Source organism: Anomaloglossus baeobatrachus, chromosome 2 (assembly GCF_048569485.1).
Source record: "Anomaloglossus baeobatrachus isolate aAnoBae1 chromosome 2, aAnoBae1.hap1, whole genome shotgun sequence".
Taxonomy (NCBI): Eukaryota; Metazoa; Chordata; class Amphibia; order Anura; family Aromobatidae; genus Anomaloglossus; species Anomaloglossus baeobatrachus.
The window spans coordinates 291,324,189-291,612,546 of NC_134354.1; positions in this window are offsets into that span (position 1 = coordinate 291,324,189).

Consider the following 288,358-nt stretch of genomic DNA (forward strand, 5'->3'; position numbering starts at 1 on the left):
ATATACATACACACATAGCTCTGCTATATACATACACACATAGCTCTGCTATATACATACACACCTAGCTCTGCTATATACATACACACATAGCTCTGCTATATACATACACACATAGCTCTGCTATATACACACATAGCTCTGCTATATACATACACACATAGCTCTGCTATATACATACACACATAGCTCTGCTATATACACACCTAGCTCTGCTATATACATACACACAGCGCTGCTATATACATACACACATAGCTCTGCTATATACACACCTAGCTCTGCTATATACATACACACAGCGCTGCTATATACATACACACATAGCTCTGCTACATACACACCTAGCTCTGCTATATACACACATAGTTCTGCTATATACATACACACATAGCTCTGCTATATACATACACACCTAGCTCTGCTATATACATACACACCTAGCTCTGCTACATACAGACAGAGACAGACACGCGCGGCTCCGGGGGGGGGGCATAAATCGGGGTTGGAGAGGGCACATACCGCTCAGGTCACAGTGGAGAGGGGGCCCACACAGCGCCGGAGGGACACGCTGTGCTGGGGGTCACTGGCTGGCACTGCAACTCTCATCTGTGGGACTGAGCGGGATGCCGGTCTGTAGCTCCGCCCACAGATGAAGTTCAAACCAGGAAGTCTGCGCGCCTTAACCCTTTCACGACCGGCCGATTTTTCGCTTTCCGTTTTTTTTTTTCGCCATTCTTTTTCTGAGAGACGTAACTTTTTTATTTTTCAGTCAATATGGTCATGTGAGGGCTCATTTTTTGCGGAACGAGCTGTACTTTTAAATGAAACCATCAGTTTTACCATATTGTGTACTAGAAAATGGCAAAAAAATTCCAAATGCTGAAAAATTGCAAAAAAAGTGCGATAGCACTATGGTTTTTGAGATATTTTATTCACTGTGTTCACTATGTGGTAAAACTGATGTGTGGGTGTGATGCCTCAGGTCAGTGCGAGTTCGTAGACACCAAACATGTATAGGTTTACTTTTATATAAGGGGTTAAAAAAAAATCGGAAGTTTGTCCGAAAAAAGTGGCGCACGTTTTACGCCATATTCCGTGACCCGTAGCGTTCTCATTTTTCGGGATCTTAGGCTCAATGACGGCTTATTTTTTGCGTCTCGAGCTGACGTTTTTAACGGTACCATTTTTGCGCAGATGCTACGTTTTGATCGCCTCTTATTGCATTTTGCGCAAAAGTTGTGGCGACAAAAAAACGTCGTTTTGGCGTTTGGAATTTTTTTGCCGCTACGCCGTTTACTGATCAGATTAATTGATTTTATATTTTGATAGATCGGGCGTTTCTGAACGCGGCGATATCAAATGTGTGTATATTTTTTATTTTTTTAACCCTTTAATTTTCAATGGGGCGAATGGGGGGTGATTTGAACTTTTAGGTTTTTTTGTTTTTTTTTAATTTTTTAAAACTTATTTTTTTACTTTTTTTTTTATTTTACTAGTCCCCCTAGGGGGCTATTGCGATCAGCATTCCGATCGCTCTGCAGTATCTGCTGATCACAGCTGGAAGGCTGTAAACAGCAGATACGCTGTCTTTCTCTTTTGCTGTGCCCCGGGCACAGCGAAAGTGAAACCAATTCATGTGTAGTACAGGAGTCATCACATGACCCTGTACTACCATGACAACTATCGGGAGTCACGTGATCGCGTCACGTGACTTCCGGTTTCGGCGGTAAGTAAAAACTTTACCGCGATTGCGCTTATAATGGCGCTGTCATGTATTGACAGCGCCATATAAGGGGTTAATCGGCACGAGCAGATAACGATTCTGCTCGTGCCTAGCAGGCACACATCTCAGCTGTGAAAATCAGCTGAGATGTGTGCCGATCGCGGCATGCTGCCGCCGGAGGACCGCGGGCAGTAAGATTATGTCATTTAGGACGTAATTTTACGGCCCGCGGTCGTTAAGGGGTTAAAGAGACGGCGCCGCAGATTCCTGCCGAGGACTGAGGTCCCCGGAACTCGGCCCGGGGACCGCAGAACTAAGGAGAGTGGGCCCCGGCCAAGGTGCACCAGAGCTGACGAGGCCGAGTGGGCCCCCCCGGCTCTCCAGGGCCCCGGCATTTGCCCGGGTATGCCGGGTGCTGACGCCGGCCCTGCTAATAACTGATGGACTGAGTAATATTTCTGGATTGAAATTAGGTTTATTGTACTAACAGAAAATGTGCAATCTGCATTTAAACAAAATTTGACCGGTGCAAAAGTATGGGCACCTCAACATAAGAGTGACATTAATATTTTGTAGTTCCTCCTTTTGCAAAAATAACAGCCTCTAGTCGCTTCCTGTAGCTTTTAATGAGTTCCTGGATCCTGGATGAAGGTATATTTGACCATTCCTGTTTACAAAACAATTTCAGTTCAGTTAAGTTTGATGGTCGCCGAGCATGGACAGCACGCTTCAAATCATCCCACAGATTTTCAATGATATTCAGGTCTGGGGACTGGGATGGCCATTCCAGAACATTGTAATTGTTCCTCTGCATGAATGCCTGAGTAGATTTGGAGCGGTGTTTTGGATCATTGTCTTGCTGAAATATCCATCCCCTGCATAACTTCAACTTTGTCACTGATTCTTGCACATTATTGTCAAGAATCTGCTGATACTAAGTTGAATCCATGCGACCCTCAACTTTAACAAGATTCCCGGTGCCGGCATTGGCCACACAGCCCCAAAACATGATGGAACCTCCCCCAATTTTACTGTGGGTAGCAAGTGCTTTTCTTGGAATGCCGTGTTTTTTTGCCTCCATGCATAACGCCTTTTTGTATGACCAAACAACTCAATCTTTGTTTCATCAGTCCACAAGACCTTCTTCCAAAATGTAACTGGCTTGTCCAAATGTGCTTCTGCATACGTCAGACAACTCTGTTTGTGGCGTGCTTGCAGAAACGGCTTCTTTCGCATTACTCTCCTATACAGCTTCTCCTTGTGCAAAGTGTGCTGTATTGTTGACCGATGCACATTGACACCATCTGCAGCAAGATGAAGCTGCAGGTCTTTGGAGGTGGTCTGTGGATTGTCCTTGACTGTTCTCACCATTCTTCTTCTGTGCCTTTCTGATATTTTCCTTGGCCTGCTACTTCTGGGCTTAACAAGAACTGTACCTGTGTTCTTCCATGTCCTTACTATGTTCCTCACAGTGGAAACTGACAGTTTAAATCTCTGAGACAACTTTTTGTATCCTTCCCCTGAACAACTATGTTGAATAATCTTTGTTTTCAGATCATTTGATAGTTGTTTTGAGGAGCCCATGATGCCACTCTTCATAGGAGATTCAAATAGGAGAACAACTTGCAAGTGGCCACCTTAAATACCTTTTCTCATGATTGGATACACCTGCCTATAAAGTTCAAAGCTCAATGAGGTTACAAAACCAATTTTGTGCTTTAGTAAGTCAGTAAAAAGTAGTTAGGAGTGTTCAAATCAAGAAATTGATAAAGGTGCCCATACTTTTGCACCGGTCAAATTTTGTTTAAATGTGGATTGCACATTTTCTGTTAGTACAATAAACCTCATTTCAATCCAGAAATATTACTCAGTCCATCAGTTATTAGATATATGAAATTGAAATAGGTGTTGCAAAAACCCAATTTGTTATAAAGAAAAAAGGTTAACATTAATAGGGGTGCCCAAACTTTTTCATATGACTGTAAAAACCTTTCAGGAGACAGCAGTACAGTAGCATCAATTGCTCCCTTGTTTATAACATTGGCAGATAACAGAATTTGGGTCATCTTTTGCTGTTTCAAAAAAGACACAGGCTAGGCAACCCTTCCTGCGAACTGCAGACCCACAACCGCTGCTTGCCACAGCCAGATTTTTGGGTGAGGATGCAGTGCTTCTCATGGTTGTATCACTGTTTGTGCAGGAATTGCCACCGTAACATCCTCGTCTTCCTCCTTCTCCTCCTCTTCATCTGCTGAGCTACTCAGCTGCGTGCCTCTGGGTTCACACCAAGTGGGATCTACAACTTTGGCGTCATGCTCTATGTTGTCCCTCTCCTTCTCTTCCTGACCTGACATCACAGAACAGTACGTGGGCACCTTAGGTATCGGAGTCTAATTATCATCAGCTCCACCCCTGGGGATTAACGTCAGTTGGCGAGGGTCAGGAATCGGATCCTGCTGGGACCTTACTTCGTCCGAGCCAGGATCAAACTCAGAAACATTTTGAGCATTGGTGCAGATGCTTTCCTCCTCTTGAGTCTGGGAATCATTGCAGCAAACTTTTAAAGCCCATGGGATAGAATGTGTGAACAACTCTGCAGACTCACCCATGTGTGAATCTCCACAGTCAGTTTGCCAACTGGAGATTTATGATGGAGGCACAAACAAATGCAATTGCGGTGGCACCTCTAGGAAATGAACTATGTGTGATGTTCAGGTGGAGGAAGAGGAGAGGTCCCTTGATGCAGTGCTTGCCATCCACTCTAGCACCTGCGGTTTATCAGCCTCATTTCCAAGTTGAAGTGATGTGCGGCTGCCAAAGAAATCGAGTGGAGTAGGCTGTCCAGTAATGGAGCTTATTCTCATTTCTATGGGGATAGGATGAGCCGGCATTTGCTCACTATTAATTTAACTAACAGAACTTCCTACACATTTCTTGCCTATTCCCCCTTCCACAACAACCTTGTGGTGACTTACCACTTATGGTTAATATACTCTTCCCCTTTCAAACAGATGTTTGCAACTCTACGCCCACATCTGTCAGACACCTGACACAAAAGATAAATTATTTATTTCCTGCCTGAGTTGGCAATATTGTTAAGGCACTAAAATGTTCCACTACCTACAAATTTGATTTACTGCATAATTTGGAGCAGACACGGTAAAGTGCCAAGAAGACCTTTTTAGCTTGCCCAATAGCAAATTTTCAGCAGGCACCACTAACAATACCTATACATGTATTTCACTGCATAATTTGGATCAAGCAATTAGAGTTGCAAAGAAACACTTTTTAGCTTCTTCCTTACCACCTTTTTTTTAGGTCATGCACTTACAAGAAATAAAACCTATAACTATGTTTGCAGAATTTTGACCAGGCAATTAAAATTGCCGAGAACCACTTTTTTAGATACTTCCCTGGCTACTTTTTTAGGCCAGGTACTAACAATTAACAATACCTAGAAGTTTGTTTGCAGAAATTTGAACAGGCAATTAAAATTGCCAAGAAGCACTTTATACATACTTCTTTAGCTACTTTTTTAGGCCAGACACTAACATGTAACAATACCTATAACTGTGTTTGCAGAATATTGACCAGACAGTAATACGTGGCAATACCTATTTAGATGCTTCACTGGCAACTCTTTAGCAGGCACTACAAGTACCAATCCCCATTTCGATCATGAAATGTGTCACACACACACGTGACACACACACACACACACACACACACACACATTTCCCTACACTGAACATCCCTATTCTAAACTATCGCCCTCCCATCTATCTCAACTACCTAACATTAAACCCCTAACTAGGCTCACTATCCAGCAGCCCCGCCAGCAGCACCTTCCTTAATGATTCACATTAAAAAAATGGCGCCGAAGCAACATGTCCATGATTTATATGCCAACGGGCATGTTACTTAAGTAGCCAATCACAGTAGCCCTTCTGTCTGAACCTTGTGGAGGTTTGCTGTGCCGTGATTGGCCGCAGCAATGTCCACACTCCAAAGTCCCACTGATTTTACATTTCCCTACATCAGACAGCACCACAATCGTATTCAAAAGCATTTTTGGAAACGTGGCCACTGGCCAGCATTCGGGGGCAGAAAACAAACAAAAATTAACATTACCGACTTTTGGGGAAAGTGCTCAGGGTTGCCGAGCCCGAATGAACAGGGTAAGGCTCATACCAAATTTTAAATTGGTGAACCTTTATCGAACAGGTTCACTCATCTCTATATACCAACATTAAGTAGCAAGTATTTGTGAAGTGAAAAGAAATTGATACATAGTTTTCTAAATATTTTAAATGTGTAAATCTGAAAATTGTGATGTGCATTTGCATGTAGCCCCCCCATATTCAATACTTTGTAGAACCATCTTTCACTGCAATTACTGCTGCAAATGTGCCGCCCCCATGCCAGCAGCCGGGCTGCTCGGATCCGGATCCGCGGTGGCTCGAGGGGTCTCCGAACCCGGGGGTCGAGCGGCCACTCGATAAGAAGGGGGGTGCTATGTACAGGGGGACGACAATGTTCGTGACGCCATCCATGGTGTGTGGTAATGTGAGGGACCACCGCTGCGGTTGGGGAGCCCGGTGACGATGGTGTGGCAGCCTGATGTTTTAAACCCTCCGCGGGTAGGGGGTTTGTGTACCAAAGCCCGTCGGACGGTTGGTGAATGGGTGCCGCTGAGGTAGGAGCAGGGGTATTTCAGTGTACTCACTCAGTCCAGGAATAACAACACCGACAGCTTGTAAACCAGAATTCTGAGCACCACTTCAGCTTGTAGGGAGCACGCTTGGGTCCGTGCCCTTGGTGTTGCTGTTAGCCTGTGGCCCTGTCCTTGGCACCTCTGTCTCAGTTGGACCCGTGGGTATAAAACTCTCTGGGTCCCGTTAACCCGTATGGCTAATGGAGTGAGCTTGCTCTCAGGGTTCACGCGTAGGATTTCTTTGGACTGAATTGGGAAAGTCCTATCCCATCGGTGTGCTAGTACCCCGATTTTGGAGCAGGTTGGGGATGACACTTGAAGTCTTCACCCCCATCGGGTAAATTACCGGTACGCGTGAAGCTACTTTACGACCTAGGGTCCACGTACCCCGTCATGCCCTGGCCCCTGCCCGGTGATGGCTCAAGGCCGCCGGCCGCCCTCCTTGGCAGTCCGTCCTCCTTGACACTGTCCCCTGTCACCGGGTTCCAGCGCCTATTAGGCCCAGACCAACGTCTGCCACCTAGTGCACAGGAGCTCTTCTCCGTGGCCTCTCCTGACGAGAGTCACCACTCCACATCATCTCCTCAGCTCAACTTCATCTCAACTCCACTGTCACTTTCCTCACTTCTCCTCACCAACCCCCCCAAGTGGGCGGCCCTATTCCCTTCAGGCCCCCAATGGTGTGTCTGGTAGGTTAAAGTGGGAAGTGTTCCTAGTATTTTGATTGGCTAAGCTGTTAGCAACACCAAAGGACCAGGATCCGTAACCAAGGAGGGTGGATATGTGACGCCCTGGACTCCAGGGGTCACAGGTAATAACACCTACCACTTACACACACACCCCCACCCCCTGTGAGGTCACACACCAGTCACCCGAAAGGGAGACCTGATGCCTCACTCAGGGCCAGTAGGGCACACCAGGTGGGTGGAGTCAGGTGGAAAGGCACGCCCACCAAGGAGACTACTGTCCTGAGGCAGGACGTACAAACAGAAGAGTGTAGAGAGTGACAGTGACGGGAGGTGAAGGAGAGGGAAGCTGTCGGGGACACGGGTTGGAGCCTGGGCCTCTTGGAAAACGTTGGGCAGGGGGACGGTGGTGGCCGCCTGCAGGAGTGCCGGTACGGCAACTGGCGGAACCATGGGGACCGGGCCAGGGTTGGAGCCCGCCGGCCCTGAACCGGGGAGTCGGCCGTGTGCCAGAGCGCCGGAGGCCGGGTGCTGGAGCCCCGTCCTGGCTTGGAGGTCACTGAGTTTAGGCAAATTGGCTAATTGCTGGCTGGACCTCATGGGTTCATCCACACCAGAAGTCCCGAAAGAAGGCAAAAGCCCACCGAGACTGGGTGAGCGCCACCGCCAAGGGCCAAACACCCGACGGGCCAGCGCCTGCAGGCAACTGAGGCTTCCTCCAGCAGCTCCATGCCGGGGAGCAGGCTACCACTGCTCAGGCAGGGGAGCCAAACAAACCACAACCAGAGGTGCACGGGAAAGGGGCCACCATCGACCTCACAGGGGACACAAGCAGCCGGCTGCGGGACCCGACCAGACCCGAACTTTGGTTTCCCAGTGACTCTTGAGTGTGAATTAATCGTGAGTACACCAGTGCCATCAGGGCAGAACACTGCACCGCAGCACGGCACCCTGCACCCCGACAACAACACCATCGCTCCAGTATCTCCAGCGCCCCCTCTCCCACCGGGCCCCGGGACACACCGCCCCTACCCACGGAGGGGCTAACATCTAGGCTGCTGCAATACTGATCCCGAACGAGCCTGCCTTCACTCCAGCCAAAACGGTGGTGCATCCCGTCACGACCCGTTGGACAACAGCGCGGCCCTCCCTGGCTGCGCGCCTCTTCCCACCACCACCACCCCACTGCCTCTCCCCCTTAACAGAGCGACGTGGCCCCTGGTCCGGAGGCGCTCGTGCCACTGACAACCCGAGCCCGGACCTCAAGCGGCTCGGCCCGAGTAGCGCAGAAGTGGCCGGGCCCCTCTCAGGGCGGTACAGATACTGTGCAGAAGGGCAGATTGCACAATACCCTGTGACGACCTCATAGGCCAGGGCTTCACACAAATCTTTTGTAATATGTCCCTACGAGAAACTGAAAAATGTGCTAATTGTTCTTTGCAAAATAGCTATAGCTCAGTGAGATTAAATGGAGAGCATCTGTGAACAATAGTTTTCTTGCACCCCAGTTTCAAGTCTTTTGTAACCTCCGTTTCCTCTAGGATTGCTCTGTATTTGGCTCTATCCATCTTCCCATCAACTGTGACTAGCTTCGCTGTCACTGCTGAAGACAAGAATTCTCACAGCATGATACTGCCAAAACCACCAAAGTGGTGCAGTAATTGCAACAAAAGGTGATCCTACAAAGTGTTGACTAAGGGGGGCTGAATACAAATGCACATCACAATTTTCATTTTTATATTTTTAAAATATTTAAAAAACCATGTATCATTTCCTTTACACCACAAATTCTTGTTACTTTGTGTTTGTATATCACATACTGTACAATCTCAATAAAATACAATTATGTTTGGGGGTGTAAAGTGAGAAAATGCACTTAAGTCAACATCTATGCTCTCACAGACCAACAGACAGATTACAAACACAACAAGACCATAATATATTTAAAACATTTCAAACATTAGCATGCCATATGGCCTGACTAAATTATTTTCAGCTGTACAAAGCTGAAGAACATATTCAGTTCATTTATGCATATGATCAAAATAGTAGATTATGACAATTTACAAGATGTAATGTATGCAAATATATGTTTACATAGATTCTAAACTGCTCTGATTCTGATTCAGCAATGACTGTTGGAAGGGAAAGCAGGAGTAAGGGACATTTATACAAACAATAGCCAAAAATAAAACCTTCCAAGACCATGGGATTCAACAGTGTAAGGTCAAAATATCAACTATTGTACAGCCCCCAGATCCTTCAGAGTTTAAATTTAAGACTAGAGATGAGCAAACTTGTTCAGAAAAGGTTCGCTAATTTCAAATTCGATACAAGCCTTGACCAGGTAGGCTCAAATTTACAAACACTTATGTCAAAACTCGGCAATGTTTGATTTTGTTTAGCAACTGTTCAGTTTACAGAAACCATCCATTTCTGGCCACATTACAGCCATGTCATGTATTGGCATGGCTGTGATTCGCCCGGGAAATCATTGCAATCAGAATTTCTTCCACGCCCGCTTATTAAACTTCATGAATTTTCAATGCTTTCCCTGCCCAGCCCCTGTCAATAGCAGTCTGTGTTTGGTTACTCCAGCAGTGAGGGTGGAGTCCGGGGCACGCTCAACGGAATATAGTGTCACATCATGGGCTGGCACCATTATGGTGTCAGACTCTGGAGAAAGAGCAGGTTACTGCCCTGATCACCTGAGTGTAGACAAGAAGATGAGTTACACTGGAAGTGAGAGAGAGCTAGAGTACAGAATCCGGCTGATGACCAATGGGGCTGCAGGTTACAGTCGTGCTCCTGAAGAGGTGGGCACAGACAACGCATCCACCATATATGTAATGTGTGGGACAATACAGCACTCAGCGTCAGGATTCATCTGCAGTGAGGTTCAGTTCCAGTGCTGGAACTGGATGGGAGAGGAGCTTCCAGAACCAGATCCGGTATCTGCAGGAACCGATTCCCCCAGTGAGAAGGACGGCAGCAGTAAATCCCCCGAACACCACCCTGAACTGACCCCCTTGGAGCTGCTCTGCTGGAGCCAGCTGGAGGAGGAGTAAGAGGAAGAGGAAGAACTCCTCCCACCCAAGTGAGTCAGCCATCCAGACCCCCACCCCATCCTGAAATAAGTTGCAGTCCCCTTCTCTTTGTCTCCGTTTTTTCCCTGAAATCGCCCGAGATATTAGATGTGATGGAAGAGAGGATGAGGGCAGATGCCTTAGGCGTAGAGAGATGATTTTGAAAATGGCTGTACCCAAGGCAAAGTCATTGACTTTAATCAGACCCGAGGCTTTGAGTTTATAGCCGAAGGTAAGACTGGGTACCATATAAATGTGAATCGGGCCAAGTTCAAACAGCAAACCTTTCCCATTTGCTTACAGACCCTGTATATGGGGGAAAGGGTGTTGTTCATGTGCCTGTGGTGCTGCAAGAGGTGGTATGCAGTGGGGGTAACCTGTCCTACCACTGAAGAGAAGGTCGAGAGGTGGGAGGAGGAGGCTGACAAAGAACGGCAAAGCTGGCAACGCGGGAGGACTCTGTCTATCAGCCACAAGCAGACCCGTCACCAAGAGGAGTCTGTAGCCCCATCCCCGAAGGGTGCCTGTGGCCTGGATCCCCATGTGGCCAAATAAGAGTCTGAGCAACCTGCCACCCCTATCAGCACTATGCCCGATACTACCATAAGTGTTACCGGGAACCAGACGGCACAACTATTTTATACTGGCACCAACATTCTCTGAGAGGACCATGGCTGGAACAAATACTCGAACCAGCCATGGAAATGCACGAGCCCTTTGTTGCCTAAGCCCTGGGAGGCCTGGAAAAAGATGGCGGCCTAAACCAGACTGATGACCTCTATCTGTTTCACTGTTGGCAAATGGCCAAGTTAATAAAAGGGGCTAGTACTAGAGCACTATTGTAAAGGAAGGAACTAGGGCCAGTCAGACCACCATCAGGATCCTCAGTTGAGCAGGATGCCACATTGGCTGGAAGTAGCCCTGAAGTGAAAAATTTAAAGGGCGGGAGTTACTGCTCTTGTGGTTGCATAGGCCTGTTTTTTTTTTTTTTGTGCTGTTTGTCCCCCTCTAAGTTTTGCACTTGTTGCTCCCCCCTCTCCTGGATTTGGAGGACTTTGAGCCCACTGGGCTGTAAGAGGATATCCCTCAGACAAGGACTTGCCCTTTGCAGCTTTCAGGACCTGTGCTCTGACCTGCTATTTGAAGTTTGCCCCATGGAATTTGCCCAGTTAATAGAGATTTTATGTCAGTTTTATTGCCTGATTTTATTGGTTTGCCGAATTCCACATGGCCGAAGACACCATGGTTAGAGAGTGGAAAAATGTAGGAAGGTGGACTGTGACCTGCAACCTCCTGAAGAGTAGTGATGTGCAAACTTTTCAAAGTTCGGTTCGTCGATCTTTACTGAGCTTCCTCGTGCTCGCCGAGCTTTTCGACAAACAGATTGGCCAACATACCAAACCTATTGAATTAAATGGGAGGCTAAATATGTGTAGGGAGCTGTAAAAGAAAGAAAATAAGGAAGGACATACTTAGTCTCCGGCGTGGCTATAACTGCTCCCGTAACTGTACTTCCGGGACCGCTCATTATCCCTCCTACATATTAACTGCTTTCCTCGCCCACCGGCATCTCTGATTGGCTGCAGTGGAAAAACACATATCACTCTGCTATTGAATTTAGAGTAGGTGTTGAAGTAGGGATCCAGTCTATAGTTAGCTCATGAAGTGAACTCGACACTCAAGAGGTAGACTTTGAAAAAGATTTTTTAATTTTACAATCACAAACAGTCAACATTTCAGCTGTTACAACATAGCCTCCATTAGAACATAACTGTCAAAAAAGTGTCAAAAAATTTAAGCCATCCAAATAAACCAAGAGTTCAAATATCTGGCTGCATATAATCAATATAGAAATAGTGAAACAGGCAAAATACAAAATGGCCCAAAAGGGTGGGTACACTTGAACAAAGTCAATTGGCTAATAAGCCAACACTTAAAGATTTCAACAGGGTATTAAAAAACATGGTGTTCAAACATACAATTTAATTGCAATTCAATATGTTGGTATACCAGTTAGCGTTCTTGTGTAGTACATGGAGAGCATAAGGTACTGAATACCGTCCTAAAGAAGTAATTATATAATTGTAATAAATAGGGCCAGTGAGAAGTAAACTAAAACAACATAAAGGAAGGAACCTAAGAAAGCTAAAGAGAAGGGAGAACCAAAAAGAATAAAGAAAGCAAGAAGAGGGAAAAAAAAGGAAAAGAGGGAAAAAAAAGAGCAGAAAGAGGGGAGAGGGGATAGAAGAGAATTCACTGAGAAAAAAGTAGTATGGAAAAAAGGAAGAAAAAAGGAAGAACAAAAGGGAATAAGAAAAAAGGAAGGAAAAAGAAAAAAATAAGAAAAAAAGGGAGGAGAAAAATCAGAATGAAAAAAATAAGAATTAAAGAATAAAAATGAAATTAAATAAAATGATGATAAAATAAATAAAAAAATATAATAAAGCAAGGAAAATGAAAAAAATGAAAAAATAAGTGAAAAAAATGAAAGAGGGAGGAGAAAATGAGAGGATGTCAAGAAAGACGAGCAACAAGAACAAAAGAAAAGAAACAAAGAGCAGAGATGGTATCATAGAGCACAATGGGCAGTGTGAGACAAGTGTGAAAATGACAGGTTATACCAATGAATGACAAATTAGGGAGATCAAATAACAAGCTCTATTTGACATAGATAAAGTGAGGTAATGTTATTCCTGTAGGAAATTCTAACAGCCCATATGTAAGGAACAAGCGTCATGTTTAGTGATGAGCGAGTATGCTTGTTACTACTTGGTACTCGCACGAGTATCACTGTACTCGGGCTACTCGGCGGGGACCGAGTAATCTCGCGATACTCGTGCTGTACTCGTGGTCTTCATCCCTGCATGTTGGCGCTCTTTTGAGAGCCAGCCCCCATGCAGGGATTGGCTGGCAGACTACTGCAATGCCACAGCCCTTTTAGTTGTGGAATTGCAGTGATTGGCTGGCCTGCATATCGTGACCGAGCCTTTATACCGGCGGGCGCGCTGTGCTCTGCACACAGCCATCTAGACAGTCAGTGCAGGGAGAGTGTTGCTGCTTCAGGGAAAGGTTTGCGGCCCTTTATAGTTATTTCCGTAGCAGGACTGCAAACAGTGTGACCAGAAGTCCTTCTCAGGACTATTGTAGTTGTATACAGGCAGGCAGGGTATAGCCAGGTCGGAGTACAGGAGCAGAGTCCTTCTCAGGACTATTGTTGCTGTATACAGGCAGGGCAGGCAGGGTATAGCCAGGTCGGAATACAGGCTAGTGACCAGAAGAGTCCTTCTCAGGACTATTGTAGCTGTATACAGGCAGGCAGGCAGGCAGGGTATATAGCCATTCCTAGTGGTGACCGTATACCAGCCTTCATCATATCTGGGGCTGGTGTACACAGTCTAAAACAGTCCTGATAGTGTCAGACTTCTCAGCAATTGTCGCTCCTAAAAACCTGTTAGGTTCTTAGTGCGTCCGTGCTTGCATTTAAAAACCGCACGTGTGTGCCTGTCGGTGGCAGCATACAGGTGCACGTTTTGCACAAACTATTATATAACGCACAAGTCTAGTGAATAATACACGTCAGTCAGCAGTGTCTGATAGTGTCAGACTTCTCAGTAATTGTCGCTCTTAAAAACCTGTTAGGTTCTTAGTGCGTCCGTGCTTGCATTTAAAAACCACACGTGTGTGCCTGTCGGTGGCAACGTACAGGTGCACGTTTTGCACAAACTATTATATAACGCACAAGTTTAGTGAATAATACACGTCAGTCAGCAGTGTCTGATAGTGTCAGACTTCTCAGTAATTGTCGCTCTTAAAAACCTGTTAGGTTCTTAGTGCGTCCGTGCTTGCATTTAAAAACCGCACGTGTGTGCCTGTCGGTGGCAGCGTACAGGTGCATGTTTTGCACAAACTATTATATAACGCACAAGTCTAGTGAATAATACACGTCAGTCAGCAGTGTCTGATAGTGTCAGACTTCTCAGTAATTGTCGCTCTTAAAAACCTGTTAGGTTCTTAGTGCGTCCGTGCTTGCATTTAAAAACCACACGTGTGTGCCTGTCGGTGGCAACGTACAGGTGCACGTTTTGCACAAACTATTATATAACGCACAAGTTTAGTGAATAATACACGTCAGTCAGCAGTGTCTGATAGTGTCAGACTTCTCAGTAATTGTCGCTCTTAAAAACCTGTTAGGTTCTTAGTGCGTCCGTGCTTGCATTTAAAAACCGCACGTGTGTGCCTGTCGGTGGCAGCGTACAGGTGCATGTTTTGCACAAACTATTATATAACGCACAAGTCTAGTGAATAATACACGTCAGTCAGCAGTGTCTGATAGTGTCAGACTTCTTAGTAATTGTCGCTCCTAAAAACCTGTTAGGTTCTTAGTGCGTCCGTGCTTGCATTTAAAAAACGCACGTGTGTGCCTGTCGGTGGCAGCGTACAGGTGCACGTTTTGCACAAACTATTATATAACGCACAAGTCTAGTGTATAATACACGTCAGTCAGCAGTGTCTGATAGTGTCAGACTTCTCAGTAATTGTCGCTCCTAAAAACCTGTTAGGTTCTTAGTGTGTCCGTGCTTGCATTTAAAAACCGCACGTGTGTGCCGGTCGGTGGCAGCGTACAGGTGCACGTTTTGCACAAACTATTATATAACGCACAAGTCTAGTGAATAATACACGTCAGTCAGCAGTGTCTGATAGTATTATTATTAAGGAATAACGTTTGGAACTCCATTCTATGTCTGAACTGGGTGCAAAAAACCTAAAAAACATCACTATGGGGAGATAAGGTATGCACACCAGTGACTATGGAAGGGGAATACATGTAATAGCAGAAACTGCCGTGTGAATACTGACATGAAAAATTCAATAGCTATGTGTAAGAATGAAATGTGAAAAATGGAACCTGCATTACTGCCATGAATATATGAATAAAGAGAAATTTAGCTACTGAATTGATCAATGCAATAGAGCCCCAACACTACGCCAAAGTATTTCTCTACGTTGGGGTCCCTAGCTTGTGTGTGTCCTCTCATGCAGTTAAAAAACTTACCGTGTATGGGAAGCTGAGACCCAGGCTATATATACGATGTGGATTGGCAATAGGTGTGTATGGGGAGGGTTCACAAACGAAAAACTACTAACATTAAGGAATAACGTTTGGAACTCCATTCTATGTCTGAACTGGGTGCAAAAAACCTAAAAAACATCACTATGGGGAGATAAGGTATGCACACCAGTGACTATGGAAGGGGAATACATGCAATAGCAGAAACTGCCGTGTGAATACTGACATGAAAAATTCAATAGCTATGTGTAAGAATGAAATGTGAAAAATGGAACCTGCATTACTGCCATGAACATATGAATAAAGAGAAATTTAGCTACTGAATTGATCAATGCAATAGAGCCCCAACACTACGCCAAAGTATTTCTCTACGTTGGGGTCCCTAGCTTGTGTGTGTCCTCTCATGCAGTTAAAAAACTTACCGTGTATGGGAAGCTGAGACCCAGGCTATATATACGATGTGGATTGGCAATAGGTGTGTATGGGGAGGGTTCACAAACGAAAAACTACTAACATTAAGGAATAACGTTTGGAACTCCATTCTATGTCTGAACTGGGTGCAAAAAACCTAAAAAACATCACTATGGGGAGATAAGGTATGCACACCAGTGACTATGGAAGGGGAATACATGCAATAGCAGAAACTGCCGTGTGAATACTGACATGAAAAATTCAATAGCTATGTGTAAGAATGAAATGTGAAAAATGGAACCTGCATTACTGCCATGAACATATGAATAAAGAGAAATTTAGCTACTGAATTGATCAATGCAATAGAGCACCAACACTACGCCAAAGTATTTCTCTACGTTGGGGTCCCTAGCTTGTGTGTGTCCTCTCATGCAGTTAAAAAACTTACCGTGTATGGGAAGCTGAGACCCAGGCTATATATACGATGTGGATTGGCATACACGGTAAGTTTTTTAACTGCATGAGAGGACACACACAAGCTAGGGACCCCAACGTAGAGAAATACTTTGGCGTAGTGTTGGGGCTCTATTGCATTGATTAATTCAGTAGCTAAATTTCTCTTTATTCATATATTCATGGCAGTAATGCAGGTTCCATTTTTCACATTTCATTCTTACACATAGCTATTGAATTTTTCATGTCAGTATTCACACGGCAGTTTCTGCTATTGCATGTATTCCCCTTCCATAGTCACTGGTGTGCATACCTTATCTCCCCATAGTGATGTTTTTTAGGTTTTTTGCACCCAGTTCAGACATAGAATGGAGTTCCAAACGTTATTCCTTAATGTTAGTAGTTTTTCGTTTGTGAACCCTACCCATACACACCTATTGCCAATCCACATTGTATATATAGCCTGGGTCTCAGCTTCCCATATGTGGCGCCCCTGACCTGGTCAGGCACCACTGAGTACTGCACCCATGCTGGGGACAGTACAACACAGGTAATCCAGAAGGCTGACAGGGGTGTGGAACACAGGCGCATAGTGATCAGGTCTCACACATGTACCCATGAGAGGACCCCTGGGGATCCCAGGAGGGGGCAAGCCTTCACCTTCACTGGAATAGTGGAGGGGGTAGAGCCTCCATCTCCTCTCAAGGGGTGTGGTGGAGAGTCTGGTTGCTAGGTGGCGTAGGCAAGAACAGGAGAGGAGGAGCAGTGAGTCAGTTAGAGCAGAACTCCATAGGGCTCAGTGAGGAGCAGACCTGTGGGGCTGTTGCTGTCTAACAGCGCCCGCGCAGTGGCTACAGACGGGGGAGAACGGTCAACTAGGAGTGCTGCCTGAAAGCCAGCTTCAGCTAGAGAGTGCACGGAGTGGGAAGTAAGGAGACTGCTAGAGAGCACCAGGCCCAACCGGGCGGCAGATCCCGAAGCGGGGATAGATTCAACTTTCTTCTGCTAAACCTGCCGGTGTGGGGCTCTTAAAGCCCACACCACAACACTACAAAAGCCGCAGCCACGTAACCACAAGTTAGGGCCCATAGGTCATAGGAGGCAAGAGGCTGGAGTGGCCTGGTCCGGGGAACAAGCACACGGCAAACAACAAGGGGAGAGAGGCTGCAGCATCTTCCCTGGGTGACCCCCATAGGGACTCAAAGTCGGGGTCACCCCAAACCACCAAGGGCTAAGGAAGGCGAGTCAGTAGTCACCCTCATAAAGTCAGCCTGAAGGATACCTGGTTCCCACCTGGTTCATCTCAGCTACGCCCGGGTTACTCACCCTGCCACCTGAAGTGAGTAAAAACCCTGAAAGACATCCTGCCTGTGTGGTCATTCTGCGACTTGTGGTACTACAAACCTACACAGGGCCCTGGGGCTTGCCTCACTCTCAGGAGGCTACTACATCTAACTGCACACACCATCAGCCCCAGGCGACCCTCAACCTGCAGTGGCGGTCCCTACTGGCCGCAATACTGAGAGTGGCGTCACGATCAAAACAGAAGATTTCCTACCAGTGACGGAGATCCAGCAACGTGGAGTCCCTGAAGGTAACGCACCGACACCGACACAACACCTGCGGGGCTTCACATCTGGCGTCACGAACAGGATAAGGACTAGACCTGTTCAGACAGGTGACCATGTGCCTGGGCGGTCCGCTTGAAAAATTGGAAGCGCCGCCATATTGCCACCATGAAAAGCGCGCTGAAAAACAACAGCAGCCCGCGCTGGAAGAAGTTACCGCCCACGAAGAGGTGTGGCTACCCAGAGATCCCCTGCAGAGTTCTGACCTCGCTGATGAAGAAAGCGGAAGCGTCCAGAGACGGCGGAGCAGAAGAGAAGCCAGCAGCTTGTTAGAGAAAATGGAGTCCAGACGCGGATACCCAGAGCCAGGCACTGCTGCCTGGTGGTGCCGGGAGCTTGCCATCTTCTGCGACCGGCTGGAGGCCGGGATTGTGCGACAGCTTAGGGAAGAACGCACGGAGCTCCTGGAGATGGCTGCGGCGGTGCGGACCTACGAGGAGGGAGCCGCGCGACGCATGTCAGACCGAGCGGCGACGACGCAGACCCCGATGCTGCCACAGATGGGTGAGTCGAGTGATGCCCCGGCCAGCACAAGTGCCCTGACCCCTGCTGCCACGCCCGCGGTCCCGGAAGAGGCGCCCGGCGCGGCGCCACCGAACCAGGCCGCAGCCACGCTAGATGCGGCCCGCCAAATCCAGGCCGCCGCAGCCATGCCCCGCCTGGCCCGCAAAGGTCCGACTACCACTGCGATACTGATCCGTGCCGCAGGTGTGACACTGACCCAGGCTGCCACCCTGCTGAGCCCAGTCCGCCAAGACCCCACCGCAGCAGCGACACTCGTCCGCGCCGCAAGTGAGATGCTGAACCAGGCCGCAGCCCCGCCGGGTGCGGCCCGCCAAGCTCCGATCGCTGCAGCGACGTCCAGCCCAGCCTGCACAGAGCCCCCTGCCACAGCGACACTGATCCAGGCCGCCGCCATGCCGGGCGCGGCCCGCCAAGACCAGGCCGCCGCCATGCCAGGCGCGGCCCGCCAAGACCAGGCCGCCGCCATGCCAGGCGCGGCCCGCCAAGACCAGGCCGCCGCCATGCCAGGCGCGGCCCGCCAAGAGATTGCATCACTATTTTCCCCGGCCTGTAAGGCCAGAGCAGACACCGCTCCCCAGTCCAGAGAGGTCCCTGCTAGGAAGACCCTGATAGGAGAGGACCCTGAATACTGGAAGCTGAAGGCTGACCTAGAGGCCCAGTTCCCACAAGAGATGGTGGATCGGTATCTGCTCCCTCCGCATACCCCCAAGGAGATTCCGGCAACCCCTGCAGCCGCGCCAGAGAGTCCACCGCCCAGACCAGCTGAAGAGAGCCCATCCCCAGCACTGCCACAACCAGAGTGCAGCGAAGAACTAAGGGGGAGAGGAGGCCAGGAAGCTGAGGAGCTGACTCCGACGCCAACCGCAGCAGACCCCTACCCAGAGCCGGAGATGCTGCCCTATTCCCGCTGGGAGGAGGAAGACTTGACACCGTCAGCAGACGAAGATCAACCCAAAGACCTCACCTGGGAGCCCACAGGCATGAACCCAGCCCGCAAGACACGGCGCAGCAGAGCAAAGTATCCTCCAACACCACAGTCTCCAGAGCAGAGAGAGGTCACAGCCAGAGACCTGCAGGAGAAAAGGTGCCTAAGAAGGTCCAAAGCCCAGGCTAGAGGACCCCTTTACAGAGGAATAGTAGAGGACTTCAACTTGAAAAGCGGATACGGCTTCATTGTAGTAAAAGGAATAAAAGAGGGCATATTTGTAAATCGGAGAGATGTTCAAGCCCACCTGCCCAGAGGACATTCAGGCAGAAATTTGAAAATTGGGGACTTAGTACAGTTCACCTTGCATCAAGGAGAAAGGGGCTACTATGCCTTGGACGTAGCACCATGTCCCAGACAAGAAAGACAAGAAAGACAAGAAAGACAAGAAAGACAAGAAAGACAAGAAAGACAAGAAAGACAAGAAAGACAAGAAAGAAAAGACAGAGATACAGAAACAGATGCAGAAAAGGAAACAGATGAAGACCAAGAAAGGAAAGATAAAGATCCTACAGATGAAACAACCACGGACGACGACGGAGAGCAAGAAAGTCACAGGTGCCGGTGCCCTACATGCCCACGCCCTAGTGAAAAAGAGGAGTAAAGTAAAGGAAAGTAAGAAGTTTTGACCAGTTAAAGTTTGAAAAGTTTTGTTTGCAACGTTTAAGAAATGCGCCCACAAAAACTATTGTGAGAAATAAACTTTAAGGCTATGAACTTGCTATAGCCACAAACTCTCGCAGTGTAAATAGTTACACCAGTGGCACCACCACCAGGGCCAGCCTGTTTAGGGGCTTGGCTCGTCTGCAACCAGGGGGGCCCGTCCGTAGAAAAGGGCCTTGGCTCACCTGCGACCAGAGAGCACGCCTGTTTATGGGGCCTTGGCTCACCACCACAAAGAGGGTACCTGGCCAGCACCAACTGTGGAGGCCGCCTCTGCATCCTGCCAGAAGAGGCTGACGGCGCGGATCCACCAGGCCAGGTATACCCTGAAACCACCAGCCCATGAAAGCCGCCTCTACATCCTGCCAGAAGTGGCTGAAGCCGCGGCCAACGGGAGAGGAAGATTGGAGGAAAGGTCTGGGGAAACGGATGGCCCAGACCTGGTTACCAACAGGACCGGTGACCTGCCTCCTGAGAGGGTTTTGGGTGGGTTAACGGACTTGTGGGTGGAGGGTGGTGATGTCTGATACCTGGTGCTTTTAAAAATGTTTTACATGTTTTAATGTTTTATGCATTTTAAAATGTTGTCTTGCAGCCCGAGGACGTGCTGGTGATAACTAAGGGGGAATGTGGCGCCCCTGACCTGGTCAGGCACCACTGAGTACTGCACCCATGCTGGGGACAGTACAACACAGGTAATCCAGAAGGCTGACAGGGGTGTGGAACACAGGCGCATAGTGATCAGGTCTCACACATGTACCCATGAGAGGACCCCTGGGGATCCCAGGAGGGGGCAAGCCTTCACCTTCACTGGAATAGTGGAGGGGGTAGAGCCTCCATCTCCTCTCAAGGGGTGTGGTGGAGAGTCTGGTTGCTAGGTGGCGTAGGCAAGAACAGGAGAGGAGGAGCAGTGAGTCAGTTAGAGCAGAACTCCATAGGGCTCAGTGAGGAGCAGACCTGTGGGGCTGTTGCTGTCTAACAGCGCCCGCGCAGTGGCTACAGACGGGGGAGAACGGTCAACTAGGAGTGCTGCCTGAAAGCCAGCTTCAGCTAGAGAGTGCACGGAGTGGGAAGTAAGGAGACTGCTAGAGAGCACCAGGCCCAACCGGGCGGCAGATCCCGAAGCGGGGATAGATTCAACTTTCTTCTGCTAAACCTGCCGGTGTGGGGCTCTTAAAGCCCACACCACAACACTACAAAAGCCGCAGCCACGTAACCACAAGTTAGGGCCCATAGGTCATAGGAGGCAAGAGGCTGGAGTGGCCTGGTCCGGGGAACAAGCACACGGCAAACAACAAGGGGAGAGAGGCTGCAGCATCTTCCCTGGGTGACCCCCATAGGGACTCAAAGTCGGGGTCACCCCAAACCACCAAGGGCTAAGGAAGGCGAGTCAGTAGTCACCCTCATAAAGTCAGCCTGAAGGATACCTGGTTCCCACCTGGTTCATCTCAGCTACGCCCGGGTTACTCACCCTGCCACCTGAAGTGAGTAAAAACCCTGAAAGACATCCTGCCTGTGTGGTCATTCTGCGACTTGTGGTACTACAAACCTACACAGGGCCCTGGGGCTTGCCTCACTCTCAGGAGGCTACTACATCTAACTGCACACACCATCAGCCCCAGGCGACCCTCAACCTGCAGTGGCGGTCCCTACTGGCCGCAATACTGAGAGTGGCGTCACGATCAAAACAGAAGATTTCCTACCAGTGACGGAGATCCAGCAACGTGGAGTCCCTGAAGGTAACGCACCGACACCGACACAACACCTGCGGGGCTTCACACATACACGGTAAGTTTTTTAACTGCATGAGAGGACACACACAAGCTAGGGACCCCAACGTAGAGAAATACTTTGGCGTAGTGTTGGGGCTCTATTGCATTGATCAATTCAGTAGCTAAATTTCTCTTTATTCATATATTCATGGCAGTAATGCAGTATCCATTTTTCACATTTCATTCTTACACATAGCTATTGAATTTTTCATGTCAGTATTCACATGGCAGTTTCTGCTATTGCATGTATTCCCCTTCCATAGTCACTGGTGTGCATACCTTATCTCCCCATAGTGATGTTTTTTAGGTTTTTTGCACCCAGTTCAGACATAGAATGGAGTTCCAAACGTTATTCCTTAATGTTAGTAGTTTTTCGTTTGTGAACCCTCCCCATACACACCTATTGCCAATCCACATCGTATATATAGCCTGGGTCTCAGCTTCCCATACACGGTAAGTTTTTTTAACTGCATGAGAGGACACACACAAGCTAGGGACCCCAACGTAGAGAAATACTTTGGCGTAGTGTTGGGGCTCTATTGCATTGATCAATTCAGTAGCTAAATTTCTCTTTATTCATATATTCATGGCAGTAATGCAGGTTCCATTTTTCACATTTCATTCTTACACATAGCTATTGAATTTTTCATGTCAGTATTCATACGGCAGTTTCTGCTATTGCATGTATTCCCCTTCCATAGTCACTGGTGTGCATACCTTATCTCCCCATAGCAGTGTCTGATAGTGTCAGACTTCTCAGTAATTGTCGCTCTTAAAAACCTGTTAGGTTCTTAGTGCGTCCGTGCTTGCATTTAAAAACCGCACGTGTGTGCCTGTCGGTGGCAGCGTACAGGTGCACGTTTTGCACAAACTATTATATAACGCACAAGTCTAGTGAATAATACACGTCAGTCAGCAGTGTCTGATAGTGTCAGACTTCTCAGTAATTGTCGCTCCTAAAAACCTGTTAGGTTCTTAGTGCGTCCGTGCTTGCATTTAAAAACCGCACGTGTGTGCCTGTTGGTGGCAACGTACAGGTGCACGTTTTGCACAAACTATTATATAACGCACAAGTCTAGTGAATAATACACGTCAGTCAGCAGTGTCTGATAGTGTCAGACTTCTCAGTAATTGTCGCTCCTAAAAACCTGTTAGGTTCTTAGTGCGTCCTTGCTTGCATTTAAAAACCGCACGTGTGTGCCTGTCGGTGGCAGCGTACAGGTGCACGTTTTGCACAAACTATTATATAACGCACAAGTCTAGTGTATAATACACGTCAGTCAGCAGTGTCTGATAGTGTCAGACTTCTCAGTAATTGTCGCTCCTAAAAACCTGTTAGGTTCTTAGTGCGTCCGTGCTTGCATTTAAAAACCGCACGTGTGTGCCTGTCGGTGGCAGCGTCAGGCTCCATATTGTCTCTGGATAGAGACGTGCATGATGGCCTGTAAACCTGAAGTGCCCATTGTAAGGAAGTGGGTCTATTGTAGTATAGCCCTTAGGCAGGGCAGCCAAAAATTTGGAGGCTCCACATTGTCCCTGGATAGAGATGTGCATGAGGGCCTCAAAACATTGTTCCCATTGCAAAGGAGCAGGTCTCCTGTCGTTGTAATGCCCATTCTGAAAGAATGGGTGAAAAAACTTACCACTGGGGTATACCTGAAACAACGGCCTAACTATTGTAACGGTCATCATGATGGCGCATGAGGAGAAGGAGGAGCAGTCCAGTGATTAGCCAAAGTCCAGAAGTGTGTTACCATGGGTGAGTGGAGGTACATGGCAAATTCCCGTTACAAACTTTAAATTCCACTGTCATTTGCTGATGGTGTGGTGAAGTCTGGCCCAATCCAACCCTTGTTCATCTTGATCAGAGTCAGCCTGTCAGCATTTTCAGTTGACAGGCGGGTGCGTTTATCTGTAATGATTCCACCTGCGGCACTAAAACACGCTCTGACAAAACGCTAGCGGCAGTGCAGGCCAGGACTTCCAAGGCGTAGAGAGCCAATTCATGCCACGTGTCCAGCTTTGATACCCATTAATTGTAAGGCACAGAGGAATGTCGGAGTACAGTTGTTTAATCTGCAAGGTACTCCTTGAGCATCTGGGCAAACTTAGGATTTCTTGTGGCACTACCCCGCACCTCAGGGGCTGTGGTATGTGAGGGGCTGAGAAAACTGTCCCACATCTTAAAGACTGTTCCCCTACCTCTGGCGGATTGGACTTGTGCCCCTCTCGGCTGTACGCCTTGGTTGTCCACTGATTCCTGACCTATGCCGCTAGCGTTTTGTGAGGGGAATGCTTTGCTTACTTCCGTGACTATGGCCTTCTGGAACTGCTGCATTTTGCCTGACCTCTCCGCCTCGGGAATAAGAGACATAAAGTTCTCCTTTTAGCGTGGGTCTAACAGTGTTACCAACCAGTAATGATTGTCGGCCAAGATGTTCTTAACGCGAGGGTCACGAGACAGGCAGCTTACCATAAAGTCAGCCATGTGTGCCAGACTCTTAACAGCCATCACTTCAGTATCCTGACCAACACGATGACTGAACATGCTGTCCTCCTCCTCCTCCTCCTCCTCATCATCTACCCCGTCCTCTGGCCAGCCACGCTGAACCGAGGATATGACTGCATGTCATATCCTCAATTTGGCCGGAGAGTTGCTCCATGTCTTCATCCTCCTCCTCGTCATAGTCCTCCACTGCACGTTGTGATGAGACGAGGCTGGGCTGTGTGTTATCACCCACACCCACTACTGTTTCTTGCTCCAACTCATCGCGCTCCGCCTGCAATGCATCATGTTTGTTTTTGAGCAGAGACCATTTTAGAAGGCAGAGAAGCGGTATGGTGACGCTAATAATGTCGTCATCGCCGCTCACCATCTTGGTGGAGTCCTCAAAGTTTTGGCGATGGTACATAGGTCGGACATCCATCTCCACTCCTCAGGTGTTATGTGTGGAGTTTGACCCATTTCCCTATGGCTTAGGTGATGCAGGTACTCAACAACTGCCCTCTTCTGCTCACATATCCTGACCAACATGTGCAGAGTGGAATTCCAATGCGTGGGGACATCACACAGCAGTCTGTGAGCCGGAAGATGCAAATGGCGCTGAAAGCCGGCAAGGCCGGCTGAAGCAGTAGGTGACTTTCGAAAATGTGCAGACAGGCGGCGAACTTTTACCAGCAGATCAGACAGCTCTGGGTATGACTTTAGAAACCGCTGAACCACGAGGTTGAGCACATGGGCCACGCATGGACCATGTGTCAGCTGGCCTCGCCTCAAAGCCGCCACCAAGTTCCGGCCATTGTCACACACAACCTTTCCTGGCTTTAAGTTCAGAGGTGTGAGCCAGTGATCTGCATGCTGTTTCAGAGCTGTCCACACCTCTTCTGCATTGTGGGGTTTGTCACCTATGCAGATTAGCTTCAGCACAGCCTGTTGCCGCTTCGCCGAGGCAGTGCTGCAGTGCTTCTGTGTCGCCCTGGACAAGCCAGGGGCCACAGAGCACAACACTTACACACCCCACACTCCCTGCAGGCACATCATAGTCAAAACACAAAATCCTTGTTGCCTTCCCCAGGGGCTGTTGTCCACACCAGGGGGTGGAGACAGGCGGTTGGTCTCCACCCACCAAGGAGTTCACAGTCCTGGAGGAGGGAAAACACAGGCAGTGAGAGTTAAGCTAAGGAAGTGGAAGGAGGAAAGTGGTAGAGAGGAGAAAAGTGACAGCAAAGAGCCTGAAGTTGGTCCGGGTGTGTGGCCCGGACAGGACAGCAAGGTTGGCAGGATGTGGTGACCGTCTGCAGTGGAAGCCGATTGGAGTCTGCCGTAAGGACCGTGGACGGGTGGTGACCCGGCGGTACCAGACCGGTATACAAAGAGAAGCCAGCACCATTGGCAGGGGCCTTTCGGATCCCGGCAAGGCTTGGTGTCGCCATGAATTTGCCAAATCCGTTAGTGAAGGGGACCTCCGGGTTTCCAAACAGCCAAGTCCCGATAGAAGGCAACCGTCCAACCGTGAAGGGGAGACACCGCCACCGCCAAGGGCAACCGTCTCCCAGGGCCAGCGCCTGTGGGCAAAAGGGGCTCCTCCGGCCATATCCAGGTCGGGGAGCGGGTTACCGGTGGGAACCCATCGCTACCAACACTGAACTTAGGTGCAGGGAGAGACAGTCATCACTAACCTGCAGGGAGGAACAACCGCAGCCGTCCGAGGGACCCGTCCATCCAGCCGCTTGTTTTACCGTGAACTGTGTCATCATCATTGGGCTGAGTGAGTACCTCCGTGCCGTGCGGCACAGCACTGCCCCTGCGACCCTGCACTTCATCAGGCCCCGCAACCCGCCTGTCATCCATCTCTACCCCATCACCGGGCCCCGGGACAACCAACCCCCCTACCCACGGAGGGGAGAAATAACAACAAAGCTGCTCCCTGTCACAGGCTCCTGGGATCCCCGTCCAGAGCAGCGGTGGTGTCCACACAATCACCACAACCGTGGGTGCGCGTCACGGACAATATCCCCAAAACCCAAACCACCCCTTTTCACTCACGGGTGAGGAGCGCCGCTCGAGTCCCCGGGATCCGGCCATCGCTCGAGCCACCGAGCAGCAGCAGCCGTAGAGCAGCGGCAGCCGGACCCGAGCAGTGGGAGAGCGCAGCGTCCCCTCCTCCGCCCGCGACACTTCCAGCTTGGGACTGGTGTGGAGGGTAAAGTGGATGAGGATGCGCAGGAGGAGGAGGAGGCTGAGGAGCATGACATTCCGGAGCTGTAGAGTGTGGGTGAAACCCTAACTGAGGTAGGGCCTGCAAAACTTGGTGTGGGAAGGACGTGTTCCGTCCCTCGCTCAGACTGGGTCCCAGCTTCCACAATATTAACCCAGTGTGCCGTCAACGAGATGTAGCGGCCTTGCCCACAAGCACTTGTCCACGTGTCTGTGGTTAGGTGGACTTTGGCTGAAACAGCGTTGTTCAGGGCACGTGTGATGTTTTGTGACACGTGGTTATGCAATGCGGGGACGGCACACCGGGAGAAATAGTGGCGGCTGGGGACCGAGTAACGTGGGACAGCTGCCACCATCAGGTCGCGGAATGCTTCTGTCTCCACCAGCCTAAAAGGCAACATTTACAGCGCAAGCAGTCGCGAAATGTTAGCATTTAGAAGTGTGGCATGTGGGGCGTTGGCAGTGTATTTGCGCCTGCGTTCAAAGGTTTGCTGAATGGATAACTGAACGCTGCGCTGGGACAAGGACGTGCTTGATGATGGTGTTATTTCTGCGTGGGCAACTGCAGGTGCAGGGCCGGAGGAGGCTTGTTCGCGGGCAGCATGGACAGGGGATTGGCTCGCATGCACAACAAGCGAAGACGTAGCAGTGACATCAGCAAGCACTGCTCCTCGACTCTGTTGTACATCCCACAAAGTCGGGTGCTTGGCTGACATGTGCCTGATCATGCTGGTGGTGGTCAGGCTGCTAGTTTTGGTACCCCTGCTGATGCTGGCATGGCAGGTGTTGCAAATGGCCTTTTTAGAGCCATCTGGAGCCAACTTAAAAAACTGCCAGACTCGGGAAGACCTAACATTTGTACAGGCACCTTGTGTCGTGTTGTTGTTCCGGGGAACGGTTGCCTGACGTCTGCCTGGGCCCACCACCCTGCTTCTTACTGCCTGTTGGGATGCTACGCCTCCCTCCCCCTGTGCACTGCTGTTCTCGCTCTGCATATCCTCCTGCCAGGTTGGGTCAGTTACTGGATCATCCACCACGTCGTCTTCCTCTTCCGCACCCTGCTCCTCCTCCTGACTTCCTGACAATTGTGTCTCATCATCGTCCACCCCTTGTTGAGACACGTTGCCAACTTCGTGAGAACGTGGCTGCTCAAATATTTGGGCATCTGTACATACAATCTCGTCATGGCCCACTTCAACAGGAGCTGGCAAGAGGCCAGAATGTGTGAATGGAAACGTAAACAGCTCTTCCGAGTGTCCAAGTGTGGGATCAGTAATGTCCGTGGACGTGTACTCGGCCTGGTGGTAGGAAGGAGGATCAGGTTCTGAAATATGCGGTGCAGTATTACGGCTACTGACACTTGACCGTGTGGAAGACAGAGTGTTTGTGGTGGTGCCAATCTGACTGGAAGCATTAGCCGCTATCCAACTAACAACCTGTTGACACTGGTCTTGGTTCAAGAGCGGTGTACTGCTGCGGTCCCCAAGAATTTGGGACAGGACGTGCGAGCGAGTAGATGTGTCCCTTTGTTGTGGCAAAATTAGAGCTTGCACACGACCTCGGTCTCTGCCTACACCACCATCATGTCCACTTCCTTGTTCGTTGCCAACGCCCTTGCGCATTTTGCAATGCTGTGCTGATGTGTATTCACTAGACTTGTGCGTTATATCCAAGTTTGTGCAAAACGCACACAAGTGCACCTGAACGCTGCCACCAACAGGCACACACGTGCGGTTTTTAAATGCAAGCACGGACGCACTAAGAACCTAACAGGTCTCTATCCAGGGACAATATGGAGCCTCCCAATTTTTGGCTGCCCTGCCAAAGGGCTATACTACAATAGACCCACTTCCTTACAATGGGCACTTCAGGTTTACAGACCCTCATGCACGTCTCTATCCAGGGACAACGTGGAGCCTCCCAATTTTTGGCTGCCCTGCCAAAGGGCTATACTACAATAGACCCACTTCCTTACAATGGGCACTTCAGGTTTACAGGCCCTCATGCACGTCTCTATCCAGGGACAATGTGGAGCCTCCCAGTTTTTGGCTGCCCTGCCAAAGGGCTATACTACAATAGACCCACTTCCTTACAATGGGCACTTCAGGTTTACAGACCCTCATGCACGTCTCTATCCAGGGACAATGTGGAGCCTCCCAATTTTTGGCTGCCCTGCCAAAGGGCTATACTACAATAGACCCACTTCCTCAAAATGGGCACATTAGACTCAAGAGGCCTTCATGTACGTCTCTTCTCAGGGACATCGGAGTGCCACACAATGTTTTCACGTAAAATCTTTCATGTAATCTCCAAAAGTAACATACACCAGCTTTATCTCACTATTGGGTATGTGCCCTTAACATTTCCGCCATGAAAATTCATTTTGGTGTCATTTTGGAAGGTTTTCTGGTGAGTCCGTAAAAATGGCGTAAAACGCGGACAAAATTGTTCACAGCTGTGACTTTTGAGTGATAAATGCTTCAAGGGATCTTCCCCATGCTGTGGCCATGTCATTTGAGCACTCTTCTGAGACTTTTGTGACATTTTTAGGGTTTCTACATGCTGCCGGGGGTCATTTCATAAAAATACTCGGGTCTCCTATAGGATAACATTGGGCTCGGTACTCGGGCCGAGTACACGAGTATCTTGGGATGCTCGGCCCGAGCCTCGAGCACCCGAACTTTTTAGTACTCGCTCATCACTAGTCATGTTGAAAACAAAATAGAAGAGGAAACAACCTAACTATTAAGCGGGCTTTACACGCTGCGATCTCGCTAGCAAGATCGCAAGCGATCGTACCCGCCCCCGTCGGTTGTGTGACAGGGGCAAATCGCTGCCCGTCGCGCACAATCTCGCTTACCCCCATCACATGGACTTACCTGTCCTGTGACGTCGCTCTGGCCGGCGATCCGCCTCCTTTCTAAGGGGGTGGGTCGTGCGGCGTCACAGCGACGTCACACGGCAGCTGTCCAATAGAAGCGGAGGGGCAGAGATGAAAGAGACGTAAACATCCTGCCCACCTCCTTTCTTCCGCATTGGTGGTGGAGGCAGGTAAGGAGATGTTCCTCGCTCCTGCGGTGTCACACACCGCTAATTAGAAGAGAACGATTTTTTGTTTTAGGACGACCTCTCCGCGGTAAACGATTTCGGCCGCTTTTGCGATCGTTTTAGGTCGCACATAAGTGTCACACACTGCGATATCGTTAATGATGCCGGATGTGCGTTACAAACAATGTGACCCCGACGATAAATCATCAACGATATCGTAGCGTGTAAAGCCCCCTTTAGTGAAGAAAAGTAATAGGAAATAAACACTTAAGGATGCTTTACACGTTGCGACATCGCTAGCTATTGCTAGCGATGTCGCGACCGATAGCACCCGCCCCCGTTGGTGGCACGATATGTGGTGATCGCTGCCTTAGCAAACTTTATCACTACGGCAGCCTCACACGCACATACCTTGTCAGCGACATCGCTGTGATCGCCGAACAATCCCTCACTCAAGGGAGGTGCGTTCGGCGTCATAGCGACGTCACTGCAGCATCACTGAGCGGCCGGCCAATAGAAGCGGAGGGGCGGAGATAAGCGGGACGTAACATCCCGCCCACCTTCTTCCTTCCGCATTGCTGGTGGACGCAGGTAAGGAGATGTTTGTCGCTCCTGCGGCGTCACACACAGCGATGTGTGACGCCACAGGAACGACAAACAACATCGTACCTGTCGCAGCAGCGATATTAAGAAAATGAGCGACGTGTCACCGAGCAACGATTTTTCACGTTTTTGTGCTCGTTGATCGTCGCTCATTTGTGTTACATGCTGTAATGTCATTAACGGCGCCGGATGTGCGTCACTACCGACGTGACCCCGACAATATATCGTTACCGATATCGCAGCGTGTAAAGCACCCTTTAAAAACAAGCATACTCGCTTGCATAGGTGGTCAGGGGTCACTGTGGCGAGAGCTAGGGTATTGCAAGCATGGTCGCATATGGAGCGCGCTGTGGTAAAATGGGCGCCACCTACTTTATGGACGTTCGTCCTGGGTCAAAGTGTAGGGGGCGAGGCCTGACAGTGCGACGATCAGGAGAAGTTCCCGATGACGCGGTAATGGGCATGTGCAGTGGCGGCAATAGTATTGACAGCTGGGAGGAGTTCCCGATGACACACTGATGGGCGTGTGTTGGGTGGGACTGGTGGTGGTACAAGCAGCTAATAATGGAAAGACCGAGGACCCACTAACAGGCATGCACTGGAAGGGGCTGAAAATCGATGGCATGAGGGCAGAGAGGTAGATAACATGCAGGGGAACCTTGTGATGAGATGGTATCTGGACAGGATGAGGCAGAAGGCATGTAGGGGGTGATTAATTTAAGTCATGACACAACAAGGGCGGAATTAAGGCATATGTTTTGGGAAACTGAGTAGGTAGGGAGTAACGCAGTCAACACTATGATATCCAAATAGATGTAATTATATTGAAATGCTGGACTGTATGAAGCAATCAGATAGATCTGATGGATAGAACATAAAGCAGTAGTGTGTGAATAACAGCTGAAAATGTAGGGAATATTTTACATATGATAAATTAATTACAAGGGATAAAGAGAAAAGTTAGGCTGAAGGGAAGAGAAAATATACATGTCTAAGGGATACCCTATTACTAATAGTAAGAGGATATGAAAGGGACATAAATATACTGAAACAGACCAATGGAAACTAAGGACTACCTAAGGATTACCAGTTATGGGTGGACTGTGATATCTATGGAGTCACACTGGTGCTCCAGTGTTAAAAATTAGTGAGGATGCCTAGTGTGAATAAAAGTGAACCCTTGGCTAAGGGGATAACTGCAGATGGAACTGTACTATAACAGGACTATATGTGCTACTGGAAGTGAGGATTAGGAAGGGAAAATGAGGAATGGAGAAGATGGAAGGGAATGACCAAGGTGGGAAGGATAGAAATGAAGAGGGGAAGGAAAAAGAAAAGTACAGGACTCAGAGACAGGAACAGAAATGGTAGGGGGGAAAGAGGTTAGTTCAGTGCATTACTATACCCTGAGTGCCAAGTGCGAGTGCCCAACATTGTGGTCTATGGATTCTGCAAAAGAACATAATTACATTAGGACCATCATAATAATGTACATAGGGAAAAAAAGGAACAATAAAAAGGGTGAAAAAAGGTTACACGTCATATTACAAAGGGCATCAACCAAACCTGTTTCTGCAATGTATTAACATTATATCACTACTCAATGGAGGTCATAGTTCAAAGAAAACTCGCTGTATCATATTCCCTGTCGAAACCCTTATAGTCATCTTAAGGAACGGTTTCATCTCCAGTTATCCCTTAGCCAAGGGTTCACTTTTATTCATACTAGGCATCCTCACTAATTATTAACACTGGGGCACCATTGGCTCTCTGATTAGCTGCAGTCAAACCCCGCCCCCAGACAGTGTCTGTGATTGGTTGGAATCACAGACCCTATCTGCAGGTCTATTATATCGTGGTGTAAAACAAATAAATAAGTACAATGGTTTAGGGTTCCCCTATCTATTGCTACCAACACAGGAAAAAGCCCACGGCTACAGGCTGCAGACCGAAGCTATGTGCTTATCTTGGCTGTGCATCAAAATAAGAGGAACCGCATTTGGCTTTTTTTTCCCCTTTTTTTTAAAATATTTCAATAAATGATTATAAAAAAGCTGTGCCGTCCCCCACAATTTTTATACCCAGTCAAGATAAAACTCAATAGCTGGGGGCTGGTATTTTCAGGCTGGGGAGACCCATGGTTACTGGGCCTTCCAGCCTAAAAATAGCAGCCTGGAGTCGCCCAGGTTTGCAGCATCCATTAGATGTGATAATCTAGGAACTTTACCAGCTCTTCCCCATTGCCCTGGTGAGGAGGCAATCAAGGTAATATGGAGTTAATCGCAGCTCACAGCTGCCACTAAGCCCTAGATTAGTAATGGAAGGGTCTATGAGACTAATGGGGAGGGTCTATGAGACCCCCCATTACTAATCTGTAAGTGAAAAGAAATAAACACAAAGACCAAAAAAAATAATTTATTTGGAATAAAGGTCAAAAAAGTATCCTCTTTTATCTCTTTATTGACCCCAAAAATACACCTGAATTTCCAATGAAATCCACACAAGGTCCCACAACAATCCTGGCTCTGCTATGTTTGAAGTGACAGCGAGTGGCCATAGAATATGACCGCATGCTGTAACTTCAGGCAGAGACGGAGCAGCAACCAGTGGTGACATCACTCAGGTAAGTTGAGGACACACTAGAAGGTTCTCACGGCTGTTCACCTGTGACTGCAGGTAACCTGACCTCAGGGGACATCAATGAACTCAGCAACCTCACCTCAGGTGAGGTCACTGAGTTCACAGATCCACATCTCCTGGCAGAAAACTGCATTTTATATTTGCCAAGAGATGCATCATATTCCTGCACCAAATCTACCTCTCCTGGGAAAAAAAATGCATCAAAACACCATGCGGTTTTGATGAGATAGTGATGTGTTTTTTTTGACAGGAGATGTAGCTTTGGTGCAGGAATATGGTGTAAAAAAAATTCAGCAGCAAATCTGCATCTCCTGGCAAAAACAATGCAAAAAATGGTTTTGACGCCGTTACGGTGCAGGTTTTCTGCCAGGAGGTACAAATTTTGTGCTAACATTTGGTGCAGATATTTCTGCAACAAATTTGCACCTCTTGTCAGAAAGCTGCACTAAAACAGTGTCAAAACCGTTTTGTGTATTTTTTCCCAAGAGATGCAGATTTGGTGCTGAAGTTTTTACACCATATTCCTGAACCCAATCTACACCTCCTGGCAAAAAAGCATCAAAACCTCATCATAACGCATGCGGTTTTGATGTGTTGTTTTGCTAGGAGATATAGATTGGGTGTAGAAATAGCACCAAATCTGCATCTCTTGGCAAAAAAACACAGTTTTCTTCCAGGAGATGCAGGTCTGGGAACACAGTGACCTCACTTGAGGGTGAAGTCACTGAGTTAATTGCGGTAGCTTGAGGTCATGTTCCCTGCAGTCACAGGTTGAGTGACGTGGGAACCTCCACCTGTGTCCGCAACTTACCTGAGTAACGCCACGGCTGATCTCTGTAGCTCAGTCTCTGCCTGAAGTTACAGCATGTGGTATGTTCTATGGCTGCTCGCTGTCACTTCAAATGTAGCACAGTTGGGATCGTTGTTGGACCTCGTGTGGATTATGTCGGACCTGGGTGTTCTGGGGTCAATAAAGGGGTGAAAGAGGGTGTTTTTTTGTCTTTTTATGCGGTAATCCTCGGCGGCTGCAGGTTGCTATTTTTATGCTTTACTAGGAGGAAGTCAATGCAAAGGGACTGGAGGCACTGGTAGTCATATAATTAGGGTTGAGCGAATGTATTTGCCACTATTCAGTATCTGACAGAAAATGGGGTAATCGAGGTATTCGCTATCCGACGGCTAATATGGTATTCGCTCCGATACTTTCATTTTCATTTTTGCCTTCCTGGAGCCTATTTCCAGGGAATGAACACATCTGATGTTGCTTGCCCTCACAGTAACGCTGCAGCCATCTTTCTTGTGGTGTTACTGTGATTGCCTTTGCCGCACAGCGTCATAGGGGCTATATAAGGCTGCCGCCATTTTGTGATCATGCATTCATTCCTGAGCTGGTGGTGTAGATACACTGTACTGTGAGCGGGAGAACGTTTATACAGTGGAACCTTGGTTTAAGAGTAACTTGGTTTGAGAGCATTTTGCAAGACAAGCAAAGCTTTTTACAAATTTGTAACTTGTTTTAAGAGCAATGCTTTGCAATAAGAGCAAATTCTCACCATGCACACTTCTGATTCTGTCCTTTCACCACGTGCTGACCCACTCTGGAGGTAATTTTCTGTCCATATGTACTGTATACAGTATACCATTGTACAGTATATACTATATAGCATGTCCATCAATTTGCATTTGTGGATACAGTATTGTACTCTCTTTCGGCTAACCAGTACAGCAAATTGCTTATACTGTACCTCTCACACACCAACAATTCTATTGGAAGCTACAGTGCAGTTTAATGTGTTTTATATCCTTTTTTTCTGTGCTGTACAGTATTTTGTATCAGTGTACTGTAATAATTTTTTATGAATACAGTACATTATTTTGTATTATGTTAATAAGTTTGTGTAAATTCTGTAAATATTTTTTGGGTTGTGGAACGAATTGTCTGCATTTCAATTATTTGCTATGGGAAAATTCGCTTTGATATAAGAGTAACTTGGTTTAAGAGCAGACTCCCGGAACCAATTATGCTCGTAATCCAAGGTTCCACTGTACAGCGAACTAATAATAGTCCTTATAAGGGGTGAACACAATGTCCACTAGCTGTTAGCAGCTGTGTAAATCGTAGAACCAGGTATAGGGACAGTGCAGTGTGTTCTATGAGATAGCGTTCCTGCTCCATCTGCACAATCCAAAATAGTCCTTGTAAGGGCTGAACACAGTGTCCACTAGCTGCTACCAGCTGTGTAAATCATAGAACCAGATATAGGGACAGTGCAGTGCGTTCTTTGAGATAGCGTTCCTGCTGCAAAATCCAAAATAGTCCTTGTAAGGGCTGAACACAGTGTCCAGTAGCCTCTACCAACTGTGTAAATCGTAGAAATAGCTATGGGGTCAGTGTTAGTGCATTGCTTAGTTAGGTGAAAGCCGTTCCTGTTTTAAACCGCACAAAAAAAAATTCTTCTTATTAGTGCTGCATATGGTCTGTTACTACAGTGTGTGATATAGGGAGAGCTTATTCACAGGCAGGGAGAGATTTAAAGCTGTCCTGACATCTACTAATAATCAACAATCCCAGCACTGCTACATCCCTTGTGCCTGTTCTACTAAGAATAGGTATTACAACTTGCAAAAAAAGGTCCCAAAATTGTCAAAACAACGGGTTCAGGTGTAGTGTAGTGCCTGTCAGCCACCATCTCAATTCATACCAGCTCAGGTCCACCCTTGTGTTGGCTTTATAGTGTACATAAACTTCATAGTACCCAACTGCTAAAAAAAAAAGTGTAAGTTTAAAAAAACAAAAATGAAATTGCTGTCATATCCTGTAATTTTGCCGGAAGCCAAATACCATAATATATAGCATCCTGGTGGTGGCTTCATATGTTACAGAACTTAGATAGTGGCTTGCTGTTATTAAAACACAGTCTGAGTGTTAACAATTTTCTATTAATACTCGGTGTCAGTGGCACTACTTCTGACTGAAGGCCAGTATCTTCCTATCAGCAACCTAGCATAATTTTGGGGGCTTCATCTCTTACAGAACATAGATAGTGTCTTGCTCTTATTAAAACACAGTCTGAGTGTTACCAACTTTTTATTAATACTTGGTGTCAGGGGCACTATTTCTGCCTGAAGGCCAGTACCTTCCTATCAGCAACCTAGCATAATTTTGGGGGCTTCATATCTTACAGAACCTACATAGTGTCCTGCTCGTACTAAAACACAGTCAGAGTGCCAAAAACCAATACTAAAATAAAAGTATTGTCAAACCCTGTTTTATTTTAGGGCTGAAAGACATTCACAACATCTTTGTCGACTCCTCCAAGTGGTAGTTTGTCCAATAAAGATACCTTGTGGTTTTTAGACTTACAGAAACAGCTATCGTGGGAAGCTATTAACACAAGTTTAACAACCCGACATCAGTGCTGTTCCACTGCCTGTACAAAAGGCAGAGGCATATCTAGGGGGGGGGGGCTGGCGGTGCATCTGCCCCGGGTGCAACTGTCAGGGGAGCGTTGTCGGGCTGCTTGATGTGGCGGTGTGGAGAATGTGGCTGTCATGTTAGAAAGTGCATTGCTCGGCTCCCACTGCTCAATTGTTCTTGTATCTGTCAGACGCGAGGACAATTGGACCAGTGACGCTGGCGCTGACTTCCGGGTCAGAGCGACGGCTTTCATGTGATCAGGTCACCTGATTACACTGCTGACCCGGAAGTCAGTGCGGAGACGTTAGAGAAACGTTGATAAGTGCTCCTCTGTGGAGCTGAAGACATGGAGGAGGAACATTATGGGGTGAGAGGGGAGTATTTATGAAACAGTATGGGGGAGAGAGGGTGGGGGAGGGAACTATCTGTGGACACACTATGGGGGGACAGAGGGTGGGGAATGGGAACCATCTTTGACACACTTTGGGGGGACAGAGGGTGGGGAGGGGGCAATATCTATATACACAGTATAGGGAGAGAGGGGACTGTCTGTGGACAGAGTATGATGGGAAGAGAGGATGGGGAGGGGGAAGTATCTTTGGACACAGTATGGGAAGAGAGAGGATGAGGTTTCATGCATGGGGACAGAGAGGATGAGGGGTGGGGTGATTCAAGGAGACAGAGAGGATGAGGGATGATGCATGGGGACAGAGAGGATGAGGTGGGATGTATGGGGACAGAGAGGAAGAGGGGTGGTGCATGAGGACAGAGAGGATAAGGGGTGATGCATGGGAAAAGAGAGGATGAGGGGTGATGCATGGGGACAGAGGATGAGGGGTGATGCATGGGGACAGAGAGGATGAGGGGTGATGCATGGGGACAGAGAGGATGAGGGGTGATGCATGGGGACAGAGAGGATGAGTGGTTATGCATGGGGACAGAGAGGATGAGGGGTGATGCATGGGGATAGAGAGTATGAGGGGGTGATGCATGGGGACAGAGAGGATGAGGGGTGATGCATGGAGACAGAGGTTGAGGGGTGATGCATGGGGACAAAGAGGATGAGGGGTGATGCATTGGGACAGAGGATGAGGGGTGATGCATGGGGACAGAGAGGATGAGGGGTGATGCATGGGGACAGAGAGGATGAGAGGTAATGCATGGGGATAGAGAGGATGAGGGGTAATGCATGGGGACAGAGGATGAGGGGTGATGCATGGGGACAGAGAGGATGAGGGTTGATGCATGGGGACAGAGGATAAGGGGTGATGCATGGGGACAGAGAGGATGAGGGGTGATGCATGAGGACAGAGAGGATGAGGGGTGATGCATGGGGACAGAGAGGATGAGGGGTGATGTATGGGGACAGAGGATCAGGGTTGATGCATGGGGACAGAGAGGATGAGGGGTGATGCATGGGGGAGAGAGAGGATGTGGAGCGAACTGGATAGAAATTTTGAGGACACAGAATAAAGAGTGACATGGTATGAGGAGCAAGTGAGCAGGATGGGGAGTGAGGGGAAAAGTATATGAACACACACACGAGGTAGCGAGGAGACAGTTAGGGATGAGAAGAATGTGAGGGGCACAGAATAAACACTGGGTAGTGGAGGGGGGCAGTATGGAGAGGGGGCAGAGTGGGAGGACAGTGTGAGTCATAGCAAGGAGGGGGAGTGTGATGAAGGCACAGTATAAAGACTCGGCAGTATAAGGGGACACAGTGTAAAGGACACTGTAAACAGTAGGCTAAGTATTGAAAGAGAGGGAATGTGGAGGGCAAGTACCATAAGAGGGACAGTGAGGGGCCATTATTTATTCTGGGGCACAGTGTAGGGCAGATATTTTTAAATAGAAGTATTATAATCATTCTGCTATTTTTAGGGGCATCGGTTATGGGATGTGCTGAAGAAGACCGGAGAAGGTGGAAATCTGCAGAGACGAGATGTGAATGTGAAAAGTCCTCATGGCGTCAGGACAAGGTGAATAGAAAGAAATGACTCAGAGGCAACATCATCTATAAGGTACCTGCATAGAAATGTTTATTTGTGATACTGACTATGTCTTATCATTAGGCCTCAGTCCCACTTGTGCATTGCTTCTGCTGTGAGCGCAATGGGACCCCCACTGATCAGCTGATTATGCTGCAGGTGGACGGAAATGCTTATTTCTGGATCTGCTCTGTCCTCGGATGGTGTCTGTGGCCGGGTACTGCACATCCACCTCATTGATTTTAATAGGAGACTGCTGCCACTATCAGAAGATGGAGCAGATCCAGAACTGAGCAATTCCGGCCACCTTCCACCACCGGCACCTAGAGTAGGGAATTGGCGGGGTTGCCAGGTGCCGGACCCTGACCAATCAGACATTGGTGACCTATCCTAAGGAAAGGTCATTAATGTTAAAGTAGTGGAAAATCTCTTTAATAAAATCGTGTGCCGTCTGACAAGTTAAGGGTTACTATGTTTTTATTTATGTTGTTAGGAGCATTAAAGGGGTTGTCCAAATTTGTGATGAGCCTGCTGTCATTCCATGTGTCACTCTGTGACTGCAGCCTTCTGAATTCCCACAGTGTGCACACTGAACGCTGTCAGGATTCTCTGGTGACGGCGGTGAGAGTGGGAGGTTATGAAGCTGCAAGTATGTGATTTACATAGATGTGATCACATGCTGAACAGACTTGCATAGCCTCCTCAATGAAAAGGAATTGACTGAGGCTGGACACATCAAATCAGAATGTGGCCAGAAGTATACAAATCTCGTACTTGTGCACACATGATCATCCACTCTCTCCACTGGTACTAGAGAATCCTAAAAGTGTGCAGAGCATGCATTTAAAGAATTCAGAAGCCTGAAGTCACGAATAGTAACTGCAGATTTTCATCTCAAATCTGGACAATCCCTTTAATTACAAAATTAAGCAGTGTAGTATCCCTCAGTTCTAACAGTGTGCAATATACTGACTGTCACAATTCAGCTCTACTCGCTGGTTCCAGCAGTCATCACATGGCCGCTCCACTCATATGTGATTTTCACACTTACATGTGACAACTGGCTTTTCTTCCTACGTTTGTCATTGAACATTGAGAGAATTATTAAGAGAATCTCGTCATCATGTGACTGTAAGTGTGCAAATCACATATGAGTGATTGGTCACATGACGACCACCCAAACTGCTTGGTGGAGGGGGAGGTGGGGCGCCAAACTGAATTCTTGCTCCGGGTGCTGGAAAGCCTAGATACACCTCTGACAAAAGGTCACGTTAAAGTATTCATCTTCAAATAATCAAACCAAAAAAATGGGAAAAAGTGGGGGTAAGGCCCGTGGACGAGGTGGTAGTGACAGTGGTGGTCGCCCAAGCAGTCTGTTCGAGCCAAAGAAAAAGGTTCCTGCTTTATCTACCTCTGCCTTACTATCCCAATTTTCTTGTCCACGTGGGAAAACACTCTTGCGCCCTGAACAATGCGAACAGGTAACGAGTTGGCTAGCAGAAAATGCCTCCAGTTACTTGTCGAGTAGCAAATCCCAAGGGTCCACACAAACAGACTTGAGTAGCCTAGAGGCTGGCCCATCGAATCCTCAGCCTGGTCCTCCTTCCTCACATCAGTATTCTAAGGAAACATATGACACCAAAGCAGGTTACTCTGAGGAACTGTTTACGGGACCCTTTGACCTTTCTTGCCTCTCACCGCGCAACACCACCAACGCAGGTGAGGCCGTGGTGTGCAGTTATGCATATATCTTTGAGCACCCAAGGCCAGAAGAAAGCCATATTGTTGGCTGTGACATGCTGGGCAATCAGGTGAAAGTGTTGGAGGATGATGAGACACAGTTGCCCTCAGGTCAGCCTGAAACATCTATTACCGAAGATGTTGACCTTCAGGAATTTGAAGACGATCTGGTCGATGATGAGGTGACTGATCCAACATGGATGGGTGGCATAGATTGCGAGAGCAGCAGTGCAGAGGAGCATGTGCCCATAGTCCGCAAAAAGGCTGTAAGAGATAGGGTTTCGACCACTGCCAGAGGTCAATCAACTGTGCACATGACACCACCACCTGTGGCATCTCTGAGACCAAGGGTCCATGCACCACCTGTGCCATCTCAGAGTCCAAGGGTCCGTGCACCACCTGTGCCATCTCAGAGTCCAAGGGTCCGTGCACCACCTGAGTCATCTCAGAGTCCAAGGGTCCGTGGTGCGATTGTGTGGTAGTTTTTTTCCAAGAGTCCTTCGGACCAAACGGTTGCCATTTGTCAAATCTGTTAGACCAAGCTTAGCAGAGGCAGAAATACTTCCAGCTTGGGCAACTCTAGCATGAGAAGCCATATCTTAGCCAAGCACACCACTAGGTGGTTGACAACTCTAGGTGAAAAACACGATTTCCAGACTCAAAACTCTGCCACTATCCCTGGGATGCCTGCTTCCCAAACTGGTGTGCAAGAAGGTGGCGCTTCTCCCAACCTGATGTTAGCCAAACTCAATCATCAACGACCACATCTGCTTCGGTGTTCCAGCTTTCCGTTCAGTTGTCCATACGACAGAAAAGAAGCGAAAAGAAGCGAAAATACCCCATTACGCACCCAAGGGCAGAAACCATAACTGCACACATTGCACGATTGATAGCCTTTGAGATGTTGCCGTATCTGCTTGTAGGAACAGAGGCTTTCTGTGACCTTTTGGCATTGTTGGAACATCTGTATTCTGTGCCTAGCCGCCACTATTTTTCTCATTGTGTCGTCCCCGCGCTCCACAATCACATGTCCGTAAACATCAAATGGGCTCTCACCAACGCCATAACAGGAAAGGTCCACTTAACCACAGACACATGGACAAGCAGAAGTGGACAGGGACGCTACATTTCACTGATGGCACACTGGGTGAACCTGGTGGCGGCTGGTACAGAGTCTGAGCCGACAACATCCCATATGATTCCCACACCCAGAATAGCGGGGCCCACTTCAATCACAGTTTCTGTAGCCTCCTACACAGCAACAACTCCCTCCTCCTCCTACTCTTCATCTGGCTCCTGTGCATCCTCCTCAACATCCTTTGGTGTCCAACCGTTGACATCATTCCCCAGCTGGGATCTCTGCAGCACTGCCTCGGCTAAGCGGGAACACGCTCTACTGAAGCTCATCTGTATCGGTGACAAATCGCACTCGGCACCTGAGCTTTTGTAAGCAATAACTGAGCAGACAGATGAGTGGCTTGCGCCGTTGGACCTCCATCCAGGGACAGGGATGGTAGTGTGCGATAATGGTCGTAGTCTGGTGGCGGCTTTAAAGCTTGGAAAGCTTGTAAACGTTACTTGTATGGCCCACGTTGTAAATTTAGTAGTTCAGCCCTTTCTGAAGAAATATCCTGGGATACCAGACCCACTTACCAAGGTACGACGTATTAGCGCACATTTCCGTAAGTCAACTCCCTCTTTTGCTGGCCTGGCAGTGCTGCAGCAGCGCTTACACTTGCCTCGTCACAGACTAATATGTGACCTCCCTACAATATGGAATTCAACCTATCATATGTTTGCCAGGATCCATGAGCAGCAGAGGGCAGTATCCCAATTCCAGCTGGAACATGCCCGTCAGACGCAGCTGCCAGACATAAGTACTGCAGAGTGGGTGTGGATTGCAGACATTTCTCAGTTCTTGGATAATTTTGATTAATGTACCAACATTGTGAGTAGTGATGATGCTCTTATCAGCTTTACCATTCCACTGATTTGTTTATTGAAACGCTCTCTGGATCGTCTGACTGACCAAAGTGTTAATGCACCCAAGGTGTCTGTGGATCCAAACTTCACAATGGTTGCTAATAATCCGCACAACCTCGGCCAACAGGCTCAGGCCACCTTTCGTCAGCATCATGAGGATGAGGAGGATGATGAAGAACAGGAATGCTTTGAAGTTAGTAACCAAGGGATTGACAACCCAAGCTTCAGGGCTGTCCAGCATAGATGGCCTGAGGAGGAGCAGGAGGAGGAGAAGATAGAGACTGAGGAGGAGAGGAGGTTTAGGGGGGCAGAATGTATTCTTAGCAGTGATACACAAAGGTTTCCAGTTCGGAGTCTGGGACACATGGCACAGTTCATGTCACAATGCCTTTCTCGTCATGACTGTCGGCTAGTCCACATTTTGGCAGACAACAAATACTAGTTATGTACCTTCCTTGACCCATGCTACAAAGTCAAATTCGCTTCGCTACTTGTCGAGGCAAATAAGAATTGTACTACGGAAACATTCAAGAGGGCTGTAGTAGAGCAGTTGATGAAACGATAACCCTCAGATCATGCTGGCGTCAGAGGTAGCGTGTCATTTCACGCAACAGGATTACAAGAGAGGGCTACGCATAGTAAGAGCAACACAGGCGGGGAACTAAAGTGCCAAAACTTGGCAATTTTCCACAAACCGTCAACTGCTAATCAGATACTGGTTGGGGGAACTATGACAAGGAGGGAACAGTTAAGTAAGATGGTCAGGGACTATGTAGGTGACCGTATCAGCGTGCTTTCAGAGTCTACAGTTCCCTTTAACTATTGGGTTTCCAAACTCAACACTTGGCCAGACCTTGCCTTATACGCTGTGGAAGTGCTAGCTTGCCCTGCTGCGGCGAGTGTGTTGTCTGAGCGTGTTTTCAGCTCAGCTGGGTCAATAATAACAGATACTCGCACATGACTATCCACGGAAAGTGCAGACAGTTTGACGATGATCAAAATGAACCATAGATGGGCGGCACGGTGGCTTAGTGGTTAGCACTGCAGTCTTGCAGCGCTGGGGTCCTGGGTTCAAATCCCACCAACCAAGGACACCATCTGCAAGGAGTTTGTATGTTCTCCCCATGTTTGTGTGGGTTTCCTCCGGGTACTCCGGTTTCCTCCCACACTTTAAAGACATACAGATAGGGACTCTAGATTGTAAGCCCCAATGGGGACAGTGTTGCCAATGTATGTAAAGCGCTGTGGAATTAATAGCGCTATATAAATGAATAAAATTATATAAATTAATAAAATTATAGATGGATTGCCCCAGGGTATCTCAGGCCGCCTGTTAACAAAGACCCAATAATAAGTGTAGCCCCAAAATTTGTATTTCTTCAGTTCAAATAAGTTCCATTGTTTCTCATTCAAGATGTCTTCTATCATCTAATGACACTGCATGACTAATCTAACTTGTTATGCTGCTTTGATGTAATTGTTTGGCCCAATCACACAGGGCAATATTTTTCAAGCCTTTGTACATTATGCACTGGCACAGCCACTGTCGAGGCTACACGGTCTAGAACAATTGGTCAGGCAGTCTCTATTTGTGTTCTTTATTGATGCTGTGCTCCACGGTGTGTTACATATGGCCCCCTGCGGAATCAGATTTTTTTTAGCTTTTTGGCATGTTATGCTCTGTTGCAAATCCTACCAATTTTTTAAAAATAAGCTGTTGGGAGCTGGTGGGAGTACCTTCTGATGCTTTGCTACATAGTGTTTCAACCATTATCCCCTGAGGAAACTGAATTTATTAAACTCCTTGGCATATTATGCCCTGTTGCTTATCCTGCCAATTTTTTAAAAAAAAGCTGTTGAGAGCTATTGGGAGTACCTTCTGATGCTGTGCTCCATGGTGTCTGAACCATTATTCCCTGGGGAAACTAAATTTATTAAACTCCTTGGCATGTTATGCCCTGTTGCTCATCCTACCAATTTTTTAAAAAAAGGCTGTTGGGAGCTAATGGGAGTACCTTGTGATGTTGTGCTACATGGTGTTTCAATCAGAAAAGCAAACCTGCCAAACGGCAAGGAGATACAGCCTAAATCCTGAATATAATATTAGTAAAGCAAGGATTTAAAATATAACTTTTAATAGATATAATAAAATCATGATAGATCAAAGTGCAATGTAAAGTATAATAAAAGGAAGGATCTCACCCAGTTCTTCTCCTGAGAGATCCACACCACTGTACACTCCAAGGCGGGCGGGCACCAGACCAGTGACGTAATGTAGGGGATGAATAATACAATTACATTACCCCTGTCGTGCCCATGCGATAGCTTCCACCCTTACAAGGGCAGCACCCAAGTCAGGATAACTACCCCAAAATATACACAAAACCCTTCCCAACGCGTTTCCCTCTCCGTGTGACCGGAGAGTTCTTCAGGGGAGAAATGAAAAGTAGAGCCTGCAGTGGCAGGTCAATACAACACACTACTCGCTTTCTGTCAGTGTATTCACACACCACTTAGTTTTCAGTATATGTGCTAATGGCCAGTGGTCCCACTGGCCATTAGCACATATACTGAAAACTAAGTGGTGTGTGAATACACTGACAGAAAGCGAGTAGTGTGTTGTATTGACCTGCCACTGCAGGCTCTACTTTTCATTTCTCCCCTGAAGAACTCTCCGGTCACACGGAGAGGGAAACGCGTTGGGAGGGGTATTGTGTATATTTTGGGGTAGTTATCCTGACTTGGGTGCTGCCCTTGTAAGGGCGGAAGCTATCGCATGGGCACGACAGGGGTAATGTAATTGTATTATTCATCCCCTACATTACGTCACTGGTCTGGTGCCCGCCCGCCTTGGAGTGTACAGTGGTGTGGATCTCTCAGGAGAAGAACTGGGTGAGATCCTTCCTTTTATTATACTTTACATTGCACTTTGATCTATCATGATTTTATTATATCTATTAAAAGTTATATTTTAAATCCTTGCTTTACTAATACATGGTGTTTCAACAATTATCCCCTGTGAAACGGAATTTATTAAACTCCTTGGCATGTTATGCCCTGTTGCTTATCCTACAAATTTTTTAAGAAAAAGCTGTTGGGAGCTGTTTGGAGTACCTTCTGATGCTGTGCTACATGGTGTTTGAACCATTCCCCCCTGGGGAAACTGAATTTTTTTCAAATCCTCGGTGTTAGCTAGTGGAATAAAGCCTGAGTTCCAGAGTGAAACAACTGCTACTTCCACGGCGTTGCATGATTCACAAACTGCGGTCTAGGAAGCAGGCGATGATGCCTCTTGCTCCCAACCTACTTTTGGTCAGATGCAATCATCATCAACGACATCAGCTTCGATGTCCCAGCGTGGCGTTCATTTGTCCATAAAACCCACATTACTGAATCATTTGAATAGAATTTGAATAGAGGGCCACTGGAGCCGGTGGTGTTGGTGGAGGAGGAGGAGGAGGGCAAGGCCAACACCCAAATGGCCACATTGGCAATAGCACTGTAAAGTGTTATGGATATGTATTCCAACTTTCACACTAATGATATAGGGGACGCAGAAAACTACAAATGACTGCCATCCTTCCCCAATGTATGTTACAGGGCCCACCTGAGAGCCCTAAGAAGTCTGAGATTTGAGAACAGCCAGTGGCCATTCCTACATTTGAGTAGAGGGCCACTGGAGCCGGTGGTGCTGGTGAAGGAGGGGGAGGAGGGCAAGGTCAACATCCCAACGGGCACATTGTAGCTGACCTTTTAAACTGCTGTCAAATATGTACCAAAAAAGAAGGTGTGAGACAGACACCAATATAATGTATAAGTTATAGCCCTTTCTAATCGAAAAAGAACGAAAAATGTAAAAAACGAAACGTGTGAACATATGCTAAAGTGGTGTTTTTTGGGAGGTTGGGGCTTGATTTGACGTTTTATTACAGTTATTAGGCACTAGAAACTGTTTCTTAGCAATTTCCCCTCTTTTACTTTTGTTTGAGAGCTGTTCTGGCGACTACGTAAATGTCGCGTGCTTCTCTGAGCACGTTACTCATAGACACCGAGAAATGCAGTCAGGCACCTTCTACAGGCTGTGCCCATACTGTTTCAGCCTTTCCCATTCATTTCAGCCTTTTCCCCAGTCACCACAGGTCACCGTTAGGTCTGACGAAAAATTATTCTGGTTTCCCATAGACTTACATTGGGGCTCGAATATTCACGAATACTCGAATAGTGACGAGGTATTCGCCGGATATTCATCGAATCGAATAATAGTGTATTCAATCATCCCTACATATAATCTAAAACTGCCTCAACATGTTCTGGCCTCACCATTCATGCAGCGGTACTCAGGCTTAAGAAGTGATGAAGACCAGCCTGCGCGTACCAGAGGAAGGTGTGTCAATTTGGAATGTAGCAGGCACATATCTTCCACGTTGTTGCCCTGAAGCAGTTATATCTCCACTATATTTTAACCTCCTGTAGGTCTATGTAGGTCTATTTGAAAACCAAAATCAATAGAAAAATAGGAGTACTAGTGCAAAAAAACAAAGAAAAAACTTCTAAAATCAATATTTATTAGTATACATTATTAAAAATACTCTTTATCATAAAAGCATGATAACTTTTAAATAACTAGAATGTAGACTGGTCACGTGAGGTGAGTGGGAAGAAAGGTTAGAGCCAACTAGTGAAAAAGGAGTGCTGATCGTCTCTACACTCTAGGTAAAACAACTTTAGTCGTTGTAGTTTTTACCAGGTAGTTGCCCTATAGTTATGGGGAATAACTTTTTCATCATTTTTTTGACTGTGCAGAAAAATATTTAACTGCGCGGTTATATTTTGGGTGTCATTTTCTATGGCAGCCAGATCATGGTAATGACCTTTGACTACTTGCACTAATCTAATTCTTGGTGGTGGGTGTTTTTCTTGCGACTTACGGGTCGCAGGGATAGAATAGGGAGAGCCGACGAGGAGCGGGAGGTACCTAAAACCTTATGGTGCACCTCCGTTGGTAGGTAGGTGAAAGGGAGGGACAGAATATCCTTTCCCTATATTCCCCATAACTATAGGGCAACTACCTGGTAAAAACTACAACGACTAAAGTTGTTTTACTTAGAGTGTAGAGACAATCAGCACTCCTTTTTCACTAGTTGGCTCTACCCTTTCTTCCCACTCACCTCACGTGACCAGTCTACATTCTAGTTATTTAAAAGTTATCACGCTTTTATGATAAAGAGTATTTCTAATATTGTATACTAATAAATATTGATTTTAGGAGTTTTTTCTATGTAGGTCTATGCTGGTCACCAGCGTGGACTGCACAGACCTACAGGAGGTTGAAATATAGGCCATAGGCCACTATCCCAGTCCATTATATGAGTCCCCAAGGCCTAATATGGATTTACCTTATTCTCTCCCTTCCTTCTAACAGGCAGCTGAAGCCAAATGTGTGATCACTACCCTGAAATAAAGAGGATCCTGATTATAACTATAACACTTGTGGGACAGAAATCACCATTATAATGTGATTTACCTATATCTTAACATATTGAATGTTACACTCATTGCCACATTAATGCCTCTTAAGGTCTATACTCATTTCTGTGACCCTCCTCTGGTTCATTCATTTATCTCAGCCTGGGATCCTGTCTGTGTACAGGCCTCCTTAGTTCCACACTCAATTTTGTGACCCTCTGCTGGTTCAGCTTGGGATCCTGTCTGTGTGGCGCCCTGGACTAGCCAGGTCGTCACAGATAACACACAAACATCCCATTAGACAGGGACACCAGCCAAACACAAAACCCTTGTTGCCTCCCTCCAGGGTCTGATGTCCACTCCAGGTGGGGCGGAGCCAAGCGGTTGGCCCCACCCACCGATGAGTTCACAGTCCTGGAGGCGGGAAAAGTGACAGATAGAGTTTGGGGTTTGAAGTGAGAGGAGTAAACACTTGGGTGTCTGGGTTTGTGGCCCAGGCACTGACAGCAAGGTTGGCAGACGGTGGTGGCCGTCTGCAGGAGTGGTGAAGCAACGCTGAACCGTAGGACCGGGGTCGGGCGTTGGCCCGCCAGTACCGACCGGGGAGCGAAGTGAAGCCAGCACACACAGGCAGGGCCATCGGACCCCGACCAGGCTTGGAGCCGCCAACAATAGTCAAATCCAAATGTGACCGGAACCCCAGGGGTTTCCTAACAACCAAAGACCCAATAGAAGGCAACCGCCCACACCGTGAGGGTCTACAGCTACCGCCTAAGGCAAGAGACCCAAAGGCCAGCGCCTGCAGGCAAACAGGCTCCTCCGGTACCCATACACCGGGGAGCGGACTACCGTTGGGGATCCATAGTAGTCAAACGAGAACATCAAGGTGCAGGGAAAGACAGCCGCCATCACCTGTCCGGGGAGAGACACTGCAGCCGGCTGCGGGACCCGTCCATCCAGCCGTTTGGTTTACCGAGGACTTTGTGCATCTCTTACTGAGTGAGTACACCCGTGCCATCCGGCACCGCGCCGCGCTGTCCCTGGAACCCTGCACCTCACCAACCCTGCCTCCCCATCACATCATTGGGCCCCGGGACCACCGACCCCTACCCACGGAGGGGGAAAACAACATTCCAGCTGCCCCTACAATCGCTCTCGGGATCCCCGTCACCAGCAGCGGTGGTGCCCATCTTCACCACGACCCGTGGGTGGCGTCACGGACTAAATCCCCCAAACCAACCACCCTTTTCACTCACGGGCGAGGAGCGCCGCTCGAGTCCCCAGATCAGGCCCACCGCTTGAGCCACCGAGCAGCAGCAGCAGCCGCAGCAGCGCCGGACCCGAGCGTTAGCAAGAGCGCAGCAGCGGCGGCGTCCTCTCCGCCCGCGACATCTGTGTAAAGGCATCAGAATTCCTTTCTCCAATCAGCAACTTTGAAGTTTACATACATCATCCCCAATTTTACCTTGACTTGAGGTTATACAGTCCCCTTGACATCTAATTCTTTAAAGGGAACCTGTCAGCAGAAATTTCGCCCAAAACCTAAAAGATTCCCCCTCTGCAGCTCCTGGGCTGCATTCTAGAAAGGTCCCTGTTATTATTGTGCCCCCCTTTCTGACCAAAATAAAGACTTTATAAAGTGGTACCTTTTTGTATTCAGATTCTGTAAATGTGACACGGGGGTGGGCTGCCTGATGGCCGTTAGTCTGCCTCCTGCCGCTTTAGGCCATCCCCCATCACTGATTTCCATAGCTGTGGACGCCGCCCAGTGCTCCACAGGTCCCCGCGCATGCCCAGTGCTTGCAGGCTATAGATTATGGGCGGTGCTGTGATGTTTATTACCAAGCAACCGCCCATAATCGCGGGACCGCGCTTTCCCCCTCGGCGTCCTTCGTTCTGCGCAAGCGCGGTGCTGCTGACCCCACGTCACCTCCTTCCCATCTATTTCCTGCCTCAGGGCAAGATGGGAAGGAGGTGACGTGGGGACAGCAGCACCGCGCTTGCACAGAACGAAGGAGGCCGAGGGGGAAAGTGCGGTCCCGCGATTATGGGCAGTTGCTTGGTAATAAACATCACAGCACCACCCATAATCTAAAGCCTGCGCGCACGTCACCAGCGGTGATACTGGGCACAGTGCTCATCCACGAGAGATAGGCACTGGGCATGCGCGGGGACCTGTGGAGCACTGGGCGGCGTCCACAGCTATGGAAATCAGCGATGGGGGACGGCCTAAAGCGGCAGGAGGCAGACTAACGGCCATCAGGCAGCCCGCCCCCGTGTCACATTTACAGAATCTGAATACAAAAAGGTACCACTTTATAAAGTCTTTATTTGGTCAGAAAGGGGGCACAATAATAACAGGGACCTTTCTAGAATGCAGCCCAGGAGCTGCAGAGGGGGAATCTTTTAGGTTTTGGGCGAAATTTCTGCCCACTACCTAAAAGCTTGCTGATTGGCTACAAGCTTTATTTGGGTGACAAAACTGGACAGGAACCAGATGTACAGTAAAACGTTTGTGTTCAGGGTTTAGCACCGGACCCAAGGTGTCTGGTATGGACCCTGAACATTACAGTTCGGGATCGCTCATCCCTAGTTATTAATTATTACATATTTTTTCTCTGTAGTGTGTTTCTTGCTCTACCTGACAGGCAGGCACCTAACCTGCTTTAGCTTGATTGCAGGAAAAAGGCCTTCACCTTAAAATATTCATTGTGGTATGAGTTTATTTATAGCCCATGACACATAACACATATGCTTAGTGCATGTGATAAAAAAAAATACTTTTTAAAAGGTGTTTAAGTTAAATGAAGTATTGCAAGTCTATTTTATTTTTAATGAATTCCTAAATATTTAATGTAAAAATGTAATTTATTGTAAAAAAAAAAAAAAAAAAAAAATCTATTGGTGACTTTTTTCAGTAGGTATAAAATGGAAGGCAAAATGCTAATTTTTGCATCAGTTTCAACCTGTTGTCTCAAGATCCATTATTTTTTACCAGACCGTAAAATTCAACAAGCTGTGTTTTTCATTCCGGTTCAGTGTTTTTCTTTTTCAGGTTAGGGTAAATGAATGATGGATTACATGACTAATTCAAAAAAATGCATACATTTTTCAATCTGATTTTAGATCTGTTTCACATTAACGTGTGAAAAATAGGGAAACAAATTTTTTTGTGATACTATTTTTCAGTAACTAATATGGCAAATGGAATGAAAACCTGATTCAACTGGCGGAATTAACCATTTGGGACCATTCACATAATGATTACTGAAAATATATATTACAGTTAGTTCCAGAACATTGCATAATATGTGATAATAATACTAATAATACTAATAATAATAATAGTAATATAAGATTATTATATAGTGTCAAAATATTATGCAGCACTTTACAATTTAGAGGCCACTTGTAGAAACAGTATCAGACAGTACAAAGTAACACAGAATTCAACAATGTAATCAAGCAGTGAAGGCCTTGCTTACAAGAATACAATCTATAAGGAAATAGGTGTTACAAAAAAGGGAAAAAGTGTTTGTTTTATGGTGCAGTTTGTTAACATATTTTGAGTATTTGTGTGACGCTGCATAAACTGGTCATCAGCCTGTATCTGTATGCATACATATACAAAGTGGAACTGAGTGGCCGGAGTATGCAGGAAACTGATGAAAGCACCAGGTTCTGAGGATAAATGTAAGACAGGAGTTACAGAGAGAACATAGATTTCTGAGATAGTATGATAAGTCTGCAGAAAAAGTAATGTTTTTAGGGAATGGTATACTGTAAACTTTGAACACCGGGAATCAATCACTGATTTACTCTGGTAGTAAATTCCAGAGAACTGGTGCAGCATGATGGAGAGGATTGTGGATGATGGTGATTATAGATGAGCAAACTTGTTCGATAAAGGCTCTCTAACCTCAAATTTGGTACGAGCACTTGCTGGTTTGTCTCGGGCTCGGTAATCTGAGAACTTTCCTCAAAAGTCAAAAATGTTCGGTTTTATTCAATAACTGATTGCGTTTTCCAAAAATGCTTTTCTAATAACATGTTATGTTTTGGATAGGATTGTTGTGATGTATGATGATTGGGGGGATGTGTTTAATGAGTGGAGAGGGTGGGGACTCGGGAGAAGCCAGAGGAGTGCCGCAATTTTTTTTTTTACACAAGTTTCAGAGACAAGGGCTTGTGTCATTGGCTGTCTAAGTAAGTCACATGTCCCTCTGCATATAAAATGAGGACATGTTATGTTAATGGTAAAGCTTAGGGAACGTGCTGCTGCCGCTGCTGCTAGACAAGTAGCTTAGTTAGGGGTTTAATGACAGGTAGTTGAGATAGATAGGAGAGCGATAGTGGAGAATAGGGATGTGCAGTGTAGGGAAAGGTGTGTGCCACAAATTGGCATTTCATGATATAAATAGGGATTGCTGCTTTGCTCCTCAGTAGTCCGTACCCCCTGACACTATCCCCTGTGACCGGGGTTCCAGCTCCTACCAGGCCCAGACTAACGTCTGCCACCTAGTACTCAGGAGCCATGCTCCATCTGTGACCTCTCCTTACGAGAGTCACTTCACCTCCTTCTCCTTCCACTACCACTTTACTTCTACTCTCACTTTCTCACTCTCCTCTACCCACCCCCCATGTGGGCAGCTGTCGCGCACCCAGGGCTGCTCGTCACCATGCCGCTTATCTCGACGCCGCTCATCTCTTACCGGTCCAGTCCTCGTGCACCCTGACCACGGCCACCGCTCCCGCTCTCCTCCCTTTGCTTCCCCTCCGCGTCCCGCTCTGCAATCCCGGCGCCTCGCTGTGTCCCGGGACTCTGCTTCCAGCCCTCCTGCCTCATCTCCCCTGTGTCCTGCACTGTTCTCCAGCTCCCGGGTCTCGCACATGCCCACTAGGGCGCGAGCGCTCTCTCTCCCCTTCTCTTAAAGGGCCAGCGTCTCTGAAAACAGGAAATGGCTGAATACAGGTACAGGGTATATAAGACTTCCTTTTCCATGTGGGCGGTGCCTGTTCAACGTGTACCAGTAGCCGTGTCTCTTGTGCTAGTGTTCAGGTCCCCTGTTTCTTGTGCCCAGGATTAACCCTGTCTCTGCCCGCAGATCCCGACTGCTGCCTGTGCGTATCTGGTCTTCCAGCTTTCCAGGAGAATCCCCGGTTTCAGACTGTTGTGGATCCCGTCATCTTCCTCCAGCCTGTACTCATTACTGATCCTGGACTCCGCCCGGTATTGCCTGATTTCACCCTCGCTGGTCCCGGATTCCATTTGCCATCTCCAGTCAGCACCCGGTTCTTCTCAGTCTACGTCTTTCCTTGGACCTGCCTCCATATCCTGTGTGAACATCTTCGAACGCTATCCCGCAACGCTCCCGTGTCCCAGCTGCTGCGCATATAGGCCTTCTGGGGAGATTGCCAGACAGCCCCTGTATAGGGGTTTGCTCCTGGTGGTCTCCTTGGGGGAGTCCGGTGCGCGGTCCCATTGATCTTCCTCTGCACCGAACATTACAGCGGCCCTTTTCCCTTCAGGTCCCCCAATGGTGTGTCTGGTGGGTACAGTGCAATGTGTTCCTAGGGTTTTGATTGGCTCAGCTGTTAGCAACACCAAAGGACCAGGACCCGTAACCAAGGAGGGTGGATACTGTGCTGAAGGGCGGATTGCACAATACCCTGTGATGACCTGATAGGCCAGGGCGTCACATTCCCCCTTGGTTAAACGTAGCTCATCCCTGAGCTATAGGACACCAGAGGTTTATGTTTGGTTTTGCTTTTAACTGCAGAAAGGGAAAAATATAACATATTAACACACTTTTATTAAATGGGTTCCATCCCACACAGGGGAGGCAATGCACTTAAACATTACTAAAAATTGTTAAGAGTTCGTCACCCAACAGTGGGAAGCTACCGGTTTCTATGGTAACAAAGGTTGAACCTACTCCGTTGCAGCCCCTTTCTGCGGCAGTCCAGTCCCAACGTCCCTATCCCAACAACCCACCACCCAAACAACTTGTTCCCCCTGGAAACCTAAAGTAAGTCCGTGATCGGGTTAAGGTCCCGGGTGTTGTATTTTAGACAACTCTGGTTGGAACAAGAGGTGCAACTATTATACAAGACACAAGTTTGTGTTGGTCACGCCAGTCCTGTGACCGTGGTCCATATTTACTTAATATATTTAAAACTTTTAACAAAGTCCATGTACCGGTTGTACATTTTCAGCAATTTACTTGTAAATCAGGTAACTTTCACTCGTTACATTAAAAATGGTTGAATAGGCAGTTATTCAGTAACATTTTCTATATGAAAAATAATAAACTATGGAAAATAATAAACGAAAACACCAATACCTAACAATTCTATGGCATCGCAACTACTGGTACTGTAATATTTTTAACACTCTTCTCTGTAAAAGCCCTGAGCAGCCTGGTAGCTGTTGCCCTTTGCGCCGACTCCCACCGGGGCCTTTTGGTGCCGACTACCAGCACAGCACCTCTCAAGGCCCTGACGGCCTTTTCCCTAGAATGAAAGGGTGGAAAAAGGTTCAACAAGGAGAGCGCAATCTATTTAAACTTGTAAAAATTGCAGTTTCCGGTTCCCCTTTTAATGCTGGTTACCTCCTGGGCACACTCTGGCAAAGTGCCCTGGCAATCCACAGCGACGGCAAATAGGCACTACTTCCATAGCATCCACGGAGATCTCCTCATCTGAAGTGGACTCTGCCTCCATTTCTATGATCTCTAATGCCAACTGTGCCCATGATGACAGGATCATCCTGAGGCCGTTTCCTCCATAGCGCGGCACCCACGCAGCTTCAGGGGTACTGGAACCCGAATCGCCTTCCTCCATCGCCTCTGGTTCCGAGTCCACAGTAGCCGGGTCAATTAGATGCTTCAGACTGGTCATCCCTTTCAAAATGTGCAAGCTCCGCTGCCGGTGGTGTGGGCAGCGCCCCGGGGCCAGTCGCAGCGGAGGGTGGAGGCGACGGTGACTTTGTGGTGGCTTGGAGCGGGGGCGGCTTGAATCCCACAGCTGCATTGGCCGGATCAGGGAGATCATCTGGGACTGGGTAACCGCTTACCCGCTCCTCTCGTGGAACTTTGGTTTCACTTGCTCGCACTGCCGCGGCCATCCTCCGCATCTTCATCCGCAGGGCTGCTCCGGGTTTCTCTGCTGAACAGCTGCGCTTCTCTGCCATCTTGACACTGCGTCTTCCAGGAACGTTGTCGCAGAGTCCTGGCGTCCCTGCTCCACTTCTGCTAGTAACCCATTCTGGCCCTCCCTCTCAGTCTTTTCGCAGCACTCTCTCGCTGATCGTGGCCCTCTGGAAACTTCCGGTTCCGGCCTCACTAGGAAGACAAGGGGTGGGGCTTAGGCTTCGCGCGCTTTCTCGCAGAAGACGGTATTTTGGCGAGAAAAAATGGCGGAAAAAGGCGGACTTGGCGGGAAACAGAATTTTGACTCGCGGTCTTCGGTTTTCAAGGCACACGTCACCCAGGAAAGTGGGTCCTGCTCGTATCCTGTTCGTGACGCCAGGTTTTTTGAGGTGCACCGCCCCTGTAGCAGCGGCTGAGCCGCTCGGATCCGGAGCCGCGGTGGCTCGAGGGGTCTCCGGACCCAGGGGTTCCGTGTGGACACTCGAATTAAAAAGGAGTGGGGAAGTATATACACGGGATTAGGAAAGTTTGTGACGCCACCCACAGTGCATGGTAAGATAGACTACCACCACTGCTGTTGGGGATGCCCGGTGGCGGTGGTAGGGCAGCAAGGTGTTTTAACCCCTCTGTGGGTAGGGGGTTTTTGCCCCGGGAGCCCGGTGATGGTGGTGAAGGGGTGCCATTGGGGGTAGGAGAAGGATTTTCAGTGTATTCACTCAGTCCAGAAATAACCACACCGACAGCTTGTAAACCAGAGTTCTAAGCACCACTGCCTCAAGCATATGGACAAATATTGGAATATACAATGAAAAATGCTACTTGCTAATTTGAACATGTGAATAATGAATTGCATACCTGCCATGAATATTAGGAAAAAGGAGATATTTAGCAATCACATTGATCAATGTAACTGAGCCCCAAGGCCTCGTCAAGGCATATCTCTATATTGGGGTCCCTAGCTCTGTGACCCTAACTGTGTGTCATCTCATTGCAATTAAAAACTGCTATGGGTGGAGAGGGGTAACTAAGGACTTTCTTATATAGGAGATGGAAAAAACATGGCCGGAAGGGGCGGAGCTGTGTTCACATTCAGAAAAAAACTACATATAACTGAATAGGATAACTGAAGTGAGCACTAATATATATATTATGAGTGCAAGCCAAAAATTACATACTATATACGGATAAGGCTGCACATCAAACTTAGATAATAGTATAATGCCTCAAGCATATGGACAAATATTGGAATATACAATGAAAAATGCTACTTGCTAATTTGAACATGTGAATAATGAATTGCATACCTGCCATGAATATTAGGAAAAAGGAGATATTTAGCAATCGCATTGATCAATGTAACTGAGCCCCAAGGCCTTGTCAAGGCATATCTCTATATTGGGGTCCCTAGCTCTGTGACCCTAACTGTGTGTCATCTCATTGCAATTAAAAACTGCTATGGGTGGAGAGGGGTAACTAAGGACTTTCTTATATAGGAGATGGAAAAAACATGGCCGAAAGGGGCGGAGCTGTGTTCACATTCAGAAAAAAACTACATATAACTGAATAGGATAACTGAAGTGAGCACTAATATATATATTATGAGTGCAAGCCAAAAATTACATACTATATACGGATAAGGCTGCACATCAAACTTAGATAATAGTATAATGCCTTCTGAATGTGAACACAGCTCCGCCCCTTTCGGCCATGTTTTTTCCATCTCCTATATAAGAAAGTCCTTAGTTACCCCTCTCCACCCATAGCAGTTTTTAATTGCAATGAGATGACACACAGTTAGGGTCACAGAGCTAGGGACCCCAATATAGAGATATGCCTTGACGAGGCCTTGGGGCTCAGTTACATTGATCAATGCGATTGCTAAATATCTCCTTTTTCCTAATATTCATGGCAGGTATGCAATTCATTATTCACATGTTCAAATTAGCAAGTAGCATTTTTCATTGTATATTCCAATATTTGTCCATATGCTTGAGGCATTATACTATTATCTAAGTTTGATGTGCAGCCTTATCCGTATATAGTATGTAATTTTTGGCTTGCACTCATAATATATATATTAGTGCTCACTTCAGTTATCCTATTCAGTTATATGTAGTTTTTTTCTGAATGTGAACACAGCTCCGCCCCTTTCGGCCATGTTTTTTCCATCTCCTATATAAGAAATTCCTTAGTTACCCCTCTCCACCCATAGCAGTTTTTAATTGCAATGAGATGACACACAGTTAGGGTCACAGAGCTAGGGACCCCAATATAGAGATATGCCTTGACGAGGCCTTGGGGCTCAGTTACATTGATCAATGCGATTGCTAAATATCTCCTTTTTCCTAATATTCATGGCAGGTATGCAATTCATTATTCACATGTTCAAATTAGCAAGTAGCATTTTTCATTGTATATTCCAATATTTGTCCATATGCTTGAGGCATTATACTATTATCTAAGTTTGATGTGCAGCCTTATCCGTATATAGTATGTAATTTTTGGCTTGCACTCATAATATATATATTAGTGCTCACTTCAGTTATCCTATTCAGTTATATGTAGTTTTTTTCTGAATGTGAACACAGCTCCGCCCCTTTCGGCCATGTTTTTTCCATCTCCTATATAAGAAATTCCTTAGTTACCCCTCTCCACCCATAGCAGTTTTTAATTGCAATGAGATGACACACAGTTAGGGTCACAGAGCTAGGGACCCCAATATAGAGATATGCCTTGACGAGGCCTTGGGGCTCAGTTACATTGATCAATGCGATTGCTAAATATCTCCTTTTTCCTAATATTCATGGCAGGTATGCAATTCATTATTCACATGTTCAAATTAGCAAGTAGCATTTTTCATTGTATATTCCAATATTTGTCCATATGCTTGAGGCATTATACTATTATCTAAGTTTGATGTGCAGCCTTATCCGTATATAGTATGTAATTTTTGGCTTGCACTCATAATATATATATTAGTGCTCACTTCAGTTATCCTATTCAGTTATATGTAGTTTTTTTCTGAATGTGAACACAGCTCCGCCCCTTTCGGCCATGTTTTTTCCATCTCCTATATAAGAAAGTCCTTAGTTACCCCTCTCCACCCATAGCAGTTTTTAATTGCAATGAGATGACACACAGTTAGGGTCACAGAGCTAGGGACCCCAATATAGAGATATGCCTTGACGAGGCCTTGGGGCTCAGTTACATTGATCAATGCGATTGCTAAATATCTCCTTTTTCCTAATATTCATGGCAGGTATGCAATTCATTATTCACATGTTCAAATTAGCAAGTAGCATTTTTCATTGTATATTCCAATATTTGTCCATATGTTTGAGGCATTATACTATTATCTAAGTTTGATGTGCAGCCTTATCCGTATATAGTATGTAATTTTTGGCTTGCACTCATAATATATATATTAGTGCTCACTTCAGTTATCCTATTCAGTTATATGTAGTTTTTTTCTGAATGTGAACACAGCTCCGCCCCTTTCGGCCATGTTTTTTCCATCTCCTATATAAGAAAGTCCTTAGTTACCCCTCTCCACCCATAGCAGTTTTTAATTGCAATGAGATGACACACAGTTAGGGTCACAGAGCTAGGGACCCCAATATAGAGATATGCCTTGACGAGGCCTTGGGGCTCAGTTACATTGATCAATGCGATTGCTAAATATCTCCTTTTTCCTAATATTCATGGCAGGTATGCAATTCATTATTCACATGTTCAAATTAGCAAGTAGCATTTTTCATTGTATATTCCAATATTTGTCCATATGCTTGAGGCATTATACTATTATCTAAGTTTGATGTGCAGCCTTATCCGTATATAGTATGTAATTTTTGGCTTGCACTCATAATATATATATTAGTGCTCACTTCAGTTATCCTATTCAGTTATATGTAGTTTTTTTCTGAATGTGAACACAGCTCCGCCCCTTTCGGCCATGTTTTTTCCATCTCCTATATAAGAAAGTCCTTAGTTACCCCTCTCCACCCATAGCAGTTTTTAAGCGCAATGAGATGACACACAGTTAGGGTCACAGAGCTAGGGACCCCAATATAGAGATATGCCTTGACGAGGCCTTGGGCCTCAGTTACATTGATCAATGCGATTGCTAAATATCTCCTTTTTCCTAATTTTCATGGCAGGTATGCAATTCATTATTCACATGTTCAAATTAGCAAGTAGCATTTTTCATTGTATATTCCAATATTTGTCCATATGCTTGAGGCATTATACTATTATCTAAGTTTGATGTGCAGCCTTATCCGTATATAGTATGTAATTTTTGGCTTGCACTCATAATATATATATTAGTGCTCACTTCAGTTATCCTATTCAGTTATATGTAGTTTTTTTCTGAATGTGAACACAGCTCCGCCCCTTTCGGCCATGTTTTTTCCATCTCCTATATAAGAAAGTCCTTAGTTACCCCTTTCCACCCATAGCAGTTTTTAATTGCAATGAGATGACACACAGTTAGGGTCACAGAGCTAGGGACCCCAATATAGAGATATGCCTTGACGAGGCCTTGGGGCTCAGTTACATTGATCAATGCGATTGCTAAATATCTCCTTTTTCCTAATATTCATGGCAGGTATGCAATTCATTATTCACATGTTCAAATTAGCAAGTAGCATTTTTCATTGTATATTCCAATATTTGTCCATATGCTTGAGGCATTATACTATTATCTAAGTTTGATGTGCAGCCTTATCCGTATATAGTATGTAATTTTTGGCTTGTACTCATAATATATATATTAGTGCTCACTTCAGTTATCCTATTCAGTTATATGTAGTTTTTTTCTGAATGTGAACACAGCTCCGCCCCTTTCGGCCATGTTTTTTCCATCTCCTATATAAGAAAGTCCTTAGTTACCCCTCTCCACCCATAGCAGTTTTTAATTGCAATGAGATGACACACAGTTAGGGTCACAGAGCTAGGGACCCCAATATAGAGATATGCCTTGACGAGGCCTTGGGGCTCAGTTACATTGATCAATGCGATTGCTAAATATCTCCTTTTTCCTAATATTCATGGCAGGTATGCAATTCATTATTCACATGTTCAAATTAGCAAGTAGCATTTTTCATTGTATATTCCAATATTTGTCCATATGCTTGAGGCATTATACTATTATCTAAGTTTGATGTGCAGCCTTATCCGTATATAGTATGTAATTTTTGGCTTGCACTCATAATATATATATTAGTGCTCACTTCAGTTATCCTATTCAGTTATATGTAGTTTTTTTCTGAATGTGAACACAGCTCCGCCCCTTTCGGCCATGTTTTTTCCATCTCCTATATAAGAAAGTCCTTAGTTACCCCTCTCCACCCATAGCAGTTTTTAATTGCAATGAGATGACACACAGTTAGTGTCACAGAGCTAGGGACCCCAATATAGAGATATGCCTTGACGAGGCCTTGGGGCTCAGTTACATTGATCAATGCGATTGCTAAATATCTCCTTTTTCCTAATATTCATGGCAGGTATGCAATTCATTATTCACATGTTCAAATTAGCAAGTAGCATTTTTCATTGTATATTCCAATATTTGTCCATATGTTTGAGGCATTATACTATTATCTAAGTTTGATGTGCAGCCTTATCCGTATATAGTATGTAATTTTTGGCTTGCACTCATAATATATATATTAGTGCTCACTTCAGTTATCCTATTCAGTTATATGTAGTTTTTTTCTGAATGTGAACACAGCTCCGCCCCTTTCGGCCATGTTTTTTCCATCTCCTATATAAGAAAGTCCTTAGTTACCCCTCTCCACCCATAGCAGTTTTTAATTGCAATGAGATGACACACAGTTAGGGTCACAGAGCTAGGGACCCCAATATAGAGATATGCCTTGACGAGGCCTTGGGGCTCAGTTACATTGATCAATGCGATTGCTAAATATCTCCTTTTTCCTAATATTCATGGCAGGTATGCAATTCATTATTCACATGTTCAAATTAGCAAGTAGCATTTTTCATTGTATATTCCAATATTTGTCCATATGCTTGAGGCATTATACTATTATCTAAGTTTGATGTGCAGCCTTATCCGTATATAGTATGTAATTTTTGGCTTGCACTCATAATATATATATTAGTGCTCACTTCAGTTATCCTATTCAGTTATATGTAGTTTTTTTCTGAATGTGAACACAGCTCCGCCCCTTTCGGCCATGTTTTTTCCATCTCCTATATAAGAAAGTCCTTAGTTACCCCTCTCCACCCATAGCAGTTTTTAATTGCAATGAGATGACACACAGTTAGGGTCACAGAGCTAGGGACCCCAATATAGAGATATGCCTTGACGAGGCCTTGGGGCTCAGTTACATTGATCAATGCGATTGCTAAATATCTCCTTTTTCCTAATATTCATGGCAGGTATGCAATTCATTATTCACATGTTCAAATTAGCAAGTAGCATTTTTCATTGTATATTCCAATATTTGTCCATATGCTTGAGGCATTATACTATTATCTAAGTTTGATGTGCAGCCTTATCCGTATATAGTATGTAATTTTTGGCTTGCACTCATAATATATATATTAGTGCTCACTTCAGTTATCCTATTCAGTTATATGTAGTTTTTTTCTGAATGTGAACACAGCTCCGCCCCTTTCGGCCATGTTTTTTCCATCTCCTATATAAGAAAGTCCTTAGTTACCCCTCTCCACCCATAGCAGTTTTTAATTGCAATGAGATGACACACAGTTAGGGTCACAGAGCTAGGGACCCCAATATAGAGATATGCCTTGACGAGGCCTTGGGGCTCAGTTACATTGATCAATGCGATTGCTAAATATCTCCTTTTTCCTAATATTCATGGCAGGTATGCAATTCATTATTCACATGTTCAAATTAGCAAGTAGCATTTTTCATTGTATATTCCAATATTTGTCCATATGCTTGAGGCATTATACTATTATCTAAGTTTGATGTGCAGCCTTATCCGTATATAGTATGTAATTTTTGGCTTGCACTCATAATATATATATTAGTGCTCACTTCAGTTATCCTATTCAGTTCTAAGCACCACTGCAGCTGGGAAGGAGCACGCTTGGGTCCGTGCCCTTGGTGTTGCGGTTAGTGTGTTGCCTTTTCCTTGGCACCTGTGTTTTCTTCTTTGGACCCTCAAGTCTGAAACTTTTCGGGTCCTGCTCACCCGTATGGCTAACCGAGTGAGCTTGCTCTCAGGGTTCACGCGTAGGATTTCTTTGGACTGTATTGGGAAAGTCCTATCCCATCGGTGTGCTAGTACCCCAATTTTGGAGCGGGTTGGGGATGACACTTGAAGTCTTCACCCCCGTTGGGTAAATTACCAGGACGCATGAAGCTACTTCCCGACCTAGAGTCCACGTACCCCGTCGTGCCCTGGCCCCTGCCCGGTGATAGCTCTAGGCCGCCGTCCACCCGCCTCGGCAGTCCGTGCCCCCTGACACTATCCCCTGCGATCAGGGTTCCAGCTCCTACCAGGCCCTGACCAACGTCTGCCACCTAGTACTCAGGAGCCCAGCTCCACCTGTGACCTCTCCTCACGAGAGTCACTTCACCTCCTTCTCCTTCAACTACCACTTTACTTCTCCTCTCACTTACTCACTCTCCCCTACCAACCCCCCATGTGGGCAGCCGTATTCCCTTCAGGCCCCCCAATGGTGTGTCTGGTGGGTACAGTGTAAAGTGTTCCTAGGGTTTTGATCGGCTCAGCTGTTAGCAACACCAAAGGACCAGGACCCATAACCAAGGAGGTTGGATACTGTGCTGAAGGGAAGATTGCACAATTCCCTGTGACAACCTGATAGGCCAGGGTGTCACAGCTCTATGCCTGGGTGACATCACAAATGTGAATCCATGGCTCATTTCTTCAACCTGGTTGTACAGCAATTTCTTGGTCATGATCCTGGCCTGTATGCGCTGCTGCAAAAGGCACAGTCACTGTGTGCTCAGTTCTGCCATTAGCTCCCCCCGCGACTAATCAACTTGCATCACTAAAAAGGTCTTTAGGCCTATCGATTAAGAGGTTGATATGTAATGTGCCGAAATGGAGGAATTCCACTCTTCACATATTGGAGTGACTGAGGCGGCAGCAACAAGCCCTGGTGCACTATGTCATGACACAGCCTGAGACACCGCAGTCCAGATGTGGGGCAAATCACGATTGTAGAGTGGACATAAGTGAAGGACCTCTGCACCCTTCTTCACAGTTTTGAAATGACTGCAAAGATGGCTGTCACTGATGATGTAGTCAACAGAATCACTATTCTGGTCATCTACATGTTGGCGCACACTCTGAATAGTCTGCAGGAGGAGGTGCTGGCACCAGAGGAAGAGGAAGAAGCAGAGGAGGATGAGGAAGGAAAACCATTTTCTTTAAGGTCCGGACAGTGATTGCATAGGCGGGTGTCATGAGAGGGTGGAATCCATCGATTGAGTTGTGCTCATGGTAACAGACAAACTGGTAGTGAAGGTGCAGGAGCCGAGGAACAAATGGAGGAGGAAGAGGTGATGGGCACAGAAAACGTAGGAGATGAAGAAGAAATTGCTCCCTTCTCTGTTTTCTGTGTGTGGCAGGGGGGGGGGGCATGAAGGAGGCAAGCTTGAGTGTTACCCCACCATCTTCACAACATAGTCTTGGACCTCATAGAAGCATACGACACATGGGCACCTTCTTGCTGCACTATTTGTAACATGATGTCCGTATTATTAGAATTGGGAATACTGTTGACTGGATTACCACTCTGTTAGATCCATGGTACAAGAGTAAATTTAGCAAGATGCTTCTGCCATTGGAAAGGGACTCGCAGATGCTGAACTATCAAAATAAGCTTGCAGACCATCTGAACAGTAGTTTTCCACAAGACAGCAGTGAGGCGCACAGTGTGCATCGCAGTTCTAGAATTCCAACCACAGGAATGTTACATTGTCACCACAGAAACATTAGCAGCAGCAGTTTAAGTGGCAGAATCGATTTCTGTGAGGATTGGCACACATTTTTCTGACCATCCCATGCATGAGCAAAACAAAGTACAAGTCTTTCACTTAGTGAACGACCGGAGAGGATGGGGCAGGAGTATATAGATCTCAATATGGATGTCATAAGGGGGGGTTTGGACCCTTTTACATTTTGGTCTTCAAAAATGGAAACGTGGCCTGAGCTTGCTAGTCACGCTTTGGAGGTTTTGACATGCCAGGCAGCAATCGTTTTCTCACAATGTGTCTTCAGCCTGCTGGTGGTATACTGACGAATAAGTTCATCGGGCTGTCACCTGAAAGTGTAGCCTGCCTAACTTTCATGAAGATGAACAAGTCATGGATGTCCAATGACTTTGCCAGCCCAGTCCAAGAATATGCAGACTAGGTGATGGTGTAGTGCCAGGGTTCCGGAAGCACCAGCCATATGCCTGTCTATTATTTTGCTCTCTCTGGTGAAAGTAGAAATGCTGGTTAAGGCCTTGTTACAGTGCTGATCCCACACATTCATGTTGCGGCGTTAGACTATTTATAATCTGTGCCAATTGTTGCCACTTTTCCTGTTGTCTGACTTTAATTTTTAGAAATGTGAAGACTCCAGGTAGGGTCTCCAAATTGTCTTTTGCCTGGGAGCAAGAGGCCTAATCCTGTCACTCACCACCTCTTGATTTTAAAAATGGGAATGCTGGGCCACATCTTGTGTGTTGCATGGACCATAATAGCCTGCTTTTGAAAGACACTATGGGAAAATGAGGGGGTGGGCGGGGAGAGAGGAATTGATGCCATCGTCCTGCTGTCTGCCTGAAATGCATTTAAATCAAGACTCCAAATTGGGTCTCCAAGTTCTGTCTTGTTTGTACTGGCAGGGGTGTGGGAGTAAGAGGCCTAATCCTGTCCCTCATTCGCCTCTTAATTTTAAAAATGGAAATTCCAGGCCACATCCTGTGTGTTGCATGGCCCATACCTCACTGCTGTGCATGGGGCTATGGCGGGGGAAATTGATGCCACTGTCTTGCTTTCTGTCTGAAATGTTTTTAAATATCAATACTCCAAGTTGGGTCTCCAAGTAGGGTCTTCCCTGTAGCGGCAGGGTATGGGAGTGTACTGCCCCAGCGTCAGCAGCCAATACTGCTTGGATCCGGATCCGCGGTGGCTCGAGTGGTCTCCCGACCCGGTAGGGGTAGTGTGGCCACTCGAAATAAAAGGGGGGTATTTACGGGGGGTTGTGTGTTTAAAGTTTATGACGCCACCCCAGGTGTGTGGTAAGGTGCAGTACCACTGCTGCTGTTGGGAGCGCCCGGTGGCGGTGGGATGGCAGCCAGGTGTTTAACCCCTCCGTGGGTAGGGGGAATGCCCCAGGGCTTGGTAATGGTTATGAGGGGATACCGTTTGGGAGGAAAGGGTCACTGCGAACTCACTCAGTCCAATGACGCTGACACCGACAACTTGTAAACCGAAATTCTGAGCACCGCTGCAGCAGGGAGGGAGCACGCCTGGATCCCGTGCCCGTTGGTGTTGCTTGTTAGCCTGTGACCTTTCCTTGGCACCTTCTTTACTGTTTGGCCAATGTAGTATAGAACTAGTAGGGTCCCGCTCACCCCTATGGCTAACGGAGTGAGCTTGCTCTCAGTGTTCACGTTTGGGATTTTCTGGACTGTGTATTGGGAAAGTCCTATCCCCCTCGTTATGCTAGTACGCCGATTTTGGAGCGGGTGGAGAACGAATCTTGAAGACTTCGTCCTCGTTGGGTGAATTACCAGGACGCGTGAAGCTACTTCCCGGCCTAGGGTCCACGGACCCCGTCGTGCTCTGGCCACTGCCCGGAGATGGCACAAGGCCGCCGGCTACCCTCCACAGCAGTTCTGTGCCCCTTGTCATGATCCCCTGCGACCGGGGTTCCAGCTCCTACCAGGCCCAGACCAACGTCTGCCACCTAGTAGTAACAAGGAGCCCAGCTCCTGACCTCCTCCAACTGACTTGTGACCTCTCCTCAAAAGAGTCACCACACAACTGACTGTTTCCTGACACTCCTGACCCTCCCTAACCAACCCCCCAAGTGGGCGGCCCTATTCCCTTCAGGCTACCCATTGGTGTGGCTGATGGGTGTGGTGCAGAGTGTTTCTAGGGTTTTGATTAGCTCGTTCTTAGCAACACCAAAGGTTAGGGACCCGTAACCAAGGAGGATTGTATACTGTGCAGAAGGGCAGATTGCACAATACCCTGTGACAACCTGATAGGCCAGGGTGTCACAGGAGCACTAGCCCATCACCTATCTCTCATCCACCTCAAAATTTCTTATGTCTAGGAAGCTAATTGCTTTGCAAAAACTGTGGAGATGCACTGTAAAACGTATTTTTGCAGTTTTGGAGGCTTTTCCACCCCCCACAAGTGTGCAATTTTACCATCTTCTTTTGCACCTGTGATGTCTCCATTTAATGGAGGTCTTGCTGCATCCTGGAAGTGCATTATTCTTTTTGGCTTTGGGCAGTTTACATCTTCTGCCATTAGTCTGTGAGTTTTTGCTTAATATTTGGAGGATTTTTATTCCTCTTTTTGGTGTTTTTTATGTATATACATATATGATATATTAGTGTAGGGACCCACAAAAATGAGGATCCGTGCCGTGGATTGAAGGCTTTCCGTACTATGGCCATATTACCTACCAATACCTCATATATTTATTTATTCTTTTGCACAGAATATTTTATACAGGATGCAGCCAGGCCTCTTAATGTTAGACCTTGCATATTATACTCACTGTCCCTGGAGCACATATTTAGTACTGGCACAGTCCGCTTGCATCTACTGTGATGGGCGTAACTAATAGGCTGCATACCGGATACTGTGTGCCTGCATGTGTGAACAGTGACCTATGCAAGCCACAAGTATGCAATTTTACCATCTTCCTTTGCACCTGTGATGTCTCCATTTAAAGGAGGTCTTGCTGCAGCCTGGCAGTGCATTAGTCTTTTTGGCCTTGGGCAGTTTCCATCTTCTGCCATTAGTCTGTGAGTTTTTGCTTTTCCACGCCCCCAAAGGTCCGCTCATCTCCAGTGATATAAAAACAAATAAAGTAAAAATGGCAGAAGGTGACAAGGGTAAAAACAAGAAAACAAATCCAGTTACTCTAGTGATGTCTGGTGGCAATGGAAACATTCCCTAATGCAAAGGCCAAGTTTAGCAGGACATGTCACTGGTAACTGGTTTCCCTCCTAACACTGTCTTTGTAACATACCCTGCATCTTTTTTGGGGTCGGCCTTTTTTAGTTGTAGGTGGCACATCAAGGTAAGATCGTTTGTTTCACAGTTTTTTAGTACAACACAAAAGCATTAAATAAGACCACTTGGATTAGGTGTACCGCAGAGTTTTGTACCATATGCGAGACTTGTGAACAGTGCTGTAAACATTTATTTATTTTAGGCACTTTTACTGTTTGATTTATTTTTAATAATTCAATAATTCACTATATAAGAAGGCTACTGTACCTACTAAACAAAATAGATGGACCTGATGTAGAAACATGGTTTAACACCCAAGTTGTAGAATTCTTAGGCAAATCAAATTAAAAAATGTAAAAACTACTATAAAAGTATTTTTCTTAGCTTTAATAATTGCACAGTATTTGCATAAACAACAGATAGTATGGCCCCAAATAAGTAGAAATACAATCTAAGTTGAATTTGGAGATAATAAAAATCAATTACATTTAATTAAATATTTTTTTTACATTCAGGATCCTCGATATAGAATCTCAATATGAAAAGACCTTAGATTAGACTATAAAGAACATGTATCTTATTAAGAGACTGTGGCCAGTAAACCATGACAGTTCCATCACTGCTGTCAGGACGCAGAGTAAAAAAATTGCAAGCGGAGCGGAAGGTTTTACTGCTGTTCCTCCTCAATGAAAAACAGTCTAGACAGCAAAACATTGTGGCTGCAAACCAACAATCACAGTGAGTAGTGTGAAATGATTTCTCTCCTTATACTTACAGAATACTGTGTTCCTAATGTCACCATTTTACATAACAATCTCTACACTGCTGCATATCCTGGGAATTCGAATGCGAGCAGGGTATAATGTAGTGCATTAATGTGTTATTTACAAAGCCTTTTTAGAATGTATGTGAGAAATGAATGTAATTTTCATCACATTTACACATTTCTAGAATTTCATAGAAGTAATTAACTTTAGGGCATATTTTTATGAGCTGGATATAATATCACTGTTTATGACAAATCTTAACAATATAAATTACAATATTTAATTCCTATATTTTATTTGTCATTATTTTTTGACTGTAAATTAATTGCCTTATATTAAGTATCGGTCCAGAAGCTTGCAGCAGATAAATAAATAAGTATCCTTGACATACAATATTGCAAAGAGCATATATCTGGTGATGAGCGAAGACTAACATGCTCAGATGCTCAGTACGAGCAATTGGATGATTGGATGTCCATGACTCAAGTACCCGAGTATAATAGAAGTCAATGGGAAACTCGACCATTTTTCCTAGAACTCTTCAGTAAAGATGCTTGAGTTCCCCATTGACTTCCTATATGCTCACACCCATCAGAACATCCATCTGCTCGAGTACCGAGCAACCGAGCATGGTAGTGCTCACTCATCACTAGATATAACATTACACCATCTATTACCATCAATTAATTAAATTTAAAATTACATGAGAAAAAAAAATGAGAATTTTCATTTTTTTAGGCATAAAATCTGTGCTTTGACCTTGAACAGAGGGATACATCTTTTGTTTTCTATAAAAATTTGACAGGCAATAATAAGCAGTGTTTAGCTACAGAACTTAAGGCTACGTGGGTTTATTTTTTGTTTGCAATTACTTCTACTGATCGCCATTCCATATATAAAGCAAGGTTTTTGTGAGCTCTATGGATACATAAAATAAAATGGACAGAAACATATTTTTGGTTTTATTTTCTTTAAATCATTTTTAGTAAAAAAAAAATAAAAAATTAGTTTTTGAATAGCAAAACAAATATAAGAAGTGACTAGTCCACATATTACTTCCCACATTAGATGTGGATTAATAAAAAGGGGGAAACTGTACATCCTTTCTGTTATTATTTCTTTGTGCCCCATTAAACGCAATAATTTTTCAAAATACTACTGAGTCTTTTTAAAGCTTTATAAGTCTCAACCAAGCTCCCTCTTGTGATCATTGAAAGCAGTAAGAGAATGAAGGCAAATAACCAACTTAAGATGAAGGTGTTAGTTAAGTACAAGATACCTTCAAGTGGCACTCCAAACCAGAGGAAAGAGCAATGGGGAACGGACCAGTGAGGCAAATTGAAAAAGGGACTTAGGAAGGGAAAACCCAACACTGCTTTCACACAGCAAACTCCAGGTTCGGTTCCCAAAATCACTTCCTGGTCCACAACTACCTCCAGATGCTAACTAAGCAAAGCTATTACGGGCAACTGCCTGAGCTGAGAGAGGAGTCTTTATAATTAGAAAGCTCAGAACAGGTGATTCCAACTTCCATCCAGAATTTAACAGACCAGACAAACAACTTAACCCTAGCACTAAGGGATCAAGGAGAATCTGCACAGTAAACAATATTAACCTTAGCAAGTATGCATGTAGCCCTGTCCTAGGATTTCCTAACTAGAGATGAGTGAACCTTTCAAGGTTCGGTGACTATCCTGGAGTTCGACAAACATATTCAAATGGAAGGCAAAATAAAAGGCCTAGACAGCACCTTCAGGGGACCCAAAAGCTGCCAAATCAGCTCAAAATATAGAAATTAGCTTCCTAGACTATTACAATAAGAAATGAAGTGCATGAGGGACAGGTGTAGGCCTGGTGGGCTGGGACCCGTCATTACTCATGCAACAGTTCAAACTGCTTTCCTTCTCAGTCACATTCAAGTGGTATCAATATTAGCTTAATAGACTATTACTGCTAGACACATTTAAGGATAGTAGAAGTACTACTGCTACAGGCAACGCACAACAAGGAGACCACACCCTAGTCCTAATCTCCATTTCCCAAAGTTAGGGGCAGATGTACTGCTCCCGCGCCAGCAGCCGAGCCGCTCGGATCTGGAGCCGTGGTGGCTCGAGGGGTCTCCGGACCCAGGGGGTCGCGTGGACACTCGAATGTAAAAGAGGGGATATATACAGGGGGATTAGAAGTTTGTGACGCCACCTACGGTGCGTGGTAAGATGGAGTACCACCGCTGCTTTTGGGAGCGCCCGGTGGTGGTGGTATGGCAGCAAGGTGTTTAACCCCTCCGTGGGTAGGGGGTTTGCCCCGGGGCCCGGTGATGGTAGCAAAGGGGTGGTGTTGGGAAAGGAAAGGGTTTCTGCGTTCTCACTCAGTCCAAGAATACTGACACTGACAGCTTGTAAACCAGAATTCTGAGCACCGCTGCAGGGAGAATGCTTGGATCCGTGCCCTTGGTGTTGCTTGTTAGCCTGTGACCTTTTCCGTGGCACCTTCTTCACTCTTTGGACCCTGTAGTGTGGAACTAGTCGGGTCCTGCTCACCCGTATGGCTAATGGAGTGAGCTTGCTCTCAGGGTTCACGCTTGGGATTTTCTGGACTGTGTTTTGGGAAAAGATCTATCACCTCGTTGCGCTAGTACCCCGATTTTGGAGCAGGTGAGGGATGAATCTTGAAGACTTCACCCCCATCGGGTAAATTACAAGGACGCTTGAAGCTACTTCCTGGCCTAGGGTCCACGTACCCCGTTGTGCCCTGGCCCCTGCCCAGAAATGGCTCAAGGCCACCGGCTGCCCTCCTCGGCAGATCCGTGCCCCTTGACACAATCCCCTGCGACTGGGGTTTCAGCTCCTACCAGGCCCAGACCAGCGTCTGCCACCTAGCAGTCTCAAGGAGCCCTGCTCCCAAACCGGTGACCTCTAACTTCGATGGTCAACACTCCACACTCCTCCTCCTTCACTTTCTCTCTCTCTTCTCCTCCTTCTCACACTTCTCACTTTCCCCTACCAACCCCCCAAGTGGGCGGCCCTATTCCCTTCAGGCTCCCCAATGGTGTGTCTGGTGGGTGTGGTGCAAAGTGTTCCTAGGGTTTTGACTGGCTTTGATCTTAGCAACACCAAAGAACAGGGATCCGTAACCAAGGAGGATGCGGATACTGTGCAGAAGGGCAGATTGCACAATACCCTGTGATGACCTGATAGGCCAGGGCATCACACAGACATCAGAAAAGCAGCAACAATTGCCCCAAACTACAAATAGTATAATGGCGCATCAGTCAGGCCTGGGCCCTGCATGAGACAGGGTCTGGTCTACCATTTACAGCTTTCAAATTAAGGTAAAATTAAGGGGTGGATGGGTGAGTGACCAGTGTATGCCTGCTGTGCTGGGATCCCTCCTACCTCACTCAACAGCTTAAACTGCTTTTCTGCTCAGCCATGCTAAGGTGGCATCAATATTAGCTTCATAGACTATTATTGCTAGATCAAATTAAGGTGTTTTTATTCTACGCGTTTCAAAGTATCTCCCCACTTCTTTATCAGGAAATCCACCAATATAACAGGGTACACCAGTATTGCGATCTACAGTACAGACCAAAAGTTTGGATACACCTTCTCATTCAAAGAGTTTTCTTTTTTTTCATGACTCTGAAAATTGTAGATTCACATTGAAGGCATCAATACTATGAATGAACACACATGGAATGAAATACTTAACAAAAAATTGTGAAACATCTGAAAATATGTCTTATATTCTAGGTTCTTGAAAGTAGCCACCTTTTGCTTTGATTACTGCTTTGCACACTCTTGGCATTCTCTTGATGAGCTTCAAGAGGTAGTCACCGGAAATGGTCTTCCATTCGTGTTTCATCCCCCCATTCTGGGCACCCCCCATCGTGCTCCATCCCCCATGCTGCACCCCCCCTCGTGCTCCATCCCCCATTCTGCACCTCCCATCGTGCTCCATCCCCCATGCTGCACCCCCCATCGTGCTCCATCCCCCATGCTACACCCCCATCGTGCTCCATCCCCTATGCTGCACTCCCCATCGTGCTCCATCCCCCATGCTGCGCACCCCCCCATCGTGCTCCATCCCCAATGCTGCACCCCCATTGTGCTCCATCCCCCATGCTGCGCACCCCCCATCGTTTTTCATCCACCCATTCTGGGCACCCCCCATCGTGGTCCACCCCCCATGCTGCACCCCCCATCGTGCTCCATCCTCCATGCTGCGAACCCCTCAGAGAGGAGTATAATAGAAGGATTATAATAGGAGGAGTATTATGGGAGGAGTAGTCCTGGGGAAAGAGGAGTATAATGGGAGGAGTTGTCCTGGGGGGAGGTGTACAGGTGCCCAACGTGTGCGGGGGGCGTGGCCTAGCGGGTATAGTGTGAGGGGGCGTGGCCTAGCTGGCATAGTGGGGGGGCGTGGCCTAGCAGGCATAGTGTGAGGGGGCGTGGCCTAGCAGGCATAGTGTGAGGGGCCGTGGCCTAGCGGGCATAATGTGAGGGGGCGTAGCCTAGCGGGCATAGTGTGAGGGGCGTGGCCTAGCAGGCATAGTGTGCGGGGGCGTGGCCTAGCGGGCAGCACATGCGGGGGGCGTGGCCTAGCGGGCATCGCGTGCGGGGGCGTGGCCTAGTGGGCATCGTGTGCGGGGGCGGGCCTGGCCAATCGGTTAATCCATGCGGGGGGCAGGGCCAGGCCGAGCCGAGCGGCCAATCCATGTGGCAAGACAGACAGACAGACAGACAGACAGAATAAGGCAATTATATATATAGATAACAGATATGTGTGTGTTTATGCTGTGGAAAGGGGAAAAGTGTATATATATATATATATATCTATATATATAATTGCCTTATTCTGTCTGTCTGTCTGTCTGTCATGCTCCAAAATAGTGTCCTTACGGTGACACAAAGCTGATTGGACGCCGGCTCGCCATGGCCCCGCCCCCCCACGGATTGGCCTCTCGCCCCGGCTCTCTGCAGGCCCCGCCCCCCTCACGCAATGCACGCTCGCTCTGGCCCAACTGACACGGAGCTCCGACTCCTAGGTGAGTACACACACACATCACATCACACTCACTCTCACACACACCTCACACATCACATCCACACACTCACAACATCCTGGGATATCGCTTGCTTCTACACCGGCTCCGTCAGGATCCCAGCAGCGCCAGACATATCCTTGCGATGCTGGGATCTTGACGGAGCCCGTGAACGCTGGTAACCATTATACACATCGGGTAACTAAGGTCCCTTGGTTACCCGCTGTGTATCATAGTTACCAGTGTACACCGGCTCCGTCAGGATCCCAGTGTAAGGGGTAGTCGGACCCCTGGTAGTGAAGGAGCAGTTTTTCCCCCCGTGAAGACGCCACAGTAGTATGGTGGCAAATTGTAAATGTTGATGGTAAAATGTTACCTGTCATAAACTGTTTCCCCACTAGGTGCCAGTGTAGAGCAGTGGTTCCCCTGGTAACAGTGGCAGGGAAGGAATGGGCAGGGCAGCCTAGGTGGGGAAGGAAGGGTTCTGAATGCAGAGTCCAGTGTGCAGTGAGATGTGAGAGGCGAGCAAGCTCGGTCTGAGGTGACGGGGCAGAGTGTGGGAGTGAGACGAGGCAGTCAGCCTGAGTGAGTACTCTTGGCTAGAAAGCAGAGGAAACCCATGAGAAACGGTGGAAGAGTTGGGACTAGTCCGGAGCCGGTGGTGTGTACTAGAGTGGAGTGCAGCTATCAGGGGGATAACAAGTGGCCCCTGCAGGCGAAGGTTAGTGCCCTGACAAAGAAGTGGAGAGGTGAGAACTTATCCAGAGCCGGTAGTGTGTGCTGGATCTGCCCTACAGTAAATCCGGGTTAGAGCGCAGCTTCTAGGGGGTTAACGTATGTCCCCTGCAGGCAAAGGAAAGTGCCCGTAGAGAAAAAGGAAACCGTTTTTGTAGAAAAGGACCTGTAACTTGTAACGTACTAAAGTAAACCTGCTGCAAACAAAAAGATATAAACTGAAAAATAAGGAGCGCTGATAGTGTAATACCAACAGATCAGTGAGGTAGATCAGGAAAAATACACTCACCTGAAAAGGTTGTGAGATAGTCACAACCACTGATAGAGCATAGGATGAAGGCGTCTGCTGCAGCCCCACAAGGATGTGCATACAAATCAGAGTGAAGAGGGGGTTAATGCCGCGCATCAGCCAAAATGAAGATGTAGCACGTTGATGTTACAAACGTATTCTTTTATTCCATCGGTCTACGCGTTTCGAGGATACACCTCTTCTTCAGGACCAGTGCATCAACATAGTATACTATGTTGATGCACTGGTCCTGAAGAAGAGGTGTATCCTCGAAACGCGTAGACCGATGGAATAAAAGAATACGTTTGTAACATCAACGTGCTACATCTTCATTTTGGCTGATGCGCGGCATTAACCCCCTCTTCACTCTGATTTGTATGCAAACAAAAAGATGGAAGCTCTATACAATAAATTGGTGTTTAGTTTACCTGCTGTCTGTAACTGCCTCTTTCCTGTGTGTGAAAAGGGAGCTGAAGAGCACAGAAAGAATGCTGACATGCATGTGCCCCTGCCATCCACACTCTGCCCCAACAACACACCTGTCTTACTAGTGACGGCCGGGCCGGGGGTCAGCCTGCGGCCCACAAGGCGAGGGGACCCGACTACACCCCCTGAGGCGCCCCCTGCCCCCGTTACACCAGCAGCGCCAGACATAACCTTGCGATGCTGGGATCTTGACGGAGGCCGTGAACGCTGGTAACCATTATACACATCGGGTAACTAAGGTCCCTTGGTTACCCGATGTGTATCATAGTTACCAGTGTACACCGGCTCCGTCAGGATCCCAGCAGCGCCAGACATAACCTTGCGATGCTGGGATCTTGACGGAGGCCGTGAACGCTGGTAAACATTATACACTTCGGGTAACTAAGGTCCCTTGGCTACCCGATGTGTATCATAGTTACCAGTGTACACCGGCTCCCGGTACACATGTGCAGGGAGCCGGCATTATACTCCTCTCCCCCCAGGACTACTCCTCCTATTACAGTCCTCCTATTATACTCCTCTCTGAGTATAGAAAGAGAACTATTATAGCATGGGGGATGTAGCACGATGGGGGGGTGCGCAGCATGGGGGATGTAGCACGATGGGGTGCGCAGCATGGGGGATGTAGCACGATGGGGAGTGCGCAGCATGGGGGATGTAGCACGATGGGGAGTGCGCAGCATGGGGGATGTAGCACGATGGGGGGTACGCAGCATGGGGGATGGAGCACGATGGGGGGTGCGCAGCATGGGGGATGTAGCACGATGGGGAGTGCGCAGCATGGGGGATGTAGCACGATGGGGAGTGCGCAGCATGGGGGATGCAGCACGATGGGGAGTGCGCAGCATGGGGGATGTAGCACGATGGGGAGTGCACAGCATGAGGGATGTAGCACGATGGGGAGGTGCGCAGCATGGGGGATGTAGCACGATGGGGAGTGCGCAGCATGGGGGATGTAACACGATGGGGAGTGCGCAGCATGGCGGATGGAGCACGATGGCGGGTGCACAGCATGGGGGATGTAGCACGATGGGGAGTGCGCAGCATGGGGGATGTAGCACGATGGGGGATGTAGCACGATGGGGGATGTAGCACGATGGGGGGTGCGCAGCATGGGGGATGTAGCACGATGGGGAGTGCACAGCATGGGAGATGTAGCACGATGGGGAGTGCGCAGCATGGGGGATGTAGCACGATGGGGAGTGCGCAGCATGGGGGATGTAGCACGATGGGGAGTGCGCAGCATGGCGGATGGAGCACAATGGCAGGTGCGCAGCATGGGGGATGTAGCACGATGGGGAGTGCGCAGCATGGGGGATGTAGCACGATGGGGGATGTAGCACGATGAGGGATGTAGCACGATGGGGGGTGCACAGCATGGGGGATGTAGCACGATGGGGAGTGCGCAGCATGAGGGATGTAGCACGATGGGGAGTGCGCAGCATGTGGGATGGAGCATGATGGGGAGTGCGCAGCATGGAGGATGGAGCACGATGGGGAGTGCGCAGCATGGAGGATGGAGCACGTTGGGGAGTGCGCAGCATGGGGGATGGAGCACGATGGGGGGTGTGCAGCATGGGGCATGGAGCACAATAGGGAATGCGCAGCATAGGGGATGGGGCATGATGGGGGGTGTGCAGCATGGGGGATGGAGCACGATGGGAGGTGCACACCTCCCCCCAACACACACACACACACACACAGGGAACCACAAACACCGCCATACACAGACACCCACACACACAGACAACGCTGCGCACACACAACACCCAACACACAGACACCGCGGCATACATAAATATACGCACATACCGCACAACACACACATTGCACAAAACATACCTCCCCCCAAAACACACCACACCCACACAAACCGCGCAACACACACACACACAACGCGACAGACACACAGCGCTCCACAAACAACGCAACACACATACAACACCGCTCTCACCCCCCGCCACACCCAGACAACACCCAGAACATGTACAGCGCCCTACACAAACACTTGGTAACTACACACAACAACATATATATATATATATATATATATATATATCTATATCTATAACAAAAATCATACATGAACTACACAATACGTAAATTCTAGAATACCCGATGCGTAGAATCGGGCCACCTTCTAGTATATATATATATATATATATATATATATATACAGTTAGGTCCAGAAATATTTGGACAGTGACACAAGTTTTGTTATTTTAGCTGTTTACAAAAACATGTTCAGAAATACAATTATATATATAATATAGGCTGAAAGTGCACACTCCCAGCTGCAATATGAGAGTTTTCACATCCAAATCGGAGAAAGGGTTTAGGAATCATAGCTCTGTAATGCATAGCCTCCTTTTTTTCAAGGGACCAAAAGTAATTGGACAAGGGACTCTAAGTGCTGCAATTAACTCTGAAGGCGTCTCCCTTGTTAACCTGTAATCAATGAAGTAGTTAAAAGGTCTGGGGTTGATTACAGGTGTGTGGTTTTGCATTTGGAAGCTGTTGCTGTGACCAGACAACATGCGGTCTAAGGAACTCTCAATTGAGGTGAAGCAGAACATCCTGAGGCTGAAAAAAAAGAAAAAATCCATCAGAGAGATAGCAGACATGCTTGGAGTAGCAAAATCAACAGTCGGGTACATTCTGAGAAAAAAGGAATTGACTGGTGAGATTGGGAACTCAAAAAGGCCTGGGTGTCCACAGATGACAACAGTGGTGGATGATCGCCGCATACTTTCTTTGGTGAAGAACAACCCGTTCACAACATCAACTGAAGTCCAGAACACTCTCAGTGAAGTAGGTGTATCTGTCTCTATGCCAACAGTAAAGAGAAGACTCCATGAAAGTAAATACAAAGGGTTCACATCTAGATGCAAACCATTCATCAATTCCAAAAATAGACAGGCCAGAGTTAAATTTGCTGAAAAACACCTCATGAAGCCAGCTCAGTTCTGGAAAAGTATTCTATGGACAGATGAGACAAAGATCAACCTGTACCAGAATGATGGGAAGAAAAAAGTTTGGAGAAGAAAGGGAACGGTACATGATCCAAGGCACACCACATCCTCTGTAAAACATGGTGGAGGCAACGTGATGGCATGGGCATGCATGGCTTTCAATGGCACTGGGTCACTTGTGTTTATTGATGACATAACAGCAGACAAGAGTAGCCGGATGAATTCTGAAGTGTAACGGGATATACTTTCAGCTCAGATTCAGCCAAATGCCACAAAGTTGATCGGACGGCGCTTCATAGTACAGATGGACAATGACCCCAAGCATACAGCCAAAGCTACCCAGGAGTTCATGAGTGCAAAAAAGTGGAACATTCTGCAATGGCCAAGTCAATCACCAGATCTTAACCCAATTGAGCATGCATTTCACTTGCTCAAATCCAGACTTAAGACGGAAAGACCCACAAACAAGCAAGACCTGAAGGCTGCGGCTGTAAAGGCCTGGCAAAGCATTAAGAAGGAGGAAACCCAGCGTTTGGTGATGTCCATGGGTTCCAGACTTAAGGCAGTCATTGCCTCCAAAGGATTCGCAACAAAATATTGAAAATAAAAATATTTTGTTTGGGTTTGGTTTATTTGTCCAATTACTTTTGACCTCCTAAAATGTGGAGTGTTTGGAAAGAAATGTGTACAATTCCTACAATTTCTATCAGATATTTTTGTTCAAACCTTCAAATTAAATCTGCACTTGAATTCTGTTGTAGAGATTTCATTTCAAATCCAATGTGTTGGCATGCAGAGCCCAACTCGCGAAAATTGTGTCACTGTCCAAATATTTCTGGACCTAACTGTATATATATATACACCGTATATATATATATATGGTATATATATATATATATATTGTATACAACATGTAAGTTGTAGTATTAAGTGTTGTGTGTTATGTGCTATTACGATTATTAAAGTGTTTTGTTTTTGGTCTTTCTTGTGTGGCTGGTTAGGGGGTGAGTGGTGGCAGTGGTACCAAGAATGGTGATTATAAATATGTAAAAGACCCTGTGTGAAAAGAGCCTATTGTGTAAGGAAATATGTTTTATATTTTATTATGTTCTAGAGTGGTATGTAAATTACTGTATGCGGGTCATTATTTCAGGCTTTGTAAATATGGTTTTATTTTCTTTGTAATGTACAAAAACATTTATGTAAAATAGAGTCTCAGTAACTATAATTCTCCTGCTTTAATGACCACTTGTCTTTTTTTTCATGTTACTTAGTTGCAGACATTTCTGCACCACATCTGCTTCTCCTGGCAAAAAAAAAAACATACCGAATGCCGTTTTGGTGCGTTTGTTTGCTATGGGATCCAGATATGGTGCAGAAATGTCTGCAACCAAATACTGAATATGTGCACATAGCCTAATCCGTAAATCTGGCATTGAGTTCTTTAACGTGACCGACTTCACCTGAGGTCACAGCTGGGGTTCCGATGGCAAAAAAATGCACCAAAATCACATCAAAATGCATATGGTCTAGGTCTGTTTTTGTGTCAAGAGAATCAGATTTGGTGCAGAAATGTCTGCAACCAAATACTCAATGTGAGCACATCGCCTAAACCAGTAATCTGGCATTGACTTTAATGACTTCATCTGAGGTGAGGTCAGTGAGTTCAATGAGTTCACTTCACGTCAGTTCACCTGAGGTCACAGCTGGGGTTCCAAGGGAACTGACAGCTGCGACTTTAGGTGATCTCAGTAACGTCACTGCTCTCACATCTGCGGCTCCTTCAATGTATCCCGGACATGACTGTGAGTGGTCACATTTTCTAATGTTGCTGCGCACTAAGACCTCAGGTGCAGCAGAGCTGGTATCATTGTGGAACATTGTGTCTGTGGATTACGTCGGACCTACAGGAGTGCTTTGGGGGTTAAAAATTGGAGAAGAGGGTGTGTTTTTTCAATAAAAGATTTTTATCTGTTTTGTGTTTATTTCTTTTTACTTATGGGGCTTGTAATGGGGGTCTCATAGACTCTTTCTCATTACTAACCTCTGGCTTCATTTTTTGACAAAACACAACTGTCATTACCCCTTATATTACCCTGATTGCCACCGCTCTAGGGCCCTCAGGTGAGCCAGATAAAGTGCCAGAATTGACACATCTAATAGATGCACCAACTGTAGGGTGGCTGCAAGCTGCTATTTTTGGGCTAGGGAGAGCACAATAACCTTGGCCCTCCCCAGTCTGAGAATACCAGCCCCAAGCTGTCCAGTTTATCTTGTTTTTTTATCAAAATTGGGGAGGACATCACAATGTTTTTTTAAAGATTTATTTAAATAATTTTAAAAAATGCATGGTGTCCCTTGTATTTTTATACACAGACAAGATAACGAAGACAACTGGGCCCTGCAGCATGTAGCTGTCTGCTTTATCTGCACTAGGGACCCTGTACCATTTTTTTCAATTATTTATTTATTTTTACACTTCACTTTGGGGACCCAGATAGCTAGTATGAGGGCAACTAATCAGAGATGCTGGCACAGAGGGTGGATAGGAGAAGCAGTGAATAGTCTAAAGCCTGCTTTACACGCTGCAATATATCTTACAATGTGTCGGCGGGGTCACGTCGTAAGTGACGCACATCCGGCATTGTAAGTTACATTGCAGTGTGTGACAGGTACGTGCGATTGCGATTGAACGTTAAAACGTTCATCGCATACACATCGTACCTTTCTCTAGAATTGCACGTCAGAGTGTTCATCGTACCCGGGGTAGCACACATTGCAGTGTGTGACACCCCGGGAACGATAAACAGATCTTACCTACGTCCTGCGGCTCCCGGCCCACAATGCGGAAGGAAGGAGGTGGGCGGGATGTTTACGTCCCGCTCAGCTCCGCCCATCCGCTTCTATTGGCCGGCTGCCGCGTGTCGTCGAAGTGACGCCGAACGTCCCTCCCACTCCAGGAAGTGGACGTTCGCCGCCCACATCGAGGTCGTATGGACTTGTAAGTACGTGTGACAGGGGTTAATCATTTGTGCAGCACGTTCAACAAATTGAACGTGCCACACATACGATGGGGGCGTTGAAAATCGCATACGATATCGTATGCAAAATTGCAACGTGTAAAGCAGGCTTAAGGGTTAATGATTGTAATCCAGAAGTAGTGTCACTTCTGCCAGCAACTCGGTAAGTATAATTCTCCTGCTTTAATGACTGCATGTCAGTTTCTTTTCACCACATTGAGTATTTGATTGCAGACATTTTTGCACCAAATTTGCATCTCCTGGCAAAAAAATGCACCAAAACTGCATCAAAATGCAAGTGGATTTGGTGCTTTTTTTGTCAGCAGATGCTGATTTAGTGGAGAAATGTCTGCAACCAAATACTGAACATGTGTTTATAGGCTTATCTGGCAATTTGGCATTGAGTTCAATGACTTAATCTGAGGTCACCTGAACTGGGGTTCCCATGGCAAAAACCTGCTCTGGAACTGCAACAAAATGCATGTAGTTTAAGTGTGTTTGTTTTTGCCAGGAGAGGCAGATTTGGTGCAGAAATGTTTGCAACCAAACATGTGCACATGGCCTAATCCAGTAAACGAGCATTGACTTCAATGTCTTCACCTGAGGTGAGGTCACTAATTTCAATGAGTTGATGTCAGGTCAGTTCATCTGGGGTCACAGCTGGGTTACCATGGAAACCTCCAGCTGTGACCTCAGGTGAATGCATTAAAGTCAATGCTGAATTCCCAGATTAGGCATGTTGCTCACATTGAGTATTTGGTTGCAGACATTTCTGCTCCAAATTTGTTACCTCCTGGCCAAAAACACACAGATACCACATGCATTTTGATGTGGTTTGAGAGCAATTTTTTGCCAGGAGCTGCAGATGTAGTGCAGAAGTGAGTGCAAACAAATACTCAATGTGACAACATCACCTAAACTGGAAATCCAGTATTGTCTTCAATAACTTCACATGAGGTGAGGTCACTGAGTTCACCTAAGGTCAGTCCACTTGAGGTCACAGCTGTTGTACAGTGGGAACTACAGCTGTGACCTCATGTGAGCTTAGTGACATCAGTGCTCTCACAGTTGTGGCTCTGTCAGCTGTTGTGAGCAGTTACCACAGATGTAGCAGAGTCGGGATCATCATGGGTCGTCGTGTATATGAATTATGTCAGACCTGCAGGAATGTTTCGGGGGTTAATAAATTGGAGAAAGAGGGTGTTTTGTATTTTTTTTTTTAAAAAAAGGATTTTTCTCCATATTTTGTGTTTTTTCTTTTAACTTACAGAGTTAGTAATGGGGGGTTTCATAGACCCCTACACGTAACCTCGGGCTTAATGACAGCTGTAATTTATTGACAAATCACAGCTGTCATTAACTCCTTATATTACCCCAATTGTCATCACTTCAGGGCAATGTGCATGAGCTGGGTGAAGGGCCGGAATTGACGCAATCTAATAGATGCACCAATTTTGGGGCAGCTGGATGCGGCTATGTTTAAGCTGGGCAGAGCTCAATAACCATATTCCCCCAGCTTGAGAATATCATTCCCTAGCTGTCTTCTTCTTTATCTTGGCCGAGTATCAAAACTGAGGAGGACCTCATGACTTTTTTTTAAAAAAATGCATGTAAATAATGAAAAGAAAACATGAGGTCCCACCTATTTTGATACACAGCCAAGATAAGGAAGACAGCTGAGGGCAGACAATGCAAGAACTTTCAAAAATAAGACGTATAAGAGGTTCCAGTGCACTCTATATTAGACATTAAGCAGGAATTCATGCACATTCTGTTAAAATTCTTAGGTAGTGAGAATCCTAGACTAATGCACGAAGTGCAAGGGCTGCCAAAAATTTGAAGGCGTGACTGCAATATACACTGGAACACATGTAGAGGATGGTCTCAGAATTTTATTTGGGCCCCACACACACCCACCCCTTCAGTGGCAGCAGTTGTGCCCCAGTTGTACACTTCACAGCTAGATTTGCATCAAGCACATTCAAAAATACGCCATTCTTAACCGTCCCCAGGATGACACCGTGGTAGGTAGATAAAGTCTTTGCTGAACCATGACTTGTTCATCTTCGATAATTTTTAAAAACAATGTAAGCAAGGGTTACTCCAAGCGGAGTCTCCCTTTTTTCCAAACATTGGGCCCCACAGACACCCACCCCTTCAGTGGCAGCAGTTGTGCCCCAGTTGTACACTTCACAGCTAGATTTGCATAAAGCACATTCAAAAATACGCCATTCTTAACCGTCCCCAGGATGACACCGGGGTAGGTAGATAAAGTCTTTGCTGAACCATGACTTGTTCATCTTGGATCATTTTTAAAAACAATGTAAACAAGGGTTACTCCAAGCGGAGTCTCCCTTTTTTCCAAAAATTGGGCCCCACACACACCCACCCCTTCAGTGGCAGCAGTCGTGCCCCAGTTGTACACTTCACAGCTAGATTTGCATCAAGAACATTCAAAAATACGCCATTCTTAACCGTCCCCAGGATGACACCGGGGTAGGTAGATAAAGTCGTTGCTGAACCATGACTTGTTCATCTTGGATCATTTTTAAAAACAATGTAAGCAAGGGTTACTCCAAGCGGAGTCTCCCTTTTCTCTAAAAATTGGGCCCCACAAACACCCACCCCTTCAGTGGCAGCAGTTGTGCCCCAGTTGTACACTTCACAGCTAGATTTGCATCAAGCACATTCAAAAATACGCCATTCTTAACCGTCCCCAGGATGACACCAGGGTAGGTAGATAAAGTCTTTGTTGAACCATGACTTGTTCATCTTGGATCATTTTTAAAAACAATGTAAGCAAGGGTTACTCCAAGCGGAGTCTCCCTTTTTTCCAAAAATTGGGCCCCAAACACACCCACCCCTTCAGTGGCAGCAGTTGTGCCCCAGTTGTACACTTCACAGCTAGATTTGCATCAAGCACATTCAAAAATACGCCATTCTTAACTGTCCCCAGGATGACACCGGGGTAGGTAGATAAAGTCTTTGCTGAACCATGACTTGTTCATCTTGGATCATTTTTAAAAACAATGTAAGCAAGGGTTACTCCAAGCGGAGTCTCCCTTTTTTCCAAAAATTGGGCCACACAGACACCCCTTCAGTGGCAGCACTTGTGCCCTAGTTGCAAACAGGATGTTTTGATTTACGTCAAGCACATTCCAAATCCACAAGCATTTTCTCTCCCCAGGATGACACAGGGGTAGTAAATTCCTTGTGGATCCATAACTTGTTCATTTTGATGAACGTTAGTCTGTCCACATTGTCACTGGACAGACGCGTGCGCTTATCTGTCAGCACACACCCAGCAGCACTGAAGAAACGTTCTGATACAACGCTGGCAGCTGGACACGACAAAATCTCCAAGGCGTAACTGGAAAGCTCTGGCCATTTTTCAAGATTTGAAGCCCAAAATGAGCAAGGCTCCATTTGCAAAGTCATGGCATCAATGTTCATTTGGAGATACTCCTGTATCATCCTCTCCAGGCATTGACTATGTGTCAGAATTGTTGTCTCTGGTGGCCTTGCAAAGAACGGTCTAAAAAAATTATGAAAAGATTCCATAAAATTGCTGTTACCAGCACCAGATACGGTGCTACTGGTACGGGTAGACTGTTGAAGATGACGAGACCGTCCCATGTTTTTCAAGTTACAACTGGGAGATTCACTTCCTGCACCTGCACGGTTGTTTGGTGGAAAAGCCGAGCTAAGATCGAGTAACATCTTCTGCTGATACTCCTGCATACGTGCGTCCCATTCTATGGCTGGAATTATGTCACAAAATTTGGACTTGTACCGGGGATCTAATAGTGTGGGAAGCCAGTAGTCATCATCACTTCTAATTTTGACAATACGAGGGTCATGCTAGAGGTATTGCAGCAAGAAGGCGCTCATGTGTCTTGCGCAGCCATGCGGACCAAGTCCACGCTGTGTTTGTGGCATAGAGGTGCTAACCGTTCTTTCTTCCTCTGTCATCTCCCCCCAACCTCTTTCAACTGAAATTTGACCAAGGTCTCCCTCATCCGCTGAGTCTTCCATGTCCATGGACAGTTCGTCATCCATTTCTTCATGTTCTCCTGCACCTTCCTCAACATTTCGCCTGCTACCATGCGCCCTTGTTGATCCCTGTCCCCCATGGTCCCATGCCTGCCGCGTTGGTGATGATGAACGTCTGGACCTTGGTGATGTTGTTGTCCCTTGCGCATATGAATCCTCCTGTAGTTCCTCCCCTTCCTTTTGTCCCACCCCCTGACTCCGAATAATGTTTAGCGTGTGCTCCAGTATGTAAATGACTGGAATTGTCATGCTGATAATGGCATTGTCAGCGCTAAACATATTCGTCGCCATGTCGAAACTGTGCAGAAGGGTGCATAGGTCCTTGATCTGAGACCACTCCATCAGGGTGATCTGACCCACCTCTGCATCTCGTTGGCCCAGGCTATACGTCATGACGTATTGCACCAGGGCTCGGCGGTGCTGCCACAGTCGCTGTAACATGTGGAGAGTCGAATTCCAGCTTGTCGCCACATCGCATTTCAGGCGATGAACCGGCAGGCCGAAAGACTTCTGGAGCGATGCAAGTCGCTCAGCTGCGGCGGTTGAACGGCGGAAGTGAGCAGACAGTTTTCGTGCCGTGGTCAGAAGGCCATCTAGGCCGGGATAGTGTGTTAAAAATTGCTGGACAACAAGGTTCAACACGTGAGCCATACAAGGCACGTGTGTCACCTTGCCCAGGCGAAGGGCCGCACCCAGGTTTGCAGCATTGTCGCACACGGCCTTACCAGGCTGCAGGTTGAGTGGAGACAACCATTTATTAAACTCGGACCGCAGAGCTGACCACAACTGCTCAGCTGTGTGACTCTTATTCCCAAGACATGTCGAGCTAAAGACCGCCTGATGCCGTTGTGCTCTGCTGCCAGCATAGTAATGAGGGGTGCGTGATTCCTTCTGCGCAGTGAGAACGCTGGTGGCCTGACCAGGCAGGCTTGGGGCGGAGGTGGAGGACCCAGATGAGGTGGAGGAGGCAGAAGCAGTGGCGGAACTTGGACAGACAGAGGATTGACACACAAGTCATGGGGATGGCAAGACTTGTGCAGCAGACCCTTCACCATCTATCACCATAGTTACCCAGTGCCCAGTCAGCGACATGTAACGTCCCTGTCCATGCTTACTGGTCCAAGTGTCGGTGGTGAAATGCACCCGTTGACACACAGTTTCTCAAGGAAGCGGTGATGTTGTGTGCGACATGCTGGTGTAGTGCGGGCACACCTTTCTTAGAGAAGTAGTGGCGACTGGGCATATGGTACTGGGGCACAGCGACAGACATAAGGTCTCTAAAATCCTGTGTGTCCACCAGGCAGAAAGGCAGCATTTCGGTAGCCAAGAGCTTACAGAGGGATAAAGTCACCCTCTTAGCTTTGTCATGGGTCGCAGGAAATGGCCTTTTATTTGTCCACATCTGAGGGACAGAGATCTGGCTGCTGTGTGTAGACGGTGTTGAGTAGGGTATCCCTGGAAAAATGCATCTTTGTGAGGAAAGTGCAGGCGTAGACATGATGTTGCCTTCATCCAACGTTGGGGCTATCGATGTCTGAGAGAGCTGTACACACGCACTTGTTTCCCCTTCCAAACCAACTGACGACCTACCAAGCAAACTGCCTGTTGCGGTTACAGTGGTGGAAGTTGTGCGTGGAAAACCAGGTGTGACAGCTGTCCCCATAGTTCTAGAAGATGAAGAGCGCGCGGATGCACTAGAAGGGGCAGGCGGTGGATGGTTCGCTCCGCTAGGCCGCATTGCAGCACGGTGAGCTTCCCACCGGGACATATGATATTTATTCATGTGACGATTCATGGAAGAAGTTGTCAAACTGCTGAGGTTTTGACCTCTACTAACAGAATCATGACAAATTTTACAGATCACATAATTTGGGCGATCTTTTGCTATGTCAAAAAAGGACCAGGCTAGGCAAGGCTTAGAGGGCATGCGACCTGCTGATCCACCCCGACTAGTGCTCAGAGGCCGAGTGGTGGCTGAGGATGCAGTTGTAGACGTGCTACCAGTACTCCGACATCAGTTGCATCCTCCTCCACCATCTCTGTTGACCTCCTCGAGTGCCTGACTGTGGGTTGACAGTAGGTGGGATCTAGAACTTCCTCATCAATTGTTGTGTTTGCACTCCCCTCACCCTCAGATCGAGCCTCTTCTTGCCCTGACCGAATATTTAAGTTGTAGAGCTGTAGGGGGAAAAAGCGCAATAGGGTCTTACCCGGTATGAGGGTAGAGAGACAGAAAGAGGTACACTCACCTGGTAGGGTTGTGAAAGTCACAACTCCTTATGATCGCATGTGAGTGCCTTTTCGTGGTTTAGCAGCGGCCCCGGAATGCAGTATATAAAATATAGGTCAGGTAAAGAGAAAACCGGTTTAAATGCCGCGCTAAAAACCACTGATGTTGTAGATGAAAAAGATTTCCTTTATTTCATAATTCTACGCGTTTCAGAGACATCTCCGTCTCCTTCCTCAGGAAAATAAATCATATTACAAAAAAGGGGCAACAGAGCCTATATAAAGGAAGACCAGTAGCCACATATGCATTTGAAAAGTGAACAGCCCATATGACTCAGCTCAGCCTATATCGAATATTTAAGTTGTCATTCCAATCTGGTATCTGCGTCTCATCGTCATCAGTATGTTCCTCATTGTCTATAACAACAGGTGTTACAGTTGGTGAAAAAGGGTCAACATTATGCTCAGAAACTTGGTCCTCACGGCCTGAATCAGAGTCACAAAGGTTCTGGGCATCACTGCAGACCATTTCCTGGTCTGTACTCACTGTAGCTTGGGAGCAGACCTCTGATTCCCAGGCTATAGTGTGACTGAACAGCTCTGCAGACTCAGCCATCTCAGTTCCACCATACTGTGCAGGGCGGATGGAGACTTCAGAGCTGGGAGAAAGCAAGTTTGATTGGGATGACAACTCAGAGGACTGGTGTTTTTTGGATGCGGTAGTTGAGGTGGCGGAGAGGGCACTTGTTGGACCACTTGAGATCCATTCAAGCATTTTCCTTTTTTGGCCATCATCTACCTTTGTTCCAGTTGTCCGTGTCCGTAAAAAAGGGAGCACATCGGATTGTCCACGGTAAGTAGTAGACATCTTACTTTTGCTTGAAGATGGTGTATCTTCAGCAGATGTTAATGGAGCTTTGCCACCTTCCCCACGGACAAACCCTTTTTTTCCTTTTCCAACACGCCTCTTCCCCTTTCCACCAGCATCTGTCATTTTGCCACTCATTTTGATTGCGACAAGATTGTACACTTAAAATGTGGTAGTAAAAATTGAGAGGTGGTGTAGATTGCAGCAGTGGTCTATCTTTATAAACAGCAGAATAAACAACAATATTTATCACTGACAATGCAACTACGGCCCTTAAACTGGCAGCAGTGTTTGCTAGTATAATGGCTTAGTAACAATGAGTTTCAGTGCGCAATGCAGGCAGACTTGCTGCAAATATCTTTGCACTTGTGGGACAATACAGAAGTCCAACAGCCACGTTTAGGATGCCACCAAGTTCACTCAGTGTTTGCTAGTATAATGGCTTAGTAACAATGAGTTTGAGTGTGCAATGCAGGCAGAGGTGCTGTAAATATCTTTGCACTTGTGGGGCAATACAGAAGTCCAACAGCCACGTTTAGGATGCCACTAAGTTCACTCAGTGTTTGCTAGTATAATGGCTTAGTGACATTGAGTTTGAGTGTGCAATGCAGGCAGACGTGCTGCAAATATCTTTGCACTTGTGGGACAATACAGAAGTCCAACAGCCACATTTAGGATGCCACTAAGTTCACTCAGTGTTTGCTAGTATAATGGCTTAGTAACAATGAGTTTGAGTGTGCAATGCAGGCAGACGTGCTGCAAATATCTTTGCACTACTGGGACTATACAGAAGTCCAATAGCCACGTTTAGGATGCCACTAAGTTCACTCTGTGTTTGCTAGTATAATGGCTTAGTAACAATGAGTTTGAGTGTGCAATGCAGGCAGACGTGTTGCAAATATCTTTGCACTTGTGGGACAATACAGAAGTCCAACAGCCACGTTTAGGATGCCACTAAGTTCACTCAGTGTTTGCTAGTATAATGGCTTAGTAACAATGAGTTTGAGTGTGCAATGCAGGCAGATGTGCTGCAAATATCTTTGCACTTGTGGGACAATACAGAAGTCCAACAGCCACGTTTAGGATGCCACTAAGTTCACTCAGTGTTTGCTAGTATAATGGCTTAGTAAAATGAGTTTGAGTGTGCAATACAGGCAGAGGTGCTGCAAATATCTTTGCACTTGTGGGACGATACAGAAGTCCAACAGCCACGTTTAGAATGCCACTAAGATCACTCAGTGTTTGCTAGTATAATGGCTTAGTAACAATGAGTTTGAGTGTGCAATGCAGGCAGACGTGCTGCAAATATCTTTGCACTTGTGGGACAATACAGAAGTCCAACAGCCACGTTTAGGATGCCACTATGTTCAATCAGTGTTTGCTAGTATAATGGCTTAGTAACAATGAGTTTGAGTGTGCAATGCAGGCAGACGTGCTGCAAATATCTTTGCACTTGTGGGACGATACAGAAGTCCAATAGCCACGTTTAGGATGCCACTAAGTTCTCTCAGTGTTTGCTAGTATAATGGCTTAGTAACAATGAGTTTGAGTGTGAAATGCAGGCAGAGGTGCTGAAAATATCTTTGCAGTTGTGGGACGATACAGAAGTCCAACAGCCACATTTAGGATGCCACTAAGTTCACTCAGTGTTTGCTAGTATAATGGCTTAGTAACAATGAGTTTGAGTGTGCAATGCAGGCAGACGTGCTGCAAATATCTTTGCACTTGTGGGACAATACAGAAGTCCAACAGCCACGTTTAGGATGCCACTAAGTTCACTCAATGTTTGCTAGTATAATGGCTTAGTAACAATGAGTTTGAGTGTGCAATGCAGGCAGACGTGCTGCAAATATCTTTGCACTACTGGGACTATACAGAAGTCCAATAGCCACGTTTAGGATGCCACTAAGTTCACTCTGTGTTTGCTAGTATAATGGCTTAGTAACAATGAGTTTGAGTGTGCAATGCAGGCAGACGTGTTGCAAATATCTTTGCACTTGTGGGACAATACAGAAGTCCAACAGCCACGTTTAGGATGCCACTAAGTTCACTCAGTGTTTGCTAGTATAATGGCTTAGTAACAATGAGTTTGAGTGTGCAATGCAGGCAGATGTGCTGCAAATATCTTTGCACTTGTGGGACAATACAGAAGTCCAACAGCCACGTTTAGGATGCCACTAAGTTCACTCAGTGTTTGCTAGTATAATGGCTTAGTAAAATGAGTTTGAGTGTGCAATACAGGCAGAGGTGCTGCAAATATCTTTGCACTTGTGGGACGATACAGAAGTCCAACAGCCACGTTTAGAATGCCACTAAGATCACTCAGTGTTTGCTAGTATAATGGCTTAGTAACAATGAGTTTGAGTGTGCAATGCAGGCAGACGTGCTGCAAATATCTTTGCACTTGTGGGACAATACAGAAGTCCAACAGCCACGTTTAGGATGCCACTATGTTCAATCAGTGTTTGCTAGTATAATGGCTTAGTAACAATGAGTTTGAGTGTGCAATGCAGGCAGACGTGCTGCAAATATCTTTGCACTTGTGGGACGATACAGAAGTCCAATAGCCACGTTTAGGATGCCACTAAGTTCTCTCAGTGTTTGCTAGTATAATGGCTTAGTAACAATGAGTTTGAGTGTGAAATGCAGGCAGAGGTGCTGAAAATATCTTTGCACTTGTGGGACGATACAGAAGTCCAACAGCCACATTTAGGATGCCACTAAGTTCACTCAGTGTTTGCTAGTATAATGGCTTAGTAACAATGAGTTTGAGTGTGCAATGCAGGCAGACGTGCTGCAAATATCTTTGCACTTGTGGGACAATACAGAAGTCCAACAGCCACGTTTAGGATGCCACTAAGTTCACTCAATGTTTGCTAGTATAATGGCTTAGTAACAATGAGTTTGAGTGTGCAATGCAGGCAGAGGTGCTGCAAATATCTTTGCACTAGTGGGGCAATACAGAAGTCCAACAGCCACGTTTAGGATGCCACTAAGTTCACTCAGTGTTTGCTAGTATAAAGGCTTAGCAACAATGAGTTTGAGTGTGCAATGCAGGCAGAGGTGCTGAAAATATCTCTGCACTTGTGGGACGATACAGAAGTCCAACAGCCACGTTTAGGATGCCACTAAGTTCACTCAGTGTTTGCTAGTATAATGGCTTAGTAACAATGAGTTTGAGTGTGCAATGCAGACAGACGTGCTGCAAATATCTTTGCACTAGTGGGGCAATACAGAAGTCCAACAGCCACGTTTAGGATGCCACTAAGTTCACTCAGTGTTTGCTAGTATAATGGCTTAGTAACAATGAGTTTGAGTGTGCAATGCAGGCAGAGGTGCTGCAAATATCTTTGCACTTGTGGTACAATACAGAAGTCCAACAGCCACGTTTAGGATGCCACTAAGTTCACTCAGTGTTTGCTAGTATAATGGCTTAGTAAATGAGTTTGAGTGTGCAATGCAGGCAGATGTGCTGCAAATATCTTTGCACTACTGGGACTATACAGAAGTCCAATAGCCACGTTTAGGATGCCACTAAGTTCACTCAGTGTTTGCTAGTATAATGGCTTAGTAACAATGAGTATGAGTGTGCAATGCAGGCAGACGTGCTGCAAATATCTTTGCACTTGTGGGACAATACAGAAGTCCAACAGCCACGTTTAGGGTGACACTAAGTTCACTCAGTGTTTGCTAGTATAATGGCTTAGTAACAATGAGTTTGAGTGTGCAATGCAGGCAGACATGCTGCATATATCTTTGCACTTGTGGGACAATACAGAAGTCCAACAGCCACGTTTAGGATGCCACTAAGTTCACTCAGTGTTTGCTAGTATAATGGCTTAGTAACAATGAGTTTGAGTGTGCAATGCAGGCAGAGGTGCTGCAAATATCTTTGCACTTGTGGGACAATACAGGAGTCCAACAGCCACGTTTAGGATGCTACTAAGTTCACTCAGTGTTTGCTAGTATAATGGCTTAGTAACATTGAGTTTGAGTGTGCAATGCAGGCAGATGTGCTGCAAATATCTTTGCACTTGTGGGACAATACAGAAGTCCAACAGCCACGTTTAGGATGCCACTAAGTTCACTCAGTGTTTGCTAGTATAATGGCTTAGTAACAATGAGTTTGAGTGTGCAATGCAGGCAGACGTGCTGCAAATATCTTTGCACTTGTGGGACAATACAGAAGTCCTACAGCCACGTTTAGGATGCCACTAAGTTCACTCAGTGTTTGGTAGTATAATGGCTTAGTAACAATGAGTTTGAGTGTGCAATGCAGGCAGAGGTGCTGCAAATATCTTTGCACTTCTGGGACAATACAGGAGTCCAACAGCCACGTTTAGGATGCTACTAAGTTCACTCAGTGTTTGCTAGTATAATGGCTTAGTAACATTGAGTTTGAGTGTGCAATGCAGGCAGACGTGCTGCAAATATCTTTGCACTTGTGGGACAATACAGAAGTCCAACAGCCACGTTTAGGATGCCACTAAGTTCACTCAGTGTTTGCTAGTATAATGGCTTAGTAACAATGAGTTTGAGTGTGCAATGCAGGCAGACGTGCTGCAAATATCTTTGCACTACTGGGACTATACAGAAGTCCAATAGCCACGTTTAGGATGCCACTAAGTTCACTCAGTGTTTGCTAGTATAATGGCTTAGTAAATGAGTTTGAGTGTGCAATGCAGGCAGACGTGCTGCAAATATCTTTGCACTTGTGGGACAATACAGAAGTCCTACAGACACGTTTAGGATGCCACTAAGTTCACTCAGTGTTTGCTAGTATAATGGCTTAGTAACAATGAGTTTGAGTGTGCAATGCAGGCAGATGTGCTGCAAATATCTTTGCACTTGTGGGACAATACAGAAGTCCAACAGCCACGTTTAGGATGCCACTAAGTTCACTCAGTGTTTGCTAGTATAATGGCTTAGTAAAATGAGTTTGAGTGTGCAATGCAGGCAGAGGTGCTGCAAATATCTTTGCACTTATGGGACGATACAGAAGTCCAACAGCCACGTTTAGAATGCCACTAAGATCACTCAGTGTTTGCTAGTATAATGGCTTAGTAACAATGAGTTTGAGTGTGCAATGCAGGCAGACGTGCTGCAAATATCTTTGCACTTGTGGGACAATACAGAAGTCCAACAGCCACGTTTAGGATGCCACTATGTTCAATCAGTGTTTGCTAGTATAATGGCTTAGTAACAATGAGTTTGAGTGTGCAATGCAGGCAGACGTGCTGCAAATATCTTTGCACTTGTGGGACGATACAGAAGTCCAATAGCCACGTTTAGGATGCCACTAAGTTCTCTCAGTGTTTGCTAGTATAATGGCTTAGTAACAATGAGTTTGAGTGTGCAATGCAGGCAGAGGTGCTGAAAATATCTTTGCACTTGTGGGACGATACAGAAGTCCAACAGCCACGTTTAGGATGCCACTAAGTTCACTCAGTGTTTGCTAGTATAATGGCTTAGTAACAATGAGTTTGAGTGTGCAATGCAGACAGACGTGCTGCAAATATCTTTGCACTTGTGGGACGATACAGATGTCCAACAGCCACATTTAGGATGCCACTAAGTTCACTCAGTGTTTGCTAGTATAATGGCTTAGTAACAATGAGTTTGAGTGTGCAATGCAGGCAGACGTGCTGCAAATATCTTTGCACTTGTGGGACAATACAGAAGTCCAACAGCCACGTTTAGGATGCCACTAAGTTCACTCAATGTTTGCTAGTATAATGGCTTAGTAACAATGAGTTTGAGTGTGCAATGCAGGCAGAGGTGCTGCAAATATCTTTGCACTAGTGGGGCAAAACAGAAGTCCAACAGCCACGTTTAGGATGCCACTAAGTTCACTCAGTGTTTGCTAGTATAATGGCTTAGTAACAATGAGTTTGAGTGTGCAATGCAGGCAGAGGTGCTGAAAATATCTTTGCACTTGTGGGACGATACAGAAGTCCAACAGCCACGATTAGGATGCCACTAAGTTCACTCAGTGTTTGCTAGTATAATGGCTTAGTAACAATGAGTTTGAGTGTGCAATGCAGACAGACGTGCTGCAAATATCTTTGCACTTGTGGGACGATACAGAAGTCCAACAGCCACATTTAGGATGCCACTAAGTTCACTCAGTGTTTGCTAGTATAATGGCTTAGTAACAATGAGTTTGAGTGTGCAATGCAGGCAGACAAGCTGCAAATATCTTTGCACTTGTGGGACAATACAGAAGTCCAACAGCCACGTTTAGGATGTCACTAAGTTCACTCAGTGTTTGCTAGTATAATGGCTTAGTAACAATGAGTTTGAGTGTGCAATGCAGGCAGAGGTGCTGCAAATATCTTTGCACTTGTGGGACAATACAGAAGTCCAACAGCCACGTTTAGGATGACACTAAGTTCACTCAGTGTTTGCTAGTATAATGGCTTAGTAACAATGAGTTTGAGTGTGCAATGCAGGCAGACATGCTGCAAATATCTTTGCACTTGTGGGACAATACAGAAGTCCAACAGCCACGTTTAGGATGCCACTAAGTTCACTCAGTGTTTGCTAGTATAATGGCTTAGTAAATGAGTTTGAGTGTGCAATGCAGGCAGATGTGCTGCAAATATCTTTGCACTACTGGGACTATACAGAAGTCCAATAGCCACGTTTAGGATGCCACTAAGTTCACTCAGTGTTTGCTAGTATAATGGCTTAGTAACAATGAGTTTGAGTGTGCAATGCAGGCAGACGTGCTGCAAATATCTTTGCACTTGTGGGACAATACAGAAGTCCAACAGCCACGTTTAGGATGACACTAAGTTCACTCAGTGTTTGCTAGTATAATGGCTTAGTAACAATGAGTTTGAGTGTGCAATGCAGGCAGACATGCTGCAAATATCTTTGCACTTGTGGGACAATACAGAAGTCCAACAGCCACGTTTAGGATGCCACTAAGTTCACTCAGTGTTTGCTAGTATAATGGCTTAGTAACAATGAGTTTGAGTGTGCAATGCAGGCAGAGGTGCTGCAAATATCTTTGCACTTGTGGGACAATACAGGAGTCCAACAGCAACGTTTAGGATGCTACTAAGTTCACTCAGTGTTTGCTAGTATAATGGCTTAATAACATTGAGTTTGAGTGTGCAATGCAGGCAGACGTGCTGCAAATATCTTTGCACTTGTGGGACAATACAGAAGTCCAACAGCCACGTTTAGGATGCCACTAAGTTCACTCAGTGTTTGCTAGTATAATGGCTTAGTAACAATGAGTTTGAGTGTGCAATGCAGGCAGACGTGCTGCAAATATCTTTGCACTTGTGGGACAATACAGAAGTCCTACAGCCACGTTTAGGATGCCACTAAGTTCACTCAGTGTTTGCTAGTATAATGGCTTAGTAACAATGAGTTTGAGTGTGCAATGCAGGCAGAGGTGCTGCAAATATCTTTGCACTTGTGGGACAATACAGGAGTCCAACAGCCACGTTTAGGATGCTACTAAGTTCACTCAGTGTTTGCTAGTATAATGGCTTAGTAACATTGAGTTTGAGTGTGCAATGCAGGCAGACGTGCTGCAAATATCTTTGCACTTGTGGGACAATACAGAAGTCCAACAGCCACGTTTAGGATGCCACTAAGTTCACTCAGTGTTTGCTAGTATAATGGCTTAGTAACAATGAGTTTGAGTGTGCAATGCAGGCAGACGTGCTGCAAATATCTTTGCACTACTGGGACTATACAGAAGTCCAATAGCCACGTTTAGGATGCCACTAAGTTCACTCAGTGTTTGCTAGTATAATGGCTTAGTAAATGAGTTTGAGTGTGCAATGCAGGCAGATGTGCTGCAAATATCTTTGCACTACTGGGACTATACAGAAGTCCAATAGCCACGTTTAGGATGCCACTAAGTTCACTCAGTGTTTGCTAGTATAATGGCTTAGTAACAATGAGTTTGAGTGTGCAATGCAGGCAGACGTGCTGCAAATATCTTTGCACTACTGGGACTATACAGAAGTCCAATAGCCACATTTAGGATGCCACTAAGTTCACTCAGTGTTTGCTAGTATAATGGCTTAGTAACAATGAGTTTGAGTGTGCAATGCAGGCAGACGTGCTGCAAATATCTTTGCACTTGTGGGACAATACAGAAGTCCAACAGCCACGTTTAGGATGCCACTATGTTCACTCAGTGTTTGCTAATATAATGGCTTAGTAACAATGAGTTTGAGTGTGCAATGCAGGCAGAGGTGCTGCAAATATCTTTGCACTTGTGGGACGATACAGAAGTCCAACAGCCACCTTTAGGATGCCACTAAGTTCACTCAGTGTTTGCTAGTATAATGGCTTAGTAACAATGAGTTTGAGTGTGCAATGCAGGCAGATGTGCTGCAAATATCTTTGCACTTGTGGGACAATACAGAAGTCCAACAGCCACGTTTAGGATGCCACTATGTTCACTCAGTGTTTGCTAGTATAATGGCTTAGTAACAATGAGTTTGAGTGTGCAATGCAGGCAGACGTGCTGCAAATATCTTTGCACTACTGGGACGATACAGAAGTCCAACAGCCACGTTTAGGATGCCACTAAGTTCACTCAGTGTTTGCTAGTATAATGGCTTAGTAAATGAGTTTGAGTGTGCAATGCAGGCAGACGTGCTGCAAATATCTTTGCACTACTGGGACTATACAGAAGTCCAATAGCCACGTTTAGGATGCCACTAAGTTCACTCAGTGTTTGCTAGTATAATGGCTGAGTAACAATGAGTTTGAGTGTGCAATGCAGGCAGACGTGCTGCAAATATCTTTGCACTTGTGGGACAATACAGAAGTCCTACAGCCACGTTTAGGATGCCACTAAGTTCACTCAGTGTTTGCTAGTATAATGGCTTAGTAACAATGAGTTTGAGTGTGCAATGCAGGCAGACGTGCTGCAAATATCTTTGCACTTGTGGGACAATACAGAAGTCCAACAGCCACGTTTAGGATGCCACTAAGTTCACTCAGTGTTTGCTAGTATAATGGCTTAGTAAATGAGTTTGAGTGTGCAATGCAGGCAGACGTGCTGCAAATATCTTTGCACTACTGGGACTATACAGAAGTCCAATAGCCACGTTTAGGATGCCACTAAGTTCACTCAGTGTTTGCTAGTATAATGGCTGAGTAACAATGAGTTTGAGTGTGCAATGCAGGCAGACGTGCTGCAAATATCTTTGCCCTTGTGGGACAATACAGAAGTCCTACAGCCACGTTTAGGATGCCACTAAGTTCACTCAGTGTTTGTTAGTATAATGGCTTAGTAACAATGAGTTTGAGTGTGCATTGCAGGCAGACGTGCTGCAAATATCTTTGCACTTGTGGGACAATACAGAAGTCCAACAGCCACGTTTAGGATGCCACTAAGTTCACTCAGTGTTTGCTAGTATAATGGCTTAGTAACAATGAGTTTGAGTGTGCAATGCAGGCAGACGTGCTGCAAATATCTTTGCACTTGTGGGACAATACAGACAGAAGTCCAACAGCCACGTTTAGGATGCCACCAAGTTCACTCAATGTTTGCTAGTATAATGGCTTAGTAACAATGAGTTTGAGTGTGCAATGCAGGCAGAGGTGCTGCAAATATCTTTGCACTAGTGGGGCAATACAGAAGTCCAACAGCCACGTTTAGGATGCCACTAAGTTCACTCAGTGTTTGCTAGTATAATGGCTTAGAAACAATGAGTTTGAGTGTGCAATGCAGGCAGAGGTGCTGAAAATATCTTTGCACTTGTGGGACGATACAGAAGTCCAACAGCCACGTTTAGGATGCCACTAAGTTCACTCAGTGTTTGCTAGTATAATGGCTTAGTAACAATGAGTTTGAGTGTGCAATGCAGACAGACGTGCTGCAAATATCTTTGCACTTGTGGGACGATACAGAAGTCCAACAGCCACATTTAGGATGCCACTAAGTTCACTCAGTGTTTGCTAGTATAATGGCTTAGTAACAATGAGTTTGAGTGTGCAATGCAGGCAGACGTGCTGCAAATATCTTTGCACTTGTGGGACAATATAGAAGTCCAACAGCCACGTTTAGGATGCCACTATGTTCACTCAATGTTTGCTAGTATAATGGCTTAGTAACAATGAGTTTGAGTGTGCAATGCAGGCAGAGGTGCTGCAAATATCTTTGCACTAGTGGGGCAATACAGAAGTCCAACAGCCACGTTTAGGATGCCACTAAGTTCACTCAGTGTTTGCTAGTATAATGGCTTAGTAACAATGAGTTTGAGTGTGCAATGCAGGCAGAGGTGCTGCAAATATCTTTGCACTTGTGGGACAATACAGAAGTCCAACAGCCACGTTTAGGATGACACTAAGTTCACTCAGTGTTTGCTAGTATAATGGCTTAGTAACAATGAGTTTGAGTGTGCAATGCAGGCAGACATGCTGCAAATATCTTTGCACTTGTGGGACAATACAGAAGTCCAACAGCCACGTTTAGGATGCCACTAAGTTCACTCAGTGTTTGCTAGTATAATGGCTTAGTAAATGAGTTTGAGTGTGCAATGCAGGCAGATGTGCTGCAAATATCTTTGCACTACTGGGACTATACAGAAGTCCAATAGCCACGTTTAGGATGCCACTAAGTTCACTCAGTGTTTGCTAGTATAATGGCTTAGTAACAATGAGTTTGAGTGTGCAATGCAGGCAGACGTGCTGCAAATATCTTTGCACTTGTGGGACAATACAGAAGTCCAACAGCCACGTTTAGGATGACACTAAGTTCACTCAGTGTTTGCTAGTATAATGGCTTAGTAACAATGAGTTTGAGTGTGCAATGCAGGCAGACATGCTGCAAATATCTTTGCACTTGTGGGACAATGCAGAAGTCCAACAGCCACGTTTAGGATGCCACTAAGTTCACTCAGTGTTTGCTAGTATAATGGCTTAGTAACAATGAGTTTGAGTGTGCAATGCAGGCAGAGGTGCTGCAAATATCTTTGCACTTGTGGGACAATACAGGAGTCCAACAGCCAAGTTTAGGATGCTACTAAGTTCACTCAGTGTTTGCTAGTATAATGGCTTAATAACATTGAGTTTGAGTGTGCAATGCAGGCAGACGTGCTGCAAATATCTTTGCACTTGTGGGACAATACAGAAGTCCAACAGCCACGTTTAGGATGCCACTAAGTTCACTCAGTGTTTGCTAGTATAATGGCTTAGTAACAATGAGTTTGAGTGTGCAATGCAGGCAGACGTGCTGCAAATATCTTTGCACTTGTGGGACAATACAGAAGTCCTACAGCCACGTTTAGGATGCCACTAAGTTCACTCAGTGTTTGCTAGTATAATGGCTTAGTAACAATGAGTTTGAGTGTGCAATGCAGGCAGAGGTGCTGCAAATATCTTTGCACTTGTGGGACAATACAGGAGTCCAACAGCCACGTTTAGGATGCTACTAAGTTCACTCAGTGTTTGCTAGTATAATGGCTTAGTAAATGAGTTTGAGTGTGCAATGCAGGCAGATGTGCTGCAAATATCTTTGCACTACTGGGACTATACAGAAGTCCAATAGCCACGTTTAGGATGCCACTAAGTTCACTCAGTGTTTGCTAGTATAATGGCTTAGTAACAATGAGTTTGAGTGTGCAATGCAGGCAGACGTGCTGCAAATATCTTTGCACTTGTGGGACAATACAGAAGTCCTACAGCCACGTTTAGGATGCCACTAAGTTCACTCAGTGTTTGCTAGTATAATGGCTTAGTAACAATGAGTTTGAGTGTGCAATGCAGGCAGAGGTGCTGCAAATATCTTTGCACTTGTGGGACAATACAGGAGTCCAACAGCCACGTTTAGGATGCTACTAAGTTCACTCAGTGTTTGCTAGTATAATGGCTTAGTAACATTGAGTTTGAGTGTGCAATGCAGGCAGACGTGCTGCAAATATCTTTGCACTTGTGGGACAATACAGAAGTCCAACAGCCACGTTTAGGATGCCACTAAGTTCACTCAGTGTTTGCTAGTATAATGGCTTAGTAACAATGAGTTTGAGTGTGCAATGCAGGCAGACGTGCTGCAAATATCTTTGCACTACTGGGACTATACAGAAGTCCAATAGCCTCATTTAGGATGCCACTAAGTTCACTCAGTGTTTGCTAGTATAATGGCTTAGTAACAATGAGTTTGAGTGTGCAATGCAGGCAGACGTGCTGCAAATATCTTTGCACTACTGGGACTATACAGAAGTCCAATAGCCTCATTTAGGATGCCACTAAGTTCACTCAGTGTTTGCTAGTATAATGGCTTAGTAACAATGAGTTTGAGTGTGCAATGCAGGCAGACGTGCTGCAAATATCTTTGCACTTGTGGGACAATACAGAAGTTCAACAGCCACGTTTAGGATGCCACTATGTTCACTCAGTGTTTGCTAATATAATGGCTTAGTAACAATGAGTTTGAGTGTGCAATGCAGGCAGAGGTGCTGCAAATATCTTTGTACTTGTGGGACGATACAGAAGTCCAACAGCCACCTTTAGGATGCCACTAAGTTCACTCAGTGTTTGCTAGTATAATGGCTTAGTAACAATGAGTTTGAGTGTGCAATGCAGGCAGATGTGCTGCAAATACGTTTGCACTTGTGGGACAATACAGAAGTCCAACAGCCACGTTTAGGATGCCACTATGTTCACTCAGTGTTTGCTAGTATAATGGCTTAGTAACAATGAGTTTGAGTGTGCAATGCAGGCAGACGTGCTGCAAATATCTTTGCACTTGTGGGACGATACAGAAGTCCAACAGCCACGTTTAGGATGCCACTAAGTTCACTCAGTGTTTGCTAGTATAATGGCTTAGTAAATGAGTTTGAGTGTGCAATGCAGGCAGACGTGCTGCAAATATCTTTGCACTACTGGGACTATACAGAAGTCCAATAGCCACGTTTAGGATGCCACTAAGTTCACTCAGTGTTTGCTAGTATAATGGCTTAGTAACAATGAGATTGAGTGTGCAATGCAGGCAGACGTGCTGCAAATATCTTTGCACTTGTGGGACAATACAGAAGTCCTACAGCCACGTTTAGGATGCCACTAAGTTCACTCAGTGTTTGCTAGTATAATGGCTTAGTAACAATGAGTTTGAGTGTGCAATGCAGGCAGACGTGCTGCAAATATCTTTGCACTTGTGGGACAATACAGAAGTCCAACAGCCACGTTTAGGATGACACTACGTTCACTCAGTGTTTGCTAGTATAATGACTTAGTAACATTGAGTTTGAGTGTGCAATGCAGGCAGACGTGCTGCAAATATCTTTGCACTTGTGGGACAATACAGAAGTCCAACAGCCACGTTTAGGATGCCACTAAGTTCACTCAGTGTTTGCTAGTATAATGGCTTAGTAACATTGAGTTTGAGTGTGCAATGCAGGCAGACGTGCTGCAAATATCTTTGCACTTGTGGGACAATACAGAAGTCCAACAGCCACGTTTAGGATGCCACTATGTTCACTCAGTGTTTGCTAGTATAATGGCTTAGTAACAATGAGTTTGAGTGTGCAATGCAGGCAGATGTGCTGCAAATATCTTTGCACTTGTGGGACAATACAGAAGTCCAACAGCCACGTTTAGGATGCCATTATGTTCACTCAGTGTTTGCTAGTATAATGGCTTAGTAACAATGAGTTTGAGTGTGCAATGCAGGCAGATGTGCTGCAAATATCTTTGCACTTGTGGGACGATACAGAAGTCCAACAGCCACGTTTAGGATGCCACTAAGTTCACTCAGTGTTTGCTAGTATAATGGCTTAGTAACAATGAGTTTGAGTGTGCAATGCAGGCAGAGGTGCTGCAAATATCTTTGCACTTGTGGGACAATACAGAAGTCCAACAGCCACGTTTAGGATGCCACTAAGTTCACTCAGTGTTTGCTAGTATAATGGCTTAGTAACAATGAGTTTGAGTGTGCAATGCAGGCAGACGTGCTGCAAATATCTTTGCACTTGTGGGACGATACAGAAGTCCAACAGCCACGTTTAGGATGCCACTAAGTTCACTCAGTGTTTGCTAGTATAATGGCTTAGTAACAATGAGTTTGAGTGTGCAATGCAGGCAGACGTGCTGCAAATATCTTTGCACTTGTGGGACAATACAGAAGTCCAACAGCCACGTTTAGGATGCCAGTAAGTTCACTCAGTGTTTGCTAGTATAAGGGCTTAGTAACAATGAGTTTGAGTGTGCAATGCAGGCAGAGGTGCTGCAAATATCTTTGCACTTGTGGGGCAATACAGAAGTCCAACAGCCACGTTTAGGATGCCACTAAGTTCACTCAGTGTTTGCTAGTATAATGGCTTAGTAACAATGAGTTTGAGTGTGCAATGCAGGCAGACGTGCTGCAAATATCTTTGCACTTGTGGGACAATACAGAAGTCCAACAGCCACGTTTAGGATGCCACTAAGTTCACTCAGTGTTTGCTAGTATAATGGCTTAGTAACAATGAGTTTGAGTGTGCAATGCAGGCAGACGTGCTGCAAATATCTTTGCACTTGTGGGACGATACAGATGTCCAACAGCCACATTTAGGATGCCACTAAGTTCACTCAGTGTTTGCTAGTATAATGGCTTAGTAACAATGAGTTTGAGTGTGCAATGCAGGCAGACGTGCTGCAAATATCTTTGCACTTGTGGGACAATACAGAAGTCCAACAGCCACGTTTAGGATGCCACTAAGTTCACTCAGTGTTTGCTGGTATAATGGCTTAGTAACAATGAGTTTGAGTGTGCAAAGGGCAGGAGGGTACAGTGGCAGGGTTGTGGGTCTCTGGTTAGAGGAAAGGAAGCCTGCCTTTCTATCCCTCCTAATGGGGAAATGCAGCGAGGAAATCCCTGACCTTAGCTACACAGACGCTGTCATCTTGCGTAGCTGTTAAACTCTGTTTTCACGAACCTGTCACCTATGGCTCTGACCCTGCTGGTTTGAGCCCTTAAAAGGACTGATAGAAAGTGCTAGAAAGTGCTATCCCTATGCTGTACAGCGCTGTGTATGGAGCGTACACAGCAGTATCGGCGATTGGAGCTGCGCCAGTGATGACTGACACCAAGGACGCAGAAGGCAGATAATGGCGTGCTCGAGGAAAATGTCCGGTTTTATAATGCATGGACATGTGACATGGACATCCTAGCACACATGCCGTTGCTTCTCTGGCTAAAAGTCCACTTAGCTGTGTGTGTCAGGGATTGGCCCCACTACACGCGCGTGCTTAGGGAAGGAAGACAAGGAAAAAAAAAAAAATGGCGATCGCCATTATCCATACAGCAGTGATCTGAATGCGCTGTTCCCGTACACTATACACTGAAATTTCATAATAGTGTGAGTCACAGAGTGACTTACACTATTACAGCGGAAAGCCAGCTAGGAATTAGCTGGTCTTTTTGCTGCTAGAACCGTTTTCGAACGTATCTAGAACTATCGAGCTTTAGCAAAAAGCTCGAGTTCTAGTTCTATCTAGAACAGCCCCCAAAATCACTCGAGCCGCGAACTGGAGAACCTCAAACCGCGAACCGCGCTCAACTCTAGCCAGCACCTCTAAGGTCTAGAAGGACAGTTCATGCCACGTGTGCAGCTTGAATGAACAATAGTTCTACTGCACTGGGGAATCACAGAGGATGCTGCAACAGTGAGCCAGTTACACCTTTGTCAACTTAAAGAATGGTTCCTTCCTTGTCAGACTATCTCGCGCTTCAGGGCTTGGCTGCTGAGAAGGTCTAATGTAATTGTCTTAGACCTTTGATAAGGTTCTCTGCCTCTTTTGGACATGGTATGTATCTCCATTATCTCTCCTCCTTGGCTGCCCAAGGAACAATGATCTCTGTTTCCAACGTTGTCAGATGCCACGTGTAAAAGAGAATGAGAGGGTTGTATGCCACGCTATCACCAATGACACAAATTGATTATTCCATTTCTTTCTTTCACAGGTCAGGTCAACGTATTTCAGGGACTGACTAATCCCTTCATCAGGACATTAAGAACATCAAACTGCTTCTTAAATTTTCTACCATTGAGACAGTTTGATGTTCCTAATGTCCTGATGAATGGGATAGTCAGTCCCTGAAATGCGTTGACCTGACCTGTGAAGGAAATAAAGAAATGGAGTAATCAATTCGTGTCATTGGTGATAGCGCGGCATACAACCCTCACATTGGTGTTGGTAGCACGTGTGCCATACCAGGGTTTGATTCGGTACCAGCCTCCACAAGATTCACCCAGTGTGTCATCAGGGAAGTGTAGCGCCTTTGGCCACAAGCACTTGTCCAAGTGTCAATCGTTAAGTGGACCTTCCCAGTAACCATGCTGTTCAAGGCACAGGTGATGTTATGGGATATGTGTTTGTTGTGATTCAGTGACCGAGGAGGATCATAAAAAAGGACAAAAACTAGGAATCCCAGAGTGTCACCAGAGTGGTTGGAATCATAGCGGTCTGCAGACCTCACACTGACACACAACTAGAAGTAGCCGTGGGACGTGCCTTCGATGACCTGTTCGCCTTGACACAGCCAGAGAACTAATTATTCCTTCAGAGAGAAATCCCCCAAAGATATAGATAGCCCCCCACAAATAAAGGTTACGGTGATGTAGGAAAACACAATACACAGGAAGAAAACAGATTCAGCAAAGATGAGGCCCAAACTATCTATATAGGAAAGGATAGGAAAGAGCACTCTCTGTGGTCGTGCAAAACCCTAGAAAATACCAACATGCCTGAAATGGAAAAATACTGAGTTCACACGGACCCTGCCCCCACTATATCAGTACTCTGGTGTTACTGGGATCCAAGCAAAACACTAATATAGAGGAGTGATGAAACAAAATATACTGCAGGAAATGAAGCAAGGTACACAGACATTCCCGGCAGGTAATGATCCAACTCCATCCAGACTCAACACAAGAAAAATCGGAAAATAAGCCTTAGTACCTAAACAGCAAACAACAAGTAAATGGAAGCAACCAGCAAGGTGCAAAGACCTGACTTATCTGAAATGAGTCCATGTAGAAACAGAAGGTTAGGCTGGCTTCAGGATGTCCTAGAACACAGGAGGAAACATTGAGCACCGGCCAGGAACAAGAGAACAACTCACAGTTATATAGGCCAGTCAGAACCGCCTGACTTCCAATCCTCATCAGCTGTCTTGCCTCTATCAAGCAAGCCAACTCCACTACCAGCATTGGCCACCAGAGGGAGCCCAATACTAGAACCTAGTCCAAATGTGTTCACAACATGTGTTGGTGTAAGGTGAGTATGGCACACCGGGAAAAATTATAGACACTGTGGACCGAGTACCAAGGGATGGCCACCTCCATGAGGTTACAGAAAGCCTCAGTGTTCACAAGCCTAAACGGTAACATTTTCAGGCCAAATAGTCTAGAAATATGCCTGTTTTGGGATGGGCCTTTGGGTGGCTCGATGGGTATTTTCGTTTGTGTTCCATGGCCTGGGATATGGACAGCTCTGCCACAAAGAACCAAACGTGGTTGCTATTGGTACTTTCGAAAGTGCAATGGCAGGTGCAGGGCGGAAGGCTTCCACGCTTGTGTCCTGACTAGAGTTGAGCGCGGTTCGCAGCTCTCCAGTTCGCGGTTCGAGTGATTTTGGGGGGTGTTCTAGATCCAACTAGAACTCGAGCTTTTTGCTAAAGTTCGATAGTTCTAGTTACGTTCGAGAATGGTTCTAGCAGCAAAAAGCAGGGCTTTTTACAGCTACAGTGTGCAGGAGCCATCGCTGGAAGCCTGCCAGAAGCTGGTAACCAAGATAAACATCGGGTATCCAAGCAAAGCGCTTTGGTTAGTAACCCGATATTTATCCTAGTTACATGTGCAGGAAGCCGACACTTCCCCGCTCAGCTCGCTCCGCCCCCTCCTGCACGCGGCATGTACACATACATACACACACACACACACGCACTCACCTGTCCCCAGCCATGCAGTCCACGACACTGACATCCTCAGCGCCACATGACCCCGCTAGGCTCCACCCACTTCGCACTCCGCCGCCAGCACACATGGCTCCGCCCACCTGGCACTCTGCACACATGGTCCCGCTAGGCTCTGCCCACCTGACACTCTGCACACATGGTCCCGCTAGGCTCCGCCCACCTGGAACTCTGCACACATTACCCCGCTAGGCTCCGCCCTCCTGGCACTCTGCACACATGGCGCTGCTAGGCTCTGCCCACCTGGCACTCTGCACACATGGCGCTGCTAGGCTCCGCTCACCTGGCACTCTGCACACATTACCCCGCTAGGCTCCGCCCACCTGGCACTCTGCACACATGGTCCCGCTCGGCTTACCTGCGGTGATGAAGTCCCGACCTCAGCGCTGTCACTGTCCTCCATGGCCGCCGCTTGTCACATCACCTTCTCTCGCTTCCGACTCGAGACTGACTAGCGGTGACGTCACGGGCCGCTCGTGATACTTGGCTGTGAAGATGATTGAAGTCAGTGTGCAGGAGATCAGCGCAGGTAATGTACCTCGCTCCTGGCAGCACTTGTCATCCCCTGCAGTGACCTGGGCTGACCCATTGATGTTAGCTCAGGTCACTGCACTGCTCTCCCAGCCAATGGGGAACATCCTGCTCTTCATTGACTGGGACAGTGTGGATTGTCATGGGAACCCCTTGGATTACACCAGACCTGGATTTGTTTTTCTTTCTAATAAATTGGTTAAAGAGGGAATGTTTTGGGTAGTGTTTTTTCAAATAAAAATGTGTTTGTCGTCTATTTTTTTTTATTACTGATTGGGTTGGTGATGTCGGGTATCTGATAGACGCCTGACCTCACCAACCCCAGGGCTTGGTGCCAGGTGACATTACACATCTGGTATTAACCCCATATATTACTTCGTTTGCCACCGCACCAGGGAACGGGATGAACTGGGGCGAAGCACCAGGATTGGCGCATCTAATGGACGCGCCACTTCTGGGGCGGCTGCGGCCTGCTATTTTTAGGCTCGGGAGAGTCCAATAACCATGGACCTCCCTAGTCTGAGAATATCAGACCCCAGCTGTCTGATTTACCTTGGCTGGTGATCCAATTTTGGGGGGACCCCTAAGTGTTTTTTTTTAAAATTATTTATTTAATTTAAAATAACAGCGTGGGGTGCCTCAGTTTTGGATTACCAGCCAAGGTGAAGCTGCCAGCTGTGGTCTGCAGGCTGCAGCCGTCTGCTTTACCCTAGCTGGCTACAAAAATAGGGAGAATCCTACGTCATTTTTTTTTTTCATTTTTTTGGCTAAATACAAAGCTAAGCACCCCTTAGTGCCACATGAAAGGCACCAAAGGGTGCAAAATTACAAAATGCAGGAGAGTGGTACATTATGTGTCTTTCTGCCATTATAATGACAGAAAAGACTGATATGCAGTGTACAAGCACTGTAAAATCACCAGAGCGCTCTACGCTGTGAAAAGCAGTGGAAAATGGCACTGGAGTGAACATGTGACCGCCTCATGTAGGTTGAAGCTATGGATCCTGGGTAAATTTATGTATTTTCCCTCCTTCAGTTTTTTTGCAGTACGCAAAAAAAACGGAAGGCACACGGATGACAAACAGATGACATACAGACCGTCTACGGAACGAAAACGGATGCCACACGGATGCACCCGTGAAAAAAAATGGACTGTTTTTTTGCAGACTGCAAAAATGGATCGGTCGTGTTAATGTAGCCTTATTCTGATCTGCCCTTTATAAACAGCAGGCAGAAATAAGTGAATAGCGCCCCCCAGCGTCAGAAAATCTCCGGGGTTTCAGGGCTAGCTGAGACCCTGGAGATCCTGATTCAGGACGGTTTTTCCGGTCCCCGCTCACGTGATCACAGGTATACATCGTACACCGATGATCACGTTACAGTAAATGACAGTGTCGGTAAAAAATTATTTATCTCCCATCTGGCATGAACAAACATGATAAATCTCCTACCCGGTCCACCGATGTCGCCAAAGTGCCCCCCCTGATGCCCTCCCAGAAATCCAAGATGGCCGCGCGCATAGCAGCGCGCCGGCCGCATTCACCCTACTCCTCTGATTTCTGTCGCATGTGCCATGACACATGCGACAGAAAACTCCTCCCCAGGCCCTGCCAGGTCAACCCCTATAACCCCACCGGTATTCCCCGGTGTACCATGGTACCTGTGCAGCGTTGATCCCCCACGGCCCTCTCCTTCACAATAGATGCTGCCGCATACACAGAGCGGCTGTGAGCTCAAGTTCCTGTGTTCAGACACAGTGAGTGGTGGTTATGCATCTGTAAGCTAAATGGGCGGCACGGTGGTTCAGTGGTTAGCACTACAGTCTTGCAGCGCTGAGGTCCTGGGTTCAATTCTCACCAAGGACACCATCTGCAAGGAGTTTGTATGTTCTCCCCGTGTTTGCGTGGGTTTCCTCCGGGTACTCTGGTTTCCTCCCACACTCCAAAGACATACAGATAAGGAATTTAGATTGTGAGCCCCGATGGGGACAGTGCTCGCAATGTATGCAAAGTGCTATGGAATTAATAGCGCTAAATAAATGAATAAATTATTATTATTACTGCAATGCCCTGCTCATGAGGTAAGGAACATAGTTGATCAGGAGAGCTATATACTACATTTCCAAATGGAGGTATTTGAATTTATAGTTGCCCTGCTGAATGACTACCAAACATGAGAATCCGTTATACGCCACAGGTAAACACATCTAAATAGCGAGCTCTGTTGTTTAGTATTCATTCAGCTGGATAACTGGACTTAAAGGGTATTCCATCTCCAAGATCCTATCCCCAATATATAGTAGGTGGAATAGCAATAATATCAGCAAATACCAATATTTGGAAATGTAGAATAGTTTTCCTGATTAGGCATGCCCTTACCTCATGAGCAGGGCATTGCAGCTTTGGTAGCAACAATTACGACATGGACTCTGCTGCTGTGGACCCGGGGAGAGTGGGTGCAGATTCATTGCACCCACACTCCTCACATGGAGGGTCTGCACTCCTAGAAAATGGGGGATACGTTCCCGGTTTTTCCTTACAATAAATTTGTGAAAGAAGGAATGTTTTGGGGAGTTTTCTTTCAAATAATTTTTTTTTGTCGATTTTTTTTGTTAGTACTGACAGTTTGTGATGTCGGGTATCTGATAAACACTATGACATCACAAACTGCTGGGCTTGATGTCAGGTGACTTTACAACTAGTATCAACCCCATTTATTACCCCGTTTGCCACTGCACCGGGGCACGGGATGAGCTGGGGTGAAGCGCCAGGAGTGCCGCATCTAGTGCATGCGCCACTTCTGGGGCGCCTGCTGCCTGCTATTTTTAGGCTGTGAAGGCCCAATAACTATGGACCTTCCCACCCTAAGAATACCAGACCACAGCTGTCCGCTTTACCTTGGCTGGTGATCCAATTTGGGGGGGACCCTACTTTTTTTTTGTAATTATTATTATTTATAAAATAATTATAAAAAAAGAGCCTGGGGTGACCTCCACATTGGATCCCCAACCACGGTAAAGCTGCCAGCTGTGGTTTTCAGGCTACAGCCGTCTGCTTTACCCTAGCTGGCTATCAAAAATGGGGGGACCCAACATCATTTTTTTTTTAACTATTTTTTAAATAAAAAAAATTAATTGTCTTCCCTGTATTTTGATTGCCAGCCAAGGTAACGCCAGGCAGATGGGGGTGGCAACCCATAGCTGTCTGCTTTATCTGCACTGAGAATCAAAAATGCCGCGGAGCGTTACGTCATTTTTTTTAAAGATTTATTTTTACAGCACTGTCATGTCAGGCAATCAAAATACAGGGAAGCCCATTTTATTTTTAGTTATTTAAATAAATAATTAAAAAAAATATATGTTAGCTCCCACTGCATTTTTTTTATTGCTAGCTAAGGGTAATCCAAGCAGCTACTGGCTGCTAACCCCCACTGCTTGGTGTTACCTTCACTGGCAATGGAAAATCCAGGGAAGCATTTTTTATTTTTTTTGCCAAAAAGGAGAGAGCAAGAGTCACGGCCGCTCCTGCCACATGTGTGTCATTTGGGTAATTGGTCCATGTATTATGGGACTAGGATTGTGTCCGCCGTATCTATGACTCCTTGATGAGTCTAGGCTGACTGGTAACAGGTACATAGTGAATGAGACCTGGGATGGATTTTTGACTCCCCTGAAGAGTAAATTTTGAATGAAACGCGACGGGAGATAACATTTTTTAAGGGCTCCATTGTGGAATGAATTGGACCCCAACAACCTTTTTGAAGAGTGGCACCTGTATAAATTTGGTGAGATAAATCCAATTTATTATTATTACTAGTAGACTTCAATGGCACCCGTGATTTGATGAGATGGGTCCTATCTAGTATTGTGGTTGAAATTCAACTATAGTTCTGGTTTACGCATATCCCCTAAGTGACAGGAGGGGCTAAACCTACCTTTCAGTGCTGTTTGTCTGTGGTCATTTGACCAATTTTAGTGGAATTATTAAAGGTTATTTTTTAAAAAAAAAATTTTTGTGCACAAAGAGAGCTGCTATTCTGTAATTTGCTATCATTGTTTGCCAAAAAACTACAAAAAAAATGACGTGCGCTTCGCCATATTTTTGTATGCTAGCCAGGTACAGCAGGCAGGTACGGGCTGCCCGTAACCCCCAACTGCCTATTTGTACCCGGCTGGGAACTAAAAATATAGGGAAGCCCTTTTTTTAATTAATTCATGAATTTTATGAAATAATTAAAAAAAAAAAAACGACGTAGGCTTCGCCCCATTTTTGTGTCCAGCCGGGTACAACTAGGCAGCTGGGGATTGGAATCTACAGCACAGGTTAGCCCGAGGTTTCTGGGCCCCTTTGCTGCGAATTGCAGTCTGCAGCCACCCCAGAAAATGGTGCTCTCATAGAAGCGCCATCATCTGGCGCTGTATCCAACTCTTCCAACAGCCCTGGAGCCGGGTGGCTTGTTGGGTAATCATGAGTTAATACTGGCTTTGTTTTACTAGCCAGTATTAAGCCAGAGATTCTTAATGTCTGGCACGTTTGACCCGGCCATTAAGAATCTCCAATAAAGGGTTAAAAAAAAACACCACACAGAGAAAAAATACTTTAATAGAAATAAATACACAGACACATTAGAGACTCCATCTTTATTACCCCCTGTCACCCCTCCACGATCCTGCTCTTCTGTCTTCTTTCCCCTTCAACACATGCAGCTCTATCTGCTCCATCAGACAGCACAGCTGCATGGGGGAAGACGCTGTGCTCCGTGCAGAAATCACTCTGTGAGAGTGACCACAGGCTCCCGGCTGTAAGAGGTGGCATGGGTTGCCATAGCAATGCTGCTCCGATCACGTGATTGCGGTGCCGCTGCGTGCTGGTAGAGGGACGTCCCCGTCACCGCTACCAAGCGCGTTGCTATGGCAACGGTGATCTCCGTGATTGACCGGCTGTGTCAGCCGGTCAGGAGCCGGCTTCTGCGGACACTGGTAACTATGGTAAACATCGGGTAACCCAGAAGCCCTTTTCTTGGTTACCCGATGTTTACCGTAGTTACCAGCGTCCGCCGCTCTCACGCTGCCAGTGCCAGCCCCCTGCACACATAGGCAGACTACACATCGGGTTAAATTAACCCGATGTGTACTGTGGCTAGGTGTGCAGGGAGCCAGCGCTAAGTGGTATGCGCTGGTAACCAAGGTAAATATCGGGTTGGTTACCCGATATTTACCTTAGTTACCAAGCGCAGCATCGCTTCCACGCGTGCTGCTGGCTGGGGGCTGTGGTCACTGGTTGCTGGTGAGATCTGCCTGTGTGACAGCTCACCAGCAACCCGTGTAGCGACGCTCCAGCGATCCCTGCCAGGTCAGGTTGCTGGTGGGATCGCTGAAGCGTCGCTTAGTGTGACGGTACCTTAAGGGAATGGGGAAGCAGAGCGGGGAGTCGAGCTAGAGCATGTCGCCGGTACACGGCGATACACAAATGTGCACCATGTAACAGAGAGATGCAATGACAGGTCCTACATGACGCGTCATAGTCATGTGGCCAGTCTGTAGCCAATGAGATAACAGGCACGTGACTGGTCACATGGCTATTTTTCACGTCATGATAGGTCCTGCATCACTGCTGGCAGTGCTGGTTACCGGGAGGATTCAGCGATCATCGGATGGAATAGCAGCAGGAGACAGAGTGCAGGAGGGATCGCGGGGACCGGTAAGTGTTATGGCAATGTTTATTAACTGTATGTCTACATTTATAATGTGTTTTTATGTGTTTGTGATTGCCTCCTATTGTTTCCTATGCGGTTCGAGTTCGGTTCGTCGAACGTTCGCCGAACCGAACTCAAACGAGACGCCCGTTCGGCGAACCGAACTCGAGCCGAACCGCGACTGGTTCGCTCATCTCTAGTCCTGACTGGGGATTGGCAAGCACGTAACACACGTGATAAGGCAGTGGTATCTCCCGCAGACACTGATTGTGGACCCAGGTGTTCGACCCACCTAGCTGGGTGCTTGGCTGACGTACCTGAGCATGCTGGTGGTGGTTAGGCTGGTAAATGTCAGACCCCTGCTGATCTTGTTACAGCACAGGTTTCAAATAACCATTAATTTATTGTTGCCACTTTCTTGAAAAAAAAAGCGCTAGACTGGGGAACACTTAGCCCTTGGCATGAGAACTTGCCAGGTGTTGATGGTCTGGGGAACAGTTGCCCAACTTCTCCCTCTGCCACCCCACTGCTTCCTTTTGGCTCTTGCCTTCCACACTGCACTGCTGACCTCACTCTGCATGGCATCCTCGCAGGTTGGGTCAGTGACTTCATCGTCTATCATGTCTCCAGCATTACCGTGTATGGCAAGCAATCCCTGCATATTGATTGGCTGTCTAAAAGCTGCAAAAGTGAGGTGGCATTTGACTGCATCTCCAGCATTGATACTTTTGCTCTATCCTGTAGTCACCATTACCACATGCAAATTATACCTAGAAATGAGTGAATCAAGAAAAATTAAAATTACCTGTTCTTTTTCTGGGAATTTTTTTTCCAGGAAATGTTATTCTTTGTGAATTTAATTTTCACTTATAAGAGGCTTGGATCTCTCCAAACCCAAAACATAATAAACTTAAGGTATAAAACTAAAAAAAACCCACTTATACTCACCTTAATGTTCACATCTCAGGCCCCTCTGCTCTTCACCGACACCGTCTTTGGTACATGTTCAGATCGCTTCTATCACACTGGGCCAGGACTTCTACCTTTCAGGAGGTCCAAGAGGTCTCTGCGCCTGTGTGCTGAAACAGCATGGTGCCTGCCAAGATGTCATGAAGATGTGATCTTTTTTGTGCTTGCAAAAAGGTTTGGGGATCTTAGGCCCCTTTCACATGTCAGTGATTCTGGTACGTTACGTTTGTGCTTTTTTTTAAACGTACCAGAATCACTGACATACGCAGACCCATTATAATCAATGGGTCTGCTCACACGTCAGTGATTTGTCACTGCACGTGTCTCCGTGCAGCGTACCCGCGTGTGCGTGATTGCTGCACGGAGACATGTCCATTTTTTTCTGGCATCACTGATGTTCCACGGACCACGCAGTGGTGTGGTCCGTGAAACACGTGCCAGAAAATACACGTGCTTTTAAAATAAAAAACATTTTAACTCACCCGGCGTCCAGCGATGTCCTCTGCAGCCCGTTCTCCCTGCTGCTTCTAAGCCGGCTGATTACTGTCGCGCATATTCATTATGCGCGACACAGCCGACCCGGAAGCAGCTCCTGCAGGGGTCACCGCCGGCCGGATGCTGCATCGCGGGAGGATTCAGCACCATGGAGAGCGGGAGCGGGCGCAGGTGAGTTGATTTCTAAGTGCAATCACGGGCCACGGAGAACGGAGCCCGGATTGCACTTAGACAACCCACGTGTGCCGTGATTTTCGGCACACGCAGGGACATGTGCGTGTTTTACACGCCAGTGAAAAACGTCTGTGTTTTTCACTGACGTGTGAAACGGGCCTTAGTGTGAGTGGCTGTAATCTGAAGATGTGATGAGTAGAGTTGAGCGCGGTTTGTGGTTCGTGGTTCTCCAGTTCGCGGTTCGAGTGATTTTGGGGGCTGTTCTAGATCGAACTAGAACTCGAGCTTTTTGCGAAAGCTCGATAGTTCTAGTTAAGTTCGAGAACGGTTCTAGCAGCAAAGAGCCAAGCTAATTACTAGCTGGCTTTCCGCTGTAATAGTGTAAGTCACTCTGTGACTCACACTATTATGAAATTTTAGCGTATAGTGTGCGGTAACAGTGCATTCAGATCACTGCTGCTGGGATAATGGCATTCGCCATTTTTTTTTTTCCTTGTCTTCCTTCCCTAAGCGCGCACGTGTAGTGGGGCGGGCCAGCATGTCAGCCAATCCCAGACACACACACAGCTAAATGGACTTTTAGCCAGAGAAGCAACGGCATGTGTGATAGGATGTCCATGTCACATGTCCCTGCATTATAAAAAAGGGTATCTGCCCGTCAGGACGCCATTATCTGCCTTCTGTGTCTGGGTGTCAGTCACCGCTGGCGTAGCTCCTGTCTCCGATACTGCTGTGTACGCTCTACACACAGCGCTATACAGAATAGGGATAGAAGTTTCTTTTAGCCCTTGTAAGGGCTAATAACAGCAGGCTCAGAGCCATAGGTGACAGTCAGGTCCGTGGAAACAGATTTTAACAGCTACAGATAAGAGCGTCTGTATAGCTAAGGTCAGGGACTTCCTCGCTGCATTAACCCATTAGGAGGGATATAAAGTGAGGCTTCCTTTCCTCTACACAGACCCACAACCCTGCCACTGTACCCTCCTGCTAGAGTTGAGCGCGGTTCGAGGTTCGAGGTTTGCCAGTTCGCGGTTCGAGTAATTTTGGGGGGTGTTCTAGATCGAACTAGATCTACTTCAAGTTACATTCGAGAACGGTTCTATAAGCAAAAGCAGGGCTTTTTACAGCTACAGTGTGCAGGTAGCCATGGCTGGCAGCCTGCGGTAAGCTGGTAACCAAGATAAACATCGGGTATCCAAGCAAAGCGCTTTGGTTAGTAACCCGATATTTACCCTGATTACGCGTGCAGGGAGCCGACACTTCCCCGCTAGGCTCCACCCCCTCCTGCATTCAGCATGTACACACACACACTCACACTCACCTGTCCCCAGCCATGCAGTCCCCGGCACTGACGTCCTTAGCGCCACATGACCCCGTTAGGCTCCACCCACTTTGCACTCCGCCGCCCGCACACATGGCCCAGGTAGGCTCCGCCCACCTCGCACCCGCACACATAGCCCCGCTAGGCTCCGCCCACCTTGCACCGCACACATGGCCCTGCTTGGCTCCGCCCACCTCACACCCACACACATTACCCCACTAGGCTCCGCCTACCTCGCACCGCACACATTGCCCTGCTTGGCTCCGCCCACCTCGCACCCGCGCACACATTACCCCGCTAGGCTCCACCCACCTCACACCCGCACACATTACCCCGCTAGGCTCCGCCCACCTCGCACCACACACATAGCCCCGCTGGGCTCCGCCCACCTCACACCGCACACATAGCCCCGCTAGGCTCCGCCCACCTCGCACCGCACACATTACTCCGCTAGGCTCCGCCCACCTCGTACCGCACACATAGCCCCGCTAGGCTCCGCCCACCTCGAACCGCACACATGGCACCGCTCGGCTTACCTGCAGTGATGAAGTCCTGCCCTCCCGACCTCAGCGAAAACACTGTCCGCCATGGCTGCTGCTTCACATCTGTCACTGCAGCCCGAGACTGTCACTAACGGTGACGTCACGGGCCGCTCGCGATACTTGACTGTGAAGGTGATTGAAGTCAGTGTGCAGTATCAGCAGTGCAGGAGATCAGCGCAGGTAATGTACCTCGCTGACAGCAGCACTTGTCATGCCCTGCAGTGACCTGGGCTGACCTTCTGATGTTAGCTCAGGTCACTGCATTGCTCTCCCAGCCAATGAGGAACATCCTGCTCTTCATTGACTGGGACAGTGTGGATCGTCATGGGAACTGCTTGGATTACAGCAGACCTGGATTTGTTTTTCTTTCTAATAAATTGGTGAAAGAGGCAATGTGTTGGGCAGTGTTTTTTCAAATAAAAATGTGTTTGTCGTCTATTTTTTTTTTATTACTGACTGGGTTGGTGATGTCGGGTATCTGATAGACGCGTGACATCACTAACCCCAGGGCTTGATGCCAGGTGACATTATACATCTGGTATTAACCCCATATATTACCCCATTTGCCACCGCACCAGGGCACGGGATGAGCTGGGGCGAAGCACCAGGATTGGCGCATCTAATGGATGCGCCACTTCTGGAGCGGCTGCGGCCTGCTATTTTTAGGCTGGGGAGTGTCCAATAACAGTGGACCTCCCTAGTCTGAGAATATCAGACCCCAGCTGTCTGCTTTACCTTGGCTGGTGGTCCAATTTTGGGGGGACCCCAACGTGTTTTGTTTTTTTTTAATTACACTGGGGAACAATTTGAAAAAAAAATTCTGTTGAGTTAGGTTTCTGAGCTGATTTATACTAAAATTGGCATGCTGATTCCAAAAATGTAGTCAGTTTTTTTCTATCACGTCAAGTTTTTCCTCCTCAACTTACCTGCCATAGAAGCACAATTGCATTGATTTCTGTAATAAGACTTGTTATCTGAGTACAATTCGACTCATATAGAGCTACGTGGCAACTTGTAAGAGTAGTCACAACTGAGACAGTGCCTATTTCTTATATATTTCATTTTTTGTTCATATTTGTACTATTTAAAAAAAAAAAAAAAACACTTTTTAGGTACAGTAGTTTACATATTTTTGAGAAGACAAAAATCCTATAGTTCAAAAACTTGACGTGATAGAGAAAAACTGAGATAATTTCTGGATTCAGCATCCAAAAATTAATTAAGAACAGTTGTCTGACCTAACTCCTAAAAAATTGCGTTCCCCAGTGTTATTTAATTAATTTAAAATAACAGCGTGGGGTGCCCTCAGTTTTGGATTACCAGCCAAGGTGAAGCTGCCAGCTGTGGTCTGCAGGCTGCAGCCGTCTGCTTTACCCTAGCTGGCTACAAAAATAGGGGGAACCCCACGTCATTTTTTTTTTAAATTTATTTTGGTAAATACAAGGCTAAGCACCCCTTAGTGCCACATGAAAGGCACCTTACAAAATGCAGGAGAGTGGGACATTATGTGTCTTTCTGCCATTATAATGAAAGAAAAGACTGATATGAAGTGTACAAGCACAAGAAAATCACCAGAGCACTCTACTCTGTGAAAAGCAGTAGAAAATGGCACTGGAGTGAACATGTAACCGCCTCATGTAGGATGAAGCTATGGATCCTGGGTAAATTTATGTATTTTCCCTCCTTTAGTTTTTTGGCAGTACGCCAAAAAAACGGAAGGCACACGGATGACAAACAGATGACATACGGACCGTATACGTGTCACGCTCCCGATGCCTCGGCACCGCTTCTTACCCACTGATCCGGTCGCCCCTGCACGGCACCGCTCCTTACCCACTGATCCGGTCCATGTGTCCAGCGGTCATGGCTGCCGCTCCCGCTCGTGCTCTCCTGTATCCTGTCCTCAGTCTCATGTGTCCGACTCATGCTTCTGTATAGGGTCGGGCCGCGCCCACTCATCTGGTCTTATGGGCCCAACACTGCTGCAGCAGGATATGACATGAGGCTGTGCTGGGTATATAAGACTGGCCTTGCCATGTGGGCTGGGCCTGATCAACGTGTCTTGTAAGCCTTGTCTTGAAAGCTAGGTGCTCAAGTCCCCCTTGTGCCATGTACTGTGATCATATAATTGCCTGACATTCCTACCCGGCACCTGTGCTGGATTCCTGCGCTTTCTCCAGGAACTCTGAAGCCCCAGTGACTGTTCTACCCGTCCCCTGTGGGACGCAGTCCCTGCCATGCTAGTGCTCCGGGTACCGTGCACCCAGGCCTCCGGTGGGGTGCACAGCCCAGTGGATCCACCACCCGGACATAACAATACGGAATGGAAACGGATGCCACGCGGATGCACCCGTGAAAAAAATGGACCATTTTTTGCAAACCGCAAAAACGGATCGGTCGTGTGAATGTAGCTTTTTTCTAATCTGCCATTTACAGTCAGTGCCAGAAATATTTGGACAGTGACACAAGTTTTGTTATTTTAGCTGTTTACAAAAACATGTTCAGAAATACAATTATATATATAATATGGGCTGAAAGTGCACACTCCCAGCTGCAATATGAGAGTTTTCACATCCAAATCGGAGAAAGGGTTTAGGAATCATAGCTCTGTAATGCATAGCCTCCTCTTTTTCAAGGGACCAAAAGTAATTGAACAAGGGACTCTAAGGGCTGCAATTAACTCTGAAGGCGTCTCCCTCGTTAACCTGTAATCAATGAAGTAGTTAAAAGGTCTGGGGTTGATTACAGGTGTGTGGTTTTGCATTTGGAAGCTGTTGCTGTGACCAGACAACATGCGGTCTAGGGAACTCTCAATTGAGGTGAAGCAGAACATCCTGAGGCTTAAAAAAAAGAAAAAATCCATCAGAGAGATAGCAGAATCAACAGTCGGGTACATTCTGAGAAAAAAGGAATTGACTGGTGAGCTTGGGAACTCAAAAAGGCCTGGACGTCCACGGATGACAACAGTGGTGGATGATCGCCGCATACTTTCTTTGGTGAAGAAGAACCCGTTCACAACATCAACTGAAGTCCAGAACACTCTCAGTGAAGTAGGTGTATCTGTCTCTAAGTAAACAATAAAGAGAAGACTCCATGAAAGTAAATACAAAGGGTTCACATCTAGATGCAAACCATTCATCAATTCCAAAAATAGACAGGCCAGAGTTAAATTTGCTGAAAAACACCTCATGAAGCCAGCTCAGTTCTAGAAAAGTATTCTATGGACAGATGAGACAAAGATCAACCTGTACCAGAATGATGGGAAGAAAAAAGTTTGGAGAAGAAAGGGAACGGCACATGATCCAAGGCACACCACATCCTCTGTAAAACATGGTGGAGGCAACGTGATGGCATGGGCATGCATGGCTTTCAATGTCACTGGGTCACTTGTGTTTATTGATGACAGAACAGCAGACAAGAGTAGCCGGATGAATTCTGAAGTGTACAGGGATATACTTTCAGCCCAGATTCAGCCAAATGCCGCAAAGTTGATCGGACGGTGCTTCATAGTACAGATGGACAATGACCCCAAGCATACAGCCAAAGCTACCCAGGAGTTCATGAGTGCAAAAAAGTGGAACATTCTGCAATGGCCAAGTCAATCACCAGATCTTAACCCAATTGAGCATGCATTTCACTTGCTCAAATCCAGACTTAAGACAGAAAGACCCACAAACAAGCAAGACCTGAAGGCTGCGGCTATAAAGGCCTGGCAAAGCATTAAGAAGGAGGAAACCCAGCGTTTGGTGATGTCCATGGGTTCCAGACTTAAGATATTTTTGTTCAAACCTTCAAATTAAACGTTACAATCTGCACTTGAATTCTGTTGTAGAGGTTTCATTTCAAATCCAATGTGGTGGCATGCAGAGCCCAACTCGCGAAAATTGTGTCACTGTCCAAATATTTCTGGACCTAACTGTATAAACAGCAGGCAGAAATAAATGAATAGCGCCCCCCAACGTCAGAAAATCTCCGGGGTTTCAGGGGTAGCTGAGACCCTGGAGATCATGATTCAGGCCGGTTTGTCCGGTCCCCGCTCACGTGATCACCGGTATACACCGTATACCAGTGATCATGTTACAGTAAATGACAGCGCTGGTAAAAAATTATTTATCTCCCACCTGGCATGAACAAACATGTCAGATGGGAGATAAATTTCCTCTCCGTGACACATGCGACAGAGAACTCCTCCCCAGCTCCTGCCAGGTCACCCCCTATAACCCCACCGGTGTTCCCCGGTGTCCCACGGTACCTGTGCAGCGTTGATCCCCTGCAGTCCGCTCCTTCACAATAGACGCTGCCGCATGCACAGAGCGGCTGTCAGCTCAAGTTCCTGTGTTCAGACACAGTGAGTGGTGGTAACCATGCATCTGTAAGCTACTGCAATGCCCTGCTCATGAGGTAAGGAACATAGTTAATCAGGAGAGCTATACTACATTTCCAAATGGAGGGATTTGCTTTTATAGTTGCTCTGCTGAACGACTACCAAACATGAGAGTCCGCTATATGCCACAAGAAAACATGTCTAAATAGCGAGCTCTGTTGTTTAGTATTCATTCAGCTGGATAACTGGACTTAAAGGGGTATTCCATCTCCAAGATCCTATCCCCAATATATAGTAGGTGGAATAGCAATAATATCAGCAAATACCAATATTTGGAAATGTAGATTAGTTCTCCTGATTAGGCATGCCCTTACCTCATGAGCAGGGCATTGCAGCTTTGGTAGCAACAGTTAAGACATGGACTCTGCTGCTGTGGACCCAGGGAGAGTGGGTGCGGATTCATTGCACCCACACTCCTCACATGGAGGGTCTGCACTCCTAGAAAATGGGGGATATGTTCCCTGAGCGTGTCCCCCCATATTCTAGACGTCCAGAGTCATCGTGGGACCCCTTTATTTTTTTTCCTTACAATAAATTGGTGAAAGAGGGAATGTTTTGGGGAGTGTTTTTTCAAATGCATTTTTTTTTGTCTATTTGTTTGGTTAGTACTGCCAGTTTGTGATGTCGGGTATCTGATAGACGCCATAACATCACAAACTGCTGGGCTTGATGTCAGGTGACTTTACAGCTAGTATCAACCCCATTTATTACCCCGTTTGTCACTGCACCAGGGCACGGGATGAGCTGGGGTGAAGCGCTAGGATTGGCGCATCTAGTGGATGCGCCAATTCTGGGGCGCCTGCGGCCTGCTATTTTTAGGCTGTGAAGGGCCAATAACTATGGACCTTTCCACCCTGAGAATACCAGTCCACAGCTGTCCGCTTTACCTTGGCTGGTGATCCAATTTGGGGGGGACCCTACTTTTTTTTGTAATTATTATTATTTATAAAATAATTATAAAAAAAGAGCCTGGGGTGACCTGCACATTGGATCCCCAACCACAGTAAAGCTGCCAGCTGTGGTTTTCAGCCTACAGCCTTCTGCTTTACCCTAGCTGGCTATCAAAAATGGGGAGACCCCACGTCATTTTTTTTTAAACTATTTTTTTAAATAAAAAAATTAATGGGCTTCCCTGTATTTTGATTGCCAGCCAAGGTAACGCCAGGCAGATGGGGGTGGCAACTCGTAGCTGTCTGCTTTATCTGCGCTGAGAATCAAAAATATCGCGGAGTGCTATGTCATTTTTTTAATGATTTATTTTTACAGCACTGTCATGTCAGGCAATCAAAATACAGGGAAGCCCTTTTTTTTTTTTTAGTTATTTAAATAAATAATTTAAAAAATATATATATGGGCTCCCGCTGCATTTTTTGTATTGCTAGATAAGGGTAATCCAAGCAGCTACTGGCTGCCAACCCCCACTGCTTGGTGTTACCTTAACTGGCAATGGAAAATGCAGGGAAGCATTTTTTTTGCCAAAAAAATAACAAAAAATGACGTGGGCTTCGCCATATTTTTGTATGCTAGCCAGGTACAGCAGGCAGGTACGGGCTGCCCGTAACCCCCAGCTGCCTATTTGTACCCGGCTGTGAACTAAAAATACAGGGAAGCCCTTTTTTTAATTATTTCATGAATTTCATGAAATAAGTAAAAAAAAAACGACGTGGGCTTCGCCCCATTTTTGTGTCCAGCCGGGTACAACTAGGCAGCTGGGGATTGGATCCGCAGCACAGGTTAGCCCGAGGTTTCTGGGCCCCTCTGCTGCGAATTTAAGTCTCAGAAAATGGCGCTCTCATAGAATCTCCATCTTCTGGCGCTGTATCTAACTCTTCCAGCAGCCCTGAAGCCGGGTGGCTTGCTGGGTAATAATGAGTTTATACTGGCTTTGTTTTACTAGCTAGTATTAAGGCAGAGATTCTTAATGTCAGGCACGTTTGACCCAGCCATTAAGAATCTCCAATAAAGGGTTAAAAAAAAACACCACACAGAGAAAAAATACTTTAATAGAAATAAATACACAGACACACTTAGAGACTCCACCTTTTTACCCCCTGTCACCCCTCCCCGATCTATGGTCTCTGTCTTCTTTCTCCTTTAACACATGCAGCTCTGTCTGCTGCATCAGACAGCACTGCATGGGGGAAGACGCTGTGCTCTGCGCAGAAATCACTCTGTGAGAGTGACCACAGGCTCCCGGCTCTAAGCGGTGGCACGGGTTGCCATAGCAATGGTGCTCCGATCATGTGATTCCGGTGCCGCTGCGTGCTGGTAGCGGGACGTCCCCGTCACCACTACCAAGCGCGTTGCTATGGCAACGGTGATCTCCGTTATTGACTGGCTGTGTCACCGGTCAGGAGTCGGCTTCTGCGGACGCTGGTAACTACGGTAAACATCGGGTAACCCAGAAGCCCTTTCCTTGGTTACCCGATGTTTACCTTCGTTACCAGCGTCCGCCGCCGTCACGCTGTCAGTGCCAGCTCCCTGCTCCATGCACACATAGCCAGACTACACATCGGGTAAAATTAACCCTATGTGTACTTTGGCTAGGAGTGCAGGGAGCCAGCGCTATGCGGTGTGCGCTCGTAACCAAGGTAAATATCGGGTTGGTTACCCAATATTTACCTTAGTTACCAAGCGCAGCATCACTTCCACGCGTCACTGCTGGCTGGGGGCTGGTCACTGGTTGCTGGTGAGATCTGCCTGACAGCTCACCAGCAACCCGTGTAGCGACGCTCCAGCGATCCCTGCCAGGTCAGGTTGCTGGTGGGATCGCTGGAGCATCGCTTAGTGTGATGGTACCTTAAGGGAACGGGGAAGCAGAGTAACAATGAGCGAGGAGTCGACCGTGTGCAAGAGCATGTCGCCGGTACACGGCGATACACAAACGTGCACCGTGTACCAGAGAGATGCAATGACAGGTCCTAGCATGACTCGTCATAGTCATGTGACCAGTCTGTAGCCAATGAGATAATAGACACGTGACTGGTCACATGGCTATTTTGATGTCACGATAGGTCCTGCATCACTGCTGGCAGTGCTGGTTACCGGGAAGATTCAGCGATCATCGGATGGAATAGCGGCAGGAGACAGAGTGCAGGACGGATCACGGGGACAGGTACGTGTTATGGCAATGTTTATTAACTGTATGTGTTCATATATAATGTGTTTTTATGTGTTTGTGATTGCCTCCCATTGTTTCCTATGGGGTTCGAGTGGTTCGCCGAACCGAACTCGAACCAGATCTCGGTTCGGCGAACCGAACTCGAGCCGAACCGCGGCCGGTTCGCTCATCTCTATCTCCTGCCCTTTGCACACTCCAGCTCATTGTTACTAAGCCATTATACTTGCAAATACTAAGGATAACTGAAGTGAACACTAATATATATTATGAGTGCAAGCCAAAAAAAGTACATAGTACATAAGGATAAGGCTGCACATCAAAGCTAGACAATAGTATAATGCCATAAGCATACCGAAAAACATTGAAGCATACAATGAAAAATGCCACTTGCTAACTTGAAAGTGTGAATAATGACATGCATACCTGCCATGAATATTAGGAAAAAGGAGATATTTAGCAATCGCATTGATCAATGTAACTGATCCCCAAAACCTTGTCAAGGTATATCTCTATATTGGGGTCCCTAGCTCTATGACCCTAACTGTGTGTCATCTCATTGCAATTAAAAACTGCTGTGTGTAGAGAGGGGTAACCAATTACTTTCTGATATAGGAGATGGAAAAAAACATGGCCGAAAGGGGCGGAGCTGTGTTCACATTAAAAAAACAAACAAAAAATAAAAAACTTAATAATACTAAGGATAACTGAAGTGAGCAATAATATATATTATGAGTGCAAGGCACAAAAAATACTAGCAAACACTGAGTAAACTCAGTGGCATCCTTGAAGTGGCTGTTGGACTTCCATTAGTGTCCCGCTAGTGCAAATCTATTTGCAGCACCCCTGCATTGCACACTCAAGCTTATTGTTACTAAGCCATTATACTAGCAAACACTGAGGAAACTTAGTGGCATCCAAAAAGTGGCTGTTTGACTTCCATTAGTATCCTACTAGTACAAATCTATTTGCAGCACCTCTGCATTGCACACTCAAGCTCATTGTTACTAAGCCATTATACTAGCAAACACTGAGTAAACTTAGTGGCATCCTAAAAGTGGCTGTTGGACTTCCATTAGTGTCCCACTAGTGCAAATCTATTTGCAGCACCTCTGCATTGCACACTCAAGCTCATTGTTACTAAGCCATTATACTAGCAAACACTGAGTAAACTTAGTGGCATCCTAAAAGTGGCTGTTGGACTTCCATTAGTGTCCCACTAGTGCAAATCTATTTGCAGCACCTCTGCATTGCACACTCAAGCTCATTGTTACTAAGCCATTATACTAGCAAACACTGAGTAAACTTAGTGGCATCCTAAAAGTGGCTGTTGGACTTCCATTAGTGTCCCACTAGTGCAAATCTATTTGCAGCACCTCTGCATTGCACACTCAAGCTCATTGTTACTAAGCGATTATACTAGCAAACACTGAGTAAACTTAGTGGCATCCTAAAAGTGGCTGTTGGACTTCCATTAGTGTCCCACTAGTGCAAATCTATTTGCAGCACCTCTGCATTGCACACTCAAGCTCATTGTTACTAAGCCATTATACTAGCAAACACTGAGTAAACTTAGTGGCATCCTAAAAGTGGCTGTTGGACTTCCATTAGTGTCCCACTAGTGCAAATCTATTTGCAGTACCTCTGCATTGCACACTCAAGCTCATTGTTACTAAGCCATTATACTAGCAAACACTGAGAAAACTTAGTGGCATCCTAAAAGTGGCTGACTTCATTATTGTACCACTGGTGCAAAGCTTTTTGCAGCACCACTGCATTGCACACTCAAACTCGTTTTTACTAAGCCATTATACTAGCAAACACTGAATAAACCTAGTGGCATCCTAAAAGTGGCTGTTGGGCTTCCATTAGTGTCCCACTAGTGCAAATCTATTTGCAGCACCTCTGCATTGCACACTCAAGCTCATTGTTACTAAGCCATTATACTAGCAAACACTGAGTAAACTTAGTGGCATCCTAAAAGTGGCTGTTGGACTTCCATTAGTGTCCCACTGGTGCAAAGCTATTTGCAGCACCACTGCATTGCACACTCAAACTCATTTTTACTAAGCTATTATACTAGCAAACACTGAGGAAACTTATTGGCATCCTAAAAGTGGCTGTTGGACTTCTTTATTGTCGCACTGGTGCAAAGCTATTTGCAGCACCACTGCACTGCACACTCAAACTCGTTGTTACTAAGCCATTATACTAGCAAATACTGAGTAAACTTAGTGGCATCCTAAAAGTGGCTGTTGGACTTCCATTTGTGTCCCACTGGTGCAAAGCTATTTGCAGCACCACTGCATTGCACACTCAAACTCATTTTTACTAAGCTATTATACTAGCAAACACTGAGGAAACTTAGTGGCATCCTAAAAGTGGCTGTTGGACTTCATTATTGTCGCACTGGTGCAAAGCTATTTGCAGCACCACTGCACTGCACACTCAAACTCATTGTTACTAAGCCATTATACTAGCAAATACTGAGTAAACTTAGTGGCATCCTAAAAGTGGCTGTTGGACTTCCATTTGTGTCCCAATAGTGCAAATCTACTTGCAGCACCTCTGCATTGCACACTCAAACTCATTGTTACTAAGCCATTCTAATAGCAAACTATGCTGCCAGTTTAAGGGCCGTAGTTGCATTGTCAGGGATAGTTATTGTTGTTTATTCTGCTGTTAATAAAGCTAGACCACCGCTGCAATCTACACCACCTCTCAATTTTTGCTACCACATTTTAAGTGCGCAATCTTGTCGCAATCAAAATGAGTGGCAAAATGACAGATGCTGGTGGAAAGGGGAAGAGGCGTGTTGGAAAAGGAAAAAAAGGGTTTGTCCGTGGGGACGGTGGGAAAGCTCCATTAACATCTGATGAAGATAGACCATCTTCCAGCAAAAGTAAGATGTCTAATACTTACCGTGGACAATCCGATGTGCTCCCTTTTTTACAGACACGAACAACTGGAACAAAGGTTGATGATGGCCAAAAAAGAAAATGCTTGAATGGATCTCAAGTGGTCTAACAAGTGCCCTCTCTGCCACCTCAACTACCGCATCCAAAAAACACCAGTCCTCTGAGTTGTCATCCCAATCACACTTGCTTTCTCCCAGCTCTGAAGTCTCCATCCGCCCTGCACAGTATAGTGGAACAGAGATGGCTGAGTCTGCAGAGCTGTTCAGTCACACTATAGCCTGGGAATCAGAGGTCTGCTCCGAAGCTACAGTGAGTACAGACCAGGAAATGGTCTGCAGTGATGCCCAGAACCTTTGTGACTCTGATTCAGGCCGTGAGGACCAAGTTTCTGAGCATAATGTTGACCCTTATTCACAAACTGTAACACCTGTTGTTATAGACAATGAGGAACATACTGATGATGATGAGACGCAGATACCAGATTGGGATGACAACCTAAATATTGGTTGACGTCAGGAAGAGGCTCGGTCTGAGGGTGAGGGGAGTGCAAACACTACGCTTGATGAGGAAGTTCTAGATCCCACCTACTGTCAACCCACAGTCAGGCACTCGAGGAGGTCAACAGAGGCGGTGGAGGAGGATGCTACTAACGACGAAGTTACCTTGCGCCTTCCTGGACGGAGGAGTAGTACTGGTAGCACGTCTACAACTGCATCCTCAGCCACCACTCTGCCTCTGAGCACTAGTCGGGGGGGCTCAGCAGGTCGCATGCCCTCTAAGCCTTGCCTAGCTTGGACCTTGGGCAAAAGATCGCCCAAATCATGTGATATGTAAAATTTGTCGTGATTCTGTTAGTAGAGGGCAAAACCTCAGGAGTTTGACAATTTCTTCCATGAATCGTCACATGAACAAATATCATATGTCCCAGTGGGAAGCTCACCGTGATGCAATGCGGTCTAGCGGAGCGAACCATCCACCGCCTGCCCCTTCAAGTGCATCCGCACGCTCTTCATCTGCTAAGTAGAGTTGAGCGCGGTTCGTGGTTCTCCAGTTCTAGGCTCGAGTGATTTTTGGGCTGTTCGAGATCGAACTAGAACTCGAGCTTTTTGCTAAAAGCTCGATAGTTCTAGATATGTTCGAGAACGGTTCTAGCAGCAAAAAGCAGGGCTTTTTACAGCTACAGTGTGCAGGAGCCATCGCTGGCAGCCTGCCACAAGCTGGTAACCAAGATAAACATCGGGTATCCAAGCAAAGCGCTTTGGTTAGTAACCCGATGTTTATCTTAGTTACGTGCAGGAAGCCCACACTTTCCCGCTCAGCTCGCTCCACCCCCTCCTGCCCGCGGCATGTACACATACATACACAAACACACACACACACACACGTCCACCCCCCCCCCCCTCCCCTCCCCTCCCCTCCCCCCGCCCGCCCGCCCGCCCGCCCGCTCGCTCGCTCGGCTTACCTGCGGTGATGAAGTCCCGCCATCCCGACCTCAGCGCTGTCACTGTCCTCCATGGCCGCCGCTTGTCACATCACCTATCGCTTCCGACCCGAGACTGACACTGGCGGTGACGTCACGGACCTCTCGCGATACTTGCTGTGAAGGCGTCGGTCATTGACCTCAGTGACAGGGGCTGTCAGTGTGCTGGAGATCAGCGCAGGTAATGTACCTCGCTGACAGCAGCACTTGTCACCCCCCTGCAGTGACCTGGGCTGACCCATTGATGTTAGCTCAGGTCACTGCACTGCTCTCCCAGCCAATGGGGAACATCCTGCTCTTCATTGACTGGGACAGTGTGGATCGTCATGGCAACCCCTTGGATTACACCAGACCTGGATTTGTTTTTCAATCTAATAAATTGGTTAAAGAGGGAATGTTTTGGGGAGTGTTTTTTCAAATAAAAATGTGTTTGTCGTCTATTTTTTTTTTATTACTGACTGGGTTGGTGATGTCGGGTATCTGATAGACGCCTGACCTCACCAACCCCAGGACTTGATGCCAGGTGACATTACACATCTGGTATTAACCCCAAATATTACCCCGTTTGCCACCGCACCAGGGCGCGGGATGAGCTGGGGCGAAGCACCAGGATTGGCGCATCTAATGGATGCGCCACTTCTGGGGCGGCTGCGGCCTGCTATTTTTAGGCTGGGGAGATTCCAATAACCATGGACCTCCCTAGTCTGAGAATATCAGGCCCCAGCTGTCTGCTTTACCTTGGCTGGTGATCCAATTTTGGGGGACCCCTACGTGGTTTTTTTTTTAATTATTTATTTAATTTAAAATAACAGCGTGGGGTGCCCTCAGTTTTGGATTACCAGCCAAGGTGAGGTTGCCAGCTGTGGTCTGCAGGCTGCAGCCGTCTGCTTTACCCTAGCTGGCTACAAAACTAGGGGGAACCCTATGTCATTTTTTTTTCATTTTTTTTGGCTAAATACAAAGCTAAGCACCCCTTAGTGCCACATGAAAGGTACCAAAGGGTGTTCCACTTTTTCTCCCTTTTTTTCTCCACTTTCTCTCCACTTTTTCTCCACTTTTTCTCCATTTTTTTCTCCACTTATTCTCCACTTTTTCTCCTCTTATTCTCCACTTTTTCTCCACTTTTTCTCCACTTTTTCTCCTCTTATTCTCCACTTTTTCTCCACTTTTTCTCCACTTTTTCTCCATTTTTTTCTCCACTTTCTCCACTTTTTCTCCACTTTTTTCTCCACTTTTTCTCCTCTTATGCTCCACTTTTTCTCCTCTTAATCTCCACTTTTTCTCCACTTTTTCTCCACTTTTTCTCCACCTTTTTCTCCACTTTTTCTCCTCTTATGCTCCACTTTTTCTCCACTTTTTCTCCACTTTTTCTCCACTTTTTTCTCCACTTTTTCTCCTCTTTTTCTCCACTTTTTCTCCACTTTTTCTCCACTTTTTCTCCACTTTTTCTCCACTTTTTCTCCTCTTAATCTCCACTTTTTCTCCTCTTATGCTCCACTTTTTCTCCACTTTTTCTCCACTTTTTCTCCACGTTTTCTCCACTTTTTTCTCCACTTTTTCTCCTCTTAATCTCCACTTTTTCTCCACTTTTTCTCCACTTTTTCTCCACTTTTTTCTCCACTTTTTCTCCTCTTATGCTCCACTTTTTCTCCACTTTTTCTCCACTTTTTCTCCACTTTTTCTCCACTTTTTCTCCACTTTTTCTCCTCTTAATCTCCACTTTTTCTCCTCTTATGCTCCACTTTTTCTCCACTTTTTCTCCACTTTTTCTCCACGTTTTCTCCACTTTTTTCTCCACTTTTTCTCCTCTTATGCTCCACTTTTTCTCCACTTTTTCTCCACTTTTTCTCCACTTTTTCTCCACGTTTTCTCCACGTTTTCTCCACTTTTTTCTCCACTTTTTCTCCTCTTATGCTCCACTTTTTCTCCTCTTATGCTCCACTTTTTCTCCACTTTTTCTCCACTTTTTCTCCACGTTTTCTCCACTTTTTTCTCCACTTTTTCTCCTCTTATGCTCCACTTTTTCTCCACTTTTTCTCCACTTTTTCTCCACTTTTTCTCCACGTTTTCTCCACGTTTTCTCCACTTTTTTCTCCACTTTTTCTCCTCTTATGCTCCACTTTTTCTCCACTTTTTCTCCACTTTTTCTCCTCTTAATCTCCACTTTTTCTCCACTTTTTCTCCACTTTTTCTCCTCTTATTCTCCACTTTTTCTCCACTTTTTCTCCACTTTTTCTCCTCTTATGCTCCACTTTTTCTCCTCTTAATCTCCACTTTTTCTCCTCTTATGCTCCACTTTTTCTCCACTTTTTTCTCCACTTTTTCTCCTCTTATGCTCCACTTTTTCTCCACTTTTTCTCCACTTTTTCTCCTCTTAATCTCCTCTTTTTCTCCTCTTATGCTCCACTTTTTCTCCACTTTTTCTCCACTTTTTCTCCACGTTTTCTCCACTTTTTTCTCCACTTTTTCTCCTCTTATGCTCCACTTTTTCTCCACTTTTTCTCCACTTTTTTCTCCACTTTTTCTCCTCTTATGCTCCACTTTTTCTCCACTTTTTCTCCACTTTTTCTCCACTTTTTCTCCTCTTATGCTCCACTTTTTCTCCACTTTTTCTCCACTTTTTCTCCATTTTTTTCTCCACTTATTCTCCACTTTTTCTCCTCTTATTCTCCACTTTTTCTCCACTTTTTCTCCACTTTTTCTCCTCTTATTCTCCACTTTTTCTCCACTTTTTCTCCACTTTTTCTCCATTTTTTTCTCCACTTTCTCCACTTTTTCTCCACTTTTTTCTCCACTTTTTCTCCTCTTATGCTCCACTTTTTCTCCTCTTAATCTCCACTTTTTCTCCACTTTTTCTCCACTTTTTCTCCACTTTTTTCTCCACTTTTTCTCCTTTTATGCTCCACTTTTTCTCCACTTTTTCTCCACTTTTTCTCCTCTTAATCTCCACTTTTTCTCCTCTTATGCTCCACTTTTTCTCCACTTTTTCTCCACTTTTTCTCCACTTTTTCTCCACTTTTTCTCCTCTTAATCTCCACTTTTTCTCCTCTTATGCTCCACTTTTTCTCCACTTTTTCTCCACTTTTTCTCCACGTTTTCTCCACTTTTTTCTCCACTTTTTCTCCTCTTATGCTCCACTTTTTCTCCACTTTTTCTCCACTTTTTTCTCCACTTTTTCTCCTCTTATGCTCCACTTTTTCTCCACTTTTTCTCCACTTTTTCTCCACTTTTTCTCCTCTTATGCTCCACTTTTTCTCCACTTTTTCTCCACTTTTTCTCCATTTTTTTCTCCACTTATTCTCCACTTTTTCTCCTCTTATTCTCCACTTTTTCTCCACTTTTTCTCCACTTTTTCTCCTCTTATTCTCCACTTTTTCTCCACTTTTTCTCCACTTTTTCTCCATTTTTTTCTCCACTTTCTCCACTTTTTCTCCACTTTTTCTCCTCTTATGCTCCACTTTTTCTCCTCTTAATCTCCACTTTTTCTCCACTTTTTCTCCACTTTTTCTCCACTTTTTTCTCCACTTTTTCTCCTTTTATGCTCCACTTTTTCTCCACTTTTTCTCCACTTTTTCTCCACTTTTTCTCCTCTTAATCTCCACTTTTTCTCCTCTTATGCTCCACTTTTTCTCCACTTTTTCTCCACTTTTTCTCCACGTTTTCTCCACTTTTTCTCCACTTTTTCTCCACTTTTTCTCCACGTTTTCTCCACTTTTTTCTCCACTTTTTCTCCTCTTATGCTCCACTTTTTCTCCACTTTTTCTCCACTTTTTCTCCACTTTTTCTCCACGTTTTCTCCACGTTTTCTCCACTTTTTTCTCCACTTTTTCTCCTCTTATGCTCCACTTTTTCTCCCCTTTTTCTCCACTTTTTCTCCTCTTAATCTCCACTTTTTCTCCACTTTTTCTCCACTTTTTCTCCTCTTATTCTCCACTTTTTCTCCACTTTTTCTCCACTTTTTCTCCTCTTATTCTCCACTTTTTCTCCACTTTTTCTCCACTTTTTCTCCATTTTTTTCTCCACTTTCTCCACTTTTTCTCCACTTTTTTCTCCACTTTTTCTCCTCTTATGCTCCACTTTTTCTCCTCTTAATCTCCACTTTTTCTCCACTTTTTCTCCACTTTTTCTCCACTTTTTTCTCCACTTTTTCTCCTCTTATGCTCCACTTTTTCTCCACTTTTTCTCCACTTTTTCTCCACTTTTTCTCCACTTTTTCTCCTCTTAATCTCCACTTTTTCTCCTCTTATGCTCCACTTTTTCTCCACTTTTTCTCCACGTTTTCTCCACTTTTTTCTCCACTTTTTCTCCTCTTATGCTCCACTTTTTCTCCACTTTTTCTCCACTTTTTCTCCTCTTATGCTCCACTTTTTCTCCACTTTTTCTCCACTTTTTTCTCCACTTTTTCTCCTCTTATGCTCCACTTTTTCTCCACTTTTTCTCCACTTTTTCTCCACTTATGCTCCACTTTTTCTCCACTTTTTCTCCACTTTTTTCTCCACTTTTTCTCCTCTTAATCTCCACTTTTTCTCCACTTTTTCTCCACTTTTTCTCCACTTTTTCTCCACTTTTTTCTCCACTTTTTCTCCACTTTTTCTCCTCTTATGTTCCACTTATTCTCCACTTTTTCTCCACTTTTTCTCTACTTTTTCTATGGTCGGTCTACCCATTAGCTCTGCCATGCATAGTGTAGCTCTACACCTACTGCACATGTTACTTTATGATTGACATCTCTTTCGTACCAGAGCTGTCTAAGCCTACTCTGACCCCATATTTGTCATTACTATATTGTCCTTGTACTGTATTATGACATTTGTATCATGTGTTTCATTTCTTGCTGTGTTGCAATTTTTTTGCTGCATCCCAATTGTACCTCTACATTGTTCGAGTTTATGTTATTGTTCTCTCACTCTTATGTGATACTGATTATTGTCATTTTTCATGATTACATGCAGATAAGTCCAATCTGACGAAGGCTCAGGCCGAAACGTCATTTGTAACTTGTTTTGGACAAAAACATATATGCTTATGAAAAAAAAATTTTCTTAATACGGACCAATATAGAGTGATTTTGCATTACTATCCGTTGTGACTTACTGACTTAGTCTGGGAGATATAGAGTGCCGAGGTTACTCACTAATTTTATCTATTATTACCTCTGAGCACCTATATACCAGTGAGCAGAGCTTCCTCTACAGTAGTTCTCCTGATTAGGCATGCCCTTACCTCATGAGCAGGGCATTGCAGCTTTGGTAGCAACCATTACGACATGGACTCTGCTGCTGTGGACCCGGGGAGAGTGAGTGCAGATTCATTGCACCCACACTCCTCACATGAAGGGTCCGCACTCCTAGAAAATGGGGGATACGTTCCCTGAGTGTCTCCCCCCCATATTCTAGACGGTCCAGAGTCGTCGTGGGACCCCTTTATTTTTTTTCTTACAATATATTGGTGAAAGAGGAAATGTTTTGGGGACTGTTTTTTCAAATAAATTTCTTTTGTCGATTTTTTGTTTTTGTTAGTACTGACAGTTTATGATGTTGGGTATCTAATAGACGCCATGACATCACAAACTGCTGGGCTTGATCTCAGGTGACTTTACAGCTAGTATCAACCCGATTTATTACCCCGTTTGCCACTGCACCAGGGCACGGGATGAGCTGGGGTGAAGCGCCAGGATTGGCGCATCTAGTGGATGCGCCACGTCTGGGGTGCCTGCGGCCTGCTATTTTTAGGCTGTGAAGGCCCAATAACTATGGACCTTCCCACCCTGAGAATACCAGACCACAGCTGTCCGCTTTACCTTGGCTGGTGATCCAATTTGGGGGGTCCCCTACTTTTATTGTGTAATTATTAATATTTATAAAATAATTATAAAAAAGAGCCTGAGGGGACCTCCACATTGGATCCCCAACCACGGTAAAGCTGCCAGCTGTGGTTTTCAGGCTACAGCCGTCTGCTTTACCCTAGCTGGCTATCAAAAATGGGGGGACCCAACGTAATTTTTTTTTTTTAACTATTTTTTAAATAGAAAAAATTAATGGGCTTCCCTGTATTTTGATTGCCAACCAAGGTAACGGCAGGCAGATGGGGGTGGCAACCCATAGCTGTCTGCTTTATCTGCGCTGAGAATCAAAAATACCGCGGAGCGCTATGTCATTTTTTTAAAGATTTATTTTTACAGCACTGTGATGTCCAGCAATCAAAATACAGGGAAGCCCATTTTATTTTTAGTTATTTAAATAAATAATTAAAAAAAATATATGTTAGCTCCCACTGCATTTTTTGTATTGCTAGCTAAGGGTAATCCAAGCAGCTACTGGCTGCTAACCCCCACTGCTTGGTGTTACCTTCACTGGCAATGGAAAATCCAGGGAAGCATTTTTTTTTTTTTGCCAAAAAGCTACAAAAAAAGGACGTGAGCTTCGCCATATTTTTGTATGCTAGCCAGGTATAGCAGGCAGGTGCTGGAAGAGTTGGATACAGCGCCAGAAGATGGCGCTTCTATGAAAATGCCATTTTCTGAGGTGGCTGCAGACTGCAATTCGCAGCAGTGGGGCCCAGAAAGCTCAGGCCAACCGGTGGTGCGGATTCCAATCCCAGCTGCCTAGTTGTACCTGGCTGGACACAAAAATGGGGCAAAGCCTACGTCATTTGTTTTCTAATTATTTCATGAAATTCATGAAATAATAAAAAAAGGGCTTCCCTTTATTTTTGGTTCCCAGCCGGGTACAAATAGGCAACTGGGGGTTGGGGGCAGCCGTACCTGCCTGCTGTACCTGGCTAGCATACAAAAATATGGCGAAGCCACATAATTTTTTCAGGGGGCAAAAAACTTCTGCATACAGTCCTGGATGGAGTATGCTGAGCCTTGTAGTTCTGCAGCTGCTGTCTGTCTGTATGGAGAAGAGCAGACAGCAGCTGCAGAACTACAAGGCTCAGCATACTCCATCCAGGACTGTATGCAGAAGTTTTTTGCCCACCAAAAAAATGACGTGGGCTTCGCCATATTTTTGTATGCTAGCCAGGTACAGCTGGCAGCCACGGGCTGCCTCCAACCCCCAGTTGCCTATTTGTACCCGGCTGGGAACCAAAAATATAGGGAAGCCCGTTTTTTTTAATTATTTCACTTATTTCATGAAATAATTAAAAAACAAATGACGTGGGCTTCGCCCTATTTTTGTGTCCAGCCGGGTACAACTAGGCAGCTGGGGATTGGAATCCGCAGCACAGGTTAGCCCGAGGTTTGTGGGCGCCTCTGCTGCGGATTTCAGTCCGCAGCCGTCCCAGAAAATGGCGCTCTCATAGAAGCGCCATCATCTGGCGCTGTATCCAACTCTTCCAACAGCCCTGGAGCCGGGTGGCTTGTTGGGTAATCATGAGTTAATACTGGCTTTGTTTTACCAGCCAGTATTAAGCCAGAGATTCTTAATGTCAGGCACGTTTGACCCGGCCATTAAGAATCTCCAATAAAGGGTTAAAAAAAGACACCACACAGAGAAAAAATACTTTAATAGAAATAAATACACAGACACATTAGAGACTCCATCTTTATTACCCCTGTCAGCCCTCCACGATCCTGCTCTTCTGTCTTCTTTCTTTCTAGTGTAGTAGTAGTAGTGACGATTGTAGTGAGGGGCATCACTTGGGGCTGGGGAACCTCCATCCTAACTACAATGCTCACTACAATCGGGAAGCAGCGTGCAGCCTTCACTCCGTGAGTGATCACTGCTGGCTGCTAGCGGTAACGCTGACAGACGCGTTACCATAGCAACGGTGCTCCCGGAGCCGCGGTTAGCGGTGACGTCACCGCTAACTGCGTTGCTATGGCAACGGTGATCTCCGTTAATGACCGGCTGTGTCAGCCGGTCCCTAACAGAACGGGGAGTCGACCGTGTGCTAGAGCATGTCGCCGGTACACGGCGATACACATATGTGCACCGTGTACCGGAGAGATGCACTCGCAGGTCCTACATGACGTGTCATAGTCATGTGACCAGTCTGTAGCCAATGAGATAATAGCCACGTGACTGGTCACATGGCTATTTTGACGTCACGATAGGTCCTGCTTCTCTGCTGGCAGTGCAGGTCACCGGGAGGATTCAGCGATCATCGGATGGAATAGCGGCAGGAGACAGAGTGCAGAAGGGATCGCGAGGACCGGTAAGTGTTATGGCAATGTTTATTAACTGTTTGTGTACATTTATAATGCATTTTTATGTGTTTGTGATTGCCTCCCATTCTAGCCTATACGTTCGAGTTCGGTTCGTCGAACGTTCGACGAACCGAACTCGAACGGGACCCCCGTTCGGCGAACCGGCCTCGAGCCGAACCGGGACCGGTTCGCTCATCTCTACTGCTAAGACTGTGGGGACAGCTGTCACACCTGGTTTTCCACGCACAACTTCCACCAGTGAAACCGCAACAGGCAGTTTGCTTGGTAGGTCGTCAGTTGGTTTGGAAGGGGAAACAAGTGCGTGTGTACAGCTCTCTCAGACATCGATAGCATCAACGGTGGATGAAGGCAACATCATATCTACGCCTGCACTTTCCTCACAAACCTGCATTTTTTCAGGGACACCCTACTCACCACCGTCTACACACAGCAGCCAGATCTCTGTCCCTCAGATGTGGACAAATAAAAGGCCATTTCCTGCGACCCATGACAAAGCTAAAAGGTTGACTTTATCCCTCTGTAAGCTCTTGGCTACCGAAATGCTGCCTTTCCACCTGGTGGACACACAGGATTTTAGAGACCTTATGTCTGTCGCTGTGCCCCAGTACCAGATGCCCAGTCGCCACTACTTCTCTAAGAAAGGTGTGCCCGCGCTACACCAGCATGTCGCACACAACATCACCGCTTCCTTGAGAAACTCTGTGTGTGAACGGGTGCATTTCACCACCGATACTTGGACCAGTAAGCATGGACAGGGACATTACATGTCACTGACTGGGCACTGGCTAACTATGGTGATAGATGGTGAAGGGTCTGCTGCATAAGTCTTGCCGTCCCCTCGGCTTGTGTGTCAATCCTCTGCCTGTCCAAGTTCCGCCACTGCTTCTGCCTCCTCCACCTCGTCTGGGTCCTACACCTCCGCCCCAAAACTGCCTGGTCATGCCACGAGCGTTCTAATTGCGCAGAAGGAATCAAGCACCACTCATTACTATGCTGGCAGCAGAGCGCAATGGCATCAGGCGGTCTTTAGCTTGAAATGTCTTGGAAATAAGAGTCACACAGCGGCTGAGTTGTGGGCAGCTCTGGAGACTGAGTTTAATAAATGGTTGTCTCCACTCAACCTGCAGCCTGGTAAGGCCGTGTGTGACAATGCTGCAAACCTGGGTGCGACCCTTCGCCTGGGCAAGGTGACACATGTGCCTTGTATGGCTCACGTGTTGAACCTTGTTGTCCAGCAACTTTTAACACACTATCCCAGCCTAGATGACCTTCTGAACAGGGCACAAAAACTGTCTGCTCACTTCCGCCGTTCAACCACCACTGCTGAGCGACTTGCATCGCTCCAGATGTCTTTCGGCTTGCCGGTTCATTGCCTGAAATGCAATGTGGCGACACGCTGGAATTCGACTCTCCACATGTTACAGCGACTGTGGCAGCACCGTCGAGCCCTGGTGCAATACGTCATGACGTATAGCCTGGGCCCACGAGATGCAGAGGTGGGGAAGATCACCCTGATGGAGTGGTCTCAGATCAAGGACCTATGCACCCTTCTGCACAGTTTCGACATGGTGACGAATATGTTCAGCGCTGACAATGCCATTATCAGCATGACAATTCCAGTCATTTACATGCTGGAGCACACGCTAAACACTATTCGGAGTCAGGGGGTGGGACAACAGGAAGGGGAGGAACTACAGGAGGATTCATATGCGCAAGAGACAACAACATCACCAAGGTCCAGACGTTCATCATCACCAACGCGGCAGGCATGGGACCATGGGGGACAGGGATCAACAAGGGTGCATGGTAGCAGGCGAAATGTTGAGGAAGGTGCAGGAGAACATGAAGAAATGGAGGACGAACTGTCCATGGACATGAAAGACTCAGCGGATGAGGGAGACCTTGGTCAAATTTCAGTTGAAAGAGGTTGGGGGGAGATGTCAGAGGAAGAAAGAACGGTTAGCACCTCTATGCCACAAACACAGCGTGGACTTGGTCCGCATGGCTGCACAAGACACATGAGCGCCTTCTTGCTGCACTACCTCCAACATGACCCTCGTATTGTCAAAATTAGAAGTGATGATGACTACTGGCTTGCCACACTATTAGATCCCCGGTACAAGTCCAAATTTTGTGACATAATTCCAGCCATAGAAAGGGACGCACGTATGCAGGAGTATCAGCAAAAGCTGTTACTCGATCTTAGCTCGGCTTTTCCACCAAACAACCGTGGTGCAGGGAATCAATCTCCCAGTTGTAACTGGACAAACATGGGACGGTCTCGTCATCTTCAACAGTCTACCCGTACCAGCAGCACCGTATCTGGTGCTGGTAACAGCAATTTTATTGAATCATTTCATAATTTTTTTTAGACCATCCTTTGCAAGGCCACCAGAGACAACAAGTCTGACACATAGTCAACGGCTAGAGAGGATGATACAGGAGTATCTACAAATGAACATCGATGCCATGACTTTGAAAATGGAGCCTTGCTCATTTTGGGCTTCAAATCTTGAAAAATGGCCAGAGCTCTCCACTTACGCCTTGGAGATTTTGTCGTGTCCAGCTGCCAGCGTTGTCTCTGAATGTGTCTTCAGTGCTGCTGGGTGTGTGCTGACAGATAAGCGCACGCGTCTGTCCAGTGACAATGTGGACAGACTAACGTTCATCAAAATGAACAAGTCATGGATCCACAAGGAATTTACTACCCCTGTGTCATCGTGGGGAGAGTAAATGCTTGTGGATTTTGAATGTGCTTGATGCAAATCTACCTGTGAAGTGTACAACTGGGGCACAAGTGCTGCCACTGAAAGGGTGAGTGTGTGTGTGGCCCAATTTTTGGAAAAAATGGAGACTCCACTTGGAGTAACCCTTGCTTGCTGTGTTTTTAAAAAGGAGCCAAGATGAACAAGTCATGGTTCAGCAAACACTTTGCTACCTACCCCGGTGTCATCCTGGGGACGGTTAAGTATGGCGTATTTTTGAATGTGCTTGATGCAAATCTACCTGTGAAGTGTACAACAGGGGCACAAGTGCTGCCACTGAAGGGTTGTGTGTGTGTGTGGCCCAATTTTTGGAAAAAAAGCGAGACTCCAATTGGAGTAACCCTTGCTTACATTGTTTTTAAAAGTGATCCAAGTAGAACAGAGCTGGGATCAGGAAAGACTTAGCTACCTTCCCCGGTGTCATCCTGGGGACGGTTAAGTATGGCGTATTTTTTAATGTGCTTGATGCAAATCTACCTGTGAAGTGTACAACTGGGGCACAAGTGCTGCCACTGAAGGGGTGGGTGTGTGTGTGTGGCCCAATTTTTGGAAAAAAGGGAGACTCCGCTTGGAGTAACCCTTGCTTACATTGTTTTTAAAAATGATCCAAGATGAACAGAGCTGGGATCAGGAAAGACTTAGCTACCTACCCCGGTGTCATCCTGGGGATGGTTAAGTATGGCGTATTTTTGAATGTGCTTGATGCAAATCTACCTGTGAAGTGTACAAAAGGGGCACAAGTGCTGCCTCTGAAGGGGTAGGTGTGTGTGGCCCAATTTTTGGAAAAAAGGGAGACTCCGCTTGGAGTAACCCTTGCTTACATTGTTTTTAAAAATGATCCAAGATGAACAGAGCTGGGATCAGGAAAGACTTAGCTACCTACCCTGGTGTCATCCTGGGGACGGTTAAAGGAGTTATCCGACATACACTCCAAAAAAATTTGTAAGCTAATCTGTGCTGTATTGTCATATAAATCACCCCTACATTGTTATTTTCTGTTTTCTAACTTTTGTTTCTCTTGAATTCACACTTTATTCTCTGCAGCTACTTGTTTACATTTAGCTCCAACAAACATGACAATTTCCTGTATTCTTGGTTGCCAAACCTCAGGTCAGAGCTGTCACCGCCCAGCCTCAGTGTACAGGAACGCCCCCTTCCCGGCCTCAGTGTACAGGAACGCCCCCTGCCCGGCCTCAGTGTACAGGAACGCCCCCTGCCCTCCCTCTGCACATTCAATGGCTGTCAGTATTCTGCCCGGCACCTGACCTCTCAGCATGTGACAGAGCAGAGATCCAGCTTCTCTCATCTGTGACACAGCAATCACATCCCATCAACAATGGTAACAGAAAGAGTTGTTACATGTTCCTCACCCCTTATAGATAAATGAATACTGTGTAAGGCAGACTATATATAGCACCCAATGTGAGTCTATAGTAGATATATACGCCATGTATGTATGGTACATGTGTGTGTGTGTGCGTGGTTTGTGTCATATAGTTATGTGTATACATATACATTATATATATATATATATATATATATATATATATATATATATACACACACATAGATTCTCCAGGCTTATCCCTCTATGTGTCACTATATGAATTGACACATTGGGCTCAGAATGTGGAGTGTGCAGCTTGCATACGAGTGGTCACATGACCATTCATTCTGACTGTCGACAACTGTGTCTGCTGCATGTGATGTGAGGATTCACATATCTACACTGTGTAGCAGCAAGCAAGATATAGTGCGATAATAATAATAATCATCATCATCTACAATAAAATATAGTTACTGCAGATTTTTGTGAAAAATCTCGACCACTATTTTTTCCTTGGGCTACATGGTATTTTGGTCATGCTGTCATACATCACAGCATGCCTATGTCACTACTAGCATGATGCAGGTCTGTGAGGTGGCTTTCATTTCCGCACTGGTAATAGCCACCCGTCCCTCACAGCATCACTCTTTCAATGGCATCAACATTGTGGATGCACATACAGTTGAAAACAAGAAGGAATCATAAGCTCCCTGCTCCATCTTTCACCCTGTTTATGTGAGCTCTGAGAGTCAGCACTGTGTGCATGATGTCCCTATATCGCACCCTCTGTACTGCACTCTCTGTTTCCGTCTGTCTCGTTCACCGTCTGTCTCGTTCACCGTCTGTCTCGTTCACCGTCTGTCTCGTTCACCGTCTGTCTCGTTCACCGTCTGTCTCGTTCACCGTCTGTCTCGTTCACCGTCTGTCTCGTTCACCGTCTGTCTCTGTCTGTCTCTCTCTATCCATCTCCCCACTGACATCTTATTACCTCTTATACTAACACTGTCCTTTGTTACTATAGTAACCAATCACAGCTGAGATTAATAAACTGTAGTTCCAGGCTCCATTCACTTTAATGGAGTCATGTTTTTTGGAGAGTGACTGTAAAGCGCAGGGTTCAATTTTCATGTGAAACCGTAGTCTACGACGTTCCCTGGGTTACATGGGTCATCTGTGCAAAAAAACGTTATTGTAAATGAGAGCGGATTCCTTTAGCGGACATACACACACACACGGTGGATGCAGCGGTGGCCGCGGGTAACCTCAGTGACAGCTCAGCTGATCGCGATACTCACCTCATTTGCTGTGTGGAGCTGACAGGAGCGGCGGCTGAGTAGCGCGATCAGCTGAGCTGTCACTGAGGTTACCCGCGGCCACCGCTGGATCCAGGTAACCTCAGTGACAGCTCAGCCGATCGCGCGGCTGTCTTCATTAGCTGCGTGGAGGTGACCGTAGCGGCGGTGTATTATGCAGCTCCTGTCACCTGCATGCAGCAGAGCTGGATGCGACGCTGGAGGAACGTGGATTACGCCGGACAAGGAGGGCTTTGTTGTGGGTAATAAATTGGTAATGAGGGAATTTGTTAGTGTTTTTTATTTCTAATAAAGGATTTTTCGGGTGTGTGTGTTTTTTAACTGTAATTTACAGATTAATCATGGAAGGTATCTCGGTCAGACGCCTGACATGATTAATCTAGGACTTATTGGCAGCTATGGGCTGCCAATAACTCCTTATTACCCCGATTTGCCAATGCAACAGGGCAAATCGGGAATAGCCGGGTACAGTCCCAGAACTGTCGCATCTAATGTATGCGGCAATTCTGAGCGGCGCTGGCTGATATTGTTAGGCTGGGGGGCTCCCCATAACGTGGGGCTACCCATCCTGAGAATACCAGCCTTCAGCCTTATGGCTTTATCTGGCTGGTATTAAAATAGGGGGGACCTCACGCCGGATTTTTTAATTATTTATTTATTTTACTGCACAGTATAGACACGCCCACCGGCTGCTGTGATTGGGTGCAGTGTGACACCTGTCACTCAGCGTGGGGGCGTGTCTCACTGCAACCAATCATAGGCGCCTGTGGGCGGGGAAAAGCTGGGAATACGAGATTGTTTAATGAGCGGCCGGCTTTTTCAAAAAAGGAAAAGCCGCTGGAGCAGTGTGAATGCCGTGCAGAGCCGGGGATCGGGGATAGTTGAGTATGAGAGAGGGGGGGAAACTTCAGTCACTCGGGGGATTAGCGGTCACCGGTGAATCCTTCACAGGTGACCGCTAATCATGACGCTACACAGACAGAGCCGCGTGGTCGCTGTAAAGTCCCCTTTACACACTGAGACTTTGCTGCACAGCGGGAAACAAAAGGAACAAAGAATGGTCCTGAACGATTTCTAGCGATCACAACTTCACAGCAGAGGCCAGGTCGCTGATGTGTTTCACACACTGCAATGTCGCTGGGGAGGTCGCTGTAACGTCACAAAACCGGTGACGTTACAGCGATGTCGTTTGCGATGTTCCAGTGTGTAAAGCCACCTTTAGTGCCTTTCATGTGGCACTAAGGGGTGCTTAGCCTTGTATTTAGCCAATAAATAAAGAATTAATAAAAAAAAAAAACGACGTGAGGTCCCCCTTATCTTTTGTAGCCAGCTAGGGTAAAGCAGACGGCTGCAGCCTGCAGACCACAGCTGGCAGCTTCTCCTTGGCTGGTAATCCAAAACAGAGGGCACCCCACGCTGTTATTTAAAATTAAATAAATAATTAAAAACAAAAACCGTGGGGTCCCCCCAAAATTGGATCACCAGCCAAGGTAAAGCGGACAGCTGTGGTCTGTTATTCTCAGACTAGGGAGGTCCACCGTTATTGGACACTCCCCAACCTAAAAATAGCAGGCTACAGCTGCCCCAGAAGTGGCGCATCCATTGGACGTGCCAATCCTGGCGCTTTGCCCCAGCTCATCCCGCGCCCTGGTGCGTTGGCAAACGGGGTAATATATGGGGTTGATGCCAGATGTGTAATGTCACCTGGCATCAAGCCCTGGGGTTGGTGAGGTCAGGCGTCTATCAGATACCCGACATCACCAACCCAGTCAGTAAGAAATAAAAAATAGACAACCAAAAAATTTTTATTTGAAAAAACACTCCCCACATTCCCTCTTTCAACAATTTATTGACAAGAACAATCAAATCCGGGTCCGGCGTAATCCAATAACGGTGTCGCACGGCGATCCATACCATAGTCAATGAGACTCCCAGTCAATGAAGAACAAAATGTTCCCCATTGGCTGGGAGAGCCGTGCAGTGACCTGAGCTAACATCAATAGGTCAGCCCAGGTCACTGCAGGGGATGCCGAGCGCTGCCGTCAGGAGGTTAGAGGAATTCATTACCTGCAGTAACGATCTCATGCTCTCCTGACGTCAGCGCTGTCACTGACTTCTATGCCCGCTGCGTTCTATGCAGTATCGCGAGAGCCCGTGATGTCACTGCTAGTGACAGTCTCGGGCCGCCCGCGAGACTGGCAGAGAAGGCAGTGACCGCAGTGACGTCAGGAGGCAGGAGATCGTTACTGCAGGTAATTATGTCATCTAATCTAACCTGTAGCTACATGTGCAGAGAGCAGGGAGCCGCGCACACTGGGCGCTGGCTCCCTGCTCTCCTAGCTACAGTACACATCGGGTTAATTAACCCGATGTGTACTGCAGCTACATGTGCACAGAGCAGGAGCCGGCGCTGGCAGCGAGAGCGGCGGAGGCTGGTAACTAAGGTAAATATCGGGTAACCACCTTGGTTACCCGATGTTTACCTTGGTTACAGCTTTCCGCAGCTGCCTGATGCCGGCTCCTGCTAGCTTCATTTCGTCGCTCTCTCGCTGTCACACACAGTGATCTGTGCGTCACAGCGGGAGAGCGTCAGTGTCCCGCTCCCTGCCAGCCCCGCGGCGTGAGAAGCTGCAGATACTGCGGGCAGACACTGACATTGCAGTGCGGGCAGCTGCGGGGCTGGCAGGGAGCGGGACACAGACTGCACGGGCAGTGAAGCAGCGCTCGTCATCCCCGCGGATGCACGCAATGCAGGCTGAGAATGAGAGGCAGCTTATACTGCAGAGGGGGGCAAACACTGACAGGGGGGGGGCGGGGGGGTGAAATGGGGGGGGGAACAGTTCCCAGGGCGTCAGGCAGTAAACATAATAAAGCGCTGGGGACACAGCGCTGGCAGTGTATCGGACAACAAGTGTTCCTTGCCTTATTGAACTGGACACTGACTCGGCTGCAATTCAGGGCGCACGTAGCTGGGCACAGGAGGCGGAGGAGGGAGACTACGGAGTGTGTGGGAGGTTGTGGGCAGAGTACGGGGTGCGGGGGGAATGTGTGGGAGGGGGCAGGGAACGGGGGCGTTTACTCCAAACACTGTACAGCCCAGCAGGGAGGTGACATGCTGTTCCAGATTTGCATGTCAACATGGCTCTGCCCATGTAGACGTGCAAAGGCCGGAAGCAGCAAAATCGCGGCAGGAGGGGTCACATGACCGCTCTGAGCCGGGGGAGAGGGGCTGACAGCGGGGCAGGTAAGTGGTCTCTATCTACTTACCTGCCCCAATGTAGCCCAATAGTGTAATAATGAAAAAAAGTCAAAAGAAGCCGGATAACCCCTTTAAGTATGGCGTATTTTTGAATGTGCTTGATGCAAATCTACCTGTGAAGTGTACAACTGGGGCAAAAGTGCTGCCACTGAAGAGGTGGGTGTGTGTGTGGCCCAATTTTTGGAAAAAAGGGAGACTCTGCTTGGAGTAACCCTTGCTTACATTGTTTTTAAAAATGATCCAAGATGAACAGAGCTGAGATCAGGAAAGACTTAGCTACCTACCCCGGGGTCATCTTGGGGACGGTTAAGTATGGCGTATTTTTTAATGTGCTTGATGCAAATCTACCTGTGAAGTGTACAACTGGGGCACAAGTGCTGCCACTGAAGGGGTGGGTGTGTGTGTGTGGCCCAATTTTTGGAAAAAAGGGAGACTCCGCTTGGACTAACCCTTGCTGTGTTTTTTAAAAGGAGCCAAGATGAACAAGTCATGGTTTAGCAAAGACTTTGCTACCTACCTCGGTGTCATCCTGGGGACGGTTAAGTATGGCGTATTTTTGAATGTGCTTGATGCAAATCTTCCTGTGAAGTGTACAACTGGGGCACAAGTGCTGCCACTGAAGGGGTGGGTGTGTGTGTGGCCCAATTTTTGGAAAAAAAGGGAGACTCAGCTTGTAGTAACCCTTGCTAACATTGTTTTTAAAAATGATCCAAGATGAACAGAGCTGGGATCAGGAAAGACTTAGCTACCTACCCCGGTGTCATCCTGGGGATGGTTAAGTATGGCGTATTTTTGAATGTGCTTGATGCAAATCTACCTGTGAAGTGTACAAAAGGGGCACAAGTGCTGCCAGTGAAGGGGTAGGTGTGTGTGGCCCAATTTTTGGAAAAAAGGGAGACTCCGCTTGGAGTAACCCTTGCTTACATTGTTTTTAAAAATGATCCAAGATGAACAGAGCTGGGATCAGGAAATACTTAGCTACCTATCCCGGGGTCATCCTGGGGACGGTTAAGTATGGCGTATTTTTGAATGTGCTTGATGCAAATCTACCTGTGAAGTGTACAACTGGGCACAAGTGCTGCCACTGAAGGGGTGGGTGTGTGTGTGGCCCAATTTTTGGAAAAAAGGGAGACTCCGCTTGGAGTAACCCTTGCTTACATTGTTTTTAAAAATGATCCAAGATGAACAGAGCTGGGATCAGGAAAGACTTAGCTACCTACCCTTGGTCATCCTGGGGACGGTTAAGTATGGCATATTTTTGAATGTGCTTGATGCAAATCAACCTGTGAAGTGTACAACTGGGCACAAGTGCTGCCACTGAAGGGGTGTGTGTGTGGCCCAATTTTTGGAAAAAAGGGAGACTCCGCTTGGAGTAACCCTTGCTTACATTGTTTTTAAAAATGATCCAAGATGAACAGAGCTGGGATCAGGAAAGACTTAGCTACCTACCCTGGTGTCATCCTGGGGACGGTTAAGTATGGCGTATTTTTGAATGTGCTTGATGCAAATCTACCTGTGAAGTGTACAACTGGGGCAAAAGTGCTGCCACTGAAGAGGTGGGTGTGTGTGTGGCCCAATTTTTGGAAAAAAGGGAGACTCTGCTTGGAGTAACCCTTGCTTACATTGTTTTTAAAAATGATCTAAGATGAACAGAGCTGAGATCAGGAAAGACTTAGCTACCTACCCCGGGGTCATCTTGGGGACGGTTAAGTATGGCGTATTTTTTAATGTGCTTGATGCAAATCTACCTGTGAAGTGTACAACTGGGCACAAGTGCTGCCACTGAAGGGGTGGGTGTGTGTGTGGCCCAATTTTTGGAAAAAAGGGAGACTCCGCTTGGAGTAACCCTTGCTTACATTGTTTTTAAAAATGATCCAAGATGAACAGAGCTGGGATCAGGAAAGACTTAGCTACCTACCCCGGTGTCATCCTGGGGACAGTTAAGTATGGCGTATTTTTGAATGTGCTTGATGCAAATCTACCTGTGAAGTGTACAACTGGGGCACAAGTGCTGCCACTGAAGGGGTGGGTGTGTGTGTGTGGCCCAATTTTTGGAAAAAAGGGAGACTCCGCTTGGACTAACCCTTGCTGTGTTTTTTAAAAGGAGCCAAGATGAACAAGTCATGGTTTAGCAAAGACTTTGCTACCTACCTCGGTGTCATCCTGGGGACGGTTAAGTATGGCGTATTTTTGAATGTGCTTGATGCAAATCTTCCTGTGAAGTGTACAACTGGGGCACAAGTGCTGCCACTGAAGGGGTGGGTGTGTGTGTGGCCCAATTTTTGGAAAAAAAGGGAGACTCAGCTTGGAGTAACCCTTGCTAACATTGTTTTTAAAAATGATCCAAGATGAACAGAGCTGGGATCAGGAAAGACTTAGCTACCTACCCCGGTGTCATCCTGGGGATGGTTAAGTATGGCGGATTTTTGAATGTGCTTGATGCAAATCTACCTGTGAAGTGTACAAAAGGGGCACAAGTGCTGCCAGTGAAGGGGTAGGTGTGTGTGGCCCAATTTTTGGAAAAAAGGGAGACTCCGCTTGGAGTAACCCTTGCTTACATTGTTTTTAAAAATGATCCAAGATGAACAGAGCTGGGATCAGGAAATACTTAGCTACCTATCCCGGGGTCATCCTGGGGACGGTTAAGTATGGCGTATTTTTGAATGTGCTTGATGCAAATCTACCTGTGAAGTGTACAACTGGGCACAAGTGCTGCCACTGAAGGGGTGGGTGTGTGTGGCCCAATTTTTGGAAAAAAGGGAGACTCCGCTTGGAGTAACCCTTGCTTACATTGTTTTTAAAAATGATCCAAGATGAACAGAGCTGGGATCAGGAAAGACTTAGCTACCTACCCTGGTGTAATCCTGGGGACGGTTAAGTATGGCGTATTTTTTAATGTGCTTGATGCAAATCTACCTGTGAAGTGTACAACAGGGGCACAAGTGCTGCCACTGAAGGGGTGGGTGTGTGTAGCCCAATTTTTGGAAAAAAGGGAGAATCCGCTTGGAGTAACCCTTGCTTACATTGTTTTTAAAAATGATCCAAGATGAACAGAGCTGGGATCAGGAAAGACTTAGCTACCTATCCCGGGGTCATCCTGGGGACGGTTAAGTATGGCGTATTTTTGAATGTGCTTGATGCAAATCTACCTCTGAAGTGTACAACTGGGCACAAGTGCTGCCACTGAAGGGGTGGGTGTGTGTGGCCCAATTTTTGGAAAAAAGGGAGACTCCGCTTGGAGTAACCCTTGCTTACATTGTTTTTAAAAATGATCCAAGATGAACAGAGCTGGGATCAGGAAAGACTTAGCTACCTACCCCGGTGTCATCCTGGGGACAGTTAAGTATGGCGTATTTTTGAATGTGCTTGATGCAAATCTACCTGTGAAGTGTACAACTGGGGCACAAGTGCTGCCACTGAAGGGGTGGGTGTGTGTGTGGCCCAATTTTTGGAAAAAATGGAGACTCCGCTTGGAGTAACCTTGCGGTGTTTTACATGATTTTAGAAGGGCATGCCATGCCTTATATCTGTGTCTCATCCTCTTTTCCTTGTAACGCTGTTTTGTTTTCACATGAGAATTTGTTCTTGTCACTTTCCTATGTGTTTGTGTTGTGTTGTGAGTTGTTTGTCATCTTTTGGACACCTTTGAGGGTGTTTTCTAGGTGTTTTTATGTGTTTGTGATTGCCTCCCATTGTTTCCTATGCGGTTCGAGTGGTTCGCTGAACCGGTTCGCCGAACCGAACTCGAACGAGACCTCCGTTCAGCAAACCAAACTCGAGCCGAACCACGGCCAGTTCGCTCATCTCTAGTGATGAGGACTGGATTTGGTGACATAGTTGGTCTGGTCAGGTGAACATAAGAATTTTAACATTTTGATGGCACTTTACAGCTCATAAAACTGTCAGCCACTGGCTTCTATTTTGTTGAATCCATGCTGCATCAAATTACAATAAATCTACATTACAAGAAATGCAGATGTTTGTAAAATATGAATAGAATTCAGTTACACTCAAATTCATTTGCTCATCTCTAACTACAACACATTATTAAGTCCTCCAAAATCTTGACACAATGAGAAAATCCATTAGATCTGAAGAATACCTATTTATTTCCAAGTTAGTAAAAGAGACACTCATACAGTTAGGTCCAGAAATATTTGGACAGTGACACAATTTTCGCGAGTTGGGCTCTGCATGCCACCACATTGGATTTGAAATGAAACCTCTACAACAGAATTCAAGTGCAGATTGTAACGTTTAATTTGAAGATTTGAACAAAAATATCTGATAGAAATTGTAGGAATTGTACACATTTCTTTACAAACACTCCACATTTTAGGAGGTCAAAAGTATTTGGACAAATAAACCAATTTTGTTGCGAATCCTTTGGAGGCAATCACTGCCTTAAGTCTGGAACCCATGGACATCACCAAACGCTGGGTTTCCTCCTTCTTAATGCTTTGCCAGGCCTTTACAGCCGCAGCCTTCAGGTCTTGCTTGTTTGTGGGTCTTTCCGTCTTAAGTCTGGATTTGAGCAAGTGAAATGCATGCTCAATTGGGTTAAGATCTGGTGATTGACTTGGCCATTGCAGAATGTTCCACTTTTTTGCACTCATGAACTCCTGGGTAGCTTTGGCTGTATGCTTGGGGTCATTGTCCATCTGTACTATGAAGTGCTATCCGATCAACTTTGCGGCATTTGGCTGAATCTGGGCTGAAAGTATATCCCGGTACACTTCAGAATTCATTCGGCAACTCTTGTCTGCTGTTATGTCATCAATAAACACAAGTGACCCAGTGCCATTGAAAGCCATGCATGCCCATGCCATCACGTTGCCTCCACCATGTTTTACAGAGGATGTGGTGTGCCTTGGATCATGTGCCGTTCCCTTTCTTCTCCAAACTTTTTTCTTCCCATCATTCTGGTACAGGTTGATCTTTGTCTCATCTGTCCATAGAATACTTTTCCAGAACTGAGCTGGCTTCATGAGGTGTTTTTCAGCAAATTTAACTCTGGCCTGTCTATTTTTGGAATTGATGAATGGTTTGCATCTAGATGTGAACTCTTTGTATTTACTTTCATGGAATCTTCTCTTTACTGTTGACTTAGAGACAGATACACCTACTTCACTGAGAGTGTTCTGGACTTCAGTTGATGTTGTGAACGGGTTCTTCTTCACCAAAGAAAGTATGCGGCGATCATCCACCACTGTTGTCATCCGTGGACGCCCAGGCCTTTTTGAGTTCCCAAGCTCACCAGTCAATTCCTTTTTTCTCAGAATGTACCCGACTGTTGATTTTGCTACTCCAAGTATGTCTGCTATCTCTCTGATGGATTTTTTCTTTTTTTTCAGCCTCAGGATGTTCTGCTTCACCTCAATTGAGAGTTCCTTAGACCGCATGTTGTCTGGTGACAGCAACAGCTTCCAAATGCAAAACCACACACCTGTAATCAACCCCAGACCTTTTAACTACTTCATTGATTACAGGTTAACGAGGGAGACGCCTTCAGAGTTAATTGCAGCCCTTAGAGTCCCTTGTCCAATTACTTTTGGTCCCTTTAAAAAGAGGAGGCTATGCATTACAGAGCTATGATTCCTAAACCCTTTCTCCGATTTGGATGTGAAAACTCTCATATTGCAGCTGGGAGTGTGCACTTTCAGCCCATATTATATATATAATTGTATTTCTGAACATGTTTTTGTAAACAGCTAAAATAACAAAACTTGTGTCACTGTCCAAATATTTCTGGACCTAACTGTATCTCTTTCCCAAGCTTCTACATAGTGATGCTATGACAAAATAGACATTATTTATTATGAAAAAGGTGACAAATTTTGGTAAAAAATGTTAAAAGCATTAAAACGCCATGATCAATCCGGAAGGTGTTATTTGAACGTACAAAATAGAAAATTCTCCATTAATGTTTGCAGAGCATATTGGTTATGCAGTAATGCATGACCACAAGGTTTGAGAAGATATTTCAATCACAAAATGCCAAAGATGAGTTATACATCCAAGCGTATATATATATATATATATATATATATATATATATAAAGAATTATGAAAAATACCCTTAGTCAGTCAGTTAGTGTTCCCAGCTGGAATTGGTGGGGGACCCTCTATTTAGTAGTTCTATCTTTGGACATTGTGGTGCACGTCTCCCCTGATGAGCCGACAGCGGTGAAACGCGTAGTGAGGCACCGGAACCAATGTGTAGCAGTCACAATTTAGGGACAGCTGTGGACTGCCCTTGTAAGGGCGGGAGTTTTTGGGTCGAGGGTGTGTTCCTACCATATGAGGCCCTGCTCCTAACTAGAGATGAGCCACCCTCTAGAGGCTCCAGTTCGGTTCGGTTCATCGAACGGAGGCCGCGTTCGAGTTCGGTTCGGCGAGCCGTTCGACGAACCTCTCGAACCCCATTGAAAACAATGGGAGGCAATCACAAACACATAAAAACACCTAGAAAACACCTTCAACGGTGTCCAAAAGGTGACAAACAACTCCCAAGACACCACAAACACATGGTAAAGTGACAAGGACATATACTCATGCAAAAAAAACAAAACAGCTGGATGAGGAAAAAGAGGACAAGACACAGATATATGAGTATATGCAAGTGAAGATCGATGCCATTACTGTGCAACTTGAGCCTTGCTCATTCTAGGCTTCCAATCTGGATAAATTGCCTGAGCTCACCACTTACGCCTTGGGGATTTTGTCGTGTCCCGCAGCCAGCGTTCTCTCGGAACGTGTTCTCAGTGCTGCTGGTTGTGTGCTGACAGATAAGCGCACGCGTCTGTCCACTGACAATGTGGACAGACTAATGTTCATCAAGATGAGGAAGTCATGGATCACAGAGGACTTTTCTACCCCTGTGTCATCCAGGGGAGGGGAAAGGCAGGTGTATTTTTGAGAGTGCTTCATGGAAAGCATCTTTGTAAGATTGCAACTGGGGGACAACTGATGCCAGTCAAGTGGTGTGTGTGTGTGGCCCAATTTTTGGAAACGAGGGAGACTGTGGTTGGAATCCCCTCGCTTTTGAAAAAAGAACCAAGATGAACAAGTCATGGATCACAGAGGACTTTTCTTCCCCTGTGTCATCCAGGGGAGGGGAAAGGCAGGTGTATTTTTGAGAGTGCTTCATGCAAAGCATCTTTGTAAGATTGCAACTGGGGGACAACTGATGCCAGTCAAGTGATGTGTGTGTGTTGCCCAATTTTTGGAAACGAGGGAGACTGTGGTTGGAGTCTCCTCGCTTTTGAAAAATGAACCAAGATGAACAAGTCATGGATCACAGAGGACTTTTCTTCCCCTGTGCCATCCAGGGGAGGTGAAAGACAGGTGTATTTCTGAGAGTGCTTCATGCAAAGCATCTTTGTAAGATTGCAACTGGGGTACAACTGATGCCAGTCTAGTGGTGTGTGTGTGGCACAATTTTTGTTAAAGAGGGAGACTGTGGTTGGAGTCCCCTCGCTTTTTAAAAAAGAACCAAGATGAACAAGTGATGGATCACAGAGGACTTTTCTTCCCCTGTGTCATCTAGGGGAGGCGAAAGGCAGGTGTATTTTTGAGAGTGCTTCATGCAAAGCAACTTTGTAAGATTGCAACTGGGGGACAAGTGGTGTGTGTGGTCCAATTTTTGGAAACGAGGGAGACTGTGGTTGGAGTCCCCTTGCTGTGTTTTACATGCTTTTAGAAGGGCATGACATGGCTTTCAGGTTGACTTTCAGCATTTGCAAAATGTTGTATACCGAAATGCTGCCTTTCCAACCTTTTTAACCGAGGATTTTCGAGATCTTATGCCCATTGCAGTGCCCCAAGAGCCGATGCCCAGTCGCCACTCTTTCTCCAACAAAGGCGTGCACACGCTACACCAGCATGTCTGACAAAACATCACCTCTTATTTGAGAAACTCTGTGTGTGACAGGGGGCATTTCACCATAGATACTTGGCTCAGTAAGCATGGACAAAGGCGTTACATGTCGCTGACTGGGCAATAAGTTACTATGGGGAGAGATGGAGAAGGGTCTGCTGTAGAAGTCTTGCCGTCCCCACGAGTTGTGTGTCAATCCTTCCTCTGTATGTAGAAGTTCCTACACTGCTTCTGCCTCCTCAATCTCGTCTGGGTCCTCCACCTCCGCCCAAATGCTGTGTGGTCAGGCCAACCGCATTGTAACTGCGCACAAGGAATCCCACACACCTCCTTACTATGGTGGCAGCAGAGCTCAACGGCATCAGGCGGTCGACTCTTTACTTTGAATTGTCTTTGAAATGTGAGTCACACCGCTGAGGAGTTGTGGACGGTAAGCTCTGGAGAGTGAGACTGAGTTTCATCAATGGTTGTCTCCACTCAAACAGCAGCCAGGGAAGGCCGGGTGTGACAATGATGCAAACCTGGGTGCGGCCCTTAGCCGTGACAATGTGACACACGTGCCTTGTATGGCTCACGTGTTGAACCTGGTTGTCCAGCAATTTTTAAACCACTATCCCGGCCTAGATGGCCTTCTGCAGAGGGCATAGTGTAACGCCTGCCTGGATCCACACACTCAGACGGGCTGTAAAGGATAGGCTAGAGGGAAGCCACTCACCAAGCAGGACCCCCAGAACCCAGAAACCCTTTAACCCCTATACAGGGATTTGGAATTACACAGGGCCCAAGGTGATCAATACCTGTGGAAGGCTGCAGTCCGAGAGAGTAGTAGTCAGGCAGGGTCAAACCATGAATTGAGGAACAGGAACAGAATGGGACGGCCAGGACTTAATCAGAAAACAAGCAGAGGTCAAATGCGGATCGGGCAACGAGGTACATAAACAGCAGGCAGGAGACGTAGTCAGGAAACAAGCACACAAAATCACAAAACAGAATTGGGCGGAACAGGAACTAGAAGTTCAGAGATATGTCTGGCAGTGGTGAGCAGACAGGATGGGCCTAAAAAAGGGTGTGGTGTCTTCCCATTGGTTGTAGCTGAATGATGGTACTTCAGCTCTGAGACACCCACCACCTACAGTCAGACAGTGGTTCTGCATATCTCAAGGTAACGCAGCCCAGTGGGTGAGCAGAACCTGCGTCCACTGGCGCCGCTGGCATCGACTCCTCTCCCATCATCAGCACTATGCACAAAATGAACACGGTGTCACCTGGGGACCGTAGTACAAATTGATGGAGCGGACTCCGGTGGTGACTTAACAGCCGTGTGCGACAATGATGCAAACCTGGCTGCGGCCCTTCGTCAGGGCAATGTGACACACATGCCTTGTATGGCTCACGTGTTGAACCTGGTTCTCCAGCAATTTTTAAATCACCATCCCGGCCTACATGGCCTTCTGCAGCGGGCATGCTCGCTATGTACTCACTTCCACCATTCACACCCAGCAGCTCAACAACTTGCATCGCTTCAGAAGTCTTTCGGTCTGGCGGATCACCGCCTGAGATGCGATGTGCCAAAACGCAGGAATTTGAATCTGCACACGTTGCAGCGTCTGTGGCAGTACCACCGAGCCCTGCTGCAATACGTTATGACGTATAGCCTGGGCTAACTAGATCCAGAGGTGGTGCAGATCACGCTGCAGGAGTGGTGTCAGATCAAGGTATGATAAATCCCAAGCACTCAATCAAACGCAAAGGTAATGCAAAAAGTGATTTTTATTAATAGATTATTAGCAAAAAGAAAAATGCCAGTACCAATAGAGCAAAGCCAAGCCAACGTTTCGGCCTGTGTTAGGCCTTTGTCAAGGTCTTGCCTATAAGAGATAATAAAGATTATTTACACACCAAAAAGTGATAAATTGTAACAAAATTTACATATTTACAGAGAATGTTTATACACATACGTTGTGAGAGGACGGTGGGTATAGACGAATTAGACGTCAGAGGGCCGTACCACAGGTAGGGCGTTTTACTTTTCAAGAATAGTTCGCTAAATGAAAAGAGGAATACATAAGCACCACAGGCATAGTATAAAACAAGCCATATTGTAAACACAAGCGTACGCTGGAGTGATTGTAGACCAAAAGAGGGTATACCGGTAGGCAATGAGTAATACTAGTACAAAGGCACAATATATTTGCAAGCTCTGACCATCATGTAATGGATTGGTGTCACATGGACAAAATCTTGGCAAATTGTAAGAAATAGTAAAAAAGAAATAAGTATTGGTATGGTAATGTATATTTAAAGGGCAAAACCAGGAGGAGGTATCCAAATAGACAATGATAAGACTAATATAGGGGTATTACAGCACAGGTTCTGACCAACAGGTGATTAGCATAAAGAGGTATTTAGGTAGCTGAATGTAGGTTTGTGTCATTATCTAGCGCAATAGCATACAAGCATATTAAGAATTGCATACAGTTATATTGAGAATTATAACATACCTATAGTCAGGGAGACACGAGAGGCTAGTAGAGGAGTAGAGAGGGTGCCTGTGGAAGAAGCAGGGTAAGACAGTAATAAGTGACTGTGTCTGAAGAAACCTGATAAATGGATGAAGATAAGGAGAAGAGCATATAACATGATGTAGGTTACCTGTGGAGCACGTGGTCTTTTTTCCCTTAAAGCACCTCCCCTATACAAGCAGTAGAGCCCAGCTTTACCCCTATTGGTGTCAGATCAAGGACCTATGCACCCTTCTTCACAGTTTACAAATGTCGAAGATGTTTAGCACTGGCGATGCCATTATCAGCATGACAATTCCGGTCATCTACATGCTGGAGCACACTCTAAACATTATTCTGAGTCAGATGGTGGGACAAGAGGAAGGGGAGGAAGTACAGGAGGATTCATATGCGGAAGGGATAACAAGATCCTAAAGGTCCAGACGGTCAGCAGCACCAAGGCGGCAGGCATGGGACGGTGCAGGAGAGGGATTAACAAGGGCGCATAGTATCAGCAAAACTGTTGAGGAAGATGCAGGAGCCCATGAAGAAATGGAGGACGAACTGGCGATGGGCATGGAAGACTCAGCAGATGAGGGAGAGCTTGCTCACATTTCGATTGTGCAAGGTTGGGGGGAGAGGGCAGAGGAAGGAGGCATGATTCTCACCTCTCCGCCACCAACACAGCAAGGACTTGGTCCTCCTGGATGCGCAAGACACATGAGCGCCTTCATGCTGCACTACCTACAACATGACCCTCGGATTGTTCGAATTCGAAGTAATGCTGACTACTGGGTTGACACACTGTTAGATCCCCAGTACAAGACAAAATTTGGCAAAATAAGTCCTGCCATAGAAAGGGACGCACGTATGCAGGAGTATCAGCAGAAGGTGGTACGCAATCTTAGATCTGCTTTTCCACTAAACACCAGTGGTGCACAGAGTGAATCTCAACGCTTTGTCAGGGCTAGGAGGAAATGGTCTTTTACTTTTCCACATCCGAGGGACCGAGGGCTGGCTGCTGTGCTGGGACGGCGTTGAGTAGGGTGTCCCTGCAGAGTTGCAAATATTTGGTCATATACAAAATGAGTTGAAAAAGGACAGATGCTGGTGCAAAGGGGAACAGGTGTGTTGGAAAGGGGAAAAAAGTTTGTGTCCGTGGGTTTGGTGGTTAAGCAACAGTAACATTTGCTGAAGAAACACCATCTGTTACGGGGGGACTGGCAGATTTGGATAAGGTGGTATATACTATGTTGGCGCTATATAAAAAAATAAAAAAGAAAATAAAGAGAAAGGTATTTATCCCAATCGCCAGTCGGTGTCCACCGTGCTCCCAGATGAAAAAGGAGATGTTGGCAACTCGAAGGTTAGGCGGAGGATACAGAGCTGGGTGACTCTGAAACTAATAGTATCCTGAACCGAGTTAGACGACACTCGGATCTGGAGACTGGGATCCCTGTTAGCGTCACAGGGTCCACACACACACAGCCCAGGAACTGCCTGTTAACAACACAGGGGCCATTGGGTATGCTGTCTGTGTGCGTAGGGGCCACACCTGTGGATAGCAGGCGCATCAGCAGCAGCAGCCCAGTTAATGCCACTGGGCTGCACTAGCAGGACTGGTAGGACAGGAGCAGGTCTTAACCGTTCTGCGTTACCAACTGTGGTGGCGGCCTGCACCAACGCCCTATCCCTGCCTACCTCTGGCCTAAAGCCGCAATGTGTTCAACACATGGAGGTGTGCTCTTTCTGAGCATAATAGAAGACTGCGCACCTCCTTGTTGGATCCAGCCCCTATTATAACCTGGGTCTGCCACAACCCAGGATGGACCACAATGCACCTCCTGGAGGCAAAAGCAGAGTGACACGTCATCAGTGGCATAACCAACGGCCTATTTGGAACCGCAACTTCAATGATGACCTCATGGCAGCCACGACCCAAACACCTCACCAGTCATCGTCTGACCAACAATAATGAGGTGACAAGTCATAGGTGAGGGCCTCTGCAAGCCAGTCCGGAGTGGCCTGGCCACATCATCAGGACACCTGATGCCCTGTGGTCTATATGGGCTTGCCACGTCAGGGGCAGGGTCAAAGAGTTCATTACTGGACCTAGCCTCTGATGCACTAAGTGCCTGAGCATGCTCAGTAGCATGAACAACAGTCTCAGAAAAAAGACTATCAGCTTCAGCATGCTGTCTAGGCACAACACAGGACTTAGACATGGCACGAGTACAAGTACCTGTGCAAAGAGGCTTTTCGCACTAAGTGTGTGAGCATGCGCTGTAGCCCGAACTGAGGACTTAGCCTCAGGAATGGCACAGTCAGGCTGAGCATTCTCTCTATGCAAAACACTGGACTTAGGCTGCGGCTGGGGTAAATCGGCACACGCATGCGCAGTAGCCGCCTCTCCACACTTAGACGTGGAGGATAAAACAGCCAGCTGGGCAACCCGTGGCACAGCCCAAAATGGCAGTTGACGCCTGGGTGCAACTGGAACCGCAGCAGGCTGCTTGCGTTTATGGCGGCACCGATTCATAACAACAATACCAGCCAAAATAACATGTGTACTTCTTCCCGTGGATAATCTGATATGATCCCTTTTTTCACGGACACGACCATCGCTAACAAATGTAGATGAGGCACCAAAACAGCATCTGCTTCAATGGTTCTCAAGTGCTCCATAAAGTGGCCTCTCCTCCACCTCAAGTTCAATATCCCAAATACTACATTCCTCTGTGGTGTCAACCCAATCGCACTTGCTTCCTAACAGCTCTCAAGTTTCCAACAGCCCTGCTGAGTATGGGGTAACAGAGATGGTTGAGTCAGCAGAGCTGTTCAGTCACACTGTAGCCTGGGCATCAGAGGTCTGCTCCAAAGCTGCAGTGAGTACAGACAAGAAAGTTATTATTATTATTATTTATTTCTAGAGCACCATTGATTCCATGGTGCTGTACATGAGAAGGGGTTACATACAGAATATATATACAAGTAACAATAGACAGACTGGTACAGAGGGAACAGGGCCCTGCACTTGCGGGATTACATTCTAAAGGATTTTGGGGGAGGAGACAGTAGGTGGGGTGGAGGTTTGGCGGCAGCTGCGCACATTGGTGGGGTCATTGAAGATTATAGTCATTTCTGAACAGATGAGTTTTCAGTTTCCATTTGAAGCTTGCGGGTGTAGCAGATAATGTGACGTGTTGAGGCAGCGAGTTCCAGGAGACTGGGAAAATGATCTGCACAGATGCCCAGAAGCTTTGTGAGTCAGATCCAGGCCCCAATGAAGAAGGTGCTGAGCATAATGTACACCCTCATTCCGAAATATAGCTACTGGGTATTGATTCACTAGAATGAAAGCTGTATTAGCAAAGTGAATGAATTAATTACGCCTAAAAATTAACTTTTAATATTATCAAAATAAGTAAAAAGGTCAGAAAAAGGACCTGGTTTAAAAAGACAAACAATAGAGAAAAATAGCCAGAACCATTAATCCTGATCCAAACGGACCAACTGGCTAACACATAAAACACCCTATGGTTTGAGGATGTGAGTATTGTGTCAATAAACGATGCTGCATGTAAGTCGCATTAATAGCAGCAGTAGCAATAACGAGAGGAAAAAGGAACGGTCTTACCCCATCTGCCGTATACCCATTTCCTGGTTACTGTAAACACCTGATGCTGGATGGTTTTGATTTACCAAAAAGCAGGATACCCGGTCTTCAGACCTATGACCTAGGATCCCCACAGGTAACAAACGCATATCCAGCGGTGTGAAAGCTTCTCCCAACGCGTTTCTTTAGATTATATCATCAGGGGAGATGTCCGGTCATACATATGACCCACATAATATAGCACAGAAATACTGCAGAAAGAACATGACAAACAAAACTCCGTCACAAAAGAGTCCTCGCCATCAAGGCACACCGGCACATCACAAGCGCGCAGCGGGTAACTTACTTCCATCAGGATCAAAAGATTCCTGGGCAGAGCGCGCCCCACAAGCCGCGCCGCCAAGTTTTAAAGTGCCGGTAGCTTGGAGTGGCGTCTGACGTCACATCCGCAGAAAGGATGGTGAGCTCACTTCCGGGTCACGTGATCGGGACCACCCCGTGCGCGTCACCAAGAAAGCGTAACTATGGCAGCCGTTATACACATAAAAGGCTACAGGAAAATGGCCACTATTGAAATCGCTATCATAGCGATATAACGAACCATTAGTGTTAAAGTAATCCCATTCGCACAAGGAATGGGTGACCAAAAAAAACAGACAAAAGTCATAGTTGACCCAGGTAAGGTATGCAGGCTCTAAATATAGCAACAGGACATAAAAATACACATACAAGAGGGGGGCCGAATAAAGAAAAAGAGATCCAATCCCAAAGAGAACAACATATTAGATGAAAAAATCTTAATAATAACCAAAAATAAAAGAGAGAGGGAAAGATAGGCAAGCAGGAGAAGAGATCGGATCCGAGAAGCACAATAGGTAGGGACAATGCAAAATGATCTATATTGGAAAAAAGGGGGGGGAAAAGGAGAAACCTCCACCAACCATTACGACTATTACTCATTCTAACCAAAGCTAGTCCTACCTATTTGTGGAGGTCGGCACCCTAAGATAGTACGGTGGATGGTGCCCCCACTCGGACGACGACTGTCCCTCCTGGCACTAATCTAAACTAATCCACCACAAAGGGTGCGAAGGAAAGAGTGTCATTAAGGCCCAGTGGTTTGCACGTCTTCAGCCAAAAGATCCATTTGGTTTCCTGTCTGAGGATTTTCTTATCCCAATCGCCTCCTCTAAAGGGAGGGGCCACAACATCAATGCCCTGAAAACTGATAGATCCGGGGTCCCCTGCGTGGTACTCCGTAACATGGCGAGCCACAGGAGTATCATTACCCAAACGGATGTCCCGGATGTGCTCCCCAATCCTCCTCCTAAATTCCCTTTTGGTCTTACCTATGTACTCCTTATGGCAAACGCACGTGGCCTTATAAATAACGCCCTTTGTTCTACAATTGATGAAACTTCGTATCTCGTAACGTTTACCCATGACATAGGAGAAAAAGAATTTCCCTGGATTAAGCGACCCGCATGCAATGCATCCACTACATTTATAGCATCCCTTAACAGGGTTGACCAGCCATGTTTTTGTATGGCTGGAAAAATGACTGTGGACAAGTCTATCTTTAATAGAGCGGGCCTTCCTATACGTCACCGAGGGAGTGCTGGAAAGACATTTTCCAATGTCCTCATCCATTCTCAAAATGGACCAGTGCTTCTCGAGGATCCGTCTCACCTCCCCTGATCCGTTATTGAAAGTAGTGATGAAACGAATAACATCCTCATTTAGTGTTGGTCTCCCTGGTCCGTGTAGAAGATCATTTCTCGTCTTCTTTTGGGTCTCTAGAAAAGCCTTGTTTATGACATGATCTGGATAGCCCCTATGATGAAATCTGAGGCTCAAGTCACGGGCCTGTTCACGAAAACCTTGCTCTTCCGAGCAATTTCGTTTAAGCCTGAAAAATTGCCCCTTTGGGATGCCCTTCTTCAAACTATTCGGATGACTGCTCTCCCAGCGTAGGAGTGAGTTCGTTGCAGTTGGTTTTCTATATGTGCTGGTATGAATATTACCCATAGAATCCCTCTCCACAAGGACATCCAAAAAGGGCAGCCTCCACTTGTCAAATTCACAAGTAAAGTAGAGGCCAAAAGGGTTATCATTAAGTGCAGCGACAGTTTTTACAATTTCGTCTCCGGTACCCTTCCACAGAACAAACACGTCATCTATAAAACGACACCATAGGACCACCTTGTCCTGGGAAAAGGGGGAACAATCGCCAAAAACACAAGTCTCCTCCCACCAGCCGAGGAGGAGGTTAGCATACGATGGGGCCACTGGACTCCCCATCGCAGTCCCCCTCAACTGGTGGTAGACCTGTCCATCAAAAAGAAAGATATTGTTCCTTAAACAGAAATCGACGAGACTTAAAAGAAAGGAATTATGATCCTCAAATTGTTGCCCCCTACTCCTCAAAAAATAGGCCACCGCTTGTAGACCCAATTCGTGTCTGATCGAGGAGTAGAGGGATTCAACGTCGATGCTGACGAAGATGACATCCTCCTCCACAGTGACTCCCTCCAACTTTTTGAGTAGGTCTGTAGTGTCCTTAAGATAGGAACCCAAAGATGTAACAAAGGGTCTCAACACACGATCAGCATAGACACCCACATTTTGCGAGACACTCCCAATACCAGACACTATTGGTCTGCCTCGCAATGGAGAAAGGCCCTTATGTACCTTGGGCAGACAGTAGAAGGTAGGAGTCACTGGGAAAAGAGGATAGAGGAAATCAAATTCCGACTTGTTAATTAAACCCTTGTCACGTGCATCACTTAGTAGCCCTTTTAGAAACAGCAGGTAGTCAGATGTGGGGTTCCTATCAAGTTTTTCATAACTCGATTTATCTCCCAGGATATCCATACACATTTTCTTGTAATCGGAGACATTCATGAGGACGATGTTGCCACCCTTATCTGATTCCTTCACCACAATGCTGGTGTCCCTCTCCAACTTTCTAAGGCATTCCATCTCACTCTTAGTCAGGTTAAATTTTTGATGGTGCTTATCAGTGATCATGTCCAAATCTCGCGTAACCAAGTTACAAAAAATATCAATAGGAGACACTTCATTATTAGTAGGAGGCATTTTACTGCTCTTTGTTTTAAGATCAGTGAAAGGACCCCTACCCTCAGTATTAGGGTCAATGTCACTCAAATTATAAAGAAATCTAACATCCTCCAACAGATCGTCCGCAATGCCCAATTCCCTACAGATTTTCTTATTTTCAGTGGCAAAATGCTTCTTCCATTTAAGTTTACGTGCAAAGAGGTTAAGATCCTTTACTATATCAAAGTGATTGAAGTCAGAGGTAGGAACGAAGGAGAGCCCTTTGCTAAGCACAGTCATTTCCAGTTCAGAGAGGGATCTGTTCGAGAGGTTAATTATTTGGGTTGAGCAATCTGTGGGTTGTAACCCACCGGGTTTTGTTTGCTCCTCAGGAAATGGTTGGACTCTAAAAAAGGTCCCTTGTTATAACCACCCCTGTCCGAATTTCTCCCCCTACCTCTTTGTTTAGTCCTCCGCTGGTTACCCCTCCCCTCCGTGTCAGAAAACTCCGTATCGGTGGAGGTACCTTCCGTATCACTAGGTTTATTATATCTAATGACGGGGAAGTTATATGCCTTATTATCTCTGAACTCCTGTACGTCACGGATATAAAACTTGTGCTTTTTCTCCTTCAAGTGGTACTGATGTTTCTCAATAATACCTTGCAAAGTGGTCTCCTTCGTCCCAAAATCTACCTCACCAGAAAATTTCTTGGTGATCTCAATCTGCTCCCTGAGCAGGCAATCAAACTTGGCCAAATTCTTCTTTTCCTCTTCCAATAGGAGGGTCATTAGTTTCAGGGAGCAGTTTGTGATCTCCTTACGCCATGCAGAGATTAACTCCGGATTTTTATATCTGAAATTGGGAGTGAGGGAAATACGTAAATTACGGGGTACAATCTGATCTTTTAAGTAGCACTCAAGTGACTGTATCTCCCACCAGGAAGTAATCCTATTCTTGTATGTCTTGGTCAGATCCCTAAAGGCACCATTAAGTGAGGGTGTATACTTTTTTTGTATGAACTCTCTCTCAGAGAAGACCTCCTTCACTTCCGTGGCCCATGTGCTGGTATCAAAACCTGTTGCTAGGAAGCCAGCCATACCCTTTATAAATATGAAATATAGCTACTGGGTATTGATTCACTAGAATGAAAGCTGTATTAGCAAAGTGAATGAATTAATTACGCCTAAAAATTAACTTTTAATATTATCAAAATAAGTAAAAAGGTCAGAAAAAGGACCTGGTTTAAAAAGACAAACAATAGAGAAAAATAGCCAGAACCATTAATCCTGATCCAAACGGACCAACTGGCTAACACATAAAACACCCTATGGTTTGAGGATGTGAGTATTGTGTCAATAAACGATGCTGCATGTAAGTCGCATTAATAGCAGCAGTAGCAATAACGAGAGGAAAAAGGAACGGTCTTACCCCATCTGCCGTATACCCATTTCCTGGTTACTGTAAACACCTGATGCTGGATGGTTTTGATTTACCAAAAAGCAGGATACCCGGTCTTCAGACCTATGACCTAGGATCCCCACAGGTAACAAACGCATATCCAGCGGTGTGAAAGCTTCTCCCAACGCGTTTCTTTAGATTATATCATCAGGGGAGATGTCCGGTCATACATATGACCCACATAATATAGCACAGAAATACTGCAGAAAGAACATGACAAACAAAACTCCGTCACAAAAGAGTCCTCGCCATCAAGGCACACCGGCACATCACAAGCGCGCAGCGGGTAACTTACTTCCATCAGGATCAAAAGATTCCTGGGCAGAGCGCGCCCCACAAGCCGCGCCGCCAAGTTTTAAAGTGCCGGTAGCTTGGAGTGGCGTCTGACGTCACATCCGCAGAAAGGATGGTGAGCTCACTTCCGGGTCACGTGATCGGGACCACCCCGTGCGCGTCACCAAGAAAGCGTAACTATGGCAGCCGTTATACACATAAAAGGCTACAGGAAAATGGCCACTATTGAAATCGCTATCATAGCGATATAACGAACCATTAGTGTTAAAGTAATCCCATTCGCACAAGGAATGGGTGACCAAAAAAACCAGACAAAAGTCATAGTTGACCCAGGTAAGGTATGCAGGCTCTAAATATATGTGTTTTATCTGACGTCACATCCGCAGAAAGGATGGTGAGCTCACTTCCGGGTCACGTGATCGGGACCACCCCGTGCGCGTCACCAAGAAAGCGTAACTATGGCAGCCGTTATACACATAAAAGGCTACAGGAAAATGGCCACTATTGAAATCGCTATCATAGCGATATAACGAACCATTAGTGTTAAAGTAATCCCATTCGCACAAGGAATGGGTGACCAAAAAAACCAGACAAAAGTCATAGTTGACCCAGGTAAGGTATGCAGGCTCTAAATATATTTAGAGCCTGCATACCTTACCTGGGTCAACTATGACTTTTGTCTGTTTTTTTTGGTCACCCATTCCTTGTGCGAATGGGATTACTTTAACACTAATGGTTCGTTATATCGCTATGATAGCGATTTCAATAGTGGCCATTTTCCTGTAGCCTTTTATGTGTATAACGGCTGCCATAGTTACGCTTTCTTGGTGACGCGCACGGGGTGGTCCCGATCACGTGACCCGGAAGTGAGCTCACCATCCTTTCTGCGGATGTGACGTCAGACGCCACTCCAAGCTACCGGCACTTTAAAACTTGGCGGCGCGGCTTGTGGGGCGCGCTCTGCCCAGGAATCTTTTGATCCTGATGGAAGTAAGTTACCCGCTGCGCGCTTGTGATGTGCCGGTGTGCCTTGATGGCGAGGACTCTTTTGTGACGGAGTTTTGTTTGTCATGTTCTTTCTGCAGTATTTCTGTGCTATATTATGTGGGTCATATGTATGACCGGACATCTCCCCTGATGATATAATCTAAAGAAACGCGTTGGGAGAAGCTTTCACACCGCTGGATATGCGTTTGTTACCTGTGGGGATCCTAGGTCATAGGTCTGAAGACCGGGTATCCTGCTTTTTGGTAAATCAAAACCATCCAGCATCAGGTGTTTACAGTAACCAGGAAATGGGTATACGGCAGATGGGGTAAGACCGTTCCTTTTTCCTCTCGTTATTGCTACTGCTGCTATTAATGCGACTTACATGCAGCATCGTTTATTGACACAATACTCACATCCTCAAACCATAGGGTGTTTTATGTGTTAGCCAGTTGGTCCGTTTGGATCAGGATTAATGGTTCTGGCTATTTTTCTCTATTGTTTGTCTTTTTAAACCAGGTCCTTTTTCTGACCTTTTTACTTATTTTGATATTAAAAGTTAATTTTTAGGCGTAATTAATTCATTCACTTTGCTAATACAGCTTTCATTCTAGTGAATCAATACCCAGTAGCTATATTTCATATTTATAAAGGGTATGGCTGGCTTCCTAGCAACAGGTTTTGATACCAGCACATGGGCCACGGAAGCGAAGGAGGTCTTCTCTGAGAGAGAGTTCATACAAAAAAAGTATACACCCTCACTTAATGGTGCCTTTAGGGATCTGACCAAGACATACAAGAATAGGATTACTTCCTGGTGGGAGATACAGTCACTTGAGTGCTACTTAAAAGATCAGATTGTACCCCGTAATTTACGTATTTCCCTCACTCCCAATTTCAGATATAAAAATCCGGAGTTAATCTCTGCATGGCGTAAGGAGATCACAAACTGCTCCCTGAAACTAATGACCCTCCTATTGGAAGAGGAAAAGAAGAATTTGGCCAAGTTTGATTGCCTGCTCAGGGAGCAGATTGAGATCACCAAGAAATTTTCTGGTGAGGTAGATTTTGGGACGAAGGAGACCACTTTGCAAGGTATTATTGAGAAACATCAGTACCACTTGAAGGAGAAAAAGCACAAGTTTTATATCCGTGACGTACAGGAGTTCAGAGATAATAAGGCATATAACTTCCCCGTCATTAGATATAATAAACCTAGTGATACGGAAGGTACCTCCACCGATACGGAGTTTTCTGACACGGAGGGGAGGGGTAACCAGCGGAGGACTAAACAAAGAGGTAGGGGGAGAAATTCGGACAGGGGTGGTTATAACAAGGGACCTTTTTTAGAGTCCAACCATTTCCTGAGGAGCAAACAAAACCCGGTGGGTTACAACCCACAGATTGCTCAACCCAAATAATTAACCTCTCGAACAGATCCCTCTCTGAACTGGAAATGACTGTGCTTAGCAAAGGGCTCTCCTTCGTTCCTACCTCTGACTTCAATCACTTTGATATAGTAAAGGATCTTAACCTCTTTGCACGTAAACTTAAATGGAAGAAGCATTTTGCCACTGAAAATAAGAAAATCTGTAGGGAATTGGGCATTGCGGACGATCTGTTGGAGGATGTTAGATTTCTTTATAATTTGAGTGACATTGACCCTAATACTGAGGGTAGGGGTCCTTTCACTGATCTTAAAACAAAGAGCAGTAAAATGCCTCCTACTAATAATGAAGTGTCTCCTATTGATATTTTTTGTAACTTGGTTACGCGAGATTTGGACATGATCACTGATAAGCACCATCAAAAATTTAACCTGACTAAGAGTGAGATGGAATGCCTTAGAAAGTTGGAGAGGGACACCAGCATTGTGGTGAAGGAATCAGATAAGGGTGGCAACATCGTCCTCATGAATGTCTCCGATTACAAGAAAATGTGTATGGATATCCTGGGAGATAAATCGAGTTATGAAAAACTTGATAGGAACCCCACATCTGACTACCTGCTGTTTCTAAAAGGGCTACTAAGTGATGCACGTGACAAGGGTTTAATTAACAAGTCGGAATTTGATTTCCTCTATCCTCTTTTCCCAGTGACTCCTACCTTCTACTGTCTGCCCAAGGTACATAAGGGCCTTTCTCCATTGCGAGGCAGACCAATAGTGTCTGGTATTGGGAGTGTCTCGCAAAATGTGGGTGTCTATGCTGATCGTGTGTTGAGACCCTTTGTTACATCTTTGGGTTCCTATCTTAAGGACACTACAGACCTACTCAAAAAGTTGGAGGGAGTCACTGTGGAGGAGGATGTCATCTTCGTCAGCATCGACGTTGAATCCCTCTACTCCTCGATCAGACACGAATTGGGTCTACAAGCGGTGGCCTATTTTTTGAGGAGTAGGGGGCAACAATTTGAGGATCATAATTCCTTTCTTTTAAGTCTCGTCGATTTCTGTTTAAGGAACAATATCTTTCTTTTTGATGGACAGGTCTACCACCAGTTGAGGGGGACTGCGATGGGGAGTCCAGTGGCCCCATCGTATGTTAACCTCCTCCTCGGCTGGTGGGAGGAGACTTGTGTTTTTGGCGATTGTTCCCCCTTTTCCCAGGACAAGGTGGTCCTATGGTGTCGTTTTATAGATGACGTGTTTGTTCTGTGGAAGGGTACCGGAGACGAAATTGTAAAAACTGTCGCTGCACTTAATGATAACCCTTTTGGCCTCTACTTTACTTGTGAATTTGACAAGTGGAGGCTGCCCTTTTTGGATGTCCTTGTGGAGAGGGATTCTATGGGTAATATTCATACCAGCACATATAGAAAACCAACTGCAACGAACTCACTCCTACGCTGGGAGAGCAGTCATCCGAATAGTTTGAAGAAGGGCATCCCAAAGGGGCAATTTTTCAGGCTTAAACGAAATTGCTCGGAAGAGCAAGGTTTTCGTGAACAGGCCCGTGACTTGAGCCTCAGATTTCATCATAGGGGCTATCCAGATCATGTCATAAACAAGACTTTTCTAGAGACCCAAAAGAAGACGAGAAATGATCTTCTACACGGACCAGGGAGACCAACACTAAATGAGGATGTTATTCGTTTCATCACTACTTTCAATAACGGATCAGGGGAGGTGAGACGGATCCTCGAGAAGCACTGGTCCATTTTGAGAATGGATGAGGACATTGGAAAATGTCTTTCCAGCACTCCCTCGGTGACGTATAGGAAGGCCCGCTCTATTAAAGATAGACTTGTCCACAGTCATTTTTCCAGCCATACAAAAACATGGCTGGTCAACCCTGTTAAGGGATGCTATAAATGTAGTGGATGCATTGCATGCGGGTCGCTTAATCCAGGGAAATTCTTTTTCTCCTATGTCATGGGTAAACGTTACGAGATACGAAGTTTCATCAATTGTAGAACAAAGGGCGTTATTTATAAGGCCACGTGCGTTTGCCATAAGGAGTACATAGGTAAGACCAAAAGGGAATTTAGGAGGAGGATTGGGGAGCACATCCGGGACATCCGTTTGGGTAATGATACTCCTGTGGCTCGCCATGTTACGGAGTACCACGCAGGGGACCCCGGATCTATCAGTTTTCAGGGCATTGATGTTGTGGCCCCTCCCTTTAGAGGAGGCGATTGGGATAAGAAAATCCTCAGACAGGAAACCAAATGGATCTTTTGGCTGAAGACGTGCAAACCACTGGGCCTTAATGACACTCTTTCCTTCGCACCCTTTGTGGTGGATTAGTTTAGATTAGTGCCAGGAGGGACAGTCGTCGTCCGAGTGGGGGCACCATCCACCGTACTATCTTAGGGTGCCGACCTCCACAAATAGGTAGGACTAGCTTTGGTTAGAATGAGTAATAGTCGTAATGGTTGGTGGAGGTTTCTCCTTTTCCCCCCCCTTTTTTCCAATATAGATCATTTTGCATTGTCCCTACCTATTGTGCTTCTCGGATCCGATCTCTTCTCCTGCTTGCCTATCTTTCCCTCTCTCTTTTATTTTTGGTTATTATTAAGATTTTTTCATCTAATATGTTGTTCTCTTTGGGATTGGATCTCTTTTTCTTTATTCGGCCCCCCTCTTGTATGTGTATTTTTATGTCCTGTTGCTATATTTAGAGCCTGCATACCTTACCTGGGTCAACTATGACTTTTGTCTGGTTTTTTTGGTCACCCATTCCTTGTGCGAATGGGATTACTTTAACACTAATGGTTCGTTATATCGCTATGATAGCGATTTCAATAGTGGCCATTTTCCTGTAGCCTTTTATGTGTATAACGGCTGCCATAGTTACGCTTTCTTGGTGACGCGCACGGGGTGGTCCCGATCACGTGACCCGGAAGTGAGCTCACCATCCTTTCTGCGGATGTGACGTCAGACGCCACTCCAAGCTACCGGCACTTTAAAACTTGGCGGCGCGGCTTGTGGGGCGCGCTCTGCCCAGGAATCTTTTGATCCTGATGGAAGTAAGTTACCCGCTGCGCGCTTGTGATGTGCCGGTGTGCCTTGATGGCGAGGACTCTTTTGTGACGGAGTTTTGTTTGTCATGTTCTTTCTGCAGTATTTCTGTGCTATATTATGTGGGTCATATGTATGACCGGACATCTCCCCTGATGATATAATCTAAAGAAACGCGTTGGGAGAAGCTTTCACACCGCTGGATATGCGTTTGTTACCTGTGGGGATCCTAGGTCATAGGTCTGAAGACCGGGTATCCTGCTTTTTGGTAAATCAAAACCATCCAGCATCAGGTGTTTACAGTAACCAGGAAATGGGTATACGGCAGATGGGGTAAGACCGTTCCTTTTTCCTCTCGTTATTGCTACTGCTGCTATTAATGCGACTTACATGCAGCATCGTTTATTGACACAATACTCACATCCTCAAACCATAGGGTGTTTTATGTGTTAGCCAGTTGGTCCGTTTGGATCAGGATTAATGGTTCTGGCTATTTTTCTCTATTGTTTGTCTTTTTAAACCAGGTCCTTTTTCTGACCTTTTTACTTATTTTGATAATATTAAAAGTTAATTTTTAGGCGTAATTAATTCATTCACTTTGCTAATACAGCCTACACCCTCATTCCCAAACAGTAAATCCTCCTGGTGGAGACAATGGGGAACATGATGAGGAGACTCAGATACCTGATTGGAACTACAACTTTACTATTCGGTCAGGGCAGGAAGAGGTTGTCTCGGAGGACTCAGGACGAGGGGATGAAAACACACAGGGTGATGATGAGGTTGGAGACACCACTTACTGTCAAACCAAAGTCACCCAGTCGATGAGGTCAGCAGAGGAGGTGGAGGAGGATGCTACTGACGACGAGGTTACGTTGCGTATTCCTGTTCAGAGACAAAGTACTGGAAGCACGTCAACAACTGAATCCTCGGCCACAACTCTGTCTCTGAGCAGACGTCGTGGTGGCTCTGCAGGTCGCATGGGCTCTAAGCCTTGCCTAGCCTGGGGCTTTTTTGAAATCGCAAAGGATTACCCAAGTCATGAAATCTGTAAGATTTGTCACCAATCTCTAAGTAGAGGCCAAAAACTCACTACTTAGAGTACTTCGTCCATGAAGTGTCACATTTGTCACAAGTGTCACATGAATTGATAGCGTGATGGTGTATTGATCAGCTTTATCCACTGTCAATGCTACATGCTTATTTGCCGTTCATTGCATGCATAGTTGCAGACTACACACAAGGGGCTGCTGTTTTTTTGCATCTGCCTTTGTCTGTTTGGTCACTATAGCAATAGCAAAACGGTCTTCGGCTGTGGCCTTGGAGATGCTGTCTATGAACAGAAGGAAAAGCTAAAGGTGTGTGTTACTGCAAGGAGCCACCGCGGAAACGCTTCGGTTGTGAGGGGAGTTGTTACGAACCGGCGCCGCCATAGCCGCAAGCAGCCTGTTGCGGTTCCTGTTGCGCCCAGGCGCCGGCTGCCATTCTTGGCCGTGCCTCAGGTCGTCCAGTTGGCTGCTCCTTCCACCACGTCTAAGTGTGGAGAGGCGGCTAGTGCGCATGCGTGCGCCGATTTACCCCAGCCAGAGTCTAAGCCGGGTGTTTTGCCTAGTGAGCATGCTCAGCCTGATTGTGTTATTTCTGAGACTTGAGGGGGCTTTACACGCTATGATATCGTTAATGTTTGGTCGTCGGGGTCAAGTTGCTAGTGACGCACATCCGGCGTCATTAACGATATCGCAGCGTGTGACACTGACCAGCGACCTTAAGAGACCTCAAAAATGATGAAAATCGTTCACCATGGAGAGGTCGTCCCAAACTCAAAAATCGGTAAGGGTTGTTTATCCAGGTAACATCAGAAAAGACAGGAATCCAGCATCAAGGAGAATGTATAGATGAATAAAAACTTGCTTTTATTGGAATTTTCTTAAAAACAGGTATTCAATCCAGTAAGCACAGAGGCACAAGTATAGTAGCGGATTATCCAACGCGTTTCGACCAGAAGGTCTTACTCATGGCATGTGTTTTACCCCAAACTGATCCCATATAAAAGGTACACATTACACGTCATTGGCAGAGCTGAGTGCTTAATTAAAACTAAAACCAAACAGGTGCATATTCCCATGCAGGGAAAATACACATAGGACAGGAATAAAAACATTTATGTAGGAAACCGCAGTTGAAAAATAGATGTGAATATATATATATATGTATACAGATCATATAGTACATTACAGAGGATTAAATTTATTATAGAAAAGTATGGATATGTGCAGTTGATTCAAGAACAATTAGAATTGAAGATGAGGGAATGGTTATTTTAAGAATATTGTAAGATCAAGTCCTGTCGGGTGTTCAGACCGTGCGGTACCCTGGTACCTAGTCTGAAAATCCAAAAGGACTCTCTATTGAGGAGTTTTCTCCTATGATTTCCTCCTCTAGCTGGCTTAATAACTTTTTCAATACCCATAAAAATTAGGGAGTCCGTACATCTGTTATGTGCGCTGACAAAGTGCCGCGAAACGACTGAAATATTAGAAGCATTGACATTTAAAGTGTCAGAGAGATGTCGCCTGATTCTTATTTTTAACGGACTCCCAGTACAACCTATGTATTGAATTTTGCACAGAGTGCATTCGATTAAATAAATTACAAACGATGTATTGCAATTAATGTAGTTTTCAATATCATAAGTAAGACCTGTATGGGTGGAAATAAATGTTTTACTGATTTTGGCATATCTGCATGCTGTGCATTGGTTGTGGCCACAGCGGTAAAACCCTTTGCAGGAGAGCCAATTTTTATTTACCGTTAAGCCTGTAACCACACTTGGAGAAAGAATATTTGCAAGACTAGCCGCACGTTTAGCAACAAAATTAATATCGTGTTGTTCCAATATATTAAAAAGATTTTTATCTTGATGAAGTAATGGTATATGTTTTTTAATGATTTTGATTATATCATTATATTGGGGAGAATAGGTAGTACTAAATGTAATTTTATTAGAACCGCCAATTCCTTTCTTTTTTTTATTTTTCAACAAGTCAACTCTATCAATGTTTTGAACTATCTTGCAAGCTCTTTCCAAGCACCAGTTGGAATAACCCCGGTTTTTTAATTTATTGACAGTTTTATTACATTCCTGCGGAAAGAGGTCAGAAGCCGAGCAGTTTCTTTTGGTTCTAATTAATTCCCCCACAGGAATGTTTTTTATTGTATGTGCCGGATGGCAAGAACTGGCCAGCAGCACTGAATTGCAGTCAGTATCCTTACAGTATGGCATAGCGTCAATACGATTCTGATTCCCCACCAATGTGACATCAAGATAATGAATCTTTTGGGAATTAATGTTGTACGTAAATTTCAGATTGAAAGGGTTACTGTTGATGTAATCAATGAATTCTGGGATTTTCTGAACATCTCCCTTCCAAATTAACAGTAGGTCATCTATATATCTAGTATAGAAAATAATGTGATCAGAAAAAAGATTGTGGAAAGAATCAAAAATGTACATTTCCTCAAAAGCCTCCACAACAATGTTGGCTAAAGAAGGGGAAAATTTCCCCCCCATACTGACGCCACACTTCTGTAAATAAAATTCCTTGTTGAAAGAAAAATAATTGTGTGTTAAGAGAAAATTGACTGCTGTTACAATATAATCCTGAATTTCGGAAGGGTATGAACTATGCTTGGAAAGGAAAAATTCCAAGCATTCCAGTGCCACATGGTGGGGGATAGAAGGGTATAGACTCACTATGTCACAAGTGATCCAGTTGTAATCAGACTGCCAAGTGTGGAAATTGAGATTATACAAAAGAGCTTTGGTGTCTCTCAGGAAACCAGGGAGTTCTTTTACAAGAGGCTGTAAAAAGTGATCCACCCAGGATCCCAATTTTTCCCCCAATGATCCAATGCCCGAAATGATGGGCCTGAAAGGGGGGGGGGAAACCCCCTTATGAATCTTCGGAAGGGCATGGTAAATGGGGATCACTGGGAAGTCCACTTTTAAGAATTCAAACACGTTTTGTGAAAAAATTCCACGTGTAAGGCCATCTTCCAGTAACCTGTCGATCTTATTTTTGAACAAGAGAGTGGGATCTCCCTTAAGATGGATGTAGGTATTTGTATCTTGTAATATATCATTGTTCAATTTAATATACAGAGATAAATCCAAAACAACAATCCCCCCCCCCTTATCTGCTTCTCTGAAAACCAAGGAATTGTTGCTTTTCAGAGAAGCTATCGTCAGTGTCTGTGTGTGTGAGTGGATGCGATCGGGTGTGTGTGAGTGGATGCGATCGGGTGTGTGTGAGTGGATGCGATCGGGTGTGTGTGAGTGGATGCGATCGGGTGTGTGTGAGTGGATGCGATCGGGTGTGTGAGTGTCGGCAGAGGAGCACGGCATGCTGGAGGAGGCTGGGAGCAGAGAGGCTGATCATGGGGAAGGCTGGGAGGAGAGAGGCTGATGCTGGGGGAGGCTGGGAGGGGATGGCTGATGCTGGGGGAGGCTAGGACGAGGGAGGCTGATGCTGGTGGAGGCTGATGCTTGGGGAGGCTGATGCTGGGGGAGGCTGGAAGGAGAGAGGCTAATGCTGGTGGAGGCTGATGCTTGGGGAGGCTGATGCTGGGGGAGACTGGGAGGGGAAGGCTGATGCTGAGGGAGGCTGGGAGGAGAGAGGCTGATCCTGGGGAAGGCTGGGAACGGGAGGCTGATGCTGATGGAGGCTGGAAGGAGAGAGGCTGATGCTGGGGGAGGCTGGAAGGAAAGAGGCTGATGCTGGTGGAGGCTGATGCTTGGGGAGGCTGATGCTGGGGGAGACTGGGAGCGGAAGGCTGATGCTGAGGGAGGCTGGGAGGGGGAGGCTGGGAGGAAGGAGGCTGGGAGGAAGGAGGCTGGGAGGAGAGAGGCTGATCTTGGGGAAGGCTGGGAAGGGGAGGCTGATGCTGGGAGAGGCTGGAAGGAGAGAGGCTGATGCTGGTGGAGGCTGATGCTTGGGGAGGCTGATGCTGGGGGAGACTGGGAGCGGAAGGCTGATGCTGAGGGAGGCTGGGAGGGGGAGGCTGGGAGGAAGGAGGCTGGGAGGAGAGAGGCTGATCCTCGGGAAGGCTGGGAAGGGGAGGCTGATGCTGAGGGAAGCTGGAAGGAGAGAGGCTGATGCTGGGGGAGGCTGGAAGGAGAGAGGCTGAGGCTGGGAGGAGAGAGGCTGATGCTGGGGAAGGCTGATGCTGAGGGAGGCTGGGAGGGGAAAGCTGATGCTGGGGAAGGCTGGGAGGATGGAGGCTTGGAGGAGAGAGGCTGATCCTGGGGAAGGCTGGGAGAGGGAGGCTGATGCTGGAGGAGGCTGGAAGGAGAGAGGCTGATGCTGGCGGAGGCTGATGCTGGGGGAGGCTGGAAGGAGAGAGGCTGATGCTGGTGGAGGCTGATGCTTGGGGAGGCTGGGAGAGGGAGGCTGATGCTGAGGGAGGCTGGGAGGAGGGAGGCTGGGAGAGGTAGGCTGAGAGAAGAGAGGCTGATGCACACACACACACACACGCGCGCGCACTGCACAACACACCACACACACACACACTGGGAACCACAAACAACTGCCCTACACAGACACCCACACACACAGACAACGCTGCACACACACAACACCCAACACACAAACACCGCGGCACACACAAATATACGCACATACCGCACAACACACACATTGCACAAAACATACCTCCCCCCAAAACACACCACACACACACAAACCGCGCAACACACACACAACGCTACAGACACACAGCGCTCCACAAACAACGCAACACACGCAACACACATACAACACCGCTCTCACCCCCCGTCACACCAAAGACAACACCCAGAACATGTACAGCGCCTACACAAACACTTGGTAACTACACACAACAACATCTCTATATATATATATATATATATATATAACAAAAATCATACATGAACTACACAATACGTAAATTCTAGAATACCCGATGCGTAGAATCGGGCCACCTTCTAGTCAGAAATAAATATCTTGAAAATTCAAGCAATATCACAGAAATATATTAGTACTGCTCAAATTGGTTAACAAAGTATACAGGCAGCATGCAGTAGTTGTATGTGTGACGCCCCAGGACCTGGTCGCCACAACAGCATTGCCCCTCCAGAGGGTTAATGCTGAGCCTGGAGGTAATTGGGCGAATCATTGGCCAGTAAGTTCAACATCCAACACAGTTTCTCCCTCAGGCCAGCAGGGGGAGCTCTGAACCTGGAGTTCCAGGGAGCATTCCTTAAGTCTGACCTGAGGGAGGGGTTGTGTGCAGTCTGTGAGGAGAGAGCGGAGAGAGCAGACGCAGAGTGTGCAGTCTGGTGAACTGGGGCTGGAGCTGGTTAGCTCAGTCCAGGGAGGCCAGAGCTGCAGAGAGGCAAAGAAGTAGACTTGGACCTCGGAGTCTGTGGCCACCAGGGCCTAAAATATTCCCTGGTAGCTGAATCCGAAGGGCAGGAGAGCTGCAAGCACCTGGCCCATAAACAACCTGAAGGTACAGCTGCATCACCAGGGCCCGGTGTGGACTCCAGCAGAGAAGCACCAGAGAGGGCCTGCGCAGCCTACCACACAGGGAGAGGGACGTATCATCGGTCCCAGCAGCAAGAGGGACATTGCTAATCCAGAGTGCAGGGTCCTATAACAGCAAAGAAAGAACAGGAGTAGGCCTCATACTCATCTGGCCAAAAAGATACCTCAGTTACTTCCAGGCCGGCCGGAGCCCTCGACCACCTGTAACGGTCTCCCAGGACTGTATTGTTCTCAAAGTAAAAGAGGAGAACGTAAAGAGACTACTGTTTGTGACTGTTTCTTTCACTGCCTGTCGGCCCTGCACCGTATCATTCACACCAACATCACCATAGACACTTACAAGCACCAACTGTTGCCCCGGGGCACCGCTCCACCTGTGGGGAGCAGGACCATCCAAGCTGCCCTTCCATCAGCCCCGGAGGCCCCATACAGCAGCGGCGGCTTAATAGCCGCAAACCACAGGTGGCGTCACGACAAATATAAACTTTAATCACCCCCAATACTGCAGCCATACTAATTGACCCCACCAGGGCACGGAGTCGGGCCCCGCCACCACTGACGTCCCCCGGACTAGTCCGGCCCGGCACCGGGTGTCCCCTAGCCCTGTGGTGGGCGAGTCATATGCACAAATGTGTAAGGGACACTGAGCAGATTGAGTTACCAATGGGGATAAAGGGAATTACAAAACATTGCAAACACTGCAAAGAGTAGATATCCACTCATATAGAATCAAGGTTCTTCATTAGTACTACAAACATAGTTTGGTTCAATATCAATGTACATTAAGAGTGGCTATGATTATATGGTAAATAATAGTTAAACCCCAAAATGATAAACGGTAGGCACAGTGCCAGAGTGACCAGAAGCATGCAAAAAAATTCAGACTGACAATACCAGATAATACTACTGAGACACTATTAGTTTGTAAGATAGAGAATATAATAATGTGTACAGACGGAGTTGTATCATAAACCCAGCTTTAGGAGGAATCATGCTATAATGAGCAGCCAGTCAGAATTGTGGATCATGCACACTGCTGTAAAAATGATCCTGCAGAGGCAGAGAGTCAGATCCAAAAAAAAAAAAAAAAAAGTGCAAAGACTGGGATTCACTCAGGGTAAAAAGAGGTCAGAGTGACATAGTTACCAACCAGGCCTGGTATGGTCAAAATAGCTGCATGCTGGAGTAGAGGAGTATATGGAGCAGGATGAGGCCATGGAGAAAAGCCCAACTTATCTGTGCCCTCTTTCTCCATTGTACACATTCTGTTTTTCACACATAGGGCAGCACTCTCTTGTTTACTCTAGGGCTGCTGTGCATCCCTCTTCTTTATTATCCTGGAGCCATATGATGAGATTTGAGGCTTTGTTTGTCATTTTCTGTCCTTAATGGTTTTTAATTGTGTGTTTTTTCACTTTTTGACCCAATAAAGATATTTAACATATAACAGAATTTATTTTATTTCTTGATGTGCGCCCAACTTATGTGTGCCCTCTTTCTCCATTGTACACATTCTGTTTTTCACACATAGGGCAGCACTCTCTTGTTTACTCTAGGCTGTGCATCCCTCTTCTTTATTAAGGTGTCCTGATGATGTGGCAACTCCGGACTGGCTCGCAGAGGCCCGCCCCTATGATCTGGCACCTCACCATTGGTCGTCAGACGATGACTGGTGAAGTGTTTGGGGCGTGGCTGCCATGAGGTCATCAATGACGTGGCAGTTCCGGATAGGTCGCATGTGATGTCACTGATGACATGGCACTCTGCTATTGGACCTTGGTAATTCCCCCCTGGGTTTGGGGCGGACCCAGGTTATAAAAGGGGCTGGAGACAACATGGAGGTGCGCAGTCTTCATTTAGAGTTCTTGGTGGCATAAGCCTTGCTGGAAGCGGTAGGTAGGGCTAGGCGAACGATGCCTGTCATGCCAAGATTCATGGCTCAGCACATGAGGGTCAGGTGCCGTGCTTCCTTGCTACCGTTCCTGTTGTGCTAGAGCAGTCCAGTGGCGTTAACTGGGCTGCGGCTGCTGCTTCACCTGTTCAGTTGTGCCTCCTACGCACACGGACAGAATACCTGTTGCGTCACCTGTCCGAGAGTGCCCTCTACGCACACGGACAGTGTACCTGCTGCGCCACCTGTCCGGTTGTGCCCTCTACGCACACGGACAGCGCACCCCAGAACCCCTGTGAAGTTAACAGGGTGTTCCTGGATTGGGTGTGTGAACCCTATTATCCTCCCCGGCTTCCCAGTCAAATGCTACTGGTGACTACCTGGTCTGACGTGTCCTTTACACACGTGGCCAGTTGAGTGGTGGCCAGAAACGCTAATCAGAAGACTGCTCGGCCTGACGTGTCTTACACACGTGGCCGACAGGGCGCTGTCACAGCGGTCTTCTCGGTCAACGCTAACTGGTTACCATCCGGCCTGACGTGTTCCTATACACGTGGTCAGAGTAGTGTCCGCTCCACCGAAACGCTAACTGGGTTGTCGTCCGGTCTAACGTGTCCCTACACACGTGACCGGTTCCTTGAGTTATCTTAGAGCCATCCAGCTCTATAGTCTCCGCCTAACTCCCAGGGTGCCAGCAGCTCCATTACCATCTGGAGCATGGTGGGCCCCGACTGGCGATTGGGATATATACCCCTGGTTCCTAATCTGCCAGTCCCCCCGTAACAGGAGTCGTGTTGGAGTTTGTTGAGGAGGACCGTAACGCCTGTGAGCAGCATCCTGTGCCACAGACCGACATTCTTCCGGTGTCTATACTGTTTACCGTGAGAGGAGCGTAAAGTCTGTATTTATGGCAAATGGACACCACAGTACCCGGGTACGTTAGGCTGGGCCCAGACTGTAATGCGTGCACGCAACACTTTGTTTTATTAGCAAAACACATATCTGGTCTGGTTAGGCTGACTATATAGACAATGAGACTTGCTGCCTCTGCACTGTCAATTTGTCACTTACAGTTAAAATCATAGAGGAACAGCGACACATGTTTGCATTGACTGTTGCTTTACAAGATTTCCAGGACTGTGTTGCTGAGCTGTGTGGTTTGCATTCACACTGTTATCATCTGCCTTATCTGTGAGACTTCAGCTAACAAGGGTATTCAGGGGGGAATGGGTTTTGTCTATGTTTAGGTAGATAAGTTGTAAGCTCTTGTGATGCGCCACTGGTAAGTCGTGTTCACACACACACACACACACACACACACACACACACACACAATTACTCCTGCTATGCTGAGGGATTACCAGATAGTAGACAACTGAATGGATTGTTCTATTCTTTCAGTTTTATGCATGGTTCTTATTGTTTGTTTTGGGAAATTTAAACAATCATTTATCAACCCAACTGCCTAGAGTCCTTTTCCTGTTGCCTGGTTTTGCTGCATACTGGGGAGCCCACCCTGTACACGACTTTAAATGAAGTATAAGTCGCAATGGGAATTTCACTGTGCTACAATGCGGCCTAGCGGAGCTGTGCAACCACCGCCTGCCCCATCAAGTGCATCTGCGTGCCCTTCATCCTCTGTGACTGTGGGGACAGCAGTCACACATGTTTTTTAACGCTTAATTTCCACCCCTTTACCCGCAACAGGGAGTGTGATTGGCAGGTCGTCAGTTGTTTTGGAAGTAGAAACAGATGGTTTTTTTGAGCTCTGCCAGATATCGAGAGGACCACCATTGGATGAAGGCAACGTTATATCCACCCCTGCACCTTTGTCACAGATTGGCTGGACTACCTGCAGTTAATAATTGCGTAGCAGAAATGGAGAGGAGTGTAGAATGCACATGTGGTGTACCTTGCTTGGCAGCAAAGGAACACTAACTTAGTATTCCAGACACTTTTTGGATGGCAGAAAAAGTGTCAGCTCTTTGGGCAAATAAAATTGCGTGGCAAAAGTGAGCAGGTGGGTACAGTGCTCGGGTTCTGTGGGTACCAGGACAGGAAAGGAATACTAAGTTACTATTCCAGACACTTTTAGGATGGCAGAAAAAGTGTCAGCTCTTTGGGCAAATAAAATTGCGTGGCAAAAGTGGGCAGGTGGGTACAGTGCTCGGGTTCTGTGAGTACCAGGACAGGAAAGGAATACTAAGTTACTATTCCAGACACTTTTAAGATAGCAGAAAAAGTGTCAGCTCTTTGGGCAAATAAAATTGCGTGGCAAAAGTGGGCAGGTTGGTACAGTGCCCGGGTTCTGTGGGTACCAGGATAGGAAAGGAATACTAAGTTACTATTCCAGACACTTTTAGGATGGCAGAAAAAGTGTCAGCTCTTTGGGCAAATAAAATTGCGTGGCAAAAGTGTGCAGGTGGGTACAGTGCTTGGGTTCTGTGGGTCAGTGGACAGGAAAGGAACAGTAACAGTATTCCAGACAATATTAGGATGGCAGAAAAAGTGTCAGCTCTTTGGGCAAATAAAATTGCGTGGCAAAAGTGTGCAGGTGGGTACAGTGCCCGGGTTCAGTGGGTACCAGGACAGGAAAGGAATACTAAGTTACTATTCCAGACACTTTTAGGATGGCAAAAAAAGTGTCAGCTCTTTGGGCAAATAAAATTGTGTGGCAAAAGTGGGTAGGTGGGTACAGTACCTGGGTTCTGTGGGTACCAAGACAGGAAAGGAACAGTAACTTAGCATTCCAGACACTTTTAGGATGGCAGAAAAAAGTGTCAGCTCTTTGGGCAAATAAAATTGCTTGGCAAAAGTGGGCAGGTGGGTACAGTACCCAGGTTCTGTGGGTACCAGGACAGGAAAGGAAGCCTCACTTTCTATCCCTCCTAATGATGAAATGCAGCAAGGAATTCCCTGAGCTGAGGTACACAGACGATGTTATCTAAAGCTGTACACAGCGTTTGCACGGACCTTCCTAGCAGCTATGGCTATGAACGCCTGGAAATCAGCCCTAAAAAGGGCTGAAATAACCATCAGTCCCTATTCCCTACAGCGCTGTGTAGCTTGCACTATGTCTATAGCGCATACAGCAGGATCGGCGGCAGCAGCGTGAGCGGTGACTGTCACCCACACGCACAAAGGAGATAATGGCGGCGACAGGGAAAATGGCCGTATTTTATAAGGCAAGGACATGTGACATTCACAGCCTATGACACATGCCCTTGCTTGTTTGGCAAAAAATGCACTTAGCTGTGTGTGTGTCTGTGATTGGCTGACATCCTGGCCCACCCCACTGCACGCGCGCTTAGGAAAAAAAAAACAATGGCGATCGGCATCCTCTCAGCAGTGCACCACAGATCTAAACCGCGTCCCCCCCGCACACTATACGCTGAAATTTGATAATAGCGTGAATCACAGTGACTCACACTATTGCAGTGAAAAGCCAGATAGTAACTAGCTAGGCTTTTTGCTGATCGAACTGTTATTGAACGTAACTCCAGCTATCGAGCTTTTAGCAAAAAGCTTGCGTTCGAGTTCGATCTCGAGCACCCCCAAAAATCATTTGAACATGAAATTGGCGAACCTCGAACCTCGAACATCGCTCAACTCTACTCCTAACCCCTATTTCTCTGACTGGGACGGACCCTTTTTCCTATTTCATACCCATTCTATGCCAGCAAGGACATCAGGAGACTGTGCGGAGTAGTAATCAGTAAACCGGATGATCCAGGTGTTGAAGGCCCCCGAAACGCCCAATGTATGTTTTGATTTTCAAAGATATAGAATCTTCGTTAGGGGACGAGGTGCCGTGGTGAGGAATCCTCTGATGCTGGGTTTAAATAGTGCCGCTCATGAACAAAACCTGGAAGTCACGTGACGGTGCATGCGCGGGTCTGTCTGGGTAGTCTCGCGTGATACCCTGTCCTCACGCTATCTCGCGCATGTGCGGGAGCAAGGACGCGTCACCATGGCTCTTGCACATGCGCGCGGTGTACTGACAGCGGTATTAAACAAGGAGACCAGCCAAAGGACTCGCACACCTGCGCATGAGAACAGGGACGGACACAGCAAATATCACATAAAAAGTAAGGTACATATTATCTTAGTTTCTAAGGCATATTCTTCTTTATCAGAGAACAATAATCCAACAGTTCTTTTAATATTGTGGGAATGAAAAAGTGCCTAAATAGAAGAAAGAGAAAACCGGAAAAATATACCCAGCATTAAAATGGGACCAAAAAAATGCTTAAAATATTTTAAAATAACACCAAAATTTACTTACAGCGAGGCAGAAGTAATCACCCAGAGGAGATCCAAACTAACATGGAGATGGAAGAAAGAACTTGCAAGAACGGGACATAACTAATGGACTCATTAAGTCTGTTAGGGACCAAAGTGTCTAACGTGAGAATCCACTTGGCCTCGCATTGTGCCAAGCACACTTTTTAAGGTCCCTACCCCTGATCCCTCCATCTGTCGATACTAGAGTTGAGGGATGTTCGAGGTTCGAGGTTCGCCAATTTCATGTTCGAGTGATTTTGGGGGATGCTTGCGATCGAACTCAAACTCAAGCTTTTTGGTAAAACCTCGACAGTTCGAGTTACGTTAGAGAACAGTTCGATCACCAAAAGTGTGTCTTTTTACAGCTGCAGTGTGCAGGGAGCCATCGCTGGCAGCCTGCGGTAAGCTGGTAACCAAGGTAAATATCAGGGATCCAAGCAAAGCGCTTTGCTTAGTAACCCGATATTTACCCTGGCTACGTGTTCAGGGAGCCAACACTTCCCCGCTCAGCTTCGCCCCCTCATGCACTCGGCATGTATACACAAACTCACACTCACACTCACCTGTGCCCAGCCATGCAGTCCCCGACACTGACGTCCTCAGCGCCACATGGCCCCGCTTGGCTCCACCCACCTCGCACTCCGCCGCCCGCACACATGGCCCCGCTCGGCTCCACCCACCCCGCACTCCGCCGCTCGCACACATGGCTCTGCTCGGCTCCACCCACCTCACACTCCGCCGCCTGCACACATGGCCCTGCTCGGCTCCACCCACCTCGCACTCCGCCGCCCGCACACATGGCTCTGCTCGGCTCCACCCACCTCGCATTCCACCGCCCGCACACATGGCCCCGCTCGGCTTCACCCACCTCGCACTCCGCTGCACGCACGGCCCCACTCAGCTCCACCCACCCCGCACTCCGCCGTCCGCACACATGGCCCCGCTCGGCTCCACCCACCCCGCACTCCGCCGTCCGCACACATGGCCCCACTCAGCTCCACCCACCTTGCACTCCGCCGCCCGCACACATGGCTCTGCTCGGCTCCAACCACCTCGCAATCCGCCGCCCGCACACATGGCTCCGCTCGGCTTTAACCACCTCGCAATCCGCCGCCCGCACGCATGGCCCCACTCAGCTCCACCCACCCCGCACTCCGCCGTCCGCACACATGGCCCCGCTCAGCTCCACCCACCTCGCACTCCGCCGCCCGCACACATGGCCCCGCCCGGCTCCACCTACCTCACATTCCGCCGCCCGCACACATGGCCCCGCTCGGCTCCACCCACCTCGCACTCCGCCGCCCGCACACATGGCCCCACCCGGCTCCACCCACCTCGCATTCCGCCGCCCGCACACATGGCCCCGCTCGGCTCCACTAACCCCGCACTCCGCCGCCCGCACACATTCTCGGCGGCCAGCTATTGTGAATGATCAGCTGATCGCTCTCATTAGCCGGCCGGCTAATGAGAGCGATCAGCTGATCGTTCTCTCTTTTACAACAGAGTCCGACAATGAATTCTATTCTTGTCATCCATTGTACAACGCATCAGTCACAAGCGTCAAGTAACGCAGGTGACTGATGCAAAACAACGGAAATGTGAACCTAGCCTTACCTGCGGTGAAGTCCTGCCCTCCAGACGTCAGCACTGTCACTGTCCTCCATGGCCGCTGCTTGTCACATCTCCTCTCGCTGCCGACCCGAGACTGTCACTAGCGGTGACGTCACAGGCTCCCGCGATACTTGGTTGTGAAGGCTGCGGTCATTGAACTCAGTGACAGCTCTGCTGTCAGGAGTGCAGCGATCACCGCAGGTAATGTACCTCACTATCCTCCTGACAGCAGCATTTGTCATGTCCTGCAGTGACCTGGGCTGACCTATTGATGTTAGCTCAGGTCACTGCATTGCTCTCCCAGTCAATATGGAACATTCTGTTCTTCATTGACTGGGACACTGACTATGGTATGGATCGTCATGGGAACCACTTGGATTACACCAGACCTGGATTTGTTTTTCTTTCTAATAAATTGGTGAAAGAGGGAATGTTTTGGGAAGTGTTTTTCAAATAAAAATGTGTTTGTCGTCTATTTTTTTTTATTACTGACTGGGTTGGTGATGTCGGGTATCTGATAGATGCCTGACATCACGAATCCCAGGGCTTGATGCCAGGTGACATTACACAGCTGGTATTAACCCCATATATTACCCCGTTTGCCACCGCACCAGGGCAACGGGATGAGCTGGAGCGAAGCACCAGGATTGGCGCATCTAATGGATGCGCCACTTCTGGGGCGGCTGCGGCCTGCTATTTTTAGGCTGGCGAGAGTCCAATAACTATGGACCTCCCTAGTCTGAGAATATCATACCCTGGCTGTCCGCTTTACCTTGGCTGGTGATCCAATTTTGGGGGGACCCCCACGTGTTTTTTTTTTAATTATTTATTTTAAAATAACAGCGTGGGGTGCCCTCAGTTTTGGATTACCAGCCAAGGTGAAGCTGCCAGCTGTCGTCTGCAGGCTGCAGTCATTTGCGTAACCCTAGCTGGCTATCAAAAATAGGGGGAACTCCACATCATTGTTTTTTTTAAATTTATTTATTTATTTTTTTTGCTAAATACAAGGCTAAGCACCCCTTAGTGCCATATGAAAGGCACCAAAGGGTGCAAAATTGCAAAATGCAGGAGAGTAGGACATTATGTGTCTTTCTGCCATTATAATGACAGAAAAAACTGATATGAAGTGTACAAGCACAGGAAAATCACCAGAGCGCTCTACGCTGTGAAAAGCAGTAGAAAATGGCACTGGAGTGAACATGTAAGCGCCTCATGTAGGTTAAAGCTATGGATCCTGGGTAAATTTATGTATTTTCCCTCCTTCAGATTTTTTGCAGTACGCAAAAAAACAGAATGCACACGACCATTTTTTGCAAACCGCAAAAAGGGATCGGTCGTGTGAATGTAGTCTTATTCTGATGTGCCGTTTATAAACAGCAGGCAGAAATAAGTGAATAGCGCCCCCCAGCGTCAAAAAATCTCCGGGGTTTCAGGGGGTAGCTGAGACCCTGGAGATCATGATTCAGGCTGGTTTTTCTGGTCCCCGCTCTCGTGATCACCGGTATACACCGTATACCGATGATCACATTACAGTAAATTACAGCGCTGGTAAAAAATTATTTATCTCCCATCTGGCATGAACAAACATGTCAGATGGGAGATACATCTCCTCCCCGGTCCCCTCCGGTCCCCCAGTGTAGCTAAAGTGCCCCCCCCCGACCCCCTCCCGGAAATCCAAGATGGCCGCGCGCACAGCAGCGCGCCGGCCGCATTCACCCTACTCCTCTGATGCGACAGAAAACTCCTCCCCAGGCCCTGCCAGGTCACCTCCTATAACCCCACCAGTGTTCCCCGGTGTCCCACGGTACCTGTACAGCGTTGATCCCCCGCGGCCCCCTCCTTTACAATAGACGCTGCCGCATGCACAGAGCGGCTGTCAGCTCAGCTTCATGTGTTCAGACACAGTGAGTGGCGGTAATCATGCATCTGTAAGCTACTGAAATGCCCTGCTTATGAGGTAAGAAACCTAGTTGATCAGGAGAGCTATACTACATTTCCAAATGGTGGTATTTGATTTTATAGTTGCACTGCTGAACGACTACCAAACATGAGAGTCCGTTATACGCCACAAGAAAACACATCTAAATAACGAGTTCTGTTGTTTAGTATTCATTCAGCAGGATAACTGGACTTAAAGGGGTATTCCATCTCCAAGATCCTATCCCCAATATATAATAGGTGGAATAGTAATAATATTAGGACATACCTTTATTAGCAAATTTAGTATAGTTCTCCTGATTAGGCATGCCCTTACCTCATGAGCAGGGCATTGCAGCTTTGGTAGCAACAGTTACCACATGGACTCTGCTGCTGTGGACCCGGGGAGAGTGGGTGCAGATTCATTGCACCCACACTCCTCACATGGAGGGTCTGCACTCCTAGAAAATGGGGATACATTCCCAGAGCGTGTCCCCCGTCATCGTGGGACCCCCTTATTTTTTTTCCTTACAATAAATTGGTGAAAGAGGGAAATGTTTTGGGGAGTGTTTTTTCAAATACATTTTTTTTTGTCTATTTGTTTTGTTAGTACTGCCAGTTTGTGATGTCGGGTATCTGATAGACGCCATGACATCACAAACTGCTGGCCTTGATGTCAGGTGACCTTACAGCTAGTATCAACCCCATTTATTACCCCGTTTGCCACTGCACCAGGGCAGGGGATGAGCTGGGGTGAAGCGCCAGGATTGGCGCATCTAGTGGATGCGCCACTTCTGGGGGGCCTGCGGCCTGCTATTTTTAGGCTGTGAAGGGCCAATAACTATGGACCTTCCCACCCTGAGAATACCAGACCACAGCTGTCCGCTTTACCTTGGCTGGTGATCCAATTTGGGGGGGACCCTAAATTTTTTTGTAATTATTAATATTTATAAAATAATTATAAAAAAAGAGCCTGGGGTGACCTCCACATTGGATCACCAACCACGGTAAAGCTGCCAGCTGTGGTTTTCAGGCTACAGCCGTCTTTACCCTAGCTGGCTATCAAAAATGGGGGGACCCCACGTCATTTTTTTTTTAACTATTTTTTTAAATAAAAAAATTAATGGGCTTCCCTGTATTTTGATTGCCAGACAAGATAACGCCAGGCAGATGGGGGTGGTAACCCGCAGGGCTGCCACTAGGAATTTCAGGGCCCCATGCTGGCAAAGGTTCGGGGCCCCCTTGAGGCTCCACCCCAGCTCTGCCTCCGTCCCAGCTACGCCTCCGCCCCAGCTCCGCGAATCTTCCACAGTCCCACCGCCACTCTTGGAAAACTTCACTTCTGCACTACAGCCTCACCAATCACACATTAACCCATCACATTTAACACTGTATCACACACGCAGCCATCAGATTTTGTTTTGGCCAAAAGATTTTTTTAAGCCTGCCACCACGACAAGGTGGACTCTTTTGGCCGGGTCCTACTTTACATTAACTTTTTTTTTTTCTTTTTAAATCTAATTTATTTAGTGTATATTCATTTTTGGTACATCTATTTTTTTTTCTTTAAGGGAATGTGTCACATACAGTTTTTAAAGTAATTGAAACCAAATTGTGATAATGCAGACTTGTGGATTTAGACCTAACAACCCCTTCAAAGGGAATCTGTCACCAGGTTTTTAACACCTAATCTGAGCGCAGCATAACATAGGGGAAGAGATCCTGATTCCAGTGATGTATCACTTATCAAAACTACACTAAGCAGCCCAATAACATCACTGGTTAATCAGCAGGAGATTATCATTACAGGACTACTTGGCGTGCTGCAGGTAGTCAAGCATATTCATGAGCTCTATATAATTGCTAGATCTACAGCAGAGAAAACATTGATTTTATCACAATTAAGCAAACAGCCCAGTCAGTGACACACCGCTGGAATCAGGGTAACTGTCTCTACATTATGCTGCTCTCAGATGGGGGAGCAAAAACCTGCTGACAGATTGACTTTAAGGCTCTTTCAGCAGATAGATAGATAGATAGATAGAATCATAGATAGATGGCTAGCTAGATAGATAGAATCATAGATAGATGGATATGTGGCGCCCTTGTGGCTTCAGTCACCACAGGGACTGCACCTCACTTAAGGTGCAGTACTCATCCTGGATCCAGAGGAAGTCGGTACCAGTTCCACAACACAAACTCATATACACAACCAGGTTGCCCTCCCCATTGGGGACCAGGCTAGGGTCAGGTCTTAAAGTAGTCACCAAACCTGGGGGGTATCCACCCACTAGTGACAGGGAACCGGGGGAGGAGCAGCCACCAGGGGGAGTTAGGAGCTTACATAACAGTTAGAGTGTTCTCCAGCAGGAGAGAACAGGAGTGTGACCGGTGCGGTTCAGGGTGCAGAGCATTAGGGTGGAACAGACTTCACGTTGTATCACCAGAATCTGCAGGACAGGGGGATTGCAGGTCTCTCTGACGATCATGAGATCCCGGAGCAAAGTGCCACATAGGGTCCGGAGTCGTGATTACAGTGAAGCCCCACAGCGGCCCCGCGTCACCTACACACGGGTCAGGAGCTAACACTACACAAACCGGGGTCCCCAAGCAGCATCAGGCCATGGGGATCCATCTTTAAAGGCGCAAGAAGGAAGGGCCAATCGACCACCGTACCGGTTCTAACCTCCAACGGATCCAGGATCGGCTGGGGCCCATCACGGCTGGAACCACAGCAGCTGATTCAGCCTTTTGATTGCCATCGCCCCGGGCTTCAGCGCCAACGGCCACTACTCTCCTCATCATCCTCCCTGAGGCCTCGCTCCACCTGTGGGGAGCAGAACCATCCTTGCTGCAACACCATCCGCTTCGGAGGACAGCGACAGCAGCGGCGGCTAATCCCTGGCCACGTACCACAGGTGGCGTCACAAGACTATCATCCTCATCATTCCCCACCATCATCCAAATCCCCTTTTATTGTACACCTCGAGGCCACGAAGCCGGGCAGGGCCACCTGTGACATCCCCCTGACCCGACATCACCGGCCCGGCGATGAGTAACATTTAACCCCTGCGCCGTGGGTGCTACAGATAGATGAGGGACGGAAGGACAGAGGGACAGAGGGACGGAGGGACAGAGGGACGGAGGGACGGATAGACGGTGGGGTTATCACAGCAGTTGTAGGGGGGGTCACAGCAGGTGGAGGGGGGGATCACAGCAGGTGGAGGGGGGGTGTCACAGCAGGTGGAGGGGGGGGTCACAGCAGGTGGAGGGGGGGTTACAGCAGGTGGAGGGGGGGTCACAGCAGGTGGAGGAGGGGGGGTCACAGCAGGTGAAGGGGGGGGTCACAGCAGGTGGAGGGGGGGTGTCACAGCAGGTGGAGGGGGGGTCACAGCAGGTGGAGGGGGGGTTACAGCAGGTGGAGGGGGGTCACAGCAGGTAGAGGAGGGGGGGTTCACAGCAGGTGGAGGGGGGGCACAACAGGTGGAGGGGGGGTGTCACAGCAGGTGGAGAGGGGGTTACAGCAGGTGGAGGGAGGGTCACAGCAGGTGGAGGGAGGGTCACATCAGGTGGAGGGGGGGTCACAGCAGGTGGAGGGGGGTCACAGCAGGTGGAGGGGGAGTCACAGCAGGTGGAGGGGGGGTCACAGCAGGTGGAGGGGGGTCACAGTAGGTGGAGGGGGGGTCACAGCAGGTGGGGGCGTCACAGCAGGTGGGGGGTCACAGCAGGTGGGGGGGGTCACAGCAGGTGGAGGGGGGTCACAACAGGTGGGGGGGTCACAGCAGGTGGGGGGTCACAGCAGGTGGGGGGTCACAGCAGGTGGGGGAGGGTCTCACAGCAGGTGGGGAGGGTCCCACAGCAGGTGGGGAGGGTCTCACAGCAGGTGGGGGGGTCACAGCAGGTGGGGGTGGGGTCACAGCAGATGGAGGAAGGTGAGGGGGGGGCAGCAGATAAGGGAGGGGGGCAGTGGCTGATGGGGGAGGGTGTGGCAGATGAAGGGGACACAGCAGATGGGTTCAGTGCTGCTGGATCAGGGGCAGTGACTGCTTCAGCTGGCAGCTGAAGGGTGGGGGCTGGGGCAATGATCGCGGCTGAAAGGAGACAGTGACTTTAAACTTACCGATCGCTCCCTTCACCTTTCACAGACTCCGGAGTGAAGCTGAGGGGGCGGTCTCCAGCCCCAGATCCACAGTAATTGGAGAGAGCGGTCACAAGGCCGATCTCTCCAATCAGAGCTGGGGCGGGTGAAATTGAGGTCACCCAGCTCCAGCCAATGATCGGTGCTACAGCTGCACTGAACATGGCTGGATTTTAATGTTTCAGCCATGTTCAATGGCTGAAATATTACAGTGGCTGTGATTGGCTGAGCAGTGTTGGGTCCGGTCCCCTCCTGAGGTCAGGCAGAGGGCCCCTCCTCCCCGAATCTAAGATACTGTATTGGCAGCGATCACAGCCTCTGGGGCCGCAATCTCGCCATGACGTACTGGGTACGTCATGGGTCCTTAAGTACCAGGGAGCTATGACATACCCAGTACGTCATAGGTCGCTAAGGGGTTAACACATTTTCAGGCTCTAGTGACCCGCTCCCGCTTGGGGCCCCTGTGCGACTGCAGGTGCTGTAAGTGCAACGTCTCCGCCCTCTGCCCATGGGGCCCGGTGAGCAGAGAAATGAAACGGAAGGGGCCCGGGTTGTCAGCGTGTCCAGGCCCCGCCTCCTGCTCACTGCACGACCAGCCCGCCCTGCGAAGTGTACTGTCAACGCCCCCTGCCCTGGGGCCCGGTCAGAAGGGGAATGAAAAGGGAGGGGCATGTCAGCGTGTCCGGGCCCCCCCTCCTGCCTGCTGCTCACCGGGCCCAGTACAGGAGTCCCAGTAGTAATGCCCTGATGGCGGCCCTGGTAACCCGTAGCTGTCTGCTTTATCTGCACTGAGAATCAAAAATACCTACGTCATTTTTTTTAATGATTTATTTTTACAGCACTGTGATGTCAGGCAATCAAAATACAGGGAAACCCATTTTTTTTTTAGTTATTTAAATAAATAATTAAAAAAAATACATATGGGCTCCTGGTGCATTTTTTGTATTGCTAGCTAAGGGTAATCCAAGCAGCTACTGGCTGCTAACCCCCTCTGCTTAGTGTTACCTTCACTGGCAATGGAAAATCCAGGGAAGCATTTTTTATTTTTTTACAAAAAACTACAAAAAAAAATGACGCGAGCTTCGCCATATTTTTGTATTCTAGCCAGTAACAGCAGGCAGGTACGGCGGCCCCCAACCCACAGCTGCCTATTTGTACCTGGCTTGGAACTAAAAAATATAGGGAAGCCCTTTTTTTAATTATTTCATGAATTTCATGAAATAATTAAAAAAAAATTGATGTAGGCTTCGCCCCATTTTTGTGTCCAGCCGGGTACAACTAGGCAGCTGGGGATTGGAATCCGCAGCACAGGTTGGCCCGAGGTTTCTGGGGCCCTCTGCTGAAAATTGCAGTCTGCAGCCGCCCCATAAAATGGCGCTTTCCATCATCTGGCGCTGTATCCAACTCTTCCAGCTGCCCTGGTGACGGTGGCTCGCTGGGTAATAATGAGTTAATACTAGCTTTGTTTTACTAGCTAGTATTAAGCCAGAGATTCTTAATGTCAGGCAAGTTTTACCTGGCCATTAAGAATCTCCAATAAAGGGTTAAAAAAAAGACACAAAGAAAAAATACTTTAATAGAAATAAATACACAGACACACTTAGAGACTCCATGTTTACTCCCTCTCATCCCTCCACGATCCTGGTCTTCTGTCTTCTTTCTCCTTCAACCTATGCAGCTCTGCTACATCAGACAGCACTGCATGGGAGGAAGACGCTGCTGCTCCGTGCAGTAATCACGCTGTATGTGACCAGAGGCTGCCGGCTGTAAGCGGTGACGTTACTGCTGACAGACGGGTTACCATAGGAACGGTGCTCTGATCACGTGATTCCCAATGCCGCTACTTACTGGCTGTGATAGCTAGTCCTTGCATGTGACTGACTCTATAAAGAGCGTCCACATGCAGGAACGGGGAGTCGACCATGTACCAGAGCATTTCGCCGGTACACGGACATGCTCAAACGAGCACCGCGTACCAGAGAGATGCACCGACAGGACCTAGCATGACGTCATAGCCATGTGACCAGTCTGTAGCCAATGAGATAATAGACACGTGACTGGTCACATGCTATTTTGACGTCACGATAGGTCCTATCATCAGTGCTGGTTACCGGGAGGACGCAGCGATTATCGGAAGGAAAAGCGGCGGGAGACAGAGTGCAGGACGCGTTGCGGGGACCTGTAAGTGTTATGGCAATGTTTATTAACCATATGTGTACATTTATAATGTGTTTTTATGTGTTTGTGATTGCCTCCCATTGTTTTCAATGAGGTTCGAGAGGTTCGTCGAACGGCTCGCCGAACCGAACTCGAACGCGGCCTCCGTTCGACGAACCGAACCGAACTCGAGCCTCTAGATGCGGGCTCATCTCTAGTCGATACCTCTAATTTTCAATTTTGAGGGGTCACAGGAGTGGTGAATCTTAAAATGCCTTGGCAATGTCTTCAGGAGGGTGATGTCTGTTACCGTTCTGGCTGCAGCAATGTCCCTAACATGCTCCCTGACTCTTATGCGGAGCTCTCGTGACGTCAGACCCACATATATCAGGGAGCAAGTGCAGGTGTCAAAATACACCATGTGTGTTGTGCCACACGTGATGTATTGTTTGATGTTATAATTCATCTTACCATCTGATGAACTAAAAGATGCACAATGAAGGACATTGCTGCAAGCCAAATAATGTCCGCAAGGAAAACATCCCTGTAAAGGACCCCGTGAGCCAAGGATGTTTATCTTCGGGGGGGGGGGGACATAGTGGCTTTTTACCAACAAGTCCTTCAGATTCCTAGCCCTCCTAGATGTCATAGACGGATACTGCGGCAGCTTTTCTGTCAGAATGGTATCCGACAGTAGTACCGACCAATGTTTTTTTTTGGTCAAGATCCAAAGACTAAACGCTGAGCACTGGCTCCAGAGGAAGACAAGACTAAAGGCTGAACACTGAAGACAGGTGACCAGGAAAGAAACATTCACTCCATTGCTGCTTCCTAGTGCTGAAAATGCTTGAATGCTTGTATTATCAGCTGATTACCAATCAGCTGACTACCAATCACTCCCCTACGTCCCTGTTGCTGTAAAATAAATACTTGTTGTGAGTCACCACTGAGTCATCTTTATTATATTGTTGCATTACTGGCCCCTCCTGTTTCCACTTGGCTTTATTAGCAGTATTCCTCTGGAGGCAATGGTTAATAATTTGCTCAGGATTACAGGGGACAACCTGTTGTTGAAGTACTGGGTAGGACAACTGAAGAGCCTGCTTTACACATACACCCCATAGCCCCTGCCTTGCAATCAAAAATAGACCAGCTGACATTAGATGTTGAGGCCTGGCAGACGGTTATGTTCTGACAACCACGAGACTATGACACACTATCTGGTCACTTGAATTTTAGAAGACATTTTTGGAGATACAACTGATTTGGGCAATTTGTTCATCTGTTGATTCCCTCAGGTTTGGAGGGAAGTAGAGATCCTTGCCCAGTATGTAAACCCTTTGCAGGAAACGACGGCCCATATCACTAAAAAGGCTGATGAAGAATACGAGGGAATGGGACCATTGGATGAAGTGCTACAAGATTAGTTGATTGCAGGCTTAAAAGACACCTACTTGAGACAGGTTCTGAAGTAATGCTTATAGTAAAACCCCAACAGAAGTTTTCTGACATTTGGAGCTGAAGCTAGGGTCCGAGAGCGATACGCACCATTCATGGCAGGTAGGGTGGGAGCCATGAAGTAGCCGCTTTCAAGTTGCCAGTCGTTGAGCCAGATTGAGCCTGCAAGTTGCCGTGCAAGAAATCAGGGGAGAAAGTACACAGTATCCGAAGAACATCTGGAAATCCAGCTGAGCCAAATGTCACACTCTGATATGAAGAAAGATCAGAAGGAGAATACCTTCCCTCCAGAAACTAACAGTACTGACCTCGCCACAGACGTGGGGAATGTAGAATTGAATGTTGGGCCTGTGGAGGGAAAGGATACATCTAATGCACCCCATGGTTGAGAAGCACACAGTGGGGTTCAAAACTAGAGAATAAGATGAATACTCCAAAGACATAGTTTCTGAGAGACTCCAATGTGGGCTGAATTGAAGGGACCAAGAATCAGGTGTTTGGTAAACACATGCTCCCAGGTGATCACCATGCCAGAAGAATACTTCAGGTGGCATTTCCCAGAAGTTTCTCTTTCCAGAAAGGGAGATCTGAAAAGCAGCTATGATTACATTATGGTAGTCCATCAGTTATGTTATGCATATCTTAATATATAGTAATGTATTTTTATTTACATAGTCTATGTCCGTATGGTAGAGATTCTGCAGGATAGGATCTTATGCTAAGAAATAGTCATACTATGGAGTGGGCTGTGGTTATCATATTTGGTGTCTGCAGTCATCATGTCATGTTTTTAAAGGGACTCTGTCACAAGGTGGTTACCTCACCTAACCTGAGAGCAGCATGATGAAGGAAATGAGACACTGATTCTAGCAATTTGTCACCTACTGAGCTGCGTAGTGTAGCTTTTATAAAATCACTGTTTAATTAGAAGCAGACTACCATTAGAGGACTATGTGCCGTACTGCCAAGTAGTCCAGCAGCTGCATCAGCTCATTATAACCCTGCTTTAAATTAAAATAACTGCTAGTTCTACAGCAGAGAAAACAGTGATTTTATAAAAATAACAGCAAGCAGCCCAATAAGGGATACATCGCTGGAATCAGAGTTTCTGTCTCTACATTATGCGTCTTTCAGATGGGGTAGCAACAACTTAGTGACAAAGTCCCTTTAAGTAGCATTTAGTTGATTGCAGAGCCTCTTTAAAACCCTATTGTCATGTTCCCTGAGTAGGAGTTTGTTTAGTTCCATTTGGTACTGAAGGGGTAAAGGTTTCTTTTTTGTCCTGCTGTGATTGACATGTAGTTGCTAATCCCAGCTGCAGCCACTCCCTTCTGCTATATAAACCCACTCCTTACTCTCTCCTTTTCTGACTATAAATCATTCTATACTGACCTGTGAAAGAGTTATATAAGGAGAAAGCTGTAGTGATCATTTCAGTGGATATGGTGGTGTCTATCTTTGGAAAAGAATTGAAGTTATATCGTTCAATCTGTCCCCCTTGTTTGTCTCCCCTTCTTTCTGTTGTCTTTCTATTAGTAGTAAGGCTAGTGTTTTGCTGGCCTGCTCACTAATCAGGGCTACTCTAGAGTCAGCCAGGGCTTAATAACATGATCGCGCATGGGGGAAGGACCCATATAGGGACATTAGAGAGCTCAGGGATCAGCCACAGGTGAGTTAGGTGGTTACCCTTCTCCCTATCGTCAAGGCCTTCCTTTACAACTTCTTGGTTGTACCCCTCCTCTTTCACCGCACACTGGACATTCCTTCTCCCCGAAATATCAGATTCTGCATTAATTACCAACAGTTAAATGCCTGCACCATTCAGGACACATATGCCTTGCCAAGAATCAAAGAGTCATTGTCTGCTTTTTTGAAAAGCTAAATATTTCTCTTTTTTTGATCTGGCCAGTGGCTGCTAGCCAAATAAGGCTTTCATCTTTCCCATGGGGTTATTTGAATTCAATCAGATGCTGCTCAGGTTAACCAACACTCCAGGGACATTCCAGACTTGGGCAGGTGCTGGAGTGGCTTCAAAAGCATGAGTTGAAGATTAAACCTCAAAAGTGTCATCTGTTCCAAAAGGGAGATTGAGTACCTGGGGCATACAGTCTCTAGTGGCTGGGTATATCCCATAGATGATAAGGTGGCTGCTGTGCAAAAATAGGGACAGCAGGAGATGGCAAACGTTTGTCAATTCATTGGGGCCTAAGGCAGGAAAATATATTATAAGCCCTAACGGTCACACTGACTGATGCCCCCATCTTGGCGTATGCAGACTTTTCTCAACCCTTTGTGCTATATATGGATGGAAACCTCTATGGTATAGTGGCAGTATTGTTCCAGGTCCAGGAGGATTGATAACGAGTGATAGCCTATGCCAGCTGATCTCTAATCATAAAAGAACTCCAATAACTACAGCTCCATTAAATTGGAGTTGATAACCCTGGTGTTGGCTTCAGCTGAGAAGTTTGCAGAGTACTTGTCAGGGTTGGAACTCCAAGTGCCAACTGATAAAATCCCCTTACCCACCTGGAGAATGTGAAGCTGTGAGCGTTGGAACAATTATGGGTTGCAAGAATGTCAAAATATAGGTATAAGATATCTTACAAATCACAGGTCGAAAACACTAATGTAATGTTAGGGTAACCCAAGAGCAATCATCTCATGATGCAGATGAAGAACTGGAGTGAGATAAGTCCTCAGACTTCAGGCATTTCGCCACAGCTCTGATGGCCGCTCAAGAGTCGGAGGAAGAAGCCCAATCATCTCAGGTATTGGGATGCCCAAGATATGAATTGTTGCAGTTAGAATAGTATGATCCCAAAGTAGCAGAGCTGTGAATGTATGTGACCTCCAGTCAGAAGCCTATCTAAGAAGTGAGAGGAACCTTGTTGAACAGTGCTCAGCAGATACTCGGTCATTGACAGCTGTATTTTATAAGAAATTGCTTACTTTATCAATGGACACAGCTGCCCAAAGAATTTGGATTACATGGCAAGTGGTGATACCAGAAGGGATAGCAATGATCTTGGCAAAAGAGGCTCATGAAAGAGGCATGGACTTTGGAACAGAGAGAACCTTTCGATGGCTGCAGCAGCTCGTTTATTTGCTCCAACTGCATCAGGTGGTAGAAGAAGATTGCCAAATGTGCCAAAAGTGTGAGCTGACTAAACCTCCAGAACAGTGGTCCACTACCCAATTAATGATTAAGAATTCTGAACCACTAGACATGCTATTGGTGGACTACCTCATGAATGGTAGGTACCATAATTGTTATGAGTACTGCTTGGTGATGATCGATCTCTTCACAGTTGTTACCCCGACCAAAAACCAGACAATTACGTTAGCAGCCAGGGATATCTACCTGGACTTTATCTGTGTGTACAGGTGAAAAGAGAGAGTTCACTCTGATCAGGGAGACTGTGTCCAGGGTAGTGTCAGGGCATCGAAAAGTCTGAGAAAACTCCATACCATCTTCAAGGGAATGGTGAGTATTTTGATTGGACATTGATGTTAAGGACATCAGAGGAGGATGGAAAAATGAGGTGGCCCAAATTTGACTCAGAACAAGTATGGGTGTACAATAAGATGGTGCATGCTACCACTGGGTTCAAAAACTAGCTGTTGTTAGGTTGGAATGGGCGAGAAATTACAGGTATCTAATCTCCAGTTTTAACCTAATAAAGATGTAATTCTTGCTTAGCTTAAAGAAGCACTAGAACTAACATTTTTCTTGTTTACATGTGTATTTATGTGAACGTAATAGTGTGCGTACATTAATATACTTACCTATTGCTGTTCTCTCCGGTGTCCAATGCCAGACTTCTGCTCTTTTCCATGACGTCACCACAAATGAGATCTGCAGACTCATTCTACACTCTATGGGCCGCAAGTCTTATTTACAATAAAAACATATGGAGCCCGTTTTAATGCTCCATATAAAAACATTATGAAAGTCACTTCCAGATTACGCTGTATTCTACGTGGTGCAGAGTGGGGATGTCAGCAAAAGAACGGTGCTGGACAGTGGAAAGAGCAGCGGTAGGTGAGTATATTAACATTCACACTGCATTACATCCACATTTTAGTAAGAGTATTTCTTTAAAGAGTACTTGGTTTGGAACATGAATCCCCCACATTTTGATAGATACTACTGTAGAGCTGAAACACATTGAAAATGGAAGTTGTATAGTCTGTGAATAATACAAAGATTCAAATGTTAGAGAAGTTCTGGACCTGAAGAGTCAGTGTGCCTGATTTGATTGATGTGTGATATACTGCAGTACAGCAACTTAACAGCACATTCTGCTTTTTATTTTTCCATATTATACAGTTATGTAGGTTGAAAAAGAAATAGCTCCATCAACTTTAATCTCCATCAATTATCCATTTTCTAATGCTGGATTATAACCCAAAATGACATTTATTGTGAGAAAACATCCAGTCCAGATTTTTTGATTATAATTACCTTTAGTTTTGTATTATTAGTTTGCTTCTATTTTTCTTAATTTAATATCTTGTTTGAATTTTGCATTCTAGAACATAAAATATAGAATTTACTGATTTTTTTTATCTTAGCCATTTTACGGCACCAATGTCTATTCTCTATATATAGAAGGATTTTGTTCCCCTGCTTGCAATCAACTGTAAGGGTTCTACACCTGGACCTACTGTCTATTCATCTATCCATAGATGTGTATCACATTAAATTTGATAGTTCGCATTTTGACAGTACCTAATTGTTACATATATTACCTTTAAATGTTGATGCAGAAACTCTGATTTAAATTGTATCCTATAGAATGTAAGCCCGCAAGGGCAGGGCCCTCTTCCCTCTGTACTAGTCTGTCTATTGTAACTTATATATATATCCTGTATGTAACCCCCTTCTCATGTACAGCACCATGGAATCAATGGTGCTCTATAAATAAATATTAATAATAATATTATTTAATCTTTTAATCTTGGAATATTGTTGTACCAATAAATATTAGTTTTTTACATAAAAGTGTGCACATTTTTCTATACTGCTTTTTCTCCCTTTTTTTTGTCCAGTATTCTTCTCCACAGTTATAGCACCCTTTACTATTTATTTGAAAGTGCATCTTCTTTGCCTGTTTGACAAGTTACCAGGTAAAAATTTGGGCAGGATGGAATCCCTGCATATGCATTGATACTTGCTGTATGCGCTGTGCGCTTTCAAAAAGGATTGTAGCATTACCATATTCTTCCTGATCCCTTTCTGGTTATGCCGCTCAATAGCGTGCGCAACTCTGTTTGCCACCAGTTAGCACAGCCGGTATCAGTGCACATCGCACACATACGGGGTAGCACCAGTTCTAGGAGTTAGTGCTCTCCCTTACAAGCCCGGACAATCCCCGTGGCGCAAATGTAGCACCCCACGGGGCCTGAGGGGTTTACACGTCACCGGGCCAGTGGTTTCGTGGGGTTGCTACTTTGACTGGCCTGACCCGGCTCCGTGGCCCCGTCGGCTACATGCAAAAAGAAACAGGCAGGTGCAAGGGTGTCCGCTGAAAAAGAGGAATGGAAGTAGGGTGAAGGGTCCCTGGGAAGCGTGTCACCTGTTGGGGTGGCAACAGGGATCTCAGCATCCTCCGCTACACACCCTCCCAGCGACTTTATCCTCTCCTAGGAGCAGTGTTAGATGGGGATGGGGGATGCTTTGCAGCTTCACCCATGGTGTGTGGCCAGGAATCATCTGCCGCTGCGAGATGTTGCTCTCCTCTGGGGCAACCACCGGTGTCCGTGAACATGTAAGACCTTTCTCCTCTGCATTTGTAGTGTAGTGTGTATCCCCGAGGCATGAAGTGACTTGGTGACTCCAGTTCCACGTTGTGTCCCATAAAAATGGGGTTAGCCCGGGGACTACCTAGTCCACCCGCGACCCTGCAGAATCTGAAGAAGCAACCTTAAGTATGGTTCATCCTAGGGCTCTGTAACCTGACTGCACCGGCCCCAAGGGAGTGGTTCAGCATCCCCTAAGATGACGTATCCTCCTCAGTCTCACAAGCTCACCCGGTGGTCTCAGTTACTCCCAGTCCACCTAGTTCCAGTTACCTCCAGTCTGCCTGGTTCTTCAAGTCCATGGTGTTCTGCTACTCTCGCTCCATTCCCCTGGTATAGCTCCTAAGCCCTCATTCCAGGTGGTCTCCCTGAGGGGACCTGGTTCAGCACACCACCACAGTGACCTGTTAATTCGTTTCTCTCCCAGACTGATCTGAAGTGATTTTCTGTCTGCTCTTTCTCCTCTCTCCTAGTGCCCCCACCCTCTGGTGACTCACTCTGACCAGGAATTCCCCACTGCCATGGTAACCATCTCTTCTGTAGTTTCAGTGTGAAAGCACCTGGTTTCCTGATTGTGTAACTTGATATGAACACAGGATGTTATGCAAATGTAAAGCTCCAAACACCAGCGGTTAGCTCCCTCTTACCTGGATAAGTACAACATCGTAAATCAGATACCGTACCCTGTGGCAACTGAGGCCTCAGGGGCACCACACAAATTCAAGTTTCTAATGGTATACCTAGCTCATGACTACACCATACATGCACCAAAGCCAATTCATTTGTATATGGATTAAAAGTTATTTTCTTAAGCATTGTACTAATAACAGGTACATTGCTATTTTAACTTTTATAGGAGTAAAGTCCCCTAAATCATTGTATAGTTATATTAAAAGGCATTTTGGGGTGGGACAGACTTCTTTTCAGTGTTCTCAGCTTGTCGGTTAATGGTTTTAAAATTCGCCTTTTCCGCAGATGATTTTCTCAGCATAATCTGGACCAAATAGATCAGAGAAAATGTAAAGCATGACTATTGTTGGTATTTCCTATGCATAGTATTCCGGTGTTCCACTCAGTTTAACGATCATACTTCTATTTTTATTTTCCCTGTGTTCCAGGAGGAGAGTGTGGTTAATCTGAGATTGCAGTAGATTCAGTTTTTCCTTAAGTGTCACAAAGAAAACAGAATCTGCGTGCTGGTTTTGCTCCTTGGCTTCAACCTTGCAGCCTATTAGATGTATGTCAACTTTAATATCATCAAGCTTTGTAGGAATTTGCTGTGCCAGGGCTTTGGTGAGAGCTTTTTTCAGGAACCCTCAATAAATAGTGAGTCAGTTTTAACTTGTTGTTAAGTAACACTCTCCTCTAAGTCATCAAACAGCGCATGTTCTGTCTAAACTTAGGTGCCTTCTTAACTTTACAAGCTGGGGAGAAATCTTGTGATTTAGTGAATAATTTATCCATTGCAAGCAAAGTCTTGCTCATTTTGGTGATTTGGTTAACTTTTCTGTTCATTAGCTTTAACATCCTTAATGTGGCTGTGTAGGAAGTTATGGATGCTGGATCATGGGGGCTCCACACTCCCACACCAGAAAGAGTCTAAGGGTTCGGATCACAATGGGCGGGGTGTGTGACACTTACTATTCTCTTCAGGGTGGTGTCCATCACAGCCGGTCCCCGTTGTAGACGCAGTAGTGAAATACTTGACACAGGAGTTCATTTGGCAACCATAACAGAACAGTTTATTTTTCTTCTCATCATTATTACAGACATGGTCTCATGCTTACAGTTCTGCTCTATTTGTTCTTTGAAGTAATCTCTCTCAACCTATCCCCGCTATCTTAGAAGTAGTCCGCAAACTGCTGGGCCTTCTTTCCCCTACCGTTATTACTGCTGTCCGATTCTGGGCTATGATGACTTCCAAGTCACTTGATTCTATAAGCCTTTCAGGGTGAGCCGTAGGCTCCCGACCTTACGAGACTACTTCCGAATTCCCTGACTGGCCCTCAGTCCATGCCGTATCTTCAGACTAAGAACCTTCGTGCAGAACTGAATTTCAGCTCCCTCTGTAACCAGAAAGGGACTTTTTGCTCAACATATGTTCCACCCCCAGTGAGCTGACCTTGACAGAAACATGAACTGTTTCTGTTACTAACAAAAATCTACCAACATAATATTCCTATGCTTTACATAACTTTTTTTAACTTATATCCTCAATCCTTAACTCATACTACACCCTACTTAACATCCTCCATGCTGCTATATCTGAATAATACACATTGTTAAAGGGAACCTGTCAGGTGCAATATGCACCCAGAACCACGAGCAGTTCTGGGTACATATGGCTAATCCCTGCCTAACCATCACTGTATACACCAGCATAGATAAAGGAATCTTTAGAAAAAGTATTTCTAAAGATTGTTTATTATATGCTAATGAGCGTGGGGACTAGTCCCTAGAGCATTTGTTCCCTTAGGTAGTCAGCCCACATAGCATGGTAGCATGCCCCTGTGGGCATACTAACATCCTAATGAATGCACAGTGATGCGCACATACCTCATTGTTCATGGTGGCTACCGGAGGATAGATTCGCTCTGCACATAATCTGGAGTACTCGGGACCTACGATCATGCACACTAAACTGATGCCGAGTGTAAACATTCCGTCTTCAGTGAGGTACAGTGCACATGACCGGAAGTGCTGAGGACTCCAGATCATGTGTAGAGCGCATCCTTGCACCAGCGGCCGCCATCAAGACTGAAATAGGTGCGCCCACAGGGGCATGCTACCATGCTATGTGGGCTGATTAGCTAAGGGAACAAATGCCCTTGGGACTACTACTCTCTCTATAGAGATGCTTGTCTTTACAGAGCGATGAAGTAGAGCTCACAGTGCTCTACCTGTGGACTATGTCGGACTAAGTATTTTTTTATAATAAAGATGGAGTCTCTAAATGTTTTTTTTGTTTTATTTCTAATAAAAAAAAAATTTTGTGTTGTGTTTTTGTTTTGTTTTTTTTACTGTTTACTAGAAATTCATGGTGGCCATGTCTAATTTGGAGTGACACCATGAATTTCTGGCTTAGTACCAGCTGAGGATACAAAGCTGGTATTAACCGCTTTATTACCCAGTGTGCCATCGCCATCAGGGTTGCTGGACGAGCCAGGTAAAGCACCTGTAAATGGCGCTAAGAAACAATGCGCCATTTCCAGGAGTGGCCGCGGGCTGTGGTTTTTAGCGTGGTGGCCCAGAACGCTTGGGCCTTACCACGCTGAAAATCCCAGCCTCCAGCTGCCTGGTTTTACCTGACTGGCAATCAAAATACAGCAGGAGCTCACACATTTTGTTTAATTTTTTTATACATAATTAAAAAAAATTAATAGGCTTCCTGTATTTTGATTGCCAGCCAAGGTAAATCCAGGCAGATGGGGTGCAGCCCGTAGCCTTCTACTTTATCTGTGCTGAGAATCAAAAATACTGCAGACCACTATGTCATTTTTTAAAATAATTTATTTATTTTTACACTACTATATGTGTGAAGGACCCAACAGCCAATCACAGATGCTGTCACGCAGAATGGGCGTCTGTGATTGGCTGTTGGAGGAACCTAGAATCTGCCCATAGATTCTAGATACTAGAATGTATGGGCTGGTTTCAGGTTACTCCAGCATCCAATCACAGACGCCCACTCTGTGGTAGCTTCTGTGATTGTCTGTTATTTTAACAATAAAATAAAAAAACAACACAGAGAAAAAATATTTTATTAGAAATAAAACAGAAGACATTTAGGACCCCGTAGTGCAAAGGCGGGCGAACATCTGCAGCTCTGCTATATCTGTTCGAGGAGACAAACAAAGGTCTGTTCACACAGACTCAGCTTAGAGCTGTCAAAGCCTTCATCTGAGTGCACAGCTGAGGCCGGTCAGCTGTGCGCCCGAGTAACCACCACTGACTTGCAGGACCTTCCATGATGTCATAGCCATATGACCAGTCTGTAACCCAATGTCTGTACAACATTCACACCAGACTGGTCATATGGCTATGATGTCATGGAAGGTCCTGTAAGTCAGTGGTGGTTACCCGATGCAATGCAATGATCAGACCCGCAAGCAGATGCGGCTGGGAGACATAGCCTGCAGGACACGTCGCAGGACCTGTAAGTATAATGACGATGCTTATTATTAACTATATTTTTTATTTTACAGCCCCCTCCCGCCCATCCCATAAATGTAAAGTCCAAGTTCGGTGTTCGGACGCAAGTTCGTGTTCTCTCAGAAACTGAACTCGAACTTTACAAAATGTTTTTGCGAGCCTCCTGAACACGATTATTGGGGAGTTCTCCCATCACTTATTGTGACCCCTAAACCATGATATTTACATTACTGCGGTCAGCACTCAGAGTAAAGAAAAAAAATTGCGAGCAGAGCAGAAAGTTTACTGCTGTTCCTGCTCAATAAAAAACAGTCTAGACAGCAAAACATTGTGGCTGCAAACCAACAATCACTGTGAGTAGTGTGAAATGATTTTGCCTTATACTTATAGAATGCTGTGTTCCTAATGTCACCATTTAACATGACGATCTCTACACTGCTGCATATCCTGGGAATTCGAATGCGAGCAGAGAAGAGTGTAGCTGTCACGCTCCCCGGGTCCTCGGCTCCCCTCCCCGGGTCCTCTGCTCCGCTCCCCGGGTCCTCAGCTCCGCTCCCCGGCTCACCTGCCACGCTCCCCGCTCTCCAGCCTCCGGTGCCCGTCCTTCCCAGGCCCCCTGGTCTCCGATCCCGGCGCCCGACGGCTTCCCAGGTCCTGGCCGGCTCCCCTGCGTCCTCCTCTCAGCTTCCTTCCCTGGCTTCTGGCACCCGGGCCGCGCGCATGCGCATTAGGGCGTGCGCGCGGTCACTGACCCTTTCTTAAAGGGCCAGCGTCCATTAACAGGAAATGATGCAAAACAGGTACAGGGTATAAAGGGGTTTATTGTCCAAGGGGGCGGGGCCTGATCTTCGTGTTTCCTAAGCTAGGAGTCAGGTCTCCTGGTGTTTTTGTGATATACTCACCTATCTCTCTTGTAGAGCCGTGCCTGCCTCGCCATCCGGTCCTGACCGAATCCCGAACCCCGAACGCTGTCCATCTGCCATCCTGACAGTCCGTACCATCTCGGATCCCTGCGGTGACCCGTCATCTCGCTCCAAAGGTTCCGGACCCCGCTTGACATCATCTCGGCTTCCGAACCTGAGCTGCGTCACCCGGACTACCACCAGTGACTCCGTGGTCCCAGGGACTTCTCCGTTATCCTCGTGTGCACGGACTGTTCTGCTGTCTATAGTGCTCCAGCTACCGGACCCCTTACCAACATCTAGGAGTTCGGCCCAGTGGATCCACCTCCTGGGTCTGCCCGTCCACCTGGCCCTGACAGTAAGATCAGGCCATGGATCCCGCTGCAGCACTAGCAGCCGTACAGGAGGAACTCCAACGCCAGCGTGAGACTCAGACCCGCATGCTGCAATTCATGTCTTCTGTGGACGCCCGCCTGAACACGCTACAAGCGGCAGTTACGTCTTCAGCATCCCGGGCTTCCACTAGTCAGTCCACGGCTCCAGCTCCCGTGGCGACATCTTCAGATACTTCCAGACTTCGTTTGGCCTCACCACCCCGGTACGCCGGAGACCCCAAGACCTGCAGGGGATTCTTAAACCAATGCTCCCTTCATTTCACGCAGCTGCCGCATTTGTTTGCCTCCGATCAAGCCAAGGTCGCCTTCATCATGTCCCATCTAGAGGGTGAGGCACTGGCGTGGATGAACCCCTTGTGGGAGAAGGGGGATCCTGTGACCACGAACATCCAGGAGTTCCTGCAGGCATTCCGTGGCACCTTTGATGAGCCCGGACGCGCCTCCGCGTCCGCTTCGTCTCTTCTCCGGTTACGTCAGGGGACTCTGACGGTGGGCCAATACGCCATCCGGTTTCGCACCTTGGCTTCGGAACTCGGGTGGAACAACGAGGCCCTAACCGCCGCCTTCTGGGAAGGACTCTCGGGGCGAATTAAAGACGAGCTGGCGGGTCGTGACGTACCGACCACCCTGGATGCCCTGATCGCCCTAGCGACTCGAGTGGACATTCGTTTTCAGGAGCGATCCAAGGAAGTGTCCCGTGAGAGACGTCCGGTACGGCATTCCTCTCCTCCGCAGAAGCCCGCCGTACTTCAGTCATCGACAGCTGGGCTTCCCATTCACGAGCCCATGCAGATCGACAGAGTGCGGCAGTCTGAACTACGTCGAGCTGAGCGGCTCGCCAAGGGCCTCTGCTTTTACTGCGGAGAGGACACACACCTGCTACGCTCCTGTCCAGAGAGGCCGGGAAACTCCAAAGCCTAGGGTTGGTAGGAGAGGCCACCCTAGGTGCTGGGACTCTCTCAGACCCGGTTACGTGGACTGTGCAAGTGACAACGGGAGAGACGCGGTTCACGGCTGAGACATACCTCGATTCCGGGGCAGCAGGCAATTTCATCCAGCAGGCCACGGTGGACAAGTACCAGGTGCCTGTTACTCCACTCGACAAGCCCCTCGTGATTGCCTCTGTGGATGGGAGACCCCTCTCTGACACCATCTCCTGGATCACCAAGCCGGTGGAACTGCGTATCGGTGCCCTGCACACCGAGAACATCGCTTTCTACGTCCTCCCACACATGTCCCATCAGATCCTGCTGGGACTTCCCTGGTTACGGACACACGAACAGTCAGTCAGCTGGGGCACTGGCGAAATCACCCGATGGGGCTCTTCGTGCCATGAGAAGTGCCTGAAGACTATACAACCCATCCGACGACCTCCGGTTCCAGAGAACCTACCGGGGCTGCCCTCGGCCTATTGGTCCTTTGCAGACGTCTTTGATAAAAAGGAATCCGAGGTACTTCCGCCACATCGTCCTTACGATTGTGCCATCGACCTGCTCCCTGGAACAACACCACCTCGAGGACGGATATATCCATTGTCTCCAGCCGAAACAAGGGCCATGTCTACTTACATCACAGAGAGCCTGGCAAGGGGATTCATTCGGAGATCCTCCTCTCCTGCTGGAGCAGGTTTCTTCTTCGTCAAGAAGAAAGAGGGCGACTTACGCCCATGCATAGACTACCGGGGTTTGAATCAAATCACCGTAAAAAACAAGTACCCTCTGCCGCTCATCCCCGAATTGTTTGACCGGCTTAGAGGAGCTCGTGTGTTCACGAAGCTGGATCTTCGGGGTGCTTACAATCTGGTACGCATCCGCTCTGGGGACGAATGGAAGACCGCGTTCAATACGCGCGATGGGCACTATGAATACTGCGTGATGCCCTTCGGCCTGTGTAACGCCCCAGCCGTCTTTCAAGAACTGGTGAACGACGTTTTCCGGGACCATCTTTACGTCTGTGTAGTAGTGTATCTGGATGACATCCTTGCCTTCTCACCGGACCTCCAGACCCACAGAGAGAACGTACAACTGGTTCTACAAAGACTGAGAGAGAATCGCCTGTACGCCAAGTACGAGAAGTGTGTCTTTGAGCAGTCTTCTCTCCCCTTCCTGGGGTACATCATCTCTGATACTGGACTACAGATGGATCCAAAGAAGGTCTTCTCCATTCTCAACTGGCCTCCTCCTTCTGGAATGAAGGCAATCCAACGCTTCCTGGGATTCGCCAACTACTACCGCCAGTTCATCCCTCACTTCTCTGCTCTGACTGCTCCTCTCTCCGCTTTGACCAGGAAAGAGGCTAATCCCAAGGACTGGTCCCCGGCGGCCGACGCCGCGTTTGGCTCTCTGAAGCGGGCATTTGCCTCCTCTCCTGTACTCCACCGTCCGGAGTTAAACCGCCAGTTCACCCTGGAGGTGGATGCCTCCTCCTCAGGAGCCGGAGCAGTGCTCATGCAGAAGTCCTCCTCCGGGAAGATGGTGACTTGCGGATTCTTCTCCAAGAGCTTCTCAGCGCCTGAACGCCACTACACCATCGGTGACCGAGAGCTCTTGGCAGTCAAACTGGCTCTGGAGGAATGGCGCTACCTTCTAGAGGGAGCAGTGTACCCCGTGATCATTTACACGGACCACAAGAACCTGGAATACCTGCGGTCTGCTCAGCGACTGAACCCACGGCAAGCCAGGTGGTCCTTATTCTTTGCCAGGTTTGATTTCCAGCTCCATTTCCGACCCGCGGACAAGAATGTACGCGCTGATGCCTTCTCCAGGTCTTTCATGCCCATGGAGCAGGAGGAAGAGACTACCCAACCCATCATCTGTCCTAGCAAAATCATTCCGGTGGCCCCTGTCACCCTGGCCCAGATACCGCCCGGGAAGACCTATGTCTCTGAGACAGACAGGCAAAAAGTGTTACACTGGGGTCATGCCTCGAAAACAGCCGGTCATGCTGGTCAGAAGAGAACTTGGAGTGCGATTGTACGTCACTACTGGTGGCCATCCCTTCGCACGGACGTCGCTGCTTTTGTCTCTGCCTGCTCCTCTTGTGCCAGGAACAAGACGCCCAAACACCTGCCATATGGCCGTCTTCTGCCTCTGCCGATACCCTCAGTTCCGTGGCAACACATAGCGATGGACTTTATTACGGACTTGCCATTGTCCTCCGGGCACACAGTCATATGGGTCGTGGTGGATCGGTTCTCTAAAATGGCTCATTTCGTCCCTATGGCAGGACTGCCCTCTGCTCAAGAACTCGCGGATGCCTATATACATCACATCTTCCGCTTGCATGGCTTTCCATTACACATCATATCCGACAGAGGAACTCAGTTCACCTCCCGCTTCTGGAGGGCTCTCTGCAAACATCTGGGAGTGACTCTGGACTTTTCATCTGCATACCATCCTCAGTCTAATGGCCAAGTGGAGAGGGTCAATCAAATCTTGACCTCTTTTTTACGTCACTATGTCAACGCCCATCACGACGACTGGTCCACGCTTCTTCCTTGGGCTGAATTCTCCCATAACCACCACATCAGTGAGTCGTCCTCCAGCTCTCCCTTCCATGTCGTTTACGGACTCCAGCCCTCCGTCCCATTGCCGGTATCCCCTTCTTCGGATGTCCCTGCTGCTGATACTGTAGCCCGTGACTTTGCAACCATTTGGGACTCTGTCAAGGCGTCCCTTGGGCGTGCTTCCCTATGGATGAAACGACACGCAGACAAGAGACGTCTGGACCCTCCGTGTTTCTCTCCTGGAGATCTCGTCTGGCTTGCTTCCAAGTACGTCCGCTTGAAGATACCATCATACAAGCTGGGTCCTCGCTACATCGGGCCGTTTAAAGTCCTCAACAAGATCAATGAGGTCTCCTACAAGCTACAGCTCCCGGCCACGATGAGGATACCCAACTCATTCCACGTCTCCCTGCTCAAGCCGGTTGTCCTTGGTCCCTTCTCCGCTGCTGCCAGTCCGGCTCCTCCACCTATTGCCGATGACGACATCTATGCGGTAAGGGATATCGTGGCCATGAAGACCGTACGGGGTCGACAGTTCTTCCTGGTGGACTGGGAGGGGTATGGTCCTGAGGATAGGTCCTGGGAGCCCAGGGAGAACGTGGGCACTCCTCTGATCCGTGCCTTCATGTCCCGGTTGCGGGGAGGGGGGCGTGGGGGGGGGGTACTGTCACGCTCCCCGGGTCCTCGGCTCCCCTCCCCGGGTCCTCTGCTCCGCTCCCCGGGTCCTCAGCTCCGCTCCCCGGCTCACCTGCCACGCTCCCCGCTCTCCAGCCTCCGGTGCCCGTCCTTCCCAGGCCCCCTGGTCTCCGATCCCGGCGCCCGACGGCTTCCCAGGTCCTGGCCGGCTCCCCTGCGTCCTCCTCTCAGCTTCCTTCCCTGGCTTCTGGCACCCGGGCCGCGCGCATGCGCATTAGGGCGCGCGCGCGGTCACTGACCCTTTCTTAAAGGGCCAGCGTCCATTAACAGGAAATGATGCAAAACAGGTACAGGGTATAAAGGGGTTTATTGTCCAAGGGGGCGGGGCCTGATCTTCGTGTTTCCTAAGCTAGGAGTCAGGTCTCCTGGTGTTTTTGTGATATACTCACCTATCTCTCTTGTAGAGCCGTGCCTGCCTCGCCATCCGGTCCTGACCGAATCCCGAACCCCGAACGCTGTCCATCTGCCATCCTGACAGTCCGTACCATCTCGGATCCCTGCGGTGACCCGTCATCTCGCTCCAAAGGTTCCGGACCCCGCTTGACATCATCTCGGCTTCCGAACCTGAGCTGCGTCACCCGGACTACCACCAGTGACTCCGTGGTCCCAGGGACTTCTCCGTTATCCTCGTGTGCACGGACTGTTCTGCTGTCTATAGTGCTCCAGCTACCGGACCCCTTACCAACATCTAGGAGTTCGGCCCAGTGGATCCACCTCCTGGGTCTGCCCGTCCACCTGGCCCTGACAGTAGCACTCTAATATGTTATTTACAAAGTCTTTTAAAATATATGTGAGAAATTAATGTAATTTTCATCACATTTATGCATTCCTAGAATTTCATGGAAATAATTAACTTTAGGGCATATTTTTATAGGCTGGATATAATATTACTTTTGCTGAAAAATCCTAAATAACAATATGAATTATAATATTTCATTTCTATATTTTGGCTGTCATCGCTCCTTGTATCTGAATAAATTGCCCTATATTAAGTATTTGTCAGCAGCTTGCAGCACATCAAAACTAAGTATCATTGACATATAATATTGCAAAGAGCATATATACTGTATATAACACAGCACACATTTTATCTATTACTGTTTATTACCATCAATGAATTACATTTAAGCTTAAATGGAATAAAATAAGAATTTTCACCATTGACTTTTTAAGCCCCAATGCTGCCTTTTGACCTTGAAAGTGAACTTATAATAAAGACATCTGTACACATGACTTGCTAAAATTAATTGCAAGCTTAATTATGAACACCCTCTTTACTTTTAGCTCCAGGCAGGAGCGGTTCATTGGGCACCTACTTCTTTCTAACAATCAGTTATTGAGCACATTAATAACAATCAGACTTAATTATATAATGAGCTATTTGAGGGAAGACAATATTCATTAAAAATGCAAAAGGAGGATGCATCCTTTGTTTTCTATAATTCATTGACAGACACCTTAAGGCAGTGTTTAGCTTCGGAGCTTAGGGCCATGTGGGTTTATTTTTGATGTACATGGAAAAAATAAATAGTTATTTCCAATAACATCTAATGTTAACTATTACATATGTAATCCAATGTTTGGTTTGCTGTTAATTGTGAACCCTATGGTAACATAAAATACAATGGAGACAAAAGTAGTTTTGTTTTTATTTTGTTTAGAATTTTTTTGTATTAGTACATCTCTAGTAGCAGACAAAACCCCCCTTGATTTGGGGGCGGAGCCGGACATGGCCGAGTGAGGAAGCAGCTTCTCTGAGCTCCTCTCTGCAGAACTCCATAGCACTGGCCCAAGACTCCAAAATGGGCAAATTAACGGGCAAAAAGGCCACAGCACGAACCCCAAAGAAGGCCCCCATGGCTCAAGGCAAAATCGGGGCATATCTGTCTAATCCACGGGGCTCCAGCGCTCTATCGCAGCCCGAGCTGGAAAGGCAGCAAGAATCGCGGCCTGCTGACCCGATAACTGACCTCAAGACGTCGGTGGAGAGGCGGGGGTCGACAGTGGAGTCGCGGGGACCCGGGGGAACCGCGGTGACCACCGACAGCAGTGACGGTCACGGGCCGGGGGATGTGCGGAGGAGCGGCCGACAACATGAATCACAGGCCCCACTCCAAAATGGCCGCCGCACGCTTCCAGACCAGGCCCTGCAGCGTCAGCAAGATGACCCCTCAGCGGCAGCATCACCGCCCGCTACTCCTTCATCGCAGCCCGCGATGGGAATGGAACTTCCCGGTGGCCGGCAGAACATCGACTTACCTCCGGTCGCTTCCAGATGCCTAATGCCTCTTCAGCCTGCAGCACACACGCAGACAGGCTCTGGAGCGGCGTTCGGGAAACATCCATTACAGCAGCGCTCCCAGAGTGAGGGGGCCCCGCGGTCACCAGTCTCCCACGTTGTCAACAGCACCACCGATGGAGGTAGGAAACAAAACCCGGGCACCCCGGCCCCACCGCATACCAAAATCTCCAGCCCGCAGGCGATAACTGGACTGGGGGAGGGGGGAAGGGGCACAGTCATGGCTGGCGACAGCAGCCCCCCATCATTTGCAAAAGGCACAATTATTTACCTGACGGCCCCCCCTATAACACCGCCATATACGGGCACTAATGTGGAGCAGAGGGGATCCTACAGCATCCAAGGGCCCCAGGACCAGACTGGGGGAAACCTCCAAGGGCCCCCTCCTTATACTCCCCCTGCGAGGTGGTCCACGGGCTCCTCAAGGGAAAATAGCCCGACGGGCCCAGGAGGTAGCATGGTGGCAACCACTAAAGGTCAGTGGAACGATGGGCCCAGGGCACCAGGGACCCCTCCACAACAGATTACCACAGTAGCACACTTGGGAGGAAATATAAGCACCTCTAGAAGTTCACAAATACTATATGACCCAGCTTTGCAGGACTCTATCGGCTCTTTTTCCACAACATCTTTCTCCACTAATGTGATAAATGAAGAGCGTCCAGCATCCTTAGCAGACCTACGGTCCCTTTTCCAAGCAATGCCCACTAAAAATGATATAGCTGCTTTGGCCAACCAGGTAGTGGCAGAATGTAAGCAAGAATTTGCCCAGCTACGGATGGACCTTTCTTCACTCACCCAAAGGGTGGATGTCCTTACAGACCAACAAACAACATCTCAAGCTGACATCCAATCTGTCCAAGCCACACTGCAGGTTCAGTCCAAGCAGCTATTCTCTCTCCAACAGCACGTGGACGACTTAGAGAATAGAAATCGAAGAAATAACCTGCGTATCAGGGGTCTGCCGGAGTCAATTGCCCCTCCTGACATACCTTCAGTCCTTATTTCAATCTTTAATAATCTACTAAAAAGACCACCCGGGGCCCCCCTGGAACTTGACAGGGCCCACAGGGCATTACGCCCCCCGGACCCAGGGGACCCCCGCCCGAGAGACATTGTATGCAGGGTGCACTATTTTGCAGCAAAGGAAGCTATCCTTCAAGCAGCTCGAAAGAAACAGTCCCTAACGTACAATGGATCTACAATACGCATCATGCCGGATCTTTCGAGACACACCTTAGCTCAGAGGGCGGTTCTCAAACCCTTGTTGGATGTCATTAGAGAAAGGGGTCTCCCGTTTCGTTGGGGTTTTCCCTTTTCTCTGTCGGTACAAAAAAATTCAAGATGGTGGGTAATGCGGTCACCAGAAGACCTCCCATCCTTTACCTCAAACCTGGGTCTACCCCCAATCTCCATCTCTCAATGGCCCACCACCTTGCTCCAACCGTGGGTCCCAAGGGAACGCCCAGCCCCTCCCCACGCAAATCCATCCCCCGTTCATGCAAGGGGACTCCCCCCGAGAGAGACTCGGGACCGGAGATTGGGCCGTCCGAGATAAAGGTCAAGATATCGGGGACTACCCAATGTATCGTAAACTTTAACTAGCTAAGTACATAGACTTTACTTTCTAACCTGCCGAGTGCCCAAGGCCCTTATTACTCAAACTTTTGATTATATGCGCCAGTGTTTATGGTAATCTCTAATGTTAACAGTATACTACGGAGCTATCAACGGTTATGTCTTATCTTTTTCTCCCCCAAGTAGGTCGGGACCCTCTGTCTTGCCCGGGTGAGGCGGACAAGCTCCCCCGGAACGTTTGTTCTCAGCTAGTGTATTGTGCGGGAGCTATACCCCTGCTGTTTTCTCTGCTTCAACTCCTATTCTTTTTACTCTTCATCTGCCTTTCACAGTTCACACTTCCTTCTCCCTCCCCAAATGGTGGCCGAGACGGGCTAGTCCGTCCTTATATCTCATGTACCTATAACACTTCAATCTTTTACAGATGGCCAACCTGACAATCGCCTCCTTCAATGCTAAGGGTCTTAACGTGCCGGAGAAGAGAGCACAGGTCCTCTACCACTTCCACAAGCACAAGGTGAAAATAGTATGTTTTCAAGAAACGCATTTCAAACAGGGACACGCCCCTATCTTAAAGAACAAGTACTACCAAACCTGGTTATTTTCAGATAACCCAGAATCCCGCTCAAAGGGAGTGGCGATTGCCATTCACAAGTCTCTTCCACATCAAATTATAAACTGCACATCAGACGGTACGGGACGGTATATTATCCTCTCACTAATAGCTGGAGACCAAACATTCACAATCATAAATGCTTACGCCCCAAACCAGAGACAAGATGACTTTCTGGCTAGCCTTGCCGACACTGCGATGCCCCTAATTAGAGGTACAGCAATTCTCTGTATTGACCTTAATGCTACTCTGGACCCTACATTAGATAACTCCAAGGGGAAGTCCAGCATTTCATACACCACCATCAAACGTATCAAAAGGGTTCTATTAAGTATCCAGTTGTTTGACACTTGGAGAATAACACATCCGTCAGATAGAGACTATAGTTTCTACTCGCACTCACAAGACTCCTACAGTCGTATAGACTACATCTTCATACAGCACAATGCTCTCCCTTGGGTCCGACAGACTGGAATAGGCAGCATATTGTGGTCAGACCACGCCCCAGTATACTGTGAGGTAGAGGTTCCTTCCCTCCCAGCCCCTGCGGGAACATGGCGGCTTAATGAATCTTTGCTCATGGATGAGCTCTGTGTTTCTGATGTGCTGACCACGATCACTCATTTTTCAGAGGATCATTTGGCAGACGACACAGCCCCCACGTTTAAGTGGGAGGCACTGAAGTGCGTCTTGAGGGGCACTTTCATCAAACATGGAGCCCGTATTAAAAAAGAAAAAGCCCAGAATCTAACAGAGGCCCTCCGCAGGGTCTCGGGGTTAGAGCTTGCTCATAAGCGAGCTTTATCAGCCACCACCTTACAGGCCCTCTTGCAGGCCAGATTACAGGTCAAGAAATTGTTGGATGCGTCATACCAGCGCCTGTTGCAAGTGGGAAGGGGGAAATTTTATGAATTCGGGGATAAGCCGGGCAGACTATTGGCAAATGCACTGAAGGAAGGGAAAGCCCACACTCTAATTCCCTGCATTAAAAATACAAGAGACGAGATGCTCTATGCTACTCCTGATATCTCTTCTGCCTTCCATGCGTACTATTCCAAATTATACAATCTGACCCCTCGGTTTCCTGAGATAGACCACGAGCCCCCTACAATGCCCTCTCCCTTTCAACCTCTTAATCAGTCCACAATTGAGGACCTCGAGAAGCCATTTCTTCTTGAGGACATTCTGTCAGTAATCCGTGACACACCCGGTAACAAAAGTCCCGGCCCGGATGGATTCCCAGCCAAATTTTATAAGACGTTTGCAGAACAGTTAGCACCCCTAATGCTCCTTTCTTTTAACGCTATATCAGATGAGACCCCATTCCCTCCCCACTCCACGACAGCTCATGTGGCTTTGCTCCGAAAACCTGGTAAAGACCCTACCGCATGTAGCAGCTTCAGACCAATATCGTTGCTCAATGTGGATTTGAAGATCTATGCTAAGCTTCTTGCAAACAGACTCAATCCCCTTTTGCCAGATCTGGTGCACTTGGACCAAGCAGGATTCGTTCCTGGTAGGGAAGCAAGGGACAACACCCTAAAAACCCTAGACCTGGTCCAACATGCTCACACCCAAAAAATCCCCGTGATGATGTTATCGTTAGACGCCGAAAAGGCATTCGATAGAATTTCCTGGCATTCTATTTCTCAGACTTTGTCCCATGTTGGTTTTGGTCCAACCTTCTCATCTAAAATTTTGGCCTTATACTGTTCCCCGACCGCGCGTCTAAAGATTAATGGCACCCTGTCGAGTCCCTTTGATATCCATAACGGGACTCGACAGGGATGCCCCCTATCCCCATTGCTCTATATCTTAGTCATGGAGCATCTGTTGTCGGCCATCCGGCTTAACCCCGACATACGGGGGATTAAAGTTGCCACTCAAGAATATAAATGCGCCGCCTTCGCGGATGACCTACTTATTTATGTGCAAAACCCACTCACTTCCCTTCCATCCTTAATGCGTGAACTCAATCGTTTTAGCAAATGGTCCAATTTTAAAATCAACCTTGACAAATCTGAAGCCCTAAACATATCACTTTCCCAAGCAACAGTAGATGCTATAAAACCAAACTTCCCCTTCAAATGGCCACCACACGGCAGTATCGGCTACCTAGGTATCACTATCCCATCTGATGTAACCAGACTTTTCCAGCTTAATTTTCAAAACTTTCTCTCCAAACTCGAGAGGGACCTGACTGTATGGCATAGAGGCACCCTCTCATGGTTCGGTAGGATCAGTGCCCTCAGGATGACAGCCCTGCCCAGACTGCTCTACTTACTCCAGACGGTCCCGGTATATGTCCCGGCGTCGTATTGGGTAAAGTTACAGCGCCTGTTTAATCAATTTGTGTGGTCCAAGGGACGGTCCCGACTCGGGAGGAATGTCCTAACTAGGACCAAGGGGGCGGGAGGGGTGGGGCTGCCTGACTGTCGGCGTTATTATCTGGCTGCTGCCCATGCAAGGGTCTTAGACCTCTTACATAACTCTGGATCGAAGCTCTGGGTCCGCCTGGCACACGACCTGTGCCCCTTATCTATTCTATCCATGCCATGGAACTGGCCACTTCTTACCAAACATAAGATAGGAATGTCCTACACCACTAAACAAACATTACAATCAGTACACTCAATGCCACGGATTAAGCGCCTGCTCCAGACTCAGGGACCCCTCATGCCACTGACGGATAACCCTGACTTTTTACCAGGGGCATCGTCTAATAACTTTTTGGGAAGCTCAAAACAGAACCCCCTGAGACTGGGACAGGTGGCACCAGAAGGGGTTCTTCTCCCACTTCCGGACATTGTGGGGCAGAGAGACTTCAAAATGCGGTTCTACTTTGAATATGCCCAACTTAAACACTTCATAACCACGCAGGGGCTAGACCTAACTTGTCCCTCATCCCCAACCCCTTTTGAACTTATCTGTACAGGGACACCCGACACTAGACATGCAATATCAAGGATTTATGGGATCTTGACAGCAGCAGCAGAAACACCACTTCCTCGCTTCTGTACTGCTTGGGAGGCAGAGCTCGGCCAGACATTCTCCAGGGATCAATGGGAACGATGCTTCCGCCTGACCCACAAGTCAGCGGTTGCAACGAGAATGCAAGAGACTTGCTACAAAATTCTCTCCAGGTGGTACAAGGTCCCGTCATCCCTTCATAAGTGGTGCCCCGAAATCCCTGACACATGCTGGCGGTGCGGAGCACAGGGAGGTACCATGGCCCATATCTGGTGGTACTGTCCGAGCTTGGCGGCCTTCTGGAGCAAGGTGCTGGTGGGCATCCAGGAGGTCACAGGGATCTTAGTCCCCAGTCGCCCCGAGGCAGCCCTATTGTTTATGTTTAAAATACCAGAAAAGGTGTATAAAAAGTCTCTTACCGGACATCTACTCCAGGCCGCCAAGACAGTAATCCCACGACATTGGAAAGACCCTACCCCCCCGTCCATAGAGGAATGGGCGACAGAAGTAAATGTAATACACCGCATGGAGATGGTAATGGCTCAATCGCGAGGCCAGCTAGTGGAAGCCTCCTCTAAATGGTATCAGTGGGAATCTTTTCTCTCTGACCCAAGGTTTCTTGCCCTCGTTGACCCTCAGTAAATAAGACTCTCAGCTAGCCACACCTTCCATAGTCATTTGCATTCTTTTCAGGTTCACGCCCAACAGACGGGACGCCAGCCTCGGCCAACATACTCCTATCCACATCTTTCCCCCTACGGTTCTCCCCCTCTTGTCTCCCCCACCCACTTCTGATCTACTCTTTTCCTTGTTCATCCTTCTTTACCTTTACTTTGGTTTCTTGTTCTCTATTAGTAAGTCATGTTGTTTGATTATTTCCTCAACGACAGTTGTAAAGATTACTGAGCCTGTGGCCTTTAGCCGCCGTGATGGCTCCTTGTTTATCAAAATTGTATTCAATGGTTTGCAATGTTGTTGTACTCTTTCCTTTGAAAACCAATAAAACTTTAAATTGGAAAAAAAAAACCCCTTGATTTTACAAAGACCAGAGCAAATAAAAAATGCAACTTGCCAATATGTTCCTTCCCATTGGGAAATGAGATGAATGAAGTGAGGATGATGGTCACTCTTTTGTGTAATTATCTGTTACTTAGGCCTATGTAAAATGAATTACAATTTCAAACCACTGATAAAGAGAAATGAGTGGACCCGTGGAAGTTCGGGTACACCAGATTCAAAGTTCAGTTTGGCTTGACCCGACCTTGACTCCTGACTCCATATAAGTCAATGGTTACCTGAACTTCTGTGCCGTAAAATGGTTGTAAGAGCTAGGGGACTGAAAAAGGAAGTAAGATGGAAACAATTGCCTTGCAAACAAATATGGATTCAGAAAGAATTAGAAAAAAAAAATGACGTGGTGTCCCACCTATTTTTGATAACCAGCTCAGGTAAAGCAGATAACTAGTTCGAAACAACAAAAAGTTCGGGTAGGCTGCAACCCTCAGCTGTCAGCTGTTCCTTGGCTGGTTATAAAAAAAAACCAAAGGGGATCCCATACAGTTTTTATCAACTGTTTAAATAATTAATTAAAATAAGTAGCATGGGCTCCACCTTATTTTTGATAATCAGCCAAGGTAAGGCAGACCGCTGGGAGCTGTAATTATCAGGCTGGGAGGGCACATTATTATTTGGCCCCTCCCAGCTATAAAATTGCAACCAGCATCCTCCCAATAAGTGGCACATCCATTATATGCACTAATAATGCACTTAGCCTGGCTGTTCCTAGTTTCTCTGGTGCGGTGGCAATAGTGGTAATACTTTTGTGGTTGATGTCAGCTATGAATTGACAGCTGGCATTAATCAAGCCCAGGGGTTATTACTAGAGTTGAGCGCGGTTCTAGGTTTGAGGTTCTCCAGTTCTAGGCTCGAGTGATTTTGGGGCCTGTTCTAGATCGAACTAGAACTCGAGCTTTTTGCAAAAGCTCGATAGTTCTAGAAACGTTCGATAATGGTTCTAGCAGCAAAAAAACAGCTAATTCCTAGCTGGCTTTCCGCTGTAATAGTGTAAGTCACTCTATGACTCACACTATTATGAAATTTCAGTGTATAGTGTGCGTGAACAGCGCCTTCAGATCACTGCTGTTTGTATAATGGCGATCGCCATTTTTTTTTTTTTTCCCCTTGTCTTCCTTCCCTAAGCGCGCGCGTCTTGTGGGGCGGGCCAGCATGTCAGCCAATCCCAGACACATACACAGCTAAATGGACTTTTAGTCAGAAAACGGCATGTGTGATAGGATGTCCATGTCACATGTCCTTGCATTATAAAACCGGACATTTTCCTCCAGCACGGCATTATCTGCCTTCTGCGTCCTTGGTGTCAGAAATCACTGGCGCAGCTCCGTCCTGAGTCCTATCGCCGATACTGCTGTATACGCTCCATACACAGCACTAGACAGCTTAGGGATAGCACTTTCTATCAGTCCTTTTAAGGGCTCGTACCGGCAGGGTCAGAGCTATAGGTGACAGGTCCTGAAAACAGAGACAGCGTCTGTGTAGCTAAGGTCAGGGATTTCGTCGCTGCATTTCCCCATTAGGAGGGAATAGAAAGGCAGGCTTCCATTCCTCTACCCAGAGCCCCACAATCCTGGCACTGTACCCTCCTGTCCTCTGCACACTCCAACTCATTATAACTAAGCCATTATACTAGCAAACACTCAGTGTACCTAGTGGCATCCTAAACGTGGCTATTGGACTTTGCTATAGTCCCACTAGTGCAAAGATATTTGCAGCACGTCTGCCTGCATTGCACACTCAAACTCATTGTTACTAAGCCATTATACTAGCAAACACTCAGTGAACCTAGTGGCATCCTAAACGTGGCTATTCGACTTTTGTATAGTCCCACTAGTGCAAAGATATTTGCAGCACGTCTGCCTGCATTGCACACTCAAACTCATTATAACTAAGCCATTATACTAGCAAACACTCAGCGTACCTAGTGGCATCTTAAACGTGGCTATTGGACTTTGCTATAGTCCCACTAGTGCAAAGATATTTGCAGCACCTCTGCCTGCATTGCACACTCAAACTCATTATAACTAAGCCATTATACTAGCAAACACTCAGTGTACCTAGTGGTATCCTAAACGTGGCTATTGGACTTTGCTATAGTCCCACTAGTGCAAAGATATTTGCAGCACGTCTGCCTGCATTGCACACTCAAACTCATTGTTACTAAGCCATTATACTAGCAAACACTCAGTGAACCTAGTGGCATCTTAAACGTGGCTATTGGACTTTGCTATAGTCCCACTAGTGCAAAGATATTTGCAGCACCTCTGCCTGCATTGCACACTCAAACTCATAACTAAGCCATTATACTAGCAAACACTCAGTGTACCTAGTGGCATCCTAAACGTGGCTATTGGACTTTTGTATAGTCCCACTAGAGCAAAGATATTTGCAGCACGTCTGCCTGCATTGCACACTCAAACTCATTATAACTAAGCCATTATACTAGCAAACACTCAGTGTACCTAGTGGCATCTTAAACGTGGCTATTGGACTTTGCTATAGTCCCACTAGTGCAAAGATATTTGCAGCACCTCTGCCTGCATTGCACACTCAAACTCATTATAACTAAGCCATTATACTAGCAAACACTCAGTGTACCTAGTGGCATCCTAAACGTGGCTATTGGACTTTTGTATAGTCCCACTAGTGCAAAGATATTTGCAGCACGTCTGCCTGCATTGCACACTCAAACACATTATAACTAAGCCATTATACTAGCAAACACTCAGAGTACCAAGTGGCATCCTAAACGTGGCTATTGGACTTTGCTATAGTCCCACTAGTGCAAAGACATTTGCAGCACGTCTGCCTGCATTGCACACTCAAACTCATTGTTACTAAGCCATTATACTAGCAAACACTCAGTGAACCTAGTGGCATCCTAAACGTGGCTATTGGACTTTTGTATAGTCCCACTAGTGCAAAGATATTTGCAGCACCTCTGCCTGCATTGCACAGTCGAACTCATTATAACTAAGCCATTATGCTAGCAAACACTCAGTGTACCTAGTGGCATCTTAAACGTGGCTATTGGACTTTGCTATAGTCCCACTAGTGCAAAGATATTTGCAGCACCTCTGCCTGCATTGCACACTCCAACTCATTATAACTAAGCCATTATACTAGCAAACACTCAGTGTACCTAGTGGCATCCTAAACGTGGCTATTGGACTTTTGTATAGTCCCACTAGTGCAAAGATATTTGCAGCACGTCTGCCTGCATTGCACACTCAAACACATTATAACTAAGCCATTATACTAGCAAACACTCAGTGTACCTAGTGGCATCCTAAACGTGGCTATTGGACTTTGCTATAGTCCCACTAGTGCAAAGATATTTGCAGCACGTCTGCCTGCATTGCACACTCAAACTCATTGTTACTAAGCCATTATACTAGCAAACACTCAGTGAACTTAGTGGCATCCTAAACGTGGCTATTGGACTTTTGTATAGTCCCACTAGTGCAAAGATATTTGCAGCACCTCTGCCTGCATTGCACACTCAAACTCATTATAACTAAGCCATTATACTAGCAAACACTCAGTGAACCTAGTGGCATCCTAAACATGGCTATTGGACTTTTGTATAGTCCCACTAGTGCATAGATATTTGCAGCACGTCTGCCTGCATTGCACACTCAAACTCATTATAACTAAGCCATTATACTAGCAAACACTCAGTGTACCTAGTGGCATCTTAAACGTGGCTATTGGACTTTGCTATAGTCCCACTAGTGCAAAGATATTTGCAGCACGTCTGCCTGCAATGCACACTCAAACTCATTGTTACTAAGCCATTATACTAGCAAACACTCAGTGAACCTAGTGGCATCCTAAACGTGGCTATTGGACTTTTGTATAGTCCCACTAGTGCAAAGATATTTGCAGCACCTCTGCCTGCATTGCACACTCAAACTCATTATAACTAAGCCATTATACTAGCAAACACTCAGTGAACCTAGTGGCATCCTAAACGTGGCTATTGGACTTTTGTATAGTCCCACTAGTGCAAAGATATTTGCAGCACATCTGCATGCATTGCACACTCAAACTCATTATAACTAAGCCATTATACTAGCAAACACTCAGTGTACCTAGTGGCATCCTACACGTTGCTATTGGACTTTTGTATAGTCCCACTAGTGCAAAGATATTTGCAGCACGTCTGCCTGCATTGCACACTCAAACTCATTATAACTAAGCCATTGTACTAGCAAACACTCAGTGAACCTAGTGGCATCCTAAACGTGGCTATTGGACTTTTGTATAGTCCCACTTTTGCAAAGATATTTGCAGCACGTCTGCCTGCATTGCACACTCCAACTCATTATAACTAAGCCATTATACTAGCAAGCACTCAGTGTACCTAGTGGCATCCTAAACGTGGCTATTGGACTTTTGTATAGTCCCACTAGTGCAAAGATATTTGCAGCACGTCTGCCTGCATTGCACACTCAAACTCATTATAACTAAGCCATTATACTAGCAAACACTCAGTGAACCTAGTGGCATCCTAAACGTGGCTATTGGACTTTTGTATAGTCCCACTTTTGCAAAGATATTTGCAGCACGTCTGCCTACATTGCACACTCAAACTCATTATAACTAAGCCATTATACTAGCAAACACTCAGTGAACCTAGTGGCATCCTAAACATGGCTATTGGACTTTTGTATAGTCCCACTAGTGCATAGATATTTGCAGCACGTCTGCCTGCATTGCACACTCAAACTCATTGTTACTAAGCCATTATACTAGCAAACACTCAGTGAACCTAGTGGCATCCTAAACGTGGCTATTGGACTTTTGTATAGTCCCACTAGTGCAAAGATATTTGCAGCACGTCTGCCTGCATTGCACACTCAAACTCATTATAACTAAGCCATTATACTAGCAAACACTCAGTGTACCTAGTGGCATCTTAAACGTGGCTATTGGACTTTGCTATAGTCCCACTAGTGCAAAGATATTTGCAGCACGTCTGCCTGCATTGCACACTCCAACTCATTATAACTAAGTCATTATACTAGCAAACACTCAGTGAACCTAGTGGCATCCTAAACGTGGCTATTGGACTTTTGTATAGTCCCACTAGTGCAAAGATATTTGCAGCACCTCTGCCTGCATTGCACACTCAAACTCATTATAACGAAGCCATTATACTAGCAAACACTCAGTGTACCTAGTGGCATCCTAAACGTTGCTATTGGACTTTTGTATAGTCCCACTAGTGCAAAGATATTTGCAGCACGTCTGCCTGCATTGCACACTCAAACTCATTATAACTAAGCCATTGTACTAGCAAACACTCAGTGAACCTAGTGGCATCCTAAACGTGGCTATTGGACTTTTGTATAGTCCCACTTTTGCAAAGATATTTGCAGCACGTCTGCCTGCATTGCACACTCCAACTCATTATAACTAAGCCATTATACTAGCAAACACTCAGTGTACCTAGTGGCATCCTAAACGTGGCTATTGGACTTTTGTATAGTCCCACTATTGCAAAGATATTTGCAGCACGTCTGCCTGCATTGCACACTCAAACTCATTATAACTAAGCCATTATACTAGCAAACACTCAGTGTACCTAGTGGCATCCTCAACGTGGCTGTTGGACTTTGCTATAGTCCCACTAGTGCAAAGATATTTGCAGCACGTCTGCCTCCATTGCACACTCAAACTCATTGTTAATAAGCCATTATACTAGCAAACACTCAGTGTACCTAGTGGCATCCTAAATGTGGCTATTGGACTTTTGTATAGTCCCACTAGTGCAAAGATATTTGCAGCACGTCTGCCTGCATTGCACACTCAAACACATTATAACTAAGCCATTATACTAGCAAACACTCAGTGTACCTAGTGGCATCCTAAACGTGGCTATTGGACTTTGCTATAGTTCCACTACTGCAAAGATATTTGCAGCACGTCTGCCTGCATTGCACACTCAAACTCATTGTTACTAAGCCATTATACTAGCAAACACTCAGTGAACCTAGTGGCATCCTAAACGTGGCTATTGGACTTTTGTATAGTCCCACTAGTGCAAAGATATTTGCAGCACGTCTGCCTGCATTGCACACTCAAACTCATTATAACTAAGCCATTATACTAGCAAACACTCAGTGTACCTAGTGGCCTCCTAAACGTGGCTATTGGACTTTTGTATAGTCCCACTAGTGCAAAGATATTTGCAGCACGTCTGCCTGCATTGCACACTCAAACTCATTGTTACTAAGCCATTATACTAGCAAACACTCAGTGAACCTAGTGGCATCCTAAACGTGGCTATTGGACTTTTGTATAGTCCCACTAGTGCAAAGATATTTGCAGCACGTCTGCCTGCATTGCACACTCAAACTCATTATAACTAAGCCATTATACTAGCAAACACTCAGTGTACCTAGTGGCATCTTAAACGTGGCTATTGGACTTTGCTATAGTCCCACTAGTGCAAAGATATTTGCAGCATGTCTGCCTGCATTGCACACTCAAGCTCATTGTTACTAATACATTATAATACCAAAAATTGAGTAAACTTAGTGGCATACAAGAAGTGGCTGTTGTACTCCATTAGTGCCCCACTGGTGCCAAGCTATTTCTAGCACCTCTGCATGACACCCTCCTGCTCTGTTTTTAATAAGCTATAATGATAGCAAAAAATACTGCCATTTAGTGGCATCATAGAACTGGCTGTTGTATTCCATTAATGCCCCACTGGTGCCAAGCTATTTCTAGCACCTGTGCAGGACACCCTCCTGCTCTGTTTTTAATAAGCTATAATGATAGCAAAAAATAATGCCATTTAGTGGCATCATAGAATTGGCTGTTGGACTCCTTTATTGTGCCACTTGTGCCAAGCAATCTCAAGCACCTCTGCATTCTACCCTCATGCACATTTAGCTATGCTAATTTTATAGCAAACACAGGGAATTCCTTGCTGCATTTGATCATTAGGAGGGATAGAAAGTGAGGTTTCTTTTACTGTCCTGGTACCCACAGAACACGGCCCCTGTACCCATCTGTCCACTTTTGCCACGCTATTTAATTTGCCCAAAGAGCTGACTCTTTTTCTGCCATCCTAAAATTGTCTGGAATACTAAGTTAGTGTTCCTTTGCTGCCAAGCAAGGTACAACACATGTGCATTCTACACTCCTTTCCATTTCTGGAATGCAATTATTAACTGCAGGTAGTCCAGCCAATCTGTGACGAAGGTGCAGGCGTGGATAAAATGTAGCCTGCATCCAATGATGGTTCTCTCGATGTCTGACAGCTCAACAATACCTTCTGTTTCCACTTCCAAAACAAGTGATGACCTGCCAATCACACTCCCTGTTGCGGGTAAAGGGTAAGGAAGTTCAGTGTGAAAAACCATGTGTGACTGCTGTCCCCACAGTCACAGATGATGAAGAGCACGCAGATGCACTTGATGGGGCAGGCGGTGGTTGCACAGGCACGCTAGGCTGCATTGTAGCACAGTGAAATTCACATTGCGACTTATGCTTCATTTTAAGTCGTGTACAGGGTGGGCTCCCCAGTATGCAGCAAAACCAGGCAACAGGAAAAGGACTCTAGGCAGTTGGGTTGATAAATGATTGTTTAACTTTACCAAAACAAACAATAAGAACCATGCATACAATTTAAATAATTGAACAATCTATTTTGTTGCCTACTACCTGCTAATCCCTCTGTGTAGCAGTAATTGTGTGTTTGTGCATGTGTGTGTGTGTGTGTGTGTGCGAACACGACTTACCAGTGGCGCATCACAAGAGCTTCCAAGTTACCTACCTAAACATAGACAAAACACATTACCCCCCCTGAATACCCTTGTTAGCTGAAGCCTCACAGATAATGCAGATGATAACAGTGTGAATGCAAACCACACAGCTCTGCAACACAGTCATGGAAATCTTGAAAAGCAACAGTCAATGCAAACATGTGTTGCTGTCCCTCTATGATTTAAACTGTATGTGACAATTTGACAGTGCAGAGGCAGCAAGTCTTATTGTCTATAAATAGTCGGCCTACCCAGAACAGATATGTGTTTTGCTAATAAAACATAGTGTTGCGTGCCCGCATTATTGTCTGGGCGCAGCCTACCGTACCCGGGTACTCTGATGTCCAGTTGCCAGAAATACAGACTTTACGCTCCTCTCACGGTAAACAGTATAGACAGCACTGTAAGAATGTTGGTCTGTGGCACAGGATGCTGCTCACTGACATTACGGGGCTCATCATCAAAGTACAACATGACTCCCCTCACAATTGAACGAAGTGTTTCCGCGGTGGCTCCTTGCTGTAACACACACCTTTAGCTTTTCCTTCTGTTCATAGACAGCATCTCCAAGTCCACACCCGAAGAGCAATTTGATATTGCTATAGTGACCAAACAAAGGCAGATCCAAAATAACAGCAGCCCCTTGTGTGTAGTCTGCAACAATGCATGCAATGGAAAATTAGCATGTTGCATTGACAGTGGCTAAAGCTGAGCAATACACCTTCACGCTATCAATTCATATCCATGTGACACTTCATGGAGGAACTACTCAAAGGTGTGAGTTTTTGCCTTCTACTTACAGATTGTTGACAAATCTTACAGATTCCATGACTTGGGTGATCCTTTGCGATGTCCAAAAATTCACAGGCTAGGCAAGGCTTACAGCCCATGCGACCTGCATAGCCAACATGACTTCTGCTCAGAGTCAAAGTTGTGGTCCAGGATTCAGTTGTTGACGTGCTTCCAGTACTTTGTCTCTGGCCAGGAAGACGCAACGTAACCTCGTCGTCAGTAGCATCCTCCTCCACCTCCTCTGCTGACCTCATCGACTGGCTGACTTTGGTTTGACAGTAAGTGTGGTCTCCAATCTCATCAATAACCCTGTGTGTTTTCATTCCCCTCGTCCTGAGTCCTCTGAGACAACCTCTTCCTGCCCTGACCGAATAGTAAAGTTGTCATTCCAATCAGGTATCTGTGCTCCTCATCATGTTCCCCATTGTCTCCACCAGGAGGATTTACTTTTTGGAAATGAGGGTGTAGATTAGGCTCAGCACCTTCTTCATCGGGGCCTGGATCCCATTCACAAAGCTTCTGGCCATCTGCGCAGATCATTTCCCCTGTCTCATGGAACTCGCTACCTCAACACGTCAGATTATCTGCTACACCCGCAAGCTTCAAACTGAATCTGAAAACTCATCTGTTCAGAAATGACTATAACCTTCAATGACACCACCACCATACGTACTTGATGCTCAACCTAAACCACTCCTACTGTCTCCTCCCAAAAATCCTTTAGAATGTAATCCCGCAAGGGCAGGGCCCTCTTCCCTCTGTACCAGTCTGTCTATAGTTACTTGTATATGTATTCTGTATGTACCCCCCTTCTCATGTACAGCACCATGGAATCAATGGTGCTCTATAAATCAATAATAATAAAAATAATAATAACTTCCTTGTCTGTACTCATTGCAGCTTTGGAGCAGGCCTCTGATTCCCAGGCTATAGTGCGACTGAACAGCTATGCAAACTCAACCATCTCTGTTACCCCATACTCAGCAGGGCTGGTGGAAACTTGAGAGCTGTTAGGAAGCAAGTGCGATTGGATTGACACCACAGAGGAATGGAGTATTTGGGATCTTGAAATTGGGGTGGAGGAGAGGCCACTTTATGGAGCACTTGAGATCCATTGAAGCAGCTGCTGTTTTGGCCTCATCTACATTTGTTAGCGATGGTTGTGTCAGTGAAAAAAAGGATCATATCAGATTATCCATGGGAAGAAGTACACCTGTTCTTTTGGATGGTATTTGTTGTTACAAAACCTGTAACCGGAAGCCTGCTGCGGTTTCATTTGCGCCCAGGCGTCAGCTGCCATTTAGGGCTGTGCCTTGGGTTGTCCAGCTGGCTACTTTCTCCTCCACGTCTAAGTGTGGAGAGGCAGCTAGTGCGCATGCGTGTGCCGATTTACCCCAGCCGCAGCCTAACTACAGTGTTTCGCCTAGTGAGTATGCTCTGCCTGACTGTGCCATTGCTAAGGCTAAGTCTTCATTTCGGGATACAGCGCATGCTCCCACACTTAGTGCGAAGAGCCTCTTTGCACAGGTACTTGCATTCCGTGCCGGGTCTAAGTCCTGTTTTGTGCCTAGACACCATGCTAAAGCTGATAGTCTTTTTTCAGAGACTGTATTTCATGCTACTGAGCATGCTCAGGCACTTACTGCATCAGAGACTAGGTCCGGTAATGAACTCTTTGGCCCTGCCCCTGATGTGGGGGTCCCATATAGACCACAGGGCATCAGGTGTCCTGATGATGTGGCCAGGCCACTCCCAAATGGCTTGCAGAGGCCCACCCCTATGACTTGTCACCGCATTATTGATGGTCAGACGATGACTGGTGAGGTGTTTGGGTCATGGCAGCCATGAGGTCATCATTGAAGTTGCGGTTCCAAATAGGACGCTAGTTATGCCACTCATGACGTGTCACTCTGCTTTTGTCTCCAGGAGGTGCATTGTGGTTCACCCTGGTTTGGGGCGGAACCAACAAGGAGGTGCGCAGTCTTCTATTATGCTCCGAAAGAGCACACCTCCATGTGTTGAACCCATTGCGGCTTTAGGCCAGAGGTAGGCAGGGATAGGGTGTCGATGCAGGCCACCACCACAGTTGGTAACGCAGAACGGTTAAGACCAGCTCCTGTCCTAACAGTCCTGCTTGTGCAGCCCAGTGGCATTAACAGGCCTGCTGCTGCTGATGCGCCTGCTGTCCACAGATGTGGCCCCTACGCACACGGTCAGCGTACTCAATGGCCCCTGTGTTGTTAACAGGGAGTTCCTGGGCTGGGTGGGCATGTGGACCCTGTGACGCTAACAGGGCTCCCAGTCTCCAGATCCGAATGGCGTCTAACTCGGTTCAGGCTACTATTAGTTTCATAGCCACACAGCTCTGTATCCTCCACCAAACCTTCCAGTTGCCAACCTCTCCTTTTCCATCTGGGAGCACGGTGGACACTGACTGCTGATGGGGATATATACCTTTCTCTTTCTTTTCTTATTAATTTTCGTTATATAGCGGTAACATAGTATATACCACCTTATCCAAATCTGCCAGTCCCACTGTAACAGATGGTGTTTCTTCAGAAAATGTTACTGTTGCTTAACCACCAAATCCACGGACCAAAACTTTTTTCCCCTTTCCAACACACCTGTTCCCCTTTCCACCAGCATCTGTCCTTTTTCAACTCATTTTGGTATATGACCAAAAGTGCAACTCTGCAGGGACACCGTACTCAACGCCATCTCAGCACAGCAGCCAGCCCTCGGTCCCTCAGATGTGGACAAGTAAAAGACCATTTCCTCCTATCCATGACAAAGCGTTGAGATTCACTCTGTGCAGCACTGGTGTTTAGTGGAAAAGCAGATCTAAGATTGCGTACCACCTTCTGCAGATACTCCTGTATACGTGCGTCCATTTCTATGGCAGGAATTATTTCGCCAAGTTTTGTCTTGTACCGGGGATCTAACAGTGTGGCAACCCAGTAGTCAGGATTACTTTCAATTCGTACAATCCGAGGGTCATGTTGTAGGTAGTGCAGCAAGAAGGCGGTCATGTGTCTTGTGCATCCAGGAGGACCAAGTCCTTGGTGTGTTGGTGGCAGAGAGGTGAGAATCGTGCCTCCTTCCTCTGCCCTCTCCCCACAACCTCGCACAACCGAAATGTGAGCAAGCTCTCACTCATCTGCTGAGTCTTCCATGCCCATCGCCAGTTCGTCCTCCATTTCTTCATGGGCTCCTGCACCTTCCTCAACACTTTTTGCTGATACTATGCGCCCTTGTTAATCCCTCTCCCTCACCATGACTGCCGCCTAGGTGCCGCTGACCATCTGGACCTCGTAAATCTTGTTATCCCTTCCACATATGACTCCTCCTGTACTTCCTCCCCTTCCTCTTGTCCCAACACCTGACTCCGAATAGTAATTACAGTGTGCTCCATCATGTAGATGACCAGAATTGTCACGCTGAGAATGACATTGCCAGTGCTAAACATCTTCGTCGACATTTGTAAACTGTGTAGCAGGGTGCATAGGTCCTTGATCTGACACCACTCCAGCAGCGTGATCTGCACCACCTCTGGATCAAGTTATCCCAGGCTATATGTCATAACGTATTGCAGCAGGGTTCGGCGGTGCTGCCACAAATGCTGCAACATGTGCAGATTCAAATTCCTGCGTGTCGGCACATCGCATTTCAGGCGTTTAACCACCAGACCTAAAGACTTCTGTAGCGACGAAAGTTGTTGAGCTGCTGTGTGCGCACGATGGAAGTGAGCACATAGCGAGCGTGCCCGCTGCACAAGGCCATGTAGGCCGGGATGGTGTTTTAAAAATTGCTGGAGAATTAGGTTCAACACGTGAGCCATACAAGGCACGTGTGTCACATTGCCATGACGATGGCCCGCAGCCAGGTTTGCATCATTGCCGCACACGGCTGTTAAGTCACCAACGGAGTCCGCTCCGTCAATTTGTACTCCGGTCGCCAGGTGACAACGTGTTCCTTTCATGCATAGTGCTGATGATGGGAGAGGAGTCGATGCCAGCGGCGCAGGTGGACGCAGGTTATGCTCACCCACTGGGCTGCATTACCTTGACAGATGCAGAATCTCTGGCTGAATGTAGCTGGTGGGTATCTCACAAATGAAATACCATCATTCAGCTACAACCAATGGGAAGACACCACACCCTTTTTTATGCCCATCCTGTCTGCAGACCACTGCCAGACATAGCTATGAACCTCTGGTTACTTTTACCCCCAGTTCAGTTTTATGATTTTGTGTGCTTGTTACCTGACTACTTTTCCTGCTTGCTGTTTATGTACCTTGTTGGCCGATCCACATTTCACCTCTGCTTGTTTTCTGATTAAGTCCTGGCCGTCCCATTCTGTTCCTGTTCCTCAATTAATGTTTTGACCCTGCCTGACTACTATTCTCTGGAACTGCAGCCTTCCACAGGTATTGATCACCTTGTGCCCTGTGTAATTCCTAATCCCTGTATAGGGGTTAAAGGGTTTCAGGGTTCTAGGGGTCCTGCTTGGTGAGTGGCTTCCCTCTAGCCTATCATTTACAGCCCATCTGAGTGTGTGGATCAAGGAAGGCGTTACACCGTGCTCTCTGCAGAAGGCCATGTGGGCCAGGATAGTGCTTTAAAAATTGCTTTAAAAATTGCTGGACAACCAGGTTCAACACGTGAACCACACAAGGCACGTGTGTCACATTGTCACAGCGAAGGGCCGCACCCATGTTTGCATCATTGTCGCACCCGGCCTTCCCTGGCTGCTGGTTGAGTGGAGACAACCATTGATGAAACTCGGTCTCCAGAGCTAACCGTCCACAACTTCTCAGCGGTGTGACTCACATTTCCCATACATTTCAAAGTAAACCTTTGACCGCCTGATGGCATTGAGCTCTGCTGCCAGCATAGTAAGGAGGTGTGTGGTATTCCTTGTGCGCAGTTACAAGGAAGGGTGGCCTGACCACACAGGGTTTGCGCTAAGGTGGAGGACCCACACGAGGTTGAAGAGGCAGAAGCAGTGTATTAACTTCTACATACAGAAGAAGAATTGACACAACTCGTGGGGACGGCAAGACTTGTACAGCAGACCCTTCTCCATCTCTCCCCACGGTAACCCATTGCCCAGTCAGCGACATGTAACGCCCCTGTCCATGCTTGCTGGGCCAATTATCTGTGGTCTGTCACACAGAGTTTCTCAAGGAATCAGTGATGTTTAGTGCGACATGCTGGTGTAGCGCGTGCACGCCTTTGTTGGAGAAGGAGTGACGCCTGGGCATCGGCTCTTGGGGCACTGCGATGGGCATAAGGTCTCGAAAATCCTCGGTTAAAAAGGTTGGAAAGGCAGCATTTTGGTAGCCAACAGTTTCCAGATGCTGAAAGTCAACCTCTAAGCCATGTCATGCCCTTCTAAAAGCATGTAAAACACAGTAAGGGGACTCCAACCACAGTCTCCCTCGTTTCCACTAACTGGGCCACACACACCCCACTTGACTGGCATCAGTTGACCCAATTTTCAAGATGAAAAAGATGCTTTGCATGAAGCAATCTCAAAAATACGCATGCCTTTCCCGTCCCCTGGCTGACCCAGGGGAAGAAAAGTCCTCTGAGAGCCATGACTGCTTCATCTTGGTTCTTTTAGAAACACAGCGAGGGGACTCCAACCACAGTCTCCCTCGTTTCCACTAACTGGGCCACACACACCCCACTTGACTGGCATCAGTTGACCCAATTTTCAAGATGAAAAAGATGCTTTGCATGAAGCACTCTCAAAAATACGCGTGCCTTTCCCGTCCCCTGGCTCACCCAGGGGAAGAAAAGTCCTCTGAGAGCCATGACTTGTTCATCTTGGTTCTTTTAGAAACACAGCGAGGGGACTCCAACCACAGTCTCCCTCGTTTCCACTAACTGGGCCACACACACCCCACTTGACTGGCATCAGTTGACCCAATTTTCAAGATGAAAAAGATGCTTTGCATGAAGCACTCTCAAAAATACGCGTGCCTTTCCCGTCCCCTGGCTGACCCAGGGGAAGAAAAGTCCTCTGAGAGCCATGACTTGTTCATCTTGGTTCTTTTAGAAACACAGTGAGGGGACTCCAACCACAGTCTCCCTCGTTTCCACTAACTGGGCCACACACACCCCACTTGACTGGCATCAGTTGACCCAATTTTCAAGATGAAAAAGATGCTTTGCATGAAGCACTCTCAAAAATACGCGTGCCTTTCCCGTCCCCTGGCTGACCCAGGGGAAGAAAAGTCCTCTGAGAGCCATGACTTGTTCATCTTGGTTCTTTTAGAAACACAGCGAGGGGACTCCAACCACAGTCTCCCTCGTTTCCACTAACTGGGCCACACACACCCCACTTGATTGGCATCAGTTGACCCAATTTTCAAGATGAAAAAGATGTTTTGCATGAAGCACTCTCAAAAATACGCGTGCCTTTCCCGTCCCCTGGCTGACCCAGGGGAAGAAAAGTCCTCTGAGAGCCATGACTTGTTCATCTTGGTTCTTTTAGAAACACAGCGAGGGGACTCCAACCACAGTCTCCCTCGTTTCCACTAACTGGGCCACACACACCCCACTTTACTGGCATCAGTTGACCCAATTTTCAAGATGAAAAAGATGCTTTGCATGAAGCACTCTCAAAAATACGCGTGCCTTTCCCGTCCCCTGGCTGACCCAGGGGAAGAAAAGTCCTCTGAGAGCCATGACTTGTTCATCTTGGTTCTTTTAGAAACACAGCGAGGGGACTCCAACCACAGTCTCCCTTGTTTCCACTAACTGGGCCACACACACCCCACTTGACTGGCATCAGTTGACCCAATTTTCAAGAGGAAAAAGATGCTTTGCATGAAGCACTCTCCAAAATACGCGTGCCTTTCCCGTCCCCTGGCTGACCCAGGGGAAGAAAAGTCCTCTGAGAGCCATGACTTGTTCATCTTGGTTCTTTTAGAAACACAGCGAGGGGACTCCAACCACAGTCTCCCTCGTTTCCACTAACTGGGCCACACACACCCCACTTGACTGGCATTAGTTGACCCAATTTTCAAGATGAAAAAGATGCTTTGCATGAAGCACTCTCCAAAATACGCGTGCCTTTCCCGTCCCCTGGCTGACCCAGGGGAAGAAAAGTCCTCTGAGAGCCATGACTTGTTCATCTTGGTTCTTTTAGAAACACAGCGAGGGGACTCCAACCACAGTCTCCCTCGTTTCCACTAACTGGGCCACACACACCCCACTTGACTGGCATCAGTTGACCCAATTTTCAAGATGAAAAAGATGCTTTGCATGAAGCACTCTCAAAAATACGCGTGCCTTTCCCGTCCCCTGGCTGACCCAGGGGAAGAAAAGTCCTCTGAGAGCCATGACTTGTTCATCTTGGTTCTTTTAGAAACACAGCGAGGGGACTCCAACCGCAGTCTCCCTCGTTTCCACTAACTGGGCCACACACACCCCACTTGACTGGCATCAGTTGACCCAATTTTCAAGATGAAAAAGATGCTTTGCATGAAGCACTCTCAAAAATACGCGTGCCTTTCACCTCCCCTGGCTGACCCAGGGGAAGAAAAGTCCTCTGAGAGCCATAACTTGTTCATCTTGGTTCTTTTAGAAACACAGCGAGGGGACTCCAACCACAGTCTCCCTCATTTCCACTAATTGTGCCACACACACCCCACTTGACTGGCATCAGTTGACCCAATTTTCAAGATGAAAAAGATGCTTTGCATGAAGCACTCTCAAAAATACGCGTGCCTTTCACCTCCCCTGGCTGACCCAGGGGAAGAAAAGTCCTCTGAGAGACATGTCCACATTGTCAGTGGACAGATACGTGTGCTTATCTGCCAGCAGACCCCCAGCAGCACTGAAGACAGGTTCCGAGAGAACGCTGGCTGCAGGACACGACAAGATCCCCAAGGCATACGTGTCGAGCTCAGGCAATTTATCCAGATTGGAAGTTTAAAATGAGCAGGGCTCAAGTTGCACAGTAATGGCATCGATGTTTCCTTGCATATACTCATATATCGGTGTCTCCTCCTCTTTTTCCTTGTCCAGCTCTTTTGTTTTCGCATGAGTATATGTCCTTGTCACTTTCCCAAGTGTTTGTGTTGTGTTGTGAGTTGTTTATCACCTTTTGGACACCTTTGAGGGTGTTTTCTAGGTGTTTTTATGTGTTTGTGATTGCCTGCCATTGTTTCCTATGCAGTTCGAGTTCGGTTCGTCGAACGGTCGACGAACCGAACTCGAACGGGAGCTCCGTTCGGCGAACCGACCTCGAGCCGAACCAGGACCGGTTCGCTCATCTCTAGTTATTACTTATTAGTGGATACACATCTGTCAGACACCCTCATTTTTTTTAACGTTAACTAAAGTATAGAGTTAAAAAAAAACATACAGGAGAAAAAAAAGTTTATTTGAATACAGACTCCTCACACACCGTTGTTCACCAATTTATTGAAAAAAAAAAAATCTGTGACATTCCGACGTAATCCAATTGGTGAATAAACACTCACCCACACACCCTCGTTCACCATTTAATTATTAAAAAAACGTCACCGCTCGTGAGAAATTCCGGGCTGCTGCTGAAGCTGCATAGGTCACTCTTGCTCAGCAGTAGATACAGAATTTCTCTTGAGCGGGAGGAATTCCGGGATGCCGCTTACCGGCAGTGACAGTGACTTAAGGAGCCTCGTTCTGAGAACGTTCTCAGAATGCAGCTCCATAGGAGTTAATGGGCATTGTGGTACATTACTCCATTGGATTGCATTGGAACTTCCAGAATTTCTTTTTAATTAATAAATTGGGGAAGAAGGAAGTGTGTGGAGTGTTTATTCACCAACAGGACTACATTAAAGCGTCAAGGATTTTTTTAATTCAATAAACTGGTAAATGGGGGAGTTTGAGGAAAGTTTATTCAAGTAATTTTTTTTTTACCCTGTGTTTTTTTTTAACTCTATACTTGCATGATTAGCAATGAGGTAGGTTGATAGATGCCTCCCCATTTATAGCCCCTGGGCTTGATGTCAGCTGTTGTGAGGTTCCCCACCCCTGTTTTAGCCTGACCTGCCTTGCTGTCACGTAACCTGACTTAACTCACTGCTCTGTTGCTTCCACCATTGAATTGATGCAGTAGCACAGCACGGGAATGTTCTGGACTCTAGAAACTGGCTCTGACCATTGTACACCGTGTGCAGGCTTATTAAGCAAGTTGTATTTTAGAGGGTTTTTTTTATTATTGATCAACAACTATGTTCTCAATCAACCCAAAAGACTCAGAAATATCAAAGCTTAATATTTTTGGAAGTTAGAGTAGGGTTTTTTAGATTTGGCTATCTTAGGAGGATATCTGTTTGTGCAGGTAACTATTACTGTGTAGAATTATTAGACAACTTAATAAAAACTAAACATATTCCCATTTCGCTTGTTTATTTTTACCAGGTAAGTATATCTGCACAAAATTTAGAAATAAAAATTTCTGACATACAAAAACAAAACCCAAAAAATTTAGTGACCAATATAGCCACCTTTCTTTATGATGACTCTCACCAGCCTACCATCCATAGAATCTGTCAGTTGATTGATCTGTTTATGATCAACATTGCATGCAGCAGCCACCACAGCCTCCCAGACACTGTTCCGAGAGGTGTACTGTTTTCCCTCCCTATAGATCTCACATTTTATGAGGGACCACAGGTTCTCTATGGGGTTCAGATCAGGTGAACCAAGGGGCCATGTCATTATTTTTTCATCTTTTAGACCTTTACTGGCCAGCCACGCTGTGGAGTAGTTGGATGTCCTGCATGAAAATCATGTTTTTCTTGAACGATACCGACTTCTTCCTGCACCACTGCTTGAAGAAGTTGTCCTCCAGAAACTGGCAGTAGGTCTGGGAGTTGAGCTTTACTCCATCCTCAACCCAAAAAGGTCCCACAAGTTCATCTTTGATGATACCAGCCCATACCAGTGCCCCACCTCCACCTTGCTGGCATCTGAGTCGGAGTGGAGCTCTCTGCCCTTTACTGATCCAGCCTCTGGCCCATCAAGAGTCACTCTCATTTCATCAGTCCATAAAACCTTTGAAATATCAGTCTTATGATATTTCTTCTCCCAGTCTTGACGTTTTATCTTATGTTCCTTGTTCAAAGGTGGTCGTTTTTCAGCCTTCCTTACCTTGGCCATGTCCCTTAGTATGGCACACCTTGTGCTTTTTGATACTCCAGTAACGTTGCAGCTCTGAAATATGGCCAAACTAGTGGCAAATGACATCTTGGCAGTGTGCCGCCCCCGTGGCCGCAGCCGAGCTGCTCGGATCCGGGTTCTCAGTGGCTTGAAGGTCTCCGGACCCGGGGGTCGTGCGGCTGCTCAAATGATTTAAATGAGGTATTTACAAGGGATTATAGAGTTCATGACACCACCCGTGGTGTGTGGTAATTATGAGTACCACTGCTGCAGTTGGGAGTACCCGGGGGTTATGGAACAGGGCAGCAAGGTGTTAGAACCCTCCACGGGTAGGGGGGATGCCCTGGGACTCGGTTTGTAGGGAATAAGGCCATGGGATGCAGGGATCACTCTTGTACTCACTCAGTCCATTAAGCAGACACCAACAACTGAGTAAACCAAATCTCTTGACACCGCTGCCGCTGAGGGGAGCTAGTTCAGGTCCCGTCCCCAATGGTGCTGCCTGGTGATCCGTTAACTGCCTCCTGGCACTAAGTTTACTTCTCTGGTGGTCCCAGTAGTGTGAAACTTGCTGGGTCCACACACCTGTGGAAGCTTGCTCTCAGAGCTCACGCTTGGGATTTTTTGGACCATTTTGAATGGAAAGTCCTACCCCCCTCGTTGCGCTAGTGCCCCAATTTTGGAACGGTTGGGAACAAATCCTGAAGGCTCCATTCTCCACGGGTAAATTATCGGGTTGCATGCAGCTACTCCCCGACTTAGGGTCCACGTACCTCGCCGTGCCTTGGTCCCAGCCCGGTGATGGTGCAGGGCTGCTGGCTGTCCTATCCACAGATCTGAGCCCCTTGCTACGATCCCCTGCGACAGGGGGTCCAACTCCTCTAGACCCAGACCACCGTCTGCCACCTAGACAGCTTCTCTACGGGAGTCCCCGCTCCCGACCTCCTCAGAGCTCCTCACAGCTCGAGGGCTACTCTCTCACCACCACTCTTTAACTCACTCACTGACTGACTGCACTCCTCACCTCCCCTCCCTGACCCCCCAGGTGGGCGACTCTATTCCACTCAAGCCGTCCACTGGTGTGTCTGGTGGGTGTGGTGCAGGGTGTATCTAGGATTTGATTATCTGATGTAGGCAACACCATATGGTTAGGGACCCATAACCAAGAGGGAGGTGGATACTGCATGGGAGGGTAGATTGTGCAATACCCTGTGATGACCTGATAGTCCAGGGGCGTCACAGCAGCTTCACACTTGATTTTCTTCAATTCATGGGCAGTTATTTTGTGCCTTTTTTGCCCAATATGCTTCTTGAGACCCTGTTGGCTATTTGCCATGAAACGCTTGATTGTTTGGTGATAATGCTTCAAAAGTTTGGCAATTTCAAGACTGCTGCATCCCTCTGCAAGACATCTCACAATTTTTCAGAGCCCATCAAATCTCTCTTCTGATCCATTTTGCCAAAGGAAAGGAAGTTGCCTTATAATTAAGCACACCTTATATAGTATCATGTGATCAAAATACTCATTTGCCTAATAATTCTTCACACAGTGTATACTGCTTTGTTGCTTCCACCATTGGATTGGTGCAGTAGCAGAGCACGGGACTGTTCTGGACACTAGAAACTGCTCTGCGTTTGTTTTTTGAACATTCTATACTGCTCTGCATCTTGCTTCCGACTTTCAGAGACTTCCTTACGGAGCTTGAAAGACTGCATTGCTAAATTACATTATCCCGTGAGGTTTTCAAGAGACTTTCCTTAAAGGCTTCATTTGATATTTTCACTGTGTGTTTATGAACTTGATTGTTTTTCCTCTGCACTTGTTTGCTAATCACTGTGTGTTACAATACAAACTTTATCCCCTATAAACCGGCTTCAGTTGTGTCTTTGCTCCACGCAAGTAGATTCCTGAATTATCCATTATAATTTTAAAGGCTTGTTTAAAAAAATGGAGGGGACCCACTGCCTGTTTTTTACATATTTATTTAAATAATTTAAAAAAAATGGCATGAGATCCACTCTTTTTTTGAATAACCAGGCAAGGTAAATATGACAGCTTAGGGTTGCAGCCTACAGTTGTCTGCTTTTCCTGCACTGGTTATCAAAAAAAAGAGGGAGCCAATGTTTCAAAAATGTTTGGTGATTAAATGGATATTTCCATCAAAACAATCCTTGCTGCCTTTGTGAAAAACAGTGATTTAGGCCATATGGGAAATAGCATTAATGCTTAATGCAATTGTCTGGTCTAAATCCACATGTGTGCATTCACTCTATGTGACTGCAGACTTATGAACCCTCACATCTCACTCACTGTGAGCTGTGAGGCTTTTCCGGTTTCAGAGCGGTGGTGACAAGGCCACGGGTTTGTGATATATACAAGTGCATCTCAATAAATTAAAATATCATCAAAAAGTTAATTTATTTCAGTAATTCAATACAAAAAAGGAAACACATATTTTATAGAGTCATTACAAACAGTGATCTATTTCAAGTCTTTATTTCTGGTAATGTTGATGATTATGGCTTACAGACAATGAAAACCAAAAAGTCAGTATATCAGGAACTTAGAATAATTACCACAAAACACCTGCAAAGGCTTCCTAAGCATTTAAAATGGTCCCTTACTGTAGTCTGGTTCAGTAACCTACACAATCATGGGGAAGACTGCTGACTTGAAAGATATACAGAAGGCAGTCATTGGCACACTCCACAAGGGGGGTAAGCCACAAAAAGTCATTACTAAAGAAGCTGGCTGTTGACAGAGTGCTGTATACAAGCAAATTAATGGAAAGTTGAAAGAATCATGATTTGCTTCAGTATGTCACAGTACATGTTAGTATTTATGGTTTCCTCAAAAAATTGTAGCTCCCCACAGCCAGCAGCATTTATGCAGCCCCAAATCATGACACCCCCACCACCATGCTTGACTATAGGCAAGACACACTTGGCTTTGTACTCCCTACCTGATTGACATCATCTGAAACAAATAAGTTTATCTTGGTCTCATTAGACAACGGGACATTGTTCCACTAATCGATTTACTTAGTATGCTGGATTTAAACAAACTTCATATTTCTTGTGCATCATCGAAGAGGCTTCCTTCTGGGATGACAGACATACAGACCAATTCGATGCATTGTGTGGCGTATCATTTGGGCACTGACAGGCTAGCGCCCTTCCCCTTTAACCTCTGCAGCAATGCTGCCAGCACTCTTACATCTATTTTGAAAAAAATAATCTCTTTATATCATGCTGAGAACGTGCACTCAGCTTCTTTGATTGACCATGGCAAGGCCTGTTCTGAGTAGAACTTGTTTTGTTAAACAGCAGACTAAGGGGTACTTTGCACGCTGCAACATTGCTACTACAATATCGTCAGAGTCGAATTGAAAGTGACGCACATCCGGCGCCGGTAACGACGTCGCAACGTGCAAAGCCTAGATGCACCGAAAAACGATCGCAAAAGCGTCGAAATTGGTGATCTGTGTAGCGTCGGTCATTTTCATAATGTCGAACCAATAGGAGATACGATGTTGTTCCTCGTTCCTGCGGCAGCACACATCGCTGTGTGTGAAGCCGCAGGAGCGAGGAACATCTCCTTACCTGCCTCCACCGGCTATGCGGAAGGAAGGAGGTGGGCGGGATGTTTACGTCCCGCTCATCTCCGCACCTCCGCTTCTATTGGCCGCCTGCCGTGTGACGATGCTGTGATGCCGCACGACTCGCCCCCTTAGGAAGGAGGCGGGTCGCCGGCCAGAGCGACGTCGCAGGGCAGGTAAGTGCGTGTGAAGCTGCCGTAGTGATAATGTTCGCTACGGCAGCTATCACAAGATATCGCATGTGCGACGGGGGCGGGTACTATTGCTCTCGGCATAGCTAGCATCGGCTAGCGATGTCGAGCGTGCAAAGTACCCCTTAAGCGGGTTTTACACGAGACGATAGATTGTGCGATATGTCGTTGGGGTCACGGTTTTCGTGACGCACATCCGGCATACCACACGACGTGGTTTCGTGTGACACCTCCTAGCGACGCAGTATCACTCACAAATCGTGAGTCGTGTACTCATCGCAAGGTTTCATAAAATTGTTTAATTAAAATGGCGGCAGTTGTTCATCGTTTCCGCGGCATCACACGTTGCTCCGTGTGACACCATGGGAACGATGAACAGCAGCTTTACCTGCCTCCCGCGGCACCCGATGGCTTAATGGAAGGAAGGAGGTGGACGGGATGTTTACATCCTGCTCATCTCCGCCCCTCTGCTTCTATTGGCCGCCTGCCATGTGACGTCGCTGTGACGCCGAACGTCCCGCCCACTCCAGGAAGTGGACGTTCGTCGCCCACAGCGAGGTCGTCCGGAAGGTAAGTACGTGTGACGGGGGTTAAACGAGTTTGTGCGCCATGGGCAACTAATTGCCCGTGACGCAAAAACGACGGGGGCGGGTACGATCGATTGTGCTATCGCACAATCTATCATCTCGTGTAAAGCAGGCTTTAGTCTTGGCCACTTGCTGCACCTCAGTTTCAAGGGCTGCCAATCTTCTTATAGCTTAGACCTTCTTTATGTAGAGCAATTTTTCCTGAATTTTAGAGAATTCTTTGCCATGAGTTGCCATGGTGAACTTCAGTGACTATTATGAGAGAAAATAGCCAAACTTATCAAATAAACAAAAGAAAACAGTCCATATGGCACTACAATGCAACCTCACATACCCCTCACCTCTTCCCAAAGCCGGGATGCTGGGCACCTTTTGCCAACCCTCAATGGGGTATCCCCGTTCTCGTGTTGTTTCCGATGCTTATGTTCCACATGAAAGCTTAAATCCTGCAAAGCTAGCAACCACCCAGTTTTTGTTATTTTTTCTTGTGCATCCATGTCATTAAGCATTTTCAGACATTAACCTAAATTTTTGGTGCATCAAGTGGTACCTTAATGCCTCCATTGCCTCCCTTTTTCTCTACAGTAAAGTAATCCTGTAATCCTTCTCAAAGGGAGACAATTTCCTTCTGAGATTGATGGCAAGGTGCTCCTTCAATAGCGAGAGCAATTTATCCCAAAAAATAGGTGTGATTTAAACTGGGTAATGATAAAATATAACTTTTATTAATATGTTAAAAACTGGGGAAACATACGAACATGAAAAAACTATCCCACCGATATAGTATGGCAAATGATTGAAATAATTATATAAGCCAGAGGGCCTATTAACCTATATCAGTAAGGATAAATAGAGCCAACTAATGGAAAAGATTAATACCAATTAGTGGATAAGCTCTATATAAAGGGTGCCAATAAATACCCTAAATTGCAAGACGTAAAAAAAGAACAGTCTCACCGTTATCTCTTCATAGTTCAGAATAGATGTCCTGGTGACTGCTGGATTTCAAAGGGGGAGCTATTGTACAAAGCTGCACCAAACCCCTTAAATGCCGATCCGTAAATGGCGTGCTCCAGTCTCCCTACGCGTTTCGTTGTATACTCATCAGGGGAGCTTCACTGGATCAGAGCACCAAACAAAACACCTCCTATACATAGGTAGACGCCAGACCAGATTGACGATATTGAAAGGTATAAATACAGTAGAGGCGGGAAATAAGATTCATAATACCATTGGCTGTTCAATGTCATGTGACTAGTCATCACGTCAGATAATAGGGCAATGAGGGCGCATGCGCCCACCGCTCATCCCATTGCTGTCATAGTTTCAAAAGAAGCTATCCATACAGCGCTGCACGCATATGCACGTAATATTACAGAGCGCTCAAACATAAATCATAGACGCTTGTGAAGGAAGGCTGTGTAGATTCTTGTAAAGGAAAGTTGTATAGGAACGCGATGTGATGTGGATGCGCACCCGATGGGACATTGCTGTTGCAAAGGAAGCATTAGCAGGAGTGGTGGTTCACAGTGATCACGTGCACAAACAAGCCTGGTTGCAACAGAATGCACCAGGACGTCATGATGATCACGTGAGCAACCAGGTTTGGTGCAGCGCATCATACAGAAACGTCATTAAATAGTAAAAATTACACTGAAAAAGGCATTAAGGATGGCAGGCAAAATCCTGTGTAAATTAAAACAATAAACGTGATTATCAGTCACATCACAATAAAGGTATAATGTAGATTAACCCCTAATCGTATGAAATAGGTAATAACAAATATTCTTTTGTATCAATCTGGATATAGAAATTCCCACTGGTACTAGCAATTTTTGGCCTAATGAGAAACAAACAAAATTGGATCAAAAACAATGCTCATAGGTATTTGTGACAGGAAAGCAAGAGACAGAAAGGGAAAATGACAAGTGGGATTATCAAAGAAAAGATTAATATAAGGTCTATGCAGGGAATGGACGACGACACCAGGAAAAGGGACAAAACATGGATATATCAAGGAAGGGTCCAGAATTGGGGGGGAGGGGAGACTGCCCTACAAAAACCCCTCACTAAACCCTGACTGTGACCTACCTGACAACGGAGTTGACACACCCTAATGTTTAGGATGCCCCCGTTCCGCGATGGCTCTCCCTATTAGTCCTATTTCTCACCCTAAATTAGAGGAAACAACCAAAGGTGAGAGTCTAATTGAGACCTAACGGAGAATGTGTCTTAAGTGTGAATATCCATCTACTTTATTTTTGCAATACTCTCTGGTCCCAGTTGCCTCCACGTATAGGGCGCCTCACGAGGTCTATCCCCATGAAGCTGAGACCAGAGACATCGCCATTATGTATGGAATTCATGTGTGTCGCCAGTGGAGTGTCCCTTTTGTTTGCTATTTCCCTGAAGTGTTCAAGTACTCTTCTCCTCATTTCTCTAATGGTTTTGCCCACGTATTCTAAACTGCACGGGCATCTTGCTTGGTAAATAACACCCCTTGAATGACAGTTAATAAATGACGTCATATTGACGTCACGTGACAGAGCTGAAAAAAGTTTTACCAACCATGATACATGGGCAAGCAACACAACCCGAATACCTGAAACAGCCCCTCGGGCTTTAATACGTTAAATACTGGGGAAACATGCGAACATGAAAAAACTATCCCACCGATATAGTATGGCAAATGATTATATAAGCCAGAGGGCCTATTAACTTATATCAGTAAGGATAAATAGAGCCAACTAATGGAACAGATTAATACCAATTAGTGGATAACCTTTATATAAAGGCTGCCCATAAATACCCTAAACTGCAAGACTTAAAAAAAGAACAGTCTCACCGGTATCTCTTCATAGTTCAGAATAGATGTCCTGGTGACTGCTGGATCTCCAAGGAGGAGCTATTGTACATAGCTGCACCAAACCCCTTAAATGCCGATCCGCAAATGGCGTGCTTGTCTCCCTACGCGTTTCGTTGTATACTCATCAGGGGAGCTTCACTGGATCAGAGCACCAAACAAAACACCTCTTAAATAGAGGTAGATGCCAAGTGCATCAAGTGGTACCTTAATGCCTCCATTGCTTCCCTTTTTCTCTACAGTAAAGTTATCCTGTAATCCTTCTCAAAGGGAGACAACTTCCTTCTGAGATTGATGGCAAGGTGCTCCTTCCTGTTAACTTCCTGTGACAAGACAGCGCTCAGTCCGACATTTGACACATCCAATTTGACTATAAACTCTTTGAATAGTCCGGCACCACCAACACTGGCTGTCTACAAAGTGTTAGTATAAGCAGTTAAAACCCTCCCTTAGTTTCTTGGGACCACTTAGCAATTGATGACATTGTACCTTTTAGGAGTTCTGTAAGACAGACTGCTATTGGGGCAAGGCTAGGTACAAATCTTCGGTAAAAGCGCACAATGCCTAGGAAGGCTCTGACCTGTTTCTTCGACAAGGATTGCAGCCAGCTCTATATCATCTCTATCTTATTTAATTGGGGTTTGATCACACCCCTGCCTACAACATAGCCCATATACTAGGCTTCCTACAACCCCATGCCGCATTTCAACAAGTTGATGGTAAAGCCTGCCTTCTTCAGAGCATCAAGTATTGTCTGTATTTTGTTTAGGTGACTTGCCCATTCTTGGCTGAATATTACAATGTCATGTAGGTAGGTAACTGCATACTTTCTGGGGGATACTAACACCAGGTCCATTGCTCTCTGGAAGGTGGCCGGAGTTAACGCACATGGCATCCTGATGTATTGATAACATCAGTCCTGTGTTTAGAAGGATGTTTTTTCCTTGGCTTCCTAGGAAAGGGAAATCTGGCAGTAGACTTTGGTGATATTCAGGGTAGTGAAGTACCATGCTGGCCCTAATCTTTCAATGAGCTCATTTATGCAGGGCATAGGGTAGGCATTGAACAATGAAGCTTCATTAGGCTTCTTGTGATTATTACAGAACTGCCATTTCCCATCTGAATTTGGCACCAACCCTGTGGGTCTGGATCATTTGCGCTTTGATTTTTTTAATTACCCTCAACTTCAGCATCCATTTTACATTTTTTGAGAGTACCTCTCGGCATGCTTCTGGAATCCGTTAAAGCTTCAAGTTGAGGTGAACATGAGTTTCCATGAAAATCTCATAATCACCGGAGTGAGGCCTGATAACTCAGAGAAGAAATCTCAATTTGGGTGCAATAGCTCCCAGCCTTGCTGCATTTGGGTTGGGAATCCAACAAAATTTCTGCCACTTTAATCTCTGCAATATTGACCTCGGAGTTGACCAACAAAAAAGGACCTTCAAAAGTTTACCTATGCTTTCAAGTTTTAATTAAGTTAACATAATAAACCTGCTAAGGCTTCCTCTATCCTGGTTCGTGAATTTTATAGTTGACCTCAGTAATCCTCTCCACTACTTAATATGGTCATTGCTGTCAACTGGGTGAACCAGCACAAACACCTAATTCTCATAGTTAAACTACCTCCCAAGAATTCACCTTTTACACAACCTGGAGAGTACCTCTTGTGCCTTGAGGAAGTATTATTTCACAATCGGCATCACAATTACAGTCCTGTCTTTCACGAGGGCCAAATGCTCCATTACGTTTATGTAGGGTGTGGTATCAGCTTCCTAACACTCTTTCGCCATGTCTAGGAGTCCATGGGGGTGTTGGCTGTACAGAAGTTCAAATGAGGAGAAGCCTGTGGAAGTTTGAGGAGCTTCTCTCGGAGAACAACAGATGGAGTTGCCGACAGTCCCAGTCCTTCTCTACTACTTTTTAATCTGTTCAGTAAGGTTTTATTAAACTTTTCTACCAGACCATCTGTCTGTGGATAGTTAGCCAAGGTTCTGAGTTGCGAAATTTGTAATGACTTGCACAATTCTCTCCTGACCTTCCACATGAATGTAGTCCCTTGATCTGTTAGTATCTTCATAGGCAGATCCATTGGAGAGAACAGATGGAACAACTCCCGAGCTATATACTTGCTCTGGAGTTTCTCAATGGCCCAACCTCCGGCTACTGAGTAGCATAATCAAGGACCACTAATATATAGTGATAGCCTCTGGCAGACTTTACCAGAGGTCACACTAAATACATAGCTATAAGTTTACATGGGACTTTGATGATGGGCAACAATTCTAGGGGACTGCAATTGTGGGCAACTGAGGAGGTTAGCTGTGTGACAAAAATAACAGTAGCTCAGGATTTCTCTGTAGCACCCCAGCCAGTGGAACCTCTAGAGGATTTGCTCCAGGTTCTTGTCTACCCCCAACACATTAGAATGAGCCATGTGTAATACCCTGCATCTGTAGGGCCCTGGCTCCAATAAGTGCTCTATTACCTCACCCCTTAAATTAGTCACTTCATATAACAGATCCCTATTTATAGCAAAATATGGGAACCTACTGTTGTCCCTTGGCTCCTGAGGAACACCATATAACACTGTTACATACTCAAGAGCACCTTTCAGAGTTAAATCACTGAGTTGGTGGTTTCCAAAGTGTTCTTTAAACACCTCCAGCTTAGGGACGTTGGCTTCCAGGAATGATTCCCAATTCTCATCACTAGCAAGCACAGAAAATTGAAACTCACCATCCATGGCATGCAACAAGATTTTATTTGTCAGCTGGTTGTCAACAAAGTTACCAGACAATACCGCTTTTTCTCAAATGTCCTAAAACAAAGTAAAATCACTCCTGATAATCACAGGATTCAACAAGTCTTTGACCATTCCCACTTCATGGGGATGCAGTACCACAGTCCTACAGGATAGTTCTTGGCATTCCCATGTATACATTTCACCCAATACATCTTCCAAGGGACTAGTACATGTGTAGTGTTTCCCTTACCAGGGTCACCAAACTTCCTGAGTCCAGAAAATCAGTCACTTGTACCCCAGTTACAGATACCTGACGTGCCTAGGGCCCCTCAATAGGATGAGGAATAGCCCTGCATGCAGGGTAAGCAAAGTAGGAGCAGTGCCGACCTATGCTGCAGTACATCACCTCCGAGTTCATGGAACAATGAGGGGTTAGATGAAAAGGAGCATGACAACTCCAACATACGACGATACTGAACTGACATCTTGGAAGTGGCTCAGGTGCTTACTGAGACTTTAAACACCGCACAGGGGAAGATTGCGTCCCTTTCCTTTAAGTGTCAGCCCCCTTTGAGAACCCCAGTAAGGTGACTTTAAACCTCCTTGACTCCCCAGGGAATTCTCAAATGCCAGGTCCCTCTCCACAAGGTCAACAAGGTCATCTGTGTTTTGGGGATGTCTCAGGGCATCCCAGCATCGAACCAACTTGTACAAGTAATGAAGGAAAAATGATCAATTGCCCATATCTCTTAAATTATTAAACCTTTATTCAATTTAGAAAACATAGAAAAATTAATACATATATATACATAGGAAATGGTGGATGTGCAAAAAAGGCAGGATCAAAAGACTCGGACCCATATCCCCAAAGCAAGTCATTGTACCAATGTATAGAAATAAGTTATCTATAATATATTGGTGAGAATCACCATAAGAATGTCACTGGTATTCTAGCTACCACAGAGCTACATATCTCCTCAGATGTTTGAATATAATGTACGCACTCAGACTAATGTGTATAAATCATGTGCCAATACAGATTATCTGCATGTCACAATACATTGTTGGTAATCTATTGGTAAAATATTTTTAGCCTTTATGTTCCCAGCTATCAACATTTGTTTACTCACCATCATTGACAATCAGTTTTTCACCACCAACCCCATCATCTCAGGCCCAGGTATAAGCATATGCCGACTACAGGATTATCATTTCCTTTATAAAATCACCCATCATGGTATATCAATTTTCAACTCCTGGGATTGGGTGTACCTTACCATTTAATAATTGCAATAATTGCATTTCTCTTAGTTTTTCCTTTTTTCCAACTATTATCCTATATTTACCCACCATCAGTATATGGTTATTTAGTGAGGACCCCATTCCCGCTTTATAGGATCTAGACCTACTCTCAGACGACGAGACTGCATTTCATGTAATTATTGTAACATTACTAAGGAACTCTGTATACCTCTATTTATAATCTTTATTCACATTTGATACCACATTCTATTTTTAATACCCTGCAGGCTAACCTTCATTTAAAAAGACTATTTTGTTTCACCATCACCCTTTTGACACCTTCAGATTCAGCATTTAACCCCTATTCATACCTATCAGGTATGTATCCTTTTTAGTGTCCCCTAATTGTTAGCGCAGTAGTACTCATTTTTTGACTTTTCCTTATTTGACATGACCAGTGCGGATCATACCTACTACCTGCAGCTTCATCCATTCCCGTGCAGCCTTGACTCCAGAAAGTCTGACTGGCGGCCTTTTCCTGCCATACCAACCCTAACCCAGTAAGCCCTTTCCCAACTTCTTAACCTAAAATAAGACACAGGGCTGCGTGACATTGGATGTAAAAGGCCACAGCAGCCCCGTTTATTATCACCAAAATAGTCAATAACATTTTATCCATAAACATAGTAATAATTCCATAAAACATAACCACCACCAAAGGAGGGGGGGGGGGTAATTGAAGAATTTCATTGTATACAATTGGAACATCAGCTCCACCATGTGCCCTCAGTCGCACCACACTGACTCTAGGTCACCCAGTCAAGTGTTGCCCAATCAGTGCCCTGCTGGGACCAAGCCCATCAGTGACCCACATTAACATGTCCTGCTGTGACCCAGTACAGCAGGGACCCACCTTAACCACTATACCATTGCACCACCAGGGTTAATCCATTCCTGCACTGGGTTCCCCCCGCTCTTTGTGCAATCCACCAACTTCAAATACCCCCCTCCTTTCCGCTACAGCGAGCATTTATGACACCTTGTATGTACGAGTCCCGATACCAAAGACCAACCAGGGCCGTCTCCACGCTCCATTAACCAATGCCTTACTATCAATACCAATCGGACTAAACCAACCTCAAAATTCACCAAAGACACCAAAACTCCTCGGTCCCCAAACTATTTTCTACCACATGATCGGCCGCACTTAAAACCTGTACCCAGCCGGCTACCAGCGTCTGATCCTACTCACAGCCTGCGCAACCAGTCCCTAACGAGCAGTCTGAGTCACCGCCCCAATTCTGAAGCAATGGGGTGCGAACTCCGCCTCGTTGAGACTGCAAGACTGCAACACTGCAGACACCTCTGAAACTGCAGACAGGCCGACAATTCGACAAAGCCAACCTGTCTCGATGTAACCAACCTGGGCCCACATAGGTTCTCTTACCTCTAACACCTCTATGAAAAACATGTTCTGTCAAAACGCCAAGCATGTCCCCAAAAGAAGTGACCCTCTGCAATAGACCACACTAGCACAACACCCAGGCGAGCAGACAAGGGCCTAAGATGGATGTGCCTGATGTCACGGATCAAGCCCCTTGACGTCACAACGCCCTAGTCACTTCCACCCGGGTGCTGTACCAAAACATCCGGTGGTCGCTCCTCCCATTTGGGATAGCACCAATTCAAATATTCCCCCCCACTTCATGGCCATACTAATCAAACCATTAAGATATCTTATCCACACTAGCGACACTAAAACAAAGTCCGTCAAGACAAACAGAGCCCCTATAATATCACCAGTGAGCAAAAACCCCTCCTCCACAAGAGGGTCCACAACAACTAAAATAACAGGACTCCTCACCTTCCAGGCACTGCCCACATGACCTGAACACCAGATAAGATCTGGCATGCAATCAGCGGTCAGCCAGTAACCACGGGCAATCATACATCTTAAAAGCAGCCCCAAACCCCCAAACAAGAAGCTAATGCTGCCCCAAGTAAATATGATTTGAATTCCTCCCCAAGATCGCCACTATAAAGCAAACCCGTGGAAGACTCACTAAACCACAAGAAGGTGATAAGACTTGTCCTGCGGTCCCAAAGGAGTCTAACCCCAACCAATTAAACACTGTAAAGACACCTCATCCAATTGAAAAACCGTAATGACAGCCCCGATTTTCTGCTGCTGTCCCTGTCCTCAAAGACGATCCAGACACCTACCCCACCATTCCAAACTGAGAAACCGTAAACCATACCTTTCAGAAAAATCTTGCATCCACAAAAGGCCAAACACCAACCACATCAGAGCCTATTCACTGGCAACCACCAGTCATAACCGAACCTTACTTCCTCCTCTAAACAAACGGCTTTGTGTTGCAAGGCCCACACATCGCCCACCATTACATCCCTCAAATCCCACTACTTGAAGAAAATCGTGCCTGGTAACTGACCAAGCCCAGTTAAAGCACAAATTTCTCCTAAATCTCCCGGGCCAGCCAAATGGCGAAACAATCATTACATCACCCAAACATATATAACCACCAAGTGCACAAAGTGCAATAAACCCACGCAGGCCAAATTGCCAACCTGTAGCTTGTGCCCACTTGCCCAACTAACCCCCCCATACGATTCAAACTTTGTATCACAGGTGTAACATACATCCATGGCATGAAAAACTAAGAGTTAAAATCAAGACTAACAACCCCGAGCCATGACAACTCTGGCACCAGCAGTACCCATTAGTACGAATAATTAATGCAGCACTGAAAAGAAAACTGACCCTTCCCAAATTGTCCCATGTCCAATGTAGAAATAGCATCCCCACATCCCAGCCCCCCAGAGTCAGGGCGACTGAAAAGAGGGAACAGTCCAAACATGCCACACACATGGTATGTGGTACAAGTACAAACATGCTACTAGAAACTAACCTGAACAACCCCAAACCTTGTGCCACAGTGACAGTCTTTGCAATGATCTCGAAAGCTCACCCCTCAAAGGACTGCAAATCATGCCAGAGAAACTACGTGGTGATCAAAAGACCCATGGCAATGAACAAAACTCCCACATTAACCAACAACTGGAACCTAGGAACCTTCCAGAAAACAAGACTCTACTCCGATACCCAGCCACTGCGACACAGACGACAGGCCCTAAGAATAGCCCGGTTGGGCCGAACAATGGAATACGGCACAATGGCTCGAGCACCCCACCGCATTAAGCACATTTTGAAGCCCTCGCTAGGCCCGAAAGCCAACCAGACAATGCAAACCCATATCGGGTCCGGCCCAGCCCCACCTATCACACTAACCCAAAACAACCAAACTACACAGAACACAACTGACAATTAGAACCCTCGAGCAAACCGGAATCTGCCTGATGCTTAACCGGCCGCAACAAGCTCACAAAGAAAAAACCCAAACAACGCTGGCAACTGGCAAATGACTAGAGATGAGCGATGTTCGAATCAAACCAAACTGTTCTTCCCTCGTTGCGATGGTTACCCCATACACGTAGTTCGCCGCTACAGGATGTGTATCGGGTAACCATCGCGGCAAGGGAGGAACTTCCTCTGTCAGACGCTACTCAAAGGCAGCGCGCTGGCCAATCAGAGGCAAGCGGCTCCTGCCATTGATGTCAGCGCGCTGGCACTGGAAGCTCTTGGGCATCGGTCGCATGTTACCCGAAACACATCTTGTACCGGCGAACTGCAAGTCCCAGGAGGCCCAGGAGGCCAGTGATGGAACAGAAGGTAAGGTGAGCATAATATGTGTGTGTGTGTTCGTGTTTGTGCATGTTTGTATGTGTTTGTGTTTGCCAGACATTGTTTTCAATGGTGTTCGAAGGTGTTCGAAAGTGTTCAACGAACGTTTGTCAAATGTTCGACGAACACACCCGCCGTTTGACTAACCAAATCGAACTGGAACACTAGGGTGGTGGCTCATCTCTACAAATGACGGCCCAAAACCGTGGTATCCAAGATAACTCATCCAACTAGCACGACAAGACCACCGCTCCATCCAATCAGACAACTGAGACAGACCCCTTACTCTGAAGATTTCTTTTTTTTTTTTTTAAATTAACTGTAAGGTATGACACCATGCATCCACACCAACCCTCCGCATTCCAGCCGAGTGGCAACCCCACTATCAACTGTGGCGAGAAAGAGACTCAAAAGCCCACCGACCAACTAGGTTCAGACTCCTCTGCTGTCATGCCACAGCAACCCACCACCGGCTCCAGCAGCCCTCAGAACCCACAACAACTCTGCCACCTTTGTTACCTGATCAGGGCGGCGACAACCAATAGACTCCCTCCTGGGTTCATGTTTTTTTTTTTTATCATATACACGCTTCAACTCAAGTCGTTTTCAACTATACCTTCCTGAAGCGCCAAAAGAAACTGCAGAATCCCCATCTCCTATAGCATATACCCCTAACCCAACCTAACAACCCAGAACAGCACCCTATCAATGAACTGCCGGGGTATATTCCCCCATCCCAGAAAAATTGCAAAGCCACCCATACGCAGCAACTATCCAACGAACCCAAAAACCAACCACAAGCTCAGGACCCCTACTCGACAAGCGAAGAACCACCAAATTTCGCTAGACCTCCAACATCCTCCAACATGAAGCCTGGCTACATGTTGCTGTACAAACCAAGACTGGGCGCCCCCTACCCAACAACCGTAGCCACTATAATTAACCCCCTGCACCCAAGTGTAACGTACTAAGTGGGGCACTAATGCCCAGCAGCACTTAAGCCCGCCACAAGGAAAACAAACCCATAATCACCGTACCCCCCCAAGGAACCAAACACGTAACAAACCACCCTCACTAACACCATAATGCAACCAGAAACGGGCTGCGTTACCAACATCCTCACGACCTACAACAGTAAACATAGTACAAGGTGCAAGTGAAAACCAAATTCTTACCAAGCTGACTCCAAGGTGTTTAATCACAAATGTCCAGTTCTGACTATTCACACTTCAATCAGACTAAAGCCTGCTTTACACACTTAGATACACAATAGATCTTTCAATCCGTCGTCGGGGTCAAGTTGTAAGTGACGCACATCCGGCATCGTTCGTGATGTATTTGCGTGTGAAACCTACATGCGATCGATATTGAACGAAAATACGGTGATCGCATACACGTCGTTTATTCCTCATACATTGGACGTTTGGTAGTACGAAACTAGTCAATTGTAACGTGTGACATCCATCATACGATTTTGATATCCTAGGCTATGTGCGCAGGTGTGCGCTCTGCACCGCAGCTTAAAAAAGGTCTGCTTCAGAGCGCAGCTGAAAAGCTGCGTTCTGAAGCGCCTCACAATGTCTGTCATTCACTAATCTCTGTCAGTCCGTCACTATCTCTGTCCCTCACTCTCTGTCCATGTCAGTCTATCCCCCTCTCTCATATACTCACCGATCCCCGATCCCCGGCGCGGCGCTGCACGGCATTCACACTGCTCCGGCGGCTTTTACTGTTTTGAAAAAGCCGGCCGCCCATTAAACAATCTCGTATTCCCTGCTTACCCCGCCCACCGGCGCCTATGATTGGTTACAGTGAGACACGCCCCCCACCAGGGCCGGATTAAGGTTGGTGGGGGCCCCTGGGCAGAAAATCTGGTGGGGGCCCCATAAACGTTAACATTTTTAGCCATAACAGTAGAGCGCGAACTGTAGCATTTAGATATAAATTTAATGAACATTTATCTTCTCCTGTTCTGCCACATTCAGATTTACAGTGCTACAATACAGATACAGTCCAGGATCACTCACAGCCGTCACTTATACACATAGTACAATACAGACACAGTCCAGGATCACTCACAGCCATCACTTATACACAGAAAGTAGAGTTGCTCACATATTTTTTTATTCATCCCAATGTTAAGGCAGCCAGGGCCGGCTCCAGGTTTTTGTGGTCCCCAGTTGAGTCTCAGTGGGCCCCATCCACACACAGACACGCACATACACATACAGGCATACGTACATATACATATTTGAAGACAAATTCACAAAAATACATTTAAACAGACAAATATATGCACAGTCATATACACTGACACACATGCAGACACAGATGCATTACAGGTGTTAATATGGAGAAGTCACAAGCAGCATCACTCACCTCCCCCGCTTGTTTCCGTCCAGCTCCTCCAGGACATGTGGCTGTGTTGCATGATGGCCATCACTAACATGACTGCACACCATGCACACTGACACAGCACTGCTGTATATACATCACAGGAGGGGCTAGGGCCTACAATATATACATTACAGGAGGGGACATAGATGTTACTGGAGTGGCAAACAGCTCTGGTGGCGTACACATTACTGGGATGGGTGGCTTAGCGCTCTGGGGTGCCGCACTGACTGCTCTGATTCACATATACACACACAGCTCTGCTTCACACACACACACACAGCTCTGCTTCACACACACACACACACACAGCTCTGCTACACACACAGCTCTGCTACACACACAGCTCTGCTACACACACAGCTCTGCTACACACACACACACACACACAGCTCTGCTACACACACAGCTCTGCTACACACACAGCTCTGCTACACACACAGCTCTGCTACACACACACACACAGCTGCTTCACACACACACACACAGCTGCTTCACACACACAGCTCTGCTTCACACACAGCTCTGCTTCACACACAGCTCTGCTTCACACACACACACACAGCTCTGCTTCTCCCACACACAGCTGCTTCACACACACAGCTTTGCTTCACATACACACACACACTCTGCTACACACACACAGCTCTGCTTCACACACACACACAGCTCTGCTTCACACACACAGCTCTGCTTCACACACACAGCTCTGCTTCACACACACACACAGCTCTGCTTCACACACACAGCTCTGCTTCACACACACACAGCTCTGCTTCACACACACAGCTCTGCTTCACACACACACACAGCTCTGCTTCACACCACACATCTTTCTTCAGCTCTGCTTCACACACACACACACACACACACACACACACAGCTCTGCTTCTCACACACACACACACACACACACACACACAGCTCTGCTTCACACTACACATCTTTCTTCAGCTCTGCTTCACACACACACAGCTCTGCTACACACACACACACAGCTCTGCTTCACACACACACACACACACACACCTCTACTTCACACACACACAGCTCTGCTTCACACACACACACACAGCTCTGCTTCACACACACACACACAGCTCTGCTTCACACACACACACAGCTCTGCTTCACACACACACACAGCTCTGCTTCACACACACAGCTCTGCTTCACACACACACAGCTCTGCTTCACACACACACAGCTCTGCTTCTCACACACACAGCTCTGCTTCTCACACACACAGCTCTGCTTCACACACACACAGCTCTGCTTCACACACACACAGCTCTGCTTCACACACACAGCTCTGCTTCACACACACAGCTCTGCTTCACACACACAGCTCTGCTTCACACACACACAGCTCTGCTTCACACCACACATCTTTCTTCAGCTCTGCTTCACACACACATACACACACAGATCTGCTACACAGACACACAGCTCTGCTTCACACACACACAGCTCTGCTTCACACACACACACAGCTCTGCTTCACACACACACACAGCTCTGCTTCACACACACACAGCTCTGCTTCACACACACACACAGCTCTGCTTCACACACACACACAGCTCTACTTCACACACACACAGCTCTGCTTCACACACACACAGCTCTGCTTCACACACACACAGCTCTGCTTCACACACACACAGCTCTGCTTCACACACACACAGCTCTGCTTCACACACACAGCTCTGCTTCTCACACACAGCTCTGCTTCACACACACAGCTCTGCTTCACACACACAGCTCTGCTTCACACACACACTGCTCTGCTTCACACACACACACAGCTCTGCTTCACACACACACAGCTCTGCTTCACACACACACAGCTCTGCTTCACACACACACAGCTCTGCTTCACACACACACAGCTCTGCTTCACACCACACATCTTTCTTCAGCTCTGCTTCACACACACACACAGCTCTGCTTCACACACCACACATTTTTCTTCAGCTCTGCCCTTACCTGCTCTGATGCCATCCTCCTGCTGCTCCGGTATAGGCCGCCGTCCTCCTGCTGCTGTTCCGGTGCCGCGGCCATCCTCCTGCTATGGTGAGTCTCCTCTCCTGGCCGCGGCGCCGGTCTTCTCATCCGCGGCGCCGGTCTTCTCATCCGCGGCGCCGGTCTTCTCATCCGCGGCCGCGGTGCCGGTCTTCTCATCCACGGCCGCGGCGCCGGTCTTCTCATCCGCGGCCGCGGCGCCGGTCTTCTCATCCGCGGCCGCGGCGCCGGTCTTCTCATCCGCGGCCGCGGCGCCGGTCTTCTCATCCGCGGCCGCGGCGCCGGTCTTCTCATCCGCGGCCTGGGCGGCGTCCTGCTGTGACGGCCGCGGCTTTGGACCCCGCAGCAGAGCAGGGAGCAGGCATACCTCTGACCCCGGAAGTACAAACTACTTCCGGGGTCAATCAGCGTCCTGCGCCCGCAGTTTGTTTTTGCGTCTTAGAGACGCAGATACAAATAAATGTAGGTGTGCACCCCCCCCCCCCCCGAAAACACAGCTGATGTATTAGACTGTCTTTACGGAGGGGGAGAGGGTGTGAAAAAAAAAAAAAAAAAATTCTGACGGGTGGCAAGTATGGCCCTGGTGGTGGGGGCCCCCTTGGAAGCTCTTATGGTGGGGGCCCCGGGGCTGAAGCCCCGCCTATAATCCGGCCCTGCCCCCCACGCTGAGTGACAGGTGTCACACTGCACCCAATCACAGCAGCCGGTGGGCGTGTCTATACTGTGTAGTGAAATAAATAATTAAATAATTAAAAAAAACGGCGTGCGCTCCCCCCCAATTTTAAAACCAGCCAGATAAAGCCATACGGCTGAAGGCTGGTATTCTCAGGATGGGGAGCTCCACGTTATGGGGAGCCCCCCACCCTAACAATATCAGTCAGCAGCCGCCCAGAATTGCCGCATACACTATATGCGACAGTTCTGGGGCTGTACCCGGCTCTTCCCGATTTACCCTGGTGCGTTGGCAAATCGGGGTAATAAGGAGTTATTGGCAGCCCATAGCTGCCAATAAGTCCTAGATTAATCATGTCAGGCGTCTATGAGACACCCTCCATGATTAATCTGTAAATTACAGTAAATAGACACACACGCCCGAAAAAATCCTTTATTGGAAATAAAAAACACACACACATTCCCTGGTTCACCACTTTAATCAGCCCCAAAAAGCCCTCCTTGTCCGGCGTCATCCAGGATGCTCCAGCGTCGCTTCCAGCGCTGCTGCATGGAGGTGACCGGAGCTGCAGCAGACACAGCCGCTCCGGTCACCTCCACGCAGCTAATGAAGACAGCCGTGCGATCAGCTGATCTGTCACTGAGGTTACCCGCGGCCACCGCTGGATCCAGTGACAGCGGGTAACCTCAGTGACAGATCAGCTGATCGCGCGGCTGTCTTCATTAGCTGTGTGGAGGTGACCGGAGCGGCGGTGTCTTCTGCAGCTCCTGTCACCTCCATGCAGCAGCGCTGGATGCGACGCTGGACCATCCTGGATGACGCCGGACAAGGAGGGCTTTTTGGGGCTGATTAAAGTGGTGAACCAGGGAATGTGTGTGTGTTTTTTATTTATAATAAAGGATTTTTCGGGCGTGTGTGTTTATTTACTGTAACTTACAGATTAATCATGGAGGGTGTCTCATAGACGCCTGACATGATTAATCTAGGACTTATTGGGCAGCTATGGGCTGCCAATAACTCCTTATTACCCCGATTTGCCAAAGCACCAGGGCAAATCGGGAAGAGCCGGGTACAGCCCCAGAACTGTCGCATATAATGTATGCGGCAATTCTGGGCGGCTGTTGGCTGATATTGTTAGGGTGGGGGGCTCCCCATAACGTGGAGCTCCCCATCCTGAGAATACCAGCCTTCAGCCGTATGGCTTTATCTGGCTGGTTTTAAAATTGGGGGGGAGCGCATGCCGTTTTTTTTAATTATTTAATTATTTATTTCACTACACAGTATAGACACGCCCACCGGCTGCTGTGATTGGGTGCAGTGTGACACCTGTCACTCAGCGTGGGGGGCGTGTCTCACTGTAACCAATCATAGGCGCCGGTGGGCGGGGTAAGCAGGGAATACGAGATTGTTTAATGGGCGGCCGGCTTTTTCAAAACAGTAAAAGCCGCCGGAGCAGTGTGAATGCCGTGCAGCGCCGCGCCGGGGATCGGGGATCGGTGAGTATATGAGAGAGGGCTGCTCAATTCAGTTACTCAGGAGTTTAGCGGTCACTGGTGAGTCCTTCACAGGTGACCGCTAATCAGGGAGCGGCACAGACAGAGCCGCAGCATCACAATGAAGTCGGGTGAAGTTCACCCGAGTTCATTCTGACAGTGCGGCTCTGTCTGTGTCTGCTGTCATCTGCCATTCACCGCTGCTACATGGCTGTCTGTGTCTGCTGTCATCTGCCATTCACCTCTGCTACATGGCTGTCTGTGTCTGCTGTTAGCGGCCATGTAGCAGAGCTGAATGGCAGATGACATAGTAAAAACGCATCTCTACACATTACACACGCTTGTCAAGTCAATAAATAAAAAAAAAAAAAGGTGCCCAATGCATACGTCACAGAACACATGATCTAAAGGATCGCACAGAAAATTGATCAATTTAACATAGGCTACTAACGCTCGTGTGACAGCAAATGAACGACCTACGTGCAATCTCATTAGATCGCATATGCAACCTGGGCGTGTCACATCGCATAGGAGATCGCACACCTAATTGTAAGGTGTAAAGCTGGCTTTAGGCCCCTTTCACACGTCAGTGATTCTGGTACGTTTGTGCTTTTTTTTAAACGTACCAGAATCACTGACATACGCAGACCCATTCTAATGAATGGGTCTGCTCACACGTCAGTGATTTGTCACTGCACGTGTCTCCGTGCAGCGTACCCGCGTGTGCGTGATTGCTGCACGGAGACATGTCCATTTTTTTCTGGCATCACTGATGTTCCACGGACCACGCAGTGGTGTGGTCCGTGAAACACGTGCCAGAAAAAAACGTGCTTTTAAAATAATAAACATTTTAACTCACCCGGCGTCCAGCGATGTCCTCTGCAGCCCGTTCTCCCTGCTCCTTCTATGCCGGCTGATTACTGTCGCGCATATTCATTATGCGCGACACAGCCGACCCGGAAGCAGCTCCTGCAGGGGTCACCGCCGGCCGGATGCTGCGTCGCGGGAGGATTCAGCACCACGGACAGCGGGAGCGGGCGCAGGTGAGTGAATCTCTAAGTGCAATCACGGGCCACGGAGAACGGAGCCCGGATTGCACTTAGACAACCCACGTGTGCCGTGATTTTCGGCACACGCAGGGACATGTGCGTGTTTTACACGCCAGTGAAAAATGTCTGTGGTTTTCACTGACGTGTGAAACGGGCCTTAAACTACCAAAACTTGGCATCGGAATTAACCAGCCAAGAAAGAAGTGATTCAATACAAAGTTGCTATCAAAATCTTAAATATTTTATTCACAATGAATTCATACAATAAATATGTAAACAAGAGAGCCACCTGGGCGGCACATGGTTCCAGAATTATTTATTCATCATATCCTATCCATTGTTCAGCATAACGAGAAAGTGACCATGTATCACATCAGTCAGGCATAGTAGTCTATACCATATTAAATAAATCCCAATAAATAGATGCTGGTATAGAACAAGGGAAAACGCATTTAAACTGTGGCATTAACCGTTATGGTGCATATCTTAAACCATAAGAACATACAAAACAGTCATATATGACTTTAAATGTCAATAAATACTAGTATATATATATATATATATATCTTACGGTATATCTCTGCCATCATTATGGTATTATACCCTTGTACACTGTGGTGATCAATGGGATTATATGATAAGAACGGTATATTAAATAAAGGGATGTAAATAATTCCCATTTATATTTCCAGCCACACTCGCTGGTAATTTTTAATATCAATCAATTACCGTCAATATACATATACATAATACCTCAGTGCCACCACCAAGCAACCATCCACAGTATCTCAATTGCTAATACGACCACCTGTCCGACTATGATGCACGATCACTGAATAATATACCAAAATTGCAAGGTGCAAAATGCATACCAATCATGGATAAGGAGTACTTACATTAGTAAATAAGATGCCTGGCCATGCATCCCGCCACCCCTGACGTACGTTTCGCCGCTCGCTTTATCAACCTTTTGATAAAGGTTCCCGACACTTCTGACTCTTGCCCTGGCTAAGCCCTTATGTCTAAGGACTCGTGTTCCTGCTCAGCTTCCTTGTCTGAGCTTTGCTATGCACCCTGCCAGTCGCCTGGCCCGACGTGCGCGTGCCACCGCTGCAAAACGTGTCCTTTCCAAGCCCTGTGCTGCTGCGTAGGCCGCAGTTCCTGGGTCATCGGCCTGTCACATGACCGGACCGCTGTATCATGTGACCCTGACGCCGGGGCAGGTGATGCCAATGCCGGACCACGTGACTTCGCCTTGGGTCACGTGGCTGCACCGCCCGCTTGACCACCTTAACCCCCGCGCCACACTACACAATGACGCTGGGGGCATGTAATGCCGACACCGGACCACGTGACTGCGACTCGGGCCATGTGGCTGCGCCGCCCACCACAACACTCTGACCCCTGTGCCACACTATGAAGCGACGCCGGGGGCATGTAATCACGGTGCCAGACCATGCCGCATTGACCACCGCCCCATGCTCAGAAGACGTGAGGAAGCCAGTGACATCGCTTACCGCAACACTACTGCCCGCTCAGCTGCACCACGTCTCCTGGGTTCTACGATGCCGACATTTGCCCTGGGTCCCAATGAGAATCTCGTTAGGATGCTGGATCCTGCACTTGGCTCGGGACGCCACATCTGAGCTCCGCTTCTGTGAGGGCCCGGGTCCCCTCGTCTGCTTCAGAGGCACTGGGGTCACAGTCGCTCTGACATCACCACCCACCGCCATCCGAAGCTGGTCTTGGAGCTAACGCAGATTGTGCTGCCCCGCCATATAGAGCCTCCGTCCAGCGACGATTCCGGACATCTTCCAGGTACTAAATGACCAGCCCCCAATAGCTCAGCCCTATATATACTACCCCACACTGACCTCCCCCGGACCAATCAAACGTCCCTACAACTCCTAACCCTACCTTCCGATTTTCCCACCCAAAATGGATCACATCTTAACCCTTTGCCAAACCCTCTGGCCTAGCATCCCTCCTAGTCATGTCGCTTTACTTTGAGCCCCTTTGGGGCAGCAGTCGGGGCTGTCTATCACTGCCTGTTTTTTCATCCTACTTTTTCCAAATTTTTCACCTCATTTAAACATTTTTTGTCACTTCATCAACATTGTCCTCTAACATATGTTATATTTCCTATTTTCTACTATTGATATCTTAATAATAATTTTTTTTTAAGAAAAATATTGTCACTTACTAAAAAATCTTTTTAGCATATTTTAATCTTGCCCGCTTTCATTTCACCCCTTCCCCCAATCCCCTATTGAGCCCCAGTGTCTTTTTAAACTAGAATATGCATTGTTTATGTTTCTAGATATTCAAAAGAAGTTTATTATTGGGGTTTAGATAACAAAATGATGATCCTGGAATACTGGGACTATTGTGTAACAAACTCATGTGAGAGCAACGTATGAGTGTCTAGCATTGATGAAGTACACAATGCATATGTAAAAAAACACATCAAATGTTGTTTTACAATAAAGGAAATGAATTCAAAAATTGAAGTGACACTAGGGAAATGCTTATTGTTTTGTATAATCCACTTTGATGTGCTGTTGTTGCCATAGTATTTGTTCAGCTTCCATTGCTGAAATCCGCACCTCCACTGGGCCTACCCTGATTGACCTTTACAAATTACCTAGCTAAAAGTATTCAAGATTTGACCCGTGTATTTCTATTCAGCAATGAGTGAGATTTGCCAGCACATTTTCTCGTATTATTATAAAAATCCCATGAAAATTACCACAGAAACTATCTGTTTGATAATTGTGCTAGCATATATCCATGCTTTTACATTTCAAGATGTTAAATCATTTATCTTAATGCACAAGAGACAAATGAATAAAAAAGTGACAATTTTTTGCCATGAAAAGATTCAATTTTTTGTCCGCAAAAATTGTTCAAGAACAGTATGACAGATTCACGGCACAAAAGTTGAGAAAATTATAGTTGAAATTTACTGCCAGCAGATGATCGCACACCGGCAGTTGGAAGATGCACCAAATTAATTGGCGTCTTTATGGATTTGGCACACCTTACTCCAGTGGACTATGGATCAAAGCAGGAGTAAAAAATAAATCTTGATGAATTCACAAATTTTAAATTTATCTGAAAACATTCAGCTCCCCACTTCCCATTGTTTTTAAGTCCCTACTTGCCCACACTATGTATGTTATCTGGCTAATAACACAGAATCTTGTTTGTCATGATCCAGGTCGGTATCTGCTTTGGCAGTGTTCCAGCCCTGGCCTGATCATGTCAAGGGTTAACTTCCCACTGCCTCGTTCCTGTTCCCGGGACCTTATATCTGGCTACTCCTCACTTATGATTAAGGACTCTGTTATTAATATGTAAGGTCTGAAACGCGTCAAGTTTTTCATGCTTTTTGTCTTGCATTATGGAGCCTGTCTATTTTCTATATTTTAAAGAAATGATTTAATACAATTTTGGATTTTATCATTTGGAATTGGTGCTGGATCCACCCCTTTTTTCCCCTCACTCCTCCCTTTGTATCTTGCCAGTTATATTCTGCCTTTGGTGTGTGTAGCTGGCTCTGGTGAGTTCCTGATCTGTCCTACCACATTCCTCTGATCCCCTACATGTGTCTGTTTACCTACTCCCAGCCGGTCCCTTCTATCTTATCTCCTTGTCTTGTTTACGTTGACTTCCTGGTATGACTAGCTTTGGCCCAATCTGATTCTGTATCTCCCCTCTGACACCTCCGTTACTGACAGGCTCTTGACCCCATTCCTCATTTCTATGTGTTTGATTGCTCCTCTGTACTTTGTTTGACCTTTAGGCTTTGTGTGCACAGTGCGTTTTTCACGGCGTTTTTGCGCATTTTTCTGGTGCCTTTTTGGGCTCAAAACTGCATGACTTTGCTTCCCCAGCAAAGACTATTTGTTTTCATTTTTGCTGTCTGCACACAACTTTTTTTTTTAAGCTGCGTTTTTGGGCTTAAAAAAAAATGGACATGTAAATGCAGAGACCAAAAATACCGCAAAACGCAGCCAAAAACACACAAAACCGCTGTAAAAACGCATGCGTTTTGCCACGGGTGCATTTTTTATGCGTTTTTGTGCGTTTTTAGCAGCCAAAAACGCAGCGTCAAAAAAACGCTGTGTGTGCACATAGCCTTAGTATCCATCCCAGCTTGTCTGACTATTCAATTGCCATCTTGTGATGACTTCACTGTACTACTCCTGTGCAGGTTTATTCTGCTCTTTCTCCACTGTGCTGCCATCTAGTGAAGTTTGTATTGCACTTCCTCAGAACGCCCAGTAGTACAGTATGACATTGTTCATTTAAATACTTTGTATTTGCTGCTTCTGCTATTTAAGAGGAGATACACAGCTTTTCACTCACCTCAGACCTGGAGGTTCAGAAGAGCAGCATTGAGAACTGGCGGACCAGAGGAAGTTGTAATAAATTATTGTCCTGCAATGTGAAAATAGAATGCTGGAATTTCTACCATGAAAAATATTTGTGGCCTTGTATCTTTCAGTGAGGCTGAGCGCACACCATAATTTCTCAAAATGCACCAAAATTCACAAGCTGGTGGCAAGGCAGCAACTACACTATCATCAACTTGACAAATATGCGAGTTTAGTTGACAAACCAACAGATCACTAGGAGCGGACTGGTTGTTTCCTCAACACATAATCCATGATAGAAATTTGTTATTTTGATTGAAAAGGAGGACAAGTTACACCGGGGGTAAAACTCCGAACAAGTAGTACCTAAGGATGCGTCTTGACTGACATAAAGACGAGCGTAGCGAGAAATGGGATGAGGAAAACTTGAGGCTTTCTCTGACTGTTGTTTAGCTTGAGTATGACAAATGATCAGGGCTGGGACAAGGGTTAAGCAGGGTAGGCACCCACCAAGTGCGCTTCCTCTTGCCTTCCCAAGTAGGATACGCTTTTGAACAAAAAAATTCGGACATTGCTGAATGCCTGAGGCCAGAGCAATTAAGAAATAATTTCTGGAACACCATTCCAAGTCTGAACTGGGTGCAAAGACGCTAATAAAACTTCACTATATAAAGAGAGGGTATGATGCCCTGGCCTATCAGGTCGTCACAGAGTATTGTGCAATCTGCCCTCCTGTGCAATATCCATCTCCTCCTTGGTTACGGGTCCCTCACCTTTTGTGTTGCCAAGAACAAACTAATCAAAATCCTAGGAACACTCTGCACCACACCCACCAGACACACCAGTGGTCGGCCTGAGTGGAACAGAGTCGCCCACTTGGGGGGTTGGTTAAAGGAGAGGTTAGGAGTCAGTTAAGCGGTGACTCTCAAGAGGAGAGGTCATAAGTGAGTTGAGGAGTGACTCACAAGAGGAGAGGTCAGGAGCTGGGCTCCGTGAACTACTAGGTGGCAGACGTTGGTCTGGGCCTGGTAGGAGCTGGACACCGTTTTTAGGGGATCGTGACAAGGAACATGAACTGTCAAGGAGGACAGCCAGTGGCCTTGTGCCATCACCGGACAGGGGCCAGGGCACGATGGGGTACGTGGACCCTAGGTCAGGAAGAAGCTTCAGGCGTCCTGACAATTTACCCGACGAGGACGGAGCCTTCAAGATCTGTTCTCCACCAGCTCAAAAATAGGGGTACTAGCGCAACGAGTGGGATAGGACTTTCCACTACACGGTCCAGAAAATGCCAAGCGTGAACCCTGAGAGCAAGCTCACCCAGTTAGCCACACGGGGGAGCAAGACCCGATTAGTTTCAGGCTAAAGGGACCAACTAGAAGACAAGGTGCCACGGGAAAATTTCACAGACTAACGGGCAAGACCAATGGGTACGGGACCCAGACGTGCTCCCTCTCAGTGGCAGCGGTGTCTAGAACTATGGTTTACTACAGTTGTCGGTGTCAGCGTTATTGGACTGAGTGAGTACGCAAGTAACCCTTACCGTCCCAATGGCACACCCCCGTCACCATCACTGAGTCCCCGGGGCAGTCCCCCTACCCGTGGAGGGGTTAAACACCTAGCTGCCCACACCATTGCCACCGGGTACTCCCAATCGCAGCGATGGTACTCCATCTTACCACGCACCACGAGTGGCGTCACAAACTTTCCACACCATCCCCTGTACATAACCATCCCTTGGTTTGAGGAGCCGTGCGACCCCCGGGTCCGGAGCCCTCTAGAGCGACCGCGGATCTGGATCCGAGCAGCCCGGCTGCTGATGCAGGGGCGACACAAAGGGATGCACACCAGTGACTATGCAAGGGGAATACATGTAAAGCAGAAACTGCTGTGTGAATACTGACATGAAAAATACTGTGTGAAAAATGCTGTGTGAATACTGGCATGAAAAAATGAGGCCAGAGCAAGACGCCGGGTGAGCCCAGGCATTCTGCAATCACTGATGCCCAGATTTCAGACATAAAGGAGAATGGTATCAGGGGTGACACAGGCACACAGGTGAGCGGTCTCACTGAATACTGACACGATTTTACTTGCACCACAGCTGTCTCTTCTTCCCTGCACTTAGTAAGAGCACCACCTAGTACAGGAGCAGAGGAGCTGTAATTAGCTCAATTCTCCATTGGGAACTCCATCAGAATGCAGGCTATTTCCAGATTGCATCCTGTAAGAAAAGGCGTACGCAGGGGTCATCAAACACAGCGCTCACTGTTGTGCAGGATAAAAGAGAAGATGGTGGCTACACTAGACATGGACATTGTAATGGGGGCTGTGTCGGGCATCACCTCCCAACCGTCCCAGATTCTGCGGGACTGTCCCGATTTATGAGGTCTCTCCCGCAGTTCCGCGGCTCACAGCTGTTGTCCCAGCTCCTCCCCTCAGTGCAGTGAATAAATTAAATTTCATCATCTCATCTGCTCTGTTCTGACTTACCAGGACCAGGACTCAAACTTGTGAACTCATTGTCCTTAGGCAGCAGCTCTCCTTCTGGCCAAGCAAGCAAGGGTTACTCCAAGCGGAGTCTCCCTTTTTTCCAAAAATTGGGCCACACAGGCACTCACCCCTTCAGTGGCAGCACTTGTGCCCCAGTTGTACACTTCACAGCTAGATTTGCATCAAGCACAATCAAAAATACGCCATACTTAACCGTTTCCAGGATGACCCTGGGGTAGGCAGCAAAGTCTTTCCTGATCCCAGATCTGTTCATCTTGGATCATTTTTAAAAACAATGTAAGCAAGGGTTACTCCAAGCGGAGTCTCCCTTTTTTCCAAAAATTGGGCCACACAGACACTCACCCCTTCAGTGGCAGCACTTGTGCCCCAGTTGTACACTTCACAGCTAGATTTGCATCAAGCACAATCAAAAATACACCATACTTAACCATTTCCAGGATGACCCCGGGGTAGGAAGCAAAGTCTTTCCTGATCCCAGATCTGTTCATCTTGGATCATTTTTAAAAACAATGTAAGCAAGGGTTACTCCAAGCGGAGTCTCCCTTTTTTTCCAAAAATTGGGCCACACAGACACTCACCCCTTCAGTGGCAGCACTTGTGCCCCAGTTGTACACTTCACAGCTAGCTTTGCATCAAGCACATTCAAAAATACGCCATACTTTTCCGTCCTCAGGATTGCACCGGGGTAGGTAGCAAAGTCTTTGCTGAACCATGACTTGTTCATCTTGGCTCCTTTTAAAAAACACAGCAAGCAAGGGTTACTCCAAGAGGAGTCTCCCTTTTTTACAAAAATTGGGCCACACAGACACTCACCCCTTCAGTGGCAGCACTTGTGCCCCAGTTGTACACTTTACAGCTAGATTTGCATCAAGCACATTCAAAAATACGCCATACTTAACCGTCCCCAGGAGGACACCGGAGTAGGTAGCTAAGTCTTTGCTGAACCATGACTTGTTCATCTTGGCTCCTTTTAAAAAACACAGCAAGCAAGGGTTACTCCAAGCGGAGTCTCCCTTTTTTCCAAAAATTGGGCCACACAGGCACTCACCCCTTCAGTGGCAGCACTTGTGCCCTAGTAGTACACTTCACAGCTAGATTTGCATCAAGCACAATCAAAAATACGCCATACTTAACCGTTTCCAGGATGACCCCGGGGTAGGTAGCAAAGTCTTTCCTGAACCCAGATCTGTTCATCTTGGATCATTTTTAAAAACAATGTAAGCAAGGGTTACTCCAAGCGGAGTCTCCCTTTTTTCCAAAAATTGGGCCACACAGACACTCACCCCTTCAGTGGCAGCACTTGTGCCCCAGTTGTACACTTCACAGCTAGATTTGCATCAAGCACAATCAAAAATACACCATACTTAACCATTTCCAGGATGACCCCGGGGTAGGAAGCAAAGTCTTTCCTGATCCCAGATCTGTTCATCTTGGATCATTTTTAAAAACAATGTAAGCAAGGGTTACTCCAAGCGGAGTCTCCCTTTTTTTCCAAAAATTGGGCCACACAGACACTCACCCCTTCAGTGGCAGCACTTGTGCCCCAGTTGTACACTTCACAGCTAGCTTTGCATCAAGCACATTCAAAAATACGCCATACTTTTCCGTCCTCAGGATTGCACCGGGGTAGGTAGCAAAGTCTTTGCTGAACCATGACTTGTTCATCTTGGCTCCTTTTAAAAAACACAGCAAGCAAGGGTTACTCCAAGAGGAGTCTCCCTTTTTTACAAAAATTGGGCCACACAGACACTCACCCCTTCAGTGGCAGCACTTGTGCCCCAGTTGTACACTTTACAGCTAGATTTGCATCAAGCACATTCAAAAATACGCCATACTTAACCGTCCCCAGGAGGACACCGGAGTAGGTAGCTAAGTCTTTGCTGAACCATGACTTGTTCATCTTGGCTCCTTTTAAAAAACACAGCAAGCAAGGGTTACTCCAAGCGGAGTCTCCCTTTTTTCCAAAAATTGGGCCACACAGGCACTCACCCCTTCAGTGGCAGCACTTGTGCCCTAGTAGTACACTTCACAGCTAGATTTGCATCAAGCACAATCAAAAATACGCCATACTTAACCGTTTCCAGGATGACCCCGGGGTAGGTAGCAAAGTCTTTCCTGAACCCAGATCTGTTCATCTTGGATCATTTTTAAAAACAATGTAAGCAAGGGTTACTCCAAGCGGAGTCTCCCTTTTTTTCCAAAAATTGGGCCACACAGACACTCACCCCTTCAGTGGCAGCACTTGTGGCCCAGTTGTACACTTCACAGGTAGATTTGCATCAAGCACATTAAAAAAAAAGCCATACTTACCGTCCTTAGGAGGACACTGGGGTAGGTAGCAAAGTCTTTCCTGATCCCAGATCTGTTCATCTTGGATCATTTTTAAAAACAATGTAAGCAAGGGTTACTCCAAGCAGAGTCTCCCTTTTTTCCAAAAATTAGGCCACACAGACACTCACCCCTTCAGTGGCAGCACTTGTGCCCCAGTTGTCCACTTCACAGGTAGATTTGCATCAAGCACATTCAAAAATACGCCATACTTAACCGTCCCCAAGAGGACACCGGGGTAGGTAGCAAAGTCTTTCCTGATCACAGATCTGTTCATCTTGGATCATTTTTAAAAACAATGTAAGCAAGGGTTACTCCAAGCGGAGTCTCCCTTTTTTACAAAAATTGGGCCACACAGACACTCACCCCTTCAGTGGCAGCACTTGTGCCCCGGTTGTACACTTTACAGCTAGATTTGCATCAAGCACATTCAAAAATACGCCATACTTAACCGTCCCCAGGAGGACACCGGGGTAGGTAGCTAAGTCTTTGCTGAACCATGACTTGTTCATCTTGGCTCCTTTTAAAAAACACAGCAAGCAAGGGTTACTCCAAGCGGAGTCTCCCTTTTTTCCAAAAATTGGGCCACACAGGCACTCACCCCTTCAGTGGCAGCACTTGTGCCCCAGTTGTACACTTCACAGCTAGATTTGCATCAAGCACAATCAAAAATACGCCATACTTAACCGTCCCCAGGAGGACACCGGGGTAGGTAGCAAAGTCTTTCCTGAACCCAGATCTGTTCATCTTGGATCATTTTTAAAAACAATGTAAGCAAGGGTTACTCCAAGCAGAGTCTCCCTTTTTTCCAAAAATTGGGCCACACAGACACTCACCCCTTCAGTGGCAGCACTTGTGCCCCAGTTGTACACTTCACAGCTAGATTTGCATCAAGCACATTCAAAAATACGCCATACTTAACCATCCCCAAGAGGACACCGGGGTAGGTAGCAAAGTCTTTCCTGATCCCAGATCTGTTCATCTTGGATCATTTTTAAAAACAATGTAAGCAAGGGTTACTCCAAGCGGAGTCTCCCTTTTTTCCAAAAATTGGGCCACACAGACACCCACCCCTTCAGTGGCAGCACTTGTGCCCTAGTTGTACACTTCACAGGTAGATTTGCATCAAGCACATTCAAAATCCACAAGCATTTACTCTCCCAGGATGACACAGGGGTAGTAAATTCCTTGTGGATCCATGACTTGTTCATTTTGATGAACGTTAGTCTGTCCACATTGTCAGTGGACAGACGCGTGCGCTTATCTGTCAGCACACACCCAGCAGCACTGAAGGCATGTTTAGAGACAACGCTGGCAGCTGGACACGACAAAATCTCCAAGGCGTAAGTTGAGAGCTCTGGTCATTTTTCAAGATTTGAAGCCCAAAATGAGCAAGGCTCCATTTGCAAAGTCATGGCATTGATGTTCATTTGGAGATACTCCTGTATCATCCTCTCCAGCCGTCGACTATGTGTCAGACTTGTTGTCTCTGGTGGCCTTGCAAAGGACGGTCTAAAAAAATTATGAAAAGATTCAATAAAATTGCTGTTACCAGCACCAGATACGGTGCTACTGGTACGGGTAGACTGTTGAAGATGACGAGACCGTCCCATGTTTGTCAAGTTACACTGGGAGATTCACTCCCTGCACCTGCACAGTTGTTTGGTGGAAAAGCCGAGCTAAGATCGAGTAACAGCTTCTGCTGATACTCCTGCATACGTGCGTCCCTTTCTATGGCTGGAATTATGTCACAAAATTTGGACTTGTACCGGGGATCTAATAGTGTGGCAAGCCAGTAGTCATCATCACTTCTAATTTTGACAATACGAGGGTCATGTTGGAGGTAGTGCAGCAGGAAGGCGCTCATGTGTCTTGCGCAGCCATGCGGACCAAGTCCACGCTGTGTTTGTGGCATAGAGGTGCTAACCGTTCTTTCTTCCTCTGACATCTCCCCCAACCTCTTTCAACTGAAATTTGACCAACGTCTCCCTCATCCACTGAGTCTTCCATGTCCATGGACAGTTCGTCCTCCATTTCTTCATGTTCTCCTGCACTTTCCTCAACATTTCGCCTGCTACCATGTGCCCTTGTTGATTCCTGTCCCCCATGGTCCCATGCCTGCCGCGTTGGTGATGATGAACGTCTGGACCTTAGTGATGTTGTTGTGTCTTGCGCATATGAATCCTCCTGTAGTTCCTCCCCTTCCTGTTGTCCCACCCCCTGACTCCGAACAGTGTTTAGCATGTGCTCCAGCATGTAAAGGACTGGAATTGTCATGCTGATAATGGCATTGTCAGCGCTAAACATATTCGTCGCCATGTCGAAACTGTGCAGAAGGGTGCATAGGTCCTTGATCTGAGACCACTCCATCAGGGTGATCTGCCCCACCTCTGCATCTCGTTGGCCCAGGCTATACGTCATGACGTATTGCACCAGGGCTCGGCGGTGCTGCCACAGTCGCTGTAACATGTGAAGAGTTGAATTCCAGCGTGTCGCCACATCGCATTTCAGGCAATGAAGCGGCAGGCCGAAAGACTTCTGGAGTGATGCAAGTCGCTCAGCTGCGACGGTTGAAAGGCGGAAGTGAGCAGACAGTTTTCGTGCCCTGGTCAGAAGGCCATCTAGGCCGGGATAGTGTGTTAAAAATTGCTGGACAACAAGGTTCAACACGTGAGCCATACAAGGCACGTGTGTCACCTTGCCCAGGCCAAGGGCCGCACCCAGGTTTGCAGCATTGTCGCACATGGCCTTACCAGGCTGCAGGTTGAGTGGAGACAACCATTTACCAAACTCAGTCTCCAGAGCTGCCCACAACTCAGCCGCTGTGTGACTCCTATTTCCAAGACATGTCAAGCTAAACACTGCCTGATGCCGTTGCGCTCTGCTGCCAGCATAGTAATGAGGGGTGCGTGATTCCTTCTGCGCACTGAGAACGCTGGTGGCCTGACCAGGCAGGCTTGGGGCGGAGGTGGAGGACCCAGATGAGGTGGAGGAGGCAGAAGCAGTGGCGGAACTTGGACAGACAGAGGATTGACACACAAGTCGTGGGGACGGCAAGACTTGTGCAGCAGACCCTTCACCATCTATCACCATAGTTACCCAGTGCCCAGTCAGTGACATGTAACGTGCCTGTCCATGCTTACTGGTCCAAGTATCAGTGGTGAAATGCACCCGTTCACACACAGAGTTTCTCAAGGAAGCGGTGATGTTGTGTGTGACATGCTGGTGTAGTGCGGGCACTCCTTTCTTAGTGAAGTAGTGGCGACTGGGCATCTGGTACTGGGGCACAGCGACAGACATAAGGTGTCTAAAATCCTGTGTGTCCACCAGGCGGAAAGGCAGCATTTCGGTAGCCAAGAGCTTACAGAGGGTTAAAGTCAACCTCTTAGCTTTGTCATGGGTCGCAGGAAATGGCCTTTTATTTATCCACATCTGAGGGACAGAGATCTGGCTGCTGTGTGTAGACGGTGTTGAGTAGGGTGTCCCTGGAAATATGCAGGTTTCTGAGGAAAGTGCAGGCGTAGACATGATGTTGCCTTCATCCAACGTTGGTGCTATTGATGTCTGAGAGAGCTGTACACACGCACTTGTTTCCCCTTCCAAACCAACTGACGACCTACCAAGCAAACTACCTGTTGCGGTTACAGTGGTGGAAGTTGTGCGTGGAAAACCAGGTGTGACAGCTGTCCCCACAGTCCTAGAAGATGAAGAGCGCGCGAATGCACTGGAAGGGGCAGGCGGTGGATGGTTCGCTCCGCTAGGCCGCATTGCAGCATGGTGAGCTTCCCACTGGGACATATGATATTTATTCATGTGACGATTCATGGAAGAAGTTGTCAAACTGCTGACGTTTTGCCCTCTACTAATAGAATCACGACAAATTTTACAGATCACATAATTTGGCTGATCTTTTGCTATGTCAAAAAAGGACCAGGCTAGGCAAGGCTTAGAGGGCATGCGACCTGCTGAGCCCCCTCCCGACTAGTGCTCAGAGGCAGAGTGGTGGCTGAGGATGCAGTTGTAGACGTGCTCCCAGTGCTCCGACTCTGTCCAGGAAGGCGCAAGGTAACTTCGTCGTCAGTTGCATCCTCCTCCACCGCCTCTGTTGACCTCCTCGAGTGCCTGACTGTGGGTTGACAGTAGGTGGGATCTAGAACTTCCTCATCAATTGTTGTGTTTGCACTCCCCTCACCCTCAGACCGAGCCTCTTCTTGCCCTGACCGAATATTTAAGTTGTCATCCCAATCTGCTTTCTGCGTCTCATCGTCATCAGTATGTTCCTCATTGTCTATAACAACAAATGTTACAGTTTTTGAAAAAGGGTCAACATTATGCTCAGAAACTTGGTCCTCACGGCCTGAATCAGCGTCACAAAGGTTCTGGGCATCACTGCAGACCATTTCCTGGTCTGTACTCACTGTAGCTTAGGAGCAGACTTCTGATTCCCAGGCTATAGTGTGACTGAACAGGTCTGCAGACTCAGCCATCTCAGTTCCACCATACTGTGCAGGGCGGATAGAGACTTCAGAGCTGGGAGAATGCAAGTGTGATTGGGCTGACAACTCAGAGGACTGGTGTTTTTTGGATGAGGTAGTTGAGGTGGCGGAGAGGGCACTTGTTGGACCACTTGAGATCCATTCAAGCATTTTCCTTTTTTGGCCATCATCTACCTTTGTTCCAGTTGTTCGTGTCCGTAAAAAAGGGAGCACATCGGATTGTCCACGGTAAGTAGTAGACATCTTACTTTTGCTGGAAGATGGTCTATCTTCAGCAGATGTTAATGGAGCTTTGCCACCTTCCCCACGGACAAACCCTTTTTTTCCTTTTCCAACACGCCTCTTCCCCTTTCCACCAGCATCTGTCATTTTGCCACTCATTTTGATTGCTACAAGAATGTGCACTTAAAATGTGGTAGTAAAAATTGAGAGGTGGTGTAGATATTAGCGGTGGTCTAGCTTTATTAACAGCAGAATAAACAACAATAATTATCCCTGACAATGCAACTACGGCCCTTAAACTGGCAGCATAGTTTGCTAGTATAATGGCTTAGTAACAATGATTTTGAGAGTGCAATGCAGGCAGACGTGCTGCAAATATCTTTACACTAGTGGTACAATAATGAAGTCCAACAGCCACTTTTAGGATGCCACTAAGTTTCCTCAGTGTTTGCTAGTATAATGGCTTAGTAACAATGAGCTTGAGTGTGCAATGCAGGCAGACGTGCTGCAAATATCTTTGCACTAGTGGGACAATAATGAAGTCCAACAGCCACTTTTAGGATGCCACTAAGTTTCCTTAGTGTTTGCTAGTATAATGGCTTAGTAACAATGAGTTTTAGTGTGCAATGCAGGCAGACGTGCTGCAAATATCTTTGCACTAGTGGGACAATACAGAAGTCCAACAGCCACGTTTAGGATGCCACTAAGTTTCCTCAGTGTTTGCTAGTATAATGGCTTAGTAACAATGAGTTTGAGTGTGCAATGCAGGCAGACGTGCTGCAAATATCTTTGCACTAGTGGGACAATAATGAAGTCCAACAGACACTTTTAGGATGCCACTAAGTTTCCTCAGTGTTTGCTAGTATAATGGCTTAGTAACAATGAGTTTGAGTGTGCAATGCAGGCAGACGTGCTGCAAATATCTTTGCACTAGTGGGACAATAATGAAGTCCAACAGCCACTTTTAGGATGCCACTAAGTTTCCTCAGTGTTTGCTAGTACAATGGCTTAGTAACAATGAGTTTGAGTGTCCAAAGGGCAGGAGGGTACAGTGGCAGGGTTGTGGGTCTGGGTAGAGGAAAGGAAGCCTCCCTTTCTATCCCTCCTAATGGGGAAATGCAGCGAGGAAATCCCTGACCTTAGCTACACAGACGCTGTCATCTTGTGTAGCTGTTAAAATCTGTTTTCACGGACCTGACTGTCACCTATAGCTCTGACCCTGCCGGTAATAGCCCTTACAAGGGCTGAAATAAACTTCTATCCCTATTCTGTATAGCGCTGTGTATAGAGCGTACACAGCAGTATCGGAGACAGGAGCTACGCCAGTGGTGACTGACACCAAGACGCAGAAGGCAGATAATGACGTGCTGGAGGAAAATGTCCGTTTTTATAATGCAGGGACATGTGACATGGACATCCTATCACACATGCCGTTGCTTCTCTGGCTAAAAGTCCACTTAGCTGTGTGTGTGTCTGGGATTGGCTGACATGCTGGCCCGCCCCACTACACGTGCATGCTTAGGGAAGGAAGACAAGGAAAAAAAAAATGGCGATCGCCATTATCCAAACAGCAGTGATCTGAATGCGCTGTTCCCGCACACTATACACTGAAATTTCATAATAGTGTGAGTCACAGAGTGACTTACACTATTACAGCGGATAGCCAGCTAGTAATTAGCTTTTTTTTTTGCTGCTAGAACCGTTCTCGAACGTATCTAGAACTATCGAGCTTTAGCAAAAAGCTCGAGTTCTAATTCGATCTAGAACAGCCCCCAAAATCACTCGAGCCGCGAACTGGAGAACCTCGAACCGCGAACCGCACTCAACTCTAATTGCAGCCTCTGATTACACAGCAGATTGCACAGGTCATAGAGCTCCATTGTACAGAGCAGTGTCTTTATCTCCTGTATTCTAGAGGGAGAGGAAAAGTTTTTTTTTTCTTTTTATAAAATTACTAAAAATAATAAAAAAATAGAATAACGTAATTTTATTACACTTGTTTATAAAATAATAAACATCATAAATCAGCAAATAACATGGACATATCTGGTGTGCCTGTATTTGTATCGACCTGAACAACACAGCGATCAAATTATTGATGGGGATCGGTAAATGGCGTAAAAAAGGCGCAATTTATTATTTTTCTTTATTAAAACCCGTAAAAAATGTAATGTTGAGGCCATGTTCACCCATAGCGTAAATGCTGCGTTTTTACTGCAGGTGTCTTCACCATGAGCGCAATAACAATCTTCTCTGATTAATGCGTGTCTACAGTATTTTTTATGCATTGTTCCCTTTATTTGATTCATGTTTGTTGCAGATGTGAATCCTGAAGCTTGTAAAGAAAAAAAAACACCAAAACTGCACAGATCAGCAGCGTCTTTAGACAAAAAAGGGACAGAAATTTCATGACTTTTCATCCACTTTGTTTGGACAATTAGTCCATGTTCACATGTAGTGTAAATGCTGCATTTTTTTTTCTGCTGTTTTTTTTGCACATATATTCTGCTGTGTTTAAGGCTATGACCGCACTTTGCGTCGTGCTACTTGCAGTTCAGAACGCACGTTTTGGCATTAATTGATTTAGCCAAAGTTGATTTTTTAAGAAATTTAGCGCTAAAAACGCATGCGTATTTACCGCATTATAGATGCGTTTTCAGCGCTTTTTACCTGCTTTTTCCCTTGCGTTTTGAACATCAAGACATTACTAAATAAAGTTTAAACAGTCAAACAGAATGAAAAAAGAGAAAAAAAAAGCAAAACATATATAATTTTTGATTTAATAAAGAAAATAGTAATATTTCATGAAATTATAGCGGTTTTATAATATTTATTGCTAAAATAGCAATAAAATCATAATTTTCATTAATTTAATTGTCGGACTATGTGTGTGTGTAAAGGAAAATATTATTTCATTATTTTAATGTCTGAAAAGCATACGTTTTTTTAAGTCAAAAACGCAGTGTTTCTGCACCAAAAAAGCATGTAAAACGCTGGAATTTTGATGTTTGTTGCTTTTTGATACTTCTCATTGACTTCAATGTTATCAAAACGCTGCAGAAATGGCAAAAACAATTGACATGCTGCTTCTTTGAACGCATGGTTTTTGCCACAAATTATGCAAATTAAAAGCAGCATTTTGAAACGCAAATTGCGTACAGGAAATCTTCATTTTCCATAGACTATCATAGAAAATCAAAACGCATGCCTTTTGGCATGAAAACGCTGCTGCTCAAAATGCTGCTGAAACGCAGGTGAAAACGCAAAGTGCGGTCATATCCTAATTTTCAAAGCAAAGTGGATGTGATTCCATAAAAAGACACCGCCGAACTCTGCGGTTTTGGTGTTTTTTTTTCTCTAGAGGTTTCTATGTGGAGCTAAAAAAACGCAGGAAAAATCTCTGTACAATAAAAACACTTAAAAACGCAGATTCACATCTGAACGAAAAACACATTAAATAATGGAGAAAAGGCATAAAAAAATACAGCAAAAATGGATTGTGTAGTTTGGTGCAGACAGCGGCAGAAAGAAAATGAATGAACAGTCTGGGGCATCTGCTGAATGACCCTTACGGCCAAATGGGTTTGGCCAGAGGTGTGGCTAGGGGCGTGGTAAAAATTTACACACTTTGTCCCTCTTTCCTTTCTTCAAAAGTTGTGATATATAATCGTATTGTGAAGTGACTGTGGGGAACACTATACTGAAGGGTTATGGAGACATCATACTGCGTAGGGGGTTGTAGGGTTGACATACTGTATAGAGTATTCTGAAGGACATTATTCTGGGAGCTGTGGAGAAATCATACTGTACAGGAAGATTATGTGATGATCATACTGTATAGAAGGCTGTAGGGGACATACTGGTGTCCGTGGTAAGTATATGTACCGCCCCGGGGCTTGGCCGGCTGAGAGGGGACTGGGAGCGCCTCAGGCCTTCCTAGTATGCCCTCCTCTGGACGCTAAGGGCAAACCAGCCCCTCTCCCCGCAATGGCGAGTGTAGCTGACCAGTTCACCAGGTGCCAGGTCACGGTCCGGGTGACCCACGGGCAGGTGCGGGTACACATCCCGACAGGAGACAAAAACTTCAGCCTCCAGGCCGGGCTCGTAGATAAATCCCCATCCAAGGTCGGAGTCAAATCGCCGGACCTGGCCCTCGTTCCTCGGGCCCGGCACCCTGTAGGTGGCGCTTCTTAGATTGTCCTTTTCCCGGATGGTACGGGCCAGGATCTCAGCTCTCCTCTTCTCCCGGGCCTTGATTTCCCGGCCCAGCTGGTTTGGCGGCCGCTCCCAGTACGGGGCGTCTACCTGCCCAGGGTCTCTTGGTGCAGGGGTCTGGCCCAGTCGGTGATCCCTGGTGCCAGCGACGACCGACACCCTCCGTGGGGAAACCCGCTGTGTCACGGCCGGCTCTGCTGATTGGCAGCGGCCACCCTGCGGGACCTCAGACAAGGCCTGAGACCAGGAGACGACCAGCTTCACCTGCTGGGCCTTCTTCGGGGTAGCGCCCACCTCCTTCTTGGCCGGGCGGAGTGCCGGGGCCGGGTTCTCCTTGGGGACAGCCTCCTCCGGGACCGGTGGGATCACATCGGGCACGGGCACCTTCCGGGAATTGGCCTTCCAAGGGAGCGGGGTTAGTGCAGGCCGCACGGGCGGCTGTCCGCATGCTGCAGCCGCAGGTGGCTCCTCGCAGGCGTCTGGGATGGGCTCCGCCACCGGTGACGGGGGTGGGGATCCGGGTGGAGAGGTAGCGGCGACCATTATGGGCAGCGGAGGAGGCAGTATGGAGGGCAGGGGCAGACCGGGTCCCTCAGCCGCAGCGGCCGGTCCCTCCGGGACACAGGGGCGTGGGTCGCGTACCTTTTCCTCCAACACTGCCACCACTTCACGGGCCCGCACGGCGGCTGCTATCCCCTCCATCTCGGCCAACCATCGCTCCATGAGGAAGCATACCTGGGCTTGGAGACGGCAGCACATCATCGTCGTTCGGGCTTCCACCCATGCCGCTGTTCCAGGCGTGGGCTCGGGAAACTCTGGCTCTCCGGACGGGGCGGACATGTTGCACCTTCGTTATTCAGGAACCAGACGAGTGGCAGAGTCCTGGAGTCCCTGCCCTTTATCCCCTCAGTCACATGAGGCAGGATCTTCACCCGCCCCCCTTGGTCTTTTCGGGGAACTCTGCTTGCCTTCTGCCCTGCTTTGCTCTCAGGGGGCGGTGACCCACCCTCGCGCCCCTCCTGCTTGGAGAAGACGGCTTGGGCGGGAAACTTTGCGCCACAGGAAGGTGACAAGATGGCGGACTCTGCAATTTCCCAACGGGGACTTCGCTCACGACAACTTCATGGCGCACTTCCACAGGTAAGTGGATGCGTTCAATCCTGTTCACAGCGCCAGAAGAGTTGATGTGTACCGTCCCGGGGCTCGTCCGGCTGCCGAGCCGCTCGGATCCGTGCTCGTCGGTGGGTGGCTCGAGCTCTCCACGGACCCGGGGGTCACGTCACTCTGAAAGGGGGTTGATGCTACACGTAGGGACTTCGGTGGGGAGATCCACTGCTGGAGCCGCGGTAGTTTGTAGGGGATTTAAGTTCGTGATGCCACCCATGGGTTGTGGTGAATGGATGGACACCACCGCTGCCGTTGACTAGGCTCCCGGGGATGGTGTTGCGCAGCTTGGTGTTGACCCCCTCCGTGGGTAGGGGGGATGATGGTCCCGGGGGCCTGACGGAGGTGCTGAGGCGCGGGGATGGATGCGTGCTGGGGTGTCGGCGCGGTGCGCGGCCCGAAGGCACTGGTGTGCTCACTATGATAAACACGCTGGAGTCTCTGGTAAACCAAAAAAGATGGTGAACGGTGCCCACAGCCGGCTGCAGTTTCCCCTTAACAGATTGGTGGTTTCCGCTTTTCTCCTGCACCTCTCTTGTGTAAAAGTCACGACTCCTATGCCTGAGCAACGGTAGTCCGCTCCCCGGCTTGTTATGTGTTGGGAGAGCCCTCTTTGCCCGCAGACGCTGGCCCCTTGGGTCTCTATGCCTGGGCGGTGGCTTTATCCCTATGGTTGGGCTGTTGTCTTCAGTCGGGTCTTATGTGGGAAAGGTCCTAAAGTCCAGTCCTCAATCAGTTGATTTGACTCAGCCCGGTTGTTTCTGTGCCTCGTACTGGGTCTGAGTATCCCTCCTGGTGCTCCGGTTTCCAATCGGCTCCCTGGTTTGGTACCGGTGGGCCACCACCCGTCCCCGGTCCCTACGATTCCACCGGCTGTAATCCCAGCTCCTGCAGACGGCCACCACCGTCTGCCTCCTTGCCAGAGGTGACTGGGCTCCAACCCAGACACCTGGTGTAGACTTTTGGCAGGCCTGAGCACAGGTCTGCCCTTGAACTTGACTCACTTCACTCCTCTGTCAAAGCTCAACTCTAACTGTTTTCCCGCCTCCGGGCCCGTGAACACCTCTCCTGGCTCCGTCCCCCTGGTATGAAAATCAAACCCGAAGGGTGGTGACAAGGGTTTTGTAGTTCGGCTGCTGTCACCTTACTAAGGGGAGGGGGTTGTTTGTGCATGGGACTACCTGGGACGACCTGGCTAGTCCAGGGCGTCACATATACTGTATTGAGTTTGTTGAGGACCTGATATTGGAGGCCGTGGTGACCATTCTGTAACGACTGCCTGGAGCCACAGACTCAGACTGGCTGTAAATGGAGGCTAGAGGAAAGCCGCTCACCTAGCAGGACCCCGAAAACTCTGCAACCTTTTAACCCCTATACAGGGATTTGGAATTACACAGAGCCCAATAGATCACCACCTGTGGTAGGATGTAGTCCGTGGTAGTCAGGCAGGGTCAAAAACCAGGAAATGCTATACAGGAACAGAATTGGCAGGCAAGGGCGTAATAAGGAAACAAAGCAGAAGTCAAATCCGGGACTGGCAGCAAGGTACAAAAACGACAGGCAGTAGGGTAGTCAGAAAAGAAGCAGAGGTCAGCGCACAGGAATCACTATACAAACAGAACAGGAACCAGGAATACAGAACTATCTCTGGCAGTGGTCAGCAGACAGGAGGGGGAATAAGAAGGGTGTGGTGTCTTGAAATTGGTTGTAGCTGAATGATGGTAACTTCAGCTGGAAGACACACACCACCTACAGTCAGCCAGTGGTAATGCAGATCCCATGGAAACCCAGCCAAGTGGATGAGCGGAGCCTGCGCCCACCAGTGCCACTGACATCGACTCCTTTTCCACCACCAGCACTATCCACGGCAGGAACACCGCGTCACCTGGTGATTGAAACAGAAGTCGATGGAGCGGACTCCCATGGGGACGTAACACATACTGTATAAGGGGCTGTGGAGGACATAATACCTGTATATTGGGGGGCCATGATGGATATCATTCTCTATGGGGTGCTGTGGAGGCCATTATGCTATATATGTGGGGCTGTGGTTGACATCATACTTTATATGAGGGTCTGTGGTAGTGACCATACTACATAATAGGGAGCTATGGTGGACATCATGTATGGGGGCTGTGGTGGGCATCATAGTGTATTTTGGGGGGTTGTGAATATACTACATAAGTGGCTGTGGTGACCAATTAACAAAACCAGGCTTCAGGAATATTCACCGCATAAGCCTATATCACGCTGTATGTATATATCCAAGCATAGAAAAATGTCACCAAATCCCTAGTCAATGATGTGAAAAAATCTTCATACATAGTGCATCATTGAGGAATATACTGGAAAATCCATCCATCCATTAATTAGTTTTTCCACAAACATGGATAATAAGTTCATCAGATAATCCTGTTAATAGTAACTTTCACTATTGCACAATGACCTGGGTATTCAGAGAATTAGGCCATTATGACATTAAGTGACCTACAAAAGGAATGGCAAATGGCAGCTGGGGTGAAGTGCACGGCAAGAACAGAAAAAAAACCTTTCATCAATGAGAAGCAAAGGAGAGCCGGGCTGAAGATTGGTAAAGACCATAAGAATTTGACCATAGAAGACTGGAGTAAGGTAATCTTCTCTGATAAGTCTAATTTTCAGCTTTGCCTAACACCTGTCATCTAATGGTTAGACGGAGACCTAGAGAGGTGTACAAGCCACAGTGTCTTGCACCCACTGTGAAATTTGGTAAATGATCGGTGAAGATCTGGAGATGCTTCAGCAAAGCTGGAATTTGGCAGATTAAACTTTGCGAAGGACGTATGAATCAAGCAACATACAAGTTTATCCTGGAAAAACAGTTGCTTTGTTCTGCTCAGGGAATGTTTCCCAACTCTGAGGACTGCTTTTTCCTGCAGGATAATGTGCCATGCCACACAGCAAGGTCAATCAATGTGTGGATGAAGGACCACCACATCAAAACCTTGTCATGGCCAGCCCAATCTTCAGACCTGGACCCCATTGAAAACCTCTGGAATGTAATCAAGAGGAAGATAGATAGTCACAAGCCATCAAAGAAGAACTGCTTAAATTTTTGCGCTAGAAATGGCGCAAGGTAACCCAAAACAGTGTGAAAGGCTTGTGGAATGCATGCCAAGATGCTTGAAAGCTGTGATTAAAAATCATGGTTATTCCAAAAAATATTGATTTTTGAACTCTTCCTGAGTTAACACATTAGTATTGTTTCTAAATGATTATGAACTTGTTTTATTTGCATTATTTGAGGTCTGAAAGCAATGCATTGTTTTGTTATTTTGACCATTTCTCATTTTCAAAAAATAAATACAAAATTTATTGCTTGGAAACTCGGAGACATGTTGTCAGCAGTTTATAGAATAAAAGAACAATTTACATTTTGCTCAGAAATATACCTATACAGAGGAAAATCAGAAAAACTGAAAATTTTCTAGTGGTCTCTTAATATTTCCCAGAGCTGTATGTGAGGATTATAACAGGAAAGCATTCAAATTACACATCTCATTTAACAGTTTCGGGGTTAACGTTTCCAGGGTATATATCCAATATACCTCCCTCTGGGGCAACTTTCTCTTAATTTGATTTTTATATTTATACCATACGTCTTCCAATATCATCCATTTCAAATCAGAAACTGCATGTATATATTCCCAAAAATGTCGCACTACCAAAGTTTCATGAAGTTTCTTCTTCAAATCTCTATCTTTCTCCTTTTGTGTCTCACCTTGTCCTTCCACCTTCTTCTGTTTAGCCCCATATACCGTATTTTTCGGACTATAAGACGCACCGGACCATAAGACGCACCCTGGTTTTAGAGGAGGAAAATAGGAAAATAAAATTTTAAGCAAAAAATGTGGCCATAACACACTTATGGGGCGAGGATCTGCTGCTGACACTGCTCATATACTCCGCAGCCTGCATATAGATTGTGTATATTTTGGCTAGCACCCTGTTCACATTTACAATGGTGTTTCAGCAGTCTTTTTTGATTGTTATGCAGTTTTTTTCTGTCTGAGAACCCAGTCCCGCCCTTTAGCCATGTTTATTCAATTTCCTATATAGCCAGGTCCCTTGCTTCCCATACACAAGCAGGATTCAAGCGCACATAGAGGTAACATTTGGTTAGGTACCCATGCACACAAGCAGGTTTTAACCGCATATAGAGGTAACATTTGGTTTGGGACCCCATAAATAAGACATTACCGTGAAGTGGTATGGGGCAGTAATGAATTGATCAATACATTAGCTAAATATCTCTTTTTTTCAAATAATCTTCAGCAGTTATGCAATGTCACATTTCAATTTTTCAATTTTTCATATGGCTAATTGTATTTTCCATTCCTTATGTATTATAAAGCAGTTATGCTTGCTCATATTTCTCTGAATTTGGTGTGCAGCTTTCAATTCATATAGATTGTGTATATTTTGGCTAGCACCCTGTTCACATTTACAATGGTGTTTCAGCAGTCTTTTTTGATTGATATCTACAGTGTTGTCCCATGAAGAGATATAATAAAATATTCACAAAAATATCAACGGTGTAGTAACAACCTATCCAGTCCACACTAGAGGACAATTACGCAGTCTAATTGTTCCAGAGAGTAGGGATAAGCAAACTTGAACTGTAAAGTTTTGGCTCCATACCAGACATTTTGTGTTTGGTGCTGAACCCTGACCATAGACTTTATACTGTACATCCAGTTCCTGTTCAGGTTTGTCACCTAAAAAATAGCTTGTTGAAAGGTTGCAGAGAAGCCAATTAGCAAGCTATAAAGCTGAGTGCAGTTCCGGAGCCATCGCAGCCATGCCATGTATTGAAATGGCTCTGATTGGCCAGCACACCATGTGACTCAGCCTGTATAAAGGCCGAATCATGGGCCGTGCCGTCATTTTGTGTTGATTAGAATAGGTGTAGTTACTAAAAAAACATGACATTCCAGGAGGGATTTTTCGGTCGTTGATTCCTATATTATTCCCGATTACCCTTACCCGGTATCAATAATACACGGACACTGCTTGTGACTTGGTAAAAATGGCCACAGCAGCCCTTTATTGCCTATTGTTTACACACTAACACAAGGGGGTGCCGTCCAACGGGCGTCCCCAACATTTAATAGGTAATACCAGGTAATACCATAATAATAATACAGTACGTAATACAATACGTAACTCTGGGTAGGCCCGGTCCAGAAACCACCTTCCACCACCAAAACATGATCCCTGGCCGCAACACACACCGGGCTGGAGATGAGGTATGAATCACCTACAGATCAATACCCCCACCTTGCAGGAACAATGCCTGCAAGATCCTTGTAACCGGAGCCACTATATCCTACAAGTGACTCTCCAATCAAATAACATTATCCGTTAAACCGCCTCTGGATCAGACCTACCCCCGCCATAAGTCCGGTCCAGAAGCCATACTCCACCACCAGAACACAATCCCTGGCCGCAACACACTGACCCAGAGATACGAGGCATTAATCACCTACGGATCAATAACCCAACCTTGCAGGACCCCATGCCTGCAAGATTCCTGTAACCGAAGCCACTATATCCCACAAGTGACTTCAATCACACAACCTTCAGAGCACAATCCCTGGCCGCAACACACCGACCCAGAGATAAGAGGTATTAATCTCAACGGATCAAAACCCCATGCCTTGCAGAACCACGTGCTTGCACTGCACTTGGATCCAGAACCATAACCCCAACTAGAGACTCCTCCTGCGAATACCATTTCACCAAAATGGATCACTGACCATAACAATGGTCCCATATATAAATGAGGTAAAAGTCACCAAAGGAGTAATACCCTTACCCAAACCAAAAAACTCCCGTGCTTTCAATTACCTGTCACCTGGGCCACTGTAGCCACCTGTGACTCCCCGGCAACCAACAACTCCTTAATATATAACTCCTTAATATATAAGCAACAACACTGACCCATATATGAGGCATTGATCACCAACGGAGCAATACCTCCTCCCTGCAGACAACATTGTACCTGCAAGTCACCAGTAACCGGAGCCATTGTACCTTCCCCAGTGGCTCTCCATCTAAACACCAGTATCGATTAGAGCTCCTCTGGACCAGACCTACCACCGCTGCTGTGACAAAGGACATAATCCCCATTATTTATGCTACCCATGCACATATACATCATACATCTCATATACATATACAGTCAGGACCAGAAATATTTGGACAGTGACACAAGTTTTGTTATTTTAGCTGTTTACAAAAACATGTTCAGAAATACAATTATATATATAATATGGGCTGAAAGCGCACACTCCCAGCTGCAATATGAGAGTTTTCACATCCAAATCGGAGAAAGGGTTTAGGAATCATAGCTCTGTAATGCATAGCCTCCTCTTTTTCAAGGGACCAAAAGTAATTGGACAAGGGACTCTAAGGGCTGCAATTAACTCTGAAGGCGTCTCCCTCGTTAACCTGTAATCAATGAAGTAGTTAAAAGGTCTGGGGTTGATTACAGGTGTGTGGTTTTGCATTTGGAAGCTGTTGCTGTGACCAGACAACATGCGGTTTAAGGAACTCTCAATTGAGGTGAAGCAGAACATCCTGAGGCTGAAAAAAAAGAAAAAATCCATCAGAGAGATAGCAGACATGCTTGGAGTAGCAACATCAACAGTCGGGTACATTCTGAGAAAAAAGGAATTGACTGGTGAGCTTGGGAACTCAAAAAGGCCTGGGCGTCCACGGATGACAACAGTGGTGGATGATCGCCGCATACTTTCTTTGGTGAAGAAGAACCCGTTCACAACATCAACTGAAGTCCAGAACACTCTCAGTGAAGTAGGTGTATCTGTCTCTAAGTCAACAGTAAAGAGAAGACTCCATAAAAGTAAATACAAAGGGTTCACATCTAGATGCAAACCATTCATCAATTCCAAAAATAGACAGGCCAGAGTTAAATTTGCTGAAAAACACCTCATGAAGCCAGCTCAGTTCTGGAAAAGTATTCTATGGACAGATGAGACAAAGATTAACCTGTACCAGAATGATGGGAAGAAAAAAGTTTGGAGAAGAAAGGGAACGGCACATGATCCAAGGCACACCACATCCTCTGTAAAACATGGTGGAGGCAACGTGATGGCATGGGCATGCATGGCTTTCAATGGCACTGGGTCACTTGTGTTTATTGATGACATAACAGTAGACAAGAGTAGCCTGATGAATTCTGAAGTGTACAGGGATATACTTTCAGCCCAGATTCAGCCAAATGCCTCAAAGTTGATCAGACGGCGCTTCATAGTACAGATGGACAATGACCCCAAGCATACAGCCAAAGCTACCCAGGAGTTCATTAGTGCAAAAAAGTGGAACATTCTGCAATGGCCAAGTCAATCACCAGATCTTAACCCAATTGAGCATGGATTTCACTTGCTCAAATCCAGACTTAAGACGGAAAGACCCACAAACAAGCAAGACCTGAAGGCTGCGGCTGTAAAGGCCTGACATAGCATTAAGAAGGAGGAAAAACAGCGTTTGGTGATGTCCATGGGTTCCAGACTTAAGGCAGTGATTGCCTCCAAAGGATTCGCAACAAAATATTGAAAATAAAAATATTTTGTTTGGGTTTGGTTTATTTGTCCAATTACTTTTGACCTCCTAAAATGTGGAGTGTTTGTAAAGAAATGTGTACAATTCCTACAATTTCTATCAGATATTTTTGTTCAAACCTTCAAATTAAACGTTACAATCTGCACTTGAATTCTGTTGTAGAGGTTTCATTTCAAATCCAATGTGGTGGCATGCAGAGCCCAACTCGCGAAAATTGTGTCACTGTCCAAATATTTCTGGACCTAACTGTACATATACTCCCACATTACCACCCATGTTATTCACCCACTTACAAGAATTCCCAAATGACAATATACATCACAATCCACAAAGAAATAATCTCTCTTTTCTTTTCCTCGTTTTTTTTTTTTTTTATACAAGACACTTTCTCCACTCTTTTCCTTTCTCATTTTTTTTCTACATAATGCCTCTTAAAATTGAATAATTATACATGCATATAAACACAACAATAATAACAATACACAATAGTAGGGAGGGTTGGTGGGAAGCTGTCATCCAGGAAGTGCAAGAGGAGGTAATTGACTCCCACCTCCAATTATATACACCATGAAGCTCCCTCTTTTCCTACCACCACACTCCACCCCCCTAACCAATCACCTTCTTTTTCCTGATTCCTATACTAACCATCACCGTTTAACCCTATCAACTCCCTACCCTCCAGACTGTCATGTCTCCCCTACACCCTATGGGTTCCATGGCTTTTTAATACATTGTAGGGATAGGATGCTGTAAGAGTGAGGGTGCATGTAATTCAAAATAAAATACAGTGCTGCATCATGCAGCTTTGCTTAGCAGTCAAATGCAGCAGCATACAGGCAGTGTAATCTATTAACTCAATCTACCAAAAAACAGAGTGTGTGCAGCGTGCTTTTTCTGTGTAAATATCTCTTAAACCTCATTCTGCATTGCATGAAGCAGCTTTGCGTAGCGCTCCAAACCGTAGCGTTCATGCAATGTAATCTATTACCTAAATCTACCAAAAACTAGAGAGTGTAAAGCTGGGGTCACACATAACGACGACGACAACGACGTCGCTGCAACGTCACCATATTCTGTGACGTAGCAGCGACCATAGATGATCGTTAGTAAGCTGTCAAACATGGTATAAAAAGCAGCGACGGAGCAGCGATCATAGCGACGTCGACGGTCGTTGTGTGGTTTCAGACGTAGCGTAGCGTCCCTGCTGCGGTGTCAAACAAAAGGATTATCAGCTTATCAGCATGGCGCAGCGGGATAGCAGCGTTCAAAAAATGACCTGGAGCATTTAGGAGCGAGCAGCGATTTCGCAGCAGGGGTCTGATCGTTGTTATGTGTCACACATAGCGACGTCGCTGTTGAGGTCGCTGCAACGTCACAGAATATGGTGACGTTGCAGCGACGTCGTTGTCGTCGTCGTTATGTGTGACACCAGCTTAAAGCATGCCTTGCTGTGTAAATATCTCTGAAACCTCATTGTGCATTGCATCTTGCAGTTTTGTGTAGTGATCCAAAACAGCAGTGTACAGGTGGTGTAATCTATTAGGCCAATCTATCAAAAACCAGAGCGTAGAGGCGGTCTAATCCATTAGCTCAATGTATCAAAAACCAAAGTGTGTACAGTGTGCCTTACCGTGTGAGTATCTCTGAAACCGCATACTAAGTTGCATTACTTAGTTTTGTGTAATGGTCAAAACAGCAGCGTACCAGCAATGTAAACTAGTAGCTCAATCTATCAAAAACTATAGAGTGTACAGCTAGCCTTGCTGTGTGAAGATCTCTGAAACCTCATAGTGCGTTGCATCACGAACCAAAACAGCTGCATACAGGCTTTGTTCTAATCATTGTCTGTATACTGGCCATCTAATAATCTGAACTTGATTGTGTGCCAAAGAATGAAGAGAACAAGTTCCATGTTCATCTTCCTTCCACTTCAACCCATTCAAAATCAGCCAAGCAGTGTGAGCCACAAGTCATGCAGTAGTCACTTATGCTTTTTGATAACTCTGCTTGCTGGGGTCCAATGGCCCACCCACCTAGCCCTGCCCAGAAGTGGAAGAGACTAAGTGCACTGATGCCCAACCACTTGTTGTGTTGGTTGATGAGTCCTTGGGAGGGCTGGTGGACACGGTCTGCATATCTTAGACCCGTCGAAGCACTGTGAAAGAGTCGTCCGTCATCTGACGCATTGTTCCATCTTACCCCCTCCCCGCTGCCACAGCATGTAACTTCCACCCGTGATTAAATGTTTCCACTGCACAGCAAAGATCGGTGAGTGCCTCCACTTCTTTTATATTTATGTCTGCATATCTTCGCATCACAGTTCAGAGGACAATGAAACACATGTGTTAACTGCTGCTTTTTTCATCAGTGTGCAGAGTGGGAAGGAGGGCAGGGCTGAGGAGTGAGTGGAAGACAATGCAAGGGATGACGAAGAGATGATTTGATCCCATCTGGAGCAAAGGCCATGATAGTGACTAGAGATGAGAAAACCTAATAAAGGTTCGCCAATTTCAAATTCGTTACGAGCCTTAGCCTGTTCGGTTCGGGCTCGGTAACCTGAGCACCTTGCCTAATAGTCGGCAATGTTTGGTTTTGTTCGATCACTGATCATCACGTTTTAAAAAATGGTTTTCCAATGACATGTTATGCTTTTGGGTAGGATTGTGATGCTGTATGATGAATGCGGGGATGTGTTTAATGAGTAGAAGGGGTGGGGATTCGGGATAAGACAGGGGTATGCAGCCCATTTTTTTTATATTTTTCTTAACTTTATTTGTGAAGGTTACTGCTGTCAAGCACAGCACAGAAAACATCCAGAAGGTTCAGACACAAGGGTTTGTGTCATAGACTGCTTAAGTCACATGTCCGTCCTCATATAAAATGTAGACATGCAGCGTCTGCGCCATTTTCTGAATATTAAACATTAGGGAAGGTGCTGCCGCTAGGGCTGCTAGACAGTTAGCTTTGCTAGGGGTTTAATGATAGGTAGTTGAGATAGATAGGAGAGCAATAGTGTAGAATAATGACGTGCAGTGTAGGGAAAGGTGTGTGCCATAAATCGGCATTTCATGATAGAAAAAGGGATTGCTACTTGCCAGTACCTGCCAAAGAGTTGCCATTGAATCTTCTAAATAGGTATTGTTACTTATTAATGCCTGCTCCACATAAGCCAATGAAACACATTTCTAGGTATTGCTACATATTACCACCTGCTCCAAATTAAGCAGTGAACACACATTTTAGGTATTGCTACGTAATACTGCCTGATCCAAATTAGGCAGTGAAACACATTTCTAGGTATTGCTACGTATTACTGCTTGCTCCAAATTAGGCAGTGAAACACATTTCTAGGACTTGTTAGTTAGTACTGCCTGCTGTAAATTTGCTAGCAGAGTAGCAAAAAAGGTCTTGGCAGTTTTCATTACCTGCTCAAAATTACACAGTCAACCACATTTCTAGGTATTGTTAGTTAGTACTGCCTCCTGTAAATTTGCTAGCAAAGTAGCTCAAATGTCCAGGCAGTTATCATTGCCTGCTCAAAATTATGCATTCAACCACATTTCTAGGTGTTGTTAGTTAGTACTGACTGCTGTAAATTTGCTAGTGAAGTAGCTAAAATGGTCTTGGCAGTTTTTGTTTCCTGCTCAAAATCACACAGTAAATCACAATTCTAGGTATTGTTAGCTGCTACTGTCTGTAAATTTGCTAGTGAATTAAGTTAAAAAGTCTTTGCAGTTTTCATTGCCTGCTCAAATTTATGCAGTCAACCACATTTCTAAGTATTGTTAGTTAGTACTGCTGCAATAAATTTCCTAGTGAAGTAGCTAAAAAGGTCTTGGCAGTTTTCATTGCTTGCTCAAAATTTTGCAATTAACCAAATTTCTAGGTATTGCTACGTATCAATGCCTGCTCCAAATTAAGCAGTGAAACATATTTATAGATATTGTTAGTTAGTACTGCCTGCAGTAAATTTGCTAGCGAAGTAGCTAAAAGGTCTCGGAAGTTTTAATTGTCTGCTCAAAATTATGCAGTCAACCACATTTCTAGCTGTTGTTAGTTGCTACTGCCTGCTGTAAGTGTGCTAGTGAACTGGGTAAAAAGGTCTTTGCAATTTTCATTGACTTCTCAAAATTACACAGTCAATCACATTTCTAAGTATTGTTAGTTAGTACTGCCTGCAGTAAATTTGCTACCAAAGTACCTACAAAGGTCTTGGCAGTTTTCATTGCCTACTCAAAATGACGC